At 38.7% G+C, this 288,358-nt stretch overlaps 6 protein-coding genes across 10 annotated transcripts in view; 3 read left to right on the top strand and 3 right to left on the bottom strand.

Annotated features, from left to right (window-relative positions):
• myt1lb (myelin transcription factor 1-like, b) overlaps positions 1-13,570 on the bottom strand; it is a 143,374-nt gene extending 129,804 nt beyond the window's left edge. For both annotated transcript variants that reach the window (XM_079853236.1, XM_079853237.1), the window contains exons 1-2: positions 13,344-13,570; positions 12,937-13,072 (exon numbers count right to left, since the gene is read on the bottom strand). The gene's annotated coding sequence lies outside the window, so the exon portion shown is untranslated. The remainder of the gene's footprint in view (positions 1-12,936; positions 13,073-13,343) is intronic.
• Positions 13,571-81,759: 68,189 nt separating this feature from the next.
• Positions 81,760-140,038, bottom strand: eipr1 (EARP complex and GARP complex interacting protein 1). Its single transcript, XM_079853696.1, has 10 exons — positions 139,880-140,038; positions 139,139-139,222; positions 133,628-133,760; positions 123,372-123,528; positions 111,341-111,440; positions 97,889-98,025; positions 88,933-89,100; positions 85,210-85,377; positions 82,651-82,830; positions 81,760-82,121 (listed from the first exon to the last, which is right to left on the bottom strand). The coding sequence occupies exons 1-9, from the start codon at positions 139,919-139,921 to the stop codon at positions 82,656-82,658; spliced, it is 1,164 nt and encodes a 387-aa protein (XP_079709822.1). The 5' UTR covers positions 139,922-140,038; the 3' UTR covers positions 81,760-82,121; positions 82,651-82,655.
• Positions 140,039-140,152: 114 nt separating this feature from the next.
• Positions 140,153-184,674, top strand: trappc12 (trafficking protein particle complex subunit 12). Its single transcript, XM_079853440.1, has 12 exons — positions 140,153-140,236; positions 142,686-143,830; positions 148,551-148,667; positions 166,271-166,384; positions 168,400-168,538; positions 169,712-169,824; positions 169,935-170,007; positions 176,799-176,872; positions 178,589-178,687; positions 181,500-181,603; positions 182,405-182,492; positions 183,461-184,674. The coding sequence occupies exons 2-12, from the start codon at positions 142,706-142,708 to the stop codon at positions 183,701-183,703; spliced, it is 2,289 nt and encodes a 762-aa protein (XP_079709566.1). The 5' UTR covers positions 140,153-140,236; positions 142,686-142,705; the 3' UTR covers positions 183,704-184,674.
• A 573-nt stretch (positions 184,675-185,247) lies between these two features.
• Positions 185,248-187,756, bottom strand: adi1 (acireductone dioxygenase 1). 2 transcript variants are annotated; one of them, XM_079853441.1, is made up of 5 exons: positions 187,592-187,756; positions 186,850-186,969; positions 186,587-186,766; positions 186,032-186,502; positions 185,248-185,445 (listed from the first exon to the last, which is right to left on the bottom strand). In XM_079853441.1, the coding sequence occupies exons 1-4, from the start codon at positions 187,706-187,708 to the stop codon at positions 186,386-186,388; spliced, it is 534 nt and encodes a 177-aa protein (XP_079709567.1). In that variant the 5' UTR covers positions 187,709-187,756; the 3' UTR covers positions 185,248-185,445; positions 186,032-186,385. The 2 variants fall into 2 exon arrangements, with proteins under 2 accessions (XP_079709567.1, XP_079709568.1); XM_079853442.1 differs by having other exon boundaries at positions 185,248-185,343; positions 186,103-186,502.
• A 524-nt stretch (positions 187,757-188,280) lies between these two features.
• On the top strand, positions 188,281-210,764 carry psen1 (presenilin 1). The gene is made up of 11 exons (XM_079853899.1): positions 188,281-188,362; positions 189,646-189,733; positions 194,551-194,807; positions 198,551-198,692; positions 198,778-198,845; positions 199,790-200,010; positions 202,091-202,189; positions 202,286-202,372; positions 204,455-204,622; positions 208,356-208,474; positions 209,787-210,764. The coding sequence occupies exons 2-11, from the start codon at positions 189,695-189,697 to the stop codon at positions 209,940-209,942; spliced, it is 1,356 nt and encodes a 451-aa protein (XP_079710025.1). The 5' UTR covers positions 188,281-188,362; positions 189,646-189,694; the 3' UTR covers positions 209,943-210,764.
• Positions 210,765-226,884: 16,120 nt separating this feature from the next.
• On the top strand, positions 226,885-285,205 carry paplna (papilin a, proteoglycan-like sulfated glycoprotein). Of its 3 annotated transcripts, none has more exons than XM_079853228.1 (28): positions 226,885-226,990; positions 231,211-231,314; positions 234,374-234,477; positions 237,690-237,750; positions 238,463-238,565; positions 240,691-240,821; positions 242,952-243,075; positions 243,157-243,237; positions 243,316-243,488; positions 244,734-244,857; positions 249,528-249,654; positions 249,853-249,924; positions 258,184-258,388; positions 264,348-264,524; positions 265,651-265,801; positions 266,420-266,503; positions 267,272-267,437; positions 267,662-267,749; positions 270,808-270,928; positions 271,560-271,890; positions 274,851-275,009; positions 278,150-278,277; positions 278,788-278,860; positions 279,625-279,765; positions 281,224-281,351; positions 282,084-282,192; positions 282,281-282,456; positions 283,249-285,205. In XM_079853228.1, the coding sequence occupies exons 2-28, from the start codon at positions 231,264-231,266 to the stop codon at positions 283,419-283,421; spliced, it is 3,561 nt and encodes a 1,186-aa protein (XP_079709354.1). In that variant the 5' UTR covers positions 226,885-226,990; positions 231,211-231,263; the 3' UTR covers positions 283,422-285,205. The 3 variants fall into 3 exon arrangements, with proteins under 3 accessions (XP_079709354.1, XP_079709355.1, XP_079709356.1); XM_079853229.1 differs by having other exon boundaries at positions 226,911-226,990; positions 231,214-231,314; XM_079853230.1 differs by lacking the exon at positions 249,853-249,924 and having other exon boundaries at positions 226,911-226,990.
• Positions 285,206-288,358: the final 3,153 nt, after the last annotated feature.

Raw genomic sequence — 288,358 nt, 5'->3', positions numbered from 1 at the left:
AAAAATATTCATGTTGACTCAATTAAAAAAAATTTGGTAAACCAAATTTTTTTTAAATTACATTGATTACATTTAATGAAATTATGCTGGAATCATTTCTATGAAGGGTTGTGTTGTATATGCTCATTTTAATTAATGAAATTGAACAAAGAGCTAAAATCATTTTTTTGAGTGCACATATTACTGTAGAATGATTTCTGAAGGATCATGTGACACTGAAGACTGGAGTATTGATGCTGAAAATGCAGCTATGATCACAGGAATAAATTGCATTTTAAAACATTACAATAGAAAACAGCTATTTTAAATTTCAATAATGTAATAAAGCAGCCTTGGTGAGCAAAAGAGACATTAAAAAATAATACCGACACCCAAGTAGTGTAAGTACTAAATTACATATACTGAAATATAACATTTTGGTTATGCTTCCCACACACACCGCATGTTGCATAAACACAGAACCTTAAATGACTGTTTAACATTTTTTACACTTTGCTATACTCTACAAAGCGACTCAACAAAAAGCTACAGTAGCCTGCTTGTCACTCCCTTAAACAGTGCTGCTGATTTCACACACATGTAGTGTCAAGCATTGCTTGCATAAGCATTGCTTAGAATATACACACAAAAAAATTAAAAAAAGAGCGTTTGCCGAAAAAGCCTGCCAACCTCACAGCACTTTGCGAAAATGTGGCACTACAACAGTCTGAAAACTCACTGACGCAATTATCCGCCTGCTTGTGTTACTCTCAGTGTACACTGCACTGCTTCTCAGTGCCTTGGCTGGCCAAAAGAACCATCAGCCTGTTATGCAAGATGGAAATGCTTGCACCACTTTTCTTACTGAGCTATTTCAGAGCTCCATACCTCAAGTGTTGGGCAGGGCTGGGGAAAATAGGTCAGAGCAAGACTCGGGCAGCACCTTCCTCTGCTTCCAAACAGACCATGCATGCAGTGCTATCTGGATTTTCGAATGCCTCATGCATGGTTTTATTTACAGTAAACCGAGACTAAAAGACCCTACAAATGAATATCTAGAAGCTATAGCTGCATTGCCGGTTATATACCACCATGTTAGACCAACAGAATACAGAAAGATTTGTGAGTGTTGTTGGCTTAGTTCTTAGTAAATCCAGGACGAACAATAGGCAGATGTAGCTTTTGGAAGTAGGGCAATTCCAGCATGCACCTGGGGGTCTCATTCACCTCTTCCCAAAAACCGCTGACAAAGGCGCCCCTGGGACACACTTTTGTCTCTTAGTCTTACAATTCTCTCCACATCTTTCTATGTACTTGCCTTAGTATTTGCTGAATGTATGATTATGGTTTGGGCATGCAAAGTTAAACGGGTTTTGAGTGTGTGATTGTTTCGTAATCTTCCACTGAATGGCCACCAGAACTGTTCGAATGGCCGCATGAGTATCCCAATCACCAGAGGGCAAAAATTATTGTTAGTAAGATACCTTGATTTACAATGACCAACGTATTATTCAGACACATGGATGGCATATTTTTGCAGGGCAAAACAAGTTAAGTCAATGGGGGTTTTTTGAAGGGTTTTTTTTTATTAAATGCTTGAAATAAGGTCTATGGTGAACACAAGCTCAAGATATTTTCATGTTTTATTCTTCTAAAGAGATCAGTAGACCCCCCTTGTGATTTTTGTATACAGTTTTTACTTGTCTTGAAAAGGGCGTTTGCTAAGAAGTGTCTAAATGGCACTACATTAAACATCATCACACCGAACCAGTTATCCACTCACTAGTCACTTTCAACGCCTCGTATTTATAATTGCGCTCTTGCAAACTATTATAACTCCAACTTTCAGACAAAATGATTTTAATTAAAGACTGAAAAAGTTGGTGGTGACGTTCAAGTCATGTGACTGTGGTGTAGTTTCTGCAACAATCCAAAAGCCAGTGGAAAAATCCTGTTGGGTTTTTGTCGAGGGAACAAAGGTGATGTGAACTTACGGGCTGACCAACAAAAATAAGTAATCACTGCAGCACTATATTAACTTGCAGAAATCATAGTGGGTTTAATTCATTTTTTAATTAATTATTAGTACATAACAGAAAATACAATGCAAATATGATTTTAAAAAGACATCAGAATAAATATTAAAAGCGATTTGAAAGACCTTATTTACAGTAAGTAAACAAAATTTCACATTGGCTAACAATTTAATGTATGCTACAAAGTAGTGTCTTTCTAATATAATTATTATGTTACTTTGTATTAATGGTTTTGTCTTTGGGGAAAGAAATATTATTAATAATTAATATTAAATCAACATTTAAGGTTTGAACCAAACCAAGTATCAATCTGGGGTGCATTTCCCCAAAAAATCGTTAGCCAACTATGGTCGTAAGTTCCGTCATTATCAGCATAATTCAACGAGTCGTGTTTCCCGAAACCATCGTTATAACGAACATTCGCAAACAGCATCACAAAGTTGTGTGTTTGGAACGACAGCTCTCGATCTGTGTTAGAAGCAGAGTTTCTTGTTTGTATAACATGTGGACTCAATAAATCCTTATCTTGAGCAAAATAAGCAAGCTGACATTCAGTACAATCTGTATCTTTTATTTAGAATACAAATGTCATTTACGTCTTTTAGGTTGTCAAGAGATTTTAAGCACCATTTTTGAAGAGTGCGCATGTGCGAACGTGCTCTAGTGCGTAAGAACGAGCCTATATTGAATCGGGAATTAAGCTAAATAACTGAGAAAAATAAGAGATAGTCCTCAGAAGACATGTCCGTAATTTATAGCAAAACATCTAGCATTAATTCGATCTCAAACAGATTCAGTAAAAGGAGTTATTACTCCACAAAGTGCGTGACATCATTAATCAATGTGGTTGAACTACCAATATGCGACAATATGGTTTCGGGAAACAGTCATGACTAGCTAGTTGATTTCTTCAACGATGCATCGTACTACGGTAGTGAAGCAGCGAGTTACGTAGTTGTACGGGAAACACACCCCTGGCTGAGTAAGTTTGTCGCCATGTTTATAGCTATGATTGAGAACCAAGGTTTGTTACTGTGAAAGTAAAGCAGAAATATACATTAAGTACAGCACAACAAGCTTACGAATGCATCGGCCAAGCATTTGCATCTCTAAGTCAGAGTTTCTAGCCTAAAGCATGCAACCAATAAAGCGCAAAGACAGTTTTTGTTGCATGTACAGTATTCCAATATTGAATGTCTATAAAAAAAGACCCTTCAATATTGGTCGACATGTTTTGAGATGGCCGTCTTCTTTTCAGAGCTTTTTCTGGAAGTCTAAAGAGTTTTATTTGAGGCTCAACCTCATGCTTGAACAGCGAACAGTACAGGCAGTCCATTTGATTGATAGTATGAATGTCAAAATGAGCGATCAAGGCATTGTGAAAGCCTAAAGAGCAGAGGTGAAAGAAATCAATAGCTAAAAGTAATCGTGCTTGTAGCTAAATGTGTAATTTCAACACACAAAAAAGTTTTCGTACAATGGAAAGAGATGCAATCAACAATAAGTGAGCTTCATTTGTTGGCTGACAGATCTCACCATTTTAGCTTTTTATTCTCCTGAAGAGTGAAAATTGTATGACGGTTTTTCTCTGACAGCCTCACTTAAAAGAATATTAGTCTGTCATAGTGTTTTTATACAAAGCACAGTATTTCAACATTTTCATGACACAAAATCCAAAAAGTTGGGTTTTGGACATTGGTCATTATAATCATATCACCATGTTTATCACATTTGGATCTCTTAATGATTCTTAGTTTTACATAAGCCATTGTAAGAAGTTAAAATATAAAGTTGCACTTTCGGTTTATGCTTTGACATTTTTCCAGTTAAAAATAATAGTTTGAACTAAAAGGGACATCATTATTTTGACGAAATAGTGCAAACAGAAGTACATTTCTCTTACAGTCTCAATCGGTATTATAGATGTTCACAATTACATTGGCCTCAGAGAGTTCAACTTTGTTATAAGTAAACTGCAGCGATAGACATTCAGCACAAGAATGTTGACTGAAATGTTGGGCGATTGAATGATATTAGCTACCTAAGCAGCAGAAGTCATGGGTTATTAAACTAACATTTCAATTATAATGTGCACTGAGTGATACCATAAATGGTCACTTTGTGATTCCAAAATCACTGTGCTTTAGGATTTGTAAAGATAAATAGCTATTGGTAACCACACATTTAGGATTGGGATCAATATGGTATGGTTAATAATTGTTAAACCCATTTGTTAACCCATGTAAAAACATTTCTCTTACTTTCAAAATAAATTAAAAGCATTGTCCCTTAATGATGACAATAACTTCTAATAATCATCTTTGATGAGTTTGCTCTGTGTATTTATTCAAAGTCAAATCCAACCATTTTTGCAAGAATGAGGTGAGAAAATCTGCTTCAAATGATTGTACTCTTACCTTCAGCTATTACACATTCATCCCCAGTGGCATCACTTGTCTTAATCCATTATCCATTAGACAGAGTAATATTTGCCAAATATTTCAGTCGTGTCACTAGAAGACTTTACATTGATCAAAACCGACAAATCTGATTTAAAGAGCAGCCATAATAAGAGTCCCGCGCCCTCAACAATATGCTTGATGAATTATGGATGGGTGTTTTGTAATCATTTTTCAATATCGCTCTGCTCTTCTTAGCCCTGTGCGGGGAGGACTATTTTTGCCTCCATAACGTTTCATCTGGAACGCTCTTGTTCATTGGCAGACATGCACAGTGAATGTCATTAAGATTCAAAGGCAGAGGTTAAAAATCCAGCGGAAAGTCTTGAATTAGCATTTCCAAGGATTTCCAGACTGATTTTCCAATCCTACAACCCCACAGAATGGCATTGGCGGATGGATGGACGGATGGATCACAAACATGAAAATATTAATATCCTTGGGCATTATATCCTAAATAATCTCGTGTCTTAATGAAACTTACTTAAGGAAAACTTCCCAGGAAGCTGTCACGTTACCGTGTGTAATGGCAACAGTAAGGGAGTTGTTGACGGCTTGACACTCGTGATGTTAGTGATATTCATGGCACTATGCAGGATCACACGCTGCCAACATCTCTATAGCTCAAACCCCTGCATGAGCAGCTCATTTCAACTGAGCCAAAGCCTTATTGGCCAAAGATCTACCTTTGCATTAACATGCAACCTGTATCCAGATGCTGTCCACATACACACTGAAAAGACGAGCATAAATGCATTTCTGATCGAAATGTCATCCTGTCTGGAGGTACGCATTGTGAGTGGATCTCAGTGTAATGTAAGCGCAATCCAGCCGCCGGCGTCATATATTTAAACAGTATTTGACAGTAAACGTCAATATTTAAAACTGTTTATTTAGAGTTACTTGGTATTCCCTGTGTGTTTCATTTTAATTGTGCAACATTATCTGAACGAGACGACTGTCAGCAGAATCGTGAGATTTAAATGAAGAGCTACACGCTGCTCAAGTTACTTACTGACAGACAAATACACTATAATATACAGTAAATAATCTCCCATGTCTGTCTACAATATAGCCTATTCTTTACACACTATAATCTTTGCACTTAAACATGGATGATATGACTCGTTTAACATGATCAGTTATTTTTAAATAATCAAATATTCCTTCAATCAATTTGATCTAAGACAGTAAAGTAAGTGAATGAAAGCATTGAGAGCATTGTTTAATTTGTACCATCTTTACCAATAAGGTTTTCTTGTGTCGTCTAGTCTACCCTTGTTTAGCTCTAATATAATGCTCTTTAATGTGACGTTTTCTGCATACTACACATACAGTAGACTATATAAATGCTTGCGCGCTCTCTTTTCAATCATGAAATGCGTCGGAATAAAATGTTTCTTTGTCTCATCATACAAGATTAATGTTGGGAAATTTAAATTGGTAGATTAAATACCCTATTTGTGATCGATTGTACATGAATAAACCACAAAAATCCCGTGCTATACACTGTCATTGATAGAGTCTAAATGAAAGTAGTTTTCTGCTACCAGGTCATTTGAAGCTTCTGCGTCCGGGGTAAAGGCCTATTACAGACCTAATTCAAATATCCCGCAGGAAACAGAAATCCAGTTATTCAGATACAGAGACCACTTGATGTGAACAAATGTAAACGCCATGTCCTGATTGGCTGATGTTCATGGCAACTGTAAACACAGCCATATTTCATATTGTATTAAATGTAATTTATTCCTGTGATCATTACTCCAGTCTTCAGTGTCACATGATCCTTCAGAAATCATTCTAATATTATGATTTGCTGATCAAGAAACATTTATGATTATTATCAGTGTTGAAACAGGTAACTTCATTATAACATTATAAATGTTAAATTGTGTTTATCTTTGTGCTGAACAGTCATGTTTATTCCATACTAGCGGGTGTTTAGGTAACAGCAGTATATAGTGCATGACATTCAGACTGCAGGCAAAAGTGGCCCAAATCTGATTATTTTGGTCATATGCGACTTTTTTGTGAACAGCACAATCCACATGGAATCTGAATTATTTTCTTTTATTTTTTTACTCTGATTTAGACCACTTCTGTAAGGTTAAATACAGGTTATATCTATCTATCTATCTATCTATCTATCTATCTATCTATCTATCTATCCATCCATCCATCCATCCATCCATCCATCCATCCATCCATCCATCCATCCATCCATCCATCCATCCATCCATCCATCCATCCATCCATCCATCCATCCATCCATCCATCCATCATCCACAGTGATTTTGCCAAGTAAGACATGTTCCTGGATCAACATATTTCAGCCAAGTGTCAAATGTAAATGTACAGTATATTAAATAAGAGAAGTGCCTCATGTGTCTTTCTTGTTTGGTTTCTAATGTCATTCCAAGTAGATCCATATTGTTTAATCTCATATATATATATAAACTGTTTAAAAGATCCCTAGCTTTAGTTAATTGTCTCACCTCATCGTTCAAGTGAAATCAAACCAAATGACGCCCCGCTCCTACATTCACAATGCTTTCAGTTCCAACTCTGACACAATTCTCACACAGAAGAGAATAACATCAGGATGCACAGAAAGCATCCTCTCTTAAAGCAGTGCACCACTAATCCTGGTCAAAAGACGCTGGAGTCCTCAAAGACAGGCAGCGGTAATCCTCCTCCTCCTCCTCCTCCTCCTCCTCCTCTTCTGGAGAACAGCGATGACTAACCCTACGGCTGCAGAGCACATAACTCATGCAGATCCCTGTGTTTCTGACACGCTGGGACTGTGGTGCCATCAGGTGAGGAGATGAATGTTGTGTCTGTAGGTGAGCGACGGTATCAATCACTCGTCTGCGTCACACTCCACACTCTCGGTTACAGACTCGCTCCAGTCGAGATGGGTTTTTAATTGGCCTCACTGTTTAGATATAGATCATGCTTTGATATGGATGATGATGGGGAAGGCTCTTTCTCGCACAGAACGCATGAGCATCACACGTATCAATCATGATCCAAATTACTTATGTGGCCTTCACGCCTAATAAAGATCAGCCATCGGTCCGTCAGCAGAACCGTAAATACCGTAAATGGTGACGTTATTCAAGTCAAGACACCTTTATTTATAAGCATCTTATACAATGCGGATTGTTTCAAAGCAGCTTCACAGTAATAAACAGGATTATAATGATCAATAATGCAAACTTCAATTATGAGACAAATTCAAATTCTGCAAAGCAGCTGTAAAAAGACAATAGTGTATTTATTCAGTTCAGTTCAATAACAGTGTGAAATTAATCTATTTTGAAATGAGTTTATCACAGTCTGCCACTACCTTTCAATAGCCAGAAAGGTCTCTTCAATATGACGGATAAATTAAATAATGTTGATTAAATTCAATAGTCATGCTGGCTTGTCCTCATGTCCTCATCTCATATATGAAACACCTGTGATTCAGCAACTACCTGCTAATGCACTCACATTCAAGTAAAGTAGCGTTGTGCATAAGTTTGGGTGAGTAAAGCCAGATGCACATTTATAATAGTCCTTTACGATTGCTGCTTGTCAGACTGAAGGAACATGATTCTCGCTGTAAGCCATGTCACACTAGCCGCGTTTCCATTACCCTTCAAACTGCGCAAATTGAAATTGCGAATTGAAAATACGCCCAATGGAAACGCATCAATTTCGCAAAAACTCCCATTTATCACAAAAAAGTTTTTCCGCTCGCATGAGGGGGTTTTTCAGGCAATTCGAAAAAGAAATATTTCGCAAAACTGCAATGGAAACAGTTTTTGCGCATTTACAGTCACCTGACTTAGAAGGCGTGGTGTGTTTGGACAGAATACGAGACAGAGTTCTTTATTAAATTCATAATAGACAGAAGAATTACAGGAATGCTGGATTCTAAACCTCAAAGAAATGCCACAATCAAGACCTCGAAGCAGAAATGAGGGAGAAACACCCAGAAACACCTCATATGTGCCGCTCACAAGTATAGGCTAAGGGTCTTTCCTTGCCATTAATGCTTGGATAACACACATACGTCTCCTTCGATTAATAATAATAGCCAGTGCAGTGGCTGGGATATACGTAAACCTACCAACATCCGTCGCCATGATTTTTGGAATGACTTATCACGAGAGGAAAAAATTAAGTTTTAGTCGCATAACATCGGTTAATGGAAACGCCATCATTTCGCAATCGTTTTTTGTCGACATTTTGAAAAAATCGCAAAAGTTTTGCGCAAATCTGTAATGGAAACGAGCCTACTGTAAGATCTCAGTTGTCATTAATGCCAGACTCTATGACTGTCAAGGTCAGTCCAAACACAAGAAAACTGAGAGTCAAATCTTCTGACACCGCCAGAATTTCGTCGGAGGTCAAATTTTATTGAAACGGTGAACATGTCAAACTAACGATCAAAGACTTCAGATTTTCGCCTAGGATCAGAGGAATCTTTTAGGATTAGCAAAATTTGTCTCAGACGGCCAAATCGTGACCAAAATCGTACAGTGTGAACCCGGCTTGACGGCAAAACGCACAAGCAGTACCTTCAATCCCGTGAAGATGGCGATATCCCTTCTTTTCTAGCAGGAATAAACTGCTGCAGAAAAAGTTAGGTCCCATGAAAAACGTAATTAGCAATTGAATTACTCATAACAAATGTATTGGAGTAAAGAGTACATATACTTATTCAAAAAATGTAGTCAAGTAGAGAGTAAAAGTTGCTAATATCTTTGATACTCAGTACAGTAGCCAAAAAGTTATTTTTACTACTTGAGTAGTATCTGATTACATTTACTCAAATACTTTACACCACCACCGAAGAGACCTTAATGTTTATTGGGAAGTCATTTTAAAATATGCATCATATTTTCTTTTATGTACTAACAAAAAAAAAAAGAATAAAGCACAATAATATGTAGTCAGTAAAGCAAGTCTGCATGTGTTCTGCACACAATGAAAATACCATTTAAACTTCTATGGGGATTGTTATTTGAGATCTTTAAGACATACTGAAGTGTTTAAGTGATGGTTCATAGTGACCACATCTGTCAATGAAAACACCATAACAGTGTAGTCGATTCATCAATCTTAGATAGATTTAAGTGAGCAGTACACTGATATTTAAGTCATTACGCATTGATGATCTGTCCCTCCAAATACTGTGTGAAACTGAATTGCACAAAGACTTTAATATTCCTTTGAAAATTGAACAGCATCTGGGTGTGAAACGATAAGAGGGTGCGCAAATAATGCCAGAATTTACATAGGAGTGAACGTTTCATATTCTCGCTGAAATGTATGAACTGATCACCTGCAGCAATTAAAACAGTATTTCATACAAAGCATAATGGGAATCAGATGAAGGCTCTTTCTTCAATTCAATCACAGTTCACACACTGAGTTGTATTATGCACACGCCTCATGCTCTCTCTGCCTTACACAAAATCTATACTTGGACACATATAATGGATGTGCTATTTATACAGTAATCTCTATCCTATACCAGAGACACTGCACATGCATGACGTAAGACTCGATTTCAATCATTTTCAGCTTTGACTGTCATATCAAAGTAAACATAATATAGTATACTATACTGTACAATATGCAAACATGCTCTGGTCATTCGTAGATAATTTATTATTGGCCTTAATTATCACATTTATTTAGAATTTCCATATACACAGATGATTGCAGATACGCTCTTCTCAAAAATGAAGAACATATGTAAAAAGAAGTGTGTAAAACTGGTGTCATTTTATTGTGGTCAGAATCACAAATTGAAGATTGTTTATCATAATAGAATAAACTACAACTTTCTTTGAACAGAAGTATCTAAAACCTGACATGGGAAGAAATTTGGTCAATAATATAATAAAATATAATACAATATAATATAATATATAGTTAAAATGATATATTCTTCCAAGTTATTGAGTATTCAGTAATATACAGTACTCAATTATGGACACAGTTGTGAAATTGTTTAGGGTGAATTGAATTCTTAATTGACTCGATATAGAATAGAATGTTCAATATAGAATAGAATGTTCAATATAGAATAGAATATGCATGTCAATTTCTATACAAGAAAGCAATGTGTGTTTCCACTATTTCTATATTAGTACATCAGATCCATTGGGCTTTCACTCACAGCGTAGAATGTGTGGGTCTTACAATATAGATCATTAATTAACACAAAATAAAGTGCACTTTGTCTCAGTTCCACACTACTGTATAGTGTTGAGAATAGTCTGTGTACATGCAACGAAAAAGAGAGTTTGCTTCACATAACCTAAAGTAGATGGACTGTTTTTTATCTTGCTGCTAATTTAAAAAAAAATTAGCTACTATTTAGTTTGTCTTTAAGTAACATTATAAAAAAGATTCCCCTGATTCATAAACACGGTGTGATGATGATGATATTACTTTCTCAGAACTTTAGCTAATGTTCTCAAGGTTCTCAAAACATTAACATGAAACATTAATTATTCATCGTTAATGAAGTGTGTTTTAGTTGGATGTTCTTCTAACATTTTCTTACTACTTGTTTCAAAACATTCAGAGAACATTCAGAAGTAACATTCCCAAAATGTTTGAAGAATGTTCAATGTTTCCTTAATGTTCGTATAACCAAGAAACATATGCTATTTGAATAACAGAACGTTTTGAACGTCTAGAGAACATTCAGAAATGTTTTCATAACTTAATTGGAACAATAGCAAAACGCTCTGAAACATTTTTGGGTTACACTTTATTTTAAGGTGTCATTGTTACAGTGTAATTATATATTTAAGTACTGAGTAATATTAATTAACAACATGTACTTACTATAGGGTTTGGGTAGGATTAGGATTTGGTTGAGGGTTAGTTGCATGTAGCTATGCATAATTTACTGTTATTACTATGGTAAGTACATGTAACATTATGTAAAGTGTTACCCATTTTTGTGTTGGCTGGGTTGTTACATTTACTGCCCTTCTCAGTGCAGAGAGAATTAACTACATGTACTTACTATAGGTTTAGGATTAGGATTGGGGTTTGGTTTGGGGTTAGTTGCATGTAATTATGCATAATTTATACAGTAACTACATGTGACGTGTAACATGGACACTGTAAAATAAAGTGTTACCGCAGTTTCTTATAAATATCAGGATCAACTAATGTTATTTCAGAGTTTGATGTTGACACATGATTAAGATAAAGAAACAAAAGTATGAAAACCAAATATGCAACTCAAAATATATAGGCAGGGGTGGGGAATGCTCATATACAACTGATGTTCAATGAAGGAAAAATGGCTACTGCATTTAAAATAATTTTCTTCTGAAGGCATATCTGTGCATTCATCATGTAATACATCTTATCTGCAGTCATCTCAAGAAAACGAAGTTTCCCAGCAGCGCACAGTTATCTCTACAACTCTCATGAGGAAGTCGAATAGTCCAGCCTTACAGTAAGTCCAACCCAGAAGCATACAGATTCTACAGTAGAGCCATTTCAACAAGAAACCAAGCCTTAGCCCACAGAAGCTTCTGGAGAAAAAGCCCAACAGCTCGTGACCTGAGAGACATGTTTACCTCTCACTCACAACATCCACTTACATTAACCACAGATATTCCAGCAGCATGTGCAGAGAGACGTCCAACACACACACACACAGTAGTGATGTAGTCTGGCTGATACAGAGCAAATCAACTGCAGTGCATTAGGAAGAATGATCTTCTGAACTGAACTTCACTCTTTCAAATGTGCTCATTTAACCGTACCTTACATTATATTACTTCTATACTGCAAGAAAACAAATATTTTCTTACTCAATATTTAGGTCTTGTTTTCCAGTACAAATATATAAACATTTATACATTTACATGAAAAGCAAGATGACATAAGATATTAAGTCCTGTTTAAAAATGTATCAAGTTTATACAAATAAAGGGTAAGAAAAATAAATGGGATTCAAAGAAAAACGAAATTATGATCCGTACCCTGTTGGCATATATATATATATAAGAAGACTTAATATGTAATTTTGCTTCTCAAGTAAATGTATCTTCTTGACTTAAGAATTGTTAGATTTTTCTACTGGAATACAAGACAAAAATACTGAGTAAGAAAATCATTACACTGTAAAGCTGTTTTGTCCTAAACATCTAAATTATCAAGTTAAAAGGTGTTATTTAGGTTGTTTTTTTTATGAATTATGACTAAGTCAACCTGATTACATTTTGTTAATCTAACAAAGCACGACATGTTTCTCTCTCTTTGTTTTTAGAATAATTATATTATTATAGGCTAATTATCTTATGATCCAGTAGCCTATAATAGCTAAATAGCTCCTGGCGGTAACACGTGCACAGTAAATAAAACTTGAAATAAAACACACAGTGTACGAGCTCAACCCAGCCAGAAAGATAAAAGCACGAGTGACCCACCAGTATGGAAATGCTGCCTTCGCTCAAACTTTCCAATCGCTCCTGATTGTATGTTCCCACGATCTTCCCTTCGCTCACTTGTTCTCCTGTTCACTCGCGCTGGAAAGTTCCTCTCGCCTCCTGTATGCTAATCATTCTTCACACGATGAAGGAAGACGGAGGAAGAGGAGAGACAGACAGACATACAGACAGAAGGAGAAGGAAGAGAGCAGTTGAAGGCAGGCAACCAATTGGCCTGGAGCTCGAGAGCTCGAGAGCTCGAGAGAGAGAGAGAGAGAGAGAGAGAGAGAGAGAGATGGGGGGGGGGGTAGCACCAATGAGGAGGAGCGAAAGGATGCCGCCATAGAGAAAGGAAGAGAGAAAAAATCAGCTGTGTGTGAGTCAGAGTCGAGATGTGGAGCGCTTACCCTCAGCGTGATGCCTGTATCCTCAGCTCTGTGTGTGCGTGTGTGTGTGTGTGTACTCCTCCACCCATCCGCCGAAACAATACAGCGCGAGCCTCCTGGTACCAGAACACGCGCGTTTGTGTGTGTATGTGTGTGTGTGAGAGAGTGAGTGAGAGAGAGAGAAATAGATTGGAGGCTGCGCGAATGAGAGCGTTTCGGATGCGTTTCCCTTCTCTGTCTCGTGGACTGAATTGTCTCTCTTCCTCGCTGTGTGTGTGTGTGTGTGTGTGTGTGTGTGTGTGTGTGTGTGTGTGTGTGTGTGTGTGTCGAGCCGCAGACTGTATTCTCGAGCATCATTGCCTCCCATAGGCCTTGTGCTCTTCCAAGCTAACACAAATATGCTCTAAGAATGTTTTGCTAATGGTCAAGAAACCGTTAATTATTGTTCTCTAAAGGTTTTTTTTTTTTTTTTTTTTTTCAGTTATACAAATGGTAAAGGAGCATTCCGTTTTCATTTTGTAAACATTACCCAGCTTATTTGTAATGTAGGCTAGGCTAAGAGTGAACTCGGCCATTTGTTAAAGTCCTAAAGTCCAAGCTTTTAATGTTGTTTATATGTCTATGTGGTGTTTTTAATGTGTTTTAAGACAAACCATGTGTAAATTCATAAGTCGACACCATTGCTGATTTTCTCCTTAAAACTGCAGTCAACCAAAGACAGTCTCAAAAACATGGTTTGAAATCCTAGTGTTTCTGACGTCACAAACTACTTTGTAACCAATCAGGGTTGCGTTTCTGTACAGCGACGTAACTCGCTGCTTCACTGCCATAGTACAATGCATCGTTGAAGAAATCAACTTGCTAGTCACAACTGTTTCCAGAAACCATATTGTCGCAAATTGGTAGTTCAACCACGTTGGTTAATGATGTCACACAGGTGGTGGAATAATAACTCCTTTTACTGAATCTGTTTGAGATCGAATTAATGCTAGATGTTTTGCTATAAATTACGGACATGTCATCTGAGGACTATCTTATATTTTTCTGTTATTTGCTTTATTTCCAGATTCAATCATAGGCTCGTTCTTACGCACTAGAGCACGTTCACACATGCGCACTCTTCAAAAACAGTGCTTTAAATCTATTGACAAACTGAAAGACGTAAAGGACATTTGTATGTCTTATAAATAAAAGATACAGATTGTACTGAATGTCAGCTTGCTTATTTGGCTCAAGATAATGATTTATTAAGCCCACATGTTATAAAAACAAGAAACTCTGCTTCTAACACAGGTCGAGAGCTGTCGTCCAACCACACAACTTCGCGATGCTGTTTGCGAATGTTCGTTATAACAATGGTTTCGGGAAACACTGACTCATTGAATTATGCTGATAACGACGGAACTTGCGACCATAGTTGGCTAACGATGCTTTCGGGAAACAACCCTGATCAACGTGTGATCGTCAACCAGTGGATCTCTGAGCTGTGTGAGTGAGTGGAGGCGGGGCTCATTTGCATATTAATTCGTAAATGAGGCAAGAGTGTAGAGTTACATTCAAGATATTTTAAGGCATGAAGAATTTTTTTCATGCAAAATTCTTTTGGTGATCAAAGATGAGTTTTAAGGGATACACTTATTGACTACAGGGGGACTTTAATGTGCCTGTTTTCTGCTGTCACTTCCAGTTATTTTTAGCTGTACAAAACATATGCTGCTTTAACATATAAACATTGATCAACGGACATAAACAGAAGCTCAACCAAACCTCTTTCTGAAGTTCAAACATGCTGTGTAACACGAGAATGAACCTCACTGGTTCTCGCACGTCAAGCGAACTTGAACTTCTGTTTACCACAACTGATGTGTGAATTGATGAATGTTTAAATGTGAATAAAAGCCTATTAAATCTATTCATCATATAAAGTGATCGAGTCTCTTCAGAAAATTTGGACTAAATCTCTCAATTCATATGGATTAGTTTTACAGTCTCTTCATGAACTTGTGTCAGAAATGGAGGGACAGAAATCTCTCAGATTTCATCAAAAAGATCTTCATTTGTGTTCTGAAGATGAACGAAAGTCTTACGGGTTTGAAACGACATGAGAGTGAGTAATTAATGACTGAATGAATGTTATTATTTCTTTAATTCCTTTAATATAACTTAATAAGAACATTGGCAGAAGGTTCTTGGAACATGTTTTGTTAGCTGGGTTCATGCTTTATTTGGACTAGTATCAGGGAATCTCAAAAACACATCATTTTCCTGCAGAAGAGAGAGAGTGGCGCGGTGTAGCCCGTCTCAGCCCTCCACGACTCATTACTGTCCTCCTCACTCAGGACTGTGAGCGCTGGCAGAGCACCAGCAGTGTGGAGCGCGAAGATAACTGGCTTAAGAAGCAGCCAATTCACACCGCCAGCCAACGTCCTCTGCTCCGGCAGATATATCTGTCTCCTCCCAGACAAAAGCCATGCTATCCATGCATCCGCTCCACGCACATTCACCACGAGTCCATGTGTTCGGCTGGTAAGTGATATCCCAGTTGACAAAAATATGCTCTAAAAATGTTATGATAACGTTCCCATTAAGTAATGCAATAGTATTTCTGAATGTTCTCTGATCATTCGAAACGTTTAAATTGCTTATTTATGCAAACGTTAGCGAAAACATTAAGGGAATGTTCCATTTTGTCATTTCGCAAAAGTTACGAGAATGTTTCTTCTGAACGTTCTCTGAATGTTTTGAAACAAAAGGTTTTTAAAAACGTTAGACAAGCGTCCAGATAAACTTTCAGGAAAAACCTGAAACATTCCTTCAATGCTTTTGTGCTAACGTTTTGAGACCAGATATCCTTTTTGATTTTTGGAAGAAAGTTTGTTAATAACTTTGAGAGAACCTTGCCAGAACGTTCTGAGAACGTTCCCTGTTAGCTGGGATGCTTGCTAATTTAATTTTAGGCCATTCTTCATTTTAAAGGAGGGCAGAGGAAAAGACAGTGGTTTCCTACAGGAAAGGATTGCACTGTAACTCTTATTTCATGACAGCATCAAGACAAATGTGTTTGCAAATATTAGAATTTTGTTTTTGGTTAAAAATTAAAAAGGTTTTAGTGATACACAAATCAGATTTTCAGCATGTGTGGCACTTGTCTGCTACATGTAAACTAAAGACTATGCTATAATGAATATTATTACACAAATATATGAATATTTTCATTCAATTCAATTCTAATTTCAATTCTACTGTTATTTCCGCTATTTCCTTTATAGCTAATAAAAACCTCTCTCATTTCTCTGTTTTGGCCAAATTCTAGAGCCTGCATGTATTCTATGTAAAATTCAAAAAGAAAAAGAAAAAACAAGATGGTGGATAATATAAGAGGATTGACAGCTGCAAACTCTTTACTACCGTTCAAAAGTTCAGGCTCAATAAGATTTTTTTAAAATTATTATTCAACCAGGATGCATTAAATTGATCAAAAGTGACATTTATAATGTTTCAAATTATTTTATTTCAAATAAATGTTGTTCTTTTGAACTTTCACAACTATTTTCAACATTGATAATAATCATAAATGTTTTCTGAGCAGCAAATCAGAAAATGATTAGAGTAATGATGCTGAAAATTCAGCTTTGATCAATAAATTACACTTTAAAATATATTCATATAAAAAACAGCTATTTAAATTCTAATAATATATCATAATTGTACTGTATGTTTGACTAAATAAATGCAGCCTTCTTTCAAAACCATTAAACTTTTGAACAGATGTGAAATTTATTTGTAATTGAACTTTTATTGAAAAGTTGACTATTGTACCTGATATTCAACATGCTTTGTATTAGCTTTTGTCACGAAATTGCCATTCTATTCTCAGTTTTTTGTCATTTGTTTTAAGTGATTATGAGTTTCAATTATCAATGCTTTAAATGTCTTTGTTCAATTTAAGAATTTATTTTTGCTTCCGACAATGCAGTTTATTTATCTTTAATCTACTGATGCTGAAAAGAAAAATGATTAAATGAGATTAGAAGGTGATTAGAAAATATGATATCCGTGAACACATGACATAAAATGACAGGGAAGTGATTAAAGATAAAGTGCTTGGTTTTGCGTGAGATGGAGTGGTTGTGCGTGGATGATCACTGAGCTGTTCGTCTTCCTGACAGTAAGTTGTGTGGAAACTGTGAAACACGTGTGCATGAGCTCTGCTCATCAGTCAGAAGACGGCAAACATTCCCCGTGTCTTACTGACACAAGAATGCATTCACAACAGTATGTGAGCATGCTCTTTTTTTCTAAACATCAGATTTAGAGGTTTTGAGAATGGATTCAGTAATATATATCATTACATTATTGCTAAGCTAATAATGTGATCGTGACGTGTGTTTTCTCCCCACAAACCAGTTCAGTGGATAGATAGATAGATCGATTAAACGAGACACATGTGGAGCTAATTGAAAACTAAAGCGACTAACAGAGTAATAAGGTCAAACTGAAATGAAACTCAAGTAACAAAGTCACAGGAACAAAATGTACGTCATTAGGACACGCCGTGTGGGAGGAGGAGAACTGTCAGGGTTATGTTTGGTTTCTGAGTGTTTTTGTTCCTGTGACTTTGTTAGTGATATTGTAAGCATGAAAATACAAAACATTGTAAAATAATACTTTTGATAATTTTTTATTAACTGTTTTATATTGAATAAATTATACTACTGTTCAAAAGTTGTGGGCTATAAAGGAGAATGGCCGGACTGGTTCGAGCTGATAGAAAGGCAACAGTAACTTGAGTCTCGATCTCGTTCAGATGGTAGGGTCAGAATCTGACGTAAACAACATGAAAGCATGGGTCCATTTTGCCTTGTATCAACGGTCCAGGCTGCTGGTGTTGGTGGTTTAATGGTGTGTTGGATATTTTCTTGGCACGTTTATGACCCCTTAGTACTGAGCATCGTTGAAACGCCACAGCCTACCTGAGTATTGTTGCTGACCATGTCCATCCCTTCATGACCACAGTGTACCATCTTCTGATGGGTCCTTCCAGCAGGAGAACACACCATTACTCAAATCTCAAATGTGGTGGATGTGCTGGAACGGGAGATTCGCATCATGAATGTTCAGCCGACAAATCTGCAGCGACTGTGTGATATTATCATGTCAATATGGACCACAATCTCTGAGGAATGTTTCCAGCACCTTGCTGAATCTATGCAATGAAGAATTAAGACAGATCTGAAGGCTGAAGCGTTGAAGGCAAAGCGGGTCCAACCCAGTACTAGCTAGGTGTACTTAATAAAGTAGACAGTGAGTGTGAGTGTGTGTGAGTGTGTGTGTGTGTGTGTGTGTGTGTGTGTGTGTGTGTGTGTGTGTGTGTGTGTGTGTGTGTGTGTGTGTGTGTGTGTGTGTGTGTGTGTATATATATATATATGTGTGTGTATATATATATATATATACACAAATCTACAGCATTATATTCAACATTGCTCTGCTATATTGCTACATTACTACATTACATGATAGCAATAAATAGCAATGCCAGCACTCCTACTGCAAATTGTAATTTAAGTACAGTAATATCTTTGTTACTAGTAGCAACACTGGTGCTAAACACTGACAATAAGCATTTTCCTATTTTCTAAAAGCATATATATTTCCATAAGTTCTATCACAGAATTTAAGTTGTTACACCGACTACATACAGTACACATGCACATCCGCATTTTGCCAAATTTATTTTAATTTTATTGTTTAGTGGTTAAAAAACTGTCTCTTTCATTCTTCTCACATCCCTTTTGCATTGACGGCAGTTGTTTCTGATAGAAAGCAATGCTTCGGCACGCAGAGGTTCATGGAGTGGACAGCGACTACAACCCAGAGCTGTGAGAGGAGCAGCCCTGGGTGAAGGAACATCAGCCCATGTTCTGACATCTTATCGCCAATATTACGCTGAAAAAAATAGCTGAAGCACAGCTGGAAGTTGGAGATTGTGAGAAATAGAGGAGATGACTGTAAATAGGTTTGTGTTTTGAAGGAGCGGGGAATTCTGGCTTTGAAATGAGGGGGGCTGTACAGCTACAGCACACTAATATTTTAGGAACTAGGTCAGGTTTTATAGCGCGCCACACAACAGACAGCGAGCAAAAATAGACATTTAGTTCACATGACATTTGTACCACTTACAGCTGAAATCAAATACGCCTGCCAAAGATTAGTGAATCGAACGTTACCGGATTCGGAACGTAAATTCACCATAGCAAAGATGATTAAATGATTTCATGCTCACAGTAACTGGGGGATGCAAAGTACTGAAATAACAAGCAGTTAATTTCAAGACTGGCAATCAGAAATCCAGAATAATTCCCTTATTTCGACTTTTGCATTACAAGCGAGCATGCAAGCGTTTACTTCAGCATTCTATTTCGGGATTGAATGAATAATAAAAATGTATTTAAATTCAATGCTTTTCATGCAAGCATGGCTGATTTGATACAGACTGAGAGTTTCATGCACACACCAGGTTTCTGAAACAAGAATCTCCAAGTGTGTTTCTATAGTGAAACGCAGCTAACTTTGGCTCGTGGTCTGGCAAGGTTCTCTCAATGTTACGAACAATCAATATTTCAGTAGCGTTAAAGGTACAATATGTAACTTTTTTGCTTTAAAAATAGCAAAAATCACTATATCTATGTTATATATTTTTTTTAAGTTGTGTACTTACATTATCCCGACTGTTTCCAACAACTTTCAAACCAGGAGAAATTTGTAATTTAATTCGAAGACGAGTCCCGTTTCTTTATTTCCGTTTTGTCGCCGTCAATGGCGTCATATCCGCGTTCTCCCTGGTTTCCGCTCGTACTACCATAGCAACCAGAGCTCTCTGATAGTAACCAAGGCGACAGACGTGGACAGTGTAGTTCGCAATGTCTATTTCCATGCTGTTGTTGTTTCGTTCAAACATTATGGACCATGGCAAGCAGACTTTGGATAAAAAAGGAGAACTAAAACGAGAATCAATATCAGCGCGGTGTTTTCGAGATGCCGAGAGCTCCCATAGACAGTATATAAACGAGAGCTCCACGTCCGAGACTTCGACCGCTCCTACATGTACTTTATTAAACAGGTGAGCACATTTACATAAAACTAATCAATGTTATATAGTTCAACAATGATAAAATGTTAGAATATGATCTGTATGTTATTCTAATGTTGATCTAGCTTACTGCTAGTCTCATACACACAAATTAACACATACATTTCAACACATTCAGATGCAGTTTAGTGTGATAGTGTAATGTTAGAGCAAGTGAAACAGCGCTGCGTTACCTCACAAGTTTAATTTGTCTAATAAACTGACCTGTGAGTAGTAATTCTGCACTCGCGTGTAGTTCGGTAGAATGAAAGGTCCATATTCCTTTTATATCCGCGGGACTCGCGTCGCGTGTGGAGCTGATAGCTGTCTCTTAGCAATCCCGAACTGCTTCATATCACAGTCATGATAAAAGCATCGATGTATTCACTCATCCATAAACATTATTAGATCGGTCGGCTTGACGTTGACGACAAGATCCATAATTCTTAGCAAATGTTGCGTCATCAAACTACGCCTTTGTTATTGTAAGAGGTTAGCGACCCCTAGCGGCGAAAAAAATTACATAGTGTACGTTTAAGTCTGGTCTTCAATAATGTTCTCAAAACGTTATTTATACACTGTTTTTTCTCTGGAATATTTTAGTTGGACTTCATTGTTACTTCCTTTCAGAACATTTAGAAAATATTTAAAATGTTCCCTTAAAGTGATAGTTCACTTCAAAATGAAAATTCTGTCTTCATTTACTCACCCTTAAGTTGTTTCAAACATGTATGAATTTATTTCTTCTGCTGATCACATAAGAAGATATTTTGAAGAATGTTGGTAACAAACAGTTGATGGACCACATTTAATATAATATTGTCAAATATCCTGTCAAAATATCTTCCTTTGTGAAATATCGTCAACTAATATAAAAATATTTAAAAAAAACTGGATGCTTTGAACGTTCTGAACTGTCACACTTCCAAAGATGAAGACGAGTCCAAAGACGAAGTAATTTAATGATGTAATCCACACAGCATAACAGTGTGTCCAGCACAAACAACAACTGACAATAAACTGAGAAACCAAAGGAACTTAAGTAGTGGTACAAACAAGGTTAATTAATGATACACAGCTAAACTAAAATAACTAATCATATCAGTAACCATGGTAACAACGGAGTGGCGGGAAAATCAAACAAAGGAAACCAGGAAACAAATGATATACAAAGTCCGTGAATACGAAACTACGATAAAAGCAAGACAAGAACATTCAGAAATAATGTTTTCATAACTTAATGGGAACATTAGCCAAATGTTTTTACAACATATTTTACTGGGATGAAGGCACCTGTGTAGCCCTCATGCTAACCGTTGTTAGATGACGGTATAATAAAGCATGCAGTCTGTTCCAAAGCACAGCGACATACTGTGAGTGTGAACTCCCCAAAATAAACATCTGTGCTAATAATGTTTCACACACCTACTCGTCCAGCCCCCTAAACAAACACGCGAGCACAACCTCTCTGTCTCTCTCCTTTGCTGCCTCCAAACCCGTGGCATATGACCTTCTGTTAAATAGATAAAGAATGCGCTTATCAGTCATGCAAATGAGGCTGAATTCATTTTGCACAACAGATGGTCTCATAGATAATGATGATGGAGGAGAGAAAATTAAATGTCTCTTGTGCGGTGGTCATGGCAACAGAGCCCAGAGTAATATCAATAACAAGTACGGCGCATAATAAGGTTGTCAGTCCTGCTAATCAAAGCCTAAGCCGGGGAAACCCTCGCAAGTTTACCACGGTACTTCTGATGCTTCACTTTTAGCTCAGACATAAAACATCTAGTCTAATCAAGCCAAGTCATATTTATTTATAAAGCAGCTTCACACGAATAAACAGGAAAATAAGAGTTTTAAGGCCAGATTTCAACAAACTCTCTTTTGGTGTTAAAAACTACTGTCAGGATTTAGACACGCAGTGAAAAATTAGCGCTGAAAAGACGTGGACTGGGTTATTTTTGCAGCCGATCTTATTGCATATGGAGTTTCCCTTTCAGACGCAGTATTTATTTAGTCATGCAAGGTGATTTACCACGGTTTGGGCTCGTCACTTTACTGTATTTGTGCCATTATTTAACGGCCAAAAATGTCTTAAACCAGATGCTCTTGGTAGACTGTGCTGGTCATTATGGAAATGATCCGGCTGGTCTGTGTTCTTTTCTGGCCCTTGATGTTGAACAATTAATCAATTATGAAACAAATGCGTTTTTTTTTTTTTTTTTTTTTTGGCTGTACAATTTTCAAAACTTTAGCATAACATGTACTTGTGATAATATGACTAGCGCTGATAAAAAAAAAAAAAAAAACGAATTAAAATAATTATAATAATCATGAAGCTCCAATATTGAACTGACTGATTAATAAATTCTGTAACACTTTATAATAAGGTTAATTAGTTAACTGCATTAGTTAGCATTTACTAATAATGAACAGCATTTATACAGCATTTGTTAATCTTTGTTAATGTTAATTTCAACATTTACTAACACTTTATTAAAATCTTGTTAACAGTAGTTAATGCACTAACATGAACAAACAATGAAAAGCTGTATTTTTATTAACTAATTAACGTTAACAAAGATGAACTAATACAGTAACAAATGTATTGCTCAATGTAAGTTCATGTTAGTTAATACATTAACTAATATGATTAATGTATCAAAATGAATGAAATTTGATATTAATCAAAATGATTTACTGTTTTGATTAGTTAATACATTAACTAATATCTAATAAATGAAACTTACTGTATACCATAAACTCATTATGAAGAACTAACTGACAGTATTAACAACAACTTCTGATAAAGTGTTTCTGTTTTGTCACTTTAATGTTTGACACTTAATGAGTGAACTAACTGATGCTAGTGAACAGTCCGCTCAGATAGGTTCATAATAGTAGCAGTGTAGTTCATTTCAATGTTAATGAAATATAACCATATATAATAAATCATATATGATTCCCATCAATTCCTTCCTAGGATTAATGCAATAAGCAAGTCCCTACTGCCCCCTACCTGCTCACGCTCTTCTGTCGTGCCCAGTGCTCGCATCACTTCCTGTGGGATGAATCAGCGATTTGCTGATGAGGCTGATGGAGTGACGCATATGTCTGCCAGTCTGTCTCCAGCATTACATTACCTAACCTGCACCATTACAGCCTGGCTCAGACACTGGGACAGAGTGGGCAATGAAGGGGAGAACAAATGATTTACTGTGGGATGTTTGACAGTCAGGCATGAGGAATCACAAATGGTTTAGAAAAGTGACGAGAGAAAGTCTGAAGAATAGTACAGAAACAAACTACAGGAGTCAAAGAGGACGCGCTGCAGGAAGAGCCCGAGAAAGGAAGGAAACATGCAAAACACAAGCATTTGAATAGTGTGAGAAAAACACATGGAGAAAACAGAACAACAGTCTCAAAAGTATTGACGGGTTTCAATAAATAAATCAAGTAAAAATAGTTGTGAATATACATGGTCATGCAAAAAAAAAAAAGATTATTTTTTCTTATGCAAGATGGATGGATGGATGGATGGACAGATAAACAGAATATAGATCTCTCCTTTTCAGGGCCAGCAATTATTTTCCATACATCAATAATGTGCAACCTAATGCTGGTAAAAGACAGAGTCGTGTGAGAAAACACCCCCAGATGGGCATCCATGAAGGCTTCTGTGTCATATTTAACCGCTCCTGTAAATAATACATTCACTCTTCCATTGAGTGAAGAATAAAGAGAGGGATAAATACCCATAATGCAGTGCTCCCTGATGTGTCTGAAAGCAGAGCTGAGAGGATGCGCTCACATCGGATACTTTTTACAGCCGCATACGAGCCTGTACGGCATTTAAACAAACAGAAAAAAAGACGATGTCATAGAGAAAAATATAAAAGAGAGAGAGAGAAAAAAACAGAAGACCTTTAAAATATAAAACAGCCAAGCCTTTCTATGTTCCTCTTATAGTTTATTTTTGTTGATCTTTTTTTTTTTTTCTACTTATACGCTATCTTTTCCTCTACCAGGTCTCTGCCAAATACAAGATGAATGAATGGAGTATTGTGGCAGTGCTTACATTTTATTTATTTATTTATTTGCATTTTTTTTTATGCAAATCACATAATTTAACAATTCATATGTTTGTGAATTGCACTACACCGGTTGTGCTGTGTTTGTTATTTGAAGTCTTTAGCTTGATTGCAGGAAGGTGAGAATCAGCTGGAGGAGAAGATTCAACATTCCTCAACTGACTAACCCTGAGGGAGACAAGATGGATGTCTTCTCAAGCTGTTTCTGGAGAAGAGCACATCAGGTGATGAGGCCAGAGCGACGGCTGTTTACAAGCCTAACGCTGCTTTCAGAAGCTGCGAGCCTCAACTCCGGATGAATGAGAAGAACAATGAAACAAATAGACTGAAAAGCCTAAAAAAGGAAAGTGTATTCAAAAACTTTCCTGGAGATAAAATATTTCATATAGGTGCCTTTTATTGTGTCGACCAACCAAAAGGCTGCAGTGCATGTGTTACTCCTATAATACTCCTGTAATAACTATAAATGGTCAACTAGTGGATCAAGTACAATCCTATAGATACCTAGGGACAATTATTGACTCTAAATTAAATTTCCAGGAGAATTGTGAGGCTGTCTGTAAAAAAGGGCAACAGCGCCTATACTGTTTGAGAAAATTGCACCATTTTAATGTAGACAAGACAATGATGACATTATTTTATCGGTCTTTTATTGAAACCATCATATCATTCTCCCTGGTGGCATGGTTCGGTTGTGTCTCAGTCAAGCACAAGAATCGCCAAAACCAAATTGTTAAATGGTCGAGTAAGCTGACTGGGGAGCTCCAGTTGCACCCCACAACTCTGTATGCAAACCAACTACAGAGGCTAGCTATGGCCATCAACAAAGATAGTCTGCATCCTTTGAGTAGGGAATTCCAGTATCTCCCCTCTGGACGGAGGCTAAAAGTTCCTGGTTGCAGAACCACAAGATTTAAAAACAGTTTTGTACCAGCAGCAATCACTCTATTAAAGGACAAGTTCGGTATTTTACACTTAAAGCCCTGTTTACAGATCGTTTCTGATGAAATAGAACTATTAAGATTAAAATTTGGACAAATGCTGCTGTCCCGAGAGTTTTAGGTTTCTTTCGCGTTCCCCAAAACCTCCAGAATGGGTGTATAGGTGCACTCGAACAATCCTTCCTAATACGCATTAAACTTTCATTTACAAAGACGTGAAACTCACCGAGTGGTCAGGGGTGTTCACTGATATGTTCACACAAAAATCGCTGCAAAAGATGCTTTCCAACAGGTGTTTTACCATTCGTTGTAAAACTGTGGACCTATTTTTCCAAACGTCTCACTCCCGTACATTCTTCCGTTGAGAGCTTGAATAATAGACACTCCAGCCCAGTTGGTGGCGATAAATCACCTTTGCAAGCAAACCACTGGCATTTCAGTTTGCGATCCGCCGTAAAAAAAAAAAAACACAAGAAGAAGAAGAAGAAGAAAACAACCCCACTTCAGTTTCCGCGCGGAGTAATACCGTACCTCACATCACATCCAATACAAGTCAATGGAGGAGACAAAAACTACGATAAAACCTGTTGGAAAGCATCTTTTGCAGCGATTTTTGTGTGAGCATATCAGTGAACACCCCTGACCACTCGGTGAGTTTCACGTCTTTGTAAACGAAAGTTTAATGCGTATTAGGAAGGATTGTTCCAGTGCACCTATACACCCAGTCTGGAGGTTTTGGGGAACGCGAAAGAAACCTAAAACTCTCGGGACAGCAGCATCTGTCCAAATTTTAATTTTAACCGTTCTATTTCATCAGAAACGATCTGTAAACAGGGCTTTAAGTGTAAAATACCGAACTTGTCCTTTAAACAAACAGTAAAATTATTTTCACAAAACGCACAAGCACTTTGGTCATGTACTGTTCTCTGTTCCTTGTTTTTACTTCATTTTTATGACTTGTTTTTATATGTTTTAATGTTTTGTGTGTTGCATGTTATGTCTTAAGGATGTCCTGCCTCTTAGACTGTAAAACTAGTTTTCCTTCATGATTTATTTTCAGACATCATGAGAATAACGTTATACTTGGTATTTTAACGTGACATGTTATAACAAGAATATCTATGGCAAGAGCTCTTTTCAGTCACTGCATTCTTTTCGTCATAATTATTTTCTTTTTACCCTTTGCAATCCGCTGTAAAAGTGTGAAAAAGGACAACATATCCTGCACATTTGTGGTCTGTTCTCCCGAATTTAATTTACGATATATGCCATTAATAATTCACTGGAATGCATGTTATTCTCTCGTTATTCTCCTCAAATCCTCACGTCTCTTTCCAGGTTTGTTTTCACACACACAGGTAAATGCAATTTATAATCTGACAAAATGACGGAAATCACTTTGAAATAGTATCACGCAATGCTGAAGTTAATGAACATTTTTGATTAAGGCAACAGTGGCGGTTCTAGAGGGGGGCCAGGGGGGGCCAGTGCCCCTGTGACAACAAGCTTGGACCCCCTTGTGGCCCCCCTAAATGTGGAGTGTGAAATAATTTTTACAAAACTGTTTTTTTTGCTATCTTTGTTTTTCACATCTGTTATTAGACAGTGGCAACGCGGAACAAATTTAACCCACACATTTTCTAGAGTGAGAGCTTAAAGCGGATCTGCAGGGTTTTTTTTTTTTCCTATTCAGAAGTTGGTGGACGTTTTGCGCGAATATTATAGTTCAAGCAAAGAAGGAAATATGGTGAGTAAAATATGTTGTATTTTTATTGAATGCATTACAGAAGTTAAACGTTAAACTTGTTTTCCCTCCTCTGCGGCTGTCAATCATTCGATCATCTCCATGCAGTAGCCAATTCAAACAGCGCGCACGCCTCGTCCGGTTACAGCAGGATGCACGGTAAAACTCTCTCCAATATGATATATTCACATTATAATGCTTGATCTGTAGATACAAGGCTGTGGATTTGCATACAATGACTTTATTTTATGTATTTGTATTTTATGTTTGTTGTTGTTTTTAAATGACTTGCTGTGTGCCTGTTAGATCAAAAAGACTGATGATGAATCGGCATCAAACGCACAATAACTGGAATTTAAAACTGTGAAGAAACAAATGATCAATAAACTGTTGGACAGATATACACTAGGATTTGTGCGTTCGACATTTTTTCGCTCTGTGCCGTGAACTTCTAAATGCGCACTTGCGCAGCGCTGCACACTGTGACTCCATGTTGCTTTGAGCACATCATTCTGCACCCGCGATGCGCATCAGCGCTTTGTGCGCTCTGTTTTGAAGCGTTTCGTATTATCATGGTTTTTCCTATATTTTTATACCTAGTCTGCACAATACATTTAAAATAAGCATAATTTAATTGTATGTTGTATATGCACTAAAGCTGGTGAAAACCTATATCACAGGTCCACAGTACGTGTCAGATGACAGATTAAGCAATTTAGGTGTTCTAGTAGTATTGAGTCAAGGAGGGCAAAGGGCTTAAATCTAGATGATTTTGCTGATCTTTTTGCAAATAAAACACAAAAATTGTAGAATAATGTGACTGATACTGAATATGTAATGCAAATGTTAAAAATATAATGGAAATGCAAATACAGTTAATGTGACTAATACTGAATATGTAATGCAAATGTAAAAATATAATGGAAATGCAAATGCATTGTTGAATGATTGTAAACATGGTCTTTTGCCTGTTAATGCCTGGCAGTGCAGTGCAGAAAATGATATGACAACAATAAGGTCTAAATGTAACTGGCCCCTCTAATACTACAACTGGCCCCAGCTTGGCCCCCCCCCAGTTGAAATGGTCTAGAACCGCCACTTCAACAAAAGTTACATAATACAGATATGTATATTACTACAGTGATATTTAACCCGTCCGTTATTGCTGTGGAAAGACTCGTGCTCTTGGGGTTATTTGGTCTGTTGAAATACCTCATTGATGCTTTTACACTTTAAATTTCCTTTTAATGTTCGATGTTTGAAGGGTGAGTAGATTAATGTCATCTCATTGTGATCATTTTTGAACGTATTGCGTTCGTAGAGCGAGGCTTTTTCACTGATTGTTTACAGCTTAACGGAAGTTACACCCATAATTCGCGCAAAGCGTCATGTGGCGTAGGAATAATATGGATAGAATTTAAAATAGCTGTTTTCTGTGAATATATTTGAAAAATGTCATTTATTCTTGTGATCAAAGCTGAATTTTCAGCATCATTACTCCAGTCTTAAGTGTCACATGATCCTTCAGAAATCATGCTGATTTGATGCTCAAGAAACATCAGTGTTACAAAAAAATGTTGTGCTGCTTTATATTTTTGTGGGAATCATAGTACAATTGTTGATACAAGTTTCTACAAGAAGTAGACCTAATGCTTTGTAAAACTAGCTGATAATCCTTATCAACATCAAGCAAGTTTATAAATTAGCACTTTAGAAAGTCAGTAATATAGCACATATAGAAAGGTTGTGCAAATAAATCTGTCTGTTTTAGATTGCCATGTTCTTCGGCTGGCCCGTGTTTGTTTGTTTGCTCTGATGCAGCTGAGTAAACAAACAGCATTTTGCAGGCTCTCAGCATCGTCCAATTAAAGCGTTTCATCAGCCAGAACAGGAAAATGGATGGTTGCAGTAGATGGGTGTAACAGCCTGGATTCTTCATGCACACGGCCCTGCAAGACACTTTCATGTTTTGAAGGACTGCATTTTGCACCATACTCACATTCAGCAGAAGGAAAGAAAAAAACAACAACATAATTTTAGTGAAAGTAAATAATCAACCCTGTACTTTGGGCTGATGTTGCCACTCCGATGTTGACTACCCAGAACCCCCAGTGTGTCCTCGAAACGGCCGCAGCGCTGGGATGTGTGGCACGCCTCACTGACCCCTGCCTCGCAGCATCTGCTGAAGGAAGCCCTCTAATGAACCCCGAGCTCCACACACACACACTCACAAGGGCAGTCAAAGCTAGGCCAGTTTCTTTCCTCAGCCTCTCATTTAGTGCCAGCCAGGGGTGCTGCCAGTCCTGGAGAACACCTCCTCATGCAGGCAAACTGGACAAAAAAACAAATCAAGGGAGTTGACAGCAAATCCAAAGTTTGTTGATCATATCGTCGCAAAATGTAAACTATAATGTCACTCTTAAACTTTATATAAAGTTGGATATACAAGTATGTATCTTTATCTGCATACATATACTCACATAGCTCAATATATGTCACAAAATGTAACTACATTATTACACAGCTCTAATCTCCTAAATGCAACTATAATGCATGGAGAATTTATAAACAATAACATTATGAATGTATCGGTCTGGCTGTATAGATCGCACAATGCTGGAGATTCAGAGGAATAAACAGTCTTAAAGGGGATGCTATTTCATGCATTCTGACTTATTTACACGGTTAAATAGTTGGATTCTCGTGCTGAACATGGCCAAAGTTTTAAAAAAGGAGTTGAACAGATGAAGGAGTATTTCTGTGCCAAATAAACTTCTTCAGGACTCGTGTAAGTTTCGGAAAGTTTTTTTTTTTTTTTGAGTATGGCCCTGTATGACGTCATAAAGGGCGAAATTCCTTATATGGGCACTTCTCCCGGAAGACCACGTGCACACACATCAACCAGAGCGAGAGCATCCCCCATCAACATACTTCGTTCAGGTTACAGGAGCCGTCGGCACTGCTGTCATTATATTTTTAGACCACGAAATCAACAATGTCACCAAAGTAGTGTGTTTTTGGTTGTGAGGGAATTCAACCTTGTTCAGCTTCCCAAAGAACCCAGTGTTAGGGCAACAGTGGATGCAGTTAGTTTCTCTGGGGCAGCAACGGAGTTGTGCAAGTGTGTTTGTTTGTTCCCGGCATTTTGGTGACGAATGTTTTATAAACAAGGCCCAGTTCAACTGAAAGATGGAGCAGTCCCAGCAAGAAAATATCCCGGTCATGAGTTGGAATTGCAGGCGGTAAGTATTATCAAATGTCTGTTTTGTTGGAAATCGGCACGCAAGTGCATATAATGTATACAACACGAACGTATAGTGAATCAAAAGTTATCCAGGGATAGTGCGTGACTCTTTAGCTCCGCCCACGGCATGCCTCCAGGAGCTCGGCTGTTTTCAAAAAGAATCGGTACAGCGTATCTGTCTTTTATAAATCGATATGAAGGATGCAATACTACTCTACAGGTACTCAAGATTAACATGAGATTGGCAGAAGCTGTGCCTTTTAATGCCGAAGAAGGTGGGAGGAGCCTGGGCGGAGACAGGAGCAGGACGATTCAGATGGTGACCCAGAGTCCAGCCAGGATGATGCCCAATGGTGGAGTCAAGGGAGGGAGGAGCCATGCTGGAGATTTCCTCAACAATGGCATGAGGAAGACGGATGGAGAAGGAGACGGTGGACGCAGAGCGCAGAGGGAGAGCAGGTGGACTAGCACGACACCGCAGGCTTCAGAGCCCACGACGGAGCCGTAGCGACAAGCCCCTGAGGTAGAACCAGAATACCAGAGGACTGAGGTGGAGCCGGAGAGACTAAGGGCCGAGGAGAGAGAGGGAGGGGTGGAGCCAGACACAATCGTAGGGGTGGAGAGGCGGAGCACAACAGACAGCTTGCAAGTCCGTGGTGCAGTCAAGGTGACGTCCAAACAAGGAGGAGCCGGAGTCCTGGTGGAGCCTCAAGGACGATGGTCCCAGGTGGAGCTGAGGGAGGGAGGAGCCAGGGTGACAGGCCAAGGCTGGAGGAGGAGCCGAGGAAACCCCTTGACTGGGCGGAGCTGAAGACTTGAAGACCCAGCGGAGGTGGGGCTGAGGAAACTATAACCAAAGTAACTCTAAACAAACTAACATTGATGATACAGGACAAAGAACTCGAGTGGACTCAGGGCTTATATAGACAGGTGATGATGAATGAATGAATTACCATGGAAACAAAGTAGCAAAGGGAACACAGGAACAGAACACAGAAACAAAACCAAAACAGAACTACATGTGACAATTAAGCTGCTTTGACACAATGTGTATTGTGAAAATGTGCTATACAACTAAATTTGACTTGACTTGTTTCTTGGATGTGCAGAGTTTAGAATTTAGAATTTTCTTTTTGATAGAAAAAAATTATTTGGTACAAGCTTTGAAATCTCTTCATGTACCATTATCTCTACCTATAATTACCATTATTATGATGGTGATAATTATGATAATGATGGTGATGAAGGTGATGATTAAAATGAAAATTCATGGTGACAAAAGGTATTTAGTTTTTGAAAGGAGGTGATCATCTACTCAAGAGTCTACAGTAACATACTGAAAAGTATTGCTTATGCTTATTTTAGTTAGCAAGTAAAAAAAATGCAGCGATCAACCTGTTGATAATGAAAGATAGACTGTCAACACAAACACTTAATGATTATCATCACCAATACACATCTGTATGAAACAATGCTACAGTATGTTAATTTTAGCAGTTGCTTTACAGTACATTACAACTTTTAAACTGATTTTGTACATTGTTGTAAGCATGTAGAGTAAAAAGAATAGTTCATCCAAAAATGTATTGTGTTTGTCAGTGTGTTACCTTAGTGTTGTGTCCTTCTTAGTGTTATTTTAAGGATTTTTTAAAACTACGTCCTTTTAAAATTGTGTGGGCAGATAAATTTGTCCTACTTTAAACGCCTGTTTAAATTATATTACTTCTGAATATGGAGTGACCATTAAGGAATTTTGTTTATGTGCTGTACTGGCTAATAAACACATAAACCAGACTGTTTATTTTAAGTGACTTTAGTGATTATGGATGAAAGTGTTTTCCTTTAGATTTTCATGTAGGACGTTGCTGAGGAAGAGAGACTGAGAAACCCAGGACATAGTGTGTGCTAATTGGTAAATCTGACTCAAAAAGTGAAACATTCTTTGAAACTACAAGCGTGTATATTTCCGTTGCCAGTGGTTGTCTCATGAGGAGGAGATGCCTGACCGTGGCTCACTGCTGACAGGATGAACAAATCAGACCATAGCTAGAAGAGTGTGAAAAGGATCAACATACAGTGGATTTATAACGCATACACACCCCTTTATTTTTTTCTATGGAAACATCTGGTTATTTGTGGTGAGTTAGAATTTGAATATTATTTGGTTAATTCCAAACAGAACATGCCCCATTATAAAAGGGGGTGCAAACTAATTGAACCAGGTTATGTCTTTAAATTTTCTTGTTTTTCGCAAGAATTTGTTGCGATAGTCTTTTCTTCCCTGTTGTGACGTACTGGATATCCAAGTGAAATGGCTTCTTGAACAAGAACTTGTGGTTTGCTATTGGTGGATCTCATGTGAGTGACAGGTTGCCCCACCCTCACACTAGTAAGCACATCATCAGAGAAGTAAAGAGATGTCACTGCAAGAGGGAGGGGAAGTTATTCTGAATGAAGATTATGAGACACATGATTTTTTATTATTATTATGTGCACGGGTAAATCTTTTATAATAAATATTGCAGTATTCCATAATAAAATAAAAATTATCCATTTTGATTTCATGGTGACTTTGAAAGTTTCAGTTTGTTACTTGAATTTTGTTTGTTTTAATATTGCATTAGAGGAGGAAAAAGATCTTGCATGATTTTTCTTTGCATTAATTTGTTTTTATGCACCTCAAAAAAAAAAAAAAGTATGTCCTCTGTATATCCTCACATGTCTCACATTAATACATTCTCAGTGAACGTTGGCTGCTGAAATGCCAGACTCTGAAACCATTCCAGCTGCTTGCATCATGGATTGAACCACTGGAATGAATCAATAGATCTTGTTTTCAGCGCCTACAAACACACCTTGGGCCCTATTTTAACGATCTGAAACGCAAGTATCAAATGTGAAACGCAAGTAACTTTGTGGGCGGATCTCGGGCGCTGTTACTATTAAACCGGCGGGAATAATGACTCTTGCGCCCGACGCAAATCTAAAATGGGTTGGTCTGAAGTAGCTTCATTATTCATAGGTGTGGTTTGGGCGTAACATGAAATAAACCAATCAGAGCATCATCTCACATTCCCTTTAAGAGCAGGCGCGCTTGTTCCATGGCGGATTGCTATTATAACGGCGGATTTGCCAGACGTACGCCAGGAGCGGTTCACAGCCGAGGAGACCGACGTTCTCGTCAGGGCCGTAATATACAGAGAAATGTCATTGTATGGGGATGGGAGAAACCCACCGAAAAAGCTTCGGTTAAACAGGCGTATAATAATTTGGGTAAAGGTGTAAGCTACATTTATGCCTATTTTTTCACAACATGGACACCACAATGATTTCCCTCATGTGGAATATGTTTCCTTGTAATTATGTATGGTTTGCAAAAATGTGAACTGCTGCGTCTGTGTAGATGAGAGAAGCAAAGTGTATGCGCGTTGTGCACACGCTACATTATGGCCAAGCATGCGCCCTTAAAATAGCATCTGAACGCGCCACTGAAAACGCGCCACTGACTTTAGACTAGGTTTCTCCTGGTCTGTGGCGGAATTGTTTTCTAAACCTGCAAAATAGCACCAGGGAACGTTTGCGCCGGAACACGCCTCCTCTTTGCGCTGAAGCGCCCCGGGGAGCGCAAGTTCATTCTCTAATTTACCGATGTGCGTCTGTGGAGGGAAAAGTCCGCTGTGCGTCGGGTGCAAAATAGGAATGATACATGCGTCGGTGTACAAAGTAAATTGCGCTGGGTGCAAGATAGGGCCCCTTATCTTTCTGTATAACTGTATTATATTTAGAATTTCACAAATTATAATTTCACAAATATTACAAAGAAATGGCAAGTAACACATTTAATTAAATGTGAAATTTTGAAGTAAATGGACTTAAGTAGTATTTCTTGAAAGATGTACTCAATCTTTGTTTTATTTTATTTGTTTTATTTATTTACTTTGAACATTTTTTTTTACAGTGCATCTGAAGTCGTTCATACTGATATAATTTTATTTATAAATCTGTTTAGATTTAGTTGAAACTCAGTTTGTGGTTATTTATTTATTTATTTATTTTTTTTTATTTTTTTTTTGAGTGTTCTGTTTAGAGTAATTAAAGACTATTTTGATTTCCATTCATTTGTTGTGCGCATTCACAACACCCACGTCATTACAGAATATCAGACCCTCAAAATTGAGTAATAAAAAAACAACTTACCTACAGTCCAGCTGCTTTGCCTTTAGCTGGAAGAGCAGTGCTTCGAGGTCCACACCTGCAGATTTCTCCATCTGGTGAGCCAAACCAAACCCGCCGACCGCTCATTGTGCACATTCTTTTATGCCAGCTTGAACCCTTCCGGGTGTTGTCCTTGCAGAACTTTTGGCGAGTTTGTGGAGAGGGTGCTGGTGTACTGTGGGTCCCTGAACACCATCTGCCCCACCGAGGAGCACTCCAGATCCAGAGCCCAGCCAGCCATCACCCTGCTGCATGGAGTGAATGCCAGAGCCCACCGCAGACAGAGGGCTTGAGTCTGCCGTGATGCACGAGCTGGAGCCTCAAAGGAGGGCCGAGCCAACCATCACCCTGGAGCCTGAGCCTCGCGAAACGTCTGACCACATGCATGAGCCAGCTACATTGTCCGTCCCTGTGGGTTTTTTGTGGAGTTCGAGGGTACGTATGGAAGCCCCATCCACACCCCCACTGCTGTGGATATGTTGGCCTCTGGGAAATATTTTGATTTGAAAGAGGATAACTTCCTGTTTCTCCCATCCCCGCTGGTCCAGCACAAAGTCTCCTGTGCCCCCACTGGTCCCATCCAGCACAAAGTATCTTGTGTCTCCTAAATTCCCACCCAGCCTCCATCTCCCGCCTCCTCTTTCAAACTCAGCCTGTCCGTCAGCCCCGCTTCCGCTGGTTCACTTCAGACCCTTGGCTCCTCCTCTGACATCACTCCATTGTGTGGATTCGCCACAAGTCTTCAATCCTCCAGTATCACCTAGGCAAGTGCATCCCCTGGCTCCACCTCCAGCCACTTATCCCATACCTCCACCTCAGTCCATCGACCTGTCGGCTACACCTTGGCTCCTCGCTTCCTTGGCTCCAGCATAGACCATCGTCCTTACGGCTGCGCCAGGCTCCCACGTCTCTCCGGCTCAGCCTTACTGTGACCTCACCCTGCCTGTACCATGGACTTCCGAGCCATCCGCTGCTCTCCATCTGGCTACGCCTTCCCTCCGGCTCCACCTCGGTCCTCAGGCACTGAGGCCTTTGGTTTAATTCCCTCCAAGAACTCGCACATGATTGCATTCCCAAACACCAGCATCCGAATGCAAGATAACATGACAGTGTTTATTGCGTTTTGCCCACACTCTTTGAAATGCAAGTCATTTCTGACGTAGAAAAAAGATTCATAGTTTCCTCCCAAATACGGCAACTTCCATGTGATATTTTGTGCCACTTTCCCAGGAAGTGACAATTTTGTTCTCTTGTACACATGAGATGGAAACATTGCTTTATTCGCAAATGTCTAATTGAGTTCTCTTGTTACCTTCTGTGTATTTATACCCCTGGTTCTGTTCAGTTTTCTGTTGCTTTTCGTTAAGGTATTGTTTGGTTTCCGTTTATCCTGTGCTCTCCTGAGTATTTGGTATAGTTAATAAAATCTGTTGAATCTCCTTTGTCTCCGTGACTGCTGACCAGCAACCGTGACACTGGCAAATCAGTCGTCTAATTTGCAGTAGTTTTCTGCTTTCATGCATCCAACATACACATGATGGTTTTGATTGATGACCTCAGCTCATGCATGCATTTATGTTGGAAATAATTTAAAAAATCACCTAATATAGTATGCTTGTCATGGTCTTACTATTGGTAGTGTCTGCCCTTGTGAATTAATTTTCTTGTTTTTTCTCAGTTGATCAAAAAAATGAACACCATTTTATAGAGACTGTGATCAAGAAGCCATTTTTTGCTGATGAAATATTTTTACATTACTATTGAAATATGCATTACCTTTTTTAATTTAAGCGCACACAATATTAAATACAAATTTGAAGACACACACATTATATATTAGGTGTCCAGTGAATTCATGCTGTCGTTTCTGACTCTCCTCTACTATCCATGCTCTCCCCAACTCTCCCTCCATCTGAGGTCTTTAAAAATTAATTCTGTCGGCAGTGACCCTTTGGCCTTTTGCATCTCAGGCAATACTGCAGTTTCTTGCCTCCTCCCACGCTACATCAGTGCGCTCCTGCTACAGCTCAGCATGCTGTTTTACCCATCAGTCCGTGCTGCTTCACATCACCATCCCAGTACGCTCTACACAACTTCATAAAACAGATTTTAGTGGAGAAACACAACCTAAATAGTCCCATAAATGAGTCATATTGACTTATAATCATCATAAATTATACTGTAAATAGCAGAAAGTTTATTATATGTACTGTATTTTCACCAGAGAGAACAGATATTATATTATATTATATTATATTATATTATATTATATTATATTATATTATATTATATTATATTAGCTGTTCTCAACAGGTTACATACTCTGCACAAATGGTACAGTTCTTCTATACTGTTGGGGAGTGAAATGACAAATGCCTCCAGTCAAAATGTTTTGCCATGTATTTGCCAACATTTATCAATAATAACTTGAAGCAAAGGTAGCATATTACGCCATCACACTTTGTCAATAAAAGCATAATAATTTTTTTAATGTATTTTCTCTCAGGCAGAACACAGCTCTTCTGTACCTATGTTTCAAGCATAGCATAAAACATTATTATGGTTATCTACAGTTAGGTCCATATATATTTGGACACACGCACAATTTTAGATTGTTTCAGGTTTTTACCAAACCATGTTCAAGCTATATTTATATAATGGATATGGGCTGAAAGTGCACACTCTCAGGTTTAATTTGAGGGTATTTACATCCAAATTGGAAGAAGGGTTTCAAAATTACAGCTCTTGAGAGTAGCTGTTTCATGGACAGGTGTGGGTTATTCCTTCGTCATTTCTTTATCAATTAAGCATGTAAAAGGTCTGGAGTTGATTCTAAGTGCGGTATTTGCAACTTGAATCTATTGCTGTGAACCTTCATCATGCGTTCAAAGGAGCCATCAAACAGGCCATCATTAAGCTTCAAAAACAAAACAAATCCATCTGAGAGATAGCAGGAACATTAGGAGTGGCCAAATCAACAGTTTAGTGCATTCTGAGAAAAAAAGTACGCACTGGTGAGCTCAGCAACATAAAAAGGCTTGGACGTCCACCGAAGACAACAGTGATAGATGATCGCAAGAAGGATCCATGGTAAAGAAAAACCCATTCACAACATCCAGCCAAGTGAAGGAGACTCTCCAGGAGGTAGGTGTGCCATTGTCAAAGTCTACAATCAAGAGAAGACTTCACGAGAGCAAATACAGAGGGTTCACCACAGGTGCAAACGATTCATAAGCATCAAGAATAGAAAGGCCAGATTAGACTTTGCCAAAAAAACATCTAAAAAAGCCTGACCAGTTCTGGAAAAGCATTCTTTGGACAGATGAAACTAAGATCAACCTGTACCAAAATGACAGGAAGAAAAAAGTATGGAGAAGGCTTGGAACAGCTCATGATCCAAAGTATATACAGTACGTCATCTGTAAAACATGGTGGAGGCAGTGTGATGGCATGGGCATGCATGGCTTCCAGTGGCACTGGATAACTGGTGTTTTTTGATGATGTGACAGAAGATAGAAGCAGCCGGATGTATTCTGACGTGTATAGGAATATACTGTCTGCCCAGATTAAGCCGAATGCAGCAAAGTTGATTGGACGATACTTCACGGTACAGATGGACAATGATCCAAAACACACTGCAAAAGCAACCCAGGAGTTTTTTAAGGAAAAGAAATATTAAATATTAAGTATTATATTAAATGCAATTAGTTGAACTTGTTTTTTGACCCACTTAAAGGTGCATTGTGTAATATTTAGGAGGATCTGTTGACAGAAATGGAATATCATCTACATAACTATGTTTTGAGTGGTGTATAAAGACCGTCTCGGTTACGTATGTAACCCTCATTCCCTGAAGGAGGGAACGGAGACGTAGTCAACGTGTCGACTGATTGGGATCACGCTTAGGGAGCCTGTCATCTTCGAGTATTGTTAAAACGAGCCAATGCAGATTGGTGTGCGTGAATTGCATCTCTCGCTCCACCCCGCAGCATGGATAGAAATATGCAAGAGAATGCATGCACCACTTGTTTTTTGCTGAGGAGCTGAGCGGAGCCCGGAGTAAGCGGTGGTCTAGCAATAGTGGCGACGGGACTATGTCTCCATTCCCTCCTTCAGTGAACGAGGGTTACATACATAACCGAGACATTCCCTTTCAATCGCTGGCGTTCGACGTAGTCGGCATGTCGACTGATTGGGACCCCTATTAAAAAGCCACTAGTGCTGCCACCTTCCAGCGCCTAGACAGAAGCCTCCTGACCGCCCCGCAGTCTTTTGAGGCGGAGATGGGACAGGGCTTAGGCCAGGGAAGTCACTGCTGTTCCACAAGACCACTGGGAAGCGTGCCCTGTCAATGGAAGGAAGGGACGCTTCGGAAGCCACATCCTGCCCGAAGGGAGGTAACATTTGGAGAATACATATATGGACTGGGCGGATGACCGAGCAGTACAACATATGGAATGTCACTGGGGTGGCTCCAGCCTATGACAGGGGGGAGACTCAACCGGACAGTGACGGCATAGCAGGCTCTGCAAAGGGAAGACACGGGCTCACCGCAGGGAGCCGTACCGTCGAAGAATACACATATGGGATCGCTGTAGGGATCACAACATATGGACCCAGCCTACACAGGTTCCACCAGTGCATATGAGTGATAGGCCTAGCTTCGGACGTTCCGCCACGTCCATTGCCGAGGGGTATGGAGGAACTCGACTGGAGCTAGAATTATTTAACATCTGTTCAGCGAGGCACCCTGTGTCAATGCCTAGGAGGGAGAAATACTCTTACTTAGGAGGAGCTCACCACCCAGGAGGGCATGTGCATCTTGGTAAACTTTCTCACCAAGATGAAGGCAACCACATGTGGTGGGCCAACCTCTGCTTGGAAACAGCCTTCCCTTCTGCTGATCTCCGTAACAGACAAGAGCTGGTCTGAGGTCCAGGCTTTGCATTCTGAGCACTTAAAACCGCAATGGAGTGGACAGACAGAGAGAAGCCAGGGCTGGGTCTGCCTCCTCCGGGACAACGCTTGCAGGCTCACCATCTGGTCCCATAGGTGAGGTAGGAACCTTGGGCACATATCCAGGCCAGGGTCTTAGATCTCATGAGAGTTAGCCGGCCCGAATTCCAGGCATGATTCGTTGACCGAAAAGGGAGGTCTCTGCAGTGCAGTAGCACCAGAGATAAGTCCCAAGAGGGTAAAGACGGGACGCAAGGCGGATTCATGTCTCCTTGCTCCCCTCAGGAACCTGACGATCAAGTCGTGCTTGCCACAGATTTGAATCCACTGCATCATGATGTGCATCAATACAGAGGCAACAACATTTTGAGGTGGAGGAGACAGCCCTCACTCCAACCAATAGCAGGAAAGAAGCACTGAAGTGATTGAACACCTTTGGGATCTCCTCACGGAGAGAAGACTCAATTCAACTAATAGGTTCCACTTCTAAGGTGGAGAGTGCCTCTTTTTGAGAGGGTTCTCTCACAGAAGTGATGGTCTCTACAGAATAACCAGAACCTCCGCGTCCCGTACTTTTTAGAACCAGACCTGGAACTCTCCAAGGTGTAACGACTGGGCTATTGAATCATTCGTTCGTTTGGTCTGAATTAGCAAATTCGGACTCTCTGTGTTTTCTAAGCACATCTCTTCCAAACACATTCTTTGCAAAGCTTACTAAAGTTTTTAACCTCCTGACTCCCAGATGCAAATTATGGCCTGAACGCCAGAAAGTCTAGAGCAAATTACTCCTCTTGACACCTTTTACGGGCCCGCTGAGTTTACCCAGGAAAAGGAGACATTCCATGTGAGTCACGTTTGAGCAGCTTCAGAGAGATTACGAACTCTCTCTGCACCTTTACCCACACACACACACACACAAACTTCCTTTGTATGTAACTCAGACTTGTATCTGACCTTCCTGTATGCATGCATGTTTGATTAGTTTTGTTTTGATCATATAGTTATGATCTTCTAGTGTTTGGCTCTGAAATGTATTTTTGAAGAATGTTTCTCCCAGTGGAATCGCATCCCGTAACCCTATCTCATGCCAGGTCATAAAGTTTATGACCACCAAGCTTCAGCAGCTCATCCAGTTCCTCTGCAAGAGAGATAATGGGGAGCGCAACGCGACTGACATTCCAACACACATTAACGCACACACATACATGAACTTTGAACATTAAACTCAGAATATAAGCATGTCATATTTCATATACTCCTGTGTGTTTCCCAGTTTATATTCACTTCGTTTATGACGTTTATTTGAAAGAATGAACTTGTAAATGCTTCTGTTCGTGCATTTGATTGTAACTTTGTATCCTTAACTGTTTTATATTTCACTCTTGGTATCTGTTTAACCGTCTCGCTCTGACTGAACCAACCACATACAGGAGATTGCAGTAAAATGTATTTTTCTATGTGTACCACCTGTCTGGTTAGAAATTACGAATTCTAAACACCATCATAAACTATGCAGAGACAGGACAAAGGAACTTCTTCCCGCTCGAAAATCTCGGGAGATGATTTGCCCTCCCCGCAAAAAGGGGCATGGACGGGATTCCCTCAAAAGACGGAACTTACCCGTTTCTCACCCTCTTCGGACAAAATTCGGGAAAACACCAACTTCGGAAAGGCTTCGGCCACCGTCTTCGGACGCGCACCTCCGCGTCACTCCCGACCTTTCTTTTCTTTTCTTTACTAAGTTTTATTTTCATATTCGCCTCTCCCTCCATGAGGGAGATGAACTCTGAATCTTTTCTTTGGTAACTTCACGTTCGGTGAACCTTTAAAACTTCGCGCGAGTCTGCTCGCCCCGGAAGACACGAGAGAACACACCCAGCTCCGAAAGAACGACACACGCGCCTTCTTTCCTCATACAAATCAAAATTGATTTGATTTGATTGATGTGATTTCTTGTTGTCTCTCTCAAAGGTTACAGTGTCTGTGATTTTGCCATACTGCGATCTCTCCCTATTTTGCTTTCACTTTCGCTCGCTCATCCTCTCTCTTTTCCACAATCTCTCTCTCATTAGTATTCGTCTGTCTCATTAGTTTTACTGTTCGTATATACATGTATTCCGTGTGTTAACTGTAGTTTGATGTATTCTTAGTTCAATTATTAAAACCCAATATATCCTCGATTGACTGTTTTCTGCTCACATTACTAAAAGTCAATGAAATGTTTTCGATCTAGCTACAAAGCTTTACGATTTGTTACTTTTCAGTAACCTAAATGTTATAAGGACAGGAGAATAGTTTCCATGGCCAGAAACTGTTTTTCCTGAAATTATAAGAAGTGATAACTTTATTGAGAAGTTGATAAGTTAATCTTACGGCCGTTTGCTGGACAAACAGATTGTTTGATAACTAAATTAATTCCATTAAAGTTATCTCATAAACTCGATCTGAAATAAGACTATTGATATATTAATGACGAACCATAAACCGTTGTGGTAATCACTCATATATACGATCGATCTATTTTCAGCTTCGATAATTTAATGTAACTGTAATATGCAATATATTAATCATATTCATGATTAATTATTAAAATTCCCTATAGATCATTTGAGCTAATGTTAATGTACTACCCAATGCGGTTACAAAGGTCTAAACGCGGGTGCCATCATGGCCCATCCTTGAGAATGTACTCAGAATAAGGAGTCAGGAAGGGCTGTCGAGAGGAAAGGTCTGGTTGGGCCAATAAGGAGCAACTAACAAGACCTGCTCCAACTCCTCCCGACTTTAGCTCAGTTGTGTGCAGGAAGGGTCACTGGAAAACGCATTTCTGCGGGGGCCCCGGGGCCAGCTGTGGCCAGAGTTTTTTCTGCGTCAAGGGATATCCACTCAGACAGGAGAAGAAACAACTGGCAGAGGGACGAGTCTGGAGGGGCAATAGATGTAACTGTGCAGCCCCGAAGTGGTCCCAAACAGCTGTACCACCTGGAGATGGAGTCTCCACTCTCCCTGGGCCACAGGCTTTCGTGAAGTTTGTCAGCGGCACGATTGAGCAGGCCAGCAGTAATAAGTGGAATGAAGCGACCTTAGAAGCTTCTGACTCCGAGGAGGAGGCGGCGGGCGAGTTGCAACATGCGAGGGGAGCGTAGCTCAATGGTCGCAATGTTGTCTTTTCAGACCAGTACATGCTCGCTTAGCAGTGACGTCTCAAAGCGAGGTGAACTGCAAGCATCTCGAGGCAATGGATGCCAGTGCAGTCAGAGGGCCACCAAGACCTCTGCTACTGCATGCCCTTTATACATGGCCCCTCAGCCGCTCCTCCGTCAAGGGTAGTGAGGAGGGAAAGCTACTCTGGTAATTTCTGGCAGAGAAAGGTGCCGTCCACTACCTGGTAAGCTGTGGAGGATTCCACTCGAGCCCGACAGCCTCGGCGTCCCGTTTCAGCATAGCTGATGTTTCTGGATCTGGCTCGGGCAACGTTACACTCCCAGTGGGAGATAACGCAGCCGAGTCATCATTTCCAGAGGTCAGCAAGAAACGGATGGTCGGTCCATTACAGAGGGACCAGCGCGCTCAACGGGGGGCTCCACCGGCTGTGATGTGATAGAGGAGTGAGGGGCCCAAAGGGATTTGTTACAGGGGGGTAAGCCTCACTGTGATCCTCTGATCTCCCATCCCACGGCACCGTAGTAAGGCGTGGTAATGAGGACTCCACCTTCACGCATAAAGGCGAGTCTTGATCTCAACACCGCAATAGTCATATTCTCGCAATGAGAATATGAACTATCCACAAAAGCTGCCTCAACATGCTGTATACACACACACACACACACATACATGTATCACACAAACACGTGATACAACCATTGTGACCATCCATTTGGGGGGACAGGGAACGATCGCATCCAGAAACGCATGGGTGGAATGGCATCTTTTTTTTTTCTTTTTTTTTTTTTTTTAAGATACAAACGTAACCCTGTTGCTCTTTCAGGAAATGGGACCCATCACCAGTGCCGGAGCACACAGGGGAATGACCGTGGCAACACTGAACAGTGAATTGAAACAGTGAAGCACTCACTTTTGCACCCTCTAACCAGCCGTCAACAAACACAGAAATTTGATGCTGTTAAAACAGTAGTTGAGAGCTCAAAGCTCACTATCACCGCTGCACTCGCGCTGTAGAACCACCAGCACTGAGATAGTTTTCCAAGAAGAACACCAACACACTCACTCGTTGTAAACAACGACACTCCTCAGAGACATCGACACCGATCAGCTCCGAAGCGAAAGACAAATGGTGCGTGCATCCGCTTCCGTATTTATATCCGCTCTGCGGGGTGGAGAGCGAGATGCAATTCATGCACGTCAATCTGCATTGGCTCGTTTTAACAATACTCGAAGATGACAGGCTCCCTAAGCGTGATCCCAATCAGTCAACACGTCGACTACGTCGAACGTGAGCGACTGAAAGGGAACTTACATAATGAATCGTTTTGTTTTTATTACCTTAGAATGAGCCATTTCTATCTACATGCACCGCGGGGCCCCTTACATCGACATGTTTCTACAGTGGCCCTAAACAGACAAACGCGTTTCATCACTATGTTAATCTTCGTGCAAAGAAGCTAGCTAAAGTCAGCGACTAAAACACTGACACAAGCAGCCTTTAAGCAGGACTTAAAAAGTGCATCTTTAATTATAACTTGTTCTGTCTTTTGGTTTTGGTTTTTCCTGTCTGGCTGGCTGGCAGTCTGTGTTCCTAGTTAGTATCCTTGGTTGTTAATTAGCTCTACACCTGTTCTGTTTTACCTTGATTTCTCTATCTGAGTATTTATGTTCTTAGTTTCCTCGGTTCTGTGTTCTGTGTCATTATCTTTTTGATCTGAATTATACCCTGGTTATCTCCTGCATGTTCCATATTTGGATTATGATTAAAGACATTTTTTGTTCTGTTCCTCGTGATCTTGCACTTCATTGGAAACTTAAACTCAGAGCTGGGTGGGGGCATAAGAAACTCTGAGCTGGGTGGGATCAGTGGTGAAACAGGAAACTCTGAGCTGATTCACAGTGGGGCTTCACAGAAAATGCAGTTGCGAGTCCTGAAAATGTACAAGTGTGTGAGATTGTTTACACAATGCTGTTGTCACTGCTTTCAAACTCCTATACAAATAATTATTTGAAATTTATAATTTCCGTGAAGCCATTATGCCCCTCCCCAGTGAAGGCCCCTGGGCTTCATCCCATGGAAGCCTGTGTGTTAAAGGTGCAGTCTGTAAGAATGACAGCTAGTGGTTGAAATAGGTACTGCAGTCCAAATTCAAAATATCAGAGATCGTTGTTTGCCCCGCCCCCTCCTCCTCAGACTCGAAGCTTACGCGGGTTGCCAGTTTGAGGACACGCAACAGGAACGAGCGAAATTCACCCTTTGCAGGGAGTTTGGTTGACAGTCGATCTGACTAATTGTAATCAGCCATCCGTATTTTTTGTCCGACAAAGCAGTCAGGAGAGTTAGTAGATTAACGTCGGTGGACTTGAACTTGAAAAACAGTGTGTACTGACGTCTTTCCGCGGTTGAAACAACATTCCTTGCGATGTTCATTCATGTTTATTTGATGCTATAAATTAACTAGATGGAAGAGATGATCGGTTCACAAGCAGCTTTAACTGAGGCTTTACAGCAATCTGTCACGACACATTAAAGAGCCACAAAACGGTATTTGTTTACATTTCTTTAAAAAATGGCCAAATTTGACAGTTGAGACTTTGTTTCATATCAAAAGTAACCTGTTGTGTCCTGTCTGTTATCGTGTTGTCAGTGTCCTCTCTGCTCCGCGATGTATTGTTCACTGCGTGAGAACATGGTGTGGCGTGAGAGCGGCATGTCTTGTCGGACATAGCAACAGTAACAAAAGGGGGCGGGTCTTTGCGAACAGTCAAATTGACAATGAAAGCCGTGGAGACTTACAACACTGTAAGTTGATGAGTTGATTTATCCGTGTTTTAATATGCTCTCGTTCATATCGATTTTTAGATGGATACCAAGGCTTTTTAGGTTGGGTAGAATCTGCAATCTCTGACCCAGTTTGTTTGCTGGCTGCGATATGCTGTGTTTCCTGCCAACTGGCATCCCGGGGTGTCGAAATACTATTGGGTGAACTGGCAGTGGGCAAGATCACAGAGACCAAAACAAAAACAGACATTCCAACATAACTGGCTAGTAGTGTAAGTGTTTTTCAGAGAAAAGAGTATGTGAACTCAGCATGTTTCCTAAATATCTGCAAACATATTATGGTATTTTTATGCTTTAGTAGATTAAAAAAGTTACATACAGCACCCTACATGAATCTATATCTTAATCTTTTAATCTTGCCCTGGCAACAAGCACTCTGCATGATTTCAAAAACACATTCCAGCACCAGATCGACTCTTATTTATCACAAATTAACGAAATTAATACTCTAGTCAACTGGAGATGTTTCCTTTGTATTAGGTACATCTGTGCCACTAGATGTTTAAAAAAAGTGATGGGGACAAGATAGATTCAGGCAAAAAGTGGTCGGGACATGTCCCACTTGTCCCACCTGCAAATTATGTCTATGCCACACTTATGTCAAGGCAACTTGGTGTTCGTTTTTAGTTGTCTTTTTCTCTGTGCAATGGTGCACTTGATGAATTCATTACACAAAAGTCATTTGTTTCTCATAAATAGAAACACACGGACAGCTAATACATTACCAACCAAACAAAAACACATAGGCTATTATATATATAGTCGGGACCTGATGTGAGATACACCAATCAGAGAGGTTCCCCAAATTCCGATATTTTGATTGGTTACAATGAATGGAGAATATATCGGGTTTTTCTGTGGGTGCTCTGCCATTTCTGTGGATGCTTAAGCACCCTAATTATTATAATAATAGCTAATAAATCATATGGTGTTGAAGAATGAATGGAGGCCAACTGAAGGTTGTCATGGAAATGCAAAATGTATTTTGTATTGATTGCAGGCCTACACCAACCCATGTCTATAAAATGCAAGAGTATTAGAATATCACAAATAAATAGTTGGAAAAGATTATGATGCACATACATCTTATTAAATCATTGTCTATTTCACCCCATTCCAAACGAATTATAACCTATAATTAAAGCATGCCGTTTCATTGTTGATCGTTAACAGAACTGGGAGCTTGTTCTGTGAGCAAACATTAAATGTAATTACCACATGATAAGATAAGCTCTAAATAAATTAACTAAAGACACCTGCATCTCAATCAGAGGAGAAATTCAGTGGTGTGAAATTGATTCTTGTTTTAGCACTGTTTCCCTTTTTAAATGCAGAATGAAAAGAGTGCATGCAGAAAGCAATAAAAATGTCTTTAAATTATTTTAAATATTACTGAAGGTGTAAGTCTTTGTGGTCGGGGACTGTAATACTTTTCATTTTACATTTGTACAATTTTATATACCATTGATTTGTGAATGGTTGTGAAGCGACGTAACTAACACTGGTATGTCACATGATAATGACAGTATGGCAAATGTAGTACATCAGGATTACATTAATGGTACACACATTCATACTATACGGAACATACCTTTTTTTAGCAGTTGTAGAGTAATTTCTTATTCAAAGTAAGTACCTACTCAAGAGAGTATGCGATTTTTGACGCAGCCCTAGTCTAATGATTTCAAGCCCTGTGCTCACAGCGCTGCCGAGACCAGTAATCCCAAGTCCAGAGTCCTCAGTTGTCATGTCATACCCGCTAGAGCCTCGTCACAAGATGGCCGCCACGCCAGAGTCTTCAGCTGTCATGACAATGGCCATTCTATGTCTGGGCCATGTACGTTTTTCCAGTTGCTCTCGAAATGTCAGCATCTGATCTAGTTTTGTCTGAGGCGGCGTTTACTGTTCCTGAACCCACTGTATGTCCTCCCGTGGTCAAGAAAACCACAGATAAACTCTGTTTCTCCATCCATGAGTGAAATTCCTGCCTGTTCTGTTACGACCACAGTGGTTGGCTGTAAACTCCCTGTCACCCCTGAGTTTCATGTCTGCTCTGTGCTTCTTGTCTGCCTAGATATGACCATGGAGGTTGCTCTTGAACTTCCTTTCTCGTCTTGGCCAGAGAGGCCGTTCTAAGTTCCCAAATCTAGTCCAAGAAAACCACGATCAAACACTCTGCTCACCTTGTCATAGACCGTGTTCCTGGATGTGCTGCCTAACCTGTTATGGTCACGGAGGCTGCTACTGAACTCTCTGCATGTCTTGTCACAGCTCCAGGGGCCAACCCTAACCTCTTTGTGCTTTTTGTTCCAGTTCCGTCTACTAGGCCTTGGTGGTTCCCAGTCACGTCTACTCCACAGCCATGGTCCTCAGCTACGCCTAGGGTCTTGAATGAAGGGATGAAGGAATAAATTAGGTATTTGTATAGTGCATTTTGTATGTACTGCTGTACACCCAAAACACTTTACCATCATGTCAGGGGTCTGCCCTCAACCACCACCAGTGTGCAGCATCCACTTAAATGATGCGACGACAGCCACAGAACAACGGCGCATGTGCTACACACCAGCTATAGGTGGAGAGGAGAGAGAGTGATCGAACCAATTCAATGCATGGGGATTATTTGGAGGCCATGATTGGTAAAGGGCAAATGGAAGGAATTTGGCCAGGATACTGGGGTGATACCCCTACTCTTTTTTCAAAGGACATCCTGGGATTTTAAGTGATTTTCAGACCAGTCCGCTCTCCTGTGGTGCTGGGGATGTCATGGCTGTCAGCTTAAGTGTAGATGATAGCCACCAGAGGGCATTCCTACTGTCCTACTGGATTTCTCACTCCCTTGTGCTCTCCGTGTTCCTGTACAACAGCGTGTCAGAAGTTCGGTTTTATCATAACGCTGTGGAGAGCGGATCCTCGAACACCTGGACCATGTCATGATAAGGTATTCTCTGCCTGAACTGCTTTCACAGAAACACCATTTGTTGCTCAACATACGTGTCCGTGAAACTTAGTGATCACTTCACCTTCTACGCCGATCTAAATATGTTCATAGGGGATTACAGCAGAACTTTAACATCACAGGGACTGATATTAAGGTCTTATGTTCCCGTCCCACGTGTACTGATATTAAACAAAATATCTCTCATGGTGTTTGCCCTGCGAACTTATGCTATCCACAAGTGTCTACTATACACTCTGACAAAGTGTGTCCTGAATTCATCAGGTTTGCGCACCTTAATGTACGTTCATTAAACAAAAAGACTGATTTACTCTATGACATCATCTTGGACAAAAAACTTGATGTCTTCTGTATTTCTGAAACTTGGCACCAACAAAATTACTTTTTAAATCTCAATCTGTGTATTCCACCGGGATTTACATATCTTGACAAACCCAGAGCAAAGAGTAAAGGGGGTGGCCTTGCTGTTGTGTACAGTGCAGAGATCTCTGTTACTGAAATTGCTGTTCCTTCTGTTTTATCATTTGAGAGTATTGTTTTTAAAGTTAGTGGTGTTTCTCCTGTTCTGATCTTGTTTATTTATCGATCACCGAAACATAACCCTCTGTTTTTTGATGAACTCACAGAGCTACTTGCATTTGTAAATTCCCTTTGTCCATCTATGATTTTTATTGGAGATATTAACATTCATGTTGATAATCCTAGTTGTAATCATACTGCCAATTTTATGGAGATTCTGGATTGTTTTAACCTGATACAACATGTCAACTTTCCTACTCATAGAAAAGGTCATACCCTTGATTTGGTGTGTACAGCTGGTGCTGATATTAATCAGCTTGAAGGCAAAGATTTGTGTATTAGTGATCATCAGCTCTTGAGTTTTAATTTATCTGTTCCTCTACAAAAACTACAAAAGAGGGTTATTTGTTTTAGAAATCTTAAAAATATTGATCTCAATCAGTTTTCATGAATGATCAATATTCATACAGGTAATACTGTTCAACACTGATCCATATAACTTAATTTTATCATCAACTTTAGATGTGCTGACCCCCAGGAAGGAACGTATTGTTTCATTTATGAAATCATCACCCTGGTTTACTATTGGGCTTAGGGATCTTAAAGCTAAGAACAGGCAGCTGGAATGACAATATAAAAAATCAGGTCTCACTGTCCATAAACTTATGTACGATGAGCATTTGGTTCAGTACAGCGATGCCCTAAAAATAGCAAGAACTGAATACTACTCTCAAGTCATTAATGATGGTACTGCAAATCCAAATAAGATGTTTAAGGTAATCAACAAACTCCTTAAACCTACCAATTCACTTATTTGTTCCTCTGTGCAGCAGTGCAATAAGTTTCTGAGATTCTTTGCTGAAAAAAAATTTCTGTTTGAAATTTCACTCTGTTTGTGCACTTCCTGAGATTCATCCTTTAAATTGGCCTTTACCCTTACCTTACTGATCGTAACCAGTCTGTTGTTTTAGAAAACAATAAATCTAACGTCGGACAGGTATGTCATGGTGTTCCTCAGGGGTCTGTCCTTGGCCCAATGCTTTTTAATATTTACATGCTTCCTTTAGGGCAGATTATTAGAAAGCATGGATTGGGGTTCCACTTTTATGCTGATGATATCCAAATTTAGGTAACACTTTAGAATACTGTTCCTTCATTAATGAATAACTACACAGGAACAAATGAGTAATGCATTAGTAACACTCTAGTAACTACTATTAACTAACAAGAAACTCTGATTAACGAATTAGTAAGTAATAGCGCTCAGACGGATGTGGTAGTTCACTATTAGCTAATCAATAACTACTATTTTTCATACCTCACTGAAGACTATAAGAACTACTATATACAGGTTAATAAATAGTTATAATGCACAATGTTTAATATAAGGTAATGGTAGCCCATTAGTAATGAATCAAGTGTTACTACATCCTTCTAAAGGAACTACTAATAATTTGGATCAGTATTCTAAAGTGAAAAACATGATAACAACCTAATATTGACTGAAGTCACTGTAAGCTTTTAAGGCTTTTGTAAGGTTTTGGATAGTAATGAATCAAGTGTTACTACATCTTTCTAAAGGAACTACTAATTATTTGGATCAGTATTCTAAAGTGAAGATCATGGGAACACACTATTAATGACTAAAGTGTTACCAAATCCATTGGAAGGAATTGCTATTCAAAATCTTACAAAAATATCAAAAGCTTACAATGACTTCAGTCAATATTATGTAGTAGTTATCATGTTTTTCACTTTAGAATACTGATCCAAATAATTAGTAGTTCCTTTAGAATGATGTAGTAATACTTGAGTCATTACTAGTGGGTTACCATTAACTTTTATTATAAATTATGCATTATTCATGTTAATTATGAACCTGTAGATAGTAGTTCTCTGGGAGGTATGAAAAAAATAGTAGTTATTGATTAGCTAATAGTGAACTACTACATTCATCTGAGCGCTATTACTTACTAATTTGTTAATCAGAGTTTCTTGTTAGTTAATAGTAGTTACTAGAATGTTAATAATTCGTTACTCGTTTTTTCCTGTGTAATTATTCATTAATGAAGGAACAGTATTCTAAAGTGTTACCCAAATTTATATTAGCACGAAAACTAATATCATAGGTATAGCAAGTCTCTGACTGTCTGCAGGAAATTAAATTATGGATGTACCACAATTTTCTTAAATTGAATGGTACAAAGTCAGAGATCCTTTTAGTTGGTACCCCTGCATCTGCCTGTAATTGTAGAAATTTCAGTTTACACCTTGAAAATAATGTAGTATTCCCATAATCTCAAGTTCGCAATCTTGGTGTTATTTTTGACTCTTATTTGACACTTGAAGCACATATCAAGAGCATTTCAAAATCTGCATTTTTTCATCTCAGGAATATTGCTAGGATTAGGCCTTTTCTTTCATTGCCTGCTGCAGAAAGGCTTGTCCATGCACTCGTTACCTCTAGGGTTGATTATTGTAATGCCCTTTATCTTGGCCTACCTGCAAAGTCTATTAAGCGCCTGCAACACATACAGAACTCAGCTGCACGTGTTCTTACACATACTCCTTCTCGTCAGCATATCTCTGGGGTGCTTAGGAACCTGCATTGGCTTCCGGTCCATGCCTGCATCTTATTTGAACCTATAAAGCTTTACAAGGAACTGCACCATCATATATATGTGATTTAATAAGACTATATTTGCCCTCTCGATCCCTCCGCTCCGCCAACTCTTTTCTCCTTAAACAGCCTTCTTGCAGACTAAAAACTATGGGTGAAAGAGCCTTCTCTGTGGTAGACCCTAGAATGCACTTCCTTTAACTGTTAGGAATGCCCCAACATTAAGTAGTTTTAAGAAACAGTTAAAAACCCATATTTTTAAGATAGTGTTTGTGTCTTAATTGGAGACACTGGATGTATATTGTATTCCTGTTGTTGCATTATTTATTTATTTTTTATGGATCTACTTTTGTATTGTACTTGTTGTAGCGCTTTGGGTATAAGAAAAGTGCAATATAAATAAAATGTATTATTCTTATTATTATTATTATTATTATTATTAATTGCATTTCCCATGATTCATTGCCTGGACTCATTATATTCTGATTCCTGCCACCTGTGTGTGATTATCTTATCCATGTTTGCCTAGAATATCGAAATCAACTGCAGGCGGTAGATCCTTTTCCTATTTAGTACCTAAACTTTGGAATAGTCATCATAGCATTGTTCGAGAAGCAGACACACTCTGTCAGTTTAAATCTAGACTAAAAACACATCTCTTTAACCTGGCATACACATAGAACATTATACATTTCTATTATTTAAATCAGTTAAAAGATCGTTAGGCTGCATAAACTAGGTCAGCCAGTACCGGGAACACTTCCTATAACACCCGATGTACTCCGAGGTTTACTGTAGTCAGCCGGATCTGGGCCATATCCAGATCAGATGTGGACCTGCGCCTAGACACGACCACAACAAGGCATGATGTAGTCAGCCGGATCCGGGCCGTATCCAGATCAGATGAAGGACCTGCGCCCAGACACGACCCCAACGCATGATGTAGTCAGCCGGATCCGGGCCGTATCCAGATCAGATGAAGGACCTGCGCCTAGACACGACCCCAACGCATGATGTAGTCAGCCGGATCCGGGCCGTATCCAGATCAGATGAAGGACCTGCGCCCAGACACGACCACAACGCATGATGTAGTCAGCCGGATCCGGGCCGTATCCAGATCAGATGGAGGACCTGCGCCTAGACACGACCCCAACGCATGATGTAGTCAGCCGGATCCGGGCCGTATCCAGATCAGATGAAGGACCTGCGCCCAGACACGACCACAACGCATGATGTAGTCAGCCGGATCCGGGCCGTATCGAGATCAGATGGTGGGTCTGCGCCTAGACACGACCCCAACGCATGATGTAGTCAGCCGGATCCGGGCCGTATCCAGATCAGATGAAGGACCTGCGCCCAGACACGACCTCAACGCATGATGTAGTCAGCCGGATACGGGCCATATCCAGATCAGATGAAGGACCTGCGCCCAGACACGACCCCAACAACGCATGATGTAGTCAGCCGGATCCGGGCCGTATCGAGATCAGATGGTGGGCCTGCGCCTAGACACGACCCCAACGCATGATGTAGTCAGCCGGATCCGGGCCGTATCCAGATCAGATGAAGGACCTGCGCCCAGACACGACCTCAACGCATGATGTAGTCAGCCGGATACGGGCCATATCCAGATCAGATGAAGGACCTGCGCCTAGACACGACCCCAACACACGATGTAGTCAGCCGGATCCGGGCCGTATCCAGATCAGATGAAGGACCTGCGCCCAGACACGACCACAACACACGATGTAGTCAGCCGGATCCGGGCCGTATCCAGATCAGATGGTGGGCCTGCGCCAGAGGAGAACTGAGCGACTGAGCCTGCTTTCTCCCAAGGTTTTTTAATCTCCAGTCTGTAACCTGGTGGAGTTTCAGTTCCTGTCACTGTTTTCTTTAGCTTTTAACTTGCTTAGTTGGGGACACTTAATATTCAACAATATTATTGATCTGCCTGCATTGACACCATTGTATAAGAACTGAACTGAGCTGTACAATGACATCACTGTTTTCTCCAGAGCGACTATATATATATATATATATATATATATATATATATATATAAGTTAACTAAATTAATAACTATTTTACAACAAAAATGAACCATCACTGAATTTACCTAAGCTGGACTATGATGTTATTTTCTTCTAGATCCGCTGTACAGCAGAAATATAATTGCATTGTTTTCCTGTTATCACTGTAAATCTGCGTTGAAACAATCTTTATTTGTGAAAAACGCTATATAAATAAAGGTGACTTGACTTAACTTGACTATTTAAGCCCTGTGTGTTTTGTCAGACTTCCTTAATGTTAGTGTTTCACTGCATTTTGGGATGTCTCTGGATGTTTGCCTGCGCCTTGGACCTTTTGTGGTTATCTGGATTGTTTTCCCTGTGGTTTTGAATTTATACATATTAAATTAATTATGATTATGGATTACACTCAAAGCTTGCATTTGGATCTTTTAGCAGTACACCAAACAGACAGGATTCTTTGATGAATACAAAATTTCAAAAGAACAACATTTATTTGAAATAGAATCTTTTGTAACAATGTAATTGTATTTACTGTCACTTTTGATCAATTTAATGTATCCTTGCGGAATAAACCGATTTATTAATACATTTCTGATTTTTTAAAAAAAGAAGGTTGTTTTACCAGTGTGTTAAGAAAACACTTTTAGTAAGGCAAATGAAGTCGAGAGAATAACATTAGATGATGTTGCCTGTATTTAATAGTGACATCATCATGAAGTGGCCTGGTTCATTAATCGCTGCTAAAGTTTAACAAGGAGAATATTTGTTTTGATTCTGTTTCTGTTCCGCCGCTGGCTCCCTGGAGTCCAGCGGCACCCACATTTTCAAAGGAAGAGCCAATTCCTCTGTTCCTGGGTCTCAAGAGGGCCAGACTGGCGGTGTGCGACCCTGTAAAGCAGGTGTCACCAACCCTGCTCCTGGAGGGCTACTGTCCTGCAGACTTTAGGTCCAACCCTGTTCCAACACACCTGCCTGTAATTATCAAGCAACCCTGAACAGCTTGATTAGCTGGTCCAGGTGTGTTTGATTGGGGTTGGAGCTGAAATCTGCAGGACTGTAGCCCTCCAGGAGCAGGGTTGGTGACACCTGCTGTAAAGCCTTGCCACCCTCAGACCCCTCTTACAGTGCTATGCATAAGTTTAGACACCCATGCTAAAGTTGACTAAAAAGAGGAATAAAAAATCATCTTTTGGAAATTGAACTTAATGCCTTAATTAAAAAATTAGGAAAAATCCAACCTTTAAGGACACCAATTTTCTTTGTGAATGAATAATGTATCGTAAATAAATAAATGTTCTTCCTTAAAATACAGGGTGCATAAGTCTGGACACCCCTATGTTAAATTCCCATAGAGGCAGGCAGATTTTTATTTTTAAAGGCCAGTTACTTCATGGATCCAGGATACTATGCATCCTGATAAAGTTCACTTGGCCTTTGGAATTAAAATAGCCCCACATCATCACATAGCCTTCACCATACCTAGAGATTGGCATGGAGTACTTTCCATAAGATCATCTCTCAATGCAAATCAGCTATTAGGCTAACTGAAATAAAACCATGCCAATCTCTAGGTATGGTGAAGGCTATGTGATGATGTGGGGCTATTTTAATTCCAAAGGCCAAGGGAACTTTATCAGGATGCATAGTATCCTGGATCCATGAAGTAACTGGCCTTTAAAAATAAAAATCTGCCTGCCTCTATGGGAATTTAACATAGGGGTGTCCAGACTTATGCATCCTGCATTTTAAGGAAGAACATTTATTTATTTACGATACATTATTCATTCACGACTGGCTGATACTGGCTCAGTCTCGGGAGCAGTTGTACGAGCGCAGGGACTTGCTGCTCCAGCATATCAGTCAGTTCAACTTCGGGTCAACTGGGGAAAGAGCAAACTCTCCCCAGTGCAGAGGATCGCTTTTCTCAGTCTGGAGCTGGACTCGGTCCACCAGACGGCACGCCTCACAGAAGAACGTGTCTGGTCAGTGCTGAACTGCTTGAATACTGTCAAGACCAGAATAGTGGTCACACTGAAACCTTTTCAGAGGCTCCTGGGGCATATGGCATCCGCAGCTGCAGTAACTCCACTGGGTTTGCTTCATATGAGACTGCTTCAGCACTGGCTTCACGGCCGAGTCCCGAGATGGGCGTGGCAGAGCTGCATGTTCCGTGTGACAATCCCCCCGGCCTGCCGCCAAACCCTCAGCCCGTAGTCAGACCCTTCGTTTCTCTGGGTCGGAGTGCCCCTAGAACAAGTGTCCAGGTATGCTGTGGTCTTCACAGTTGCCTCAAACACCAGCTGGGGGGCCACGTACAATGGGCATGCAGTAGCGGGGGGTCTGGACGGGCCCCCAACTGCATTGGGAACATCAAATGCTTCGATGGCACCCCTCGTAGAGGGTGCTCTCGCAGAAGTGATGGTGTCTACGACTGCTTGTGGTAGATCACGTAGAACCTCCGCGTCCCGTCCAAGGACCAGACATGGAGTTTCCAGAGGTCTGGATGGGACGCAGAGGTTCTACGTGATCTATGTCAGGAGGCTTTCGCTAGGCACTGGAAGATGGCAGCACTAAGTGGAGTTTTAATTGGGATCCCAATCAGTACGGTACGTCCGACTATGTCGAACGTGACAGAACTGAAAGGGAACGTCTCGGTCACGTATGTAACCCTCGTTCCCTAAAAGAGGGAATGGAGACATGCGTCCCGTCGCCACTATTTCTGGACCACCGCTGACTCTGGGCTCCGCACGGCTCCTCAGCAAAAAATAAATGGTGCATGCATCCGCTTCTGTATTTATACCCGCGCTGCGGGGCGGAGCCTGAGATGCAAATCTTGCACGCCAATGTGCATTGGCTCGTTTTATCAATACTCGAAGATGACAGGCTCCCTAAGCGTGATCCCAATCAGTACGGTACGTCCGATTACGTCTCCGGATTAAATCTTGGACTCAGATGACAACTATCTTGATTAATGTCGACTTACCCTCCTATCTATCCACATGTGTAAAATTGTTTAGACTTTATGTTCTCTTATCCAATCAGAAGCAGCTAACATGTATGATGTCATTCATGTACATCATGTACACCATAACTGTAAGGGGTTTTACAGTCAAAGACCCAGAACCAGATATGATGAATGAAGACCCGGAGTCAGAATTATAATAAATTAAAGTTTTACTGTTAAAATAAATTAAAGTTTCACCAGCAGAAGTCAGCTTCAAGACTCACACAGGAGTTCGTACAGACCGGGTAGTGTTGTAACATGGCGTCAATTGTCAGGTTTTTTTTTTTTTTTTTTTTTTTTTGCTGATGTACAACCAAATAACAAATATAAGAATAATTTAACATTTACAACAATGAAGTGGCAGTGGATGACAGCATAAATAAAATAAAGGGAGACTGTAAATAAGAATCAAGTATGAATACAATAGAGAGGGGAAAAATATATATATACAGAGGTAGTAAATCAAGTTACATGTCACTCAACAAAATTTTTGACCAGTTTTGAAACGTTTTCGAAACAGTTATGACATAATGAAACCTTGTTTATTGAAATCACATGATTTTGGCAGTTTGATACTGTAACGGTCATCAGCTGGAGTGCCCTTGACAGCCACCAGAGGGCACTCCACACCAGACTATTATCACTCCCTCACAAACTACATTTCCCATAACTCACTGCCCGGACTCATCATCACTGATTGCATTCACCTGTGTCTCATTACCCTGTTAGTCTCAGCCTATTTATATCATGTTCACTCATTCACTCACTGCGAAGTTTTGTATGTTGTTGCACTGCATTTCCCCTGGTTTCATGTCTCTTGGTTTTTGGATTTTTTGCCTGTTCTGTGGATTACTCTTTTGCCTCTGACCCCTGCCTGTTTTTTATGTTTGTTTGTTTGTTTGTTTGTTTGGGCGGCCTACCTGTGTTTTGACTTATTGCCTGTATATTGGATTACGTGTCTGGATTGCCCCTTAATTAAAGCTGCATTTGGATCTCAACCGCAGTTCGTAACAGATACACACTCTGAACTATTGATTTCGGAACAAAAGATTCGTAAAGGTTTTGAAGCTTCATGAAGCAGTGTTTTGAAATTGCCATCCCTATCTACAACTATACGTGACTACATCATACTAACCAAAAAAATAAATAAAATAAAAATTAAACATTAAAGGTGCACTGTGTAGTTTAAGTATTTTATTAGCTAAAATCAATGTCTTTATTCATAAATGTCCTCATTGGTGTAAAATTACGTCTGCCAATGATATGACTTAACCTCATAAGAGAAGAATTTCTTATCTTTATTTACATTGGACGGGTAAGTCCAAGGAGGCTTCCATGTCGTTCTGCCATTTTGAAAAACTATAATAGCAGAGAGGGACAAAAAGCACTAGCCTACCTCAACGCGTTTCCACAACGCGTTTTCGTTTAGAGCCAGCGTCACGTGACTGAAGCCAGCTGAAACGGACAAGGAGATCAGTGAGAGGTGATTGTCACTGCCCCGGTAAATTTGAAAGGCTGCACTGCACGGAACTTCATAATGCAGGATCATACTTATGCCGAGCCACAGGAGAAGGAATCCTCGTCGCCAAAAAAGCAAAAAAAAATTTATTTAAAAGGAAACGTGACCGGAGAATTAAAAAAAACAAGGGTAAATATCGGGATAGCTTTTCCCAGGTGGAAAGAGCTAATGAAGGAGAAAGACTGTGTAATGAGGGACACTTCTCGACAGGTAAGTCATTGTTACGGTCTAAATTACAAGCTTTTTTCATTGCTTGGTTGTGTAATTCATTATATAGGCAGCATAACAGTAGAACATGTATAGTTAAACTCGATGAGGTGCTATTGGAAGACATGTTGTCATAGCTTCTTGGTACATAACGGCTACCGTAGTTGCAACACGTATTTGAAGAAGAGAGGCGCTAGAGAGCACTATTCGTTTGAATGCAAAATACAATTTCCTACACAGTGTACCTTGAAGAAAACTGGATCTTTTAATGTTGCCATGACCAAAACAGAATGTTTGGAAAAGGTTCTTAGAACAAAATAAATGGATAAATGGATAAGTAATTTATAAGCAATATTCCATTAAAAAGACTTACCAATTTTGATTTCATGGTGACTTTTAAGACTATGATTCACATGTGCGATCATACTTTCACGTCAGCTTTTGTGTAGACAATGTCTCTAGCCTTAATTAACAAATCCATATCAGTAATCGAGAGCCAATTTTTCAAAACTTATCTGTGAATCATATAGCTAAATGGGTTTTTGACTGTATCCATTAGTGCCCATAACAAAAGATGCTAATTTACAATGTGGTACACAGCTTGATAGCTACTGATACTGTATGTAGAGTTTTCACTTTAAACCACACAGAGTTGTAGCCACAGCGAATATATCAGCACTCTGCTAATGAGCATGACAATCAAATCCATTATCGAGCCTTCAAAATAAAGCAGGATTAAGGGAGTGTAACATACCCGTGCACAATCCTGACGCACACAGATGCACCTTACAGGCTATGACACAAACACACACACACACACACACACACAATGACAGGGGTGTTTACCTTTCTTTTTTCTTTAATTAAAGCATGCTGTAAGTGTGAAATGAACTCTCTCCTGCTCCGCGGCTGACGGCTCTGAGTGGGCGGCTCATTCAGTTTCCTTTTGTCTCTCGCGTAATTATCACCCGCTATAATGAGAGCGCAGCATGCGTCCACTAGCAGCAGGATGAAAGCGAAACTGTAGAAATAGTAAAGGACAGACGGAGAGAGATGGAAAGAAGGAAGGAATGAAGAAGAGAAACATGGGGGGTGAAGGAAAAGAAGGGCTGGTTTATTAGCACCTTGAAGAAAGAAACCTGCATGCCGAGTCCCGTGATAATTCACCATTCTGCCACCCTCCTGAGGAAATGCAGAGAACAGAGAGGAAAGAAACAATGTACAGGGTGATAGATGGCACAGTTTGGAGGGATAGTCTTATATAAGCTGCAGGAGTCTCGATTGAGACAGAACGGCCCTTTAGACATCTGTAAAAATGTGTAGATTCATCCTGATTATTTTGTCTTGTACTCTGTTATCAAATCACTTCTTCTCTTTATCTACATGAGCTACCAGCTGTCCCCTATGGGTGAAAGACAGATAACTTACATTCTCCTTATGAAAGAAATATCTTTCACTCATAAGTTTTTAGCATTCGGAAAGTTATTCTTAGGGACACCAAATGAAGGTTCACTATTAAAAATAAAGGTTCCCAAAGGGTGTTTTTGCAGCAGTGCCATTAAAAACCATTTAGTTTCCCAAAGAATCTTTTAATGGAACCGTTCTTAAAAGAACACTTTTTTTTCTTAGTGTGAACTTTTTAATAATCTAAAGAACTTCTTTTCCACTATAAAGAAGAAACTTTTGTGGAATGGAAAGATTCCATGGATGTTTAAGGTTCTGGAACCATCAATGCCAATAAAGAACGTTTCTTTTTAAGAGTGTTGATCAACATAATGCAGAAGATCTCAATGTTCTGCTGATGATTCTACCACATGTATGGACCCTCTGATGTTGCACACAAAAATGGCAAGAGCTTCCTTAGTCAAAGTCATAGTAACAAGCTGTAACAACGAATGCTTCCGAGAAATATAGAGTTGCTGGATTTGCTAAAGTTTGTGAGATTTGCAGCATCGAATCTGTGTATGATTTCCAATAGTTTTGTTTCGAAACACATTGTTGCAACTATGTAAAGATATCCTGGAGTAAACCAGTAATCCACAAGGCTTCCAGAGTTATATCCCATTATCTCACGAGCCACACATTTAACCATTTGAACAAAGTCTGGCACATATTGTAAGTTATTCTGCAACAAACTTTGTTCCCCTCCATCCAGAAGTAATAAACACTGAATATTTCAGTGAGTCGCTCAAAGCGCAATATGCAGATGCGCTCAAAGGATTTGTTGGCAAACATTAAAACAAGAGCTAGCCATTTGTGCTTCTTACAAAACTTTTTTTTTTTTTTTTGAATCGTGATGCCTTGAACCTTGAAAAAAATGCGATTCAATAATTCTTTTCTCAGAAGAATTTACTGAAAAAGTCTTCTATTATCTAATCAACATTTAAACCCATTTTATTGGTCAAATCAATCACACAGTAAAGTTCAGGCTTCAAGCATTCACGGCTGGATCTGAATACAACAAAAATGCTTAACTGGTTTCAGATTTTTTTTAAAAGCACCCCACACACTATACAGCATTTTTCAATGAAATGCGGTGAAAACTTCGGGCCCTACTTTGAGTGTATGTGAGGTTTGTTGAACCTTTTGATGTGGCCCCTTGTTAATAATATTTCAATAATTTAACAACACATTGGCATGTTCACGGTTTATGAATAACATGCAGGTAGCAAATAGTATAACAAAACATTTAATCTTTTTAAGGCCCATTCACTCCAAGAATGATAACTGTTTTGTCATCTGCCACTTTAAATGCTAGAGCACTTTAAAGCAGGATGGATTCTGATTGGCTGTCAATGTTTTTATCATTCATGAGTTGGAACAAAATCTTTCTGAATGTGATTCCAACTATATCATTTCTCTGTGCAGTTATCGGTTGTAGTTGTGGTGACTATTCTTTTAAATTTAATTATTTATTTTTTGAACTATATCTTTATCATTATTATTATAGTTATCATCCTTGATGTGAACGGGCTTTTAATGTGTGTTTTATTTTTATTTATTTATTTTTTGCCAGCCAAACTAGCAGTGAAAGTCAGTCTGTGTTATCTCTCACACATATGGTCACCTCAGGGACATTCTGATTTTCCACCGACCAAATGTGCACTACAGGCGCAAAGTTTGGTCCACTCCTCAGTGCAGTCTGTCAGATAAAACAATTGAAATCCTCTGAAGGGCCTGCAGAGACCACACACAGATGCTTCTGTCCTCCAGTTCCCCTCTCTGCATTAAACCAATGCAGTACTGTTGAATATATGCTAGAAGAACATGGGCAGATCACAGCTACAGTATTAAACAATTCTCTTAGCGTTTACTCCAAACCTTGATGATTCTTTTCCATTGTTGGACACAAAAGGAGAAATTCTGAAGACTATTTTTCTCTTGAGTCATCTAAAAAGCCCTATGAAAGCTTTGTGTAATGAAAACAGACTGAAATGTCTGTTGTTATTCACAAAAAAAATAAAAATTCATTGATCCAACCCAAAATTATTCACTTACTTCTCCCATGAATTCTCACGAGCATGCAAACCAGATGACTTCAGAAGTCCTACAAGCTGTATTGACCACTTTTATGAACCCTCTTGTAATGACCCCTTTTTGAAGCTTAAAAGCCCTAATATTCTGAAATTGCATGAATATAGCATTCAGTACATTATACAAAAGTGATCCTTTTATGTTCCACAGAAGAAAGTCTTGCAGGTTTGTACTGACATGAAGGTGAATCAATTATAACAGATCTAGATTTTGAGAGTCTAGGCCTGGCAGGAAATATTTTGTTTTGTTCGGAATACATGTAATTAACAAATATGTGAAACGGATTACAATGTTTAGTGTTATTAATTATATACAGAAATGTCAGATTCTGAAATTGGATGGGATTCCTTATGACTGATGAAATTAAGTGCATGTAAACATAAATAATGAGTAATCTGATGGGATGAGTTTTTTTTATTTATTTTTTTACTGTTTGTTAATGCATTGCTATATGGTTATTTGACACAATCAAGAGTCACAAGATTCAACTTCCATATGACTGGAGAAAATGCTGCCGTAGTGTTGAATATCAAAGCCACATCACTGCTTTCACTGCATCCTAACTGTTTCGTTAAATTACACTAAGTCCAGCCACTTAAAGCAATAAGTTTAAGGCAAGACATTACATTATTTTCCATGCACTGGTCCATCTCGAGATTTTGGGGTTATTTAGCTTCCATAACATGTTTTCTTTCAGAGTAGTGGAAAGAAAATATCCAAAATACACATTTAAGTGTTTATTTTATTGCACTTTATCTATTTCCATCTGAGGATTTCAACAACAATACATATCTTTAAAAGCCATTTTCTCAAAATGAGTTTTTCTTATTCATTTCATTTAGAAATCACCACTTCAGAAGCTCTTACACACACCAAACTTTATAGTTCTGTTCATAGAGCATTCAGCTGATTTTATTTCTAGAAATTTGGTTATTTTTGCATTCATGGAGTGATAAAAATAGATATTCAAAATCCCCTCTGAAAACAAAACAAGAATTTTGAACCTGGCTTTATCCAATGTTCAGATTTCTGTTCTGGAAATGTATGCAAATAAGTGCATATTTAATTTGACATCATAACATGTATGTTCTTTTTTGGATTCGTTTTATTGTGTTTTGGTTCTGTATTCCCTGTTCTGGTTTGCCTGTGTTCCCTAGTTTAACTTCTTGGTTGTTAATTAGTTCTACACATCTCTTTCTTTTCAGTTGATTACTCTTGTTTGTATTTAAGCTCTCTGTTTTCTTTGTTTCATTAACCAGTTTTGTTTATGTGAAGCGTGGTTATTTCCTGAGCTTCTTCCCTTTGTGTTCCTTCTGGAATTTACTATTAAAGACTCCTTTTCTCTTTTGTCTTAATGTACTGTGATTATAACTGGGGAAGTATGGTAAGCTTTTGTTAGTTTTTTTCTTTTTACCCTTTTCACTTGTAGTTTCTTGCCTTATGAACAAACACACTGACAAAATCACCTGAACCTGGATCATATGTTTCCCCTGGGTTGAGTTGATATGCCATTCAATAGAAATACAAAGACGTGCTCAATGTGGAATCAGCTATAAATACGAGTATTGCCTTTTAAACTTGCGTGATTGAGTACAGTGTCATGAAAGTTTCTGGGTGATGTGTTATATGACTGAAACTTTTCACTGATGTCCCAAAGCCATTTACAGAGCTGCTGCTCATTTGCTACTGATGTGAAAACATAAAGCGAGACAGTACTGTACATGTCAAAGATCTGAAAAATTATTCCATTAAGCCCTTCGCTTCAAAGTGCGTGGTTGGGAGAGGAATACGAATGGCTTTCACCCACAAACATTCGCATGAATATTTCATGATTTCCTGTTTATTATGTGGAATTAACACAATGACTCTGGTGGTTTTTGGTTGCTTGTGTGCAGCCTACACTATAGCCTTCACTCATTTCACATACTATCGGATCTCCTATTAAAATTCATATGAATCCTATTCAGTTAGCTTAGCTCTAAGCTCATTTACCCGACAGAACCCGTCATAAAACTTGAGTCTTATTAATCCACGGCAAAGTGATGCCAATTGCTAAACACGGCACACGTGTGTATGAAAATGCCTACAATATGCAGATACATTCACAGGGATAAAGAGACACTCAATTTATGGAAAGCAGGCTGTTGTTTAGGACACACAGGATTAGACGAGTGCCCTTGCTGTGTTTATGGGATTTCTTTGTGTGCTGGCAGAGTCCTCAAATGTTTTGCAGGGACACGACCCTTTATTAATAGTTAACCAGACTGCTAGACCAACAGATTTGATTGGAGACCAAAAGAACCAACTGCCTTAATTGCATACTTAATCCAGACATGCCAATGGAAAAACACATGATCGGGAGTTTCACGTATGAGGCTGAAAAGTTTCCTCTGCAGATTTTGCTCTTTTACGCACTGACCTACAGAAACCTGCTTGGGTTAAAATAGATTTCTGTGTGAACTGTGCTTCATACATCGCTTCTAGTGGTCGACCGATATGGATTTTTTGATGGCTAATGCCTATATCTTAATAAGCAGTGTGGCCGATCAATTTAGTGTCAATGTTACTAAAATAACACTGATTCAATACAGATACAAATCATTTTGCCACTGGCACAGATACAAATATTGGCTTCGCTGCACACATTCAGGAGCCATTATTGTATTTAAAAAAAGCTACAATCTGCTACAAGGATTTACATTATCACATGCATATATACAAAAGTACACATTTCAAACATTAATGCACACACAAATGATTCATTTTGGTTAACTATTTTCCACATTATTGTGAGACATTTTTTGAATTTATAAAGTGAACTACACATTTTTTATTCCTTGTCATAATTATTCCATAGAATAACTGTCACATGCCTGTCCTGTCTTGTGTAGCACATGTGGTGTTTGTGTTCCTGTCTCTGTTTTGACCCCACCCTCCTTGTTATCTCATTATTGGTTTCATTTGTCCCACCTGTTGTTCCCTCATTACCTGCCTGATTTGTCCCTTTTATAAGTTCCTTTGTGTTTGCAGTCTGTGTCGGATCGTTGTCTTGTACACGTCTCCTGTTCTCCCGTGACCCCTTTTGGTATGTTCGTTTTTGAAGTTGTTGTTTTGTATTTAGTTATGTTTTCCCCCTCGTGGGTTTTGTTTAGTGTTTCTTTTGTAATAAATTCTTTTCCCTTTGCATTTGAGTCCTCCCTTTGTTTTCTGTAATTTACGTGACAATAACCCCATTGACAGACATACATCTATTTTTTTTATTTTTTATTATTAGTTATTGTCCTTATTTTTTAAACATGTACATTTGCCTTAGTTTATATTCACTTTTTTTTTTTCATTTCAAACAGCCCCCAAATACAATTAGGTAGTAAATAATTACTATAATGATTTATACATTTGTAACGTCAACTAAATCAACACATTTTAAACCATGCAATTTACTAAATAAATTTGTTGGTTTGTAATAGTCAACCTGATTTACAATGTTTATTGCTCTCTTCTGTAACATACTGTATTTTGGATTTAAGTTGGTTTTATATCTGTGACCCCATACCTCCACACAGTAAGTAATGTATGGTACTATGAGTGAACAATACAATATATAATGAGTTTTGATTCAAAATGTATTTTGTTTTATATAATATTGCAATGGATTTAGACATTTTTGTTTTTACATTATTTATTTGTGGGTTTTATCACAGTCACCAGCTGGTGTGCCCAGGTTGACCACTATAGGGCACTCCTTCTCTGACCTTTGCCACTCAACCATGAACTTCAGTCCCCATAATCCTTTGCCCGGACTTATCATGAATTATTGCATTCACCTGTTTGTCATTACATTGTTTGTCTCACGCTACTTATACCATGTTCTCTCTGTCATTTCTTTTTTGTGATTATCTTTTTATTTCACTACCATAGGATATATACATTTTATGTTATTATACATCAAGTATATAAACATCAAAATTAAAACTATTTACAGTTGCCAAAGCCTTGAAAAATAAATAATAATACTAATAGATGCAAAATAAATAAAATGCAATGCAATTTGTGGCATTGTTAAGACCCATTCTCGGTCATTTCTTATTGAGGTTTTGTAATTGTCACACTGCATGTCTGAGCACTCTCCCTTGTCTCTATTTTTTGTGGATTGTTTGCAAGAGTTTTGACCCTTTGCCTGGCATGACTATGATTCTGGATTTTCCAATACAACTGCGTCAGCAGGGGTGCAGGGTAGGTGGATTTGCTCAGCTATTTTGATCCCTAGCTGTGGGGCTGGAGTAATTTGTTTTTAATGGATGCCTGGACTACCCATTGCCTCCGTGGGAGATGGAGGAACTTAAAACTTTGGGGTTTTGGGACTTCATTGACTTCCATATCGAAGTCAAGTTGTTACTCCTGGTCCGGTGGAGCCTATTCCCAAGATGGCCGCCGCCGTTCCAGAGCCTCGTCTCAAGATGGCCACCGCCATTCCAGAACCTCGTCCCAAGTTGGCCGCCGCCATTCCAGAGCCTCGTCCCAAGGTGGCCGCCGCCATTCCAGAGCCTAGTCCCAAGATGGCCGCCGCCATACCAGAGTCTCCGGCCAGAATTACCGCCGAGCCTGAGTCTTCAGCCAAGATCGCCACCACGCCAGAGCTTCCAGACAAGATGGTCTCCACGCCAGAGCTTCCAGCCGCCAGAGCTTCCAGCCGCCATGCCACCGCCTCGCCCTTCCAAACGGAGGAAGAGGAGGAGGAAGGGTTCCTCCGTCCCTTAAGGCCCAGAGCCCGCTGCCGACCCGGAGGGAACCATAGGACCATAGACCTGCATTATATGACTGACAGACAAGAACGGTTTGACCTAAAAATATCAAAATTGAAACTACTGCGGAAACAAAGACACCTACATCTTGGATGCCCTTGAGGTAAGCTAAAACATACCAAAATTTTATTTCAAAGTGAACTATCCCTTTAAACGGCCAGCTTAAAGAGCAATTTGGACAGCTGTTTTGTTGTTTGGGAACAGATTTGATTCTATTGTAAAAATCGTGTATTTATTCATTGTGGGAAGATCTGCCCTAGTTTTTACTGAATGAATTATAAATAAATAAATTGGTTTTAAGGTTTCTAAAATATCTGTCTGGCTCTAGTTCCTGGGATTCCGTTAGTGTGTAGAGGGGTACCTCTGACACATGTAAACAAATTCATTACGTGCAATGATCGGCCAAGATATATGTAAGAAAAAGAAAGAATTATTATTTACAATCAAGTCAAAATAATTTACAAAAAGAAAATACATAACGGCAAAATTATGATACACAGGACCTGGGGAGAACAAAGGGAAACTGGAAAGTGCCAACACAAAGAAAAGAATAAAACAAATAGAATCTAACCCGTTTCAACTAAACTTACCTAGTACAAAAGAAAAAATGCTGAAAGAAAATTCTTCAACGTCCAAGACGTCGTACCTTCCCTGCTCTATCTATCAAAACAAAAATTACAACAGATGACACATGTCCCAAAAAATCTAGTGTGTCTAAACAAATAAAACAGTTTGTAAGTGTGCACAATGTATATAACGTGACAGAACTTACCTATCCATTTTCCTCTATCCAGCCCATAAACAGTGTTAATGCTCTCAAATACTCAATAATAAAGGAATAGGACAGCAAAGTAATTCGGTTTCACATGATAATCATAACACACTAACAAAGCTGATAACCCAAAATAAAAATAAAAAGTATAACAAAAATCACAGAGCACAATCACAGCTCAAGTTCACACACACAAAGGCAGGCCAGATCAATCCCGGCCGAGCCGCCAATTTATGTTACAAGCCAGATTAGGGACCAATAAAAACCGTTAAAAAAAAAAGTTACAAACAAATCGCAATGGCCAGGGCAAGAAAAAGATACAATTTATTGGCAATAAAAGTAACAAAACAATACAAAGGAACATAAAAGCATACAAAACTCAAATCAGGACTTGTGAGCTAACTAATCTAAACTTCCTTACACAGAACAACCTCTTGGACAACAATCAGTCTGGTTTCAAACGCGGACACTCAACTGAGACGGCCCTGCTCTCAGTAATTGAAGCTCTGAGACTGGCAAGAGCAGCCTCCAAATCCTCAGTTCTCATCCTGCTGGATCTGTCTGATGCCTTTGACTCAGTTAACCACCAGATCCTCCTGTCAATCCTAAAGATGAAGGGCATCTCGGGAACCGCACTCCAATGGTTCAAGTCTTACCTCTCAGGTAGGTACTTTAGGGTATCGTGGAGGGGTGAGGTGTCTAAGACACAACATCTAGCTACTGGAGTGCCTCAGGGCTCAGTGCTGGGACCACTTCTCTTCTCCATCTACATGACATCACTAGGATCTGTGATTCAGAAACATGGCTTTTCCTATCACTGCTACGCTGATGACACACAACTCTACCTCTCATTCCAGCCTGACGATCCGACGGTAGCTGATCGTATCTCAGCCTGCCTGACAGACATTTCTGGCTGGATGAAGGACCACCACCTTCAACTAAACCTTGCGAAGACAGAGCTACTCGTGGTCCCGGCCAACCCAACACTTCACCACAACTTCACCATTCAGTTAGGCTCGTCATCCATAACTCCATCTAGGTCAGCCTTCAACCTACAACCTTGGTGTGGTAATTGATGATCAATTGAACTTCACAGACCACATTGCTATAACTGCCCGGTCATGCAGATTTGCCTTGTACAACATTAGGAGAATCAGGCCCTTCCTATCAGAACATGCTACTCAACTCCTTGTCCAAGCACTTGTTTTATCCAGACTTGACTATTGTAACGCTCTCCTGGCTGGTCTTCCAGCTTGCACAGTCAAACCTCTGCAACTGATCCAGAACGCCGCAGCTAGAGTGGTCTTTAACGAGCCGAAAAGGGCACACGTCACTCACAAAATTGCACTGGTTGCCAGTTGCCGCTCGCATCAAATTCAAGTCACTGACGTTTGCCTACAGAACAACCACTGGTTCTGCTCCCTTTTACTTTAACTCTTTACTTCAGACTTACGTGCCATCCAGGAACTTGCGCTCTGCAAGTGAACGACGTCTTGTGGTGCCATCTCAAAGAGGCACAAAATCTCTTTCTCGGACCTTTACCATGACTGTTCCCTGCTGGTGGAATGATCTGCCTAACTCAACCAGAGCGGCTGAGTCCATAGCCACTTTCAAGAAACGGCTGAAGACACTTCTTTTTCGACAGCACTTGATCCAGTAATACTAACACTTTCTCTACTACTCTATTCTATTCTGTTCTATAAAAAAAAAAAAAAAAAAAAAAAATTAGATTAGATTAAACTGAGAAGGGTCATAGCACTTGCATATTGTTGTCCTACTGTTAGTTTAACTGCTTCTATTGTTCTCATTTGTAAGTCGCTTTGGATAAAAGCGTCTGCTAAATGAATAAATGTAAATGTAAAATGTAAACTACAGACTTCCGGATCAGCTTACTTACCTATGCTTTCCCTCTATTCTAATATAACTAAACAAACAAAACTCACCATCCTGTACAAAAGAAAAGAAAAAACAAACCCTAAAACCCACCAACAATAGGTTTCCTGAGGTAGGCCAAGGTGAAGAGCCACCAGCAGTTAAATTGGCAGAGGCCGCAGGTGTCAGGAATAATGAGGCTCCACCCCCATCCAATTGGTAATATGCTCAGAAAAAGAAGAGAAAACAAGAGAACAAGCAGGGGCTCTTAACAGTTATTTATTTGTAAAAAATGTATATCTATCATCAACTTCTTAACCAAGAGTAGGCTTTCCCTCTTATACTCTTCAGTTTCATCATTAATAAGCTGTGATCAGTAGTTTCAAAAGTTTTTTTTTTTTTAATCTAGGAACAAACACACATATTGATTACTATCCACTGCAGTGGAAATCTCTTCTACCAGACCAATTTACTCTAAAGCCATATTGATGTTCACTCAATACATTTTGTTTATCTATGAAATTACCAAGCCTGTGTACAAATAATTTCTCAAAAAATTTGAGAACTGGGAAAGCAGAGAAATTGGTCTGTAATTGAAAAAATAAAAAACTCTATCTCCAGAATGCAGGGCTCTCAATATTACAGAGCCCCCAAAAAGACATGGTGGTGGGAAAAATCCATATATTTCAAAATATTTGCATTTGCACACAAAACTTTAGTGTTCCCCAGAGAAACTTTGCATTTACTACTCAAAATTTTCTCGTGGGGACTGGAAACATTTAATGAGTGATAGCGAATTTTCTCTGGGGAACGCAAAACATTTGCGAGAGAACACAAAAGCATTGATATATTTTTTCCTCCCATCTCAATTTTTTTTAGGGGCTCCGTACAAGATACCTATCTGAAATCTATTTTTAACTTGACATGGCGTTATAAAAATGCAGTGCTCATGCTGTGAGACTCTTAAAAAAACAGACTGTGATATAAGTGCTGGTATCTCTCATGTGAATGTTTGTTATGATTGTCCAGCCATACCTTCAAGTCCAAAAAACCTGTATTTATTTTCTCATAAATTAATAAATTTAGCTGAAATCTCTCTCAACATTAGCAGCCTGACAAAGAAACAAAAACAGAAACAACCACAGCAGAAAGAAGCTTTCTATCCTCTTCAGCATTTGTTTCCCACAGCGCCACTAAACCGCATTACATCGCATCGTGTTTGGCGAGCAGTCGTGTTTTTCATCCTCTCCTGAATGCAAAATTCAGCCCTGAAACAGTGAGGTGGTGGTTATGTAGGTCACTTCCTCCAACTCACAGGAAAAAGGAAGAGGCACAAATTCTTATTATAGCACACAAACACACAGCAGATAAAACAGCTTCAGCCTGTAAAGCAGGCTTACTTATTCTCAAATCATGGGCCCAGTGGCTTAGATAGAGGTAATAACAAACCACTGAGAGAGGATGGATATTTTCTCCTCCAGAGGAAGGAGGAGGCTGAAAACACCACTGGGAAATGGTCTACCGCGACACACACGCTCCCTGAAATAACTCCTCTCCGCTACATTGTGAGAGTGGGAGGAATATTCATACACTGCTCAGGCTGTAGATGTGTTTGAATAATTACAGTGTTCAATTACATTTGCATTGCCAAGACTGGTAATAACAACAACAACAACATGAAAACACATTCCAATAATTGCTGTGCATAAAACAGTAATAATGACTTAAAAATTACTTGCAGCTTGCATGGGAGCAAACTGATCCTTAAATGGATCCGTAAACTTCAGCTTCTTGACCAAATAATCGTATTTTGGTGTCCAGTGCTAAAATACATGAACAAAAGTGAAGAAGGATAATGCAGTCCACTATTGCTGTAAAGAATAGCAATAACATGCACTGTTAGAAATACCAGTTCATAAATAAATAAATAAATAATATGCTAGTAAGTGAGTACAGTATAGTATAGGTAAAATTAAAGGTACAGTACAGACAATGGGTCTCATTCACAATATACATATATATATATGGATATGTGAATTTTGGGTACATGTGGTTTCAGTTGTTTCTAAATTTAGAATAAATTTAAGTGCAAATGTACAAGTGAATCAAGATTTCTGTGTGAAAACATTCGCATGCAGACTTTTATGCACAAATTCATGTCCATGCACAGTTATGAGAACTATTGTTTTGCTACACTTAGCTGTTATACAGTAATGTTCTTTGAGCTCCAGACAGACGAACCAAAGGCTCACACTTGTGAAACAGATTTTGATTTGATTTGATTTATTAGACAAAAATAATGGTGAGAAATACACTCATTTGTCAAGGATAACACAATAAAGTCTAAAACAACTTGTCTAATAGCCAGCTTTTAACTTTTATACTAAAACCAAATATATTTGTCATACTCTTTACATATAGAGGCAACTTATTCCATTCATGGGCCCCTGAGTCCTCAAAAGACCTTCGACCGTACATTGTTTTGAAACGACATAATGTAATATCCATTAGACTCTGTATAGTATTATTACAGTGTTTCTCACTTACCCTAGAAAAATACATATTAAAATATGAAGGAGCTCTTTTATTAATTATCTTGTGAACCATCTTTAATTCAAAGTGCACAACTCTGCTTTCTATAGGTAACCACTTAAGATGTCTAAAATGGGAAGCATCAACATGTGTAAAACTATTAAAACCTAAAACCAACCTTATCAATTTATTTTGAAATCTCTGTAACTTAATCAGTAAACTAGACAAATCGGACATCCAAGAAATGCATGCATACTCCAAATGACATTGCACGTATTTTTTAATTTTTGCTTATCCAAAAACTAACACATATGGCAAGAAATATTGTCCTAGCATTAACCTTCCCTAAAATTTTCATAGCCATACTTGTACCACTTAAATCATTGTCCAAAACACGAACTTGATAGACAAGTTAGGAGCTTTGTTCAGTTTACTTCTCGTCCCAAATAATATGGATTCAGTTTTACCTAAATGCAGTAAAAGTTTATCAGAGAGCCAGTCTCTTACCCTACAAAGCTCCTCACGTAATATCACATGTATTTTGAAAACATCCTTGTCTTAAACCAGTATAGCAGAGTCATCAACATTTAAAAACAAATTACAGTCACAAACAGCTTGCATGTCATTTATGTATAAGAGAAATAAAAGGGGGCCTAGGACACTACCCTGGGGAACTCCATTATTAATGATTGTCTCCTCAGAGAGTATCCAATAAATTTCTATCCTTTGAATTCTCCCAGTTAAATAAGAGTTCAACCAGGCTATGACCACACTTGAAACATTGCTAGTATGAGCTTGAAACATTGACAGACGTGTGCTTAATTGTAATGAATGTGCACTTGTAGTTTTCTTCAAATCTTAGAAGCAAATTTAAAAAAAAGTACTTGTAGATATTAAAATATGAATAAAATAAAAGGCCACTATAGTGTTTTTAAAGAAAGTACACTCTCATGACTATGTTTATTAACACACTATTAACAAAGTGCAAAGTGCAAATTATTACAAAGTGTATTACTACACATTATTACAAAGTGCAAACTAACTAATGTAAAGGTAAAAGTTTTATTTTTCAATTAAGAACATTTTAAATCATTGTTTTAATCACATTTTTCCATGCTATAAAACTGTTGACTAACATACTAAAGCACATGTAGAGTTCTAGATTATAATTGAAAAGGTAGTGTTAAATAATATTACTTTAAAGTTCATATATTTAAAATGTACTAAATTGCAGATTCATTATTACAAAAATATTTAAGTGACTTTCAATTTTCAATAAAAATGTCAAAGTATATTAGTTAAAGCTGGAGTCCGTCATTTTTCCTCTTTGTCGCCCTCTCTGTTCGAAGCAATTGCAGTTATTGGCGGAATTATCAACTTTATGTGGGTTGTGCCTCGGCACGGCACAGCGCGGATGAATATGCGGCTGTCAGTCGGTGTGGATACTGGCATTCGCAATTACAGATTCTACTTTTTGGAAGTACGACCAACATAAGAATTTTCACCAGAAAATGCCGTCTGAACAAGTAACATCCACTTTTGTTCTGACCAACTAAGGGGAAAAAGCATTGCAGTAAATCGCGCTAATTAAATCTAACGATCGCTTATCATCTCACGTCAAACCGTGCAAATTATACTTTGTTCTCAAATTGTTAATGTTAACAACATCAGCGTTGCGTGACTACATTTAATGCCCTTCCGATGTTTATCCTTGTTTTCGCATGGGCCGGTTGCAGTCTCTTTTTTTTCTCCGAAGTCCGAAGTCTTTTGCATTTTACAACGGGTGAATCTCCAGTTGTCACTGGTGATTGTCGTATGAACCTTTCTGGATCCGCCATCAAACTGATAAGTTTAATTATATAAAGTGCTGTGAGAAAAGGCTATAAATCTCCACCTCCAACATCCTCACACACAATATAGTCTACTAGCCGAGACTCTTCTTTATGTGAACAGATGTGATGTAATGACGCAAAGAAATGCTCGAATTTCCCGTGGAAATCCACCAATACCACTGGAGTTAAAAACATTATTACAAGCTCACCGTTTTGAATCGAGCTAAGGCAAGCAGAGAGTTTTGAACACTGGCTGGTTATGTACTTGCTCAAAAATTTATTTTGGATAATTTTTAACCCAAAAAAGTTACGGACTGCAGCTTTAACATAAAATGCCATGCCAGTATGTCATTACATTCGGCAGTGCACTTTAAAAAAATATTTCAAAGACAGTAGGAGTAATTAAAAAATTACATATACAGTAAAGTTGTAGTAAAGTCCTACTTACAGTAAGTAAGTTAATTTTGGGTCAAAAGTTCAACTAACTGCATTTAATATAAATTTAAACTATAACATATTTTCATGTCATTGTAAATAACAATTGCTCGCAATTAAGTACATTCTTTTACATTATATTATTTCCGTAATAAATCCTCTTTTAAAAGTGTGCCGAAAGAGTGCTTCTTTTTCATAAGCTCAGCCTTACTGGTTGGTGAAAATCTACAGACTCTCCAGAGAAGAAAGTTATTTGCTGTTGGTCTGTTTTTTGTCACACATGACATGTACAGAAGTCTATCTGCAGTGTAATATGGGTAAATGGCAGAACTGCAGCTTTCTTAGCATCAACACGGAGAGAACGAGGAGAATGCCTCAGCTGTCTTCATTAGACCTCTGAACACGCTGGACCTCGAGGTTACCAGATGAGGAATGTTTCTGCAGAGGCCTGGGACGACTTTGGACACTGTCAGGACAGAAATGGCTTCTGTTTGAAAGCAATCAATGGCTGTAACCCAGAAGAAGAGCTCTCGATCTAACTCATTCCTCAGAGGGCATATCGCCGGCCACAATGGACATGAGGAATGAACGCAATTACGCCATTCCAGAACCAATTATATGTCTGATGTGTTGGCAAAAGCCCATAAATAATATCACACTTCATACATTTTAATTGCCACAATGAAGTTCATGTGAGACAAAGGCATGAGGCGTGTTCAAATTCTTGCCCGTTGTGTCCACAAGTCACAGTGAGCAACACAAAGTGCACTTTTGTTGTTACAGCATGAAAGATGTTACACAAAGTTGCAACAAATGCTGCTCCGGATCCTCCTGGGAAGATGCTGCTTATGAAGTTGCTTTAATCAAGATTGAATGAAATTAATGCATTAGACATTTCTTTCTCCTTTTTCATTTTCACTTTTTAGCACAAGGTTAACACAATTAAAGGAGTTTCACTTTAAAATGAAAATTAGCCCATGATTTACTCACCCTCAAGCCATCCTAGGTGTATATGACTTCCTTCTTTCAGACGAATACAATCAGAGTTATATTAATAAACACCATGACGCTCCGAGCTTTATAATGGCAGTGGCAATGCTAGAATTTTACTTTGTAACGTGTTAAATATGGATATTTTTCTTACACAAACTCATGGCTTTGCTTCAGAAGGCCTTTATTAACCCCTGGAGACGCGTGGAGCACTTTATTCATGGATGGATGCACTTTTTTGAGCTTCAATCTGTTGGTTGCAATCCACTGCCATTATAAAGCTCGGAAGAGCCAGGGTGTTTATTAATATAACTCCGATTGTCATATATGTCATATACACCTAGGATAGCTTGAGGGTGTGTGAATCATGGGGTAATTTTCATTTTAAAGTTATGTGCATTAGAAGCAAACTGTAAAACAACTTAGCTTAGTTGTGGCGTAAAGGGGCACTAAGTTATACTAATACTGAATATATATGTCACAGTGTCTGGTTTGTGTTCCCTGGGTAACCACTAGAGGTCCTTTTCCCCCACGGTGTCATTCACATTAGGAACTGCATTCCCCACAATCCTTGTCTGCACTCATCACTGTTCATTGCACCCAGCTGTTCCCCATCATGATTGTTAGTTTCTGTGTGTATAAATACCCTGCCTGTTTAGTGTTTGTTACGGAGTCCTTGTTTTTCGTCACACCATTTCTGGAAGTCTGTTTTGCTTGTTTCTTGTTTTATTTCGTGTGTTGGATTGCTTATTTGGATTTTGACCCTTGCATGGACTGGATTACGATTACGGATTTCTCAATAAAAATACTGTGCTTGGATCTTCCCTGTCTCCTTGAGTGTGGATCGTGACAATATTTGCATTGTGTCATTCAACGTAATGGTAAGTATAAACTAAATGTTTACTAAATGCCATTTATTATGTTTTTTGAATCAGTATTCATGTATTGCTGTTTATTTCAAAGACAGTTTTTGAATGTTATTTAAATACAAAAATACTTATTACGTTATTTCACAATTAATTATCATATTTGAGAGAAAATTCATGGCATTTTAACAACGTTTTATAAATTACAAGGCTGCTACTGGATCACAGAAGGTAAATGTAATTTTATGCGTCTGCGCATTACTTTACGAAAAGCTTATGACCTACTAGCGTCCAGCCTGTGATGGACTTTTTTAACTAATCATAATTCTAACATCTATACTTCTCTTTTAGGCCTAACATTCTAAACACTCGAACAAAATGTACTCTGAAAAATGTTGGTGTCGATGGAAAATTCTGAGATGCTGACCAGACAACATCAAAAATATACTGTCTAGAATAGAATCATGACATGTTGAGTAATAAACTGAAATTCTAACCTTTTCCATTTTTCTGATGATTTGAGATCTAAATTTGCTTCTACCTAGTAACAGAAGGGTTTGCATATGAAGAACCAATCAAATTGTAGGGAAATTATGTAATGTATCATGTCACTGTTGCCATACTCGTATTCTATAAAAACTGTTGTATTCTTTTTGCTGGTGGGATTCTCTCTGATATTTGTTTGAGATCCTCCGGCCGTGATTAAAGCATATTCAAAGGCATTGTCTGAAGTCTGTCTGGTTATTATTGCTGTGCAGCAAGTTAGTTAGTGGAACAAGTTACAGGTTACAGGTTAGTGAGACACTAAAGACCTTATTCCCGAGTGATAGTGTCGAAAGGGGGCAAGACGTCGTTCAACTCTTAGGCGGGGTTAGATTGCGGTCAGGTAACTATAATTCTTAGGCATTTTATTTAAGCGGTAAGAATAGCTACTCTTAGGCGTCAACCCGCACGTTCAGAGGTTAACTCAACTGAGTATATTATTTTCAGGTGTCAAGGACACTCGGTTCAACCGAAGTCAGGTGCGTAGGGGACAAATCTACCACAGGCCTTAAGATGAAATGGTGCAGAGTAGATTACGGAGTAGCTAGTAGCTATAACTAGTTACTGAGTCTCTAGTGTGGACTACGGTCCAATTTAAGAACAACTGGTGCAACGATATGAAACTGATTCTTTATTGAAAAAAAAAAAAGTGTATATATATATATATATATATATATATATGGAGGAAATACTTTGTAGAATCTTCTCTGTGCTTTTATGTAAAACAAAAGTCCAGACCAGAAGCTCCAAAACACAAAATAATTAGTCCATATTCCAATCAATCTTGTACATTTCAGCATATATCCAAATGTACAAATATAACATAACAGCAACATGAGGCATCAAGTCATTATTCCAATGAAGAATTTTCCCTCCACAATGTGCCAAGTATAGAGCACACATATTTTAATACCTGTTGGTTTCATGCAACAATCGAATAATAGACCAAGCAGCATGAGTTCTGATTAACACTTGATAGGCTTTATCACAGAAGCGTGTGGCGTCTACGTCAGCAGTCTCTCCACATCTGTGTGTCGTTCGTCACTCAAAGAAGCTGTCCACATTTACTGCAGAGAAACAGCCAAAGTTGCAGATCTGGTATGAATACAAATATGCTAAATCATTTACTGCCACCAATGGGACTATTATGCAGAATTCAGAAACCCTTGTTATTAGTGACACCGGTGGCTGTTAAGTGAACTGCAGCAGCACTAGTGCACACGTAACACACAAGAGACTCAACACGATTCAATGACCCGATGTACTTACAGCGACGTTTTTTTCATTCTTCGCTTAGAAGTAAAAAGAAGTTGGAAATACCTTTGCAGTGATAAAGATGAATATGTAAACATGTGCTGCAAACTTTCCTCCCAATTAAAAAAACAAAAAAACACTACACAAAAATGACAGCCGTGAGAAAAGAGCAGTTCAGAAAACATCTGATCAGTTCATTAACATTACACGGTTATGATAGTTTGATTATAAAGTATATTTGAGACTATAGACGATATAGATCTGGCTGTGCGAGACTATAGTTTGAATGAATCCCTTTTCTTTTCATGACACACTGACAGAACAGAATAGCTCGTTGTATAAGAGTTCGTTTCATGTGTCATTGAATGGAAGAGAGGCTTTCGGGAGCGTAAACGTCACATCCTTTGCATTCTCTCCGCGAAAACGACCCGAGTCCTTCACATAAATATCAGTCAACAGGCTTTCATAGACAACTTAGGAATTTGGGGAAAGCCTAATTTTTTTCAAGTTCCATTACAAGCTGTTCACACATTGTAAATAAAAAAGCAATTAATACATGACAATTCTTACATATAGCCCGTTTAAAGTCATTTCAGCTCCACTACTGGCACCAAATGGAATTGCAAAAATAATTCAATTTTAATCCAAACTGGTTTTCCAAAACACTCAAACCATTCCCTGTGGCCCTGTTAAACAGATAGTCCTGCCCCAAACTCACATGAAACTCAGATTGGAGAAGGTTATTTCCCAAACAATTCGCGCTTCACCTCCTTTTAGCCTGAAAGCACCGACGAGACACGAGACAGTGATTTAATGACACTAGTGCCTGCTCTCATTACTCGTCTGCACTGGATTGTCCTTCACTCATGAAGAGATAGACAGCCAGTGTGTGTGTGTGTGTGTGTGTTGTGCTTTTGTTCAGCTGACCATTTAAACTAACAAAAATGCAATGGATTTAAGAACACTCATAATTTGTGTTGAAGTATAGGGTATAAAACGTTCATGCAGACCACGGCAACCATTTCTCTTTGAAAGTCTTTCTGATGCAGAAAATTCAGCTTTGCATCACAGAAATAAATTACATTTTAAAGTATATTAAAATAGTTACTTTAAATTGTAATAATATTTCACAATATTACAGTATTTTTGATCAAATAAATTCAGCCTTTCAGAGACTTTCACAAATCTTACCGACCCCAAACTGTTGAAGTGGTGTAGCTGTGCAACATATTAGTAAAATGCCATTAAGTGATTCTGAGCCAGAACCATTATCCGAACACAGTAGGACACGTGTCAACTTGTGCAATGGATTCAAACACATTCAACACATGTGAAATGCAAATAATCTGAAAAGCTGAGAAAAGCAGCCACGCAGCGAGAGTTATATGAAAGACTCTTCCCCATGAGGTTTCCACAAACACAGAAACATTCCCAAGGTCATTCCCAACCAGTCCTTTTCCATCGCTCCGATCGTTCCCTCTGTTTATGGGCTCTTTTCGTTTGCTGGGGTTTATTCTGAATGCTAATCAGAGCTCTTGTGAAGGTAATCATCACCTGGGCTCCCCAGGGCCGTTCTCCTTCACAAGAGACAGAAATAAATTATTAAATCAAATCTAATTTCATTTAATTCATTTGCGAGCAGCTGAAATCCATTTTTGGCTAGGCCCTCTGGGAACTGCAGTGACCCCGTGGTTTTAATATTGAATGTATTCAATAGATTTAACAGTATTTAAATACGACAGATACAAATATAAACCACTGGAAATACATGAGAGATCCAAACAGACAGAGATAGCACTCGAATAATTATATCACAGAACAATAACACACAGATGAATGGCAGATGGCATTGTGACACAGATCTTTGCACTGAACACAAGACTGAGCTGCAGAGAAATGAGCGACTGAATACTTTTTCAGCAACACTTTTCCAGTTCGTTTTGGAGAGTTGGCTGGGCGTAATGGTTTATAAATGAGTATTTTTCTTACACACATACACCTATCGTTTGGTTTCAGAAGACACGCATTCATCCACTGGGATGGATTGGTAATTGATAATCGCATGGATTATCGTCACGATGGCTGGATGTGCTTTTTGGTGCATTAGCATTTGGGCACCAGCTCACAGGGATGGATCATTTTACACAAAATCTTTGTTTGTGTTAATCCGGAGGATGAAAGTCATACCCTGTATTAGTATTTTGGGTGGCATATCTCCTTTATGAGTGAATAAACTAATCATCCCATGAACCACTGCTGTATCAAATGAAAAACGATGGCAAAACTATTGACTTAGTCATTGCTTAAGTAAAAAAAACATATATTTTAATATATATTTAAATAATTTGTATCTTTATTTATATTTAATATATTTTGTTAATACACTGTAAAAATGTATTTGTCACAAGATGAGGAAGATGATGAAGACGGACTGAAGACGAGGTTATCAAATATAAACAGGTTTTTAAATACAAGAAGGCAGACAGGAGTAAGAGTGTGTACAGGAGCATAACGTAACAAACACTACAATACACGAACATCAACACCAAAGACTGAGGAACTAAATACACAGAGGTAACCAATGATGAGCAGCTGTGCTGGAGGATTAGTGTCCATGGGAACCGATGAGACACGTGACGGATGAAAACAAACTGAAAATCCATGAAAGTGAAGCTAAAGATGAACGAGTCTAGAATTGTAAGTTATTTAGCAAGACATAATATGTCATTTTTCTGTGAAATACTGTAAAATATATGATTTTTACATAAAAACTATGAATTACCATATCATTTGCCATTAAAAACAGTAAAAGATTCAACATAAAATGTTTATTTTATTTAAATAATTTAGTTTCTTCTTATATTTCTTATCAGTAATGTTCAATAAGGTGTTTTGTGTTACAATTTCTATTAATGTTTATTGCATTATCGTGTGTGTTATCCTGATGGCTTTGTGTTTGTGTCTATCTACAGTACGAGTATTGGCCATGTTTTAAGAATATCTCTGATTTATCATTTGTCTTTCTATTGTGCCATCTGTATTATAATGGTAGTTATAAGCTGATTTTTTGTCATTGTATTTTTATTGGTGAATTTCTGACAATTTCACAGTGTATGGAGACCAACATGACCAACTTTCATAGCACTGAGTGGATGCTGCTGAGCTCTTGTCTCAATTCTGCTTCTGTAGTAACAGCGCCGTCTCTGATTGGTGGATTTCTCTTTGGGATTATGGGTAGTGTAGTTCTTCACCCGGAATTCTGCAATTCAGAAATTCAGAAGTGTACCTTATCATCACTGAATGATCTCAGAGCACACAGCTGGTCTGTGTATAAATGTTTTTCATTCTGTATGTGGAAAATGAATGAGATTTGACTTCCAGAACTTGACAGTTGTGCTCTATTAGGAATTTTGAACATGTAAATATGAACTTTCCAGGAGGACGAGAACGCATAAGACATATTCAACCCTTCAGGTGGGACAGTCGAATGTCTCCATGAGCACTAACATCCGACACGTCCACAGAAGAACAGAGGCAGCAGGGCTTGTGACAGAGCCATTCAGAGCGAGAGTGTGAAAATCCCTAAACTCCAAACGCATTTAACCTCCCAGCATCCCTGCCAACACACGGCGGTTCGTAAAGGATCCGCTCCTGACATTATGCATTCAGAGACTCGTTCCCCGGCCCTGGTATTGACGGATCGGACCGGGGCCGTCCCTTGACAGCCCGAGATGTGGAGAGTCAAGCTGCAATTAAAACAGGCTGTCACTGGAGGAGCTTTAATGAACGCTCACGCCGATAAGAACGAGAGAAGGACATCAAATCTTGCTCTTTAATTACAGCTGTTTTATGGGAAACATACAGGGGTAATTAGGCTCTCTCTGACAGCTCCTGAGAGCATTGCTTTTGTTACAGCGTACATGATAAGACACATAATCATAATTAATCTTCAAGGTTCTGATTTCTCACAGCACCAAACAGTACACACAAAAACACCCATATCTGCATTCATATCAACTAATTCACGGTAAAGCAGCCCAATATATCACCAGGTGTATAGAAATCATGACACAAGTATACAGCAAAGAGCAACGCCTCACGTTATTTTACTGAAACAGTCCAGTCAAAGTTAAAGCAGGATTTCACTCGTGCAGAAGCTGGGAATGAGAGTTCATTCTGGGAAAAGAAAGAGAAAAAAAACGTCTGTAACGCTTTACAACATGACGACATTAGTTAATGTATTAACTAACATGAACTAACAATGAGCAAAACATATGGGTTACACTTTATTTTAAGGTGTCATTGTTACAGTGTAATTATATATTTAAGTACTGAGTAATATTAATCAACTACATGTACTTACTATAGGGTTAGGGTAGGATTAGGATTTGGTTGAGGGTTAGTTGCATGTAGTTATGCATAATTTACTATTATTACATATGTAACAAGGACACTGTAAAATAAAGTGTTACTGTAAGTTCACAGTGCATTAACTAATGTAAACAAATATTTTAATAACATTAGTAAATGTTGAAATGAATATTAACTAAGATTAATAAATGCTGTAGAAGTATTGTTCATTCTTAGTTCATGTTAACTAGGTAGTTAACCTTATTGTAAAGTGTTACCAAAATGTCTTGCTGTTATTTTTACACATACTGAATAGTGTGAATAATGTCCCTGTTTTCAAGCACGCGTCGCTCACCGGCTCTACAGAAGGATTCGGTATTTAAGGGCTCGAGGAACTCTGTTAATCACCAGCCGGCCGTCGTAACTGAGCGAGGCGAAGAGCCAGGGGTCCGCAGCGGACCACTCCACCGCATACACACTGTCCTCGTGCTCCTCGTATGTGGAGATGATGCTGTCCTGCAGGGGCTCTTTCCCCCTACGCACAACAAACATCAGCAGAGGAATCAATAAAACAGATCCTACACATTTTATCACATCTTTCTCTATAGGGTAAGTGAGAGACATCTTTATAATACTAGGCAAAGTCTCATGGATATTACATTATATCGTTTTAAAACTGTGTATGGTCATTGGTCTTTTGAGTACTCAGGGGCTCAATTGTGGAATTCCTTGCCTCTTGATATCAAAAGTATTTCTAATAAGGTTGGTTTTAGTGCGAATGTTACAAGTTGGTTATTAGATAGGTTGTTTTAGAGATGAATTTGCATTAGTGTATTGTGTGGATGTTTAATTGTGATTGTAAACTTTGCAAATGTGGAAACCTATTGTAGCTTTGTATGTATAACAGTATGCAATGCCAAAGTAACCTTTACATCAAGTGCTTTACATCAAGGACTGCAATGGAAACAACTTTTTAACTTCATTGTGATCCTTGACAAATGAGTGTATTTCACTTTTTGTTGTCTAATAAATCAAATAAAAAACTGATACTGTTAACATTTTACTGTACTTGTGCCGTGAAACATAAACTGAGGTAAACTGGACTGAAAGATACTGAACTGATTTGAACTAAACTTTATTGAAATAAACGGAACTAAATAGAATTCAAATGAAAAGAATAAATGTATTTTTTGGAATTGAACTGAAATCAAACTGGACTAAAAAATACTGAGCTTACCTGAACTATATTGTACTGACCTGGACTGAAATTAATAGAATTGGTCTGAACTCAATTGAAAAGATCAAATGGATTTCATGGAATTTAACTTAATATAATAAAACTGGACTGGAATTGTATTGTACTGGACTGAAATGAAAAGAATTAACTGAATTGTACTGAAAATTACTGAGCTAGACTGAACTGAATTGCCCAGAACTAAACTATATTGAACTGGTTTGAATAGAATTTAATAAAATTGTACCAAACTCAATCGAAAATAACAAATGTATTTTGTGTAACTGAATTGTACTGAAAAATTGTACTGAACTCAATTCAAAAGAACAAATGAACTAATTGAAATTAACATAATTTAATAGAATTGTGCTGAACTCGATTCAAAAGTAAAAAAATGTATTTCCTGGAATTTAACTGAACATAAAAATAATGAGTTAGATTCAACTGACCTGATCTAAACTATATTGAACTGGGTTAAAATGAATAGAATCGAATTGTACTGAACTCAATTGAAAAACTAAATGAATTTCATGGAATTTAACTGAATCAAACTGGACTGAAATATATTGTGCTAGATTGAACTGTACTGACCAATATCGAACTGGATTGAAATGAATCGAATTGAACAGAACTGTAATGGACTCAAACGAAATTAACAAATGCATTTTATGGAATTTAACTGAATCAAACTGGAGTGAAAGACACTGAGTTAGATTCAACTGAACTGACCTGATCTAAATTGTACTGAACTGGATTGAAATGAACAGAATTGAATAGAATTGTGCTGAACTCGATTCAAAAGAACAAATGTATTTCCTGTAATTTAACAATCAAGATGAACTGAAAAACACTGAGTTAGATTCAACTGAACTGATCTAAACTATATTGAACTGGGTTAAAATTAATAGAATTGTACTGAACTCAATTGAAAAGCTAAATGAATTTCATGGAATTTAACTGAATCAAACTGGACTGAAATATACTGAGCTAGATTCAACTGAACTGACCAATATCGAACTGGATTGAAATGAATTGAATTGAATTGAACAGAATTGTAATGGACTCGAAAATAACAAATGTATTTCATGAAATTTAACTGAATCAAACTGGACGGAAATTGTACTTAACGGGATTGAATTGAAAAAAAAAATTTGTTGTGAACTCATTAGAAATTAACAAATGCATTTTATGGAATTTAACTGAATCAAACTGGACTGAAAGACACTGAGTTAGATGAAATGAACAGAATTGAATAGAATTGTGCTGAACTCGATTCAAAAGAACAAATGTATTTCCTGGAATTTAACAATCAAGATGAACTGAAAAACACTGAGTTAGATTCAACTGAACTGACCTGATCTAAACTATATTGAACTGGGTTAAAATTAATAGAATTGTACTGAACTCAATTGAAAAGCTAAATGAATTTCATGGAATTTAACTGAATCAAACTGGACTGAAATATACTGAGCTAGATTCAACTGAACTGACCAATATTGAACTGGATTGATTGTGTGCTGAACTAAACTGAAAAGAACAAATTTAGTTCATTTGATTTTATTGAATTAAACTGGGCTCAAAACTACTGAACTAAACTGAATTTAACTGAATTAATTACATAAATACAATTCAGTATAGAAAAATCAGTTGTAAGGTAGAGTATGAGAAAGGGATGAGTACTTGTCCTCCTGCTGGCTCTCCTCGGTGTCGCTGAGGTCGTCGTCGTCCACCAGGTGTCCGAACGGCTCGGAGGAGATGGACACCATGTTGGACAGGATCACTCTGCTGTCACTGCTGCCCGTGAGCAACAGCTGGTCATGAGAGTGATTATACCTCACACTCCACACCCTGAAACACCAGCACAGCACACACCACAGCGTGACACACTCGTCTTCAAACACGGCTGCTTCTTCCCCTGCGTTTCCACCCACGACACAAAGGGCCCTACAAAGGGCACTTAGGGCGTCCGAATCCATTTTTGGTAGTTTAACGACGGGAAAAATGGTCGGCGCTCCCGGCGCATGGTCTAAAAGGGTCGTCCCTATTCTCTTAATGAGTAACGGGTGTTTTTTGGGATATACGTGCGTTAAACCAATCAGAGTCTCATCTCCCATTCCCTTTAAAAGCCAGTTGCGCTCACGCCATGGCGGATTCGCTATTTACATGACGGAATTTGCAAGTGGAAAAACTGAACGCTTCTCCAGAGAGGAAACGGATCTGCTCGTGCGTGAGGTTAAAGCTGTGTGTGTGTGTGTGTGTGTGTGTGTGTGAGAGGTTAAAGCGCTAGGAGACCATCTACTGGACAAGCAGGATTCAATAATAATCTTTTACATTGTAATCCTTTTATTTTTAATATTTGGCATGTTTGTGTGCTACTTTGCGCCCCTGTGTGTGTAATAAGCAGAGTGTACGCGTGTTGTGGACCCGCCTATAGGCTCACATTACTAACACGCTCACTAAATAAAAAAAATATTGCGCCATTGACTTTAGACCAGGTTTCAATGGCTCAGTCTATTTCAGTTCCTCAAAATAGCAACGCTCCAACAATGCGCCTGAACACACAAATGCATTTGCTATTCAAACAACGTGGCGCAGGACGTGAAAATGAAAACTGCGTCGGGCTGAAACTAGCAGATAACACTCGCATTGCACCGGGGGTATGATGGGCCCACAGACTTACTTCTCTTTTCTCCTCCTCCGTCTACATCAGCCTCGGGCTCAGAAGAGGATCCGAGCCTCATAGCCAGGGATTGTGGGAGAATAACTCAGCTGTCAGCAGTAAAAATCTGGCTCAGTCAAGACTTCTCCTTAACTAATCTGTCTCCGATCCCAAAATATTCCCTAATACCTCCCAGCCCGAGGCTTAGCAGAACCCCTGTCGCGGCAAACACAAGAAATGAGGAACATGCGGGATGTTGTTGTTGTGGATCTTACCTATCTAAATAGGATCAAAACATCTCTGATTGATTCCATGCCTCTATCTTTAAGAGATAGCATCCTGTGGCTGACATGCTATCATGCCTTGATGTGTGTGTGTGTGTATGTGTGTGTGTGTGTGTGTGTGTAGAAAGTGATACGTTTGATTCTGAGGCAATTATATCCAGTGAGTCACACCTACGAGCAGATACTCTCGCACAATCACACACACACTGAAATAGATCCGCAGTGAGCTAAAACCAGCTACGCTAACACACCCTTGAGCACTATAACACACAACTACAGCATCAGCAAGATGTAAGAGCTTAGATATACACACACTAATTAAAATACTGTCTTTTACATTGAAGATAACCATGTTGAAACCTGATAAAACAGCACAGGATGGCAGGCTTTGACTGTGGCCGGTTTCAAGCGAGATGTGAAAGATCGTACTAACACAAGCCTCAAAGCTGATGAAAAAGACGATTATGTTTGATGTAACTGAAATACAGTTATGAATGTGGCTGCAAAGGTAAGTCACATAAGATAGATCAACAGCTAATTAATAGAGATCTCACACACAGACCTTGACATGCCAGTTTCAAAAGCAGCCAGAGGCATTTCAACCAATAAATCTGAACAATCTCATTTGTTGACAGATTTGATTCTGTGTCGTGTATAAAACAAAATACATTTTATATACGTGTACACACACATATATATATATATATATATATATATATATATATATATATATATACTACAATTTTGAGGTCAGTAAGCTTTCCTTTTTTCTTTAATAATTTATTTCTGTGATCAAAGCAGAATTTTCAGCATTATTACTCTAGTCTTCAGTGTCACATGATCATTCTAATATGATGATTTAGTGCTGCTTATTATTTTTTTTTATTTGGTTACTATAATATTTTTGTGGCAACCATGATTCTTTGATGAATAGAAAGTTGAAAAAACTGCATTTATTTGAAATAGAAACATTCTGTAATATTATAAATGTCTTTACTGTCAATGTTTATCAGTTTAATGCATCCTTGCTGAATAAAACTATTAACTTCTTTCTTAAAAAAAAAAAAAAAAAAAAAAAAAAAAAAACACTGACCCAAAACTGTTGAATGGTTGTGTACTTTATGTATTTAATAAGAAATATTTCATATATCTATATATATCTATCTATCTATCTATCTATCTATATATATATATATATATATATATATATATATATATATATATATATATAAAAATTCAAAAAAAGTATCTGAAAATATATATATATACATTTTTTTTTTTCAGAAATCATTCTTAAATGCTGCTCCAAAAATATTAAGGAGCAAAAACTGTATTCAACATTTAATAAGAAGTTCTTTTGAATTTACTATTTATCAAAGAATCCCCCCCCCCCAAAAGAAATCGGCACTAAATAATTATATTAGAGTGATTTCTGAAGGATCATGTGACACTGAAGACTGGAGTAATGATGCTGAATATTCAGCTTTGATCACAGAAATAAACTACATTTTAATATACAGTGCTATGCATAAGTTTAGACACCCATGCTAAAGTTGACTAAAAAGAGGAATAAAAAATCATCTTTTGGAAATTGAACTTAATGCCTTAATTTAAAAAATGAGGAAAAATCCAACCTTTAAGGACACCAATTTTCTTTGTGAATGAATAATGTATGGTAAATAAATAAATGTTCTTCCTTAAAATACAGGGTGCATAAGTTTGGACACCCCTATGTTAAATTCCCATAGAGGCAGGCAGATTTTTATTTTTAAAGGCCAGTTACTTCATGGATCCAGGATACTATGCATCCTGATAAAGTTCCCTTGGCCTTTGGAATTAAAATAGCCCCACATCATCACATAGCCTTCACCATACCTAGAGATTGGCATGGTTTTATTTCAGTTAGCCTAATAGCTGATTTGATTTGCATTGAGAGATGATCTTATGGAAAGTACTCCATGCCAATCTCTAGGTATGGTGAAGGCTGTGATGATGTGGGGCTATTTTAATTCCAAAGGCCAAGGGAACTTTATCAGGATGCATAGTATCCTGGATCCATGAAGTAACTGGCCTTTAAAAATAAAAATCTGCCTGCCTCTATGGGAATTTAACATAGGGGTGTCCAAACTTATGCACCCTGTATTTTAAGGAAGAACATTTATTTATTTATGATACATTATTCATTCACAAAGAAAATTGGTGTCCTTAAAGGTTGGATTTTTCCTAATTTTTTAAATTAAGGCATTAAGTTCAATTTCCAAAAGATGATTTTTTATTCCTCTTTTTAGTCAACTTTAGCATGGGTGTCTAAACTTATGCATAGCACTGTATATATATATTATAATATTAATTCTTAATTAATCTTAATTATTCCAAACTTCTGACTGGTATGAAGTGTACATTTTCAGACTTGCTGTTGCAGTGTTGTAGTGTGTGTGAGTGTGTTTCTGTGAGTCTAACCAGTGCGAGTGCTCCTCCAGACTCTTGACGGGCTCGTTGATGTGACGCACGTCCCAGAACTTGACTTTACAGTCGTCTCCACAGCTGGACAGGTAATACTGCTTGTTCGGGTTGAAGTCCAAGTCACGCACCAGCTGCCCGTGAGCGTTCTCAATGCAGTAGATCTGACTGTGAACAACAAAAACAACAGACCAATGTAATGAACTCAGAGACTGAGTGATGGAGAGAAGAGAACGGGAACAAAAGACAGAGTGGGAAAGCGAGAGATAAGGATGGAGCGTCTGGGTCTGAAGGTCACACCTCCATCACACGTCGTATAAAAGTGTGACAAGCCATAAAGCACAGGCTGCTCGCGTCCTTCGCAAGGTGAAGACTTGCTAAGCTCTCTGTGTGTGTGTGTGTGTGTGTGTGTGTGTGTGTGTGTGCTTTAGGCGACCTCAGGCTCATCTGTATGGACTAAACACAGTTCAGACGTATTACTACACCATCACGTCTGGATTTCTCTACTCCCATTAGCCGGCTATCTTGCCACACACTCATTAGACAATTAACATGCTAATTAAAAATCTCATTAAAACAGGAAGTGAAATATTTGACATGAGAGAGTGCATTGAGCTTCAATTAAGTCTCCATTCATGTCGAGTCTGACACAGCCGCTGGAGAACCATATTAACATTGAGAGCCCTGTTTTATGGAGTGGGAATATTAAATCAATAGCAGACAATGCTAATATTCCATCTAGGGATGCAACTAACAACTATTTGATTAATCTGACTATTATTTCTTTCAATAGGTTTAAGAAAATCTTCAGTGGTCAGATTTTAAAAATATATATTTCCTTATTTTATGAAAAATATGTTGTTACTATAACTTTTTCAGCCTTTTCTAGGGTTGCAAATAACTATTTTGGGAATTGATTAATCTGACAATCAAATAATCTGACAAACTATTTCCTTCAATTAATTAAAAACAACCAGCAATCAAATTTTATATATATATATATATATATATATATATATATATCCTTATTTTATGAGAGAAACATGTTGTTATTCTACACCTTAGAAATATATATATTTTTTGTTTTATGTAGGTTGTTTTATGTATTTTCAATTAAATATGGTAATTTTACTGCTCAACAACAAACTTTAATCAACATTTCTGCTCATAGCGTATGACTCGTCATTTTTCTCTCATATTTGTCTATGCTAGTATGCTATTCAGTAATGGCAAAACTCATTATGATATCACAAATGAAACACATTAATTGGCCTCAATATGGCCAACAATAACCAACAATACGGCCTCATGAAACTATGTTTATTACTCTCATTGATGCAGTTATTATAAACGTTTCAGACAACTTAATTTAAAGAAAAAAAATCTGCTTGTTCTGTGGCCTTATTTTTAAGGAGTTTTTTCCAATGGAAATGAGTTTATTTTCATTACTAGTGAAGGTTCTCTATGCAATAGTACACAGACCCAACTAATTAGTCATGCAATTTATTGTTGACTATCATTATAGATCAGTTGTTGTAGCTTTAATTTGATCCTCTTATTGCAATACTGTATGTAGAGGCATTTTTCAGCACAGCCTCGGTCTGTTCACTCTGTCTGTCTAATGCAATCTGCACACAAAACTGCAAAGATTATCAGACTGTAAAATAAGTTTCCAGAATTGAGGTGCACAGGTTTGGATCAGTCAACCAGGAACAAAGATCGTTTTGTGCTTGAAAGTTGACTTGACACCTGACAATCAAACTGATTTGTATGGAAGCTCATTATTATTCTGTGGTGGAAACATCAAAAGGAGGTTTTTTTTTTCCTCAAAACTGTACGTTTATATCTCACATTTCAGACTTTCTTCCTCAGAATTTTGCACGTGCATGTGGTCCGGTCAGGTGTCTAAAAAAATAATACAATTGCGAGATGCAAACTCAGAATCCCAAATTTATAACCTGCAATTCTGAGGTATAAACTTGGAATTCTGAGGATAACAAAACTCAGACTTATGAGATATAAACTCACAAATGTGTAAAAAGTCAGAATTGTGAGATAAAAATGTGCAATTACGTTTTTTTATATTTTTATTCCGTGGCAGAAAAGCTGTCATAGACTTGAGACATAACTTGAAGACTCACTAATAACACAAGACTTTCGGTCTACAAGGAAAAATATTTGTCAGAATATTGTGACAGAGTTTAGAAACAATTTGTGTTGTTGAGTCGAAATGTACAGAAAGATGTAAGTGTTTTCCCTCCGTTGACAATCATAAAAGCATGGCATTAAAATGAAATGATCAGTTGATTCAAGTAAAAACAAACCTTCTTTTGGATAAGTGTGACATAATGATCAAAGGAATCCTTCAGAATAAAACAAAATGTGTTAATAATTAAAGATTTTCCGCCGATACGATAGCCGACTATACAGAATACACATAATTTGCTTTTCTTTAGTAAAACAATCCCTTCAAATTAATGCTGTAAACTATACAGGGAATCCTCTCATTTGATCCATAGCTATAATATTAGAGGTTAAAGTAACAACAGAGCTCAAACTATTACATTCAACTGCTATTTTTCAGATATAGGCTAATAATTACACTCAAATAAAAAAATGAAATTCTTGTATACAACTCAGCTGCACATTGTCTTCATGGACAAATGTATTGGAACATACATATATCATTAACAGTAAATAAGCTCCTCTCTAGCGTTTTTTTATAGCTGTGAACTTTGTATAACTTTCCAGATGTAAATGCAACGTTAAGTGACACATTGTTCTCAAGCTGTTTTATGGACGTCTTTCAACGGTTGAGACACTGATTGAGCGATTACATGAGACACGACACATTTCAGTAAGTTGTACTGTTTCTTTCAACATACCTTCTGATGTTCTGCTGTAACAACTTGTATTAAATTGGAAGAGATGACTCACATTTAAGAGCGTCAAAACGCCACTTATTGTTTGACTTTCATGATAAAATGGAGATAATATGAAAGCTGAGACTTTGTTTCTTATCAGACGTAACAGAGCACAAAGCTCTTCATGATTATTGGACGGGAGACGCTACAAATGATGACTGATGTAGGGAAGAACAGTAGATCTGGCAATCCTGGCTGAAACTACAGGTGATTCATAGGCTCTAATACAGCCTGCTTTAACATAACATTTTTAACTGTTAAAGCATTATTGTCACATAGACAGCCCTAAATTCAACACAAGAGACATTTTCTTCACACTATGGGATGCAGTCTGACACGTTGTCCGCCTTCTTTTGATTGACAGGACACAACTGGCCCTGATCATCACCTGTTTTAAAGAGACAGACCCAAACATGAAAATGCTGTCATCACTTACTCACCCTCATGTTGTTCCAAACCTGCACAAGTTTCTTTCTTCTGTTGAACACAAAATAAGATATTTTGAAGAATGTTGGTAATAAAACAACTGACAGTAGCCATTAACTTCCATAGTATTTTTATTTCTACTATGTAAGTCAATGGCTACCGTCAACTGGTTATCAACATTCTTCTCCACAGAAGAAAGAAACTAGAGTAAGAGTAAGTGAGTTTTTGGTGAACTATCCCTTTTTTTGATTGGCCAACACTCCCTATTGGTAATTTGTCCTGTGATCTTGATAAACAAACCAGACTTTACGCCGATAGTCATATCATCATGATTCCTGTCTTGTGTTCCCCTCATCTTGTGTGGACTTATGTTATGTCCTGTTCTGTGCCATGTTTTGTAGTCCTTTGTAGTTTTTTTTACTGTAGTGGGTTGAGGCCAATTTAAAACCGCTCGTACCTTTCCCTCGTCCATAGACACTCCTTCAGGACTGATGATGTAACCGAGGAAGGAAAACTCACACTTTTCCGGCTTGGCATACAGTTGATGAGGCGAGACTCACCTGGGAACAATCAGGAACTAATCAACAAGAAAAACTACAAAGGACTACAAAACATGGTGCAAACCAGGAAATAACATAAGTCCACACAAGACAGGAATCATGACACATATAGCTTGGCCTTCTGAAAGCGAGCAGACACAACAGAGGAGACCTCTGGCAGACGGAGGGGTTGTGAACTTCATCCCGTTTAAGGAGCCGGGAAGCGTCCCGAGACACAGCCAGCACCAAAATGGAGTAAGAAATGAGGTTAGTGGCGCTGCTCCTGAGTCCTTCATGCTTGTAAATGTGAAATTGGGATCCGGTGAGCACACGGCACATGCCACACCAAATCGGAGAGAGATTAGCTGATCCGTAAGCCTGCGGACACGGTGCGGGTCAATTCGCGTCCCCTTCCCAACGCCCTTTTCCTGGTCACAGAAGTCATTACGAAGCCCCTGTTCCGCACGGCACGGCTGATAAATGGACTTGCATGAGCGATCCGCTTGGGCTGCGTTTCCCAAATGCTCACAAGTCGGACCGTTGTTTCCATGGCAACATCACGGAGATCTAAGACATGCCGAATGGAAGGCCTGATTTCTGCCTCGGTCCACAAGGAAGACCGTTTAAAAGCATGCGGATTTCAAGCAGCTCTGTAGGAAATGGCACTTTATAAAGCTATGGGTTATTAGACGGACCGCAGGGAAGTTAAAAGGTCAGGAGACAGTGTGTGGATGTATGCAGCCTGACAGCGGAGAAACACTGACTCACACACAAACACCTGATACACACATTATCTTACAATGCGGAAGTGAACTGCTTTCTGTGAATGTGCGAGACTTCCGATTCAATAGATATAACGGGAAGAATAGTTCATTAAACGGTAAAACTGTTTGCGCTAAAAAAACAATGTGTTCATAGTTATGACAATACATTAAAATAATATGGTTAGAGATACAAGTTTGCGATATTAAGCAGCATAATCAGCTGTTTTGTACAGGTAAAAATAAGCAGAAGCGGACGACACTGGAAGCCAGACACATAGACATTATGACATTATGCTTGCAGGATCTGAAAAAAGCAATGAAAAAAAAACAGGGAAGTGACAAAAAAATAAATTATGCTTTTCATTTTAATTTAATAATTTAATTTTAATTATAAGATAATTAAAAAAAAATTCATCCATTAATTATTTTGCATGACTTATTCATAAAAGTATTATTTTGTGTTAGCTACAGCAGTGCAGATAAACAGATAAATTACAAGCTGTAGTTTCAAGTAGGCAAACAGTTTGGTCAATAATCAATTGGTCAATCTGTAATATAATGAAATTAGTAAATTCCATGGATTTTCTTTGGTTTGACCCCAATATTGGTTGTTAAAGCAACATAAAGTAAAAAAAAAAAAAAAATTAATTCACCTAATATGAAAAATATCAAATGCTACAGTAATATTGGCTTCCACTGGCTTCGATCATGTGCAGTGCATATATTAATTTATGACCCTTTAAAACCTTTACCTGGAAGACAATTTTCATCACTGTCAAGAGAAAAGTATGAATGTACCTTTGGGCATATTTAACATTATTCTGGGAAAAAAGAATTTATGCTGAAACTTTTCATCATTTACAGAGAAATACGCGACTTTTTTGAATATAACAAAAATGTAGAGTCATCGGCATGTTTATGTGTACATGCATGGTCTGGAAAAGTAATGATGGAATCAATTATCAATTGCATGAACTAAAGCATGTTCAGCCGCACATTCTGCACTAACTAATGCTTAAACACAAATGTGTGTGTATGTATTCATTAAAAGCTTGTATGCATGTGCAAACTCTAAATATGCATTGTATCGTACTGTCGTTAAAGCAATTCTCTTCTGCTCACCAAGGCATTTATTTGATCAGAAGAAATACAGTAAAAACAGTAATGTTGTGAAATATTATTCCTGAGATCAAAGCTGGATTTTCAGCATCATTACTCCAGTCTTCAGTGTCACATGATCCTTCAGAAATCATTCCAATATGCTGATTTGATCCTTAATTACTATTAATTAAAACTGGTGACCAGTTATTAAAATGGTCCTTATTATTATCAATGTTGAAAACATATCCTTGATATTTTTGTGGAAACTGATACTTTTTTTCAGGATTCTATGAGTTGAAAGTTTATTTATTTGAAATAGAATATTTTGTAAGATCTTTACTGTCAAGTTTGATCCATTTAATGTGTGCTTACTGAATAAAAGTATTATTATAATTTTATTTTAATCTTTCCTACCCTAAACTTTTGAATGTATCACAGTTTCCACAAAAAAAGAAGAAAAAAACATAATCAGAAATGTTTCTTGAGCAGAAAATCATCATATTAGAATGATTTCTGAAGGATCATGTGACACTGAAGACTGGAGTAATGTAATAAATTACATTTTACAAAATATTCACATAGAAAACAGTTATTTTAAATGATAATAATATTTCATTTTTGACCAAATAAATGCAGCCTTGGTGAGCAGAAGAAAACAAGTTCTCTCAAAAACAAGTTCCCAAACTCTTGAACGGTAGTAAAAGTGGTAATTCATATGTTATGGTGCTCCAAGGTTCTTTGAAACCCATGTTATAATCATGGTCAATGGTCATGGTCAATGTAATAAAAAAAAGAAACAAAAAACATTATGGTAATAGTATTTCAATGGTAAGTTTTGGTACTCTTTTGCATTCATCTAGAGAGATTGCAGCTGGATTAGAAATAATGTGCTTCACTGAATGCTTTGAACATCAGGCTGAACATGTTTCTCAACACTAATAATGCATTTTCAAACATCACACTTTGAAGGAATGTTTCTCAGTTCGACAAAGTGATCTGTTCCTCAATGTTTGTAGAGTTCAGATTGTCATGATCCGGCGTGTGTGAGCGGGAAGCTGGAATGTGTGTGCCGAGTGAAATGAATGTTCATGTGAGCTCTGCAGGAGGAATAATAATCACAGTGCTATTGATCCCGGGATAACAGTCTGACCTGATGAGGTGAGATGAGCGAGAGAAGAAGCAGAAAAGAGAAATGAAGACCAGAAGATGAAGACTGAGATGCACAGAACAGAGCTTGTGTTGACGTACAGAAAACGAGAAAAACACACATGCAAAGTGAAATGCAAAGGCAGAAGTAGATGGAAAGACTGAGGATGAGGAGTGAAGCTGCAGAAGAGGAAGACATGTTCAAAATACCAATATGTTCACCAAGATGCTCAAAAGAACAGCATTTATTTCAATTAGAATCTTCTGTAACATTATAAATGTCTTTATTCTCACTTTTGATCAATTTTAAGCATCCTTGCTCAATAAAGTATTAATTTTCTTTCTCCAAAAAATGTAAATTTTATCGACCCCAAAAGTTTAAACTATACTTTAAAGGCCATCTATGGTATATATGGTAATAATGTATCATAGTACCATGGTACTACCACAGAATTTATTTTTATAAGGAGAAACAAAATATATTTTAGTCTTTTAAACTTTCAAACAGAGAAACTTTAAAGAGATATGAAGTTTACATGTTATGAGTCTTGTGTGGTATAAAGTCACCATTAAAATTCAAATAGACCGTTTTTTTTTTTTTTCCTTCAATTTTTAATATTGCAGTATTTATTATAAATGTGTGCACATTATTTTTTAATCCATGTGCCTGGTAATCTTTAATCAAAGTAACTCCCCCTCCCTCTTGCAGCATCTGATGATGAGGGCGGGGCAACCTGTCACTCACATGAGATCAGCCAATAGCAAACCACAACCATCCAATCAATTCCCCACAGACAAAATCAAGCCCTGCCCACATTTGTTCTTGTTCCAGAAGTTTCACATGAATATACGTCACAATATGGAAGAAAAGATGGTAGCAGCTTCTGTTTTAATGCAGGGCAGTTGAAGAGAGATCTAAAAGCTATAGTATAATGTAGTTTTGTTGTGAATGATAGGATGTTCTGGGTCATTGCAAAAGACAGCCTTTTATTAGCAGTTTACTTTTTTCTTTAGCACATTTTCCATCACAAGCTTAAAGGGATAGTTCACCCAAAAATTTTAATTTTCTCATCATTTGCTCACCCCTCAAGTTGTTCCAAAACTGTATGAATGTCTGTCTTCTGCTGAACACAAAACAAGATATTTTAAACAATATTGGTAACCAGACAGTAGACAGACTCAATTGACTTCCACTGTAGGAAAAAAAATGGAAGTCAATAACTAACTTCAACTTTCTGGTTACCACTATTCCTCAAAATATTTTCTTTAGTGCTCAGCAGAAGAAACAAACCCATGCAGGTTTGGAACAACTTTAGGGTGAGTAGGTGATGATAAAGTTTTCATTTTAGGGTGAACAAACCCTTTAATTGACATATTCAAAGAGAATCGTGCACACAGCCGCTCTCAGCTGTTGTTAACAAAAACACATTCCTATTCAGTCTGGTACAGTATTTTATGTTTGTGCAGTTGGAATATTTGGTCTGATGATTGGGATTTTGAAACAAACCAAGCCAGATTTTGTACAGTAGATGTTTGAGATATTACCAGAAAAAAAGTAGCCATGCACAGTTCATCCAAATTAAGCTTGTTTTATACTCGGCGCGTCAAAAAATGACAAAGGAAAAAGGTGTGCGCGGCAAAAATGACGTCATTGCGGTGTGGGCGATGTTTTATAAAAATGTTCACAAAACTAAATGAAAATGTTTAGTGAAATTAGAAAATATGTAAGATATCTTTAATTTAGTTGTTTAGGCTACGTTCTCATATCCATTTATTTTGTTCTAATGTCACGAGTAATAATCTCAAGGTTTACTGCTTTACACGATTCTTTTGTAGTGTGGTTTTGGTGAAGTGTACTAAAATATACATTCACGTGTGTACCTTACTTCTTCTCACCGCTGATTCCTGATGGTTTAGAGGACAATTACTCCGAGTCGCCCCCTGTTGTTTCACAGAATAGTACAACGGCGGGCGCTTCAAGTATAAACGCCTCGTCCGTTTGGGGGGACTCGCACTAAGAAAGCATAAACCAGGCTTAGCGCTCGTCTCGTCTCACCTCATGCTCCGCAGGTCCCAGCCCCGGATGGCGGTGTCATTGGCTGTGGCCAGCTGGGTGCTGTTGTGATGTGGGCTCCACTTGCCTGCCGTGAACTTCAGCTGCCCTTTTCCCTCCAGGGTGGCGCTGCTCGAGATCTGTGGGAGGAGAATCGATCCATCTCAATACATCTCAATCAAAGGCTGCATATTCACCAGCAATCTAGTGCACTGTTTATACTGGGAGTTCAATGCAAAGGATGCCCTCGGCCTGGGAAGACCTTGCTGTTTTCTGGATCGTTCAGAATGAAGAAACTTCAGAGAAAACGAAAACATCTGCAACTCATGACAGTCCATTGGTGTTTTTGATGAAGGTGTTTGACTATATCAGAGAATGCAAACTTGATGTTCTTGTTTGTTTCTGATTTATTTATAGTGTTAAAGGTGCTCTAAGCGATGTCACACGTTTTTTAGGCTGAATTTTTTTTGTCACATACAGCATACATCTCCTCACTATCCGCTAGCTGCCTGTCCCCTGAACACACTGTAAACAAACGCGGTCTCTGTAGACAGCCCAGGCTCCACAAACGGCAAGAAAAACAAACTGGCCCAGCCTGGACCACGAAACATAACAAACAGTGTTCCAGCCAATAACCGACAATAATGATTTGGGGGTGGGGGGTGGGGGGGTTAGTGCGTGTGCACATGAAGGGGGGTGTGGGGAGTGGAGGAAAGAGAAGCATGAAGAGGGAAGTTAACTAGAGGAGAGATGTCCTAGACAACGACAATGACTAACGTAAGAATTATATTCTCTTGAATTTTGATATGGCCGACACACGACCAAAGAGACGACGTTCCGATGAACAAATAGAAAAGAAGAGGGAAAAAAGGGGAAGGAACGTGCAAAGTCCCGAATTTACATCGGGGGAGGGGACGGGATGAGGAGGAGGGAGGGTCGATCTAAAGTTCGCTCTGATTGGTTTTAGGTCTATCCAACTGCGCCCAGAGGCATTTGAGCGACGTCCATTGGTGACGCCCCTTTGGAAATGATTTGTCTATGGAGCTTTGCCAAACCATAACTCAGTTACTACTGAGAATGGTCTGGTTTTAACCAGGCTATAGTACCACACAAAAAATAAGTCTTTATTAATCAATAATCTCCCCATATAAGAAGGATTTTTGGTTGGTGATTTACTTCCCTAGTGTTTATTTTCAGCTGGAAACTGCAGTGAAGTGCATGTATTGGTACATATGTATTTTGGAGTTTTGCAACCATATACTGTAGGTAGAGGCATGTGTTAAGATGAGAGCTAAGATAAAACCAGAATATACTTGACGCAAATATCTGAAATGTCAATGGAAAACACTGACAAACCTGACAACTCTAAATAAATCAAAACCGGTCCTTTATCTAATAAATAATCACAGATGATTGATTGATTGATTGCTTGCTTTGTTACTTGTGCTCAGCTGTGGATGCTGTAAGAGAAGCAGATTGTCCTGCTCTTTGAACCTCTACTGCAAATTTTTCAGGATTTGTCGCTCAATTGACCACAGAGAAAAAACAGACTCAATATTACAGCACAAGCAGCAGCCTGAGCTACTGAACAATAACACAACAACTGAACAACTGATCCACTTTTTGATCATCTGGAAACCTCGACAGCATTTTAAACACACTCAATGTGAACATTTTTATTTTCAATAATTATTTTTCTTATCGTGTTTGCAGATATTTTTTTCTTGTTTTAAGCAAAAAAATGACACATTTTCCAGAAAACAAGTCTTGTGGCCCATAAAATCGCTGATGGGAGTGTAAAATTCTGCGGCTGATAGACTGACAATGCACACATTAAAGGGACTATGTGTAGCTTTTTAGGTATTTTATTATCTAAAATCAATATTTGTATTAATAAATATGCCCTCAATGGTGTACAAATACCTATGCCAATGATCAGACTAATCCTCGTAAACGAAGAATTTATTATCTTTATATACATAGGACGGGTAGGTCCACGGAGGCTTCCATGTAGTTCCGCCATCTTGAAAAACTATAATAGCAGAGAGGGACAAAAAGTACTAGGCCAACGCGTTTCCACAACGCGTTTTCGTTCAGAACCAGCATCACGTGACTGAAGCCAGCAGAAGCGGAGGCGCAGAGCAGAGAGAGGCGCTTGTCACTGCCCTGGCAAGTTTAAAAGGCTGCACTGCACGGTTATTTATACACCGTTCATTCATACATACATGAGTCACAGGATAAGGAGTCCTCGTCGTCGAAAAAGTCCAAAATAGACCGTAAAAGGAAATGGGACCGGAGATTACAAAAACAAGGGTTAATGTCAGGATAGCTAATGCAGGAGAAAGCTTTCAAAAGAGACCCTGAAGTTGCCTGCTTTCTTCTCGACAGGTAAGTCAATGTTACGGTCTTAATTACAAGCTTTTTTTTCATTGCTTGGTTGTGTACTTTATTATATAGACAGTAGAACATTTATAGTTAAAAGTTAAACATGCTCTTTGATGAATAGCAGCTATTGAGTAAAGTAACGTTAGAGAAGGCTCTGATGATGATATCTAACAATGCACGTACTTCAAAAAATATAACGAGTAAAGAAGGCATTACTACTAATTACCGTAGTTAATGTTTTTCACAGTCAGTAATTCATACTGTAACATTCTTTTTTTCGTTGTTTCAAGTTTCAGTTTGTTTTAAATAACAAACCTGTTCACCCGAAGAAAAACTCGAAGTGCTATTATAAGACATCCTGTCATAGCTTTTTGGTACATAACGGCTACCGTAGATGCAACGCGCATTTGAAAAAGTGAGGCGCTGGAGAGCATTATTCGTTTGAATGCAAAATACAATTTCACCACTAGATGGGAGAAATTCCTACTTAATGTCCCTTTAAAGAACACAAACGAGGATCATTTCCATAATGACCAACGCAATCTACCAAGAGTGGCAAATCTTCACGCAAGGTCACAAACAAGCAGAGCTGATGATAATCAGGTGACTGTGGTTTACTAATGGGTATTTATGGGTTAGAACGACATGCTTTTTGGCCAATAAATAATTCAGCAAATATCATAAACTGACTACTGCATACCTCCCATCAATTTCTGAAAGGTAAACTCCTTTACCTTTAAAAAAAGGTCAGGCGCAAAAATAACTCACCCTCATGTCGTTACAAACCCGCAAAACTATCGTTCATTTTCGGAACACAAATCAAGACCCTTTTGATGAAATCTGAGAGCTTTCTCTCTGTTGACAGCTACGCAACTACCACTTTGTCTCTTCAAAAAGTTCATAAAGATTTGTGAATTTGGCGGTTTAGCACAAAATTGTCTGGATAGACACAGTCGCTTTATATGATGAACGGACTGAATTGTCTTTTAGTTACATATAAACAATGAACAGCGAACATAAACAGAAACTTAACCGAACTGAAGCTCAAACGTGCCGTGTAACACGAGAATGAACCCCATTGGTTCTCGCACGTGAACACGTTGATTAATGTTTATATGTGAATAAAAACTTAAATTCAATCGGTTCATCATATGGCGAGTAAATAATGACAGAATTTTCATTTTTTTGTGAACTATGCCTTTAAGTAAATCCTGACAGTAGTTTACAGCAAAGATGGCATAAGCTGTTAGTAAGTCGGGCACTTAATATCTCGTAGTTTTGCTTCTCAAGAAAATGTATCTTGATTTAAGAATGATTAGATATTTGTACTGGAAAACAAGACAAAAATACTGATTAAAAGCCTGTTTGCACCCAGGACAAAAACGATAACGATAAAGAAAATATCAAAATTGTTATAAATATAAAAGAAAAGCAGTCCAGACCACAACTACAACGATAAAGGCACTGAGGAACGATATTGATGAAATCACTTTCAGAAAGATTTTTTTTTGGTCTGATGAACGATTAAAACATTGACAGCCAATTAGAATAATTTTAATAATTTGTTACTCATTGTCATGAGTCACAAGTTGTTACAGGCCATAACAATATAATGTTTTCTGTAAAAAGTGTCTTACATAGCTGAAAATCATGATTTCTTGCTGTCCGAATTAGTCAGTTTATTTTTTTCCATCATGTATCATTGTGTAATCAAAATATTTTATTTGACTTTTCTTTTGGTCATATTTCACTTATATTATTAATAAAATCCCGAAATAAAATAAATAAAAAGGTCCTAATTCTGCAACATTAAATTGTTTAAAAATAACCTTTATCTTATAAAAATGCGCCCATAAATCTCACGTCAGTTCTGTTACCGTAACCATACTTTGCCTTTAAATTGGTGGAATTATCTCCCATAAATATGTAAGAGACAGGAAATGATGTCACTTTACCTCACTAATAAGATCTGAAGCACTGAAAGGAATGTGAGCTCTCTCTGAGAAAATATTTTACTCTAAAAACGTAATCTTATTTTGTAAAACGTCAAAACTGTTACCACAATACCAAAAGGAAAAGAGAATTTATCACTGATTTATCATTTATTTATCATTTAAAAGTCTTTTAATCGTGATTTCATTAGTGCCATGTGCTCTTAGCATTTATGCTAGCAAGTGTTTTTGACTAAAAAGTAAAAAATTGTCGATTCTGTTACCGTCAAACTCTGTTTCTCTGTTACCACTGCCTAACTTGTCAGTAACAGAGTTGAATTTTTTTTTTCTGTTAAAAATATAAAAAGGAAGTTTGTGTGTTTGGCAAGCACTGAATAATTCAAATTGAATATGTTTCAATAAGATACTGGAAAGAATTTCTGTTAGTGAACAGTTTTTTCCCTTAACTTTTTGAAATGCAATATAATCTCCAATTCTAGAATCACTCGTTTAAAGTGACAGAATAAACAGAACGATATCGTCTGCTGGTGTGGACACTGATAAAGTAATCTTTGCAGTTATAGTTCTTGGTTAAGAAAATCATTCTTTGCACTGTAGAAAAAAATAGACACACTAGTTGATCTCATATTTTGTAATATTTGTTAATTTTGGAATTATTTTCTCAGCCAATTTGTTTGAGAAGGCTTTTTCCTTTGGAGAAAACGCCCCAGAAACAGGTAGACGTGAGCCTCGCTTTTATTCAGCGATATCCGAATAAGAACAGCACTAGCAGACGCAGCGTGGTGATAAACACATCAACCTGAGCTTTTCTGAAGAACTGAGGGATGAGCGGATGGGGGAGGTTGACGAGTGTGTGTGTGTGTGTGTGAGGATGGGGGCGGCATAAGGGAAGATTTGCATGAGGCAGATTAGCATTCTTCACGACACCGCTGGAATCTAGCTGTGCCGAGAGCTTTCCGAACATCCTCTTTCTCTCTTTCTCTTTCTGCCTCCCCCTCTTTTCCCTGTCTCTGGTTTTTAATGGGCACGCTGCACTCAGCAGGCCTTGCCACTCGATAACCTCCCCTCGCTTTGCATGCAAAGCTGACATTAGCGGGACCTCACGGAGCGGCTCAGTGTGATGTCATCGACGGGCCTTTTCTCCAGCCTCCGTTGGGAGCGAGAGTGTTTCGCACGTGACGGCTCGTCAAATGTCGAGTCAAGGTTATGTTCGCAAAGGCCTGTGACATCGCAGTCCATTAATTAGTAACGACTGCAGCTGGTTATTAATGAACATTAGGTGCAAAGCCGTTTCTTACTCGCTGAACCTCCTTCGGTTTAGACTATCAGGCTTTTAGAGCCTATGATTTCCAATCAGGAGCGAAAACACAGACGGAATCCAGTCATAAAATGGAATTTACTGTATAATGAAGAATGTCATGGAATTTGGCAGAATTTGGATGAATAAATCAAAAGCAGAGAACACTTAAGGTGAGACACTACATGTGAATAGGGTAACGTTTTTAACTAGCAGATATCACCATGAAACTTTCCCAGTTGATTACCTACATTAAGATGAGGAAAAAATGTATTACAAGTTTTCTGTAATTTAATGTTTAAATATGCAAATTAGGCAATATCTAATTAAATATGCGCTAATTTGAGTATTGGATAAAGCAAGGTTAAAAATTATTTTTTCATTGTGTTCACATATTAGATGGGGAAAAAATTACATAGGGATTTATGGATATCTACTTTTGTTATCCTGTAAATCAGAATATACTGTCAATAGCCTTAAAAAAAGGAAAAAAAGGCTAGGAATAATATATTTACAAATCCCCCGGTAAATGTCTTCATCATATAACTAGGTACAAGACTGGAAAGTTTGGTGTATAGAGGTGCTACTGAAGTGGAGATTTCGGCCTTATGAGAGAAAAGTCATTTTGAGAGAAAACGGGCATTAAAAATTTATCATCAGGCAATGAGATTGCGCATTCAGCCCTTTTAATTTCACGATTGGTTGCTGATAAAAAGGAAATGACCATATTTGGATCCGACAGCATTGTACAGGAGAGAGAGAGCTTTCCAACGGTGTGTGTGATGACAGGGTGCCGGCAGCGATCGCAGAGCAGCATGTTGATTAAAGGAGAACCCCGGTCAATTTTAACATTGAGCAAACCACAAAAAAACTATTGCTATTGAAAATTGAAAGTTCGGCTTAACTTGATGACAGAAATATAATACTACTGAACAGTAGAAGGCACTTCTCAAAGAGATAACAGTAAATCAGTTTATTAAAACATTATTTTAAGGAACATCACACAATTTTTCATCCATGTTTTAATTGAAAGAGTAAACCTCTGTTGTGCAGCACTTTGTTTGCCCAAAACATTCAACGAATTATTCAAGTTTCATTTGATTACATTTTAAAAGATGAATTAAAACGTGTTATGCATTCATTTGATTACCAATGGTTCCCTTTCGAGAACGGTTCACTCGTATTGCGTCGCTAGACGCTATGGGAAAACTCCTTTTCTCGAGAATATTGAAGCCTTTATTTTAAAACGCAGTGTAGCTGCACAGCCAGCACAGTGCAGAGATGTATAGCGTGCTGATTGGCTGGGCTGCGGGAACTGCACAAACCTATGGAGAAGCGGCCAAAATGGGCGTGGCTACTGACTATGTAAGCGGCCCATTTCGCCATAGGAATCAGATTTAATCTCCTTCAGCGACGACTCACCTCTTGTACGACCTGGTAGTACGCTTCCTCAAGGGGGCCAGGAGGCTGAACCCGCCTCGTCCTCCCTCTATACCCTCATGGGACCACGGTCCTCAGGGCCCTTAGGGGACCCCCTTTCGAGCCGCTTCAGTTGGCTGCCTTAAAGCCACTTTCGCTCAAGAACTCGCCGCTTCTCCATAGGTTGGTGCAGTTCCCGCAGCCCAGCCAATCAGCACGCTATAGGCGGATCTTTTGTGATGTCATTGTTTATGTTTGTCGCGTTGCATCATGGGAATCGTGTGGCAAGAAACACCGCTAGATACCTGTAATTTGATTGTTTTGCACGTTTGGAGGAGGATTTAGATAAGAGGATGGTTCACTCTTGTTGTGTGGTCGATTGTGTGGCTCGTTGGGGGCCTGATAAAAAGTTTTTTCGAATTCCCTCCGAAAAGGATTGCGAAAAACGAAAGAAATGGTTGCGTGCAATTAGGCGATTGAACCTGGACGCTCAGAAGAAAGCCTGGATTCCTGCAGCTAACGTTACTGATCGAGTTTGTGAGGCTCATTTTGTTCATGGTAGGCCTAAGTCTTGGTGACTATGTATTTATAGAAGATTGAATAAAAAAAATAAAAAAAACTGAGTCAAATCAACCGAGTCATATGATTTCGCGTTCTGATTCAGGTGTCCCAAACAACCGCGATCCACAGCACCCAGACAACCGTATTTTCCGCACTATAAGGCGCACCTTCAATGAATGGCCTATTTTAGAACTGTTTTCATATATAGGGCGCACCGGATTATAAGGCGCATAGAATAGAAGATACTGCAGTCAAACGTTTGACTGGGTTTGCGTTATGCAGTGGTCACCAACCTTTTCAAGCCTAAGATCACATATCCAAAGTCCAAATGTAAACCAAGATCTACCACTTGCAAAAAAAATATGAAAAAACAAGTGGCTGAGCTGTAAAACCTTGTTTATACTCGACGCGTCCGCATGAGCGCGAAGGTAATAAAAAAACTAATATCCATCTGCTCGGGCAGATTCGCAGAGATGCACGACTTTGAGTTTGAATCTGCCCGAGCAGACGGATATTAGTAGTACATCTCATCACACCGGCACCCAGTTTGCGCGTCTAAATCAGTTATATGGTATGGTGTTCAGTCTAAAACAAAACAGTTGCGTCAAGTATAAATGCCTCGTCTGTTTGGGGAGTTATGCGCGCAGTCAGCGGAGGTTCGCGCTCCGGTGCCAGGCGAAAGTATAAATAAGGTTTAAGTCAGCGGTTGTTTTACAGACATTAACATAAGGCGCCAGATTCATATATAAGGCGCTCTGGATTATAAGGCGCACGTTTTTTGAAAATATTAAATGCTTTTAAGTGCGCCTTATAGTGCGGAAAATACGGGTATGTTCCTCACATCAAAATGGGCTATTCTGGATCGCAAAACTTAAAAGTAAAAGAAAAAGTAAGCTTTAAGCACGATCACTGCTTTCTGTTTGGCAGAAAAGATCGGCCCAACTTTTCGAGAAACAAAATAATCATAGGCCTCCAGACTTTTGAAAGCCTTTAATCTTTCATGAGTGAAGGGTCCAGGGGTTTCTATTAAATAAGAATAAATGTCTCCCCAGCAGATTGGTGGCCAAGACACGGGCGAGTCGGACCAACGTTTTTTTTTTTGTCATCCCAGATCTCATTTGGGCTTTGAATAACTTCGATTTTGTCACCAATACAAATTTCGAGCTTCTCTCCAAACCTCCTCCGTTCTTCAGATGTTAAAGTGCTTATATATTGTGGATTTCGCCCGCTAACTCTCTTGAAAGTGCTCGTCGCGTCTTTACAGCCCGCCATACTGTTTGTTTTGTTGCCACACAACCACTCGCGCATGCGTACAAAGATGTCAACAAAGATCCTCCTATACATCTCTGCACTGTGCTGGCTGTGCAGCTGCACTGCGTTTTAAAATAAAGGCTTCAATATTCTCGAGAAAAGGAGTTTTCCCATAGCGTCTAGCGATGCAATACGAGTGAACCGTTCTCGAAAGGGAACCGAAGTTACGTTAGTAACCGAGTACGTTTTGCTATTAAATCATAAAACACAGAACTTCAGAGATATATATATATATGTGTATATATACAGTGAGGAAAATAAGTATTTGAACACCCTGCTATTTTGCAAGTTCTCCCACTTAGAAATCATGGAGGGGTCTGAAATTGTCATCGTAGGTGCATGTCCACTGTGAGAGACATAATCTAAAAAAAAAAAAATCCAGAAATCACAATATATGATTTTTTAACTATTTATTTGTATGATACAGCTGCAAATAAGTATTTGAACACCTGAGAAAATCAATGTTAATATTTGGTACAGTAGCCTTTGTTTGCAATTACAGAGGTCAAACGTTTCCTGTAGTTTTTCACCAGGTTTGCACACACTGCAGGAGGGATTTGGCCCACTCCTCCACACAGATCTTCTCTAGATCAGTCAGGTTTCTGGGCTGTCGCTGAGAAACACGGAGTTTGAGCTCCCTCCAAAGATTCTCTATTGGGTTTAGGTCTGGAGACTGCCTAGGCCACGCCAGAACCTTGATATGCTTCTTACAGAGCCACTCCTTGGTTATCCTGGCTGTGTGCTTCGGGTCATTGTCATGTTGGAAGACCCAGCCTCGAGCCATCTTCAATGCTCTAACTGAGGGAAGGAGGTTGTTCCCCAAAATCTCGCAATACATGGCCCCGGTCATCCTCTCCTTAATACAGTGCAGTCGCCCTGTCCCATGTGCAGAAAAACACCCCCAAAGCATGATGCTACCACCCCCATGCTTCACAGTAGGGATGGTGTTCTTGGGATGGTACTCATCATTCTTCTTCCTCCAAACACGTTTAGTGGAATTATGACCAAAAAGTTATATTTTGGTCTCATCTGACCACATGACTTTCTCCCATGACTCCTCTGGATCATCCAAATGGTCATTGGCAAACTTAAGACGGGCCTTGACATGTGCTGTTTTAAGCAGGGGAACCTTCTGTGCCATGCATGATTTCAAACCATGACGTCTTAGTGCATTACCAACAGTAACCTTGGAAACGGTGGTCCCAGCTCTTTTCAGGTCATTGACCAGCTCCTCCCGTGTAGTTCTGGGCTGATTTCTCACCTTTCTTAGGATCATTGAGACCCCACGAGGTGAGATCTTGCATGGAGCCCCAGTCCGAGGGAGATTGACAGTCATGTTTAGCTTCTTCCATTTTCTAATGATTGCTCCAACAGTGGACCTTTTTTCACCAAGCTGCTTGCCAATTTCCCCATAGCCCTTTCCAGCCTTGTGGAGGTGTACAATTTTGTCTCTAGTGTCTTTGGACAGCTCTTTGGTCTTGGCCATGTTAGTAGTTGGATTCTTACTGATTGTATGGGGTGGACAGGTGTCTTTATGCAGCTATCGACCTCAAACAGGTGCATCTAATTTAGGATAATAAATGGAGTGGAGGTGGACATTTTAAAGGCAGACTAACAGGTCTTTGAGGGTCAGAATTCTAGCTGATAGACAGGTGTTCAAATACTTATTTGCAGCTGTATCATACAAATAAATAGTTAAAAAATCATATATTGTGATTTCTGGATTTTTTTTTTTTTTTAGATTATGTCTCTCACAGTGGACATGCACCTACGATGACAATTTCAGACCCCTCCATGATTTCTAAGTGGGAGAACTTGCAAAATAGCAGGGTGTTCAAATACATATTTTCCTCACTGTATATATATATATGTATATATATATATATATATATATATATATATATATATATATTTTATTTAAAAAATAAGTATTTAACTGTTAAAGATGTATAAGTTCAATTGATTAGACATCCATTTTAATTATCTTTATTTTAACAATCAAAAATAGAGATGTAAGATTTAAGTAGCTAAACGTTTAATATTTGGCAATTGTATTACAAAAGAAATGATAATATCTAGTAGTGGTCGACCGATATATCGCCGAGGCCGATATATCGGCCGATATTTGGAATTTTTTAGATATCGGCATCGGCCGATAAATCTTTCCGTTTGGCCGATATATTTCAAAACAGTTTGTGACTGTGCATTTGCGCTTTTTTCCACTGACACGAACAGAGCCAGTGTGAATTAACTGAATACACTCGCTCTGCTCCGCCCAGCACCGTAAGACAAGCCACTCAGAAGTGAAGCAGACATCTGACAGACACAGTAAATGACCATTCACTTTCTAACCTGACGCTACATTGTGTTACACACAAAAACACTCCGGCGTGCAGCGGAGTCTATTCAAACAGTACCGTGATATGTCAGATCCGCAGCCCAGCGGTAGCTCCAGTGGGGGTCACAGATGTGATATAAACAAATTCAAACAAAACTGAAAACATTTTACCTCACAAACAGTCAAAAATCCTGTGACTGGCTGTTCCTCAGATACGCGCGTTGTTCTCGGGTTACATTTAAACTAGACGCTGTTTTCCAACGGACTCGCATGCACGGAAAAGCTGGGTCGCGTGCATAACAGATCAGTTGGTCGCGTGAGGTGGATGAGAAGAGAACACGATGTAATAATATTACGTTTGAAAATAAATCCTTGAAAATGTTATTCACTATCTACTGTATTTATTTATCCATGATTGGCGTAATATCGTGTGTAGTATACATTTTCATATGTTCATGTATGTCATGCAAATACATGTGACGGCTTGCAACGTTTTAAAGAAACAAACAAGCAAAACTAAACACAGACATAAATCATTATTATTTAAATATACTTGAAGTAAAACAACCTGTTTAAAGTAAATAGTGTAAATAAACTATGTGAGATTTATATTTAACTATGTATTGTACATAAAATGTATGTCATTTCACATACTATTTTGTCATAAATTTATGAATATTGTTTCGATTGGTTCATTAATGATAAATGTTATTTGTAACCTGCAGTAAGCAGCAGTAATTATTTATGTAACTGAAAAAATGACTGTAAATATTAAAGCAGACAAGAAGCTGCACTAAAACTTTATTTATTGAAGTGTTACCTTACCTTTTTGTTTACATTTTAATTTCTTAATAAATGTTCATTTAGTTTCACCAATATTCTTTATGTCTCTCATTTACTGTATTCACATGTATTGTATCGGCCTCATATCGGCCAATCGGCCAGATTGCTTTCTCAATATCGGCATCGGCATCGGCCATTAAAAATCCCATATCGGTCGACCACTAATATCTAGGGATATAAACAACTCAACAGGAGCCATTTTCAGCATTATAGGCATAAGATTAAGAATGAATGTGTGCATATTGTGATGAATTTAATGAACTTCGTTACAATTTCCTAGCTTTTCAGTAAATGCACTTATCATCCTTGAACCTGCACTAGAAAAAACTGTGTTTAGGCTATAGACTGTGGTTAGGACAGTCATTTAGCCTATAAAAAAGGCACAAAAAGCTGCTAATAGATCAAATGCATTACTTTACAATAAGGGATAGTTCTTTAAATATTTTTCTTCATAAGTCTCATTCTTAATTTTATCAATTTTCTCTTTTTGACAAGAAACCCCTAGGTGTCTGCAACCTTTGTATGTCCATGGCAGGGTTTTTATAGTTAACAAACTAAAACCATAAAAAAATAAAGAATATATTTGTTAACTGAAATAAAATATAAAAAAAATCTGTTTATCATTTTCATGTTTAAATTGATGTACTAAAACTAAAACTGAAATAAAAATGATAGACTATCTATAAATCTAAAGATATCTATAAAATCGAATTAAAATGACAAAAACACAACAAAATTACTAAAACTTTAACCACAATTAAAATAAAAATGGAAAATCTAAAAAATAAAAACTAATTCAAAATATTAATAAAATGTATAATAGTATAATGACACTAAAATAACATAAAATAACTGGTCTGTGCTCATAATTTAAATTAATAGCTCAAAATTGAGGTAAAAAATCTGATAAAATTGTGTTATCATTTACCTATTCAAAATTTGTCATTCCAAACCCAAATGCTATTTAACAGAAAACATTTTCATGGCCATGTGTTCACTTTTTTCACTAACACAGACGAAAATGATAAAGACTGGCATGGTTTTAAAGCTATTGTTATAAAATGTCTGCCCTCCAGAAGTCTTACAGTGTGTGGTTTTTTTTTTTCAGAGCTTGACAGCTGGTCACATGCTTTCATTTTATATATCTAAAAAAAACAATTTATATATATATGTGTGTGTGTGTGTGTGTGTCCCACAGAGAAAAGTCATAGAGATGCAAACTTTGAATGAATTTCACTGTTAAGGACCTGAGCATGATGACTCTTATTGATATGCAGTGCCAGTGTCATCGCTGCATCACTGAAAGAAGGGCTGTGAAACACGGCAATTATGAGAATAATGAATCTCACCGTGGCCTTGCTGGAGCTCTCCTGAAGGTCCCAGAGGAGCACGTGGTTTTCAGCCAGCGATATCACACGCTTTCCGTCACCCATGGGCTCCCATAATACACTGCAGGAGACATGAGAGAGGACATTGTCAATGGCTAACCACAAATTTCAAGGAAGTTACTGATTGAATGGTGCTCTTTGCATGATGTTGATAAGGCCATGAGGTGTAGAGCAATTAACCGAATTACACAGTCTATATATCTATTATCATTAGCTATCCAGACATCAGATGCAGTACATCGAGACACAGAAAACATCTGTGTGAGAGAAAACAATTGGCAAAGACAAGTTAAAATGTCATCTGCAATCAGAGTATTTAATATGGATATAAATCACTAAGAATGGATTTACTATAATATGACTTTCCATACACACCAGTAGCACCAGAAGCATATATTTATAGCTTCTTTCTGTAGAAGTTACTGTTTTTTGTAGACTATACTATTTGTATAGTCACAGCGTGTACAAATAACAAGGTCACATGAGACACAGCCATCTTCTAACCGTATACATACTGGGAACTATATTCTCAGAAGGCGAAGCACTGCTACTTGGGCGGAGTGATTTGCGCGCAGTACCTGAGAAGCCCCGTGGTGAGGAGCAGAGAGTTCACTCAATGTTGGAGCAAATCACCCCGCAGAAGTAGCAGTGCTTCGCCTTCTGAGAATATAGTTCCCAGTATGTATACGGTTAGAAGATGGCTGTGTCTCATGTGACCTTGTTATTTGTACACGCTATGACTATACAAATCACAACATGTAAATAGGAAAATGTTGGCGTTATTTTGTCACTTATTGGGAGCAGTATGCTAGCTGGAGCCATTTACCTCCAGTCTTTGTGCTAAGCTAGGCTAGCGGTGGGTGCGTCAGACAGAGTTACGGCACGCACGGAGATGAGAAGGGTATGTATGGACTTATCTAACTCTGGGGGATACGGTGAATAAGCTTAAGTCCCAAAAAGTCAGCGTGTTCCTTTAAGACAAACCATGTGTAAATTCATTAGTGTCAACACCATTGCTGAGTATTTTCTCCTTAACCCTCTGAGGTCGACAAACGTGCGGGCGCGTTTTGCTGGATTTTCTCCACATTGTAGCACTATAAAACTTAAATTACTCCGTCATTTATGGTCATACAGAAAAAAGAAATATAAAAAAAGAATCTGTGATATTTCTCCTTTTGTATGTGTCCACTTACAATCAAATCAAAACATTGTGCTTTTGTAAAATAAATAAAATAAACAGGGTGTGCTTTCTGCCTGACTTTTTTTCTTGAGCACGTCTATAAACTGAAACCAAACTCAGCGAATACTTGTCACACATTTATGAGCCATATACCTTTATAAACATTTAAGTGTGTACTTTTAAATGATCGGATTCAAAACGAAAACAAATATTCTCTGTTTAAGTAATTTGTATAAAACCAACAAGATGTCCAGCTTCTCAAACGCTTGCTCATTACAGTTAATTTGGCCACGCCCACTCGCGCAAAAGATATTCACATGCAAATCTCCACTTGGAACGCGAACACGCTCATTACCTCAACAACAAAACACTTCACTTCTCGTCGAGTTTGAAAGACGTGCCTGAGCTTACATTGGATTTAGGCTACCTCAGAAGAAGAAGAACGCGATTTGAAGACAAGAAAGATGTAAGGTAAGAAATTCTTACATATTAGTTTGTTATTGTTGCATAAATGTCACGTTGCAGTTGAACTGTTGCTAGATATATGGGGAATATTATAATATTTAGACCCGTGTTTACTGTTACTGTGTTTGTAACCATAATGTTTTATATTTGAGCGCGATCGCTTTTGAATGTATCATATTTTGCAGCGCGATCGTGTTTGAATGTATCATATTTTGGATGAAAGCAAAACGCACAAAACGGCTTCATGTTTTTATTATTATCTCATTTCATATCATCATAACGGATGGAAACATTTGAAGTAACATGATAATCAATATATTTTTCTCTAGCTTAGTTGTTACTGAAATCTTTTGGAAGATTTATACTGCTATAGGTTATTTATTGTTATTATTATTTTATCCGGCACTGCGCATATACCTTATGCCTACAAGGCACAACAAACCTGGTGTTCATTATATTATATATTGTTGGAAACATTTGTGTGTGTGTGTGTGTGTGTGTGTGTGTATTCTGTGAATTTTAAAAAGGAATTTTAAAAAGCAATTTTAACCAGAAAAATCTAATATTTATTTCCAAAATCGTGCAGGCCTTTCTCTTGATATCAGTATGTTCACTTCTTCTTTTTTTCAGGGCCCAGATGCCACTGAGGACTTCAACATTCACATGAGTCTCTGTACGTGAACAACATGGTAAAGTGAAAATCTTGGAAATGAAAGGTATGTACAATGTTTTTAGGAATGGCACAAAGGTCTCTGTCTTTGAAGTGCTTTTTTTGGCATTTGTTGTGTATCTTTGGATTATGTTGTGTTGTAAATAAATCCAAACAATTTAAAAGCCATTCTTTTTTAAATCTCCTCATTTACAGTATTGTGCAAGGTTGCTCAGAATGACAGGGCCTGATAGCTCCTAATAGGGCCGTTAGGGGAGGTTCTTTGTCTTTCTCAGGTGTGAAAAGCTTACATATTAATGAGCTCCCGCATAAAGCTTTTTCACACAAAACACGTCGTAAAATTTTTAAATCAATATATTGTCTTCTCTGAATGAGCAGTCAGGGTGATTTTCACATAGTTTTGCAGCAAATATTCTAGGCTACGTCATACAATTTTCAAAAGTCTTGCGAAGAAATAATCAGTATGGGTTTCATGGCCTTAATTCAGTGAGAATTTTTTTTGTATTTTCACAAACCACGCATAAATGTCATTATCTCAAAACTACAAACTTTTACATACATGCTGCTGATATATTATTGTAGCAGAGTTTGTGCTGAATACAGTGTAATTAGACTTGAAAATGTCACAAGTAACAGAAATAACCAGAAATGTCAGAGCATGTCAGAACACCTCCAGGGCCCAGAAAACAGCTCAGACCTCAGAGGGTTAAACCTGCAGTGAACCAAAGACAGTCTCAAAAACACGGTTTGAAATCGCTGGTGTTTCTGACGTCACAAACTACCTTGTAACCAATCAGATCAACGTGTGATCGTCAAGGAGTGGATGGATCTCTGAGCTGCTGTGAGTGAGTGGAGGCGGGGCTCATTTGCATAGGTGTCTAGTTACCTTCAAGCTATTTTAAGGCATGAAGAAAAGAAAAAAATCCAAGGAAAAAAAGATTAAATATATCATTTTGGTGATCAAAGATGAGTGGGATAAAGGGATACAATTATTGACTAAGGGGGACTTTAATTAAAGAGATATCATAGAGAGTCATAATAATTTTAAATGATTCAACTCTGCTGGTCCCTATAAAGGCTATGCTAATAACGAAGATATTTGAAATGACTCTCAATTAGTGTGACTGCATCAAAGTTGAACACATACAGTACATTTGGGCTAAACACGACTAATGAAACAACAACAAAAAACACATTTTAACTAAATATTTAGTTCATCACTGGACAAGTAACTACGGAGCCCCTAAAGTGACCTTTGCAAAAATAAAAATATACAGACTTTCACATGCTCACATTTTCACATACTTACAAGAAACTTACAATACAGTATAAAATACAGATGTTTTCTTTCTTTGACTTTCAGGTTTGACCAGTTATGATAAGACTTGAATTGTAACTGCATGTATGCATATGACGCTGATTTTATGCATTTTAATGAATAAAGACAACATGAATTTAATTATAAATATTTGTATGTTGTTTAATTAAAATAAAACAAGAAGTGTTGTGTCAACACATTGCATATATAAAACTAACCAGGAAGAAGTGTATATGTGATGCTTGGGTAAATGGTAAATGATTCAAGTTTGATCTGAGGGAAGAAAGCAAAGTAGGAGGAGAGGTGTTGCCAGGGAACCCATGTGTTGCAAATGTCCACAGTATAAAAGGTGTGCAAGCATCGACTGGCCTCTGAACATCGCAGAGATTACTTCATCATTACTGAAAGTATTGACTGACCTATATAACACAGTTTGCTTTTGTTTCTACTCAGGCTCCAATTGATCTAGCAGCGGTGGCTCTGATAACCCATCACACAGCCATTAGCCTGTCTCACGCTGCCATCACTGCTCGCTCAGCACGTCCTGTGCACAAAATCTCACAAATGCTCCATTGGCCACAAAGTGCTCAATGGGCATTGATTAAGAGGCGTCCACCAGCTTTCACAATGAAGCGATTCTATTCTGTGAGACGAAAAACTAAAAACAAACATAAAACACAGGAGGTGACAACAATTTCGTACATTTTTCATTGATATTTTGTCTATTTTCTTCAGGGGAGCCTAAATTGGCATGTTTTCAAAACAGGCACATGTGTATTTGAGAGAGAGCACAGAGAAAGTTTGTGAAAGACATGAACATTCCCTACACTGCACTTTAACACTAGTTTCTTTTTTCTGACATATCGTGGCAGGTATGCGTGGATTTGTCTTTGGATGAGTAAGCAAACACCAAGGATAATGTGTTATTGTTTTCAGCAAGAGCCATGTGAGAATCAGGGATATGAGGAAGCAAGACATGCCATTCATCTTAAACAGCAGATATCACAACAGCAAACACACTATGAGACCCTCATTACACTCAAAGAGACAGACCCCTGAATCCGTACAGACTATATAAATGCATTAAGTATGAGTATAAAGGTCCATAAAATAAACCTCAATATGATCAACTTTGTGGACCATATTGCAGCAACTGCATAGTTCTTCTGCTTTATGGTTTACAGTGCAAGGAAAATCAAGTCCTTCTACAACCAATTATCTATTTTGCTGCTTGTCCAGCTCCTTTTATTTCATGACTAGTTTGGTGCAAATCACATGTGCTTTGAGCACATATAAAAATGCCTCCAAATTGACTTATACCCAACCTTTGGATCATCAATTACATTTGGGTCTCTACACTGGACCTAAATCCATTACTTTCTCTGGCAATGTCATTAAATCCTGCCAAACGATTACTGTCACCACACAACCCAGCCACGCTGCTCTGATCAACATCATTCAGCCTTACCCAGGTAAAGTTTGAATCTTGAGGGGTTTTCAGCTTGATATTACTTTCCCTTCTCATAGAGGGCCTTGAAAAAAAAACTGTTGTGTAAATCCCAAACAAACTTACCTAAATCAGCATACACTTTTGCCACCAAGCCCTTTTTCAACAGCCACTGGCCAAATCTTCCCCTTGAATATTTTATTGAATATTCCAAATGATCAACCCAAAAGAAGGATGCTCTTCTTTGCCTCAAAGACCAGAAGAATGTCTGGTTTCAAATAATGAACTTAAGTCCTTTAGTCACATCCATTGAGACCTGCCAGTCATGTACAGATGCAAGGACTTGGTTTCTGGTCCTGGCTGTTCACCAGACCCCTTAAAAATTGGAAGCACGCTCCAGCCTCCCCCACCTCAGCATGTGTATCTTTTGGTATCTGGCGTCCTTGTACTACATTACCTTAATCACCAGAGATGTTAAGGGCAACCGTAGCTTCATACAGTAGCTCTGGTGAAAGCTAGTAACCTGCTAACCCAACCACATATGCCAACAACAGTCAAAATACCCTTGGATGCCATGCAGGCTTTGGGCCTTCCAGGCAGACGTGACTGGTCGACTGCTCTCAATCAAACTTTCAGCTTGTGGCAGGTGGCCTGAACTGCTGTTGTGGCCTTCAGGCTGCTGCAGAACCATTAAGACCATTACTTTTACACACAGTCCCCTTGTCCTACTGGACAAGGTGGGTAGACAGGTTTTCTAATTGAAAACACTTTATAATTCACTCTTTTCTTAAAGGGCCCCTATCATGCTCTATTACAGGATCACAATAATAGATTTACACTTTATATAGATTTACATAGATTTTCTAAATCCAGCACATCTGGAAAATTACAGATGGGTATCCGTTGTTTTCAACAAAATCTCTGCCTTTCTTACACAGAACAACCTCCTGGACAACAACCAGTCTGGTTGTTGGGCAACAAGGGCATCTCAGGCATCTCAGTTGTTGGGCAACAAGGGCATCTCAGGAACCACAGTCCAATGGTTCAAGTCTTACCTCTCATGTAGGTCCTTTAGGGTGTCGTGGAGTGGTGACGTGTCTAAGTTGCAACATCTAGCTACCGGGGTGCCTCAGGGCTCAGTGCGTGGACCACTTCTCTTCTCCATCTACATGTCATCACTAGGATCTGTCATTCAGAAACATGCTTTTTCCTATCACTGTTATGCTGACGACACACAACTTCACCTCTCATTCCAACCAGAGGATCCGACGGTAGCTGTGTGCATCTCATCCTACCTGACAGACATTTCTTGCTGGATGAAGGACCACCACCTTCAACTAAACCTTGTGAAGTCAAGTTAAGTTGCTTGTGGTAGCGGCCAATCAAAAACTACACCACAACTTCTCCATTCAGCTATGTTTCATCATCCATTAATCAACCAAGGTCAGCCAGGAACCTTGGAATTGTGATTGATGAGCATTGAACTTCACAGACCACATTGCTAGAACTGCCCGGTCCTGCAGATTTCCCTTATACAACATTAGGAGGATCAGTGCCCGGTTGCATAAAGCACCTTAAGTTTTTCCCTTAAGTATGATACTTAAGGGGCGATTTCCCCTTACCTAAGAGAATAACTTAAGGGTGTTGCATATAATCTCTTAAATGGTTCTCTTAAGTAAGGGAAACATTTAAGTGTTTCATGACAGCGATCCTGGATTCACGTTATAAAAGTCTGTTGTTGCCATAGATACGCAAAACACTAACACTAGCAATTTCGCAAAGCCCCCGCAACCCGGTGAACCTCTCTGCTGACAGATGATTTATGCACGTGGAAAACATCTCCCACTACCGTCTGAAAACTCCCAGTTGCAAAAAAACGCATTGCTACAAGCAGTTGTAACACTGCAGGTAAAGAGTGGTTGCGATGTGTGACATGGTCAAGGTCACCGTCTAATTTGTTAGTGATGTCAAATATTGCGCGTCGATCAAATCGGTATTCTTGTAACAATTTTTCATCGCTAAGATGGTCCAAAGGGTTCTCCCTATCCCTAAAAATTCTTCTTGGCACATAATGATCTTCAGATGGTTCCATAAATTCAGTTAAAGAAAGTCTCATTTAAAGAAACCCTTAAAGGGATACTTCACCTCTGGAAAGATGAATGTGTATTTAAAATTGGTCATTTATGTAGAAGAAATGTGAAGAAATTTTTTAATTTGGAGCTTTCTAGACTGAGAAAAGCCAGAAAATGTATTTTTGGCTTATGTGGATGAAAGACAACAACTCCCAGAATGCACTTGCTTCGCTGCCCTATTAGGCCATGCCTACCGGTAAGGGAGCGCAGTTGAAAACAACAAGGTTAGGCTACCAGTGAGTCTCCGTGACGAGTCTGCCTGGGATTTCGAGATCGCCCAAAATGTCCGGGATTCGGCTTTTGCGTTCTACAGACGCCATTCATCATGTTTACTGTGGCGAGCAGGACGAGGCTGATGGCCGCGGGAGAACGGCGCGAGGTCGGTGGCGTCATTACTGAGATGCACCGGTCTCGTATCTCTCACAGAGGTGCGGGAATTTTCTTAGCAATGTTAAAACGCACATCAACCGATCACTTGTTTAGCGTTCATGTAAACACTACATTCAGATTCACCAATTGGAATGAATTCAGTTAGATTGAAACAAAAGGTGTGCATGTAAACAATGAATGGCGACCGCAGAAAGCAAAAGCTGAATCCCGGACATTTTGAACGACCTCGCCCGCCGGACAAGTCCGGGAAAAGGAGGATGGCAACCCCTACTACTCAGCTTTCTCCTACTACTCAGCTTTCTCCTACTACTCAGCTTTCTTCACAGAACAAGAGCCTGCAAGCTTAGCTTCCAAAGAAAGACGGCTGACTGTGTGTACATTATGTGAGTGAGATCCCACCCTCTATGGGCGGGTTGAACAAATGCGGAACAGCCCCTACTACTGGCTGTAGTCTCTCGCCTCTGGCCAGAAAATCCTCCGATGACGCAAAATGACGATTTTTGCGTCATCGGAGGATTTTTTCCAGACAAAAAATACATAAATCTCTCCTCTCAGGGGGATATGAGGGTGGAAAGCACGGTAATTCGAAAATACTACAGGTTTTCTACTAATACAAAGCTTAATGCTAAATCCTGAAGTATCCCTTTAAGTAACACTTAAGTTTTTTTTTTCTGCAACACCCTTAGGTTTAAGGGAAACATAAGGGCGAACTTAAGGGAAAATTACACTTAAGGTGCTTTATGCACAGGCCCTTCCTATCAGAGCATTGCTACAAAACTCCTTGTCCAAAAGCTTGTTCTATCCAGACTGGACTACTGTAATGCTCTCTCGGCAGGCCTTCCAGCATGCACTGTTAAACCTCTGCAACTGATCCAGAACGCCGCAGCTAGAGTGGTCTTTAACGACCCGAAGAGAGCACACGTCACTCCTCTCCTCACAAACTTGCACTGGTTGCCAATTGCCACTCGCATCAAATTCAAGGCACTGATGCTTGCCTCCAGGACCACCACTGGCTCTGCTCCCTTTTACCTAAACTCATTACTCCAGACTTACGTGTCAACCAGAAGCTTGCGTTCTGCAAGTGAACATCGCCTTTGGTGCCATTTCAAAGATGCACAAAATCGCTCGATGGTGTTTTATGCCCCCAATGGCTCCTTAGAGGCAGCTAACCCTACCCTCAACCTTAAACCTACCCATCCCCTCGCTGCCTGGAAGGCGCCGTTGGGGGCTTAAAACACCAAACACCCACAAAATCACTTTCACAGACCTTCACCTTGACTGTTCCTGCTGGTGGAATGACCCGCCTAACTCAACCCGAACTGCTGAGTCCGTAGCAATTTTCAAGAAACGACTGAAGACGCATCTTTTTCGGCAACAATTGATCCATTAATTTAAATTTTTTATAATACGTAGACTGCGTTAGACTAAACTGGGAAGGGTCACATCACTTACATGTTGTCCTATTGGTAGTTTAAATGCTTCTACTGCTCTCCTCATTTGTAAGTTGCTTTGGATAAAAGTCTGCTAAATGATTAAATGTAAATGTAAATGCACACCAAGCAGGAAAACAGCTAGTTTATTTTATTGTAACCTTTGTGCTTTCTCCACATGCTATCTTCTCTGTGGTGTCTGCATCCCTTTCCTCCTCTAATTACTTCTTCTTTCTTGATGCGAATGATTCTAGTATACATACTCCAATTTAATGCTGAAAATATCTGCCTTTTTAACTCCAGGCCAGAATATGTGACACCCTCTAGCACCTTGCTCGCTGATTCTCTTTGTGATCATTGGACCAAGCTCAGTGCTGCAGAGAGGTAATGGCAAAATATCCATCTAATCTGAGCCAGTATCAATGCCTCCTCTCCTTCTCCTCCAGGTTTCTGCTGTTAAAATCACTTACTACCAAAAGAAGGTTATTAGCACTTTGGACACCCGCAAATTCTTCACATTATTCTCCTCTCTCTTCCCACTAACTATCTGACTGCTGATGACTTAGCCACATTTTTTTCACTGATAAGGTAATGACCATTAGCAACCAATTCTGTACACCACACATCCACAACCAACCTCCACCTTTCTTTCTTCTGTCCTCTCAGAGTCTTAATTTCAGCTGTCCTACAACCTACAGCCTATTCCTTGCACATAGGGCCAGATTTACCAAACAGTTCAAATTAGCCTGAGAGTGCAATTCCAAAATAGTGCCGATGGGAGTGAAAAGTTCTGCGCGTGATCTACTGACGACACGCAAATTAAAGAACACAGATGCAGCCGGATAATTTCCATAATGACCAACACTACCGAGAGAAGCGCAAATTAGCGTCTGGTCATGTTTTTTGTTGGCCAGTAAATAATAGCGCAAATACCAGTAAACTGACGAGCGCAAACCTTAGTAAATCACCTTGCATTATTTAATTTAAATACTCTCCTCCCATAAATGTTGTGTCTAAGAGGGAAACTCCTATAAATGCATATGTAATAAGGTCAGCCGCAAAAATAACCCTGTCCACGCCTTTTCAGTAGGGATGGGCTGATAGACGATGCCATGACAGACATCACAATGTTGAGTCTTGATAGCGTGGCACATTGTAACGCAGAGTTTCAACGAGCCCGCTATTAGAACTGTGCTGTTCTATGACATTAGCAATTTGTGAGAACATAAAAATTGGATTGAGAAACCATGAGAAACAGGCTGAGAATAAAGACTGAGACTCAATGTTCAATGTTCAGATATTATTATTTTAAGAAATGTGAAGCATTCTAGCTCATCTATTGTGTCCTGTTCTGTGAAAGCTATGTGTGGAGGAAGGGGAAGGTTGTGCTTTTCTGAATGTGTTTCTTCTTCTATCTATTTTCCTACATTGTTTTGAACTATGCAGTGTTTTGCAGTGTGTTCATTGTCAAACTTTTAAATTAGTTTGTTTAATTATTAAAAACACCAATATTGTATATGAAAAAGTTGATTTTATTTTAAATTGTCTTTTTTTTTTTTCTTTCTTTTTTTTTTACTGGATCAGATAACATTTTAAGCAGTCATTTGGTTATGTTACAAAGTTCCCCACATATGGGGCATGTTGTCACATTTCACTTCCATTCTTTAGGGGTAAATAAAGTAAAAAGTATACACTGTAATAATGAAAACAAGCCCACATAATTGTACTAGACATCTGTGAAATTAATGTGGGGGGAAAAAGAAATACTCTGAATCCCAAGCGGATTTACAGAAACTGAGAAAGTCAAAATGTGTCAGGTTGTGCCCCGCTCTCCCCTACATGCATGTAGTACATGTAGTCCGGGGAAACAATACATCAAATGCTCGAAAGTTGAACAAAGAATAAGAAAATAGATGAAAATTGCCATGTTGTTCATGGCCTTGGCTAAGAAATGTTCCATCATTACTTCAGTCTGGCTTTAGAAGAGCCACATGTGGGTTATTCAGGCTTTATTGTGATTCTGGCACACTGATCCATCAGCAGGCTATTGTTTATCAAACACTGCATTTTTATAAGGCGTCTCTGTTATAGTTCACTCATTGCAGTTTGTCTAATCAATCTGGCAACTGCTGTTGATGGTCCCAGGGCGGTCTCCACTGTCCCCTGTCAGACGGATGAATGATGGGGGAAACGAGGTTACCAGGAACATCTTCAATCAAGCAATTTTTGAGGCCAGAGTAAAAGGCTGCTGCAAATCTCATTCTTGCTTATGCATATTCAAACTTGCAAAATGTTGCACCAAGTTTGGCCCCAAAAGACATCAGTTCTGACATGTCTTGCAACTGATTGAGACTTGTGAATTTTGCTGTCCATTTTAAACAAAAGCCAATTTTGGTGGTATGGAAAAGAGCAGCTGGGTCATTATCACATCATGGAAGAAAGAAAGTCTGATGGGTTTAAACATGATTTAAATTTTTACATGCTTGGCCTTTTATGTTGCAATACAGCGAGGCGCAGATTTGAATTTGTTGAATATTTTAGCTGAGATGAAGCAAAATTCCATTAGTATGTGCAAGTGACGGATGCGAGTATGATGGCCTGCCATTTCAAAACACAAGCAGGATTTTTTTCTTTATTCTGTGTTTTGAATTATGGTGCATGAAATAAAGCGTGCCGGTCTGAGACAAAAGAAATAGGCGGAGGTTGAAAATAAAACCGAACGGATGGGTGCATGAAATACAGTGCAAATAGATTTCTGTAACATCAAGAAAAGAACAGAACAGAACAATAGATTGAAGGGAGGCAGAGCCAAAATGCTGCAAGAGACGGAGACAAAGCGAGGCAGAGAGAGAGAGAAATGGAAATAAAAGCCATGACGAGAAGGATAGCAAAGCTAGGAAAGAGGGAGGAGAACGGGGAAGCTGCAGGGCTAAATCGATAGCGTGTGGCGTGTGGCGTACCAGGCCGCGCTGCCGTGGGCCGTGTTGTCAAGGTGACAGAGAAGCTCCAAGGTCTGCGGGTTGTTTGATGAATCGTCGGGGGACTCGTGGCTGCCTGATTCCCATTCCGGGGGCATCCTCCACACCGCCGCACATGTGAGCACACGACTCTCAGACGCTGCCCGACAGGAGACACACACACAACACACTGTCAGAGTCTCACATCAGCATGCACATACACAAAACACGCTTAAAAACACATGCACGACAGCTTCAGCTCAATTGTAATCTGAAAATAAAATAAAATGCACACCCGTCACCGATATAAATCATGTGAATAAATTTTATCATATTATTGGAGGGTTAATGCACTATTGGGTAATTTCTAATGTATTGTTCCTCTCTGGATTGTCTTCCAGAAGCACATGTCATAAGTCATAATATACCATAAGCATGCATATACACAAAACACGCTTAAAAACACATGCACGACAGCTTCAGCTCAATTGTAATCTGAAGCACACTGAGTGCAGAACCAAAATGAAATAAAAATGCACACCATCACATATAAATCGAAAGATTGGAGGGTTAAAGTATGGGTAATGATTATGGTTTGTTTCTAATGTATTGTTCCTCTCTGGATTGAATTCCAGAAGCACATGCCATAAGCATAATAAGCCATAATATGCCATAAGCATACATATACACAAAACACGCTTTAAAACACATGCACAACAGCTTCAGCTCAATTGTATTCTGAAGCACACTGAGTGCAGAACCAAAATAATGCACACCATCACCTATATAAATCATGTGAATATATTTGAACATATTATTGGAGGGTTAATGTACTATTGGGTAATGATTATGGTTTGTTTCTAATGCCTCTCTGGATTGTCTTCCAGCAGCACATATACCCTGATGTGCAGTTTTGTTCTCTGAGAAGCGTACACTGCCTCTGGAGGCCGGATCACTCATGGCGCTTTTCATTTCCACACACTCATCTTTCAGATTGGTGAAGATCAGTATATATACAGTACCTGTCAAAAGTTTGGAAAATAACAATTTCTTAATGTTTCTGAAAGAAGTCTCTTCTGCTCACCATGGCAGCATTTATTTAAGAAAAAATACAGTAAAAGCAGTCATGCAGCTGTTTTCTGTGTGAATATATTGTGAAATGTGATTTATTCCTGTGATCAAAGCATCATTACTCCAGTCTTCAGTGTCACATGATCCTTCAGAAATCATTCTAATATGATGACTATTATTATCAATGTTAAAAACATTTTGTGGAAACGATTCCATTCAAACATTTGTGGTAAGATTAAAAAAAGAGAGAAATAATTTTTACATTTATAATGTTACAAAAGATTTCCATTTAATAAATGCTTTAATAAATGTAATAATTAAATGTAATAAATGCAAATAAATTCTGTTCTTTTGAATTTTCTATTCATAAAAGAATCCTGAAAAAAAAAAAAAAAAAAAAAAATCACCATATCCACAAAAATATGAAGCAGCACAACTGTTTTCGACAATAATAATAATAAATCTTTTCGGAGCAGAAAATCATCATATTACAGTGATTTCTGAAGGATCATGTGACACTGAAGACTGGAGTAATGATGCTGCAAATCACAGGAATAAATTACATTTGAAATCATATTTAAAATAGAAAAGTTATTTTGATTTGCAATGATATTTTGCAATATTACTGTTTTTATCGAAGGCTATTTTGATCAAATAAATGCAGCCTTGGTGAGCAGATGAGACTTCTATCAAAACATTTTAAAAAAATTATATTTCCAAACTTTTGACAGGTTTCAGGTTCTTACAAACACTGATCACTAAATGACAGATTTGGAAATATTGAAATTACCATAAATCAATTACATTATCAAATAAAAAGGTTTGATTTGTCAACAGTAGTTAACATGAACTAACAATAAAAAAATTTTTTAAAGCAAATATTAATTTTAGTTAGTTAATTTCAACATTTAATTTCAACATTATTCAAATTAAAAGTTGCATCAGTTACTATTATTTAATGGACCTGAGCTGACCTGAACTAGTGAACAGTTTTATTTTTTTATTAACTAACGTTAAAGATGAATAAATACTGTAACAAATGAATTGCTCATTGTTAGTTAATAGTAGTTAATGCATTAACCAACATTAACTAATGGGATCTTATTGTAAAGTTTCATCAGGAAATCAGGAAACTGCAAAATCATGTGTTAATGTGACTCTGATGAAGTAAATATGTACTGGACAATTTTTTACATTTCTGTACTTTATCAGGATATTTTCATCATGGGAAACATTTACTCAACAACATTTTAAGAATTGTATCTTAGTTTTGACTGACTGACTGACTGACTAAGAGTGTCCTTGCTTCGTCTGGGAGATGTCCAGAAATGCACATCAGCCAAAAAGTGTATTACTAGTTATGGGTTACAGATAAAACCTTTAGGCAATACTTACACATTTACAACAACATATGGTTTGTGTATTCTCTCAAGTATTTTTAAAAGTTTATAACTCACACTATAAATAAAAAATAAAAAAACAACAAAAAATACCTGGCAGTTGTTGCCATAAATTCACTGTAAAAACTATATTTTTCAACTTTATTTCATTAAGAGATACTGTATAATACTCAAGGATACAACGGAGGATTATTGTCATTCTGAGACATGACGTACATGAAAATAACAAACTATATGTACTGAGGTCCACTAAAATCAAGACTAAACAGAAATAGCAGAAAATAACAAATAAAAATAAACAATAGAAAAATCAAATCTCAAATTAGGCAAAACTAAAAACACTACAAGTAAATAAGTTAATAATTAATATAAATATGAATATAAATATTCAAGTGTTATTGTACAACTTTGTAGTGTGGGAAAATAATGAATATTAAAGAGCCTGTAGTGTGTGTCTACTGTTGCAGTCCTTAATGCCCAGTTCTGATTTGTTGACTATATCTGATGTTTTTGATGACCAGTTTTTCAAAGTGACTCATATTCGATATCTGCATTTACACTATACACATGGCGAAGGTAGACATACTGACCCGGAAAAGCTTGGGCCGAAAAGGAAATAAAAATGGTGTGATTTGCAATGGATGCAGACAAAATGATAATTCAAGCTTTTGCTTTCTGCACCATCTTTAAAGGTCAGCAAAACATTGAGCCTTCATCCTCCATTGCACCATTGAAAAGAATATCCGATCTATCCGCTTACATGGCAGATGCAAATACACATATCTGATTCACATCCGATTTAATTCCACATACTGTATGAATGAGGCCTGAAACCAATCTGAGAGTATCAAACCCATCCAGCTTACACATTTGTGGGTCATATCCAATCTGTGCCACATGGGAGGAAAAAAAAAATCAGAATTAAACCATGAAATGTAAATGCAGCCTCAGTCTAACAGCTTCTGGAGCCGTCTTCCTGAGTGAAGGGGGGTAAACCGTCCATGAGGAGGGGTGGGCAGAGTCCTCAGTGATCCTGGCAGCCCTGTTCCTGCATCTGCGGATGTAGACGTCCTCCACTGCTGGGAAACGGCGGCCAGGGATCTTCTGTGCAGACTTAACTATCCTGTCTGCAGCAGAGCAGTTTCTGTACCATGCAGAGACACGTGCTGTAAGGATGCTCTCCACACCACACCTGTAATGATGTGAGGACTGTTGTTCCCAGGCCAGCCTGCTTGAGCCTCCTCAAGAAGCACAGGCGTTGATGGGCCTTCTTTATTAGGCCGGCAGAGATGGTGTACTAGGTGAGGTCGTTGTTGATGTGTACCCGCATGTATTTAAAACTGGAAACGACCTCAACAGCTGCTCATCAACTATATTTGATGAGCAGCTGTTGAGGTCGTTTCCAGTTTTAAATAGGGCTACCCCATAGGGCTTATTATTGGACCTCAAGGTACATATATGTACTTTTTTGAGGGTCAAAAAGCATTAAAAGGTACATATATGTACCGTTTCTTTTAAAGGTTATGGTACAATATTGTACCCTTGAGGGTACAGCTCCAGTGACAAGCCATTGTACCCCTAAAGGTACAATTATGCACTTTATTTTCTGAGAGTCTGCTTTTTACTTTAATATGTACTGATAATACAAGTGGCACAATAGAAAGCCACATGATAAATCAGAGTTCATTTTAAGTGGTCAGTCGATAAAACATGGCCAACAGTCTCACATATAGATGGTGCACAAAGACAAAACACATACATGACACTAAATAAACATGTGCTTGTAACATGTGTGTTGTGTTCCACAAAGTCGTGGAAGACCCGAAAGTGCGTGGTCCCTTGGGCAGACGATGTCCACACTTGTGGTCCAGGAGCGCAATCTCTGGCTGAACCGGGCCGGGTGGAGACTAAGACTCCTGTGTTGAGTTTGTTTTTTTGTTCTGCACTAGCTCCACGGTACCCACATATTCATCAAAATAGCAATTTCCTCAATCTCTGGGTCCCAAGAGGGCTAGACGGCTAACAGTGAGCGACGCTATGCCTCGCCACTCTCAGCCCACTCTTCTATCGCCAGTAGGCAGGAGTCGTATGCCAAGCCATTTTAGCATTTAATCCTTAAAACCTACAAGTACAGTCATGGTCAAAATTGATGGCACCCCTGGTAAATATGATAAAAAATGGCTGTAAAAAATAAATCTGCATTGTTTATCCTTTTGATCTTTCCTTCAAAAAATGTGCAAAAATCTAACCTTTCATTGAAGTAAAAGAATTGAAATTGGGGGGTAAATCACATTATGAAATAAATGTTTTTCTCCAAAACACGCTGGCCATAATTGTTGGCACCCCTAGAATTTTTTATGAGAAAAATATCTCTGAAGTATATTCCCATTAATATTTACATTTTTAAGTACACCAGGGTGACTAGGAACATGAAATTGTCCAGCTATGACTTCTTGTTTCACAGGAGTTTAAATATGAGGAAACACAAAGGCCAAACCCCCTTAATCATCCATCACAATGAGTAAAACCACAGAATAGTTCTGATGTGCAGCAAAAGATTGTTGAGCTTCACAAAATAGAGAGTGGCTGTAAGAAAATAGCTGAAGAATTGAAAATCCCCATTTTGACCATCAGGGCAATAATTAAGAAGTTATAATCAACTAAAGATGTTACGAATCTGCCAGGAAGTGGACGTGTGTCTATATTGTATTAATGGACGGTGAGGAGGAAAGTTTGAGTGGCCAAAGACTCTTCAAGGATCACAGATGGAGAATTGCAGGGATTAGTTGAGTCTTGGGGGTCAGAAAGCCTAAAAAAAATGACCAAACAACCCCTACATCCCCACATGTTGTTTGGGAGGGTTTCAAGAAAAATACTTCTCGCTCCTCTAAAAATAAACTCCAGCATATTCAGTTGTCAGACACGACTGGATCTTCAAAAGGGACCGGATTCTATGGTCAGATGAAACAAAAAAAAGGGCTTTTTGGCAGCAAACCCACGAGATGTGTTTGGTGCAAACAGGGATAAAAAGTACCCCATGCCTACGGTTAAATATACTGCTGAATCTTATATGTTGTGGGCCTATTTATTTGCTGGAGGTCCTGGACATCTTGTTCAGATACATGGTATTATGGATTCTAGCAAATACCAACAGATAAAAAATCTAAACCTGACTGTCTCTGCTAGAAATCTTATAATGGGCCGTGGTTGGATCTTCCATCAGGACAACGATCCAAAACAAACATCAAAATCAACACAAAAATGGGTTAACTGAGCACAAAATGAAGCTTCTGCCATGACCGTCCCAGACCCCTGACCTGATGAGTGGAGTGAACTGAGGAGAAGAAGAGCCAACATGGATCTGGGAATCTGAAGGATCTGGAGAGATGCTGTATGGAGGAATGGTCTCTGATCTCTTGTCAGTTATTCTCCAAACTCATCAGGCATTATAGAAGAAAACTCAGAGCTGTTATCTTGGCAAAAGGAGGTTGCAAAAAGTATTTAATAACAAGGTGCCAACAATTATGGCCAGCGTGTTTTGGAGAAAAACATTTATTTTATAATGTGATTTACCCCCCACTTTCAATTCTTTTACTTCAATGAAAGGTTAGATTTTTGTGAATTTTTTGAATGAAAGATCAAGAGGATAAACAATGCAGATTTATTTTTTTACAGCCATTTTTTATCATATTTATCAGGGGTGCCATCAATTTTGACCACCACTGTATCTATTTTCATGCTACTAGTACTTATTTATTAGATACTAGTATCTATTACATTAAGTACTATTACTTATTCATTAGCTACTAGTGCTTATTCTTTAGGTACTAGTGTCTATTCTTTAGATACTAGTACCTTTTTAAAATATACTAGTAGTTATTCATTAGATTCGAGTGCCTATTAAATGGGTACTAGTATGTATTTATTATACATACTAGTCAGAACTGAATATAATTGATATCTGAATGACAGATCCCAATAGAAGTCAATGGCAAAAATTGAAAATGTGTTACTAGTAACTATCGAAATAAGTACTAGTATCTAATGAATAAGAACTAGTATCTAATAATAATGACTAGTAACTAATGAATAAATACTAGTATCTGATAAATAAGTACTGGTACCAATTTAATAGGCACTATAATCTAATTAATAAGTACGAGTGTCTACATAATAGGTACTAGTATCTAATGAATGAGTACCAGTCTCTAAAAAAAACAAGAACTAGTATCTAATGAATAACTACTAGTATCTTTTAAAAAGGTACCAGTATCTAAAGAATAAGCACTAATACCTAAAGAATAAGCATTAGTAGCTAAAGAATAAGCATTAGTAGCTAATGAATAAGTAATAGTATCTAATAAATAAGTACTAGTAGCATGAAAATAGATACTAGTAGGTTTTAAGGATTAAATGTTAAAACGGCTTGCCATAGGAGTTGAACTTCGAGGACACAATGCCTTCTCACGCATCTCCTGCCATTCCCTCACGGGAACCGTGGAGCAGGTACGTGTCAGGCCTCACTCCGGGACGCTATGCCTTCCGGGTCGGGTCCCTGTCCTCCACCTCGCTGCCCCACCGCGGGTACGCCTCTGGTCCCACTGGTCCCGCTTGTCCCTCTACAGGAGGTGGGTGTTCGCATCCTCAACTATCCCGACGACTGGCCCACTCGCGAGATCAGCTGTGCGAACACAGGGACTCAGACACCTCAGCCATCTGGGGGTTTCGGGTCAACTGGGAAAAGAGCAAACTCTCCCCCTGCAGAGTATCTCTTTTCTTGGTATGGAGTTGGACTCGGTCAACATGACAGCACGTCTTCACCAGCGAGCGTGCTCAGTCCGTGCTGAACTGCTTGCATTCGTTCAACGGCAGGACAGCGCTTCCACTGAAACTGTTTTAGAGGGTCTTGGGGCATATGGCATCCGCAGGCCCGCCTCGTTCTATATGAGGCGAATCAACATAGGATCAGTTTTACTAAAGTACATGCAAAAATAATTAGTGAAAAGAACTGAAGATCTGTCTTCGAGATTTCTGAACAAATTTCAGTAACTTATCAGGGTATTTATTTATGAGCAAACTTTTACTTTTACTCCACTACATTTAAAGCAACACTAAGGAACTTTTCCTCTTCGGTCGTCCTACAGGTTGGAAGTGGAATTGTCCATTACCGCTGTCGTAAATAATTTTGCCGCCCGCAGCCTACCGTCACACACACGCTCGCTGTTTATCCAGCACCGGCTTTGGAATGAACGATGTCCACTGACAAGGTAGAGTATGTTGCATGATTTCATTAAAGTATGATGTATTGCGACATCAGAAACGAAGGAAAACTAAATAATGACTATTGTAACGCTTGACGTAAAGCAAGTCAAATTTGTAGTTTTTTTATGTCTCATTCGAACTACAGAAACGCGACCCGGTTTGGCAAACTTGCATGGTGTGGTTATAGCAGATATAGGGCAGCAAAGCGAATCCAGAAGTGCCTTTCACCCTGTTACGACTTGATGAACCACTGAAACGATTTTGGAAACATTATTTTAAGGTAAAAAATGTTCCTTAGTGTTGATTTAAAGCATTTTATCTTAGTTTTGACTTCACTGCAGAAAAGAAATAACCTGCTGTTATTACAAAATGAAGTACTGAAATATTGAAATAAATGATGTGCTGCCTCATTCTATAACGACGATACACATAAGATCAGTTTTACAACAAAAAGAAGTGAAGATCTGTCTTCAGGATTTACAGGATTATTGAACTTCATCCACCACTGCTTAACTGTGATGAAAACCACTGCAATGCACAGCCACAAACAGCTTATTGCTTTTCTAAAATGACTGTAACAGCAATAAAAGACACATTTTTTTGGAAAAATAGTGTATTGGTATGTAAATAGTTACAGTTAGAGTTAATGTATAGTGTAATATTCACTAATCCACTAATAAAGCTCGGTAGATTTCATTCTGCAGTTCTTTCTTCCTAGTAAAGCTGTTGAAATGCCTGTCACTGGTGTAGTGGAGCACACGCATATGGTCGCATCGATATCAGCGCGGTTCTCAGATCAGATAATTCAGCGCTCAGCGCGGCATAAGGTGGCGGGCGGGGGTGATGATCGAGCCAGACTCTGTGCCGCCCGGCTACTCCATTAGCTTGAATGTCACGGTAATTACATTCCTCTTTTGAACTCCACTATGACATCTTGCACATTGGCCTCATCATAATGAAGATCGAAGGAGAAATGAAGAAAAAAAAAAAAGTCCCAGTTTTCACTCAGGAAAGAAATGTTCCCCCCTATGAGAACTGTCAGTAACCAGCCACGGGCGTCACTCTTATAAACACAGATTTAATTAAAATTTTCACTTTCAATTGTTTCATCATGTTTGTGTACGATTTTTAATTGCCTCGAGGCGAGTGCAAGAATGTGTCATATATTGCATTAACAACCTGTGTGACATGACTGTGTGAGTGAACTCACAGCATATACAGCACATATAAACATATAAAGAGTCTTTTGTGAACTGTCACCCACGAAGCAAAATTAAGTACAAAGCACTTGTAGCGGAAGAAAGCAGTGGAATCGTAAATTAAACATTATGCGCACAAGTTCCCAAACAACAGAATCCAAATCAAACCATTACAGTTTAAGACATCACAGTCATGCTTGAGATAAAAAGGCTGCTCTAAACCGTAGACAGCTAAATGAAGCTGCCATATAAGATAGCATGTTTGATCAAAGCATAAAAAAGTGAATACAGTTCATTTTGAATTTAAAGAGGACCTAATATGCTTTTTACACGTTCATCTTTCTTTAGTGTGTAATGTTGCTGTTTGATCATGAAAAAGCTCTGCAAAGTTACAAAGCACAAAGTCCCTCCAGCGGGAGTTATTCTCTATATCAGTGTCAGTGTTTCTGAACTCCTGAAACGCCTCCATTGTGGTCTTGTAGTCCGGGAACAAACACGTCTCAATATTCCTCATTTAAATAATTAATATGCAGAATAAAGGGGCGGGGCCTGGTTGAGTTAGTTAGTAGTGTGTTAAACTGGCGGTTATGGTAAGGGGCGGGACATTTCCCCAAACACACTCGAAGAGCTTGCCCAATCACAACACACTGATCCAGCCGACCAATCAGAGCACAGTGTGTTTTTTTAGAGGGAGGAGCTTCATAGAGACAGGAACTAAACAGAGTGTTACTGTCAGACTGTGAATAGAGGAGCTGCAACAATGGAGAATATGGGGAAAAAAAAAATATATATATATTTTTTTTTACATTCAAGCATGAAAACCTGTTCTAGTGGAGCCCAAAAACAAAATCAAGACTTTGTAGAAGGGCAAAATATGGCCTCTTTAGGAGTTCAAACATGACAAAAACAGACAAAAATGTCTGTCTCTTGCAAGTTTTCCTACACTTTAAAAAAATAAAAGTTTATAAAAGGGTGTTTTCACAGAAATGCCATAGAAGAAACATTTTTGGTTCCTCAAAATAACTTTCAGAGAGCAGTTGTTAAAAGAACCATGTTTTTCTTAGTGTGAATAACCTTTTAATAATCTATAGAACTATAAAGAACCTTTTGAGCATTTGAAAGGTTCCGTGGATGTTAAACTTTCTTCATGAATCTCACGAAGATGCAAATAATGATATAATAATGAAGCCGATAACCTTGATTTTTAAGAGTGTAGTCAGTTGAGTGTAGTCATTTCTATGATCGGTTGCTCAATGTGAACATCTATAGGCAGCCTTAAAACACAAACTATGTGTCTACGTGTTGTGAGAGGAAGAGAAAGACTCACTCTTGTTGTAGCAGGTGGTCAGCACTGCCTTGTCTGCAGGGCTGCCGCTGATGTGCCATATCTCACCGGCATCGTGCAGGAGCACGCTCTTATTAATCATATTATTCTCATCATCAAAGTCAATGATGTGAATCTGCGGAAGAGAAAAGAAAAGCACAGCTTTGAGGAGAGCGTCCTGACACGGCAAGGTAAAAGAGCTGGGAATTCACTCGCAGATATTTACTTTAATATGACAGGAAAGGAAATCTCAAACACCTTTTAACTTCACACACTCCTGACACTGATTTCGCAGGTTTTTATTTCAACTTTGAAGTGACTGCATCTTTTGAACTTAAACTAAAAGTTAGGCAAAGCATCACACATGTGAAGAGTTGTTATTTTACTGAGAGACCACATGTGCACTGTGGGTAATATTCTGCAGAGTCTATTAAAGCTACAATATGTAAGTTTTATCGCCGCTAGAGGTCGCTAACCTTTTACAATAACAAAGGCGTAGGTTGATGACGTATAAGCGGAATCATGGAAGTTGCCGTCATGCCGATGGATCTAATAATGTTTATGGATGAGTGAATACACTGATGTTTTTAACATGACTGTGTTGTGAAGCAGGGCGCGATTGCTAATGAGAGACAGATATCAGCGACACACGCGAGTCCCGCGGATATAAAGGAATAAGGACATTTCATTCTACCGAACTAACTTACCCGCAAGTGCTGAATTATACACACTCAGGTCAGTTTATTAGACGAATTAAACTTGTGAGGTAACGCAGCGCTGTTACTTGCTCTACACTATCACACTAAACAGCATTTGAGTGTGTTAAAGTTATAATGTTATTCTATGTGTGAGTTTGTTGGCTATATGACACTAGCAGTGAGCTAGATCAACATTAGAATAACATACTGATCATATTCTAATATTTCATCATGTTGAGCTATATAAAACAGCGTGAGAGTGCCGCTAAACATTACGCAGTTGTCCACGTCTGTCGCCATGGTTACTACGGCAGTACGAGCGGAAACCAGGGATAACGCGGATATTACGTCACTGACAGGCGACAAGTGACGAGCCATTATTTAAAATTGGAATTTCTCTGAAATTAAAAATCTTTGGAAACTTTTGGGATATTGCAAGTACATAACTGCAGAAAATATATCACACTGTGCAAGTGATTTTTGGATATTTTACTACAAAAATCTTACATATTGCACCTTTAAGTAAATTCCATCATGGGCAAAGTGTAATTGTGTCCACATCACAAAATCCCCTTCGAAATCAGAAATACTTCCAATCTGTGTTTTTGTCCTGTTTTTCACTAAAAATATCTAAACATCCTTAAAACAAGATAAATTCACAGGGGAGGACAAAGTACTAAATAGATATCTTGAATATTTTATTTGGATAAATACATTTATAATCTTGAGCTTAGATAAATCATTTAGATAAATATTCTTTTTTTTTTTTTTTTTTTTTAGAAATTGAGTGACATTTCAAGTATTATATATTTTACATATGCACGATTTTAAAGCAGTAAAGTATGCATCAACATCAAGATTAACAATCGAGCACTGTGCCATACAGGGGAAATTGGTACTTTTTTTCACATGATTTGGGAATGCCCTGGGGTTACTTACTTTTGGAATATGGTTAAAGAAAGTTTGTCCACTTTATTGAATGTTTCGGCCCCTTTGTCCCCATCTGTTTTTATTTTAGATGATCTTTCTGATATCCAACTTAACAAAACTCAGAAACGAGTGTTTTTAGCTGGTTTGACAGCCGCTAAGAAAATAGTAGCAACGAGATGGAAACCTCCACATTCTCTTAATAAGCAGTATTGGGTTCTCACATTTATAGATGTGGTGTATCTCGAATTGTCCACTGCACGCATTCATGGCGCAAGAGAGGACACCATTAGACTCTGGGCCCAAACATTGGAAAAACTCAAGGGTTTGCTGAGTTGAATTAATACCCCCTCCCCCTCTCTCTCTCTCTGGTTTTATGGTCATTTTATTTTTCTTGTTCTTGTTCATCTGGTTAATTTATTTTTCCCTTATTATTAATCATATATTTCAACTGTCGTAGATTTCTTTCAGCTCTATTCTTCTGTTCTACCTTTTTTTTTTTTTTTTTTATGGATATTTTCTAACAATTCTAATAATCTGTAGTACTTATATATATTTGTGTATATTTTGAAGTATATTCTGTATGTTTGTTTATTATTTATTCATTATATATATTTTTTCTGTATCTTTGTTATCCCACTGATATAGTGCCCTATATATATTTATTTTTAATATTTTTTTTATCTTAATTATTGATTTATTTATTTTTATTTGTATCTTTTTTTTTCATACTGGGGTAATTGCTGATTGTTTGTCTTCGATATGTCATGTTTAAACGATGTTAAAACAATAAAAAATTGATAACAAAAGATTAACAATCGAGATTTGCTTGATTCAGGAAATGTAAAATGAGTCAATTTAATTAGACACCTATACGATTATATTTAAAGACTTTACTGATTTAGGGATTTTATTTTACCTGGTTTACACTTAAAGAATATCTAAATACATTAGTTTAAACATGAATACATTTTCTAAATACCAGCTTTACAAATTCTCCTGAAAAACATACCTCTAATTTACATAGTCTTATATTTTCAAAGAGTCTTTCTAATTTCAAGATGTCTGTTACTTTGAAACGTATACATTTCAAGCATAAATCTCACGTCTTACTTTACTAAGAATTTTGTCATTGTTATATAGTTGTTATATTGTATTTGATATGTATGATAGAAATATAATATTGGTGATGTAAGAATGATTCTCCATCAGACTGATTTTAGTATATGAATGGCATATTAACTGGCTGTATGCAAAACTAGACCAAAAGGTATTAGTCTTGCTGGCCACTTTCGTGAGCATGTTAGTCTGAGAAAGAGAGAGAGCGCATGCATATGTGAGGGCATCTCTGCCTTTCAGGCTGCTGAAAGTTGGAAAGGAAGCCATTAACCTTGGGTTGGACTGCACTGAAGGAGAATTATTAGGCAACGTTATAATTTTATGGAGGGAAGCAATACAAATAAATTCCAATGGCTGGACAGGATAATTGGAGGCGTTGGAAGGTTCTGTAATGAGTGCTGGGGTTGGAGAGACTTGCTCGTGATTTATCAGCCTGTGCTGTACTAATGCGAGTGAATTATCACATGGGCCTCGTCTCTTGCCGTAGTCATTACGTGAAGGAGGGGTCAGGGGCTCAGGTAGGGAATGGCCTCCACTTTAGGTTCACTCATGCTCAGGATGGTGGTGAAGTGTCGTATCAGTAATGACACACAGGCCTCGGTGTGTGTCGCTCGAGGGCTGAAGGAAATGACCGGCTGAAGAGTACGTTTATGAAGCCGAAGTCTTTTTGATCACAGCAAATAATCATTTCCTTACCATACTAATGATTTTGATACAGTATATGCTTAAAACAAGGAAAGATTATCTATTTAGCCGCTGCCAAGTGAAAATATTATCTTAAAGACACAGTTGTGCTCATAAGTTTTATGCTAAATATGTAAAATACTTGTCGGTTTTTAAAATAAGGATGAAAAAAAATATATATTTTTGTGCTATCAATAAAAAAAATGATTAAATGCAGCCCTGCCCAGATGAAGCTATAATATTTCACAGACACTTTACAAAATACGACTGAATTTACACAAAAGATGCAATTCAACAGTTGACATCCATATCCTCCTTAATATTATTTTATGACAGCTCTGGTCTGGTTAGTCCTGTGAAGCCGCCCACAAATATCCTCCAGGTCATGAAAGTGCAAGGTTTACAGCACTCGTACGTAACGATTATAAAGGGCTGCAAACAGTCAGGAGTCAACAAACAATACTCAATGATTAGTTAGTTCACCCAAAAAGTATGTACAGAAGGAACACAAAAGAAGACATCTTGAAGAATGAAAGTCAATGGGTTCCAGTGATGTTCTGGACGCCACTGAGGTTTGTTGTGTGGACAAAAACAATTGAAACATCCAAAGTATCTTCTTTTATGTTCCACAGTAAAATAAAGTCAAACAGATTTGGATGTGGAACAACATGAGTGAATAAATTATAATAATATTACATTTTTTCCCTTTTATAACCAAGGTAATGTAAATGTTGGAGCAGGGTCATTTGCGTAATTTCAGTTACTACTTTATCTAGAATATACTGTATGTTATTCAGTTTCTTTGGGGCAAATAATGTATGATCTTATTTATTATTAATCTTTATTTGTCTATTATTTTATTATTGTAACGTTTAGTCCCAAGGAAAATGAAAAGGTTCCAAAACGAATTAATTATATAAGAATTAATTATATAAAAACAAACCAAATGAATCCACAGATGAGCAGGTAACGTGCCAGTACAGTATGTGAACAAAGCAACAAAAACAATACCAGACAAGGAATGAAAGGAAATGAGGAAGACATGGTGATGAACTAACAACAGACAGGTGTGCTCGTTAATGAATGTCCATGGTAACTAATGACTGGCAGGAAACTAGAACAAAGTGAACAGGTAACTGAGGAGAAACAAACTAACAGTCCATTAAAAGCAAACTACTAAACACCAACAGAATGTGGCAATTATATATTATTGTACTGTCGGTATATTATATTATTGTTTATCTTATTATTTATAATTAATCTGAATTAATATACTTAAATATTATGATTGATTTTGGCTTTTAATGTCTAATGTATGATCTTATTTATTATTAATCTTACTAATCTTATTGTTTATCTTATTGTTTATCATTTCATTATCTTGTTTATATCTTGTTATTTTATTTATTATATTTAATAATCATTTATTTTATAACTTTATTTATATTATTATTTTTATATATTATTTTCTTAATTTATTATTTTGTCTTCTTATTTAAAAAAAAATGCTAAACATCTTAAAGATTATTCAATTAGTATATAAACAGTTTATGATAAGAACAACTCTATAATCTGAAAGCAAAAAAGAAAAGTCTAAAAATCGTATTCAAACAGGGAAATCTGTCTGCAAACAGTCATTTGTAGTTTGTCACTATTAAGAACTAAATTAAAACAAAAAAAATATGTGTGCATCTGTGCATTCTTCAAATATTAAATCAGAGTCTGATATAAACAACAATAAAATCGCAACAGGTTTTATATAGTTTCAGAAATGTTGTTGGAGAGTCATGAATTACACATGCACTAAAATATCGTGTCCTAACAAGGGCCGATGTAACAAAATGAGTGATAAATGCTTTCTCTTACATGTTAATCTGTGATTTGGTCCTAACCTGCCATGACAGATTCATTTAATATGTTGTGCTGTATTTCTGTGGTATCGTCCTAGTTAGTGTATTATGACATGAATTAACAATAAATATGAAATGGACTCATTCAGAAACCTGTTCAATGAAGAGTCCTGCATAGAGGGGTGAATATAGACACTTTTTGAGACGACTGGGAAAAAGAATGTACATTCACTCACCTGGTTATCAAATTTAAGTGACTGTGTGCCCACGAGAAACCTGATGGCATCTGTCTCCGCTGTCTGAGCTGCCAGAGCACGCGCCTGAAAACATGACAGCCCATGCATTAATCATACACAGCCAAAATACAAGAAAATACAATACATATCTGACACAAAATGCCTACAGCTGCTACCTAACGTTACCTACCTGCATTTTTGGATATTATAGGACAGATGGGCTCATGTTTTCTTGAGCACGTACAAACAAACATTTACCAAAACCATGTGCCATGTATATTTCTATCATTAATTATATAATTAATCAATGGAGCTCATTTGACATTCTGTAATTCGTATGATTTGGAAACAAAAAAGGATTAACTTATTTGTCAAATCATATTTCTCTATTATTTAGTCTTTTGATATTATCATTATCTACTATGAATGCCATATTACTATCATATATATATATATATATATGATAATAATATGGCATTCATAGTAGGCTATATGTAAGTGCTTATGGTTTATTACCTTCTGATTCCATACTTATACAAAAATATACGCAGATACATTGTTTGTGACAGATATTAGGAACGGATATCTCTCCATTTATCATGTTTAATATAAAAACATGTTTAATAACCATATTAAACGAAAATATTACAACAGTGAAACATAGGTACCAGTTCATAATGTAGCCTATCTATATGAGATTGTTGTGTGGAAGAATGAAAAGGGTAAACAGAGCTACAGTACCTGAAACTCCAGGCCATAAATAACCGGTGCATCATCCTCCATCTTCAGTCATTCATTTATTCATTTATGATTTAATTCAGAGTAAAACATTCTTCTGTTTATCAAATACTAATGACATGTACAGCAGTTCCGCGAGAGAAAAATGAAACTTACGAAAACGGCGTACGGAAAGTCACGTAACACTGTTCTCTGAGAGTTCGTGCTTTGTGTTTTGCGAACGCAAGTGTGTTCGAGAATACCAGTCTCCTCCGTAGCGCTGATGTTTGGCACCTTTCGCACACCGTAGGGTTCTCTTCTTACGTCAGTGCGCATGCGTGTGTTTACACTGCTGTCATCACAGCGTTCATTTCACTGAAGGTAAAATCATGTTTTTACTGTTTTATCATAATGTAATTTTCTCTCTGTGCGTAAGCCTTGTGATGAATATGACGGCCACCTAAATGTCAAGTCAACAGTTGTTGTATGTTAGTCTACATTCATCATGTTGTTGCTACTACTGAGCTCTTCAGACATGCATCCACTATATTATTGAGAAACTGCATTTTAATCATAATTATGTTTTACAAATTCTCCTCCAGAATGTTTGGATTTCTATCATTATTTATATAATGAATCAAAGGAGCTCACTTGACATTCTGTAATTCGTATTATTTGGAAACGAAAAAGGCTTAAAACTTATTTGTCAAATCATATTCCTTTATTATTATTTAGTCTTTTGATATTATCAGTAGTGCGATAAATGAATGTTTACTTAAATATTATTTCATAAAACTCCAGCGGAAAACGAGCAATTGAATAGATATTCAGCAAAATCTCTTGTGCTATATGAACATGAGAAGAAACCAGAGAAACACTGTAAGAATGGCCTTGTGAAAAAGAAAGAAGTGTGCTTAATTGTATTGAATGTAAACAATCATGTGTGCTTGTATTGTAATTCAAATCTGTATTTTGTATTGTATGTTTTTGTACAAACTGTACTTGTAGATAATATAATATTAATGAAATTCCTAAAGAGAGTACACTTCCATTACTGTTTCTTAACATAGGCTGCTTAAAGGAATATTTGGTGAACATAAAGCATAACGAGATTTATAAGCTATTTTTTTTTAGGCTGGTCATTTTGACCACAAGTCAAATCTAAAAAAAATAAAAATAAAAATAAAAAAAATCCCCCCAAAAATTGGGAAGTGGTTATATCCAGCGTGAGCAAAGTCAGCACGTTTTATTCCAATGCAATAACATTAACTTACATTTTCAGGAAAAAGAAAATGACCCAAAACAAAACATAAATGTTCCATTACAAAATTTAAATATTTATTTAATATATTTAAATACATGGCATACTTTAAAAATGCATAACATTAAAGTATATTTTAGTTTATCATACATCAGTACATTCAGCTGTGCACTATTTTAAAGACAAAAGGAGTAAATATGAATATGAAATTGCATATAAATTTGTAAAAAAAACACTCATCTAATTGCATTTAATAAATTTAAACTATAATTCATTTTAATTTCATTAAATGATAAATATCATGCAGTTAAAGGTACAATATGTAAGAATTTTGCATTAAAATATCCCATAATCTCAAGGCCAGTGTTATATATTTTGTTAAGTTGATTACTTACAATATCCCAAATGTTTCCAACTATTTTTAAATCGTGAGAAAATTTGCGAGTTGTCTAGTTGTCTATGTTAGTTGTAACGTCTATCAAGCAACACACGTTAGCTTGTTTCTTGCAGTCGTTATGGAACACAATTATTCTTTACCGATTGCAGCTGGTTCTGTCGACAAAGCATGCTTAATTTTATATTTTCCAAATGTAGCATCCGGTAATAGTTATGTTTATGTAAGGGAAGTATTATTGCTTTAGGTTTGTGTTTAGTTTATTGGCATGGATTATCACGTATGGTGTTTATGGCCATGTAAATAAATATAGCATGTGTTATACACAAAGATTAATCAGTATTTTGGCAAATGATGTGGGTATGTTCGAATGTACTTTTACAACAATTGTTTAGAACACGTAAAACTGCGCCGCGTTATCACAACAATGAATTCGACATACAGTTACATCTATGATAACCAATTTAGTATTAAACCTTACTTTTCTTGCGGTTAATTCATTTTAATGAAATAAAAGTGTGATGAGGTTCAAGAGTCAGGAAGGAAGAAGACAGGGGTCGGCGTGACGGACTCGTACTTTATTAAAATAATGCAAAACAAACAAAAGTCGTGCACAAACCACATTCACCGTGGCAACCGCGACGGCACAAAACAGTTCAAAATTGAGTTCAGTTCAATTTTCTCTTCAGTCTCTCTCTCGTTCCAGCGCGGCTTATAAGCGTCTCTCCACGCGGATCACAGCAATAAGACACAGGTGTTCGTCATTTGCACTTGTCCTACTTGCTCGTCTCTTCTCTCTCCCATTACAGACCGCGCTGAACCACGCCCCCCTCGCCACAAAAAGCATGTCATTATAAAAATAGAACTTAGCCTCATCCATGAACATGATTTTTCGATTCCCGTCTGACTTTCATTCCACGCTCCTTCACATCGTCATCAAGCTACGCCGTTGTTGTTGTTTGGAATGTAGCGCCCTCTAGCGGCAAAAAATTCTTGCATATTGTACCTTTAAGTGTCTGAAAACAATACATTAAGTTTACACTTAAGTAAATATTATATCTGTAATAGGCTAAAGTGTACTTCTTATTCACAATGGTGTTTATGTGTCTATAATTTTTCTTTGAGCTATTTAGCCTTATTCATTGATCTGTGTTTTGTTTGACTGGGAATGACAGGGAACATCCAGGCTGGAGTCATGGACAGCAGTGAAGGTCCATCTCAGAGGCCTGTTACTCTGGATATAGATGCAGAGACGCCAGAAGCCTCTGTCACGCCCCAGACTGACACAACAGAAGCGTCTTTCCAAGAGGAGAGCATCGACCTGGACGCCGAAGCCTTCGTCTCCCCACCGGACGACAGCATTCACTCTGAGAGCTTAATAGACAAGATGTATGACCAGATGATGGAGAGCGTGATGATCTCAGACTCCCCTAACAGCGAGGAAGAGGACGTCGTTCCCATCGACTCACTTTTGGGGCAGAATGAAGATGAGGAAGCGCTTTTGTCCAAAACACCGGATGAAGATACAGTAGAACAAAAGGATGACGACACCGCTAAACCTGAGGACACATCAGAGCCTTTATTGGAAGAAGAGAACGAAGGGGAGAAGATTACACAGGCGGATGACAAAAGGGAAATTGTTCCTCAGCACGACCCAAACCCAGAGGCTCCCAAAGTTCAGGAATCCGAACTTGAGGTGAATACGGATACGTCCCCCAAAGAGGAGCCGGTCCCGGTGTGTACTATCTTCAGCCAGGCTGTGCAACCCAAAACACAAGCCCTGATTCCTGACGGCTTTCAGCCAACGCTAGTAAAATCTCCAAGTTTTACCATCGGCAACACGGACACCCCCAACAAGCTCATCCCTCAAGTGTGCCAGCCCAGTCCCAGCCTCAGTAAGTTCTTCACGGATAACTGCGTGGTCAACCCCGCCTCGGACTTCTTCGATTCCTTCACCACATCCACCTCTTTCATATCAATCAGCAACCCGAATGCAGAGTCGGCCAAGACTCCAGATTCTCCGTCGGGCCCCGGGCCTCAGGAAGCTGTGCCGACCAGCGCGTACTTCACCCCGGTCGCTGCGAAACCACAAGAAAGTCCCGCGGAGCCCGTGAACAAACTCCAGGCCGTGTTCTCAAGCGGCGACGACCCTTTCGCAAGCGCTCTGATCACCAGCGATCTGGATAAGCGCTATGACGCCTGGCTTCCCTCAGACGACACCAGGAAGGTTCTGATATCAGTGGCCACACAGCAGATCAGTCCTGCGCAGATCGACCGAGAGCAGCTGGCCATGCCCGGACTCAAGTTTGACAACCTACAGGTCAGTGCAGTGTCGCAAAATTACATTTTCAGATTTCTAATTTCTAACTAAATGGAATGTGGTGTGTAAAGATTCTTGAACATTTTTTTTTTTTATTCAAAGCAAAAACTGGGTGCAGGTTTGATGTGAAATAAGAGTATATAATAGGGTGGTCCTTATCAAGTCCAATTTTTTTTTTTTTTTTGCAAAATGATAGTGTCTTAACATTTTAAACTGTTCCTTTTAACTTCAAAATTAGAAATATGCAAAAATGTTGACAAAAAAATTATATTTAGAGGTAGCTCAATCATGTGGAAGATTGCCTATGTTAAAGGAGAACTCCGGTCAATTTTAACATTGAGCTCATTTTTTTGTACATTTGGAGTGCTGTCAATACAGAGAACAACGACAAAAATCGGTGTTGCCTACACCGAGTTATTCTATTTTTAAAATTTGCACCCTGTTGACTTCAATGGGGCAAGTACTAAACCTGCTTTTAGCCTCTTAACATCCTTGATGTGTCATTACAAGTGCACAGAAAATGTGAGTGATTCCTTCTGAGTGAACACGAGTGAGTCTGACTGCAGTAGATGTGAAAGAAATGTATAAAAATGATGTTATTTAAGCCAGCGCAAATACCTTTGTTTACATCCTGTTTTTCGGTTGAAGTCCAAAGTAGTCGATTGCCGAGTTCACGCGCGTGATCATAGGTATTAAACCTATGCGTGTGAACTCGGCAATCGACTACTTTGGACTTCAACCGAAAAACAGGATGTAAACAAAGGTATTTGCGCTGGCTTAAATAACATCATTTTTATTCATATCTTTCACATCTACTGCAGTCAGACTCACTCGTGTTCACTCAGAAGGAATCACTCACATGACCTGTGCACTTGTAATGACACATCAAGGATGTTAAGAGGCTAAAAGCAGGTTTAGTACTTGCCCCATTGAAGTCAACAGGGTGCAAATTTTAAAAATAGAATAACTCGGTGTAGGCAACACCGATTTTTGTCGTTGTTCTCTGTATTGACAGCACTCCAAATGTACAAAAAAATGAGCTCAATGTTAAAACTGACCGGAGTTCTCCTTTAAGCTGTGCGGCGTTATTGTGATATGCAAGTAATATTAAAAGTTGCTGCAAATGAACTACATTTTATTGAAATCAGAGCAACACTGACATTACAACAATGACAACAATCTCAAAAAAAGCACAAAGTTTTCAACAATCCCTCATTTCTGATGCTCTGCAGCCAGTGTCTGGATAGATCCGTCGGTGATCTTCCACCACATGAAGGAGAAACTGCAGTTGTTCTTCAGAGTGTGTGAGATAGCCATTGTATTCTTGAATCAGAGCCACTCCTCTCTCGGCGTGATCATTGACTACTTTCATTGCATGGTTGCCTGTGTCTCCTTATAATCTGCTTGATTCGGCCAAAGTTCCGGGTCAATTTCAAGGAACGTAATGTAATTTTTTAAACCAAAAAATGTGCTCTAAACCCAAACAATAACCAAGGTGATCAATAGAAATATGCATATCAATAGAAAATATGTTTCTACAATAAGTAAATTGAGATATGTATCTAAATACATATTTAGGAATATATGGTGCATTAGATGCTTTTATGGAGATTTTTTTGGAATTTTACTAGACAACTAGGTACAATACCAAATCAAATGATCTGTTTTTACGAAAATCATCAAAATCTCAGAAAGTTTAAAGCTATTGAGCTACCTGTAATTATTATGTTACTGCCATAAAAATTGGCATGCTGTATTTTCTTATATAAAGGAACAATTTGAAGGGTTAAGAGCATGACAATTGGATACTTTAAAAATAAGGACCACCCTAGTATATAATGACAGATACATTTTTTAAACCTAGCCTAGGTGTTCATTTAAAGTTCGTTTTGTGCCTTTTATTCCATATTTATTATAGGCAAATATGTTACATTTAGGATTACTCTAGCATAGGGGTGTGCGATATAATGTTATCAAAAGTACCGACATCGGTACCAAATGTGACAATACCAGCATTTCCCTCTAGCATTTTGAGCAATGTTGAACTGATTCTTAAACACCTCTGATTGGCCATTGTGTTCAAGGGCTCAACATATATGTCTCTGATTGGCCATTGTGTTCAAGCACTCAACATATATGTCTCTGATTGGCCATTGTGTTCAAGCACTCAACATATATGTCTCTGATTGGCCATTGTGTTCAAGCACTCAACATATATGTCTCTGATTGGCCATTGTGTTCACGCGCTTAACATATAGGACTGTGATTGGCCATTGCCGAGAGCATTTGAAAGCAGGCGTCTATCTGCCGATCCCTAATATATCCGCTGATAGACGCCTGCTTTCAAAGGCTCCCGTATGTATCAGGCGTAAGCGCTCAGTGAAGACATGTTTTTGAAGCGTTGATCATTGTAGCCAATCAGAGGCATATGTTGATCGCATGAACACAATGGCCAAACACATGCTGCGTCCCAATTCGCATACTATCCGTCCTAAATAGTATTTGAAAATAGAATTAGTACATCCTAAATCGTAGTATGTTGAAATGAGTGTTCCAAAGAGACCCGGATGGTCTATTGTTTCCGGTCAGAATCCGAAGTGCAGATCCGTGCACACTATAGCCTAATGGCTAATATTGCCCACAACCCATCGCGCGTTGGATGAGGATTCGGTTAGAACTACAAACATGAGTGAAAAGTGATTAAAAACTACAGACATGGAGGATGTGCGAGTCCGACGGTCGTGTAGAGGTTTAGATAAAGGGGTTTGAGTGATTAATTATCAGTGTAACCTGACGAAAAATGTATTTATTCAATGTGGTCCACATTATATTTCATCTGCAGCAGCATTGCGAACTTTTGTAAAGATACGGTTAGCCATTAACTTTTAAATGCATCATTATATTCAAATTGCAAACACATGAGGAGAGTCTCCGCATTAAAGACCCACGACTGGCAGATCAACGTGCTTCTACATTTCTCTCCGAAATGGTAGGAAATTAAATTAGATTGAAAGGAGGATTTTAACTGTGACAAGATGATTGACAGGGCTGTTTACGGTGACAGGATGCACACGACAGATCCGTCCGTTAAAGATGACGCAGTAGTATGTCCCAAAGCTTGCCTACTCTTCTGCTACACACTCAAAAGTATGTACTTTTTATGTACTATGTAGCTTGTGAACACAATGGCCAATCACAGACAAATATGTTGAGCTTGTGAACACAATGGCCAATCACAGACCTATGTTGAGCGCTTGAACACAATGGCCAATCACAGACAAATATGTTGAGCGCATGAACACAATGGCCAATCAGAGACATATATGTTGAGCGCATGAACACAATGGACAATTAGAGACATATATGTTGAGCGCATGAACACAATGGACAATTAGAGACATATATGTTGAGCGCATGAACACAATGGACAATTAGAGGTGTTCAAGAATCTGTTCAACATTGCTCAAAATGCTAGAGGGAAAACCGGATGCGTGTCTGTATATTAGATCCATGCATGAGGTCTTAAGTGACGGCAGCCCAATAAACCTGCTGCGAATTGTCATTAATGTTGTTCAAACGACAAAAGACAAAGAGAAAATCACTTACTGCTCTTCACTGAATAATTTTAGTAGCTTTAATAAGAATCTGTGTATGATTTACTCAGTCTATGTAGTGTTTTATTTTTACATTTGTTTATTCAATTTTGTACTTGAATACCACTGTTAAATACACCTACTGTGAAAAAATAAAGCACTGTGTATTTCACTTTTTTTATTATAATGTATTTGTAATGAACATCTTTGTTCTTATTTTTAATGACAAAGATAAAATAACGAAATAATGAATTTCATCTCTGCCGACCCCTACTTTGACCTAAATGATGTCATTCTTTTTTCTTTTATATTTTGTTACCTTGTAAGGCTACATTTTTAAAATGGGGTTATATAATATATATATATATATATGCAGCAGCACAACTTTTTTCAACACTGATAATAATCAGAAATGTTCCTTAAGCTGCAAATCAGCATATTAGAATGATCTCTGAAGGACCGTGTTGTCACAGTTGGTTGTTGCATTAAGCACACAACAAAAGGAGTAGATAACAAAAACAGTCTTTATTAAGTCCACACTGAAAACTCAGGAGATCACAGGAGGAAACAATAAACACAACCACATTTAACACTGATTATGCCGGACAAAAGAACTAGGGAAAAACAGGGTTTAAAAACATGGGGAGGGTAATCAAGAAAAAACAACAGGTGTGTAGAACTAATTAACAACCAAGGAAACTAACTAGGGAACACAGGCAAAGCAGAACCAAAACACAATGAAACTAAATCAAAACCAAACATACATGTTACATATGTGACACTGAAGACTGGAGTAATGATGCTGAAAATTCAGCTTTGATCACAGGAATAAATTATATTTTAAAATATATTCACAGAAAACAGTTATTTTAACAATATTCGCAATATTACTGTATTTACTGTATTTTTGATCAAATAAATGCATCCTTGGTGAGCAGGAGCGACTTCTTTCAAAAACACACAAAAAACAATCTTACCAACCCCAAACTAGTGTATGTCCGTTTCATAGGGTCTTTAAACTGCAGTAAATAAAAGTGAAGACATAGTGAATAATTGTCTCTGTCAGTCTGTGTTTCGTTGTCCTCAGTGTGGGAACGCTCTGAAACAGGGATCTGTGTGATTTGCAGGGCGACGCGGTGAAAGATCTCATGCAGCGTTTTCTGGGTGACCAGGCAGCGATGAAGAGACAGGTGCTCTCGGCCAACTCAGTGGAGCAGAACTTCCTGGGACTCAAGCGGCTAATAGTGAGTAGCAGATCATGATTGTTCCTTCTCGTGCTCCCATTTTTTTAATCATTTCAGCCGAGACAGACATGTCACATTTTAAAACGAGGGTTGGAGGTGAGTGGCATTAATGGCGGAGCTCCACTTTGTGTTCTTGTTCACCATCTCCATTTCTTTTTTTAGTTTTATGACTGTTTAAAATCTGCAGAAGGCTTGTGGCAATTTGCTCCGGACTGGAAATCGGGGGGAAAATCTGAGCTAAAATCTTGAACTGTAATGTATTGGTAAAGTGGCAGTGTTTCATGATCTTAATATAGTACTATTGTAGTCACTCACCATATAGTGACCCTGGATGACAAAACCAGGCACAAGTCGCACGGGTATATCTGTGGCAATAGCCAACAATACATTGTATGAGTCAAAATTATCGATTTTTCTTTTATGCCCAAAATCATGATATTAAAGTAAAGATCATGTTCCATGAAGATATTTTGTAAATTTCCTACCGTAAGTATATAAAACATTTATTTTTGTGAGTGAATGCAGCACAGTCATGAATATAAATGGACAACTTTAAAGGTGATTTTTGTGTAAGTTTATATTTTTTTGCACCCTCAGATTCCAGATTTTCAAATAGTTGTATCTCGGCCAAATACTGTCCTATCCTAACAAGCCATACATCAATGGAAAGCTTATGCTTTCAGATGATGTATACATCTACATTTTAAAAAAATGACCCATGTGACTGGTTTTTGTGGTCCAGGGTCACAATTATTGTTATTGAATTAAATATTTTTACAATAAGCAATTGATGGACCAATATTTCCACCTCCAGTAACGACCAGAATGTGACAGTAACTCACAGTTATGTGACAGTTTCCTGCTCTGTGTTGGATTTATACACTCCAGACCACATCCACATGACATTCACACAAGTTCTTGCTTGAAATTATAGAAGTCAAGACATGTCTTTTCCTCGTTCCCACGTGCAAATATCATCAAGCAATCCCAGCTGTGTAGATGACTCTCACATTATAGACGCTTTGACCTATTTTACTGTTGATATTGTATTACAACTTGGTGACTGAAAATATCTATTGTAGCATTTTACCATTTTCACTCAGAAATTGTAATGACAAATAATAGTAACACATTTAATTAAACAGGAGATTTTGAAGTTGAAATACTGAAATAGTAATTTTATTTTATTTTTTAATGTAGGGCTTCTCCAATAATCTAATTTTATTTACAATTTACAAAAACATTTCTTTTCACAGTGTAGTTCAATTCTATCTTAATATTTGCATCCTTTTGACAATATTTCATTTATAATATCTATAATCTATTTATTTACTCTAAAATGACTTAAAAGGTTCATCCAAAACATCATTTCAACTCAACAGTCACTTGAGCTATGAAGATAAAAAAAAAAAAAATGTAATCAAGAAGTAAAATCTAGTTCTAAATAATCAAGGCCTGCTTTCCACAATGTTTTTTCACTAAATTAATGCAAGGAAAAATTATATTTATTCCCTTTGATTTATATGAACCGATATACCAACAAATAGCAATAAACAGCAATATTTACTAGGGGTGGGAATCCCACGATTCGATTCAAAAGGATTCTCGATTTTTCAATAAAATTTCAATTCAATATATGCATAGATTTAAAATCTATGATCAAATCTTAAAAATCGAGAATCGAACAGCAGAGAAATGAACAGCAGCTCCTGTTAGTCCCAATCGAGCGGGAGTTATTTAGTTTAAATTATAAACGCCTCATAACTACGTTAATTTAAACCGCTTGCACTCGCACCGCGTTTAACGTGCTTCTTGTATGTAAAAACTGAAGTAGCCTTCCTGTTACATGGAAAGATCGCAAGAAAAGCTTGACGTGTGCTCGACTAACCAAACTAAACATTATTTAAGGCTATTTTCTATTTGTTAAGATATTGATATGAACTGCTGTTGTCAAGTATAATCTCCGTTGCAAGCCTGTGCGTTCTCTAAACTGTCACGGTGCTGCACTGTCACCTTTTACTCTACATCATCACATTATTAAACATTTAGAAAATCGATTTTTGAAATTTGTGAATCGATTCGAATCGGCAGAAGATAGAATCGAGATTCATATGTGAATTGTTTTTTTTTCCCCCACCCCTGATATTTACCTCCATATACAGTAATTTTATTAGAACATTTTAGGGTGTGTTAAAGGGGTCATGAACTGGATTGTTTTATTATTTTATAATGTTGCCTGGGGTGCCCTTATAATGTTAGTATGATTTTTACGTCAAAAATTGTCATAATTTATAAATAAAAGCCATTTTTCCAAGCTTGATTTCAGGCTCAGATTTGAACGCTCAGTTTTAAGGGGCGTGTCTGCTGTGAGACTGCAGAGTAAACGCCCACTGCTGTGATTGGCTGACATGCTTGCATATAAAATAGCTAGTATTACATGAACCAGAGCCCGTCATTCTCTGCATGAACTCTCTCGAAAACTTTTACTACGTTTTTACTATTACAGCTATCAAGATTAACAAATCGTGAAAAGTATCATTTAAAGCATTATATTTAAATCTATTCCATCACATGAAAGGTTGCAGCATGATGAGCACTGAGCAGATGACAGACAGTCTGTTGATCGCGTGAATAAAGATCTTATCATTGCAACGCAATTTTTGCACTCTCACAAATGCTTACACCAAATCACAATGTAAACACGATGTGAATACACAGTAAGAGCTTCGTTGTGTAGTGTAACAGTGTCATTATTTCATCACGAGTTTGGTAAGTGTCCAGATAAGCTCTCGCGGCTCGCGCTGTGCTGTTTGATTGACAGCTTGGGCGAATGGAAAGGGATCGTTCTTTAATCGCTTTCTGTATATAATTTAATAACAGTTTAAAAAAGATTATTTTCATAATAGAAATTATGTGAAGTTGGTCGTTTAGTCACTGATGCATTGAACGATTTTAAGAGAATCTGAACTTGAATAATTACACAGAAATCACTGATCGCAGATTAGGCATTAGAGTATGGTTACTTACATGTTGCTGGCAGATCCGTGTCGGGGAATTGTGATTGACTGATTTAATAAAGTTTAACCATGCTGGAATCCGAAGGAAGCTTATGCAGACTGTCTTCTTCCACAAACAGGCACTACAGTATTTAGTAAACAGCATGTTTATTGCTTGGAAGTAACTCGATCCGGTTTAGCAATTATCATGTCGTCCTATGTTATTTAGCATGTTTGGGCGAATCGGTGGGTGGGGCTAAAGAGGCCGTGTTGAAGTAGGCGTTGATCTTCTTTTGTGGAGGAGGTGTTTTATCCTCTTTGACGTCATAGTTCCCCACTTTGAAAAACGAGTCGTTTGCTGGGCCTGATGTCTATAAAAGCTTATATTGGACTAACAAGGTAGTTTTCAGATCTGAAACTTACAGGATATTATTATAGTATGATGATCTCTTATATGTCAAAAGCTCAAGGAAATTTTGATTTCCCAGTTCATCACCCCTTTAACATTTGGCATGTTTGGTTCGATTTAAACAAACTCTGGTGCGATTGCTCTGTCAGTGAATTAGTGTGAACGCTGCCATCCGAACCCTGGTGCCACCAAACAAGCAGACCGAGACCGCTTGGGGATGGGTTTCGATCCACTTCCAAACGAACTCTGGTACAGTTTGAATGAAATATGAACACAACACGGACCAAAGACATGTAAACAAACCAAAAATACCTGTTTTTCTCGTCATATTTCTGAAGAGACTTGTTTCAAAAACATAACACATTTCAAATAAACACGTTTCACGTGTGTGCGTGTGTGTGTGTGTGTTTGTATATGGTTTATGTGGACACAAATGTGTATAATGACATGAATATTACAACGTAAACATGGTATATGAGAGACTTCATGTGTCCTCGTAAACCAAATTTAACAAAACATACCAAACTGTTTTTTTTTTTATTCAAAATAATGCAGAAAGTTTTCTGCGATGGGTACACCTATGGAGATTTACACATAAACCACATATACGTGTGTGTGTGTGTGTGCAGTGCTGTATCAGGCAGCATGAAGTGCCAGCTGTAGCCCTAGGGGCCCAAAATTACTGCCTCACTGATTTACCTCTGAACACAAGAGTCAGACACATGCAGACAGGCCTGAGACGCACAGCCTTGCCTGCTGTGCCCACGTCCTTCACTGAATGACAAGGATACCCTGCGTGTGTGTGTGTGTGTGTGTGTGTTTCTCTAGCGTTAATGCTGAGGCAGCCTGTAGTGTGGAAGCATGAGCTCTAATCCCCAGATCCTGGACTTCACAGGCCAGATCAAGAAGAGAAACATGTGTGAAGCTTACTGAGACACACACAGGATTAGTCCTCTGTACATAGTGAGACATTCACAGACACTGCATTCTATCACTCTTAAAGATCCTATGTGTTTTAAATACATTTATGTATTTTGCTTTTATCCACAGTGACTAACATTGCATTCAAGGTATACAGTCATTATACTGCAAAAAAAAGATTTTCTTACTCTGTATTTTTGCCTTGATTTCCAGTATAAATATCTAAACATTCTTAAATCAAGATACATTTGAACATAAATGTGTGTTGGCAATGTGTGTACACAACCACCCTAGTCCGCTACAGCAGGCTTGTACTAATAGTGGATAAAAGCAAGATGAAAAATAAGTTATAACCATAATTAAACTAAATTATACTTGTTCTATCTCCATACAGCATATATTCTCTGGCTCTGTGGGCATTATTGTCCGAAATGAACACCGCTGCTGAGAGTTTCTGTTTTGATATTATCATTCCATGAGATGAGATTGTCTTGGCTCTGAAGCGCGAGCTTGTGAGGCTCCGCCCTCTGTGCGGCAGCAGCAGCTCATTTGCATTTAAAGGGATACACACTAAAACGGCATGTTTTTCTGAGCCCCAAAAAAACATGCTGTAAAAAATTATCTGTTGGGTATTTTGAGCTAAAACTTAAAGGGTCATTTCACCCGTGGAGACATGAATGTGTATTGAAAGTGGGTCATTTATGTAGAAGAAATGTGAAATTATTTTTGACTTTGGAGCTTTCTAGACTGAGAAAAGCCAGAAAATGTATTTTTGGCTTATGTGGATGAAAGACAACAACTCCCAGAATGCACTTGCTTCGCTGCCTTACAAGGCCACTCCCAAGCCACGCCTACCGGTAAGACAGCGCATTTGAAAACAAAAACATCAAGGCAAGGCTAGGCTACGAGTGAGTCTCCGTGACGAGTTTGCCCAAAATGTCCGGGATTCGGCTTTTGCGTTCTACAGTCACCATTCATCATGTTTACTGTGGCGAGCAGGACGAGGCTGAGGGGCATAGAGAGAACGGCGCGAGGCCGGTGGCGTGATTACTGACGACCGACACCTGTGAGGCACTGTTCTCGTATCTCGCACGGAGGAGCAGGTATTTTCTTAGCAATGGTAAAACACACATCAACCGATCACGCCACCGGCCTCGCGTCTTTCAACCGATCACGCCACCGGCCTCGCGTCTTTCTCCCGCGGCGCTAGCCTCGTCCTGCTCCCTGCATTACTGTGATTACTAATGAGCGCGCCTGTGAGATGCACCGGTCTCATGGGCTATCTCTCACGGAGGTGCGGGTATTTTCTTAGCAATGTTAAAACGCAAATCAACCGATTACTTGTTTAGCATTCATGTAAACATTACATTCAGATTCACCAATCGGGGTGAATTCAGTTAGATTGAAACAAAAGGTGAGCATGTAAACAATGGATGGCGACCGCAGAAAGCAAAAGCTGAATCCCGGACATTTTTGTCGATCTCGACGGCCGGACATGTCCGGGAAATAGAGTATGGTAACCCCTACTACTCAGCTTTCTTCGTCCCCGTTTTCTGCAGGTTTCTGCCGTTGAAATCAAACGCACTCGCACTGATCTGTGATAGGTCTGTTAGCGCATTAGGTCCAACCCCCTATGGGCGGGTTTGAAAGGGTGGATCTTGTGCTTGTAGTCTTAACAGAAATCCCCCCCTCTTACACTTCCTCCTACAATGACGCAAAATGACGATTTTTGCGTCATTGTAGGAGGAAGTGTAAAGAGGTAAATACAGATTTCTCTCGTCTCGGGGGAAAATGAAAAAATGTTGCATGACCATTCAATAGTATGACTGGGTTTCTAACAATGCAAAGCTTAATGCAAATGGGTGAAGTGTCCCTTTAACATACAACTTCTGAGGACATCAGAGACTTATTTTACATCTTGTGAAAAGGGTCATAATAGGTGCCCTTTAAAGTATAAATATACTTTATTATCATGAAAATACCAGAGAAGGCTTGAAGAACTCAGATAAACCATATATTGTAGTAGTCATGTGTATTAGTCATGTTTAATCAAAGCGTTTCAATCTTCTGTTTATTCAGCTACAGTGATAGTATGATGCCCATAGGGATTTCCTGGAATGACGTGCGTTATCGAACTTCTGCGGGGCATATTTCAAGTGTCTCTGGCTTTCAGATGGAGCAGCATTTACTACTGATCACAGAGCCGTGCTGCACTGACAAGCTGCACATAAAATAATCACAGCCTTTGCCAAATCTTATGCGGTTTCATTTCAAATAATCGTGCAGCTGTTAAAATGGTCTAGAACTGGGACTAGTGCAGAAGTACATACTGATCCGGATCTGTCATCCCCAGAGTAAAAACTGCTCAGACAGAGCGCAAAGTCTCACATACATGATACAACAACATGTGCCGTTCATCTGAACCTGATAGAAAATCCCTCATTCTACAGAAGAACGATGCCTCATCCACCCCCGTTTCCCCATGACTGCTCATTTCTCTCTTTTCTTCTGGTCTGGCTCTTGTCTTCTCCATACGGGGTTCCAGTGATTATTTTTGGCTCTTAATCTTGGTCTTATTTCTCGCGGCACCATCCTGACTTCCTTTCCAGCTGTTCATAATATTGTTATCTATCTTATTTTCTTGGCCACAAAGGACTGAATCTCTCTCAGTGCAGTCCATAAGTATTCAGTGAGTGTAGAGAGTGAGAGAGTTGCAAAAGACAGCTTTAAAGGAATAGTTCACTTAAAAATGATAATCACCTCAAGTTGTTTCAAACATGTATGAATTTCTTTCTTCTGCTGAACACAAAAGAAGATATTTGGAGGATTTTTTTGAAGAACAGTTGATGGACCCCATTGACTTTTTTTCTCTACTGTGGAAGTCAATGGGGTCCATCAACTATTTGGTTACCGACATTCTTCAAAATATCTTCTTTTGTGTTCAGCAGAAGAAAGAAATTCATAAAGGTTTGAAACAACTTGAGGATGAGTACAGGATGACTACATTTTTAAATGAACTATTCCTTTAACAATAAAACCGTTTTAAAGTTGAAGGTTGTTGGTTTTCATCTCCAAGGTTGTCATTTCCATTTTTGTATTTTTTCTTAACAGTGTCAGATACAAAAATCATTTGTATGAATATATACAAATCTAGCATTCACTTCTCTAGCATTCACCGACAACTGGTTTTCATCTCCATCTATTGAAGAAACTGTAAGTATAAGCATAATTACCTACAGTAAAATCATTAAAATCTCACCAGATCTTGTGTGATTTTTTTTACTTAGCAGGTGAAATATGACGTTTTCAAGATAAAGACTGACTTTAATATTGCTTGATTTTTAATAACGATTCCATAAATATCTGATGGTGTTTACATTTAAATGAGCCTCGTCCTTTTGTCAGACCTTCGTACTGATGTTCTTTTACTGTCTCAAACTGTCAAAGACAGCAGAGAAAAGCAAGACCATGGTTTCTGAATGTCTGAAATGAGTAAGAATTTCATTAAAAGTATCCAAAGAAAGTCACTGACCTAATTTGCCTCATTGTCTTTATTAACTAAATGAATATGATTTTACTGACTATACTGGATTGTTTAAAATATGCTTGAGCTGCCCGATTGTGGGCAAATTGAGAATCACATTAAAAAAAAAAAAAATAATAATTAAATGGAGATCACAAATCACCCTCGATACTGAACAGACAACTAAACAAAATAACAAGTAATTTACAGATAGGTTCAAATGAAGTGTTAACTGCCGCAGTCTATTAAATAGTTTAAAATGAATGATTCAATGACTCACTCATAAAGAGTTTGCTTGTTTAATTACTGGATGAATCAGTGATTTTTGAATGAATGTTTCAATGATAAAAACATTTTTCAACAGTCACTTGTCGCCACCTACTGGTGTAACGATGTAATCGATACAATATTTCTGTGAATCTCTGTGATCGAATTGTCAATGGTTTAATAGACGTAGCCAGATTTTTGTCATTTAGGAACAAGATCGAGTGGGTGTTTGAATCGAGTTTGCGATCATTTATCGTGTTACTAATTTATCGTGTTATTAATTGTGTTACTGTTGCTGTTGCTTCAACTGGTTGGTTCATCAGTCCAAACTGGACTTTTGAGTCCATCTGCATTGAATGAATCCATTATTCAGCCTCACATTGGCACTAATGCTTGCCTGTTGGGTAATTGGTTCTTCCATTGCATTCAGATTAGCTTTGGCTTTCAGAGGAAGTAGAATATTTGGTTGATGGTTTACCACCATAGACCTTACATCAACATTTATTTTCATATTAGCAGATTTGTTTGAAACATTAACAGATGCCTTTTCTACCAGAGGTGATAACAATGCGACAACAGCATTATCTTGCTGTGCAGCATGTTGAAAACGCTTGCGGGTTAGCATAGTTTTCAATAATTAACCTCTGGGTCTACCGCAGTCTTTGGTGACGCAGGTTGTTTGAACTCATTGCTGAATTCTTTCTTCTTTACAGTACAACACTAAGTTTGTGATATTTTCTCAGTCTCTGATCTGCTTGCTTTCCTGCCAGACCCTTTTGTTTGGTCAGAAAAGCCAACAAGGAAACAGATAATTGTTGTTGGTGTTACTTGTTTCTCCAGAAATGAGGGAACTGTGTGGGTCAAAATCAGGAAACAGAGCTATTGTCTCTGTAACAATATAATAAACAGAACTTACTGAACTTAGATCCAATTTTCATGAGAATAGCAGCCAATTCATCACTGTTACACTGTATAGAATGAATGAAAAATTATTACGTATTTATTGAAATGAATTTACATGCTTTCGTTGTCTACGTAGGTTTTTTTTATTTTTATTTTTTTAATTGGATTTTAAAAGGCATTCTTAATTCAATTCTGAATGGTGTATGATTCCCTGGTGAATATCCATTTGAATTGTTGCCATACAGCTTTCGTGTATTCCTCACCTGTTCATTGTATTAATTTACTTCTTTTTCCTTGATTCATTGTCGCTTCTTTTTTCATTGTTTCCCTTACAGAGCTGTTATGTTTTTATTCCCATTTTGGATTAATCTTTGTAGCTTTTGGGTTAGTAACAATGAATAATGGTTTTACTAGGCTGTAGCTACATATTTAGGTGTTTACATATTTTATGTGAATATTCTCTCCATAATCTTCATAGCATCAGTGAAAGTCTGACTGTAAAGCTGTAAAAGGTTATGGTAATTACGATATGGCGCGAACGCAGAACTAGTTTCAATGAATGTCTTGCTTCAGAAGTGATTGTGGTGAAAGTGTTCAAATACTGATATGGCTTCAGTGTGCACTCGTCTTAAAGCATTTTTTTAGGTTTATGTTAGGGATAATCCACGGCTACGCTACCCCATCGTTGCTGAAAAATATGATGTAGTGATTCAGTTTTATCAATAAAAATCCAGGGATCTAGCTATGGATTAAACCGTTTTATTGCACACCTTCCAACCAATCAGAATCGAGTATTCAGACAGACCATGATATAATGTCTAAATAATTCTCTTCTATTGTGTTTTATCTACTGCATCATATATTGACATCCTTAAAGGTATTTCTCAATGAATTGGTGGATCCATCCAGTTCACAAAACATATGGTAGTTAAAGCTTGCTTAAAGGTAAGATTATCAGTGAATAACAACTTAAATTTATTTTGAGTCCTTTTTGAATCAGGGTTATTAACTAAAAATAATAAAATCAAAATATTAGTTGAAAAACTTAATCTAAACGAATATTTGAAATGTTTCCTTGGTAATGAGCTGAAATATGTTTAAAGGTCCCGTTCTTCGTGATCCCATGTTTCAAACTTTAGTTAGTGTGTAATGTTGTTGTTAGAGTATAAATAATATCTGTAAAATTATAAAGCTCAAAGTTCAATGCCAAGCGAGATATTTTATTTAACAGAAGTTGACTACAAAAAACGGCTGGATTGGACTACACCCCTCTACTTCCTTCTTTAATGACGTCATTAAAACCGTTTTTTGACTAACCTCCGCCCACAGGAATACAGGCGTATTGATGGCGAAATGTCGACAGACGTGGTTGATGTTTATCTATAATCGGATACCGCAAAAGTTTAATTCGAAGTTGTTAGTTTGCTCTGTCCATTTCACCACGGACTGTTTCTCTAACCTGGAATAATATCAAGCAGGCTTCTCTCAGCGTTTCATACTAACGAAGGGGGCAATTTCAACTATATTCCAGCAAGCGGTAAGTAGTGATTTACTATGGAAGTAGCGATCAACTTCACATCGTTTCTCTTAGTAGGATGAAAATAATCTTACTTAAACTGTGATTAATATACAGAAAGCGATCAAAGAACAATCCCTTTCCAATCGCCCAAGCTGTCAATCACACAGCGCGAGTTTATCTGGACACTTGCCAAAACTCGTTATGAAATCAATGACGCTGTTACACTGCACAACGAAGCTCTTACTGTATTTATATACCTCATGTTTGCATTGGTGAAATCATTAGTGAGAGTGCAGAAACTGCGTTGCAATGATAAGATCTTCATTCACGCGATCAACAGACTGTCATCTGCTCAATGCTCATCAACCTTTTATGTGATTGAAATAGATCTAAATACTTAAAAAACTTCTCGTGATTCGTTAATCCCGATAGCTGTAATAGTAAAAACGTATAATAGCTGTAATAGTAAAAGTTTTCCAGATAGTTACACATGTAATGCCAGATATTTCATATGCAAGCATGTCAGCCAATCACAGCAGAGGGCGTTTACACTGAAGTCTCGCAGCAGACACGCCCCTTCAAACAGAGTGTTCAAACCAGGGAATGAAATCAGGCTAGGAAATATGCCTTTTATTTCTAAATTATAACAATTTTTGATCTAAAAAACATACTAACATTATAAGGGCACCCCAGGAAACATTATAAAATAATAAAATAATCCATGGAATGGGACCTTTAAGTTGAAGCACTAAATTAAAAAAATAAAATAATTAAATAGCAATATTAAAAAAATCATATTTCATTGTACGGTAATTGTGTGGAAAAGAACGACATGCTAGAACATTAATAAAAATGTCTCCTTTTGAGTTTTACTGAGGTCTTGAATGACTTGTTGAGGATAAGTAAATAGGGTAGTTATAGGAACTTAGAAGTGACGTAAGCCGAGCAAGTAAACTGTATACAAAAAAAGTATTATAGCATTTGCCATGTTGTTGCTAGCTGAGCAGAAATGCATAAAATACATCTTTCGCCTGGTCCCTTCAAAGTTGCATTGGGTTTCCTCCTTATTGTAAAGGTTGAGAAGTGCCACTGTAAAAAATAATACTGTTGGTTTAACATAGTTACCTTAATACCTTAAAATTTTGAGTTCATTAAAATAAAAACATTTAAGTAATACAACAAAGGAGATTGGTTTAATAAATAGAAAACACAAAATATTATGTTATCTGAATCAGTTGATTTGGCAATAGATAAAATGTTGTGATAAATCATGAAAATGATTTTTTACAGTGTGACTTCGGTCCAGCTATTGCTGTTTTGCTTATTCATGGAGTGAATATATAGGCTATAAACTTTGTTTGCACGACTTTTATAAAAATGGCAGGTGTTTCGAATGCGTTCGGCCAATCAACACACACTTACATCACTGGTAGTTCCTACAGTGCGGGGTTAGATTCTGTACTTCTTCCAATCGTTATTGAAACTATGAAAGCGTTCCTCCGGTGCGAAAGCCCCTAATGATGACCGGGAACTGTAAAACAGCAGAACCTCTGATCTGTCGTGTGTGTGAGTTTGGGGTCCCCAAGTGTGCAGTACATCAGAGAGGACCCTCGTTTCCCCTGTCATTGACTTCTGTTATGTTTTATCTCAGTGGCGGCTGCTGCTTTTGCCCGTTTTCCATCCAGTGGTTTTCAGCTTCATTTGCCCCTCTAATGAAGATTTAGAGGCTCTAGGATCTCTAAAAGAAGAGAAAGAGAGAAAGCAGTAGCACAGAAGGAAAGAGAAAGCATTTTTAATGCCTGTGAAAACAGAAGAGATACTAAACTCAGGCTGAGAAAATGAACACAAATGAAAAACAAAACAGAGAAACAGCATCCCATCTAAGGCACATGTCCACACCATGGGCAAACACTGCCAACAAACAGTGTTCTCATCAAATCCAAAGGTAGAAAAGTGTCAAAATGACATGCAGTCACCAGCAAATTACACAAGGTCAAATTGTGAATCTGAATTAATTCCCCACCCCAGAATCACACACACTCACACACAGGCCACTTTCTGAGGAATTGAAAAATTAAAACAACCAACCAAAGATTGAATCTGCCACAGTAAGAGAAGGCTATATTCATAAATGGCAAAAATGATATTATAAATTAGGTTAGAGGATAATACAGCAGAATAAGTTGATAACAGTAATTGCACTTAATAATAAGTTGCACAATAATTTGATAAAATCTGAACAGTTAGTGAAAAGAAAAAAACAAAAAAACATTGAGTGGGGAACAAATAAATTGTAAAATGTTCCACCTTGCTTTTTGTATTGTTACACACACATATATATACTATATTTCCAAAAGAATTGGGACACCCCTCCAAATCATTGAATCCAGGTGTTCCAGTCACTTCCATGGCCACAGTTGTATAAATCGAGCACCTAGGCATGCAGACGCTTCTACAAACATTTGTGAAAGGATGGGTCGCTCTCAGGAGCTCAGTGAATTCAAGCGTGGGACCATGATAGTTTGCCACCTGTGCTATAAGTCCATTCGTGAAATTTCCTCACTACTAAATATTCCACGGTCAACTGTTAGTGGTATTATAACACAGTGGAAACAATTGGGAACAACAGCAACTCAGCCACGAAGTGATAGGCCACGTAAAATCACAGAGCGGGGTCAGCGCATGATGAGGCACACAGTGCGCAGAAGTCGCCAACTTTGCGCAGTCAATACCTCCAAACTTCGTGTGGCCTTCAGATTAGCTCAAGAACAGTGTGTAAAGAGCTTCATTGAATGGGTTTCCATGGCCAAGCAGCTTCATCCAAGCCTTACATCATCAGTGCAATGCAAAGTGTGGGATGCAGTGGTGTAAAGCACACCGCCACTGGACTCTTGAGCAGTGAGACGTGTCCTCTGGAGTGACGAATCGCGCTTCTCTGTCTGGCAATCCGATGGACGAGTCTGGGTTTGGCGGCTGCCAGGAGAACGGCACTTGCCTGACTGCATTGTGCCAAGTGTAAAGTTTGGTGGAGCGGGGATCATGGTGTGGGGTTGTTTTTCAGGGGTTGGGCTTGGCCCCTTAGTTCCAGTGAAAGAAACTCTTAATGCTTCAGCATACCCAGACATTTTGGAAAATGTCATGCTCCCAACTTTGTGAGAACAGTTTGGGGATGTTCCTGTTCCAACAAGACTGCGCACCAGTGCACAAATCACGGTCCATAAAGACACGGAAGAGCGAGTTTGGTGTGGAGGAACTTGACTGTCCTGCACAGAGTCCTGACCTCAACCCCATGAACAGCTTTGGGATGAATAAGAGCGGAGACTGAGAGCCAGGCCTTCTCGTCCAACATCAGTGCCTGAACTCACAAATGCGCTTCTAGAAGAATGGTCAAAAATTCCCATAAACACACTCCTAAACCTTGTGGAAAGCCTTCCCAGTAGAGTTGAAGCTATTATAGCAGCAAAGAGTGGGCCAACTCTATAATAAACCCTACGGATTAAGAACGGGATGTCATTAAAGTTCATGTGCATGTAAAGGCAGGCGTCCCAATACTTTTGTCAATATAGTGTGTGTGTGTGTGTATATATATATATATATATATATATATATATATATATATATATATATATATATATATATATATATATATATATATATATATATATATATATATATATACTATATACTATATAAAATGAAAATGTATAGCGCAGCTTTTTAATGAAGCAACATATGATAGATTGGACAGAACAAGAAAGGCTGTTGATAACCTTTTATTGTGCAAAAGTATTATGATATGAAAACTGCGCAGAATGATGCGCTTGAAGCAACACGGAGCCAGCAAGCAGCACTTCGCATTGATAAATTCAAAGCAAAAAGGGAAGAGATATTGATGCATAGTGTATTATATTGTATTAGACACTTGGTAGAAAGATGACAAGATTTAGAAACAGCAATTAACAAAATAAAGTCCTTTAGTGCAAAACCATGGCCTTAATCTACAAATACAGTATAATAATGGGAACATTGATCTTGAAATGAGTTTCATCGTGTTGACTGTCATACCCGAATGTGACACACTGTTTGAATGCTGAATGGAGAATGACTGAGGAGAGATGAGTTTTCATTAACATGCTTACGTAACATGCTATCAGTTTCTGATGCAGAAAAGTTAGTTCATGCATTCATGACCTCGAGACTAGATTACTGTAATGCTTTATTAGCCGGTTGTCCTGCATCCTTAATAAACAAGCTACAGTTAGTCCAAAATGCCGCCGCTAGAGTTCTTACTAGATCAAGAAAATATGATCATATAACACCAATTTTATCATCACTACATTGGTTACCTATAAAGTCCCGTATTAACTACAAGGTATTGCTACTGACTTATAAAGCCCTAAACGGCTTAGCTCCAGTCTATTTAACGGACCTTCTATCACCCTATAATCCATCGCGCTCTTTAAGATCACTAAATTCGAGGCTTTTGGTCATACCTAGGATATCCAGATCATCCAAAGGAGGGAGAGCATTTTCACATTTAGCTCCAAAACTCTGGAATAGTCTTCCAGATACTGTTCGTTGCTCAGACTCGCTCTCCCAGTTTAAAACTAGATTAAAGACACATCTCTTCAGCCAGGCATTCATATAATACTTTTAATCTTACAGTTAAATCCGACCTCTAGTTCATAGACGCCAGAGGAGAACTGGCCCCCGACTGAGCCTGGGTTCTCCCAGGGTTTTTTTTTTTCTCCATTAGGTCACCTGATGGAGTTTTTCGGTTCCTTGCCACTGTTGCCTTTGGCTTGCTCAGTTGGGGATACTTAATTTAATTAATCAATCAACAATACTATTGATCAGCATTACCAAACGTGGACGTTTTCCACTAGAAACAAACCTTGATGTATTATTTTAATTTAATACTATGAAGCTGCTTTGATACAATCTGTATTGTGAAAAGCGCTATATAAATAAACTTGACTTGACTTGACATTAACTTTAACTTAATGACTTAAATATTCATTAGTACCTCACATTAAAGGGGGGATGAATTGCTGTTTCATGCATACTGAGTTTTTTACACTGTTAAAGAGTTGGATTCCCATGCTAAACATGGACAAAGTTTCAAAAGTTAAGTTGTACGTTTGAAGGAGTATTTTTGTTCCAAAAATACTCCTTCCGGTTTGTCACAAGTTTCGGAAAGTTTTTTTCGAGTATGGCTCTGTCTTACGTAAGATAGAGCGGAATTTCCTTATATGGGTCCTAAGGGCACTTCTCCGCGGCCGCGCGCGCACTCGCAGACCAGAGAGAGAAGAGAGCGAAAGCAGTACGTTACCTCAAAGCGCTCTGCTCGGCTTTAGGGAAGTCAATGTCACCAAAGAAGGGGGTTTTTGGTTGGCAGGGCAAGACAACCCTGCACAGATTCCCAAAGAACCCAGCGTTAAGGGAATAGTGGATGGAGTTTGTTTTTTCGAAGCATCAACGGAGGTTGTGCACGACTCTTTGTTCCCTGCATTTCGACGATGATTGTTTTATAAACAAAGCCCAGATCATCTAATGCTTAAGGATCGAGCAGTCATGGAGAGTAAACTACTTCAAATGTCTCTCTGTGTTGTTGTTAGATCAGTTAGCACAGCTATAGCACACCGCCCACACGGCCCGCCCCCAGCCGCTCGGTTTTTTCCGGAAAGACTCGGTACAGCCAATCTTTAACTTATAAATATAATAAAACTAAAGACGTTTTGGAGATATGAAGGATGCAATACTACTCTATAGGTACTCAAGATTAACAGGAGATTGAGTGAAAATGAGCATTTCACCCCCCCTTTAAGCTATCAAATGGCTTCAGAAGTCTTGGAATATAGTGCACGTAGTTGCACGCAATAACAGTAAATGATGCATAATTTCAAGTAAATAACCCTAAATCAAACCCTAATCCGAATCGTAACTCTATAATAAGTACATGTAGTTAAATAATTTTCAGTACTTATCTGAGTAAGTACAATGTAACTACATTACCTTAAAATAAAGTGTAACCGATTAATCTAAGGATTATTTGTTAAAGTCCCCCTGTAGTCAATAATTCTATCCCTTAAAACTCATCTTTGATCACCAAAATTACATATTTAAAAATGTTTTCCTTCATAAAAATGATTCATGCCTTCCATGAATATGCAAATGAGCCCCGCCTCCACTCACTCACACATCTCAGAGATCCACTTGTTGACGATCACACGTTGATCTGATTGGTTACAAGGTAGTTTGTGACGTCAGAAACACCAGCGATTTCACACCGTGTTTTTGAGACTGTCTTTGATTCACTGCAGTTTAAGGAGAAAATACTCAGGACAAATACGGACAAATACGGACAAATACAAACACAGAAAATGTTCCGTATTTATTTTATTTTTTTCTTATTTTATTACTGACTGTTCACTTGTCTTTTATATTGTTTCATAATTTTTTATTAGTCAGGCTAGTAGTTTTTGCTGTGGTATCAAAAATAGGTTCGAGAATAGTGAAATTGCAAAGATCTACAAATATGGTGTCATAATAAGCTATTTAATAGAATACAATGTTGAGTCTAAAACAATGAGTCAAAAACAGTAACAATAATAGTGAAAAGTATGGCAGGGCAAGTAAAAATTTAACCATTGGCCCGACTGAGATGTAGGCCGGATATTGACTTATATTGTCTGAACAAACGGATCACAATTTCATCCATGCAAAATAACACTGCAGACACTGAAGATCAGATCGGATATATGTGCAAAGTGATCAAATCCACTGCAGGGAAATGTGCCTGTCACCCAAAAAACAAATCTACAGTACGCCATATGTGAGCAAAACTTTGGTGTGAACAAGCCTAATTTGTCTGTCCCTACTTTGTATTGCAGTCAATTTAATTTTTTTTGCAACATATGCAAGTTTTGTAACGAAAGTCTTGCCGTGACTAATGCCAGTGTCATGTAAAGCGAGTGCTCGCAGTGACCTTGTCGTCTCGTTCGCACCTCCTCCTGAGCGAGCAGCTGTTTGTGTAATGTCTTCATCTTCTCTCTCGGCCCACAGAGCACTAAGAACTGGAGGGCGTCCGTGGATCTGACGGGACGACTGCTGACGGCTCATGGCCAGGGCTACGGCAAGAGCGGCCAGCCCACCGGACACACCACTGACTCCTTACAGGTGAGCACAACCTGTGCTCTCTACAGGGCTGCGGTCCAGCGCTTAAAGGGATAGTTCACCCAAAAATGAAAATTACCCCATGATTTACTCGCCCTCAAGCCATCCTAGGTGTGTAAGACTTTCTTCCTTCAGCCAAACACAATCGGAGTTATATTAAAATATCCTGGCTCTTTCAAGCTTTATAATGGGAGTGAATGGTACCTTACATTTTGAAGCTCTAAAAAGCACATCCATCCATCATTAAAGTAATCCATACGACTCCAGGGGGTTAAAGGGTTAGTTCACATAAAAATTAAAATTCTGTCTGTAATTACTCGCCCTCATGTTGTTCCAACCCCGTAAGACTTTTGTTCATCTTTGGAACACAAATTAAGATATTTTTGATGAAATCTGAGAGCTGTCTCACTCCTCCAAAGGGTTCTAGGTAATTTCATCTGCCAGCCCAGACTACGTGAATTCACCCAGGCCCATACAGAAGAAAATGAATAGTTGAATAAAGTCATTATTTTAGTTTTTTGTGCACAAAAAAGTATTCTCGTCGCTTGATAAACTTATGGTTGAGCCACTGTAGTCGCTTGGACTATTTTAAACATTGTCTTTACTAACTTTTCTGGGCTGGCAAGTTTCAGTTACCTAGAAGCCTATGTAGGAGTGATCCAACTCTCAGATTTCAACAAAAATAACTTAATTTGTGTTTAGAAGATGAACAAAGGTCTTACGGGGTTGGAACAACATGAGGGTGAGTAATTATACTGACAGTTTTCATTTTTGGGTGAACTAACCCTTTAATAAAGACCTTTTGAAGCGAAGCCATGTTTTTTTGTATGAACAATATCCATATTTATAACTTTATAAACTATAATCAGTGGCTTCCGCTGTCATACTCTACCTGACACATGACGTGTTGATAAATGCACAAGCACAGAAGATAGAGCACGACAAAACACCGGTCACAAACTAGAAGTCTAAAATTAGACTTTTAAAAAGAAATGTGGGAGGAGCTTGAGTTTGTACCCCAGCCCTATGTGTTTGACCCGAGAGGCGTCGACTCTTACCTGAGCTTCTCACCTAATTGTGGTTGAAATGTTTTTAATTGAAATATTCACAGCTTGAATGTACCATACAACCGTATTCAATGTCAGCCTGAAAATGCACTGCTTAAAATGCAAGCACTTTTAATCCAATGCGTTTTTTTTTCAATGTTTCAAAGTAGGGCTGTCACGATATGATATCGCGATTATCGCGTCCAAAATAAAAGTTTGTATTTACATAATAAATGTGTGTGTACTGTGTATAATTATTTTATATATATAAATACACACACATGCTTGTATATATTTAAGAAATATTTGCATGTATATACTGTTTATAGATTTATATATAATTTATATTATATAAATATAAATATTGTATATCTAAATAACATTTTTTTTATATATATATATATATATATATATACATGCACGTATGTGTATTTAAATATACAAAATAATTATACACAGTACACACACATTTATTATGAAAATACAAACTTTTATTTTGGATGCGATAATCGCGATATCATATCGTGACAGCCCTATTTCAAAGACATTTGTCATTAATTTACTTCCATTAAAAAGTTATTATTATAATGTTATTATATATATAAAACTGGATTTCGAATCAAGATCAGAATTTAAAGCTTGTGAATCAAAATTGACATTTGTGTCGATATCCAGCCCTAGAGTTTTGTTCAGTTCCCCACACTGATATACATGTGAAGCAGCAGAGCTGTCAGTGTTTGAGCTGGCGTCCCGACTCCCACTCAGTCCACAGTAACCCGCTGACGGGCCCGTGGCTCGTGTCAAAGCCCCCGCTCGCTTTGATGAGCGGCCTCACCCGGCTCCACACGCACTGCTGCAGAGAAGAGCTCGTCTGGAATACATGAAGATCACAAAGCATTGCACAACTCAGTTACAGAAAGAACAAAATGTTGAATTGTTATGTTGAAACAGACACCTCTTTTGTCTCTGCAGCTGTGGTTTGTGCGTCTTGCTCTTCTGGTGAAGCTCAACCTTTTCCAGAACGCTGAGCTGGAGTTTGAGCCCTTTGGGAATCTTGACCATCCAAACCTCTACTATGAATATTACCCGACGGTTTACCCTGGAAGACGAGGTAAAAGTTGTTTTATCGAGGCAATATAAATATATTCTGAAACAGTTTCCCATACACTACTGTTCACAGGTTTGGAGTCAGTTAGATACCTTTTTTTTAAATAATTTAATACTTTTATTGAGCAAAGATGCATTTATAGTGACATTTATACTGTAGTGTTATTAAAGATTTGTATTTCTGTTATAATTATTATTATTATTATTATTAAATCATTTATTTAACTTATTATTATAATAATAATATTATCTGTTGCTGCTGAATTTTATTAAGTGATTACTGATTGTGTAATTAATACTCTGCCTAAAGTCTTATTAGATGGCTGACAATATTTAGGATAATAAACTTTATCTCTTTTTTGTACCTCTTAATTTTTATTATCATTGTTATGTTTATGTTATAACGGTAGTAAAAGTCTGATTGCTATTTAATTTATACAAATGCAAGTATGTTTTATGTTACAGCATTTCCTGTACAATGAAATCTTTGCTTTGAATGCATTTGTCCTTCAGCTGTTCTAGGTTGTTTTGTTTTTAGTTTTTGTAGTTATCACAGTAGTTCTTTGTTTTGTGTTTGTTCTATGAGAAAGCAAAGGCACCAAATAAATTATTGTATTATATTGTGAATAAACACGATTATCTTAAATTGCAATAATATTTCACAGTATTACTGTGTTTTCAAACAAATAAATTAATCCTTGGAGAGCAGAAGAGACTTTTTAAAAGTCTTACAGACCCCAAACTTTTTAATGGGACTGTAAATATCTTTCAAAGCATGCCACGAACCTGGCAAAATTGGGCAAATCCAGCAATTAGTTACTTCTCAAATGCATCATAATATCAGCCCATTACCCAACAGAGCTTTATTTCCAGTCATACCAATAAAAACCTTTTGCAGTCGGTCAGGTGAAATTTAAAGATCTTCAGACCCAGGTCTACGTTACAAGATCCATCCTGATATCAAAGAGTGGTGTGATCAAAGCTTGTTTCACCAGCATGGAGTCTGTTTCATCAGTGTATTTACTGACAGAAAAAGAAGCAAGAATGGGAAATGTTGTTAGTTTTTGCAGAAGAGAAAGCCTATGCATTATCCTATGCATAGGATAGAGAAGAGAATAGCCTATGCATGTTAATATCCCTAAATGTGTTTTATATGCCTCTGTCTTGGATGGTCAAGGCTCGATGGTGCCGTTCTCCATGCGTGTTTTGCACGCCGAGCTCCCTCAGTATCTGCAGAAGCCTCAGGATACTCTGGACCGCCTCCATAGAATAAAGAGCGTCTGTCAGAAGGTGAGCTGAACTTTACACCTCACTGGCTGCACCTGCTCTGCAGAGCTCTGAAATTTAATTAGCATAGCTGTAATTGGGGTTGTAAAACTTCTGTTCTTGTCCTTTCACAGATTCTGAGTAACCTGCAGGAGGGTTTAGCTGAGGACGGGAGTATGATGAACCTCACACAGGACAACAGACTCGGTACTTACCACTGAAATCTCTCCTCTAGACCTAGTGCATGTCAAATACAAAATCTGTCATCGTTTACTCATCCTCATTTCCACCACCCTTCAAATTGGTTATTTGTAAGCTTCTGTATCTGTTATGTTAAATTACATTATAGTCTTTTACGAGATATACACTTGTAGACTTTGCAGTCTTTCTCTTTTTGATAACTCATCTTGCAATCACTGATATCAAAATATTCGTACAATAAAAAGCTCTCTAAATTATACAATCCCTTCAGTATGCCTAAACTTCCTTTTAGAAAAGAAAATAGGAAAAAAAGTTACGTTTTTTTTTAACAATAAAACCCATATGGCAAAAATATACTATAATTTTTTGTGTATTACTAATATATTTGGTAAATACTGTATATTTATATAACTATATAAATATATTTATGGGGTTATGCACCTATTGCAATGGTGGCCGCAAAGCTTGGCTGCTACATACACCATCGGCCTGTACCAATCTGGCCACTGTATTCGTCTCGGGAGGACAAGACTGGCATCCAGTCTGGCGGATCCACCGCTAATATCAGTGCGAGCAGCTGGCATCCCCAGCCCAGTGGTCTCAAGTCCAGTGGTCTCAAGCCTGTTGGTCTCAGCGCTCCCTAGCCCAGTGGTCTCAAGCCTGTTGGTCTCAGCGCTCCCTAGCCCAGTGGTCTCAAGTCCGGTGGTCTCAGCGCTCCCTAGCCCAGTGGTCTCAAGTCCGGTGGTCTCAGCGCTCCCTAGCTCAGTGGTCTCAAGTCTGTTGGTCTCAGCGCTCCCTAGCCCAGTGGTCTCAAGCCTGTTGGTCTCAGTGCTCCCTAGCCCAGTGGTCTCAAGTCTGTTGGTCTCAGCGCTCCCTAGCCCAGTGGTCTCAAGTCCGGTGGTCTCAGCGCTCCCTAGCCCAGTGGTCTCAAGTCCAGTGGTCTCAAGCCTGTTGGTCTCAGCGCTCCCTAGCCCAGTGGTCTCAAGTCCAGTGGTCTCAAGTCCAGTGGTCTCAGCACTCCCTAGCCCAGTGGTCTCAAGTCCGGTGGTCTCAAGTCCGGTGGTCTCAGCGCTCCCTAGCCCAGTGGTCTCAAGTCTAGTGGTCTCAAGTCCGGTGGTCTCAGCGCTCCCTAGCCCAGTGGTCTCAAGTCTAGTGGTCTCAAGTCCGGTGGTCTCAAGTCCGGTGGTCTCAGCGCTCCCTAGCCCAGTGGTCTCAAGTCCAGTGGTCTCAAGCCTGTTGGTCTCAGCGCTCCCTAGCCCAGTGGTCTCAAGTCCAGTGGTCTCAAGTCCGGTGGTCTCAAGTCCAGTGGTCTCAGCGCTCCCTAACCCAGCGCTCCCTAGCCCAGTGGTCTCAAGTCCGGTGGTCTCAGCGCTCCCTAGCCCAGTGGTCTCAAGTCCAGTGGTCTCAAGCCTGTTGGTCTCAGCGCTCCCTAGCCCAGTGGTCTCAAGTCCAGTGGTATCAAATCCGGTGGTCTCAGCGCTCCCTAGCCCAGTGGTCTCAAGTCCGGTGGTCTCAGCGCTCCCTAGCCCAGTGGTCTCAAGTCTAGTGGTCTCAAGTCCGGTGGTCTCAGCGCTCCCTAGCCCAGTGGTCTCAAGTCCAGTGGTCTCAGCGCTCCCTAGCCCAGTGGTCTCAAGTCCAGTGGTCTCAAGCCTGTTGGTCTCAGCGCTCCCTAGCCCAGTGGTCTCAAGTCCGGTGGTCTCAGCGCTCCCTAGCCCAGTGGTCTCAAGTCCAGTGGTCTCAAGCCTGTTGGTCTCAGCGCTCCCTAGCCCAGTGGTCTCAAGTCCAGTGGTCTCAAGCCTGTTGGTCTCAGCGCTCCCTAGCCCAGTGGTCTCAAGTCCAGTGGTCTCAAGTCCGGTGGTCTCAGCGCTCCCTATCCCAGTGGTCTCAAGTCCGGTGGTCTCAAGTCCGGTGGTCTCAAGTCCAGTGGTCTCAGCGCTCCCTAACCCAGTGGTCTCAAGTCCAGTGGTCTCAAGTCCGGTGGTCTCAGCGCTCCCTAGCCCAGTGGTCTCAAGTCCAGTGGTCTCAAGTCCGGTGGTCTCAGCGCTCCCTAGCCCAGTGGTCTCAAGTCCAGTGGTCTCAAGCCTGTTGGTCTCAGCGCTCCCTAGCCCAGTGGTCTCAAGTCCAGTGGTCTCAAGTCCGGTGGTCTCAGCGCTCCCTAGCCCAGTGGTCTCAAGTCCAGTGGTCTCAGCGCTCCCTAGCCCAGTGGTCTCAAGTCCGGTGGTCTCAGCGCTCCCTAGCCCAGTGGTCTCAAGTCTAGTGGTCTCAAGTCCGGTGGTCTCAGCGCTCCCTAGCCCAGTGGTCTCAAGTCCAGTGGTCTCAGCGCTCCCTAGCCCAGTGGTCTCAAGTCCAGTGGTCTCAAGCCTGTTGGTCTCAGCGCTCCCTAGCCCAGTGGTCTCAAGTCCGGTGGTCTCAGCGCTCCCTAGCCCAGTGGTCTCAAGTCCAGTGGTCTCAAGCCTGTTGGTCTCAGCGCTCCCTAGCCCAGTGGTCTCAAGTCCAGTGGTCTCAAGCCTGTTGGTCTCAGCGCTCCCTAGCCCAGTGGTCTCAAGTCCAGTGGTCTCAAGTCCGGTGGTCTCAGCGCTCCCTAGCCCAGTGGTCTCAAGTCTAGTGGTCTCAAGTCCGGTGGTCTCAGCGCTCCCTAGCCCAGTGGTCTCAGCGCTCCCTAGCCCAGTGGTCTCAAGTCCAGTGGTCTCAAGCCTGTTGGTCTCAGCACTCCCTAGCCCAGTGGTCTCAAGTCCGGTGGTCTCAGCGCTCCCTAGCCCAGTGGTCTCAAGTCTGGTGGTCTCAGTGCTCCCTAGCCCAGTGGTCTCAAGTCCGGTGGTCTCAGCGCTCCCTAGCCCAGTGGTCTCAAGTCCAGTGGTCTCAAGTCTGGTGGTCTCAGTGCTCCCTATCCCAGTGGTCTCAAGTCTGTTGGTCTCAGCGCTCCCTAGCCCAGTGGTCTCAAGTCCGGTGGTCTCAGCACTCCCTAGCCCAGTGGTCTCAAGTCCAGTGGTCTCAAGTCTGGTGGTCTCAGTGCTCCCTATCCCAGTGGTCTCAAGTCTGTTGGTCTCAGCGCTCCCTAGCGCAGTGGTCTCAAGTCCGGTGGTCTCAAGCCTGTTGGTCTCAGCACTCCCTAGCCCAGTGGTCTCAAGTCCGGTGGTCTCTGCGCTCCCTAGCCCAGTGGTCTCAAGTCCAGTGGTCTCAGCGCTCCCTAGCCCAGTGGTCTCAAGTCCGGTGGTCTCAGCGCTCCCTAGCCCAGTGGTCTCAAGTCTGTTGGTCTCTGCGCTCCCTAGCCCAGTGGTCTCAAGTCCAGTGGTCTCAGTGCTCCCTAGCCCAGTGGTCTCAAGTCTGTTGGTCTCAGCGCTCCCTAGCCCAGTGGTCTCAAGTCCGGTGGTCTCAGCGCTCCCTAGCCCAGTGGTCTCAAGTCTGTTGGTCTCTGCGCTCCCAAGCCCAGTGGTCTCAAGTCCAGTGTCTCAGTGCTCCCTAGCCCAGTGGTCTAAAGTCTGTTGGTCTCTGCGCTCCCTAGCCCAGTGGTCTCAAGTCCAGTGGTCTCAGTGCTCCCTAGCCCAGTGGTCTCAAGTCTGTTGGTCTCAACGCTCCCTAGCCCAGTGGTCTCAAGTCCAGTGGTCTCAGTGCTCCCTAGCCCAGTGGTCTCAAGTCTGTTGGTCTCTGCGCTCCCAAGCCCAGTGGTCTCAAGTCCAGTGGTCTCAGTGCTCCCTAGCCCAGTGGTCTCAAGTCTGTTGGTCTCTGCGCTCCCAAGCCCAGTGGTCTCAAGTCCAGTGGTCTCAGTGCTCCCTAGCCCAGTGGTCTCAAGTCTGTTGGTCTCTGCGCTCCCAAGCCCAGTGGTCTCAAGTCCAGTGTCTCAGTGCTCCCTAGCCCAGTGGTCTCAAGTCTGTTGGTCTCTGCGCTCCCTAGCCCAGTGGTCTCAAGTCCAGTGGTCTCAGTGCTCCCTAGCCCAGTGGTCTCAAGTCTGTTGGTCTCAACGCTCCCTAGCCCAGTGGTCTCAAGTCCAGTGGTCTCAGTGCTCCCTAGCCCAGTGGTCTCAAGTCTGTTGGTCTCTGCGCTCCCAAGCCCAGTGGTCTCAAGTCCAGTGGTCTCAGTGCTCCCTAGCCCAGTGGTCTCAAGTCTGTTGGTCTCTGCGCTCCCAAGCCCAGTGGTCTCAAGTCCAGTGGTCTCAGTGCTCCCTAGCCCAGTGGTCTCAAGTCTGTTGGTCTCTGCGCTCCCAAGCCCAGTGGTCTCAAGTCCAGTGGTCTCAGTGCTCCCTAGCCCAGTGGTCTCAAGTCTGTTGGTCTCAGCCCTCCCTAGCCCAGTGGTCTCAAGTCCGGTGGTCTCAGCGCTCCCTAGCCCAGTGGTCTCAAGTCCAGTGGTCTCAAGCCTGTTGGTCTCAGCACTCCCTATCCCAGTGGTCTCAGTGCTCCCTAGCCCAGTGGTCTCAAGTCTGTTGGTCTCAGCCCTCCCTAGCCCAGTGGTCTCAAGTCCGGTGGTCTCAGCGCTCCCTAGCCCAGTGGTCTCAAGTCCAGTGGTCTCAAGCCTGTTGGTCTCAGCACTCCCTATCCCAGTGGTCTCAAGTCCGGTGGTCCCAGCGCTCCCTAGCCCAGTGGTCTCAAGTCCAGTGGTCTCAAGTCTATTGGTCTCAGGGCTCCCCAGCCCAGTGGTCTCAAGTCTGGTGGTCCTGGTCTTTCCCCTTTTCTCAGTTCTTCCAGTAATGGCTACCACCATTTTGTGTGTCTGGGCTGCACACACTTCCCCTGGGGCGGCGGTGTCTGCCACAGTCACGGAGGTCGACTCTGAACTGAATTTTTATTTTTCTGTCACTTGAAATACATTTTGTAATATATTTTGACATTTATTTTCAGTGTGAAAAATACAAATACATTCTGTTCACAACATATATATTTATTATATATATTTAAAACATTTGAAATGTATAGGAATTTTTTTTTAAAATCTACATCACCTTTATAATTTGAGTTCATAATTTGAGATTATAATTTGAAATCACTCTCAAATAACCCAAGAAAGAGCCGTAGATGGTAGCGATCCATCAGAACAGATAGCTGACGTGTTCTATCAGTCTTCCATGCTCGATTGACTTGCTCACGTGTTGTTTTGGTGAAGACAGAGATAAATACATGCTTCAGCATAGCTATGAGGAGAGTCTGTGATTTCAGAAGCCCCCCACCGGCCCACCGCCTGTGTGCCTGATGTGGTTTCAGCGGGACGGACTCCCTCCATCATGGGCACATGTCTCTGAGGGAGCTGCCAAGTGCTGACAGACTGCTGGCACCCCCTTTACTCTCACCCTGAGATTAGTGTGGCTGTTCATTGCCCTAGTTTGCCTCTGGCAGTGTGAGGATTTTTTGGTGAGGATGAGAGGTTAATCCGAGGAGGAAGGGTTCAGTTCGAAGACAAACATCCTATAATGTGCGCCGAAAGTGCACATTTTGTCTGAGCTGTGGGTAGCTCAGGTCCAAAGCAATAGAATCTTCAAAATAATCAATATCATTTTCTGTCCTCCATTTAGTATACTGATAAAATAGCAAAAGCCACCCCAAAACAATGTGACAGAAATAAGAAAAAATGTATTCTGATTTTTACTCTGAATTTCTTTTTAAGTAAAGTCACATTTATATAAATAGCACTTTATACAATACATATTGTTTCAAAAGAGCTTTACAGTAATAAACAGGAAAATAATTATCAAGGATGCAAACAGAATTCAATTCTGCTTTAAAGCAGCTCTAAAAAAGAAAATAGTTTTATTATTTAGCTCAATTTAGTTCTGTTTATTCAGTTCAGTTCAATAATTCTGTAAATTTCATCAATTATAAAATGAGTTTAATTGAGCTACAAGCAGTAAAAGGCCTTTTAGTATAATTGTAAAAACATTCTCCTTCAGCTCGTGTTTCACGTGTCTTTTTGCTGTGAAAGATTACTGATTTTTATAAAGTAAACAAGAATAACTTTTATATTGTTAGTAATATTTCAAGATGAACACTTACTGGAACACTTAATGGACTGAAGCATCTTAGGTTTACCTGATTATCCATACATCATTTTTTTTTTTCATTCAAATGTGTGTATCAAATATGATCATCAGGCTTTTGAAGAAGGTTTATTTGTTCATCTCTCAATCATCATTGTATTGCATTGCATTATGTTTTAAAACTACAGAGCTTTGATCATAAACTAAGCATTGAAATATCATCTAACTAACACATTATTAGCAGATATAGAGTGATGACTAATATTTATATGCATTTTATGTAATTATCTTCTATACTGTTTTAAAGATCTCATTGATTTACATTGCAAACTATCAGAATTTAATCTTATCTTTTGTCTATATAAATATCAGTATAGTCCAAATGAGCAATAAAAGCCTAAAGAATCAAATTTTCCATTTAAAAAAAAACTAGAATTGTCTGACTATTCTTCCATATAGTTCTAATTGATTGACAATCCTATTTTTAATTTGTATGCCCTTCAGGAATATTATCATATTATCATTGTGTGTTTATGTGGCAGGCGTGATGCAGTGTCGCTCTCTTTCTTCTGTTCAGTTGCGGTCTCACACCCATCGGTCTGTTCATGCGCACACACACAGATCTGAGATCAGATCGGCTCGCTGATGGGGGTCTACAGTGAGCCAGAGGGGGGAAATAAATGTGATTGTCACTCTGTCTTTTCCTCCTGCACTATAATTCCCACCAGCAGACAAATAATTGATGGTTTGTAGCCGGGAAAAGGATGGAAAGACTGCAATTTCCAATTCCAGTCCATTTGCTCAGTCTCTCTCTCTCTCTCTCTGTGTGTTTCAGCCTCGATCCAGCTGTGGAGGTCACGTCTGAGCAGGGTGATGTACTCCATGGCCAACTGTCTGCTAATGATGAAGGTACATGGGCAAACAAACATACACACACGTATACTCAGTCACACATTTATATCTGACCTGAATCATATCTGTATGCATACAAACACACTCTATCGAGGGTTATAAATCATAGGGTTTCCTTCAAGCAGGTGACGACTGGATGGTATTGAAATGGGATAAAATAGGTTTTCTGATCATTGTTCTATTGGTAAAAGCGTGTCTGTGCACACATACTATACCTATATGGCATACGCTTAGATTTAGATTGTCATTAGCTGAAATATATATATATTTTTTTTATTTATTTTTTTTTTGTGCAAGTTATCATGTTAAATGAGTGCCATCTGCTGGCTAAAGACTGTAGTGACACACATATAAATTGGTTACCAGACACACAACAAAGAAACTCACAATCACAAATATGAATTGTTGTTGTAATGAATATATATATATATATTGTATAAATGTCATACATGGATTCCCTGAGAGTTTTAGCAATGCCAACACAAGGGTTTTGTGAGGTGAAAACTGTTTAAGATGTTTCTGTTTCAATAGTTTGAGTCCTACTGGCTCAGAAACCTTATAGGAATAGTTGATCCACAAAATGAAAATGCTGGGTTACACTTTATTTTAAGGTGTCCTTGTTACAGTGTAATATGGTAACACTTTACAATAAGTTTTTTTTTTGTCAACATTAGTTAACATGAGAGGTACACTGTGTAACTGTTGGCTCTCTAGCGGTTGTGCTTCGTCTCTGTGTGACTGTGCGGGAGAATATGGTTCTCCTCCTGCTCATAAAACGTTCACTACTAGGCTTAAGAGATATAACCAGTTCAGATGAAAAGGATCTCAAGCTGACTAGCTGAAGACACGGTACTTCCTTAAAAACTGCCATTTGCTCACCGCTGTTGTTCAAGATCCATATGCTGTATTTTTTTGTTTTTTTTGTTTGTTGTTGTAACTCAAAAGGACAATTTGTGAAGAACCTTCACACATGCTTTTTAGTGACCACATCTGTCAAGCTCAAAGATAAAACTGCATAAAAACGTTTCTTAACAGTGATTCAGTACACCTTGTGCGCTATATATTTGAAGACTTCTGAAGTCAGCTGATGCTTTATGATTCTGTCATCATTTACTCACCCTCATGTTGTTCCAAACCTGCATGAATGTCTTCTGCTGAACACAGAAGAAGATATTTAGAAGAATGTGGGTGACCAAACAGTTGACGGACCCCATTGACTTCCATAGTCTTCTTCTCCATACTGTGGAAGTCAATGGCGTAAATGGTTTGGATGAACTTGCTCACACAGTCTTCCTCTCGAATCTCATCCTCCATCCCGCGTGTTCAAACTGACATGATGCATTCGGCCTGTTCCTCACACAGCACTATCAGCTGACTTCAGAAAGCGTGGAATATAGTCGGATAGGCGTCTTCTGTGGAACTTTCGTTGTGATTTTGTGTTCTTTTGGAGCTTGACAAGACATGGTCATTATGAATTGTTGTTGAATGGAAAAGAGCTGTATGAAGATTCATGCAGAAGTATATTTTTAAACAGAATACAGGTTTGGAACAACAAGATGCTGAGGAAAACATGAAAGAACTGTTAGCTCAGAGAGAAGTAGCTTCGATGCATGCAGTTTTGTTTATTAACCACTAGAGCGCCAAAAGTTACATAGTGCACCTTTCATAAAAGCTCATTTTATTGAAATGATTTCCCCTTCCTGTCACATTAAGGACTATGTTCTGGCGGTGGAGACGTATCACTCCATCATCGAGTATGAGCCGGAGCAAAGCGTGCAGTTGCTGAGTGGAATCGGACGTATTTTCCTACAGGTGAGAGCAGGGTATGGCAGGCCAAAAGGGCCAAAACATGTGTAACTGTCGTGTAAACACAGGGACACCTGGGACCGGTTTCACAAAGCTATTTTAGACCGGTCTATAGTGTTAGACAAGTCTAAAATGTGCTCGTAGACTAGTCTAATGCAAGTTAGACTGTTTCACAAAAATAAAGACTGACTTAATTTAGACCAAAATAATTAGACACCTGACCCCCAGGCTAACTTAGGTCTAAGACTCTATGTTACATTACAAACAGCCAAAAGAAAAGGGAAAATGGCTCGTCATTTAAACATTTCTTCTTGTTACTACATTCTCCGCTAAATTTCCCAAGTAAAATGTCCTTGTGACTGTTATACTCCTCCAACAAACACATATTTTCCGTTGGGGTAAACTGCACCGAGCGGTTGAATGCGCTTACTGGATCCGCCATGTTTTTTGTTTTGAAAAAAAAGTGTCTTATTTTACCCAGAATGCACTGCAGTGTAGTCCTACTTAAGATAGTCAGAGTCTTAAGTGCTTTGTGCAACGGTCTGGTTTAGATGTCTATCTGAAGTCTATCTACTATATCTAAGCCATAGTCAAAGCCTGTCTTTGTGAAACCGGCCCCTGAACAATACTCACCTGACGTCAGGAGAGGAGACACTGAATCACATGACATACGCCAAACAGAGGTCAGGGCTGCAGTTTCTGAAGGAAACAGCAGCGCTTTAGATAGCAGTAAAGTTTAGTTAGCAATAGCATGTGTCTTGTTGTGGGTTCAGTAAATCAAGTTTTGGTTCAGTGAGATTTTTAAAAAAAGAAATGAATACTTTCATGCATTTAATTGATGAAAGGTGACAGTAAAGACATTATTAAAGGGGGGGTGAAATGCTATTTCATGCATACTGAGTTTTTTACACTGTTAAAGAGTTGGATTCCCATGCTAAACATGGACAAAGTTTCAAAAATTAAATTGTACGTTTGAAGGAGTATTTCTGTGCCAAAAATTGTCCTTCCGGTTTGTCACAAGTTTCGGAAAGTTTTTTTCGAGTATGGGTCTGTGTGACGTCAGCTGGGGCGGAATTTCCTTATACGGGTCCTAAGGGCACTTCTCCCGGAAGAGCGCGGGTGCGCGCGCACTCGTAGACCAGAGCAAGAGAGCGAAAGCAGTACGCCATCAAAGCGCTCTGCTCGGCTTTTGGGAAGTCAATGTCACCAAAGAAGTGGGTTTTTGGTTGCCAGGGCAAGACAACCCTGCACAGATTCCCAAAGAACCCAGCGTTAAGGAACCCGTGGATGGAGTTTGTTTTTCCAGAGCATCAACGGAGGTTGTGCAAGACTGTTTGTTCCCTGCATTTCGAGGATGATTGTTTTATAAACAAAGTCCAGATCGACGGATTTGCAGATCGTCTAATGCTTAAGGATCGAGCAGTCGCAATGATAAAGGTTCGCGGTCGTGGTTGGAACCGGGCGGTGAGTAAAACTGCTTCTATTGTCTCTGTGTGTTGTTAGCTCGGCGCGTTAGCACAGCTTTAGCTTCGCCCACATGGCCCGCCTCCAGCCGCTCGTTTTTTTCCGGAAAGACTCGGTACAGCCTATCTTTCTTTTATAAATATAATAAAACTAAAGACTTTTTGGAGATATGAAGGATGCAATACTACTCTATAGGTACTCAAGATTAACAGGAGATGATGAGCATTTCACCCCTCCTTTAATGTTACGAAAGATGCTATTTCAAATAAATGCTGTTCTTTTGAACTTTCTATTTATCAAAGAATCCTGAAAATCGTTAAGACTGGGTAAACCCAGACCGATCTGCCGATGATTTGATTTCGCCCTGCAGCTCAGGCTGGACACCTGTACATTCTTCTATCCTGCTTCCGTTACAAATCTGCAGGGACCAATCACAAACTGGCTTATCCACATGGCACGCTATTGGCGGGTTTAATCCAATCCAATTCCTTTTAACCTCTCGACGATGCTCAATGGCTTCTTTAGTTTAGCAAACAAATCGCTCGAGTGGGTGTTAATACCACTAACTTTCATGTTTTTTTTTTTTTTGTACAACCTGCAAAAATCGCTGGATGCCATTGCTTCTGCAAACCGCTGATCAATGCTCCAAACCAACACGTTTCTTGACACATTTCCTGCCTGGAGTTTTCACTGCAAAGTACGTCACCCGGATCGTTGGTCTGATTGGTTGAAGGACTATCCAATTGCGTACAGAGTCATTTGCACTATGCCCGTTGATCACGCCTCTTGTGCAGTAGAAAATACAGAGCAGACTCCCCAGACCAATGTTCAGTCTAAAAAGATTGAGCTTGATCTGGTGATAGCCAGACTAGAAAATCAGCATATTACAATGATTTCTGAAGGGACCTGAATCAACACACAAGAATGTGCACAAACGTTTTATTTAACTAAATCACAAACACATAACTAATCTAAACAAACACATACACACAATCATGCATACATGGGGAAAATGGAAAGGGAAAGGGAAGGAATCCGAAACAGAAACAAGGAAATGAAGCTATGAGAAGAGTCATTGAACAGAACCATCAGTTTATTGTATCAAAGCACCTTGTTTATTGCAGCTTTCATTTAACCTATGTTTAGTAATTTAAAAGAATGATACTTGCAGTGCCTCAGCTGTTGAGCCGTTTTCTGTGACAACATTGTCATCAAGTCGACTGGATGAGTGAACGGTGTCCATTCTTTGCAGAGTTACTTGTTTTTGAAGAGAATCAAAGACTCTTGTTTTGCTCTTCATGTTTTATCTTCACACAGAGAAGGTGATTAATGTTCTGTGTGTTCATATCGTTAGATCGGAGACATAAGAACTGCGGAGAAGTATTTTCAGGATGTGGAAAAGGCCTGTCAATCAAAGGGAAAAACACCTGATGAAGACACCTCAGTTCTGATGAACAGGTAAACACTGATTTCTGCTCGATCACAGCAGCATGATGTCCGTCACTTATGAAATCTGCTTTCAAATGTGGAATTTTCTGTTTTTTAAAGAAGTCTCTTCTGATCACCGAGGATGCACTAATTTAATCAAAAAATACAGTAAAAACTGTAATACTGTGGAATAGAATAAAATAACTGTTTTCTATGTGAATATACTGCATTTTAAAACGTAGTTTATTCCTGTGATCAAAGCTGAATTTCAGCATCATTACTCCAGTCTTCAGTGTCACATGATCCTTCAGAAATCACTCTAATATGAGGATTTGATGCTCAAGAGACAATTATTATTATCATCAGTGTTGAAAACAGTTGTGCTGCTTCATATATTTTTGAAAACGGTGATACTTTGATCAATAGAAAGTTCAAAAGAACAGCATTTATTTGAAATAGAAATCTTTTGTGACATTATAAAATTCACTTTTCATCAATTTAATGTGTCCTTGCTGAATAACAGTATAATTTACTGTATATATTTATATATATATACAGTATATCTTATCTGAAACTTCACGGTTTCCCCAAAAATATGAATCATGTGACATTGAAGACTGGAGTAATGATGCTGAAAATATTTTAAATGGTAATAATATTTCATTGTTTTTACTGCAGTGCGTTCAAATAAGTGCAGCCTTGGTGAGCAAAAGAGACTTCTTTCAACAATTTTTTTTTAAAATCATAATTACTTCAAACTTTTAGTGTAGTACTTAAACGGTAGTGTAGAGTCTGTGCTTCTGTTTAACGTGAATGTGATGTTGTCAACAGGGCTTTTGTTTATCTGAGCCAGAATAACTACGCAGACGCACACGTGTGTTTCTCCAGTGTTTTGAAGCTTGATCCCAAGAACCCAGTGGTGAGTGCTCGTCCTCTTTCCAGAACACTGATGACTTAAAATCGGCGTGAAACGGGTGTTGCGCTCGTCGATTCTTCTCTATTCTGCCTTATATCCGAGTGAAATGACTTCTGGAACAAGAACACATGTGGGCGGGGCTTGATTTTGTCTGTGGGGAATTGATTGGATGGTTGTGGTTTGCTATTGGCTGATCTCATGTGAGTGACAGGTTGCCCCGCCCTCGTCATCAGAGAAGAGAAGAGATGCTGCAGGAGGGAGGGGGAGATATTCTGATTCACGATTACGAGACCCATAAATTAAAAAATTATGAGATAAAACATACTGTAATATTCCATAAAAATTTGACATTTTTGATCTCATGGGGACTTTACCACTAGAAAAACAGCCTGGAAATCCAGACCCAAATCTGAAAGATTAATGGTCTGGCATCGACTAATGAAAATCGGCCGGCTCGAGGGGCGGCACCAAGCATGCATTTGAAAATCTCACTGCACACAATTGGATAACACTACGACCAATCACAACAGCAAGCCCCATACGCTTAGCTACCAGCGCAGCTAACTGGTAGATAAGACTCTTGCCGTATCCGGTCGGCAAAACAGAAACATCCTTCTTGCAAAGGAATGATTCGAGCGCCGTCTTCTGTTCCTCTTTTAGATATAAAGCCAAGTCTAACTCGTTCATTGTAGCGGCCAAAGCCGTTTCAAACAACTGGTGTTCATCCATAGCCATAGCAATGTTTACTAATGACTTTGACGTCACAGCGCTGTCGTCCGCTCGCCTCTGGCCCGCCTATATCAGATAACCCGATGTGATTGGTGCAGCTCGGATCGATTTAATGAGCATCATTACTCGACGCCAGAGTAACTCGCTGAGCAAATTCAACTTGTGCTCTCGCGAGAACTCTGATTTCCAGGGTACATCGGACGCATGTGCCAGTTCTAACAACTTGAGCTTTCTTTCCTCAGGCGAACAACAATGCAGCGGTGTGTCTCCTGTATCTGGGCCGGCTGAAGGAGTCCCTGGGCCAGCTGGAGAGCCTGGTGCACAAGGACCCCGCGCTGTACCTGCACGAGAGCGTGCTGTTCAACCTCACCACCATGTACGAGCTGGAGTCGTCCCGCAGCACGCAGAAGAAGCAGGCTCTGCTGGAGGCCACGGCCTGTCGAGAAGGAGACAGCTTCAACACCCAGTGCCTCAAGCTCGTGTGAGGACCAAACGCAGCACTCGCGCGCCGTCGGGGACAATAAAGCTTTTACAAGTCTTACGGTGGACAGACAGGACCAAAGTTAACTTGAGATGTCGATATTTTGCTCCGCACAGGACAGAAGAAAAAGGGTTACCCACTTTTACCCCTGTTTCAGGAATCAAGAGAAATGCTTTTGAGCACATTACATGATTGTGTTCAAAGAGTGTAAGCTAATTGCAACTGTACTGTGTATTTCTGGAAATGAGAAAATGAAATCTTGTGAATAAATGTATGAAAACCTGTTCTGATGTTGAGATGTGCTTTATGAATAAAACTGTGATTCTACGGCTGAGCTCATTCAAGAGATATTCATGCAAGACACTGCTGACAACAATACATAAAAACAAATCATGCTTTGGTCAGGTTTGAGATTTTAGGCTATTTGACTCGTGGAAATATTATTTATTTTTTTATTTTTTTCTCATTCACTGAACCAGACATCTCCACTTTACACACACCAAACTTTACATTCCTATCTATTTATTCTGAGGGCTTTTACTGAGAGGTTTGTTCATATATCATTCGCCTGATTCATACATAATTGTATTCCTAATTGTTTTCTGACTATTAACAGTGTTTTCTGATTTATGGAGTGATAAAAAGAGATATTCAAAAACTATGTCAACCAAATGAAACAACAATTTTAAATCCGGCTTTTTCCAATGTTCAGATTTCTGTTCTGGATATGTATGCAAATGAGTGGACATTTAATTAGATAATGTCTCATTTGCATATTTAAATCACTGCATTTCAGAAAGCATGCAAAACAAAGGTTGTTTTAATGTAATCAATCAACTGATGAAGTGTGACGATATTTACTAGTTACATTTTTACCCTATTCAATCAGCTTGAATGAATAACTATGTTGTCGAACTGTGATGTACTGTTGTATATAATTCATGCATAATAAAATCTGTGAAATGCGTATAGATCAGTAAATGTTCAAGTAACCTCCATAGACCCCAATAATATTGAAAACCTATTAGTCAACATGCCTATTAAATATAGTTTCCAATTAAAATTAGACAAATTTAGAAAAATCTCTTTTAAAATAATTTTTAGCATAATATTTCTATATTGATACTCATTTAGTGTTGCGATATGAATAACAAAACAAATGGCAAGCCTATAAATATACAGACAGCATTCTCATATAACCAACATCAAGAATTATTCTGTTTATTTACTTTTTATAATGTTGTCTTCGGTATAATGACTTTGTTCTGTGCAGTTTTTGCATCGCAGTATTAACATATAATAATTTATTCAAATATATTTTATGACGCAAATCATGTTTCCATCCACCTATGTTTATGAACATTTTGGGATGTCGCATAAAAAACACTGGATGGAAACGGCAACGCCTTTTTTTTTGCAACCATTTTTCTTAGTGATATTTTGCGCTGGTTTATCAGGAAGTGATGATTTTGTTGTATTCCAATTTTGCGCATTGAAAGTTGAATTCAGATAAGTTGAACTTTGGATGGAAACATTAAAACACAACAGTTTGTAGGCTAGTTCTTCCCCACATATTTTAATAGAAAGTAATGAATTAAAGGGTTAGTTCACTTTGAAATTAAATTTTGGTATGTTTTAGCTTACCTCAAGGGCATCCAAGATGTAGGTGTCTTTGTTTCCGCAGTAGTTTCAATTTTGATATTTTTAGGTCAAACCGTTCTTGTCTGTCAGTCATATAATGCAGGTCTGTGGTCACCACCTCAAAGAGCATGCACAGAGTCCAAATTAAACAATTCCCCATCGTCCAAATGAAACAATTCCCCATCGTAAGTACACATTGATGGCCTAAGACACGAAACGAGCGGTTTATGTGAGAAAACGAACAGTATTTATATCGTTTTTACCTCTTGTAACACAGCCACGTCCAAGTGATCTGAGGGCGCGCGCGCATCCTGGTGTGTGACATGTGCGCAGACTGGTGCATAGAGATATATACACTAGATGTCGCCTTAAAGACATTCGTTCCAATGAACTGCCATAGCCAAGGCGACATCTAGTGTATATATATCTATGCACCAGTCTGCGCACATGTCACACACCAGGATGCGCGCGCGCCCTCAGATCACTTGGACGTGGCTGTGTTACAAGAGGTAAAAACGATATAAATACTGTTCGTTTTCTCACATAAACCGCTCGTTTCGTGTCTTAGGCCATCAATGTGTACTTACGATGGGGAATTGTTTCATTTGGACGATGGGGAATTGTTTAATTTGGACTCTGTGCATGCTCTTTGAGGTGGTGACCACAGACCTGCATTATATGACTGACAGACAAGAACGGTTTGACCTAAAAATATCAAAATTGAAACTACTGCGGAAACAAAGACACCTACATCTTGGATGCCCTTGAGGTAAGCTAAAACATACCAAAATTTAATTTCAAAGTGAACTATCCCTTTAATGCTACAAAACGTGAGTTTTAAACTCTACAATTCATCGTGATAACTATCAAAATACTAAATGATACTGTATTATGTGTTTATCATCAGCAATGACACGTAAGATCTACGGCTCATGATTGCAACCCCTGTCAAGAGTGTTTGTTAAAGGCACTACAGCGTCAGCAATCCTGTGATTCGGTCCTTCGCTAACTCTAAACCAATCAGATGTGGCGTCTCAGGAACATCTCAGGAGGATCTCAGGGAGTCGACGTAGGTCTTCCGGATGTCAAAGTCATCAGCCGGACGGTTATAGGCCTTCCAGACCGGCTCGCCGATGAACAGACGCATGGCTTTAGTGTAGTTCTGAGGAGAGAAACGTTGCGTCTGAAAACAGCGTCTGCTAAACGACTGGAAGCTAATACTTTAGTGAATCATGAAGACACGTACGGTTTCGTCAACGGTGAATCTGTGGTAGATTCCCGCCGGTAACGTGATGAGGTCACCTTTAGACACGGCCAATCGGATCCAGCGGTCATCTTTGTCCCTCACATCAAAGTAAGACGACCCGTCCAGAATATAGCGGATCTCGTCGTCAAGATGGAGGTGTTCTTCATAGAACATCTTCACCTGGAAGGCAGGAATCAGATTTACAGATGCATTTCAGTACATTCTCATTTTATACCAAATCAATGAGGATATGCATAACCTACTTTGTTCCCATAATCAGGAAGTTTATCCGGGTGAATGGTTATAATATCCATATAGGAATAACCTCTTTCCTCCCGGATCTTCTGCAGTTCTGGGTCATTTTCATAAATATCTGCATTTAACTGAAAAAAAGAAGAAGAGCAGAACCATTAAAACGTGTTATTTTAGTATGCTTGACATACTATTATAGTTATTGTTAATATTTAGCATTTATTTTTTATATTTTCTCTTTAGTATTTTTTTATACATTTTTAATTGTTAGTTTTTTTAGCACTTCAACTTCATAAACTTAACAAAAATAAGAAATGTTGCCTTGGAAACAAGCTGAAATAATATTTTATATATACATGAAATAAGTTTTTTATATATATTTTATTGTAATTTTGTAATATTGTTATAAAAATTGTTTTAATTTTCATATTGTATAGTAACTGAAAAAGAATACCAGGGTATATTTAAATATAATAGTCATCAAAACAATAACATATTCTAAAAAGCGTCTTAATGTACTTGAATGCCATCCCATATAATAATTCTTCTGTATAAAGTCATGTTTTGGTAAAAGTGGATCATGTCAGTTTTATTTCATAAATATTCTTGTACTGCGACAACATTCATGGACAATGAAAAATGACAAGTAAAATAAAAACTACTAAATAGTTCTGTTTTGCATTCGTCATGAAGCGCACTCTGCTGGTATCACGTGATGTGTGCAACATTAATCTGAGTGATTCCTGACCGAACCTTCCAGTAATAAACTCCGATGTGCTGGAGCTGCTCGCGGGTCACGGGCTGGTTCGGGCTCAGTCTGTGAGGGAGTCTCTGGTCCTCACTGGACTCATCCATGTACCATGCCTCCATCACACTCAAGTTTATTATTCCACATGCGGGATCCCAGAAAGCAAAGCACTGAAAGGAATTTGTGGTTTTCAAAATAAAAGTGACTTATGATTAAAAAAAAAAAAAAAAAAAAAAAAAAATTATAATATTTATAATAATACATATATTGCTTTTGATTTATGTATATGTGCCTTTATATTTTAATTTCAATCTATATTGATTACCAACCAGGGTACCAGATATTCCAGCTAGGACTTTGGAAAATCCTTTAAAACAAAAACCAATTAAATAAATAAAAATAATAATAGTTAAAATTCCCATTCCTTAAGTTTCCACCACTGAATAAAAAAAGGTAATAGTGACTTTTCATCTCAAAATTTTGAGATTTTTTTCAGAATTGTGTGGTATAAACTCTCTCAATTCTAAGAAATAAAGTCGGAATTTCTGACTTTTTATCACAATTGCGAGTTTATATCTTGAAATTATGAAGAAAAAAAGTCAAATTTGCGTGACCCTACAAGGAAGTTTAATAGCGTGTCGGAAACTATTAATTTTATCTCGTTGAACGCGACCTTTATTTTGAAAAACGAACTGTTTTGACCTTTGCTACGCCTCTGCCTCACCGTGTCGCGCTTCACAGTATTGGGCTCTTAACATTGTGAATTCAGACTCCAGGTTGGTCAGGCATTCATCTAGAAATTATGTTATTTGAACAGTTCCGTTTCTTCATTTTACATAAACTGGTGTACGACTATACGGCTGTCTCCTTTTGGTTGTGAAGTTTTTACTTACACCTAATTCCTAGTTTACAGTAGACAATCAAACGGCTATGAGATGCGCTAACTAACTGTTAGCTTGAAGCTACATTGTAATGAAATAAAGCGTTGCTCGTTTATTTAATTCAAAAGTTCTTCACCGGAAATTAAAAAAAGAAAAATCGGTTTTACTCGGTTTGAAGTGGAAAAGGAAGCGGTTTCGCAGAATCAGATTTGAGGAAGCTCTTCTGCTGTGTGTGGTTAAATCTAATATCAGGGGAAAACCATGGCTTCAAGATACACTGAAGTATTACCATGGTGTTCTTTGAAGTAACGTTACCACTGGAGAGTTAATGTAAATACCACACTTTCTGAGAAGATGGTAGTCGTTGTATTTATATTAAAGTACAATAATATTGCCATCTGATATCATTACTGTAAGTTTAAGTTTCCCTGGTGCAACCACAGTGCTTTTCTGAAAAGAGATTATAACTTGATATTATGTACTATAATGAAAGTTATTAGGCTTAAAGGTAATCAGTCTGAGATGTGTATTCGGGTCATTGACGAATAAGGTTTTTAAAAGTGTAAAAAAAAATAGAATGGAGATATAACTATATTTGAAACCATTTTTTTAGTTTACCTAGGTGTTAACAATAATATTTTGTGGTTTGTACAATCAATTAACACTGTTTTTTGTCATTTTTTACAAGATGGAAAAAATGTCACCATATAATAAATGTATTAATTTTAATAATAAAATAATTATTATTATAAATGTAATCATTTATTGGACTACTCTAAACACTCCAACATATTCAAGTAAAACATTGCACAGGGAAAGGAGAAAAGGGGAAATGTAAAAAAAAAAGAGCCTTATCTGCTTTATATTTGTATTATTGTAGTTCCTTTAGTTATTAAAAACAATATTATTCCATTTAAATATTTACTATATCGGTTTTACCGAATGACATTTTGACACTTCAAAATCTTTAAAATACCTTTATATGTAGTAAAATATAATTAAAACCTTTTGGATTCAGTAAAAGAGATCAAGTTGTACTACCTTACATACTTTGGATGTTATATATTAGTTTTTTTTATTATTATTATTAAGGCCTTTGGACAAAAAAAATGACCCGTCACGTCATTGACCCATTCATAAAGTTTGTGAAGCTGTTATTGAGGTTGTTGTGTTCTCAGTCCACAGGTCCTGGTGTTTCTATGATCCCTGGGTCTCTTCACAGCATCGATGGCCGATCATGTGGAAAACAATGCGGTCAATAATGTGGTAAGTCTGATTTGTGAGGCATATATTGTGATTGCTTTAAACTAGTGCTGTCAAATCGATTTATAGCTTCTAACATAAAAGTGTGTGTATGTCGAGGACCTGTTAAAAGTTTGGAAACATTACTAGTTTTAATGTTTTTTGTAAAAACAGTAATATTGTTAAATATTATTACAATTTAAAATAATGGTTTTCTATTTTAATATACATTAAACTGTAATTTATTCCTGTTATCAAAGCTGAATATTCAGCATCATTACTCCAGTCTTCAGTGTCACATGATCCTTCAGAAATCACTCTAATATGATGATTATTATCAATGTTGGAAACAGTTTAATATTTTTTATAACCTGTGATGCCTATTTTAGGATTCTTTGATTAGAAAGAACAGCATTTATTTAAAATAATATTTTCTAACGATATATACACTTACCGGTCAGAAGTTTGGGGTCAGTCTTTTTTTTTTTTTTTTCTCTTTTTTAAAGAAATTAATACTTTAATTCAGCAAGGATGTGTAAAGACATTTATAGTGTTAGAAAAGATTCCTATTTTGAATAAATGCTGTTCTTTTTAACTTTTTATTCATCAAAGAGTCCTGGAAAAAGTATTAAAGGCTGTAATAAATATTAAGCAGTACAACAGTTTTCAACATTGATCATAAATCATCATATTAGAGTGATTTCTGAAGGATCATGTGACACTGAAGACTGGAGTAATGATGCTGAAAATACAGCTTTGATCTCAGGAATAAATGACATTTTACAGTATATTAAAATAGAAAACCATTATTTTAAATTGTAATAATATTTCTCAAAATTACTGATATTTTTGATCAAATAAATGCAGGCTTTGTGAGCAGAAGAGACTTCTTTCAAAAACATTAAAAATAGTGATTTTTCCAAACTTTTGCCCGGTACTGTATATGTACACACACACACACAAACACACATATATATATATATAAGGGGTAAGGGGGGGCGTCATCAAACATACACTTGTGTGTGAGGAGATAGACCTTGTACTCATTTTGATTGTTTGAAAGCAGCTTTACAGTGCTAATAGGAACTTAAAGTAACAGAGATAGCTTTGGCTTTTGGTTTTCTGATCTCAGGCCAGTTAAGTGTCATTTTCGAGGTGCTCTCGTTGGTTTGACTCTAAACATGGTCTGAGACGCCGTTCCTCTCCTGCCAGATGACATGATCCAGAGCTCCTGAGAAAGCCTTGGATGTAATCATCCATTTTAACACCCAGGTTGTTGACTGATGTTGAATGATGTAAAAGATTCGTGGGATTCCAGAAGATCCCCACCTCTGAAACAGAGTCTGATAAACCAATAGACCTTATTCAGAGCAGCGCCACGACAGGTATGAAGTGAGGCTGTGAGGGATTATAGACTTGCCGTGTTTCCAGTGGCATCCGCTGTAAAAAAGCTGGATAAAGCTCCTAGATTACTTACAGTTTTCCACATCTTATACCGTCGGGAGTTTTTTGTCAACTGAAATGAGATATTTTCCCAGTGTTTCATGAGCAGAACAATCCAAAAACACATTAATAACAGTACAGCCCACTGAAGAGATGCATGTCTGTCCCTCCCAGCCTCGCTTTCATTCCCAGTAAAAATCAAAGATGGCGCTGCTGTGAATAAGGTCTGTAGTGGAATGTCTTCGATGGAGGAGAACGCCATGATCCGCAGTGTCGAACGCTGCCGTCCAGAAGGAGGAGAAGAGATGGAGAGCAAGCGTCTGCTGTCCTCAACGGGTCGTCTGTGACCCTGACCAGAGCCGAAACCAGACTGCAAATGGTTTTGTTTTAAATGGAGCAACTACATTTCCCAGCACTTCGGAAAGAAAGGGAAGGTTGGAGATGGGCCTGTAGTTGGCAGTAACTTCTGGGTCCAGCGTGGGTGTTCTGGGAAGTGTTCTGATGACAGCAGTTTTCAGTGTAGCTGGAGGACCTCAGTGATCATGGGACTTATGACACTGAGGATCGAGTTCAGCAATGCTGTGGGAAAAGGGTCCAGGGCACAAGCTGACGATTTCATCTTTCTGATGATGTCCTCAATCTCTCGCTGTGAGATAAACAACAGAGCGGTGTGGATCAGCAGTCGGGAGCTAGATAGGAGAGAGTGGAGAATGTCGACTTCTTCTCTGAATAAAGTGGCACAATGATTGCTCCTCTGTGGCTTCAGAGTGAGAGGTTAGTGGTGTAAGGATGATATTTATAGTTTGGATCATCATGCTGGCGCTGTTGTTTCTGCGTTGAGATTTCCCATGATGACACTGGTGTGTGGAGCAGATCAGGGGCCTCATTTATAAAGCTTGCGTACGCACAAAACGGGGCTGAAAACATGCGTAACGCCAGGTCCTGCGCAAAAGGTGGGATTTATAAAGAAAAACTTGACGGGAAAATGTGCGCACCTGCACGCAAACTCTGACCCATGCGTACGAACGTTTTGGAGATGGAGCACTTTGGCGACACCGATGGTGAGCTGGAGTTAAATGTATTTTTGGTCACTTTTATACAGAAAATCTAAAGAAAATTAAACATATTCAGAAAGATAATACAAATACAATTTCAATCACCAAGCCTGTCACTGAAGCAAATATCCATTCCTTCTTAAATGTCCAGCGAGCGTGTTGGGCCGTTTAGTGAAACTGACGCAAATAACAGTTTAAATAAATAAAATACTTCTGATATAAACATTTATATTAAATATGCCATTCAAATTAATGGAGTTAAACACTTAAACATGAAATCATTACTGAAGTTACAAAAAAATTTTTAAATTCAATCATTAGAAATATTAGTTGTGGATGCGGTTGTTTTTGAACACTTTTCCTGTGGCGTGCTTTAATGTTTTAACCACAGAGATAATTGCTTATCATGATAATACCAGATTCTCTGAGAAAATAGTTTCGTGCAAATAATGCCCAAGGCCTATCTGTTTCCATTAAAGATATAAATCAATTAAAAATACAATTCGGCAAGTGGAAAAGATTGAGAAAAACTTTCTCTGAAATGTATTTTACACTATTTGATTTATGTAGGCTATTCAAAAACAAGGCAAGGATAGACAACTACTTGATTTAAATGTAATGTTTCTTGTACCGTTTATATCATTTGCATATGATTATTCATCCACGTGATAACGTTTAAGTTATCACGTGGATGAATAATCATATGCAAATGATATGTAGATGAGGATCTGCATAGTAAAACTAGGCGTTGTAAGCTCCATATATGGTTATTTCGGGTGGAGACGCATGTACGCACAATCTTCCGCTGACTGGGATTTATAAAGTGAATTCTGCACAGGTTCTGGCGTACGCACGGTTTTATAAGTCTGAATATTTTTTTGCGTACGCCATTTTTGGCTTTCGGGCGCACATACACTTTTAGTAAGGTTCCTACGCACAGTTTTATAAATGAGGCCCCAGAAGAGGTGTGTTCAGGGAGGTTGTGTAAGAGCGAACCGCACCCATGTCAGATAAAGCTATGAGGGCTTGAGGTATTTATCACTGTTTGTAGCTTCAGGCGACACTTATATGACTCTTATAGTCTTCACAGCTGGAGAAATCTGGCACTTATTCAATGTTTTCGTGTACTCGTCACTGCCGGGATGAGGCTGAACTTGGACACGCGTGTTGAAATCCTTCTTGCAGATTCATCAGATCACACACATTGTTGGTTTCCTCAGGTTCATGGCGTTACATCTCTGAAAGAGATTTGCTGGAGGCACTTACTAGTGGAAACCAGAAACAAACAGCCATTCAGATCTTCATATTCATCACAGCACCAAATACTTAGACATAATAGCCTATTTATTTTTTAATTTGTTTACACTAAAACAACTTTAATGTGGAGTAAGATATGCAAATGTTCTGATTCTTAATTATTGTCCTCGATAGTTGTTCTTTTGCACTTTAATCTGTTTGAAGCATTTGTTTACTGTATACATTCTTGTGTATTATTTTATTGTATTTAAAGGTTCAAAGTTCTTGTTGTAATTAGTTATCTAAAGAGGTCCACGTCAGCAATTATCATGATCAGAAAATCTGATACCGCCACCAGCCTCGTAAAGGCGGTTATAATAACACAAAATATTTTGAAGAGTCCTGAGAAAAATGTATCATGTTTCCACAAAAATATGAAGAGCAAAAGCTGTTTTCAACATTGATAATAATAATAAATGTCTCTTGAGAAGCAAATCATCATATTAGAGTGATTTCTGAAGGATCATGTGACACTGAAACCTGGAGTAATGACGCTGAAAATTCAGCTTTGATCACAGGAATAAATTACATTTTAAAGTATATTAAAATAGAAAACAGTCATTTTAAATTGTCGTAATATTTCACAATATTACTGTTGGTTTTTTTTTGGTTTTTTTTTTTTTTATCAAATAAATGCAGTCTTGGTGAGCAGAAGAGACTTCTTTTAAAAACATTAAAAATCTTACTGACCCCAAACATTTGAACGGTAGTATGTATGTGTGTGTGTATATATATATATATATATATATATATATATATATATTACAAACGTTTATGTTAGATGCGATTAATCACGAATAATCGATTTGACTATTTTAAAAACTATTATCTAGTTGCTTATGTATTTTAGGGATTGGAGAAGTAAATGTTATATGGTAGATATATGGTCATTTTTACTTGTAATTATATTTCACAATTTTACTGTTAGTAAATGCAGTCTTGGTGAGCAGAAGAGACTTATTTTAAAAACTAAACCCTAAACTTTTGAACGGTAGAGTAAAGCACAGCCTTTCATTCACTCTTGTTCTGCTTTATTTCTCTCTCTAGTCTAATGACGGAGCGGAGATCGTCCGGCACACGGAGACTCCCGGCAGGAACGAGGTGGAGATGAACGGACAGCCGCCCAGCGCTCGACCCCCACAGGTGCTCACCGACGCCGAGGAGGACGAGGACGAGGAGCTGACTCTCAAATATGGGGCTAAACATGTGATCATGCTGTTCATTCCCGTCACGCTGTGTATGGTGGTGGTTGTGGCCACCATCAAATCGGTCAGTTTCTACACGCAAAAGGACGGACAGCAGCTGTGAGTATCATCACTGGAATCTACTCTTCCTGTTATGCACTTTAACAAAGGCTTGATTTAGTTTTGGGGCTCCACTAAAATAGGTTTTCATGCTTGAATGTTAAAAAAAAAAAACACTGTTTTCCCCATATTTGTTTTAGGGCTGTCAAAATGGCTGAAAAGCTTCTTGAATATTATCAAAATTCGAATTATATTCTAATTTTAAGGACAATACTTAAAGTCAGAGGGAAAAAGTACTGTATTGTCTCCTATGTCTACACGAGGGCGCAAGCGAGCGCAATAAGCAAATATGAAATGACATTCACTTTATTTCACACATTAACTTTTGAAACAACTGTTCTTAACTTGAACTTGACACACAACGTAATGGCGGCAATTGAGCCGTGTCGAGCACTTTAATCATGAATAGATGCACTTAAATGGACTTCCAAAAACAAAAACCCATTCACTTCCATTATAAAGCTTGGAAGAGCCAGGACATTTTTTAATATAACAGATTGTATTCGTCTGAAGGAAGAATGTCATATACTCCTAGGATGGCTTCAGGGTGAGTAAATCATGGGCTAATTTTCATTTTTGGGTGAACTATCCCTTTAATGCAGGAATGATCACAGTCCTGCTCTGAATATCACAAGCATCTCTATCACTTCAGCTTAAAGTTAGTGTTGAATTAATGAAGTTATTTGAACAAACCCATAACACCAAATATTACAGTTTTTCACAATTTCTAAGACACTGAACTCCATTCTCTGAACAAAATTCTCAATAGGCAAACCAATATGTCGAATAAATCACTAAGTTTAGTCAGTTAAAAAACACAGTTTGCAAATCTCTGAACACATTCTCATTCATTAAAACACATTTCGCACTGAGATTCTTTTGTGTCGCAAAACACTGAACACAAGGCAAAAGTTAAACACAACTGAAACACAGTTGTCATCGCTTACACACAACGACTCAAAATTGTTCACGGTTATTTTTAATGGTGTGATCAAACCAGCTGTATGAAATATGAGCCAATTCAGAGTGTGCATGTGACACTGATAGATGATACAAACAATAGATGGAAACAATCTGACAGGGAGAGGAAGAGGATGAGGATGAGGAAGGTGTTGTCGAGGCGAGATCTGTCAGGCTAGAAGGGTTTTCCCGTCGACTGAGAGACAACATTGCCTGTGATGTGGACAAAGTCCTCAGGCCAGAGCCAGCAGGAAGAAGCAGAATAAAATCTCTCACTGACCTTGGTTTTGTAGGTGCATTACTTTGTATTTGAGTGTACTGTAACATGCTTTTCATTTTTCATGTAGAGATTTGTTTGACATTTTTGTCTTTTGCAGTATTTTCGATGGAAGCTTGTTTCTGCCACAGAATAAAACATTTTAAAACACAATTGTGACTTTATAACATGCAATACTTACTTAATAACTCGCAATTGCATGTTATAAAGTCTGAATTGCGAGATATAAACATGCAAAAAAAACATGCAAGAAAAAAAAGTCACAATAATCTCATAATTCTAACTTTATAACACAATTCTGACTTTATAACAAGCAATTGCGACTTTATATCACGCAATTCTGAGATAAAAAGTCACAATTATCTTTTTTATGCAGTGGCAGAAACAAGCTTCCATAATTTTCACAGTATGGTGAATATACAGACATTCGATAGGCCTACTATTCAATATTCAGTTCAATACTACACTTGCAGTGCATACAGTATACACTATATTCACCTTACTCAGTTGCAATTACTATACTTTCGTTTACTGTGTAGTGTGTACAATATATTTTTTTTTTCTGTAATGTTCTGGATGCTGTGTTCTCCATTTTTAAGATGTGTATTTGTTTAATGTTTTGAGAAAATAAGTGAACGTTTCAACAAGTAATGTGTCTTAGCAAATGTGAAAAACTGTAAATATCTGTGCATAATTCATCCCAGCTTCAAATTTTAAAAATCATGCAGATTTTTGTTGATCAGGCTTAAGATTTGTGTCTGGCTGATGATAAAATGTGTGAAAAACACTCCCATATATGTGCATTGAAGGAGGGCCTGAGACGTATGTTGAGGCAAGCGAATATTAGAGCTTTTTTACACGGCAAACGCCTTCATTTCTCAGATTCGACTGATTGTCTGAAATGATGGCATCATTTTGTTGCAATAAACCACATGCCCTATTTTACCGTCTGTAGTTTAAGTCATCTGTGGCTCAGTGGTTTATGAGAGAAGAATCGTCTGAAGCTGGTCAGTGTCCAGTGATGCAGTTACAGTGACTGTCCTCTAGACTGCGCTAATGTCCCACTGACCCCTCATCGCTGTCTGAGAGAACTAAACACACACTAGAACTCTGAGGGTTTGGGGTCAGTGAGAGAATTATTTTGTAAGAAATTAATACTTTTATTCAGCAAGGATGAATTAAATCGATCAAAAGTGACAGTAAAGACATTTATCATGTTACAAAAGCTTTTTATTTCAGATATGCTGATTTTTACAACATTCTATTCAACTTTTAGAATCCTTAAAAATAAAAAACAGTACTGTTTTCAATATTGCTATAATAATAATAATAATAATAAATGTTGAATAAAAGCAGCTTTACTGTATTTGTGATCAAATAAATCCCACCTTGGTGAGCAGAAGACTTAAAAAAAAAATGACCAATGCCAATCTTTTTAACGGTAATGTACGTGTGTGTGTGTGTGTACTTGTACAACTGTCTTTGTGAGGACCAGTTTGAGTTTTAGACTATTGGAGTGAGGACATTTTGGCTGGTCCTCACTTTCTGAGAGCTTTTAAAGGCCTGTTTGAGGGTCAAGACTTGGTTTTAGGGATAAGGTTATAATGAGGTTAAGGGTCGGTTTAGGGTCAGGGGTCGGGTTAGGCACTTAGTTGTGATGGGTAAGTTTAGGGTAAGCGGCTAGAGATTGCATTGTGTCAATGAATGTCCTCATAAAGATAGATGTACAAGTGTGTGTGTGTGTCTTTAAAACACAACATTAATCTGAAGTTAAACCTGCTTCCTGGAAGGTTTAATGTAAGCCAGGCCAGTTTAGTCCTGAAGTCGCTGGTCTTCCTCCTGGAAATCATGGTCATCATCTGGTATGTTCTCCAAAGCTCTCAATAAGGAATTGATTGAAGTGCTCAGTATATTCATTAGCAGCTCTTAAACGTCTCTCATCGGGAGTCCGCAGCTGGGGTTTATTTATTTTTTATGTTTTTTTTTTTTTCCACAACAACTGTATTGTCAACCCACAGATTTCACAAAATGAAGCTGATGATTCTTACCTAAAGTTGTGTTTTCCTTGTAGATGTGTGTTCATTTCCATTTAATTCATGTTTTTGATTGCAGTCTTTTTTTCTCCTGCCTTTGTTTTCCTTCGATTTGCTTCTCAAGTTTAAGCTTTTCTTGGTTCACTCCATGTTTAATAGGCAAATTTAGCCGTGCTAATTCAGATTAGCACACTCGGTTTTAATGAATCTTGTTTATTTTAGTTCAGGGCTTCATAGTCCAGGTGTTAGTAATCTGCACTTAATCTGTATTTCAGAAAGCCATGATTAACTATTCTAGATTAAGGCCTGATCATGTCTTAATCCGGGAAGCCGCCCGTCTGTGTTCAAGTGAAAGAGCACTATTATCTCTCATAGTTGAATTTCCTCCCCTATTTATATAAAGTTACTTTAGAATGAAGTGTGTCTGACAATAGACAGTTTTGAGAATGACGTGTGTGTGTGTGTGTTCGCAGGATCTACACCCCGTTTCGCGAGGACACGGAGACGGTGGGTCAGCGCGCTCTGAACTCCATGCTGAACGCCACCATCATGATCAGTGTGATCGTGGTCATGACGCTTGTGCTGGTGATGCTCTACAAGTACAGATGCTACAAGGTCGGTTCACTAGTGTTAGTATCACACTCATGATTTGTGCACTCATGCTGCAGGTTCATGACTTGTTTTTGGGTTTTTTTTGCAGGTGATTCAAGCCTGGCTGTTCTTCTCCAACCTTCTCCTCCTCTTCTTTTTCTCCTTCATTTATTTGGGGTGAGATCCGTTTCTTGTCCTAGCGTTGGGCTGTGAATAATGGGGAGAAAGTGATTTATAGGGCTATTATTGAAGTGATTATTTTGTTTCTAGCACGTTATATGTTTAGGAACAGTTCTTCTAACCCTAATTGATGGAGTGTTTAGCTTTACATTTCTTAAACAACCACACCAAATGTTGTGACGTCGTTTCCATCAAGAGGTGCGTACATTTTTAGTCAAGATCTTGTATTGTCAATGTAAGAGTCAAGACTCTGTAAAAGTCCAGCACATCCCAAAGACTTTCAATTAATTTAAGGTCTGGACTCAGAGGTGCCAGTTCATGAGTGAAAATGATTCTTCATGATCCTCACAACCATTACTTTACAGTTTGAGTCTGATGAATCTTGACATTGTCATCCTGGAATATGGCCATGATGTGTTTCCTACATGATGGTTTAAGAAATGAAAAGCTACACACTCCATCAATTAGGATTAGAAGAACTGTTGCCAAACATAAAGCATGCTAGAAACATAATAATCACTTCAATAATGATGCAGTCATAGACTCTTAAGCATTTGTATGGATTAGAAGCTTGTTTCCACCACAGAAGAAAAAGATAACTGACTTTTTTATCTCAGAATCGCATGATATAAAGTCGCAATTGTGTGTTAAGTAAGAATTGAGAGATATAAACTCGCAATTCTGAGAAAAAAGTCACTTTTTTTTTTTTTTTCTTAGAATTGGACTTTATAACTCGCCATTGCGATTTTATATCTCACAATTGTGAGAAAAGATGTCTGGATTGTGAGATGTAAACTCGCAATTGAGAGATGAAAAAGTCGCAATTATATTTAAAAATGTTTTGCCATTTTTTTGGCCGGGCAGTGTAAAATACAGTACAAACGTAGTTACCAATGCTCATCTTATGGTATGATGACAGATGTACTGTTTCTTCACACCAGGGAAGTGTTCAAGACGTACAACGTGGCCATGGACTACTTCACGGTGGCGTTGATCATCTGGAACTTCGGTGTGGTGGGAATGATCTGCATCCACTGGAAGGGTCCTCTGCGGCTCCAGCAGGCGTATCTGATCATGATCAGCGCTCTCATGGCCCTGGTCTTCATCAAGTACCTCCCCGAGTGGACCGCCTGGCTCATCCTCGCTGCCATATCCGTCTACGGTCAGTGAAAGTTCATCTGGTTCATATTTACAGTTATAAAACGGTTAGTTCCAATCCTTGATTCTGATTGGTCAATAGCTGGGTTTTATTCAGGATGACCACTTCACTCAACGGTTCTGTGTATCACTACACAACACCCCTAGCAACCACTCTTAGCAACTTAAACACATGTTTGATCTCATTGATAGCTTTGTTCATTGAAGTTTATAGAGTAGAGTATTGTGTGTGATAGATTGAGTAAGCGAGTGTTCCTGCATTGACAGTAGACATAGCATTTTCCTTCAGGTCAGTCCTATATGCATAATAAAAAAATCTGTTTGAATGTCCGCTGCCATATCTTGTCCTTTTAACAGTTAAGGGGTTTTCCCGAGCCCTAGTCATGTGTCAGTTGTGTCTTGCTTTTCCGTGTTCACAAGTTTGAGTCTTTTCAATGTAAAAGTCTTCACTACTGACAGACTCACTCATAAAGACGGTCTTTGCCGCAATCTAATGGAGAAATAATGTATGTAACTTCTGTTGCTGTTTATGGTCAGGGACTATTTTTTCCAGCTTTTAGTGATTTTACTTCATGAAAGTAATGATCCAATCCCTCCGCTTCACGTCATGCCTAACAGCGCCCTTCAGCCGAGACTTATTCACGATACAGCACAGCTTCTCGTACCTTTTGCCTACTCATATACTGTAGGGATGCACGATATATCGGTCATCATATCGGTATCGCCCGATATATGTTCATTTTTGATGTTATAAGCCGATAAATAATGGATTATTTCCTTCAGCTGAGACGCTTCAGATGCGCACTGTTCGCCATGATGGTTTTGAATTGCTTGAAATATGATTGAAATCACTTGCTTTCTTTTTTTTTGAGGAAAATATAGTAAAGTGCAACATGTGCAGCACAAATCTGTCATATAGGCTACATAAAATTATAATGAGAACATTAAAATTGTGTGTTTGGGACATGGATTTTAATGGTGAGACTTTTGTTTTTGTAACCAGCTCTCAGAAATGATATAAAATTATATATTTTGCTTTCAAAAATTATATCAAAATTTGGATTTAGATTTATCGCCCAATATATTGGTCACCGGCTTTCAAATATAAAGAGTTATCAGTATCGGACAAATTTTTAATATCAGTGCATCTCTAATATACAGTATTTCGTACTTTTGTGTTTGTACTTTATTGGATTATTTTTATTTTGGTAAACTTGCTTTTATACATTCCAAAGGATAATATCGTACTTTTTGCATTTCATAAAAAAATTTCAAACTGAAGATATTGACACCCGTACTGTGATTCGTGAACAAGCTAATTCTTTTCAATGAACCAGTTGAAATGATTCGCAAATCACTCTGAACGATTCATGATTGCAGCTGTTCTCGAGTCAACAACTCACTGACTCAATGATCCGGTTCTCTGAACTGTTCATGTCTAACTCAAAATGAACTTCGAGATCCTAAGAGCTTGAGTGTGTTGGAAAGTTTTCTTTCATCGAAGCAGAAACCAGGAGACGTTGGGATCACGTTCAAACAGAAGTCATTCTTTATTGAGCGCGGCTGCGGTTCGTCCAACAAAATCTGACTAAGTGGACGTTCTCTTACAGTTTATATACATTTAGGGGCAGGAACCAAAACTTTGTGATGAGACAGGTTTAGGAACCTGTTCTAGACTGAGAGTGCTGCCCATCCTAATCCACTCAGCATATCTATTCAAATGCTGAGACCCGAGTAGTTTCAATTAATTTAAGGTCTGGACTCAGAGGTGCCAGTTCATGACTGGCAGGACTCTCTTGCTAAAACACAAACTCTAAGAGCCATTTAAGAGTTTCAGTAAAACAGGACTGGCCCGGAGTCTTTTGCTAAAAAAGACTCTGATAATAATAATTTATACCTAACCTTAACATGCTAAATTCAATGTAAACCTAAATTAAACATTTTGATAAATTTGTAATACAACAAGTGTGTGCCGTTATTACAGCCAAATTTGAATATTGATTATTTGAATCATAAATCAAAATCATATTTTATCCTGTTGTGTGAACTAATGCAGTGATGTATGTCTTCCTGCACTTCTGTAGATCTGTTGGCAGTGTTGTGCCCAAAAGGACCTCTGCGTATCCTCGTAGAAACGGCTCAAGAGAGGAATGAACCCATTTTCCCAGCGCTCATCTACTCCTGTACGTAAAACACCTCCAGCACTTCTGTCTTCTCAGCCTTTTCAGTGTTTTAGTTGTTCCTGTCGCATTTACATGTGTGCTCCTTTGATCTGTCAGCGACCATGGTGTGGCTGTTTAATATGGCGGACGTTGCGGAGACCGGGAATAATGCCAGCCATCCAGTTCCTCAGCAGGAGAACCAGGGTGAGTGTTTGCTGCAGAATCACACACACTCTTATATTCATACTGCAGGTGATAATGTGCATGAAGCCGTTTCCTTCACAGAAGAAATGTTCATTTCAGATCTATGTTTTACATTGGTAAGGAGAAACTCTGACCAATAATATATACACTAGTCAAGTCACCTTCATTTATACCGCGCTTTTAACAATATGGATAGTTTCAAAGCAGCTTTACAGTGCTAATAGGAACTTAAAGTAACAGAGATAGCTTTGGCTTTTGGTTTTCTGATCTCAGGCCAGTTAAGTGTCATTTTCGAGGTGCTCTCGTTGGTTTGACTCTAAACATGGTCTGAGACGCCGTTCCTCTCCTGCCAGATGACATGATCCAGAGTTCCTGAGAAAGCCTTGGATGTAATCAGGGCAGCGCTGATGAATGTCAGAGGAAAGTGGTAAACAGAGGAAGTCAAGTCATCTTCATTTATACAGCGCTTTAACAATATAGATTGTTTCAAAGCAGCTTTACAGTGATAATAGGAAATTACAGTAACAGATTGTTTGGCTTTACAGCAGCTCTAGGATAAAGTTATTGTCCATCTAAAGTTAATTTTGATTGATTCACTTCCGTTGCGAAGATCATTAGTTATTAACCGCTAACACGACACCGTTCTAACAGAAAACCCTTAACCCTCTGGGGTCCTTCGTTTAACAGTCACACTTGGGACCTTCGGGTCCAAATGGACCCGGAGGGCGGGATTAATATATATATAAAAAAATCTTAATATTTTTTTTTTACTTGTTTTTTATAATATTTTTTCTTTTCTTTTTTGGTGTTTTGAGATAATTTTATGATTTATAATTAATATTTATGCAATAATTATGACCCATTTTTTCCCATTGAATATAATAGAAATTTTATATATATATATAATTTTTATTTTATTTTTATTAAAGCTGTATTTCATTTTAGAGTCAAGCCTAGGCCTCATGAAAGCAATTTTTGAAATGAGATGGGCGCCAACTGGTGGACACACTGAGCATTTTTATCACGCAATAGCACATTTTTACCACTAGTGGATTTACAGCTCTCTGTAGAAAGGCTTGCGAATTCTACTGAATTTTGCCTGAACAGATTTAGTCTGTTTTGCACTCTTGATGTTTTATAGATTCACCCCTTCACTGTTGTGTGCTTTTTTTCTGGATCGTGGCTGATTTGTAGATTGTACGCACAAAAAAAATCTGTATTGTCACATTTTTGCCAATTTCCCATTCATTTCCTATGGCGGGTCCATTTGGACCCGAAGGTCCTGAGTGTGACTATTTTTTTTACAACCACTTAGACTATTCAAATCCTGTCCCCAATTTTTTTGGGTGTTCATATACCAAGTACCAACAAAGTCACCACATTTCGGATCATTCCGATGAAGCTATGATTTTTTAAATTTTTTTATTTAAACGAATTTAAAGTATAACCCAGAGGGTTAACGCGCTCCGGTCTGCTCATCCGCACGAGAACAGTGCCTGTGGCTCGAGAACGCAAACCCTGAAATAAGTTCCAAGGTGCAAGTCTTGAAAGTTATCTCTGCGCAAACCTGTGAAAACGCTGACGGTGCACATGCGTATTACGTGTTCAGTCTATAGGTGTGCGCGTTTGAATATATATGTGCGCAGACGTGTAGCGTTTCTTTACTAATTGACTATTGTTTAAGTTGGGGGTCTGTAAGATTTTACAGATTTTGAAAAAAAAGCCACTTCTGCTCACCAAGGCTGCATTTATTTAATCACAAATACAGTGAAAACAGTAATATTGTGAAATATTACAATTTAAAATGATCTTTTTGTGATATAATTTAAAATGTAATTTATTCCTGTGATGTAAAGCTGAATTTTCAGCATCATTACTCCAGGTTTCAGTGTCACATGATCCTTCAGAAATCATTCTAGCTGTTGATATTGTTGGTCATTAGTAATCCTACTTCCTGATATTGTTAATAAAGGCTGCTCACATGAGCATTTGTGGCTGCATTCTCATTGGTTTTATTCTGTTGAACTCTTAAACGCTGCTGGAAAGCGCTCTCAGTATGACCTGGCGTGTCTCTGTCTCCAGCAGCCGCAGTGGCGCCCACCGCTCAGCCGGAGGATGATGGGGGTTTCACGCCAGCGTGGGTGGATCATCAGCAGCACCAGCTCGGCCCGATGGAGACCACAGAGGAGACCAGACGAGAGATCCAGGAGATGCCCTCCGCACGACCTCCTGCCGAAGACGACGAAGAGAGTGAGTATCAGCATCAGCTTCTGCTCAAAACATCCCGGGAGAAGTGCGGGTGTGCGATGTTTCCATACGAGTTTGAGTTAACCAATATCACACGAGCAAGTGTGAGGTTTTCCCCAATATCAGCACGACTGCAACTGTGAAACAAGGAGTTAATACAGGAGTGTTACATATTAGAGACAGTATTGTCTGTTTTTGAATGAATCAGTCATTCAAAGGTTCATTCATAAAGATGACTGACTTGAATTGTTCTTCGGTTGACTCGTAGACCTATTGGCGGTTTTAGATTCATATTTAAAGTATCATTTCATTTTTAATTTCAAAATTTTAAATGATTTTAACACATTAAACTAATAGCATTATTTATGCATTTGTACTTGCAGTGTAAATACATCTAAATGCTGATGTAGATGCAGCTTCTGCAGTGCAAAAATGCTTTTTCTTAATACTCATTAGATTTTATTTGTAACATTCTATAGTGTCTTATTATCCCAGTGGAATTTATTTATTAAATGTAAGAATTTGACATTAATTTTCATTTTAACCAATATCACACATTTTCCCGAATATCAGCACGACTGCAAATGTGATAGTGACTTTATACAACAGTTCAATGAACAAGGAGTTAATATTGTTATATTTTTGTACACAATATTTTCTGTTTTTGAATGATTCAGTCATTCAAAGATTCATTCATAAAGATGACTTGCTTTGTTCCTAAATTAATCTGCTGTAGTGATGGGGAGTTCGGATCATTTTACTGACTGTCTCGTTCATCAAAATGTGTAATGTTCTTCATTTAACTGGCTTTAAATATTATACTTTTAACAGCCAAATTCCCCAAACACATCCACCAATGCAATCTTGATCATATTCTGAATTAAGAAATCATTATAATACAGCCAAAGATAATTTACAGGGAACATAAATGAAGGAAAGACTCGGTTTTTGTCACGTGACCGACGCGGTGAACGTTCATGAATGACCCGTCACTAATCAGCTGCTTGAATGAATCAGTTGAATGAACGACTCATTTGTCTCATAGACCAATCTGCAGTTTAAGATTCAAATTGAAAGTATAATTTAATTTTTTTTTTATTATTTTATAGTTCAATTGTATAGCATTGTTTATGCATTTGTACTTGCAGTGTAAATACATCTAAATGCTGATTTAGATGCAGCTTCTGCAGTGCAAAAATGCTTTTTCTTGATACTCATTAGATTTTATTTGTAATATTCTATAGTGTCTTATTATCCCAGTGGAATTTATTTATTAAACGTAAGAATTTGACATCAAAGATATTGCATACATCTAATAAGGTTAGAAAAAAATGCCCTTATAAAGGTAAAAATGCCCCTGAAAAACAATAAAGTTGGCAAATATTTGCCCTTAATTAGTTTACTTCTGACCCTACTGTACACTCACCACTCACTGCACAGAATATGTTGAAAATGAAAAGCTTCAGGAGTCAGCTGTCAACAACACAAATAAACCAGTCAAAACACAAAAACACACTCAGCAAATTATATAAATATCAAGATATCATTTTTGTCAGTATCACACACCCCTAGTCCTGAGATGACATTCAAATATAGTTCTGATTCAACATGCCGTGACACGCTTGTATTAGCAAGTGATGGATATAGCCATAAATTCTGAGATGCATGTTAATGCCTGGTGTGAGTTGAGCCACAGCTGTTTTATGTACATTTGTAGCACTAATGATCTAGTGAACACTGGTTTAAAATAATGGCCTGTCAATATTCTGTGTTTTAATTATCCGCATCAGCCAATTACATTTCGTCATAAGCGGGACTCTTATTTTAACAGCGCTGAGAGCCCAGTGCCCGAGTCATATTTAAGTCATGCTTACTGTGTACTGTGAGTAAAATGAGCAATGCCTGGTTAATGTGTTTCTCCAATGTGCAGAGACCCACACTCGGCCTTTACGTGACCCTGAAAACGCTGGATCACGAAAGTAAACTTTTCGCTTTGCTTTGAAACGAAACTATATGCTTATTTAATTAAAGGTACAATATGTAAGAATTTTGCATTAAAATATCCCATAATCTCAAGGCCAGTGTTATATATTTTGTTAAGTTGATTACTTACAATATCCCAAATGTTTCCAACTATTTTTAAATCTTTTAACCAAGGAAACGGGGCGCTAGAGCAGGGGTGAGCTGGGAGTCGCCAGTCAATTGCGTCATATCCGCGTTACCCTCGGTTTCCGCTCGTGCTGCGTGGAGTCCTGGACAAAGGCGGAAGTTGCAGTTGTAACGTCTATCAAGCAACACACGTTAGCTTGTTTCGTGCTGTCGTTATGGAACACAATTATTCTTTACCGATTGCAGCTGGTTCTGTCGACAAAGCAATGTTTCATTTTATATTTTCCAAATGTAGCATTCGGTAATAGTTATGTTTATGTAAGGGAAGTATTATTGCTTTAGATTTGTGTTTAGTTTATTGACATTGTTTATCACGTCTGGTGTTTATGGCCATGTAAATAAATTTAGCATGTGTTATACACAAAGATTAATCAGTATTTTGGCAAATGATGTGGGTATGTTCGAATGTACTTTTACAACAATTGTTTAGAACACGTAAAACTGCGCCGCGTTATCACAACAATGAATTCGACATACAGTAACATGATAACCAATTTAGTATTAAACCTTACTTTTCTTGCGGTTAATTCATTTTAATGAAATAAAAGTGTGATGAGGTTCAAGAGTCAGGAAGGAAGAAGACAGGGGTCGGCGTGACTGGGACTCTATTTATTCCTAACTTTATTAAAATAAAGCAAAACAAACAAAAGTCGTGCACAACGCGCATTCACCGTGGCAACCGCGACGGCACAAAACAGTTCAAAATTGAGAGCTCGCATCCACCGGTTTTCTTTCTCTGCGTCCAATTTTCTCTCCAGTCTCTCTCTCGTTCCAGCGCGGCTTATAAGCGGTCTCTCCACGCGGATCACAGCAATAAGACACAGGTGTTCGTCATTTGCACTTGTCCTACTTGCTCGTCTCTTCTCTCTCCCATTACAGACCGCGCTGAACCACGCCCCCCTCGCCACAAAAAGCATGTCATTATAAAAATAGAACTTAGCCTCATCCATGAACATGATTTTTCGATTCCCGTCTGACTGATTTACATCCACGGTGGAGTTTAAAACGACAGTTCCCATCATTCCACGCTCCTTCACATCGTCATCAAGCTACGCCGTTGTTGTTGTTTGGAATGTAGCGCCCTCTAGCGGCAAAAATTCTTGCATATTGTACCTTTAAATCTCAGCCTTTTGATTTGATAAGCGCACTAGGCCATATTGTGCTTTCGCTTTTAGTTCGATTGACAGACTCTTTGCCAAAGTGATGGCTCAATATACTACGTTAGTGATCTTTTATGTTATAATGAGAAATGAAAAATATTTTCAGTTCATTATGAAACGAGGGACAGATAAGACTGTGGCAGTCCAACAGAATCTTGGTATTTAATGGGAAACGCTGCAAAATAGGATTAGAGAATCAAGGCCCTGCTCTCTGAAGTATATATGTTTACTATGTATTTGTGCCTGTATGTGATGCAAAAAATTAAACTAATTGTTTAAATTATGTTGGCTATTATTTTGGATGTTTTTTTGAAAATGTGGTTGTTGAAGTTGCATAATATTGATAACTGCAAACAGCTTTTGTGCACATGCTGACCTGTGTGTGTGTGTGCGTGTGTGTGTTTCAGGGGGTGTGAAGCTGGGGTTGGGAGATTTCATATTTTACAGTATGCTGGTGGGTAAAGCGTCAGCTACAGCCAGCGGAGACTGGAACACGACTCTAGCCTGCTTTGTGGCCATTCTCATCGTAAGTATCCCACAGAAAACCCACTAAATAAGGCTTTTTTCAGGTACTACTCTCCCAAAACGTATTAGCACACCTAAGCCACGGTTTCACACCTGGCTTGTTTTGTAACCTGGCTCGTTTTCCCCTTAGTTCGGTTTGTTTAGGCGTATAAGGGCATTTGTTTTGTTCTGGAAAAAGAGCGACTTTGTTACAATGTTGCATTTTCTCCTTGGTTCGGTTCGCTTTCACAAGGCAACCTTTCAGAGCGCACCAAAATGTGTTCCCGCAAGTCACATGCGAGTACAACTGTCCTCTTATTGGTCAGTTTCCATCCTTCAAGATGATTGACAAGTTCGCCCCATAAGCTTATTGTGGCTTTATATGTAACTGTCGAGACACGTAAACATTAAACGAATGTAGTATGCTAGCTGGAGCCATTTACCTCCAGTCTTTGTGCTAAGCTAGGCTAGCGGTGGGTGCGTCAGACAGAGTTACGGCACGCACAGAGATGAGAAGGGTATGTATGGACATGTTCCTTGAAGATATTTTGTAAATTTCCTACCGTAAATATATAAAACATGTATTTTTGTGAGTGAATGCAGCACAATCGCCAACTTTAAAGGAGATTTTCTCAATGTTTCGATTTATTTGCACCCTCAGATTCCAGATTTTCAAATATCTCGGCCAAATATTGTCCTATCATAACAAACCATACATCATCTGAAAGCTGAATAAATAAGGTGTATAAATCTCAATTTCAAAAAATTGACCCATGTGACTGGTTTTGTGGTCCAGGGTCACATGTGTTTTTGTGAATAAAAAAGGGGAGGGGGGTTGCCGTATTGATTTGGCGAGGATAATTAATAACAATAACACTAGAATACAAATGTTTTTGTGAATAAAACAGGGGTTATAATGCAGTATAACAGGAATGTTATAATGCAGCTAGAGCAGGAATCAAGGCTTCATCGGGACAGCATTCTCGCTCGGAGAAGCGCAATTACACAACATTTTGAGATGAAGAGGTGCTCACAGAATCAGACACTACTGCTATTCATATAGCGCATTTCCCGTTATGAATTATAATATCATTTGGTTCATTGGTCCGTTGGGTCGGATGGCTTTCACACCTCACGCCCCAGAGCTCGTTTGCAGTCGGGCCGAGAAGAAAGTGCATTAAGTTAATCAATGTAATAGCGTTAGACAACTTAAAGCACAGGTCATCTCCAAGCAAATGCTGTTAGAGTATTATTTAATCAAGAATACAAATAACTTAATCACTTTTGCAACAAATGCTTTTTACAATAGTCTGATTTATTTTTGTTTTCCTCAGGGTTTATGCCTAACTCTTCTCCTCCTGGCGATCTTCAAAAAGGCCCTCCCAGCTCTCCCCATCTCCATAACCTTCGGCCTGGTGTTTTACTTTGCCACCGACAACCTCGTGCGGCCCTTCATGGATCAGCTGGCTGTTCATCAGTTCTACATCTAGAGAGGTCACGTCTCACACACTCCACTCTACAGCGTATTCCCAGAACCCTCTTTCAGGGAACGTGAACCCTGTAGACTAGCACACCTTTCCTCTTCCTCTGGACACGACTGGATTCGCTGTTTTTGGCATTGAATGACTCTTTATTAATTGCAGTGCCTCTCCAGTGACTGATATTTGCTTTGGTAACATCTTTATTTGTTTGGAGAAAACACAGAGACCATCTAAAGTCATCTTACATGTATGAATGCATTACCGTTAGTGGATGACTTCATTTGGAGTTGGATCAACTCTGTTGTGTGCAATGGGACCAGAGCTTGCTTTGTCCACCAGATCTTGGATTCACTCTCTAGGCATTATGTTAACTCCTGCTCTGATTTAGCGAACATTAACCCAAAGCCCTCTGAATGATATGACTGTTCGCACACAGGTAGGTACTTTGAGTTTAAGATTGATGCCTTGTGTTTTCTTATCACCAACAGTGTCCATTTGACCATTTCAGACAACATCACATGTTCTGGATTACTCTAGCATTAAATCAAGTGCTCATCCAAGCTACTGTTTTGCTCTCCTGGAAAGTATGGGAGCATAATTTTGGAATGTATAAACTTTCTCTTTTAAATTTCCTTCATGTTTGGACAAGATGTCAGGAGCTGTTTTGTTTGTTCAATTTTTTTGTTGTCGTCTTTTTTTTATTCACCTGCAAAATGATTTATGAGTTACTTTTGCTTTCATACTACCCACACCTTGTCATTTTAAGAAAAGATTTTGTAACTAATTTGAAAGATTCACAAATAAAGGGGTTGCTCATTTGAGCAAATTTCAGTCTTCTGTATTATATTCTGTTAAAAGAGTTTTAGAAGCCCTGATTACACACCGAGTATACAGTAAATATCATGTACATTGGGGGTCCAAACCGTTTTGTGATCCAATTACTCACATCACGTTTGGCAAGGCCACAAAAAGAAAATGTGGTATTCCTGCAATGCACTCAGACATCGCCGTTTGTTGACCAATGAGCATTCAGTTGTGTACGTACTGCTTTTAGAAGATGTTTGCTCTATTTAACATATTTGTGAACCATTTTTACAACCATTCTTGTGTTAATTTGTTGCCATCTATTCAGTACAACGGTATATGAAAGACAGATTTGTTTACCTGTAGTAATTCTGTAAGGTTAAGTAAGGTTAATCTGAACTCTCCAATACTGAGGACGTCGTGCGTGTGACTGACTATCCCCTAATCTCATGTGATTGTGGATCACTGTGGGGGATCATTGTTTTTGACCTATTGTTCAGTCTCCCTGATGCCGAAGGGCCTGAAATGGTGGGAACATTTCAGAAATTCCTGAATATTGTAGGACCGTCGCCCCCTTTACCGGCTCCCTGACCCTCTGGAAGTGGCATGTTACCTGAAACCCTGGAGGTAGCAGTAGTTACCATGGGAACCGCTTGGCATGGCATGCTGGGATGGCCACTCTCCTTTGTGACTGGACCTTGGCGATTAGCGTCAAGCTGAGCCTTCACGTCCCACCTGAAGTCTACAGTTCTTTTGTTCATCTAATCAACAGAGATTATTTTGCAAAAACACAATGGGTAATGACGCATCACTAATGTGACCCTGGACCACAAAACCATGGGTCAATTATTTACTTGTATACATCTTCTGAAAGCTGAATAAATAAGATTTCCATTGATGTATGATATGTTAGGATAGGATAAGATTTGGCCGAGATACGACTATTTGAAAATCTGGAATCTGAGGGTGCAAAAAATCGAAACATTGAGAAAATCTCCTTTAAAGTTGTTCATATATGTTGGCGATTGTGCTGCATTCACTCACAAAAATAAAGTTTTATATATTTACAGTAGGAAATTTACAAAATATCTTCATGGAACATGATCTTTACTTAATATCCTAATGATTTTTGGCATAAAAGAAAAATATGATAATTTTGACCCATACAATGTATTGTTGTGTTGGGTAATGCCACAAATATACCTGTGCGACTCGTGACTGGTTTCGTGATCCAGGGTCACTAACGCTATTGCTCATGCTATTGCAAAACTCGGCATTTGTTTTTGCTTAAAAACATATGTGATGCCTCAAATTGCTGTCGGACTTGCGAGTGTTCCCTGGTGGACGATAAAATGGCTGATTTGCATGGAATGAAGGAACTCAGCTCTTCAGATCCTGGAGGGCCAATGCCTGTCAGACTTGGGTATCAATCTCAGTTTAACCCACCTGTCTGTAATTTGCTAGTTCTCAACATCTTGCCCCTGTTTACTCCAGGTATTAAGATGTGTTTGGTCAATCGGATCACAAGTAGACGAGTGAGACACATTCCCGTTTACACCTGGTGTTTTAATCTGTGTCTTTTGTGCACTTTCAACCACTTCTGTGATTTCTTCGAGGGGAGGCTAAATGTATGGGCTTTTTCAGATCTTTAGATGATGAACAAAATAAGCTCAGATGAACGAATGGCTTAGATTGGGAGGTGAGGTAAACTAACAGACTGCATAGCCTGAAGACCCAGATAAATTAATTAATCGTTTCTGTTACTCATAATTTGGCCTCTTCCTTGCATTGCAATTTTTTTCTTATTCTAAATGTGATCAACATTTGATGTGTTTGGGGAATTTGGCTAACATGTAACATTTAAATACATTCTGCTGAAATGAACGAAATGACTTGTAAAAAGATTTGTTAATTTTTTTGAATGAGGATTCAAAGATCTGAGTCAGTAAAATGATCCGAACTACGTCACGCGCATACCCTCTGTACTGAACACCATTAAACTCCTTATTCACGACGAGCGTGAACGCAACAATTATGTTTTTTTGCACAAAGCACTCGAGTCGGTTCATAAAATTGAGGTTAGACCACTGGAGTCAGATGGATTACTTTAATGAAGTCTTTACTACCTTTCTGGGGCTTGAGAGTGGTAGTTGTGTAGACTGTCAATGGAGGGACAGAAAGCTCTCAGATTTCATCTAAAACAGGGTTCACCAATCTCGGTCCTGGAGGGCCGCTGTCCCTGCAGAGTTTAGCTCCAACCAGCTCCAACACACCTGTTTGAAAGTTTCTAGTATGCCTAGTGAGACCTTGATTAGCTGGTTCAGGTGTGTTTAATTGGGGTTGGAGCTAAACTCTGCAGGACAGCGGCCCTCCAGGACCTAGATTGGTGAACCCTGATCTAAAAGATATTTTGTGTTCCGAAGGTGAGCGAAAATAGTACAGGTTTGAAACGACATGAGGGAGTAATCATGACAGAATTTTCTTAATTTTCTTTAGCTAATGGACAAAATAAGCACACACAATTCATGAACGTGACGGAGACAACAGAACAACACACAGGGCAGTAGTTTTTGTTTCTGCTCTGACAGACGCAAGATCACGCCGAACGCTGTGAGAAATCAGGAATGATGAGAGAACATTGGGTCTCATTCACTAATAATTGCACAACACAATACAGTATAGGGTATGATTTTACCCCTAAATTTAGCATTTTGAAAGGCTGCAAATCCACCTTTCTCTGCCTGGATCCAGTTGTTTCTATGAATTACAACGATCCATTTGCTTCTCTGTTCTATAGCTTTCGGCAGTCTGTAAAAATATACCTCAGATTTCTAGTCAAATCTTTTTATTCAGTCTTTTTCTATCCTCGAGAAATGCCAAGTGTGCAATTCTCTCCAGTTCTCACAATAAACACCTTTTATACAGACCCAGATTACAGACCTCTCATTAGCCAGCTGTACATGCGCGTAGATCTGCGTTATTCAGAGAAACCTCACAGCTGAAGCTATAACGCAGCTTTTCTTACTCTTTAACTGTAGTATATGATGGAATGTATTGAAAATTAAATGAAATTGTATTATTTAATACTTTTATTATATAATTTTATATATGCAATAATTCAACAGACTTCAGTATAATCATATTCGTGTTAGGATGAAATATAACACGATTATAAGGCCATACAGAGTAGGCTAACTGCTTTTTGCATTCGTGTGGTTTCAGTTGTTCCTAAATTTTTTTGTACATTTTGAATAAATTTATTGCAAAACATTTTTTGTGAGTCGTGATTTGTTCTTAAAATCGTTCGTATGCACATTTCACGCACACATTTGTGTGTATGCATGCTTAGTGAATGAGACTCATTGTGCTTCAAACCAAACTTGGATCTCCTGCTGAAAAAGTTTAAATCTTGTCTGGCTAGATAATGTGTGTAAGTTCCATAATGTTCACGTGTTAGGTCAGTAGGCGGAGAGCAGGCGGTCTTTATTGGCTGTTCGACACATTCGACCACATGAGCGTTTACACTACGAAAGCAATCCGGTCTAATGCGTTCTTGAAAGTGGACAAGCTCAAAACGTTTTTAAACCCCGTTTACACCTGTATTTAGCGTCGTCTAATTGTGATCCGATTGACCAAACGCATCTTAATAGCAGGTGTAAACAGGGCTCTTGATTAGCTGGTTTGGATGTGTTTGGTTTGGGTTAGAGCTAAACTGAGAAGGACGCTGGCCTGGGTTGGAGTTGAAGGGCCCTGACCTAAACCAAACATATTCCTGTTGGTCAGGGTGTCCAATCCTGCTCCTGGAGGGCCACTCTCCTGCAGAGTTTAGCTCCAACACATCTCCCTTGAAGTTTCTAGTGATCCTGAAGACTGCATCCCAATTCGCCTACTTATACTATGCCCTAAAAGTATGTACTCTTTTTGTGAAGAAAAAGTACATGCTTTTGAGTGTGTAGCAGAAGAGTAGGCAAGCTTTGGGACATACTACTGCGTCATCTTTAACGGACAGATCTGTCGCTTAGTTACGTTATCCTGTCACCGTAAACTGCCCTGTCAATCATCGTCACAGTTAAAATCCTTCATTCAATATAATTTAATTTCCTACCGTTTCGGAGAGAAATGTTGAAGCACGTTGATCTGCCAGTCGTGGGTCTTTCATGCGGAGACTCTCCTCGTGTGTTTGCAATTTGAATATAATGATGCATTTAAAAGTTAATGGCTAAACATATCTTTACAAAAGTTCACAATGCTGTTGCAGATGAAATATAATGTGGACAACATTGAATAAATGAATTTTCGTCAGGTTACACTGATAATTAATCACTCAAACCCCTTTATCTAAACCTCTCTACACGACCGTCGGACTCGCACATCCTCCATGTCTGTAGTTTTTTTTAACACTTTTCACTCATGTTTGTAGTTCTAACCGAATCCTCGTACAACGCGCGATGGGTTGTGGGCAATATTAGCCGTTATAGTGTGCACGGATCTGCACTTCGGATTCTGACCGGAAACAGTAGACCATCCGGGACTCTTTGGAACACTCATTTCAACATACTACGATTTGGGACATACTAATTCTATTTCCGAAAACTATTTAGGACGGATAGTATGTGAATTGGGATGCACCGCTTGATTAGCTGGATCATGTAGGTTTAATTGGGACTAGAGCTAAACCCTGATCAAACTCATCTACCTGTAATGTTCTAGTAGCTCTTAGGACTTTGATTAGCTTGCTCAGGAGTATTTGTTTAGAGGACAATTGCCCTCCAGGGTCGGATTTGAGGAACCCTACAGTAGAGCGTGGTTCTAGCAACAGTAAGGGGCTGTTTATAACACACCGTTTTCAACTAAAAACGTAAAACTTTGCATGTGTTTTGGCCGCACATTTACACGACAACAGCGTTTTGGGTGCCTGAAAACACAAAGGTTTGAAAACGGTCTCTGTGTAAACGACAAAAAACGTGAATCTCTATTACGTGTTCAGTCTATAGTGTTTCATCACCATCTACTGACCTGGCAGCAGAATACAGGGTTTTTAGCCATTTCGTTGATCCGTGTGAACGGGGATCGTTTTGACAATGTTGTCGTCTGTACGCCGAAAACTCAAAGGAAAAACTTCTCCGTTTTAAGCATATCGTTGTCGTGTAAACGTAGCCTAAGATTGTGGGCTTGATTTCCAGGGAATGCATGAACCTGATAAGATGTACGGTATACTTCGAATGAAATGTAAATCATTGCAAGCATCTATACATATAAAATGAGATGTCAGAACATCACAGAGATTGGGGGATGGACTCTTTTGAGTTGGGCCCAATAATCAACCACCCAGAGTATCTTACGTAAAACTTGTAGTTGGTTCAATTCAGTTTGTAAAATATTGTAATGAATCATCATTTTAGATTAAAATGTGGATATAACTGTGTATCATTTCATCATGTCACTTTTGGATTATTATTTTTTTAAAGACCCATACCTTAATATGTCCATAAACAAATTATTTTGAAACACCAATCTTTTTGTTCCATCCCGATGAAGTAATTACACTAAAGTGTAGACACGTGCAGAGCATTGTGGGAAAACACTTGCATACCACCCTGAATGTCATTGATAAGCAGTTGGAACAGAAATATTTCCATGTTATGACCAGTGTTGTGATGCACAGTATGTTATGATTTCTAATGCTTCAGTGTTGTGAAAAATATCATTGCATGAAAACGTGTAGCCTATTTACACTTCAAATGTTCAACACTGTTTAAAGTTTAGTGTGTTCATGTATGATTGTCATTTCAACAAAACTGAAAAAGGTCCTCTGTCAGAACATCACAGAGATTGGGGGATGGACTCTTTTGAGTTGGGCCAATAAGCAACCACCCAGAATACCTTACGTCAAACTTGTAGTTGGTTCAATTCAGTTTGGTCTTTTAAAAGAAATGTATTTATGCCAGTGTGAGGAAACAGAGCTAAATTTGATCACTTTTTTGACAGCCTGTCCATTCACTTCCTAGTAATGTATTAAGATGGCTTACTTGAGGCCATGCAAGGCTGTAAGGCACTCTAATCTCTGGAGGTGAGTCTGGAGCACCTACACCACCAAGACTACAGGAGATGTGGCTAAGGATAGCTCCTCTAAGGGGATTACCAGAAGTGTGAGGGAGTGTCCTATGGCACACAAAACAAGCCAGCGCTGAGGGATTAGGCCATAAGTGATTAGCTGGGACCAAGTCACTCCGCAGGCACCAAGGACACAGCCACTCTTTATTTGCTACTCTGTAACTTCTACTCACAACAACCATGTCGAAGGAAAAACTGGAAGCCCTGGTGAAGCGCATGGAGGTTACGCTCGTGGAGATGGAGCAACTGAAGCTGCACTGTGGCCGGCAGAGCGAGGAGCTGAGCCAGCTAGTGGTGGAGCTACGCCGGGAGAACCAGGAGCTCACCGAGAAGTACAGCCAGCTGGCCCAGGACATGAAGGAGGCCAAAGAAGTCATCGAGCAGTTGCAGGACACCAAGTATGCTTTTGACGCGAAGGAGAGGCAAGCCCAGAAGCTCAGCCGACAACTCTGAAAGACGAAAATCGAACTGGTGACCCGTTTACTAGTTGCATGTGGCATGTTATTGGGAATATTGTTAATTACAGAGACCTGTTACAAAAAAAGTGAGGAAAACTACATGGACGTGGAAAATGCGTTTGTAATGATTGTCGTCTGCTGGGGTGTTTTAGACCAACGAGTGAATCAATGTCCAATATGCCAATACTGATGTTGATTTAAATGTACTTGTTCACCCTGTAAATGCTTGGCGTTAATGTAATTAAAGATGGACAAAACTGCAAGTTATTATGGTTGAAAAAGGGACATGGGTCAAAATGAAGCCTTGGTACTAGATTACTTAGATGCTGGTATTTTAGATGTGAAGATATTTGTGGAACTGTGACAATGATGAAGTGTTTTGTTAAGTGAACCCCTGTCATTCATTAAAGTAAAATCACACTGTAGTTGATTAACCCTTGAACACATGGTCAGACTACAAAGGATTATCTAACCGAATGTGAACTCGCTGAATCCTGCTGGAGACTGTGGTTTTGAAGCCATCATGGGAAAACACTCTTTTGGGCCCTAAAGGGCAATGGTTACATTATAAATTGCGCCAACATGGGTATTGGTTCCCTGTATAGTTGCGAAGATTAAATCCTAAAATATCCCATTCCAGGTAATATGTTTTTTTTAAAAAAGGACTAAATCAAGCTTTTCCATCTGCATGGATTTTCAAAATGGCTTTGAATGACTTCATCCTGAATTACTGTGGCACTGTGGTTTCACATAAAACATGCCTTTTTAATTTGATTCAGCAATTTGTAAAATATTGTAATGAATCATAATTTTAGATTAAAATGTGGATATAACTGTGTATCATTTCATCATGTCACTTTTGGATCATTATTTTTCAAAGACCCATACCTTAATATGCCCATACACAAATTCTTTTGAAACCACCAATCTCTTTGTACCATCCCGATGAAGTAATTACACTAAAGTGTAGACACGTGCAGAGCATTGTGGGGAAACACTTGCATACCACCCTGAATGTCATTGAATAAGCAGTTGGAACAGAAATCTTCCCATGTTATGACCAGTGTTGTGATGCACAGTATGTTATGATTTCTAATGCTAGAGTGCTTCAGTGTTGTGAAAAATATCATTGCATGAAAACATGTAGCCTATTTACACTTCAAATGTTCAACACTGTTTAAAGTTTAGTGTGTTCATGTATGATTGTCATTTCAACAAAACTGAAAAAGGTCCTCTGATTAAAAACATTACACTGAAAAAAACAAAACAAAACAGACTATGTGTATAAATTGACAGAAATGTAGTTTCCTGGTGGATAAAAAGTTACTACACCCCGACCTTTATCAGAGGATCATCTCTAAAATTATAATAAGGTACACCAAAGATTGTGAAAGAATAAATATCACTAATCCTCATGAACCGTAATGAGACCGTGGAAAACCCAAAGGAACCCCTAAAGTAAAGTAAGTAAAGTTAAAGTATTTATTATTTTACACGTTCCATGTTGTCAGTCGGTTTTTGTTGTGGTCTGTGTGACTCCGTCCACTACCAGTTCACCCAATAGTATTTACCTGGGATGCCAGTTGCCAGGAAACACAGCGTATCGTAGCCTTGGAAACAAGCAAACAAACTGGGTCAGAGATTGCAGATTCCACACAACCTAAAAAGCCTCGATATCCATCTAAAAATATCTATGAATGAGAACATATTAAAACGCAGATAAATCAACTCATTAACTTACCTAAGTCTCCTCGGCTTTAGTTCCTGTTGCGTGTCCTCAAACTGGCAACCCGCGTGAGCGTAGGGCAGGGGTGCCCAATCCTGCTCCTGCCGATCGACTGTCCTGCACAGTTCATCTCCAACCCTAATCAAACACACCTGAATCAACCAATAGGCTTTATGCCCAGCTCCACTACTTCCTGAACTTCAGCCAGCTCCTTTGTTTCCTGTCTGCCATTATTGGACAAACTGATTAATCCAGGTGTGTCTGATTATTGTTACTGAGGTCAGACACACCTGGATTAATCAGTTTGTCCAATAATGGCAGACAGGAAACAAAGGAGCTGGCTGAAGTTCAGGAAGTAGTGGAGCTGGGCATAAAGCCTATTAACCTCTTCAGGATCACTTGAAAATTAAAGGCAGGTGTGTTTGATTAGGGTTGGAGATGAACTGTGTAGGACAGTCGATCGGCAGGAGCAGGATTGGGCACCCCTGGCGTAGGGAAACAACGATCTCTGATATTTTAAATTTGGACTGCAGTACCTATTTCCTAGCCTGGGTGCCAGCCCGAACCCCGCCCACAATATTTTTTGGTCGGGAAGTTCGGTCTGGACTCGCTCCGTTGAGGAGCTATTATGCCCGAACAAAAATTGTTCGGACCAATCAAATTGTCAGGGCGGGCTTTATACGATGATGGACAGATGAGCAACGGTAACGTAATCACCTACGTCACCAAAGAGTGCTTGATTTGAATTAGTTTACAACAAAGACGAGTGCAGCTGGAGAATTGAGATTTCACGAGTTCACATTTACAAATAAGTCAGATAGAATAAATGCTTATAGCCTATAAGATTTCACGAGTTCACACAAATAAGTCAGATAGACTAAATGCGTATATGACGTGCTGTCCGAGGGCTGTGGGCTCGGTAGCCATACTCCCCCGTGTTCCTGGTTGTGAGAGAACAAGACAAGAGTGAGGATTCGGGGTGGTGGAGGGACCGAGGGATGCTGAAAAACTGTCAAGGAGTGTTAGGTAAGTTGACAGAGTGAATATGCTTCCTCATGCTGATATAGGGTAACGTTAGACATGGTATTGTTTGATGACAAGTTGATTGGATTGATTATTTGTACGTGCTTCTCCCGAACTTTGTTTATGAAACATCATGTGTAGATTCCGCCATCGCGTCTGTTATAGAAGATATCCACAGCGCATTCATTTTAAAAGAGGAACAGAGAGCCGCGACATTTTGTTGGTTGAAAATATGAATGAAGAACATGCGTCATTTACTCCGTTGCTCTGACTGGTTGTAGGTCTATCCAATTGAGTGCAGAGTTTTTTTTTTTTCCTGGTTCGGTTGAGACACGCCCCATAATCAAATCTCTATGGAGCAGTCTCAGACTCACATTCTGACTAGAATATGAGTATGACGAAGTCAGGCTACCTATTTCCACCACTAGCTGTCATTCTTACAGACAGCACCTTTAACTTTAAAGCATGGTGTACAGATGATTTGATGGTGCTTATCTGCCTCAGTGCCTCAGCTGTTTGTTATCAGTGTAAATGAGATGATGAAGGTAAATCCTGTCAATACCAGCTCTTGAAGCTAGAGGGCGCAGCTACTTATTTTACCTCAGTGGACAAATACATTTCTTTAAACTCCTGATTACACAGAATAATGAAAATTAATTATTAGATCACCTTCATCTTTGTTGAAATAAAGGTTAAATATCCATTATTGGAAGTTATAAAATAGTCTAAACCATTACTGAAAACTAGACTAGAATATTAATCATACATTTAAATTAAACAAGAGCATCTGGAAAGAAAATGTTACTCAAAACCACAAATATCTAGCCAAAACCAGATTTGAGTGAAAGTAAACTGTACAACTTTATATTGTTCTTACGTGTTAAAAAGTGTATAGCAAAAATTAAAACAATAGAGGAGGCTGTTTTTAATAATTTTGAATCATCTTCTTAAATTGCATGAAATGTTGTGTCAGACAGACAGGATGATTAATCGGCACAGATTCTGTTCACCACAAGACTAGTAATGCACTGACAACAAAGTAAATAGGGTCAATCTTGATTTCATGTGGACTTCAAACTGCAAAATCAGGATGAAAAAACAGTCCTCTCTGAGCAACACACAAAAGCTAGCCTGACAAGCCAGACCCACATCAAGATGTTTGGTCTGGGAACTCACCATAGACACGGCTCAATCCGAGGGGCGGGATAAATGGTCGTCTTTCAAATTCCCTCTCAATAGGATAGCGCTACAACCAACCAGAGCGTTTTCCCACCACTAATTGATAGATTAAACTTTTGCCGAACTCCGAACACATCTTCCTTTTTTAAGAATGACTTCTTTGAATGCCGTTCTTTGCTCTTTTCTCAAAGAAAAGCTTAACTCCAAGTCCTCCAGAGTCACCGCCAAAGCCGATTGGAAAGACCGCTGTTCTCCAGCAGCAGCCACTCTTCTTTGTTTTCAAGTAGCAGGGAATTCACGCAGAACCGTCGCAACTCTACCGTCATTATGTAAAGCCCGCCCACCGACTCTATACGCGATGTGATTGGCCTGACTAGAGTTTGGTTTTTCCAGCTCGAAAGTCAACGGAGAGTTGCTAGACGACACTGGCTGCAAAATCAAATTTGCTGCCGCTAGGGTGCGTCTAGATTTCCAGGCTGCACAAAAGCTGCAGTGTTTTTTAATGAATAGCATGAGTGAATGATTCAATGACTCATAAAGAAAGTAATTTGTCGCCACCTACTGAAATAATGATGTGACTACAGAAAGAGTCACTGAAAAAGTCTTAGGGTGTACTCACACATGGCGATCTGAACCATGCCTGAGCATGTTTGACCCCCAAATTCTGGTTCGTTTGACTAGTGTGATCGCTCCGTAGTCCGTACCGTGCCCGGGCGCAGTTCATTCAACCGTCTCTGGCCCACTTGGAAGAGGTGGACCAGAGCACGGTTCAGTTTGGCCTGGACGTGGTACGCATGTAGTGTGATCGCTAACCGCGCCGGAGCTCGGCCTCGGAACAGCTACAACTTTTGTGTGCGCTACTGTCATCATTACCACAGCAAACAAAAATCTTATATTACTACTTGGATACTACACTTTTCCATTAATTCGAGTGTATTCAGGTTTATAACGGGTCTGGTTCTCATCTTATTGATGAATAGGAATTGTAGTTTGCGAGTAAAGCTGCAAATCCCTCCATCAACGTCAGCGGCCTCCGTAATAATCTTCTGATACAAGCAGCACAATCAAGTGAAAACTGCTGCGTGGCATAAATGATAAATCTTTTAGACAGTCTATTAGCAAAAGCGCTTTTCTTCCTGTTTTCTTCAAAACAAAAAGTCGCATCGTAAATGACGAAGGCCAGCGGGGTAGTGTGTTCGGGCTCGGTACAAGGCAACCATGCCCAGTGTGAGTACACCCTAACAGTACTGGTTCGAATACTGTCTGTATGAACGGGTTCGGGGACCAAGAGGACCAATGGGCACTTACACGCTGTAATGGAGTGACATCTGCAATTAAAGTGCCCCTATTGTGCTATTTTAAAGGCTCCTGATTTTGTTCTAGAGGTCTCCTACAACATGTTCAAATGCATCAAAGGTCAAAAAACACTTTCATTTTCTCATAATACATATTGAACATCACCACATTGTTGAATGATTATCAAACGACTCGTCTGATGAATCAGTCTCTCTAAATGCCTCGTTTCCGTGAGCTACTCTGCTCTGATTGGCCAGATGACCTAGTCTGTGGTGATTGGTCAAGCGCTTACAGCGCATGTTTTGGAGGCTAACTACCATTACCATAACTGAACTTCAGGTCCATCCGGAGGCTTCCTTAGTCCTCAGTGATTGGACACACTGTAAAGACAGTAACGATGACCGATGACGAAACATTGGAAGAACTATTCAACCCAAACCTCCATCGCAAGGTCGACTCGAGCAGGACGTTTCTCAGTGATACGCTACTCAGTTTGATGTACATTATGAGACGTTGCAATTGTAACTCCTCACTATCAGCATTAACAAGTGTATGTCCATAAACAAAACGATGTGGGCGGTAACCGTAAAGGACCACCCATCGACCACCCATCGACTTTATTTTGAATGTGGGCTGCTGTAGAGTAGAAGAGTCAGACGAGCGGAGAGAACGATCTGGAATGTAAGGAGCAACTAGATCACAAAGGTATTCCGGTGCTATCCCATGAATGGCTTTATATGTTAAAATCAAGATTTTAAAATCGATACGTGCCGTTACTGGAAGCCAATGGAGTTCATAAAGAACAGGGGAAATATGCTGCTGAACAGTTGTGTGTGTTAATACACGTGCGGCCGAGTTTTGGATATACTGTAATTTCTTAATATATTTATCAGGGAGACCAGACTATAGTGCATTACAGTAATCCAGTCTCGACGTGATAAATGCATGGATAAGCTTTTCCGCATCTGGCAGAGATATATTTTTAGATGAAAAAAAGCAGATTTTGAAACCAATTTGATATGGGCATCAAAAGACAAATGTGAATCAAAAATAACACCTAAATTTCGCACCTGTGATGCTGGGGCCAGTAAATCAGAATCAGTGATAAGATTTTGACAGTTATACTTGTGCAAGGCTGTCGGCATACCAACAAGTAGAAATTCTGTTTTTGATTCATTAAGTTTAAGATAATTGGCATGCATCCAGGGGCGTAGAATTTAGTAGGGACGCTAGGGACGTGTCCCTACCAATATTCAGTGACACTGATATGTCCCTATCAATAATTTCGATCAAAACTTAAAATATATTTATATATTACCACTGTTGTCCGGTTGTGTCTTGTGGTTTTTTATGTATTAGGCTTATTTTATTTAATCAGGAAACATCTTATTTATATTAAAATCTCTTACAATAGCGTTCTGAGAAAAATGCGCAATTCATGGTACACAAACGGTTAATATCTGAGTCCCGCCTGCTTAACACACATCGCTAAACTGATTGGCTTTGTTTTTTCTAACTTGTGAGAGGCTCTGGTGTGAAGCGGTCAATAATGCTCCTCCGAAGGAAACCTAGATGCGGTAAGCTAGGGAGAAATCAACAGTTCTGTGCACAAAAATGCGGGACAAATCAGTTTTGTATTACAATCGCGGGATAAGTGGCGAACAATCGTTAGTTTGACAATCGTTAGAGAGAGAGAGAGAGAGAGAGAGAGAGAGAGAGAGAGAGAGAGAGAGAGAGAGAGAGAGAGAGAGAGATTGTGTATGCTTAAGTGTGTGTGTGTAACACTACATTATAGGGACAAAATGTCACCACAAAGATGGCAATATCCGAAATACTTGTCCTTGTGGGGATTTATTTATTTATTTTTGGAAAACAGCTGAAAATGTAAAAATGCAGAAAGTTTTCTGTGATAGGCAGGGTTAGTGTAGGCCAGGGGGATATAATATACCGTTTGTACAGTATAAAATCATTATGTCTGTAAAAAGTCCCCATAAAACATAAAAACACAACATTGCTTGGTCTTGTTGAAATGAGAGGAATGTTTGATGAAGTTGAAACCCTTGTCATCCCAGTCTCATCAGCTGAGGCTGAAAGAAGTTTATGTGCTCTTAGGACACTGAAAACATGACTCAGAACAATGGCACAAGTATTGCTGTGTGTCATGTCCAACAGGACAAACTGGACATTATTGATGTGAAACAAATATGCCAACAGGTTATTTCTGTAAGTTCACCTTTAAATGAAAATTCTGTCATCATTTACTCTCCCCCAAGTTGTTTCAAACCTTTATGCATTTCTTTCTTCTGCTGAACACGAAAGAAGATATTTTGAAGAATGTTGGTAACCAGTATTGAGTTTTTTTTTTCTATTATGGAAGTCAATGGGGTCCATCAACTGTCATGGTTACCGACATTCTTCAAAATATCTTCTTTTGTGTTCAGAAGAATAAAGAAATTCATACAGGTTTAAAGCAACTTGAGGGGAGAGTAAATGATGACAGAATGTTCATTTTTGGGTGAACTGTCCCTTTAATGACAGATTCAGGGGATGTCCCCGTCCCCACCAATTTCAAAATCAAACCTACGCCCTTGCATGCATCCATAACTTTATTTCTTCCATACATGCGCTCAGAGCTGTGATTGCAAGGTTAGGATCTGGGAGTGTGTTAACATAAATCTGCGTGTCATCCCCATAACAATGAAACCCCAGACCGTATTTTCTAATAATGTCACCAAGTGGGAGCATATAAATGCAGAACAAAGTCGGCCCTAGCACTGACCCCTGCGGGACACCCTGCTGAACTAATGTGGCCTCAGATTTATTTTTCCCCATGCAAACATACTGAAAACGATCTGCTAAATAGGACTCAAACCATTTGAACACAACACCAGAGATGCCTAACAACACACGCAACCTGTTAAGAAGGATAGAATGACATATAGTGTCAAAAGCTGCGCTAATGTCTAGCAGGACTAAGATGCTGCAAGCACCGGTGTCAGCGGAAACAAGTAGGTCGTTGGTGACCCTTACAAGTGCAGTCTCAGTGCTGTGTCCAGATCTGAAACCAGACTGAAACGAATGACTGATGTAACAAATGTTTGTAGATCAAATCTTTCTCCATCCTTTACTCAGAGTAGTAAGAACGACAGACGATCTGATTAATACAGATCGTCTGTCGTTCTTAGTATTTCAGTAAGACAGTAGGCTATAACATGAGTTAGCAGGTTAGCCGGTAATATACATCAGTAATTATTCATACTTACAGGTTGTGATTCTGAGCAGCAAGCTGGTCTAAATAAACTGGGTACTGACCCATCTCAGAGCAAGCGTTTTGCGAATCCCGTGTTGAACTTCGAGATTTGAGAAGCAGTCATGTGTTTGTGGGCGTGTCAAATTGTTCGCGGGCGTATGTTGTACGTTGTCACAACGTACAACATAGGCGGGCATTATGCAAATTTATTTTCTGGTGTAAAACCGTAGAGCAGGATTCGAATGAAAAACGACTCTTGTTGGCAGTTCACTGTCGATTTGGGAGACAATAACTTTATTTATCGTGCATTTTATTTATTTAACTTTGCATAAGGTTTCACAAACAGCTATGTTACACACTGCATGAAAGGGAATATTCGAACAAACATAATGGGGCACTTTAAATCTAAAAACTAAAAATATGTTATGGCAAAATAGTTGTGCATTAAAAAAAAATAATTCAGACTAATAAATTAATAGAAAAATGTTCATCATAACATGACATTTATTATAAGTCAGCAAAATTAATCCCCTCAAAATATTTTTTAAATGCTGTTGCACGCTAATTGTAAAAGTAAAGATGAGTTGTAAATTTAGGAAAGTATTATTGATGTGTGATATAAAGGAAAACTTTCCAGTGTCTGGTTAAATGAATTAGCTATTACATATAATTTGGTAGTACAACGTGAAGTATTGCACATTTCATTGGATCACAGATCAATATGTGTTTTGTAAAACGTTTGCAGCAACTTTTTTTTATTAAATTAGAAGCACATAAGATCTGAGTTTGGTGGTTGTAGCTCTATAGAGTATACAGTCAACAATTTTAGTTCTATAATTACAATAATACGTTTAAATAGAATAACAGTATGGTGTCTTCTCAAACCATAGAATAGGTCTAGCCTATATGCCATTTAGTTATCATGGTATTTTTGTTTTCTCTGTGTGTGTGTGTGTGTGTGTGTGTGTGTGAGAGAGAGAGAGAGAGAGAGAGAGAGAGAGAGAGAGAGAGAGAGAGAGAGAGAGAGAGAGAGTGTGTGTGTGTGTGTGTGTGTGTGTGACTCACTGAGGACATTTAACACCAGTCTTCTCACGCGCTTCAGAGAGAGAGAGCGAGAGAGAGAGAGAGAGAGCGAGAGAGAGAGAGAGCAGATTCAGCTACGTGAGATGCGAACATCAACTCTGTTTTCTTTCGACAGCTGGAAAAAGTGAGTTATATGACTTACTATTCATTTCTTTCAATGTGTTTTCTGTGTGAGACAAAAAGTTCTTGACGTTCTCGCTGAAACAGTTCATCAAGTGATTTTGTATCGATCTCTAATGGAGATTAATGTGGGATCCTGTTTAACTGTGGCTGGATTATTGATTAAAACGAGTCTTATCAGTTTTCTTCATCTGAATCGATTCGGTCATTTGGAGGTCATTTTTACAGAAAAATAACAAAAACGTACAGACACTGTAATGAAAGTGAATGGTAAGAGAGCAACGGATGACATATTAAACGAAACTAAGCAAGTTCAGATAAATCAAAATACGTATTATATATCCTTTATTAATGTTTTTGTTATGTCGCATTATTTTAACCACCCTTTGTTACCTTCAGTAGTCATATGGTGTTTATTTTATTTAAATGATTTAATTAACAACATGCTGTTAGATGCAGTGTAGTATATCGTCCTGTCATGTCAGTCCATTTTTAGTTTTAGTTTTGTTGTGGTATATTTTGACTGTAGTCTATGCAGTTTTGACAGTAGCCTACATGATGACTATGGTGTGTTAATGGGACATATTACAACCACCTATGGCTTCTTCAGTTCAGAAATCCCATGTTGAAGCGGTGTTGGCAGGTGGCAGCATGCTCTGGCAGCTTTCTCATATTAAAGGACATTTGTAGCTTGTTTCAGGCTGTTAGAACATGCTTTATGCGAGGCTTTCTTGATTACTCAGAAGTTGAACGTATATTGGCATCACTGAGTTGGTGGATATTAAAAAGCTTTCACTGCTGACAGAACAAAAGTGCCAAACATTCAGCACTGATCCTGCAAACAAACATTGGTGAACTCAGATCACTGCAACATCACACAAATCCAGAAATTATGAATTGACATTTGGGTGACATCCAAGTAAACACAGGATGATGAATTTGAATTTGATTGATTGGGAGAGGAATTTAGGCACTGAATTGAATTGAATCTGTTTTTGATATGTAGAGTATTTTTTTTTTTTCTCAACTGATTGGACATATTTTTGTCAAATAAACTAAAGTTGAGCTGAAACTATGATTAGCCATCTGAGACAGATTTGAGTCTTTGCACTTGGTGTTATGTTCACTGATTAATTGCGATCACAATAAATCTTAGCCTCTGAAAGTCTGGCAGTGTCATACATTTTGCATGACAGTCATGCAAGCGCTTCAATTACAATTTCAATAACAAGGTTGTTGTTGCCTAAGGCTTGGTTACGATGTGCATCATATAATCTGATACGCAATGTGCTCAATACCATTAAAATAATCAATACACCCATCAAAACTGCATTCGGTTTGCTGCTTCAGTTCAAATCAGTGTTTGAATAGGAATTTTTACAGTAATTCTAAAGACTGGAATACACTAATGCGACTTTACACTCTTAAAAATAAAGGTTCCGAAAAGGGGATTTCACAGCAATGCCGGATAGCAACATAATTCCAGGCGCAATTCCAAATTCCAAAAACACCATTACCAAAATTCATTCCAGGTGGCTTATGTTGTTAAATATTTGTGTATTGGAATGATCAGGTTAGAAAAGATAAAATTAGAACAGCCTTCTGTCTGTGCCCTCTTGACCTCTTTGCTTGCTTTCATCACTTTCTCCTTTATTCTCATTGGCTAATCTGAACAGTTAATCAGGACGTGGGTTCAACATGCTGAACACCGCCGGGGCCCGAATAGAGCCGACATGTGGAACCCATTGCAAAAAAAAAATAGCCCGACAGGCGCTCTCCCATAGCCCAACATTGGCCAGAGGCCGATCAGAGCCAATACAAGAACCATTTTTGGTTCCCCAAAAGAACCTTTCTGTGTGCAGTTCTTAAAGTCCCCAAGTTTTTTGTATTTTAGTATGAATATGTTAGCCTTGAGTTTATATATAAGCCAGTGTGCTCCAAAACAATGACAAAATTCACATTTAGAAGATATAATCGGTCAAAACTTACGGTCTCTGACTTCAGCCGATATGGATCAACGATTTTCTGTCCAATCAAATGCTGTCTAGAATCTGAAGCTCCGCCCCCTATATTATAAATAGACACTGAAGCTGAAATCAGTCACTTGTTCACACATTTACTATTTTCTACATGGTGAATGGCACCTAGTGCACTATATAGGGCATAGGGAACGATTTAGTCAGTGTAAATATGCTTTCCACTGGTGCGAATAAAGTCTGGTTTCATGTTAGTGTCACACTAACCGAAGAGGCAACAACGGTGCCATGCACTAACACCAATTACACACTTTTCAAACTACACATCTTCGGCATGATTATGTTCCCTGTTTTGCTTTAGTAACAGCTTCATATTAAACTAAAATATGAAAAATTACACTGTGGCTGTCATGAAGCTGTAGGGGTGTAACGATACCCTCATGTCACGATTCGACACATATCACGATACTGAACTCACGATACGATATTATTGCGATACTCCAAGAGGTTAACAAAAAATGAACTGTTGATTAAATGCCAAATTTGGTATTACATTGTGTGTGTGTAAATGAATAGACTTGGACTTGGTGCTGAAACCCAAAGCACAGGACAATAGAGACACCAGAATAACAATATTCATGATTCTGAATCTGAAAATACTGAATTATTGTAGATGAATATGCTTGTGCTCTTACACTGACTAGATATATATAAAATAATGTAAGCCACTTTTTACTGGTAACATCAGACATTTGGCATCATCAGGACACACAAATATTCCCACATTGCTTTATTATACATTATATTTAACATTATATATAGTAGTCTAATGTAGTACTGACACTAAACTTGAATTTTTTTCTCACACATTCATTTTTATTTTGGGTGAATTATACACAATACATATTGTCACTATCCACGATACATATTGTTGCATTTTTGTATTGCGATATATTGTGACACGATATATTGTTAGACCCCATGAAGCTGTCAAACGCTGTGATATCAGCAAAATTTGATTGGCTATTTTTGAAAAGGGGAGGGGCTGCTCTATATGTCTCGCCCTGTCTTCCTGTTTCAGTGGAAATGACATCACCACATTGAAAAACGCTGCACGTTTCAAGGCATTTTATATATTTTATATTATATTGGATATTAAAGGTTCTTAATGGAAACATCAACGGCAATAAAGAACCTTTATTTTTAAAGTTACACTGTGTAGGATTTTCTTCCATCTAGCGGTGAAATTGTTTATGACTACCAACTGAATATTACTTTCTAGCCCCTCCCATTCAGAGGGAGTTTTAACACTTACGGTGGCCGCATTATTTCAAATCTGCCGGCAGTTGCGAGTAATCTCCCCCTCGCATTCGTCACGGTGCCACTGAATGTAAAAACGTGAAAGGCGAAGCTTGAATTACCAGGTATGTCCCTCTTTGGCACATGTATTTTCAAGATGGATGCGCAACATGGCTGCCACCATTCGAGCGACTCGCTCGTCTGTATTCTAAATGGCAGATTCTACACTTACGAGAATACTTGATTAGTTGGTAGAAGTAATTACACATGAATTAGCACATATCATTTTTGAAAGAACAAAGTGTTTTTTGCTAAGAATCAACTTAAAAAATTACACAGTGTAGCTTTAAGAGAGTCTGTTAAAGTCAACACTAGTTGCCAAATTTCAGAGCCAGTCTACAGACTTTGGGAAATCGGAGTTGTCCAATTACACAGGAAATGTGTGTATGATAGGCAGATTTTTTTTTATTTCAGATTGAATCAATCCAGTTGGAGGATATGAAACATGTTTGATATTTTGAGCCAATTTTACAGCACATGTTTTATTTGTTTCTGTGCGAATGTTGTGTTTGGAATGACTTTGGCAATGTGTCGTTTAGTGTTTGATGCCTAGTTTTTTTTTCCTAGTGGACCTAATAAACAAAATGAAAGTTCTGATTTGCATGGTGATGAGTGCAAATGTTAAATGTCGAATAACGCTTTAAAGGGGCTGTTTGGCAAGCGTTCCTAATAATGTTTTTTATAATTCATGTTTTCAGACCAGGGGATGTGTCTTATCTGTTTGAGCATGCACAGCTTCAGGGGCTTTTTTTAAATTAACAAAAAACGAACACACCCCATTGTCTGTTGCAGGACGTTGTGTGTGTGTGAGCATTGAATTGGCAAAAAACAGGTATGTTTTACACTTGTCATGTGGGCCTGATATTGAATGTCACCGTTGTGTTTTCAGCAGATCTGCTGTGTGCCGTGCCCTTCAGTGAGGAGTGATATCGAGCGATCAGGATGCTGTCGGTCGTGGTCTGTCTGCAGCTGTTACTGGTCTCTGCTTTTACGGTGAGTGAAATACTGCAGTACACTATAACCAATGGGGATTCTGCCAATAAATCACACTTGTAAAGTAGAGTACAGCTATGAACCCTGAAACAGAAAATTGTAAAGGAAAACTCCCAGTACATGGTGTAAGAGAACAAACCTTATCTACTTTAAAGGGGACTTATTATGCAAAATTCACTTTTACATGTGTAAACAACCAGCCTATAATTCCTTTTTAATCCACATAAATCAGAAGAAAATACACTGTTCCAGATTTAGGGGCAGGCGTCACAGTAGTAGCCGTGTGAGTGAGCCGCATATAGCCGCCATGCTTGTATCCTCGCTATAGCGCCTATTGATAAGGTCTACGCACATAAACTTTACAAATGTTCTGTTTTTGGATGTACAAATGAACATAAGAGTCTCCAGAGGCTCCCAGCATCCGAGCCTCTGAAGACACAGCGGATTCATTTTATTTATGAAGGGAATGTGCTGAAGAATTTAGGTAGGTTCCCACATGAGCCCCTGTACAACGGTTTACAGATGTACAGATGAAGTTAACTCCACAACAACTACATAAATTCATCAACTAACCATTCAGTAACTTCATCCCGAGTCTCTCTATCAGTGTCCGACTCCGGTTTGAACATATAAGGCTGAACACTGCTACTGACCAGTTTTGTTGTTGCTGGAGTATCCGAAGCATGAGCTGTAAAGGCTCCGCCCTCTTCTGGAAAGGGGGCGGGGATCAGCAGCTCATTTGCATTTAAATGTACACACGCTTTTGTGCTGCTCTGTATCGGAACCTTTCATACTATGATACAGAGGCGGCGTCAGCCGATTTTGCCGGGGCTTCAGCCCCGAATGTTTTGAGTGTAGCCCCGAATGTGTTTTGAAAAGTTGACTGACAAATATGAAACCGGACAATAGTAAACCCCCGAAATCATAATGTTGCCTAATTTCATTGTGCTATGGCTTTGCTGCTGTCTCTGACTGGTGATTGTTGAAATCTGTCTCTCACACAGAGACGCACCACGTGAGCGATTTAAGCCTATCCAAGTTCATCTCCAGGATTTGCGCGCAACAGCAAACAATCTCACAGCAATTTAAAACATAAATAAATAATAATAACGCAGTCAGCATCGCTGCACAGTCTTCTGTCAGACTAGATGTTTTCAGGCTATATGTCAGTAAAACTCAGAAAAACTGACTTACTGTCGTGTCAGCCGTTTGCTCGTGGCGCGCACTCTTCAATCTTGCGCAAATGCGGCGCGCCCTGTATCACGCAAAATAAACTACTAGCATGTAACGTCGTGTTCTGTCAATTAAGTATTGAAATAACCAAAAGGGAGATTAAAACTGCATCAAAACTCTATGTCGGGGCTTTTGTATTCCTTTGTAGGCTACATAAATGTTACACATTTTGGCGTAGCCCTACTCATTTTTCATTATTAATATTCTAACATTTTATCAATATTGCAAAGTCATCAAAACTGACTAAATATTTTGTGACCAAAAATGTGAAAAATAGGCCTATATCTAGCCTAAATGATTGTTCATGACATTCTTTTAACTATAAGCAACCCAATTTGTCTAGATCTGTATTATTTCCTTTGTATAATGAGCTTAAATATTGCTGCGCAGTCGTGTGATTTAGTCAGCTTGATTAACATTATTACAATGTATTCCTATTTAACTCTGATATCTAGCCTATAGCCTATATATAAGGTCCTCGAATGTGTTGGAATATTTCACCAGCATCAGCCTTTTCACAGTTTGTATCACTCCGCTTGTCTGTGTTTGCGCAACTTGTATCATTAAGCCAGTAGGTGGCGACAAGTGACTGTCTTTATGAGTGAACAATTGAAATTTAATTGAACTGATTTAATAGTGCCAAAAACATTGATTAACTCAAGAAAGAAACAAGTTGCTGAAACCAAACTTTAATGCTAAAAAGTTTACATCTATGCAAAATAATCCTTGAAAGATTTCTCATTTAAGGCCATTCCTGTTTGGAATATGTGATTGTGTATTGTCAACAATAAGCAGAAACATTTTGCATTTCCATTTTGTTGTGTGGATCATTCATTTCAACATTTATCCTCATTCTCATGTTTAAGAATCTGTTATCTTGACAAATAATTTATGCTACTGCCCACTGACATGCTTTTAAAGCTATTGTTATCAAAACATTTTGGCCTTCAAACACCTTAAAATGCACATATGTAGGTCAGAGAAATCCAAATTTTCTCGGGGGAGCATGCCCCCGAACCCCCCTAACTACCTCACATTTGAATGTGTGTGTCTGTGTGGTAATTTGGGGCTGTTGTGGCAACAGTGCCAGGACTGATTTTTTTAACCAGTCTGCCCCCTGTATATAGGCCTACAATATACATTATTCTCTGTATCGAATCATGTTATCTTATTACCCACCCCAGCCCCTGATGTTTTTAAAACCTAGAAACGCCCCTGGTTTTGCGCAATCAATATGTAGCCTTTTATTTTATTTTATCTATCATGTCTGCTGTCTTATCAAAAATCTGCACCATACATTTCAAAAGAAAAGTTTTTTTTATAGTGCATACAATTATGTTCATGCATTTTGAAGAACGTTGGAACTCTTGTAACACAAATAGTAAGTTTTAATTGCAGTTTTTAAAATCATGGTTTTACCAGATGTAGCAGTATGTCTAAACTTACATTGACATTTTATTTTTTAGATTTTACGTATATTTACCAGATTATTTTTATACCAGATTTACAAATGAGGACGTCCCTAAAGGGAGGTTTTTGGAGATTTTGTCAGGTTTTGGTCACTTCTGGTTAAAAATTTGTCCCCAAAATATAGTTAAGTAGGTACACACACTTTTTTTTCCATTTATAATGAAGTAGTATGTAGTTAATGTGGTATAAATACTCTAAACTGATCAAGAAAAAAATAATCTAGTATCGGATATGCATAAATATCAGCAGATACTCAAGATTGCAGTGTCGGTATCTGTATCTGTACTTCTATTTCATTGCAACTTTACCGTCTTATGTTATTTGATAGAAACATATGATTTCCCCACTGTTAATAGCAACCCACTGATGACTTCTGGGCTGAGTGGAGTCCGTACGGTGAATGCAGTCGCAGCTGTGGCGGGGGGGTGACCGCGAGGACCAGGACATGTGTAACCCAGCGGTGAGTCTTCATTTACCATTTTACGAAACAACGCTTCACTGTCATTGGTGAGTTATTCTGGCAATCCGTGTGTTCAGTGTTATAAGGTAGGGGGCGCTGTTGTGGATCTCCTAAAACAGTTCAGCATCTCCGGATCCAAAAACAAGCGAAGAATAAGATCTGCATAAACCAGAAGGAGCTGTTTAGACTCAAGCTGATGTGATCAGCAAACATTCAACAGCATATAAATCAAGATAGCCTAACTTTACTGAGGAAAATGCTGAACCCACAAAGAGGTTTATAACTGTGCAAGATTTGATGTGTTGATGTACTCGATCTCTGATAATTCATGTTTTGATCATCGCAAAAATTTGATTTTCTTAGTTTTTTTGTTCAAAATGTTTTTCGAAATGTGTAACGGTTTATTAACCTTTATATTAACCTTTATATTAATCTTTGCAAATCGCTAGCACGCTTCACGATGAATGCGGCTGTTTACTCTCAGGGTACATTATGGCATGTTTTCTATGTACAACGTTCTCAATATAATTCATAATCCCACGTTTATAATAAACAACGCGTTATGGTTATTGTGTTACAAATGGTGTACGCACAGAACAGAGGGGCGGGGTGAGCAAAGCTCATTATCATTTAAAGACACATGCAGGTAATATTAGTGTTTTCTACCAATACTAATGAGAATTTTTTATTAAAAGTGTATTACAAACTTTTCATTTAGACCCTAAAGGATCATAATAACTTGGCAAAAATGGCATTATATGACCCATTTAATCAAATTTAAATGCTGATGGGGAAAGAGTTAACCTTTCCATAAAGAACCTTTAACATTCATGGAAACTTTCAAATCCACAAAAGTTTCTGTATAGTGGACAAAGTATCTTTAGATTATTAAAATATTCTTTACACTAAGGGAAAATTGACTGAAAGATTCTTTGGGGAACTCAAAACGCTTGAAATCACTGCGAAATCACTCTATTTTGAAGAGTTCATCCTCTGTTCATCTTGCAAAAGGAACAGGCTATGTCTCCTTTGGCACACACACTGGTTTAGTCAAGTATGCAAGGTCAAGTATGCACAGTCTTTAAGTGGAACGTGTTACATTGTATAATTATGTGTTTGAGTGATAGGGACTTGGCTGGGGAAAGTCTTCAACAGGACATTGAGAGCTTTGGCCATAAATCTGGGTGTTGGAATCTGGTCTGCTTGTTCTGACTTGCATTTTACTCTGTGAATGGCGCTCATGAAAACATGGCAGATTGTCTATCAACTTACCACTCCTCTTTAAATGATTTTCCCAGCCCAAATTTCGTTAAATGATACTTTTGTGGTCTAATACAAACCCTTGCACATTGCCCATGCCTATAGAAACTAAACAATACAAACATGTTCCTACCAGTCAGAATCGATTCTGTCTGATTTGTTTGAATGACGTTGTTATGCATGTATGATGCATTGAGAAATCTAACAATCTAGAGTCAGAGTTTCCCAGAAACAGTTTTGACCTTGAACTCAGTAACTCACTAGAAATTTGAGCTCATAAATGCACTTCTCGCTCAAGACTAAAACGTCCCCCTCAGGCGATCTTTCTGGGACTTTCAGACATCTCTCTTCCAGCTTGGTGCGAGTGTCTCGCCTGGTGAATGAATCAGGCACCACACCCTGCCTTTTTCTTGCAGTATTACTGTCAGTCATGTGCTGACTTAACATCTAGACATACTGGAAACTCCATGCAGCTGTGTCCGCTTATTAATAATGCTATTATGTATGAGTATGGAAGAACAGGATGACTCCTCTTTGAAACACACAGGTTGAGGTGTAGTGAAGCAGACCTTGTTGTGTCTCGGAAGAGATTGAGGCATCAGCTCTCAACACACCCATAAGCACTTGTTATGATCTCTGTGCATTTGTGTGTCTGTGTGGGTGTGTGCTTCTTTAGTGAGGGTGTGTGTTTTTATGCATCCTTAGACTAGTCTATAATATGAGACACTTGATATTGTAGGGTGTTTTCACACTTTAAAGGCATTTAAAGTCCAAATGAGGAATTTTGAGTCTGGCTCACTTAAAGTGGTGAAAATCAAGCTTTTAATGTTGTTTATGTTTCTATGTGGTGTTTTTAATAAGACAAAGCATGTGTAAATTCATAAGTCGACAGCATTGCTGAGTATTTTCTCCTTAAAACTGCTGTGAACCAAAGACAGTCTCAAAAACACGCTTTGAAATCGCTGGTGTTTCTGACGTCACAAACTACCTTGTAACCAATCAGATCAACGTGTGATCGTCAACCAGTGGATCTCTGAGCTGAGTGAGTGAGTGGAGGCGGGGCTCATTTGCATATTCATAGAACCGCGTATACTAAATGAGGCAAGGGTGTCGAGTTACATTCAAGATATTTTAAGGCATGACGAATTTTGTTTTCAAGGAAAACACGTTTAAAATATCAAATTTTGGTGATCAAAGATTAATTTTAAGGGATTCAATTATTGACTACAGGAGGACTTTAAGTCTGCAGTGTGGTTCACCTATAACGTGCATCATTTTGTGGCCGTATTGTTGTCATGTTGTGATATATAGACAAGGCCAATATTATCAACTGATATTTAATGTTTAATTACCAGCATCAGCCGATATGTTTTCTGCTTGGCCAATAAGTATTGTGAGCGGGACTTTTATTTTGACAATGCTGTGCCATCTCTGTAGTCCTTTGTAGTGTTCACTGTTAATCGGCCTGTTATCGTCCCCAGGTGTCTCTAGTTTCCTTATTAGCCCTTGTGTATTTATACCCATGTATTTTGTGCTTGGTCAGTTATTTTTTGTATATATTTCATGGTTTTGTTTAAACTAATATACAATAAACAATTCTCATTAGAGTGTTCGTAGTCTGTTAGGTTAGGGTTACTAGAATAAGTTGACATGTAGCTGCAAAGTTACTTATAGTTTGCAGAATGTTTAAAGTGGACTATCGAAATAAAGTGTAACCATCCTGCTCTCTAAGAAATCAGCATCGGCCATCAAAAAGTTATCATGCTAAGCTACAGTAATGTAAAACACCAACACAAATGAGCTGACAGCATTTATCCAGATTGAGAATAAGAAGCATATTTCAAAAAAAACATGCAAAAATGATGACCTGAAGGTTTAATCAGACTGTCTTGCAATACAGTTTTCCCCCTAAGAGTGAAAACATGTCATCTGTATTTGATCTGTCTCTACAGGACTGATGGTGGTCACCGCTGTGTGGGTCCAGATAAGTCCTATCGCTCATGTAATATCCAGGTACACACTGAAAGCTCTTCTGCTCAATGACTCTTGTGCCTGAAGGAAATTAAAGCTTATACCCGATCATTTAATGGCATTGATATATTTGAGGATTTCATCTTATTTAGCATTGTATATTGATTTGTTATTTATTTATTTTTGGACATCATTAATATTTACACTATATTGATCAAAAGTTTGGGGTCAGTAAGATTTTTTTTTAAAGTCTATTCTGCTCACCAAGGCTGTATTTATTTCATACAAAACTGTACAATTGTGAAATATTATTACTATTTAAAATAACTGTTTTCTATGTGAATATTTAGTAAACTGTAATTTATTCCTGTGATCAAAGCTGAATATTCAGCATCATTACTCCAGTCTTCAGTGTCACATGATCCTTCAGAAATCACTCTAATATGAGGATTTGCTGTTCAAGAAATATTTCTGATTATTATCAATGTTGAAAACGGTTGTGCTGCTTAATTATTATTCTTTTTTTATGGAAACTGTGATACTCTTTATTTTTAAGGATTCTTTGATAATTAGAAAGATTAAAAAACTGCATTTATTTGAAATAGAAATAGAATTATAAATGTCTTTACTCTCATTTTTGATAAATATAATGCATGCTTGATGATTAAAAGTATTCATTTCTTTAAAGAAAAATCTTTCTGACCCCAAACCTTTGAATGGTAATGTATGTGATCTGAATTATGTGAGTTATCAGGACTGTCCCGAGGGTTCCAGGGATTTCAGAGAAGAACAGTGCTCTCAGTTCGACGGCACTGATTTCCAAGGAAAGCGCTACAAATGGCTGCCATATTATGGTGGTAAGTACAGACAGGAGGTGATTTTGTGTGTCAGGGCTGATAGTTCACCTGAAAACGAAAATTCAGTTATGGAAATTGTACAACTTGATGTTTAGCAGAATGTTCATCCTGCTTTTTGCTTTTTCCATATAATGACATTATACAGTGACCAGGCACTGTAAATCAGCAAACGCACCGTATAAAATAGTGATGCACCGAAATTATTTTTATTTTTATTTACCCTTAAACCAAAACCGAAAATAAGGTTTAGGGTACATTTACACAACAACGATATACTTAAAACTGAGAAGTTTTTCCTTTGAGTTTTCGTGTACAGACGACAACATTGTTAAAACAATCGCCATTCACACGGATCAGCGAAAACGACTAAAAACGCTGTATTCTGCTGCCAGGCCATTAGATGGCGATGAAACACTATAGATTGAACACGTAATATGCATGTGCATGACGTCATCGTCTTCAGAGATTCACGGAGACCGTTTTTAAAAACTCGTTTTCAAAAGTTTGTGTTTTCAGGCTCCCAAACGACATTGTCGTGAGAATGAACGGCCAAAACGCATAAAAAGTCTTACGTTTTTAGTTGAAAATGGTGTTGTGTAAACAGCCCCTTACTTAATAATCAATTAATTAATCAGATATATTTAATAAACAGCACTGAAATACATATGAAGAGTTCAGATGCAAAAGCCTCTAAGTGCCATCTGAAATTTTCTTCTAGAATGATCATTTTTATCAAGCTCGTATATTTAAGTTCAGTAATTTCACTTAAATGGCAATGAAAATTACCTATTAATTGTCATTTAAGTGAAATTACTGAACTTAAATATACGAGCTTGATAAAAATGATCAATCTAGAAGAAAATTTCAGATGGCACTTAGAGGCTTTTGCATCTGAACTCTTCATATATAAACATTTAAATTGCACATAAGACAGTTTTATATAAACTTTTTAAATACTTAATTACACACACATTCAATTATGAAGACAACAGGTTAAGTAAAAATATAATGAATATGTAACTGTAATTGCTTGACGTAATGTTTACAAGTTGTTTTATTGACGTTTTTCTGTGGTTGAAACACTTGAATTACATGAGGCATGATTCATTTCAGTAAAGTTAAAATTCATATTTATTTGCTGCTGTAACTAGTAGTAAACAGGAGTAGATGATAAGTTCACATAACGCTTGAACTGAGGCGCTACAGCGACATTACACATTAAAGGGCCACAAAACAACATTTATTGTTGAATTTTGTGATAAAATGGACAGAATTTGGAAGCTTAAATTTTTCTATAAAAAGTAACAAAGCACAAAGCTTATTATGATTATTGGATGTGAATTTCATGAACTAGATCTAGTTCATCAAAATGAAGATCGTTTAAAAGTGAGAAATCGATATCATTAACACAGCTGACATGTTTACCTGTTGTAGCTCATCTACGTTGTTCACGAAACAGACACTGACACATGAAAAACACGGCATCAGAGAAGCGCTAATTAAACATTACCATTTCGGTCAGTGATTTCAGCTGAAACCGAAAATTCATTTTCGCCCACCAAAATTTCAGTGCATGACTAATATAAAACTAGCCCATATGACATGTGTGCTATATTCCATGCTTTTTATGCTACAGCATTTACAATGAATGTGACGAAGTTTTTGTTGCATTTTGTCTGCATTCTTAAAGAACATATAGATCTGAATAGTGTTTTATCTTTATAATGTTTTAGCTGTAACACTTTACAATAAGGTTCATCAGTTAACATTAGTTAACTAACTTAGTTAACATGAACTAAGAATGAACAATACTTCTTCGGCATTTATTAATCTTAATATTAATTTCAACATTTACTAATGCATTATTAAAATCAAAGGTTGTGTTTGTTAACATTAGTTAATGCACTGTGAACTAACATGAACAAACAATGAACAGCTGGATTTTTATTAACTAACATTAACAAAGATGAATAAATACTGTAACAAATGTATTGATCATTGTTAGTTCATATTATACTTTAACTAATGAACTTTATTGTAAAGTGTCACCGTTTTAGCTCTGTGAAAAGTATTGTGCACAGGTGACGGTGCTGATGTTAAGCTGTATCTTCTTTCGTCTGTTCAGGAGAGAATCCTTGTGAGTTGAACTGCATTCCCAGAGGAGAGAACTTCTTCTATCGCCAGAAGTCGGCTGTGGTGGACGGCACACCCTGCCACCCTGGAGCAAAGCACATCTGTGTGGACGGGCTCTGCAAGGTGAGCACAGCAGTCCTCCAGGACACCTATTTTAACCAGCTTACTTTTACATTCACGCAGAGGTGGACGAAGTATACAACTTCCTTACTTGAGTGAAAGTATAGATACTACTGGTCAAATATTACTCCGTTACAAGTAAAAGTTGTAAAGACCTATTTTTACTTAAGTAAAAGTACAGAAGTACTCGTTTTTAAAAATACTTAAGTATCAAAAGTAAAAAGTAAATGTTAATGCATTGTTTTATTATTGTTGCATTGTTGTATGTAATACTTAAAGTACTGTATGCCTCTGAATCTATGCCTGCCTGCCCTCATATCAATATCAAATTTATTTCTAGAACACAGTTCCAGTAGTGGGATTGAATATGAGATTGAATAAGTGCACTAAATAACGTCCACAATGGTTTCGGACACCCAAATGGCTGTTCCCTAAAATATTGCCCTATTTAAAGTTTTTTGGCTTTTAGTGTGAATATGTTAGCCTTACTGTTATCTATAACCTAGTGTGCTCCAAAAAAGTGACAAAATTCTCATTTAGAAAACCAAACCCAACGTTGAAAATGAAAATCAGGTTTATGTCAGAATCCAATGTCAGATTGACGTTGATCTCCAACATTGGACAGACGTTGTATTGTGGTTGAAAATGAAAATAGGGTTGACGTCAGAAACCAACATCAGGTGGGTTCTGACGTCGACCCGACTTTTATTTTCAATCAATATCCAACGTCAATCTGACGTCGGGTTCTGATGTCAATCAGATGCAGGGTTCTGACGTCAACCCGACTTTCATTTCCAACCAAAATGCAACCCCTGCAACCAAAATCATCCACTGACTGATGTTACTTTCTACTCAAGGACCTTGACAGAATTGTAGTGGAGTAAAAAGTACGATATTTGTCTTTCAAATGTAGTGAAGTTAAAGTAAAAAGTTTCCAGAAAAAATAACACTCAAGTAAAGCACAGATACTCAAAAAGTGTACTTAAGTACAGTACTCAAGTAAATTTACTTTGTTACTGTCCACCTCTGCATTCACGCATTTAACAGACACTTTTATTTAAAGCGACACTTACACAAGAGGAAAAATAGCCATTCATCAAAGAGCCAAAAATAAGCGTAATGACAATGGCAACTTACCCAAGTGCTTACCAAATCAAATTTTTTTGTCAATTTGTTTTTAGTTTATCATAATGTCACAGTTATGTTCTGTTTGGACTTTGTTTAGAGTTTTTTTTGTCATGGTTATTCATCTGATTTTTTCATTTGGTTCAGCTGTGTTCACCTCACTACCCAGTGTATAGAAGTTCTAGTGTTTTTTTTTACTTTGGAGTTGTCCGTTGTTGTCTATGTTTGACTTGTGTTGCCTCATTCTCCTGGAATATATTGTGGATACTATTGAACTCTGTTTAAGACTCTGAACCATCGTCTTCATGCATTGATACAGCGCAAGTTTGTGACACAAAGGGCCCTATTTTAACGATCTAAGCTCATGGTCTGAAGCGCACGGCGCAAGTGCACTTAGGGCGTCTGAATCCACTTTTGTAAGTTTAACGACGGGATAAATGGTCGGCGCTCCCGGTGCATGGTCTAAAAGGGTCGTCACTATTCTCTTAATGAGTAACGGGTATGTTTTGTCTCTATTCTCTTAATGAGTAATGGGTGTGTTTTGGGCGTAACGTGCAATAAACCAGTCTCATCTCCCATTCCCTTTAAAAGCCAGTTGTGCTCGCGACATGGCGGAATTTGCAAGCGGAAAAACTGAATGCGTCTACAGAGAGCAAACGGATCTGCTCATGCGCGAGGTTAATGAGATTGTATGAGATTGTATTTGTTCTGTATGGACATATAGTATTAATTTTATTTGTGCCGTTCTTAAATAGTTTTAAATTTTATTTTAAAAACCCTGAAGACAGGGAACAGTGAAAACGTGAACTTTCTTTATTGCCTCAAAAACCGTAAGAGCCTTTAATTGCTTGTTTGAGATTTCTTCGTGAACTAGATGGGCGTGGAGTTCAACAATAGAATCTTTGTTAAAAAACGCAGCCTCAAAACACTGTCCCTGTATTTTGCCTGGACTGTGAAGGGTGTGTTCTGAGAACTATTGTTCTGTCTTTGTCCTTTGTCTGCTCACAGCGTCTCGGCTGTGATAACATGCTGGAGTCACCCCAGGAGGAGGACCCCTGTTTACAGTGTGGAGGGAATGGGCAGTCATGCAATATAGTCAAAAACAGTTTCTCAATGCGCAACCTGCCCAAAGGTAAACTCACCCAAGTCCCAACGCATTTGGAACTATATGGACAAATATGTCTAAAAAAGTAGTTTTACCCCCTACTTACAGGTTACAATCAAATGTTCATCATCCCTGTTGGGGCGACCACTATCAGCATCAAGGAAACTGTACCAACACGCAATTACCTTGGTGAGTGTTTGTGAATACAGTCATAATCTTTTCATCATCAGCATCAACCTTTTTATCATTACATTTTGGCTCTAATAGCAATCAAGAACCTACGTGGTGAGTACTACCTTAATGGACACTGGGTGATCGATTACTCTCGAGCCGCACCCATTGCTGGCACCGTGCTGTATTACCAGAGGGGAACAGAAGGGGAAAAGACCCCCGAGATAATCACTGGCCGTGGCCCGACAACTGAGCCTCTGGTGATAGAGGTGAGAGCCAGTTTAACCCTCTGGTGCTCTTCGTGTGTCTGTCCAAAATTAAGTGTTTTTTTTTTGTCAATGAAATGAATGTACTATATTTTAGTTTGATAATGTTTTTTATTTCATATTTTGTATTGTTGGGGGATTTTTTTTTATACTAAATTATATTTACGCTATATTTATATTACATTTATTCACTTTTTGAGCATAGACCTGAACATTAAATTTCAAACTTAAACTGTCCTTGAATGCTTTAGAGCACAGACTTAAGTTTGATCTCTTTTCAAAGACGACACTTGAAAGATTATTGGCGAAGTGAAAAAAGTTTACTCTAAAACTGCAAGAAAATTAAAGCCGTACATGTAAACAAGTTGTTCTGAATTTGAGCTTGATATCCCAAAAAAGGAGCTTTCAGTAAGATTTGATTTGCCTGCAGTACCAAAAGTTTTCACTAGATAAAATTCGTCTCCCATTCATTTCCAATGCGCTCATTTTTGACCGCGAGTTGCACAAGTGTGACTATTTTCTTCAGGACCGTTTAACTTTTGTCATGTCGAATCATGTCCATGATTATTTTGTGTTCACATAGCAAGTGCTAAAACCTTTACTAAGTTTCGTACCATTCCAATGAAGTAAAAAAATATACAGTATATTTTTTTTTAAAACGTCAAATGTTTTGGTCAAAGGTGACCAAAGAGCACCAGAGCTTTCCTTATTTGATTTCTGTGTGTTGTAGGGCTGCACAATTAATCACGATGCAGCTTATTAAGACTGTGATTTAATTAAATATACAGTATATGCGCTGCGTGCTTCAGAGTGAAGCATGGCACTGTGTTCATTCATACGTTAGCAGCTCATGATCCGCCTGTGTTTTCTGCTTCTCAGACCGTCTCGGTTCACAGTAAATGCTGCTCAACATGATCTGCTCTGTGTCGCTTTAACGTGCATTTAGGAATGAAACATGCGCCAACCATCTTCACAGACTTGTAATGAGAAATGCATAAAACAGAAGATGAAAGTGGTCTGACATATTAATATGAAGAAATGAAAACAGCCTTTAATATTAGTCTTGTAATATTTTCAATCTAGAGTGATGTATGGATCAGCAACTGTGTCAGTAGTCAAGTCCAAGACCACTGAAATAAAGAAAAGCCAATAAAAGGAAGTTATGCACACTGCATGCACCTATTCCTTTTTTAGGCATTTTTTGAATACTATGACCTTGTCTATGACTATGTCTTTGTTTATCTACAGCTAATCACTCAAGAGGCTAATGAAGGCGTGGAGTATGAGTATTATCTGCCTAACGGACGCTTGACTGAGGGCTACTACTGGAGCTATGGCTCCTGGTCGGCCTGTAGCAAAGAGTGTGGCTCAGGTCAGTGTCAAAGTAGAAGCACACAGGAAGGGTGTGTTTCATTTCATGCAAGACACTACAGGCATTTTTTTTTTTTTTTTAGGCATTTTTTGAGATTTTGATGCTGAAAATTCAGCTTTGCATCACAGGAATAAGTTTAATTTTACAGTGTATTACAATAGAAAACCATTCTTTTAAATTCTAATAATATTTCACAATATTACTGTTTTAAGAGCATTTTTGATCAAATAAATGGGTAACACTTTACAATTAGGTCTATTAGTTACATTAATTAATGCATTAACTAACTTTAATGTCACGAACATTCTGTTATTTTGATCTTAGTTTAATTTTCATGGACTTTTAGTTTGTTATTTTCAGTCACATGTGTTCTTTTTAGGGCTGGGCGATATATCGAATGACATTGTTATGCGCGTCTCGTCAGTAAAGCCGGTTCCTTGATTAGTAGTAAATCGCCATCATCTGCTTTCAAATGGAGCGGCATTTACTACACAGAGCTGTAGTTAACTGACAAGCTGAGCCATATCGCATTAATTATCGCAGGCGATACGTCCGCGATAATTAATGCGATATGGCTCAGCTTGTCAGCTGACCTTATTACCTTTTGTTTTACTTCTTTGGGAATGAGACCTTTGTACCAGTCGCACTGAGACATTTCAAATGATACCAAACATGTGTAATACTGTATGATAATTATTCACATTAAACCATATAGATTCTTGGGTGAATTTAGGTGGGGATGGGTGAAGGGAATGATGTGTAAATTGGGAGGTGGTCAACCCATGTGTGATCGTGTCTCGAATGATGGTGCTAGTTTCCAATTGAAACTAGCACCATCATTCGAGACACGATCACACATGGGTTGACAAGAGGGAGTTCAAATGTTAATTTCCTTTGTTCTCTCAGAGAGTTGCCCTCTGTTCCAGTTTTTCCAGCCTTACATTAATATGATTTATTAATCATCACAGGTGTTTGTCATTATTTCCCTCATTTGCTTTGTATTTAAGTTGCAGTCTTTTCAGTGTTCATTTGTCCGGTTACGTTTACGCATAGCAGTTGGTTTCGTTTGAGTATCTTCTTTTGTATTATCTTCTGAGTGGATTTTTAAAGACGTTATACCTAATCTTCATCTTCATCGTGTGTTCCCTGCAACTGGAGATCGCTTTCATTAATGTTTCCCCATAGAGGGGAAACAAACAACTTGAAGGTAACTTCTTTTTCAGAACAACAAGCTATTGAGGAGTACGTGGAGGAGTTTTTGAGCATCTGCCATCGAGCCATCTGAGATGACGTCTGCTTAATGGAGAGATTCCAGTGTGGACTGGAAAAAGATCTCCGCTTCATCTTGCCCCGCGGCAATCCCTACCGGACCCTAGAGACTTCCATCGCTTTCGCACTGTATATAGATGGATCACCATTCACAGTGGGCAAAGCGGAGGATGACAGCAGCCTCGTCCAGGCAAACCTCGCAGACCTCTCGCAGCCAGACCCACCATAGCCCACCATCACCCAGCACCACAAAGATGACGATGCCTTAACCCCCCTGCAGATGGAGAGCATCCACCCGCCACGAGTGAGCCGCCTGTGACGACAGCGCCAACCATCGCACAAAGTGAGTCTGACCAGGGGTGTAAGCTGGCAGTCATCGTACCAGTGGGAGTCTTGATGGAGCTTGAGACTGTGGACTGACTGGGACCCGGAGGTACTGCTTTCCACCCTGAATCCCTGTATTATCATCATCTGTGCCTGTCATCGCTGCTGGTTCAGCCCAGCATAATGACTGTATTGTCACCCTGAATAGTGAATTATCGTCTTCGATCCCGCCCAGCCTCACTCTCCCTCCTGCACTACAGAGCTCAGCTAGTCCTTCAGCCCTGCCTCAGTTGGTTTCCTGCAGCCCTTCGCCTTGATTTGTCCGGTTACGTTTACGCATAACAGTTGGTTTTGTTTAATTATCTTCTTTTGTATTATCTTCTGAGTGGATTTTTAAACACATTATACCTAATCTTCATCTTCATCGTGTGTTCCCTACAACTGGAGATCGCTTCCATTAATCTATTTCGCTCCGTCTAAGCCCTTTGCCCTGTTGCCGCTGCCTTGGCTCCTCCCATCCTCAGCTCCACCTGAGATCCTCGGCCTTGCGGCTCCACCAGGCTCCCTCGTCCTTCCAGCTCCACCTTGGTCAGCCGTCACCATGCCTGTGCTGTGGACTTACAAGCCATTTGTGGCGCTGCAGCGGGTTCTGCCCTTGCTCCAGCTCCACCTGGGTCCTCTGACGCACCGGCTCCCCCTCAGTCCTTGGATGCTCCAGTTACACTTCGGACGATCGTCTCCACAGCTCTGCCTTGGTCTCCAGTGCCGACTGCATCACTTAGGTCCATCTGCTCTCCGTCTGCACCCTGGGATCCCCTAACATCGGCTCTGTCTCTGTCGGTCGTCCCTCGGATGTTGTTGGGCTCGTCAACACCTTGGCTCCTCCTTCCATCGACTCCACCTTGGGCTGTCGTCCTAACTGTGCTCTGGGTCTGCACTCCTCCCGTCATCACCACCTATCTGTCTGCCTGTTCTTGCCCGCTCTTCGGCCTTGTCACCAAAGCCCCCACCCTCACTCTCTCCCTCAACTGTTTGTTTGTTTTTGTTACGGCGTGAGGTCGCGCCTTTTGGGAGGGGAACACATTCAGTTATTTCGATCTTGGTTTCATTTTCATGGACCTTTAGTTTGTGATTTTCAGTCACATGTGTTGCTTTGTTTAGTTTCCTTTCAGTGTTTTTTTTTTGTCTTTTCTCCAACATTCAGAGCCATAAAGTAGGGTTTAAAGGACGCAGATACAGTCTCAATTTAGTTTGGGTGCTATACTGTGAGGACCTCCACACATTGTTCAACAATGTAAAGGTGTCAAATTGTCAACCTTCCACACAAAGAACCTCAGGAGAATCCTGAAAATCTTTTGGTCCAAAACCATCTCTACTTTCCCAGTGCAAGCAAGAAAGTTTGGACACCATCATCATCATGAGAAGGCGATGAAGATGGACTGGACACGTCATCCGGAAGGAACAAGATGACATTGTTCGGACTGCCCCCTTCTGGACACCAGAGGGTAAATGAAAGAGAGGAAGACCCAAGAATACTTGGCATCGATCAGTAAAAGCAGAACTGAATGTTCTGAACCACACCTGAACCACACCATTCAGAAGCTGGCCAAAAACAGCCCAGAAATGTATTATTAGTAGTTTTACCCTATTCACATATAGTGTCTTGTCTTAACGAGTGTGTTGCTGTAGTTCTGTGAATTTGGAATTACGGCCAGAAACAGACAGCCAGTCTTTTGTTTTTACATTAGCTTTTTTTGTGAATTCAGTTAAAAATGCATTTATTAGTGAAGATTTGTATCACCAACACACTGGACTGAACTGAACAGGACAGGTAGGGTGTGTATCAAGGCAAACAGTTACAGCAGAGCCAAGCGCTACATCCTGAGGCATTTAAGCTCAAACGTGGCACTGTTTGAAGAGCTTGAAGGGGATGCTTAATATCCGGCATATCTCTGATGAAAGGCCAGCCGCGTCAGGAGTGTCTAGGCAATGTGGAGGTTGTTTTCACTAAGGGGCATCAGGAGAAATTGCCATTGAGAAGCGTATCATCACAGCTTGGAAGGACTACTCTTTGTGGCTTCAAATAAGATGCACATTATAATACAATGACGTATAATAACAGTCTTTATGAATATCTAGTAAGAAGGAGAGCAGAAAAAGACTGGGCCCTAAGATAGAGCAGCCTATCCTTAAGGCGTGTTCACATAAAGGATGATAACTATAATGTTTTAATAATTGTTTTAATTCAGTGAGGATAGGGAAGTCCACACCACAGCTATAACGATAGCGAAACAGAGGAGTAATAACATTCTAATCACTTTCGGAACGATTTTCCCCCAGCTGATTATTATTAAAAACATTGACTGCCAAATCAGAATCCATCCAAATTAAAGAGTTTGAACATTTAAAGTGTCAAATGACAAAACTGCCATTTTCTTGTACTTATGCTGTAATGACAAAGCTGCTCATTTTCAAACTTTTTTTATTTACAGAAACTAGGAGTGGTAATATATTAAAATAATTATACATTTAAATTCCATAATTCCATAACCAAATGTTCTTACCAATAAATCGGCAAATTTAAAAAAAAAGTATACTCACTATTTATCAGTAATTTCTACTCAACAAAATCTTTTAGAGATTTACATAACTAGAAAAAAAATCATAAAAAATATGCCCGTGTCATTTTACGATTTTATTACTTTCCATTAAAAAATAAAAATTTTAAAAGTCCCTCATACTGTATGTCCAAGACTGTGAGAATCCTGGTTCATTAACAAAAAATAGTTTTTTGGGGAAATAAATACAAAAAAGTAATACATCTTTAATCTTGATTTTTTTTTTTTTTGAGCTTTTTTTAATGCTTTTTTTTTTGTATTATTATTTAAAATAATTTTAAGCCGTCTTGCTGAAGCCCCCTGTTGAGAAAGGTTAATAATATTATGTCTCACATGAAGTTGTTATGAGTGAGTGTTCTTTGCATATTTGTAAAGCGTTTATTCATGGTTGGTGTATTTGTATTAGATAGGATTTCTACACTTCTGCAATTTGACATATTTTTCTCCCATATATTTTAGGTTACCAGTCCCGTCTGGTCTTCTGTACCATTGATAATGAAGCCTACTCTGATTACCTGTGTGCCTCCCTCCCTCGACCCCTCGGTAACCGCACATGCAATGAACAGCAGTGTCCGCAAACCCGCAGGTACATCAACACGTCACATTCAGCTCAAAGCCAACTGTAATGTAGATGTGTTTTGTGCTTTAACACACTGTACAGTTTTTATTGAATATCAGAAACTGATTCCTGCCCACAAATGTGTTAAAATTGTGCGGTTGCTGTCTGACTTGTGGAGAACCATTGGGTCTCACAGCTTTGGCTGTACTGTTCCTGTTCTGTAAGGATGGCGTATGTGTACGAGCCGCGCTTGTGGAGGCCCATGGAACCACCACGAGTCTATGTACAAGTGTTCAGGTAACAGCCTTCAGAGGCTGAGATACTGCAGCGCTTGATCTCAAACACACATTTGTGTCCAGTCTATGCAATCTCTCAGGAATCTCAGTGTTTCTCATGTGCCCGGGTCACAAACTCTGGGCTACATTATGAGATTTTCTAAAGAATTTTTAGTGGGTAACTGTTTTCCCATCCACTCCTTGTGCGTATATCAAAACCCCATCCCCAGTATAACACTGATGTATGTCTTTTAAGACCTCTAAGGCTTTTGAAAATGACAGCTGGAAAGTAAAAAGGATTGCTGGCAGCAGTGTTATTTTAGTATCATTGAGACACTACAATGAAAAAAATAACATCGTTTTTATTCAAGTAAAAATATCAACCTAAATGCATTAATTTATACCAGAAAAATGTATTTTTTTAAGGGTTAAATCAAGTGAAACACAGCTCTTTAAAGTGTCAATTGCAGGTTACCAGTTTTTACACTGCATTATAGTTTTTTATATATATTTTCAGTTATTTTTTATTTTTGTATTTTAAGTTTTTGTCATTTTGTTTTTGTCATTTTTATTAGTTATTTCTTTTAAAAAATATTTATACATTTTTATTCTTTAGTCTTTTAGTACGTCAAGTTAAACTAAATGAAAATGAGAAATGTCTTTTATATTGTATTTTAGTTCAATTACTGTTTACTTCAAGTTACAAGTTAAGTTTTTGGGGGATTTTTTTTAATAATTGTTGTTGTTTTTTTTAGATAACTATAATAACCCTGGCTGACACATCTAAGAGATTGTTCACATCATTAATATGTGTTTGAGTTCAGTTTGCACCCCTTTTTAGTGCGATTCTTATTTGTTAGTCTTGTGAGCTTTTGTTCCTTCACATGTGAAGATGAACCAAGGCCTTGGGCAACTGTTCAGCTCAGAGCTTCACGTCTCTTTGATCCTCCCTCGTATGTCAGAGGAGGTTTTCTCTGTTGCTTTATAGACACTGTGGTAGTTTCACATCAGTTAATATCCCACTGACTCCTGATGTTCGCGTGAACTGTGGAGCTTTGATCTGAGCTGCTGTCTGTGTTCTAGGTAGGGTATTGTCTGTTTCAGTGTCGATTTTGTGGGCAATACAGATCTGTTTTCTATATATAGATTTTATATACATGATGGCCCTGATTTACTAAGATCAGAGAGTAATAATTAGTGCACTTAGTTGAAGAATAATTGCACAAATGATGAAATTCATGCAAATAGGTTGGATGAATCCATTAAAAGAGGCTATGTGTACCAAATACCAGCCACGACCATCACTAAATGCCATATTTTATTTATTTATTTTTAGGCTTACATTAACATTCAAAAGATTGGAGTCAATAATTTTTTTTATTTATATTTTATTTATTATTTTTATTTTAAATATATATTTTATTTATTTTATTCAGCAAGGATGCATTACATTGATCAAAAGTGACAGACATTTACATTGTCACAAAATATTTCTATTACAAAAAAATTCTGCTCTTTTCTATTCATCAAAGAGTCCTGAAAAATAAATATGTATCACAGTTTCCTCAAAAATATAAAGCTACACAACTGTTTTTAACATTGATAAGAAACGTTTCTTGAGCAGCAAATCGAAATGATTTCTGAAAGATCATAAAAAATAACTTTAATATTTTAAACAATGTTATTCCACATCCTTCCCAATGCTGTCCTCCAAACAACATGTAATACAAAGCCTATGAAAACAAATATAGTGAATGTATGTTATGCTGTAGGCCTACATTATTAGCAAAAAAAGGGTTAAAACATTACATTCTCAATCTAAAAACAACTGATGTCTTACTATTTTAAATCAGAAATTAAAACGACTAAATTTAAATGATAATAAACAACAACAAAAGCACAAAATGTAGTTTCTGTGAGGTTTGAAGAACACATTCACTCGTCTGAACATAGTAATTTTATTACATTAATATTCCAACAATAGTGCCATTACTGTTACTGCTCACATAAATATGATTACTTGTGTTACATGTAGAATTTTAAACCTACACTTAATTTCTAAAAAAAAATTTTTTTTAGCAAAATGTGTATTTTAATCAGAATTATTGCGCTCTTATTCTACTGCGCTCTGCTCTACTGCAACTGTGATGCATGCATCGGTGCTCGTTAACTTAAATATGTGACGTTTAACAAGATGCTTGTTTTCAGAATATGCAAAATGGAAATACTCGTGGGACTTTCTAACATATACAGATAGGGATATAACAATAAAATTTAAGTTATGCGCTGAGAAAAACACGTCAGAGGCATTAAACAGCACACGCATCTGTCAAAGCACGACAAGGCAAGATGCAATAACGACTTGAATCATGTACCTTTCCCACAGCAGCTCACTGCTTTTTCCATATGCGTTTTGTCCATAGAATTGGTTTATTCACTACTGCAATAAAAAAAACATGTAAAGCGACATGACTGGCCGATGATTTCCCAGGCACAGCGCATAGACCTAACTAATTGATAATCAAATTTGTGATTATTTTCTTTATTGATAATAATCTATTTAATAATCGATTCATTGTTTCAGCCCTAATTAACATCCACCTGTATCTCGTTTTGTTGCCATTTTTCTTATCACCCTTGTGTAGGCCTATTTAAGTCCTCTTGAGTTAGTCTTCTGTAGTCGGTTATTGTCTATCCAATGTGCTTTCTGTTTTGTTGTTTTGTTACCTTTTGGATACCCTTTTCTTGGATTATCTTCTTCATTTGGATTACTTAAACCTGCTGCTGAATCTAGATTCATAAGATCATAAGATCATCATAGATCAGCATTCATAAGAACTGGTCAAGAAGGCCTCCGCTTATTGGAATATTCAAGCCATTTCTGTGAGTTAGCTAATCTAATTACCTTTGATGACTCTACTCTAAAATCTATTTATTGGATTGGTGCGAACGATGGACGGAAGCTGGTCCCATCAGGATTAGATGACTCGCTAGTCCCTGACATATCCCAAGCTCTCCCTCCTCCACTGAACCCACCCATCCTCAAGTCTCCCTCATCGCGGCGGGTCCCCCCAACATCAAGTCTCCATCCTCAACACTGGTTCCACCCAACCTCATGTCTCCTCCGTCGACCACTGGTCCCGCCCAACCTCCAACTCTCTGCTTCTCTGAGAACGCCATTCAGCTCCTCGGCTCTACCTCCGCTGGCTCCCTTCAGCCCTTCGCTCCTCCTTCAGTGGCACCACCCAGCTGCTCGGATCCGCCTTGGGCTTCCATGTCTCCAACTCTGCACTGTCGATCCCCTGGCTTCACCTCGAGCGTCTGAGCCCTGGTCTCCACCTCGGCCCTCCATCCCATTGGCTGCACCTTGGCTCTATACTCCCTTGGCTCCACTGGTCCATCATCCCTTTGGGCTCCACCGGGCTCCCTCGTCCCTCTGGCTTTGCCTCAAATTTCCTGCCCTCTGGTTCTGCTATTGTCCTCACTCCCTCCAGGCCTACGGTGTCACCCTGGGTCTTTGTCTTCTCTTCACCACCTGGGTCTCCACCCCTTCCAGCTCCACCTCAGTCAGTCAGGCTCCTGGCTTCACCCTGGCTTCTCCCTCCATCGGTTCTGCCATGGGTCTTCGTCCTAATTGCTCTGATCTGGGTCACTCCACGGTTCCTCCCTTCATCTACTTCCTGGCTTCTCCCTCCATTGTCTCCTCGGGTCACTCCCTAGTTCCTCCCTTCATCATGCACTCCCTGGGTGCTTCTCATTTCTTATTTGTGCATCTTTGTTTCCTTTCCTCGCGTCTCAGCCCCACTCCCTGCAGGATGGGAGGGAAGGCTGCAAGGAAAGAAAATGAGGATGGAGGAATCGAAGGAAAGCTTAATTGTATATTGGAATATTCTTGATCACTCAAGCGTCACTTCAAAGCGTCATCAGCTGTGCTCAAAGGCTCTGCGCTTATGTTGTTACAGTTTGGTTATTTAGGAAATGAATTAGTAATAAAGAGAAAGCAAGATGCCCCGTTGATATATGTGTGATATATGGTTTATTTAAACTGCAAATGTAAAGCATAAATTAAAATTATTGTAATGATGTAAAGGGCTAGGAGAATTTATACGTGCGTCAGGTTTCTCGACAAGAAAGACTTCGGCATAGGATACACCTGTGCATCCTCACTCCTCGTTCCTCGCCTTCTCGCGGTGAAATTAGAGAATTGAGATGTCCTTCAAGATGGCTGGAGGATGGAGGAGCGAGGAAATGAGGAAGCATCAATTTGAGTTTTGAGAAACACCCCCTGGCTTCTCCCTCCATCATCTCCCCCTTGGATCCTCACTCCATTGTCTCCTCCCTGTCCTCCTCCGAAGTCCTCCATGAGGACACGCCTTTCGGGAAAGGGGATTAATGGAATGTTCTGCCTCAGTCTCAGTTATGTGTTTACTTAGTTTGTGTGTTCCTGTTTTCCTTTGTCGTAGTTCCTGTTTCCTTGTTCCAGTCACTAGTTTGCTTACATAGTTACTAATTAACATCCACCTGTGTCTCATTTAGTTGCCAATTATCTTATCACCCTTGTGTATTTAAGCCCTCTTGAGTTAGTCTTTAGTTGTCGGTCATTGTCTATGCCAATGAGCTTTCTGTTTCGTTGTTATTGGATTTTACTCTATTCTTCTTGGATTATCTTCTTTGTTTGGATTAAATAAATCTGATGCTGTGCCTGCTGTGTGCCTGCTACAACGTGACATAACGTGAATAAATTACATTTTAAAATGTATTAAAATAGAAAATAAATTTTTAAATTGTCATAATATTTCACAATATAATAGTTTTTACTGTATTTTGATCAGATAAATGCAGCCTTGGTGAGCATAAGAGACTTCTTTCAAAACATATAATCTACACAAAAATCTACACAAAATTTTGAATGGTAGTGTATATTAAAACTATTTATAAATGTACATATGTTAAATGCACTATTTATATGTATTATACTATTTATTTACATAACTGTCCTTTACAGTATAGAGCTGGTAAGTCCCGCCCCTTCCGCTAACCCCGCTGGACCTCTAGGTTGAAAAATCGTCAATGCAAGTGAATGGGAGAAAATAATTATTTTCTGGTCCCGTTTGAATTGTGCCATGAATGTGAACATATGTTGTCTGTGAATTTTTTATATAATTTTTCGTGTGAAGAATGCTACAATTTAGCAGGTAGAAGTTTGATACGGTTAGACTTTGTGTGAGAGCACTTTGTGGACTACAACTCTTCGCTGCTTTCGACGCGTTTGAAACGTCGCCACCATTCGCACACGGACACTAGCTCACGGATCCCGCTAAACATGGCTGTGTCTTTGGTGCACTTCACCGCCTTCTTTCAGGGAGAGGACAAAATCGTTGAGGTTGGCGAAAACCACGGGTAAGTCAGCTTTATGGGGTGACGTCACATAGGCGACATGTAGTCTTTCTCGTTATGTCTTTTCCACAACTGCTAGCCGAAGAATCATACCATATACTGTCAAACTCGTAACATGAAAAATTTTATAAAAAATTCACAGACAACATATGTTCGCATTCATGGCACAATCCAAACGGGACCAGAAAATAATTATTTTCTCCCATTCACTTGCATTGACGATTTTTCAACCTAGAGGTCCAGCGGGGTTTTACGGATGGGCGGGACTTACCAGCTCTATAGTAGTCTTACATATCTATTGAAATTATATGATCAGCTTATTTAGTGAGAGCCCGCGCTCTGCAGTTGATCTGCATATGACACTCTTCAAACAATTTCAGAATGATTGCGGAGTGGGGGGGACGATATCAGATGAATTCATAATTCACAAAGAAACTGTGATATTATTTACATGTACCAGCCATTGCACACCACAGATATATACTGAAAAGTAAAATGACCTGTTAATGTTGAAAAGTTAACATTTTCAGGAAAGAAACATGTGCTAAATGGAAAACGTTCATGTATTCGCGCTTTACCGCTTCTGGATTATCCTGTACTTTGTTGTAATATGAAAGCAACGTGTTAAATTCAATTAGGATTTTGTGTGCGATCAGCTAAAACATTTTTTTTTTATGCAACCCTAGTAAATCATGGCCTGAATGTATTATATAGATGCTTTGTTGACAAGTCCACTATCTGGGTGTCTTCTGTGTTCTTTTGATTTAGTTTGCCTTGTTTATCTGCATATATGTGCGTGTGAAGCAGAAAGCAGCATTTGGTCTTTAAAAGCAAACAGATCCTTTGACTTGTCATGGCGGTGCCCTCTGGGATTTTCCTGTGATGTTTCTGTACAGAAACCTGAAACTGTTGTGGTCCCTGAGCAGATCGACCTGCCAGAGAACATGTGCTTCTGCTTTTCCCCAGTGACTCATGTCTTCATATTTTTCCTCTCATCTTCAGGTTTCTGGGAGCACCTGCTTGACTTTGACAGGCAAAGTGTTTCTGTAGAACACTTGCTTTTCCTTCTAATTTCCCAGAATGCACAAATCTTTATATGTTTGTGTAATGTATGTGTAGTGGTGTGAAGGCCTATTTGTAAACTAGTAAAACAGCTTTTGTCCTTTCACTTAAATATTCTAGGTTAAATGTAATTTTTGTGGCATGCTATCGATTACCACAGTAAATAATTTTGACTTGTCTGTCTTGTTGTAAAAAACTAAAATATGGGTAACAATTTATGTTAATCTCAACATCTGTTAATATTTAATGGACCTGAGCTGGCATGAACAAAGAACAGCTGTATTTTTATTTACCAAATTTAACAAAGATTAATAAATACTGTTAATTAATAAAAACAAATGTATTGTCCATCGTAAGTTTCATTAATGAGAACTTATTGTAAAGTGTTACCAAAATATGTACTGAAAAAAACAAGAAAAAAAAAAACGAAATATGATAACATCTAAATTAAGTGGTTTTGTCACAAACTTCCATTGAAGGCGAGTTGAAATGAACCCATGTGCAGTTTATTGAAAATAATCCAAAGTGAACAAAACAATGGCTTGACTTCATAAGACTTACCAACAGTAGGATGACACGAAACAAAGCTAGTCAAAAGACAATGGTAACATGAGGGCTATATGTGACCCTGGATGATAAAACCAGTCACGAGTCGCACGGGTATATTTGTGGCAATAGCCAACAATACATGGTATGGGTCAAAATTATCGATTTTTATTTTATGCCAAAAATCATTAGGATATTAAGTAAAGATCATGTTCCATGAAGATATTTTGTAAATTTCCTACCGTAAGTATATAAAACATTTATTTTTGTGAGTGAATGCAGCACAATCGCCAACATAAATGGACAACTTTAAAGGAGATTTTCTCAATGTTTAGATTTTTTTGCACCCTCAGATTCCAGATTTTCAAATAGTTGTATCTCTGCCAAATATTGCCCTATCCTAACAAACCATACATCAATGGAAAGCTTATTTATCAGCTTTCAGATGATGCATAAAGCTCAGTTTCCAAAAATGTACCCATGTGACTGGTTTTGTGGTATATACACAGCGACTAATGACTTAACATTATAAAATATTAATATTAATATTATTTAATATTGCTGAATGCACCTAAATACATACATTTATACCAATAAAATAAATTTGTATGCGTTAAATTGAGAAAAAAAAACAGGTCTTAAAGGTAACAATTGGGTTATCAATTTTTCCAGGGTGTTTACATCTGTGCACTTAAAACTGAATCCTACAGCCTTGTGAATAAATGTTTAAAATATGGTATTATTAGAGAGTATATTGCTTTTAATATGTAATATTAAATATATACTATATATATATACTATCACACAGTTTCTTAACACTTGAATATTACATGTATTAGCATTAAAATCTAATTTGATAGAATCAATAACAACCCATATTACTCAGTTACTTTCGCTCGGTGTCTGTGTTTACCAGAATGGCACATGGGAGGAATGTTAAAGTGCTGTTTACATGGAGCAAGCTATCCTGCAATTACTTCTGTAATACATAATCAAAAGTTAATCTGCTAGAAAAGCATTCCCAGCTCAAAAGGATGGATTATGCTTTGGCTCACTTGCCATTGAAAGAGCATTACTGTAAATTGCATTTACCAACTGAGAGACGAGTCAAAAATATTTGTGTGCTAATAGATCTTAAATTGTATTCAACCTAGAATATTCAAATAGTCCATGCATGTTAATGACCCAAAGCTGAAGTGTGCAGCTTCTTTCATAGTAAACGCTAACTCACTCCGATTGTGCTTGCTGTTTGGTGATGTGTGTGTCCGTGTGCCAGCTGGACGACTGGCGAGTGGAGCCCGTGTCCGGTGACGTGTGGCGGGGGTCTTCAGGTGAGGAGAGTGGAGTGTATGTCTCACGACTCTGCAGGATCGCGAGTGGTTGAGGATTCTCAGTGTGCTGCTTACGCTCCCAGACCTCTCAGCCAACACAACTGCAACACGCAGAAATGCGCTCAGTACAGCATCTCCGGCTGGAGTCAGGTATGCAAAACTACGTGTAATGTGGTCTGGCTGAACCTCACAAAACCTGCCTTAGTCTTAGTTCACACCAAAATAAATAAATAAATAAATAAATAAAAATGATTACTTTTTTAAGAAAATTAAGATTATTAAATAAAAAAATTCATGACCATTAAAACATTCTTTAGAAATTCTAAATTATTCAGAATTACTGAAATTCTGTAATTATATATTTACAGTTTTTCTCGATTGCTTAAACACTATAACCAGGCTTTTGAACTAAAATTTCAAAACCATAATGCCATTTTTCAAAAAGCACACCCATTTCACTAAACTATAAACACTATTCCCTGTTTTGACACATGAGTCAAATTTGTTGAACTGTCACTGCAAAACTCTACACACAAATCCCTTCATTTCTCATTGCCTACACCATGTTGTCATATAGAAAGCACTAGCATTCAAAATTGTTCACTCAATCAGCACAGCTTCAGCTCAGTTAGCACACAATTATCCAGGTGGAAACACTAAGAGTCAAAATTTAACACACATCAATCAGAACCTTCAATAGATATATAAAAGGGCCCAAATCAGATTATTGAGTTTTGGAACAATGGATCCAGAAAGACATGAAGGAAGAGGGATAAGAATGAGGAGGAGGAAGGGCAAGGGCAAGCAGACAAGTAGTCTCAGATGAAATTCAAGCCCCATAGTTGCCCATGTGTTATTCAATGGTATGACTATGAGGGAGGCTGGGCTACGAGTAAGGCCAAATTTGAGTCGCTTTACCGTCGCCTCGAGAGCCTTCAGGGAGGAGTGGTGGCAAACTAAATTACTGAATAAGAGACAAACATTTCCAATAGTCTTTGATGAGGTTTATTTTCTTGCAAGAAAAGGCCAGCAGTCGTACAGTCAGACAGTGTGGCTGCAGAGTGTGACAGTGAAGGGAGGGCATCCTTTCTCCTTTATAGTCTGGACTCCCAGAATGTTATCTTTCTAGGCAAATGATGGTATTTCAACCGTATACGTGAAACATTCTTAGACGTGTCCATCATATTGTATCCTTGAGTGAAGGCCCTCCTGTCACGTCCCAACACTCTTTACCATTCCAATACAATTCGAATTCCATATTAGAATATGGTTTGTGTGTGCTCTTTTACTGTCATATGTTGGTCACACACATCTTACTGTAAGTAAATATAAAAAAAAATTTAGAGGAGAGAGTAAAAAAAAAAAAAAAGAGTAAAACAGGGAAAAAAATATATATTTGTGTGTGTGTGTGTTTTCTGTGTATGAATAAAAATGTGCCAATGTATCCATTGGTTGTGTCTTTTGTGTTCATCGTGTGAAAAGGTTTGTGAGGGGGAACCACAAGCAACATAACTTACCAGTTTTGGAAATGTTGTTTTGAATTTATTGCACCAGTGTCTTAGACTATGTTGTAGTGTGTGTGATTTTGATGGCTTGTGTGTCCAGTCTGAGGTCAAAGTTTGGTTTTTCAGCAAGAGTGAATGGTTTTGAGTGTAGAGCTTCATTTTGACCTGAAAATAGGATGTTTGGGGAATTGGGTGAGACGTTATGGATTTGTGTTTATAGTTTTGAGAATACGAGGCATAGTTTCAAGAAATGTGTTTAAGCAATCGAGAAAAACTGTAAGTACTGAGTATTAGTAATTATCTATGGAAGCTTGTTTCTGCCACAGAATAAAACATGTTAAAACATAATTGTGATTTTTTTATCTCACAATTGTAAGTTTACATCTCTCAATTCTCCGAATCTCAGAAATTCGACTATATATCATGCAATTCTGATTCTATGGCATGCAATTACGACTTTATATCACGAAAACTGGAGAGAAAAAGTCGCAATTACCTTTTTTGTGTTTTATTCTGTGGCGGAAACACTTTCATAATTATCAGCATGTACTTAGTATATAATTAGGGTTAGGATTAGGGTTTGGTTGCATGTAATTATTCATAAGTTACTGTTATTACTACAGTAAGTGCATGCAACTACTGAAGCCCTAAGAGGCCATGGATTTTTTTTTTTTTTCTTTCCGTGATCACGACAAAAGTATAAAACTGAGAATGATTGATGGGCTGTGGTATATATTATCCACCTTATGGTGTTAGTTCATATTGACCCAGATAGCTACACGTTTGAGACAGAGAGAGTGAAAACCTTATTTCTTTGTGTTCGCTATAATTTTTGCAGTATTGTGTGCGTTACTGACAAGTTATTTACTTAAAAATATTAAATGCTTGAATCAATATGATTATTTTGCTTGAAAGTGTATGTTATCATTATGTTCTGCAATATGCATGACTCATCACAGTTTCACTTTAGCGTTCGGTGTGATGCTCAACTTGCTTATTAAAATTAATGTTGATGTCACTGTATGAATTCCATATGCTGTAAGTACACTGTATTCTGTTTGCACCTTTATTTGGGCATCTTTACGATGCCATTTTAATCAGCACAGTTTTAGTAACTGCATCATTAGTTTACCTCACTGTGTCACTCAATGTATATTGATAAAAAAATTATGATTTAGCCCTATATAAAGATGTGTAAAATTTTATTCAGTGATGTTATACAATGTTGTAACCTGTATTTTCTGCGGAAACCGCACACACACACACACACACACACACACACACACACACACACACACATAAACACTCTTCTCAAACAGCATCCCAAGCTTTTACTTATATCAATTGGATTAAAGTTGTTTTTTGGAAATCTGGAGTATTGCACCTCTTTTTAATGGAAGAGCAAGGCTAGAAGGCACAGCCTATCCTACATGACGAATACAAATCACAAACAAATTACATAATATAATTTTATTTTAAACTAATGAATAAAGTGGGTTGAATCCAAGCAGCTTTAAAAGATTTTAGAATAGTTATGGAAAAATCTGGCATCCTTCTGAAGGCACTCCGCCTGTGCTTGAGCTGTTGAATGCTCTGTTGTTAGACCATTTAAGCCAACACGATCTCATGAAAGTGCGTATCTATAGCACGAATGATATTTCTCGTATCATTTATACGCCAAAACAAGTTTTTGCGTTCAAATGATACGCACTGTAAACCCCTTGGGTAGGATTAGGGATGAGGAGGGCGTGCATATTACACGCCATAAAGTGCGTATCATATGCAAAAACTCATTTTGGCGTATAAATGATACGAGAAATATCATTCGTGCTATAGATACGCACTTTCATGAGATCGGGCTCATTTAAGCACAGTATATAAACATATGCATATATACACTATATTGCCAAAAGTTTTGGGACGCCTGCCTTTACATGCACATGAACTTTAATGACATCCCGTTCTTAATCCGTAGGGTTTAATTATAGAGTTGGCCCACTCTTTGCTGCTATAACAGCTTCAACTCCTCTGGGAAGGCTTTCCACAAGGTTTAGGAGTGTGTTTATGGGAATTTTTGACCATTCTTCTAAATGGACTGGACTGCATTTTTATATAGCGCTTTCACAGACCTATGGCCACCAAAGCGTTTTACATAGCCTCACATTCACCCATTCACTCACTCATTCATACACCGAAGCGCATTTGTGAGTTCAGGCACTGATGTTGGACGAGAAGGCCTGGCTCTCAGTCTCCGCTCTTATTCATCCCAAAGCTGTTCATGGGGTTGAGGTCAGGACTCTGTGCAGGACAGTCAAGTTCCTCCACACCAAACTCGCTCTTCCATGTCTTTATGGACCTTGATTTGTGCACTGATGCGCAGTCTTGTTGGAACAGGAACATCCCCAAACCGTTCCCACAAGTTTGGGAGCATGAATTTGTCCAAAATGTCTTGGTATGCTGAAGTATAAGAATTCCTTTAACTGGAACTAAGGGGCCAAGCCCTGTAAAACAACCCCACACCATAATCCCCGCTCCACCAAACTTTACACTTGGCACAATGCAGTCAGGCAAGTGCCGTTCTCCTGGCAACTGCCAAACCCAGACTCGTCCATCGGATTGCCAGACAGAGAAGCGCGATTCGTCACTCCAGAGAACACGTCTCCACTGCTCAAGAGTCCAGTGGCGGCGTGCTTTACACCACTTTCACAAATGTTCGTAGAAGCGTCTGCATGCCTAGGTGCTTGATTTTATACAACTGTGGTCATGGAAGTGATTGAAACACTTGAATTCAATGATTTGGAGGGGTGTCCCAATACTTTTGGGAATATACACTCACCTAAAGGATTATTAGGAACACCATACTAATACTGTGTTTGACGCCCTTTCGCCTTCAGAACTGCCTTAATTCTACGTGGCATTGATTCAACAAGGTGCTGAAAGCATTCTTTAGAAATGTTGGCCCATATTGATAGGATAGCATCTTGCAGTTGATGGAGATTTGTGGGATGCACATCCAGGGCACGAAGCTCCCGTTCCACCACATCCCAAAGATGCTCTATTGGGTTGAGATCTGGTGACTGTGGGGGCCATTTTAGTACAGTGAACTCATTGTCATGTTCAAGAAACCAATTTGAAATGATTCGAGCTTTGTGACATGGTGCATTATCCTGCTGGAAGTAGCCATCAGAGGATGGGTACATGGTGGTCATAAAGGGATGGACATGGTCAGAAACAATGCTCAGGTAGGCCGTGGCATTTAAACGATGCCCAATTGGCACTAAGGGGCCTAAAGTGTGCCAAGAAAACATCCCCCACACCATTACACCACCACCACCAGCCTGCACAGTGGTAACAAGGCATGATGGATCCATGTTCTCATTCTGTTTACGCCAAATTCTGACTCTACCATCTGAATGTCTCAACAGAAATCGAGACTTCGCTTTCTTTCCCATTCTGACATTCAGTTTGGAGTTCAGGAGATTGTCTTGACCAGGACCACACCCCTAAATGCATTGAAGCAACTGCCATGTGATTGGTTGATTAGATAATTGCATTAATGAGAAATTGAACAGGTGTTCCTAATAATCCTTTAGGTGAGTGTAGTGTATCTATGGGTTTAACTGTCAGTCAGATGTGAGTTGGGGTTCATAACTATAGTAACAGTAGACTCCTGGTAGTCTGGCTATCACCAGATCAAGCTCAATCTTTTAAGACTGAACATTGGTCTGGGGAGTCTGCTCTGTATTTTCTACTGCACAAGAGGCGTGATCAACAGGCATAGTGCAAATGACTCTGTACGCAATTGGATAGTCCTTCAACCAATCAGACCAACGATCCGGGTGATTGGTTCCCGCAAATTTGTAAAGGAAGCAGGATTGGTATATGTACAGGTTTCCAGCCTGAGCTGCAGGGCGAAATCAAATCGCCTGCACATCAGGCTGGGTTTACCCATTCTAGACTCCTGGTACAGTGTTTCAGAATCAAACAATCATTGTAAAAAGAACAACTTTTGTTATGTTGTGATCACAAGAAAATTAAGTTGTGATCACAAGAAAACAAGAAAGAAAAAAATAATTAAGGCTTCCGTATCTAACATATGTAACAAGGACACTGAAAAATGAAAAACTGAAAAAGTGTTGCCAGATCTTTCAATAACTTGAAAGTAAAACATTAAGTAACTACATTAGTTAACGTGAAGTAACAATAAAAACATATCAATATTAATCTCAGTTAATGTTAATTTCAGCATTTACTAATACAATATTAAAATCTAAAGTTTTATCTGTTAATATTATTTAATGGACCTTAGCTGACAAGACCTAAAAATGAACAGTTGTATTTTTATTAACTAACATTAACAAAGATTACTAAATACTGTAACAAATGTAGTACTCATTAATAGTTAATATTAGGTAATGCATTAACTAATGGGGCGTTATTGTAAAGGTATACCATAACGATTGTAAAGAAAATGTGCTTAGTTGTCATTAAAATGAATGTCACAATGTGACAAAACATCTTAATGGTTCTTAAGTAGGTTTAATTTTCAAAAACATTGCTAGTATGCCATTGCTTCAAATTCAAAGATGTCGATGTTTTTGTAGTGTTCTGTGACATGCGGCTCTGGGAAACAGATGCGAGATGTAGTGTGTGTGGGCTCAGACGGAGCTTCTCTGGAAGACTATGCATGCGGGACTCAACCAAAGCCACCCGGGACACAGGACTGTGAGATGCCCGTCTGCAGGAGCCCCATTGGCTGGCATATAGGAGACTGGGGCCTGGTGAGCAATAATCCACTCCGTAAATGCTCAATATGTACGATTGTTGGATTCAAATATCCAAAAACCACTAGAACACTGTTATTTATTTTGTTGACTTGTGTACTTACATTATCCCAGATGTTTCCAATAATGTTTAAATCCAGAGAAATACGCAATTTTAACCAGTACACGGGCCGTGTCATTGCGTCGCCTATCCTTGCGTTACCCTCGATTTCCGGTTATATTTAGCAGAAACCATGGAAAAAAGCAAAGACACTTTAATATATTATATGTTATATTTTACAAGGGAACAACTGTTTGGATATATTCATCGACAGAAAACTAATTGTTATACAGCTCAACACAGTTAGTCTTATTGTTTGAATCGCTTGTTTTCTTGATTTTCCCGAGTACCGTGTTTTTACTGTGCCTCAGAGAAAAACACAATTTTGTCAAGTGGCTAACATAACATAATCAGACACAGCTTTATTTTTAGTAACAGTAATGCAGCATTATCTCTGTCATACAATATGTTAAAATGAATTGCATGCCATTTAGCAATACAAGTCAATTTATTAATATGATATTTTAATATCGACCTAGCTTTACTGCAGTGTGCAACAAGTGTCTCATAGCAGCCGCCGAGCGAACGCACAGATAAACGTTATAACACCATTTTCAACATACAAATGTAAATGATAAAACAGCGATGCGTTACTCCTCATACACTTGACCGGAAGAATCTGAAGAGGCGTCTGCGACATAATAAAAGCTCCACTGCTCTCGAGCCGTGTGTCGCGCTCGTCTATCATTAGCAATCGCTCCTGCGGCCTCGTTCCACTCCCACAGCACTCGGCCCTGCTCTGCTTCATACCACAGTAACGTTAATAATCTCATCCATGAATATTATTTCTGCCCGAGTCCCGTCGGATTCTTTTCCACCGGCTGTGATGTGAAGACAACAACTCCCATTATTCCGCGCTCAATCTCGGCGTCATCAAACTCTCCCTTTGTTTTGAATAGGCGGCCTTTAGCGGTGAAAAACTACATATTGTGCCTTTAAGTAAAGACAAACCTTTGGAAATGCATGCACCCTCCCTCTTAATTATATATGGCATAACCTTACCTGCTCTCTTTCTCTCTCAAGTGCTCTAAGAGCTGTGGCTCGGGGCTGCGGGAACGGCAGGTGATCTGTTCAGACAGACAGAGAAACCTGTACAGGGTAGAGGAGTGCCAGGCCAAACCCAAACCTCCCACCGTTGAAAGCTGCAACGCTCAGCCTTGTTACAGGCCTCAGGGTACACAACACCTCTCCATATCCCATATGCGCCTCAGCACATTCATTTTAGGCCTTTTATATGCTCCCAAGATCTCCACTCATGGTAACAGACACATATTTACTTAACTATCTAAATGGGGACATAGTGATATTTAACTCACTTCTGGGTACATAAGTAGGTAAATTACTGCATAACCATCTAACATGATGCATGATGCATGACTGACTTATTTAGAGTTTTATGTTTCTTACAGAATTATTTCTGAAAGATCATGTGACACTGACACTGGAGTTAATGGTGCTGAAAATGTAGCTTTGCATCACAGGAGTAAATTACATTTTAAAATATATTAAAATAGATAGCAGTTATTTTAAATTGTAATATCATTTCACAATATTACTGTTTTTACTATATTTTTGATCAAATAAATGCAGCAAAAGAGACTTCTTTCAAAATCATTAAAAAATCGTATTCATTCCTAACTTTTGACAACTAGTGTAGAGATGTACAGAACTCTAAAGTGATTAAATGGGTTTGATCCAGATTATTTATTAAGTCTCTCTCTCTCTCTCTCTCTCTCTCTCTCTCTCTCTCTCTCTCTCTCTCTCTCTCTCTCTCATATACTGGTATGAACAGAGGTGCCCAGCATGCAGGACCCGACAGGTTATGATAACACCATTCAGGGCTTCCTGCCGTATGTCCTTGAGGATCCCTCACTAGGTTTGTTTCTGTAATAGTTTTCATCTTTCCATCCATACACAACAGGCTTTTTTTCTCATTGTAAGGCTGATCTTGATCTGGGGCTGTAGAAAACTTCTCAAAAATGCTCTTGAGAAAAGGCTTAAACTTTGACCTAAGTGTCAAAAAATTCTTAGTTAAAAGTAGGACTTGTTTAAGAGTAGGAGCTATTTATAAAGAAGCTAAAAGCAACTTTCACCAAAGTCTAAGACTGACTCTTAGGTCTTAGACTCCTGGGAACTTGCTCCAGGGAACAACTCCAGGGAAGCTTGCAATCCTCATAAAAGCTTGCTTGCCTTTGCTGCACGGTTTGAAGATCAGTTGGAAAGTCAATGAACTGCCATACAGTAGAGGTCAAAAGTGTTGACCAGCCTTGGAAAATTGATGTTCACACTTTATAAAATATTTTATAAATATGTGTTAAAGATTTTGTAAGCAGATTGTGCAGACATCATTTTTGGCTAGGATGTCATACAAAGAAATTATGAACACATGCAAAAAAACAATTAAATGTTAATAATCTCAATAGGTTTTCCCGCCATCACAATTACTACAAAGTATAAACTTTTCTTCTGTCCATTTGACAAATCTGATCAAATTTGTTTAGGATCCTGTAATAAGGTGTTTAAAAGATGACATTCAAGTGACCCATACATTTTATCAGACACTTTCTGTTTTTATGAAGAAGCTCTTTGTCTGCAGGAAACATTTAATAAGGTCCTTGTTAATTTTTATTATCTAACACAACAGAAACTCATCAAAACAATCCAGTCCACAGTCCTCATGGCACAACTCTCACCCTTCACTGTAGCCAGACTCAATATGGCTGCTGTCCTGATGGAAGCACCCCAGCCAGTGGACCTCAGCGCCAAGGCTGTCCCCAGGACCAAGGCCTAGCATCCTGCACATGGAGCAGGTACACACGGACTTGGATGAGTTTATTACAGACACTAACTGAGAAACATTTATATGTCTGAAACAAAACAATCTGCTGGTTTCTCAATATAATCCAAATCCTATACAATGCAATATTTGTGGCACAATGCTTATTGTCCTACATGGAATAATGCGACTTCAGTATCTTACAACTATGTGTTTGACCAGAAATGTAATGCAAATGCATATCAACACTTCTTTCAGGTACGGCTGTTGTCATGATGGTGTGACCATTGCCCAAGGCCCCAACAAGGAGGGCTGTCCAGATTCCTGGCCACACTGGTCTCCAGCAGTGAGTATTCCATTTGCTGATATCAAATTTGTCTGGAATGATCCAGAACAGTGTTCCAGCTGCTGTTCCTGTCCAGTTTTTGCCTGTTCCATTTTGTTTCCATTGTATTAAGAAGCTCCTTCAGTTTTCATGACAGTAAGCATTATGTGTCCTCAATAGTCAGTGGTGGATGATGGTAGAGGTAACATATTCGGCTTGGCTCTCACAGAGTGCAATCATAACTCACTTGCCTGCTCTTTGTGAAATCAACTCAAACTCAAACTTTATTTATAAAGCACTTTCAAAACCACAAGGTAAACCAAAGTGCTGTTTATAGCAAAGGAAACAATTACACAAAACATTACATAAAAGACTAAACTAAAAACAACCAGCCAAATCAGCATACCCAACATAAAACTTATTTAAATGTTAATAAATGTCTTAAGATGTCTTTTAAAAACATCAACTGGGTCAGCAGATTCAGTTGTAAGGTCCTCAATTGTCTCCAATGGTGTGGCTGAAAGTTGTCTGTGCATTCTGTCTTTTCAAAGAAATTTCAAAGTAATTTTATTCCCATTAAACTTTGATCTGATCACAACCTCAAATTTAGGTTGGAATGCTAATTGATTTTTGGCCATTTATTACACGGTTCTGTGGAATATTTGATTCTGATTGGTTAATCGCGCCATCTAGCGGTATGTTATTCTCAGACAAGACTAGTTCTGATCACCCTGCCGGGGTTTATTCTGAGATAACAACTGGCTGGATGTGCATTATCCCTTACTTACTGTATATAACCATTTATTTAGACATTTGATTATTCTATTTAACTCTTGACGTAACGTAATCTACTAAAGTTAATAATTTCAGAGTAAGTCACAATAAGTCACTACAGAATCGCGCTGAGCCTTTTGCAACATTTCTTTAAATACTCAGACAAAGACAAAACAAAACGTCCTCCAAATGGGGGAATTAATTAATTAACATTTATCAAGGTCCCAGACCTGGGTAGATTACACCTTACTGGGTACAGAAGGTAATTAACATGATAGACCTTGGAAAAGGGCTTATCCTTCACAGTAAGCAAAGTAGCTCTAATCTTCTAAAACCTTGAGTACCATTTGGTTTACTAATATTGGGATAAGACCATTGTACCAGTTGCACTGAGACACTTCAAATGATACCAAACATGTATAGTGCTTTATGGTAATTGTTCACATTAACCATATAGATTTTTGGGTGAGTTTCAGTTGATCAGGGTAATCTCAGTATGTGGAGAAAAGAGAGGGGGTAAGAGAGATTGAAGGGAAAGAAATGCAGATAAGACAATACTGAGGTGTTATCTACTCAGTGTGATTGTGTCTCGGCTGAGAATGCTAATTTTGCTAGAGAGAGTTAAAATGTTAATTTCCAGAAAAGTCCTTTGTTTTCTCAGAGAGTAGACCTCTCCGAGTCCAGACAGCTCAGCACCGGCATTACACAATCTTCAATGGCAACCCGTTTCACAGTCTAGGAGCTGCAACAGAAAAAACACCATTGCATATCAGACAAAATCAAGGAACAGTAAAAGAGAACAGGTCTGGTGAATAAACAGACTTTAGAGGTTTATAAAAAAAACTAATTTCACAAAATAACAAATGCTGTAAAATATATGAACTAAATGACACACAATCCTGTTTCTGATATACACATTTTTATGACGTTGTTATCCCAGCATTCTCCAGACAATAGTAAGGTGCATCCATGCCTATTAGGGCTGTACTCAACCAAAGAAAATCTTGGTCGACTGAAGTCCTGAAGTTTTCGACTAAAAATCGACTAAAAATTACGTTACCGCAAAACTGATTACCGGTAAATGAACGCGACAAAACGAATGAAATGAAGGCGGCAAAAAATCGACCAATCAGAATTTTGGTCGAGCCAGAACGTATCGACCAAATAATCGACTAATCGACTGGGAGAATACAGCCCTAATGCCTATGTTTCCCAACATCTCTCTCCCAGTGAGAGACACATTCAACACAAGACTCATGGGTTGGACTCTGTGGAGAGTTGGAGCCTGAGCAATGTACTGAGGACATTGACAATAGGGGCCCAGTGAATCAGAGTCACTACACACTTCAAGGCAGGTTTGTTGGAAGTAAATTCTGCAGGAAGGCGGCCTTTCAGAAGCAGGATTGGAAACCCCTGCTCCAGATCATCATATTGCATCGAAAGTTCATGGCTAAACCTTTTTCAGAATATCCCCTGCAGGACCATACAGGAAGTGGTCCCAATGAGCTGCCATCAGGAAACCATCAAGGTGTAAATTCAGTGGAGAAATGCAAAACTGTACACTCTCCCATTTGGAGTGAAACTAAATAATATACCACCGAACTACTGAGATCAAACCCCCAGAGAACACTTTGGAGGCAGTGCAGCAAGGGAACATGACCTCCCAGATGGACATGGCCCATGAGCAGGGTGATGACATACGTCTTTGGAAGAGAAGTTGGCTGGCAGACAGTGGCTTTAAAGAAAGCAAGCAGCTTGACTGTATGCCAAACAGATCAGCACCAAACCAAAAAACCTACCCCTTAAGATGATCTCTAATATGTTCTCACCACATTATTTTTGACCCTTCAAGTTCATGAAAAGATTGGCCTACTGATTTTCAATGTCCAACAGTCTGTGAGTGAGCTTAGTTTTTCATCAGACTTTTCACCTCCTACTTAAGTTCCTTGAGGTCTTGCCCTCCCTGACTGTAATTATTTTTGTTGGTACATATAGGTCATGTTGACTTGACAGTCTTGCTCTTAGATTGCAGAGTGTAGAGTTTCTAAGATCTAAGAGCTTTCTTTGTTTATTAAAGATTATTTTGGGAAAGTTAATTGGCACTACTTTATGGATCTATTGCTTGGAAACCACTTTTGTTGAACTGTGAGTTACTTTTGTTACCGGGTTACATTGATTATTCAGACTTTATGATATGCTGTTTACATTTGAAATTTGGACACATACCCTCTGAAATATATTCCCTAATGTCTTGCCCTGTCTTTGTCTGTCTGTTTCTTTTGTTTCTTGTATTTTATCTACAAAGTCAGATACCATACCATCTGCAACCACAGACTGCCATACATCCACCTACGGTTGCTGCTATGATGGTGTGACAGCAGCTGGTGGTACTCATGGGGAGGGGTGCTTGAACACCCCCACCAATAGTAAGTCACAATATAGACAAAGTGATCATCTCTCTTTCATTTTTTAAATTTAATTAATTAAAAAAACTATACAAGGGCAGATTAGAACCAAGAACCTTAGAACAAAAATTCTACCACCAGACTTTTAGGACACACGAACATTAAATGAGGATCTATGTATTTTTTCAATTTTCAAAGGCTCTCGGTACTAACAATATATTGGGTTACAATAGATGTAAGGATAAAACTATCACATTAAACATGAGTTCTATGTCGATAAATTAAAGTCAATGTACTATTGATACCCCCCCCCCCCCCCACACACACACACACACTCCTGTCCCACCCACTTTTTAAAACAAAGTTACGCCAGTGGTTGAAGTCAAGACCAGCTCAGTTGAGTTTGAGGCAAGATCAAGACCAGAAGAAGGGAAAGTCCGAAAGGACCAAGACCAACCCCATGAAAATATGAGCAAGACCAAGACATTGAAATACTCAAAGCCAAGGAACTCTTCTGGTCTTGGTCTTGACTTGGAATTGAATGACCTGGTTGGACCTCAACTCTGGTGTTTGAGAAAGTTACTGACCTATCAAACTTTTTAGAACAGATTATTGTCATATTGCATATGTCTTTTACCCCTCTGCCCCTCAGCACAGCGTTCTCTGTCTTGTGACCTACCCCATATGGTTGGGCCATGCGATCAGTGGACGTCCCGTTACTACTATAACCGCTCTGCCTCACAATGCATGCACTTCTGGTATGGTGGCTGCCATGGCAACAGCAACAACTTCGCCACGGAGGAGGAATGCCAGAAGATGTGCCTGAGATCGGAGCTAAGCCAGCGGGACCAGGCGCATGTCTTGCAGCACAGTGGACGTCGCTTCCCTACACGTATCAATCTCAGTTCTAGCGGTGCGACCCATGGGCACCGGGCTCACCGACTGGCCCACAGTGCCATGCAGCAGAGCAGCCCAGCTGCCAGGTAAGATTATCCAACTAGCCCTGGATCACTCTACTCCTCTCCCAGGCCCAATCCCAAGCCCCTGCAAGTTCTCTTTTGCTGTCTTCCCTTCACGCCCTGCTGAAGAGCCAAGAGAGGAGTCCGCAGGACATGCACAGAGACTTACATAGGCGTGTTAAATGCATATGCTTTTTTAGTGAGCATTGCTTCACTAACAGCAGTTCAGCATATGTACACACAGGATCCAAAATTAACTTCAATCTGCCAGTGGTGAGTGAGAATATCGTAAATATTCTTGATGGTCATGAAGCTGTATTTTTAATAAAAAAATAGACTTGTCCTCAATTGTATCACACGCACCATCATATACAAGCTAGATTGGTCTATCTGTAAAAAGGCATATTTTTTTATTTGGTGGCTTAATGTGAGGAATATTCCATATATGTGGCATCATTTGCAGTAGTGGCGATAAAGAAAAACTTGAAGCATCCTAGATAAATGTATGACAATTAAACTTCAATATTTGTATGTCTTTGATTGGAATCACTCAACAACCAGCGAGTATTATACTATCATTCATAAAGTTCGACTTTAACCAGGTGTGATGTTAAGTTCCTAAAAAGTTACTGGCCAACTAGAAAGTTTTTGTTACCAGAGTTAATTTTGGACCCTATGTACACACTCATAACATTATCTAAAACACATTTGTCTGGCAATTCTAATGCAGTGTAATGCCATTTGATGTATTATGACTTGCCTCACGCTTCTTAATCATACTAATCTACTGCATCAACATGCACTCTCCCTATAGAAGTTGACAGCCCTCACTGTGATGTGTTGGACAATGCTGTGCTTTCGGGACTGGTTTATTTGCCCTGACTCAGACTGTTAACCTCCTTTCTCTGATGCTTTTAGTTTTGTTTAGTTACTTTTAGTTTACCTCCCCTTCCCATCCCCAGGTCTGTGTGTGGTATATGATTTCATTAGTGTGATTAATAAAATCTGCTGTGGGGTCCCAGTCATCCTTGACTATCTCTCTGTGTCTCTCCCAAATCCTGCCCTTACAAATTTGCTGTATGTTGATACAAGTAGACTGTAAATGTGTGAAACAGAATGTTGTAGAGTAGAACACCTCACCTTTAAGGCCCTGATATACTCACAATGGAGTTATTTTTGGTTCTTTGCTTAGGGGTAAAAAGAAGCTTGAAATACCTACTGCACACTTTCCTCTCAAAATAACAAAATAAATATAAGCAAAAATGATATTGGTGAGAAAACAGCAGTTAGGAAAGCATCTGATCATAGCGATGTGGATTTGTTTGCACCAGCTCTCAGAGGTGTAAAGTCCAGGTTCAGAAAGTAAAAGTCCTCCTCAGTATTTTGTTCCAATCACCTGGATTTGCTATTTCAGACAGGAGAGAGAACTAATTAGTGAAATCAGCTGACTGAGTTCAAGGGTGAAATAAACATATGGCAGGACTTCTACTCTTTGGCCCCTGGATTTCCCACCTCTGCCAGCTCTGCAATACAGATCTCCAGTAAAGTCACATCATGTTTATTACAGGGCACTTTATATAATAGACTGTTTTAAAGCAGCAGCTTTACAGTATTAAACATGAAAAATCAGTGTTGTTTTAAATTAGTATTACCACTTACGTTTCTACTATAAAACAGCTCTCCATTGTGCTCATGTTTTTACTTGCATCTGACCTTGACGAACTGAACAGAAGAAATTAACTGGAGAAGATTTACACCTCAAAGAAGGCGGAGTCTCAGAGCCACACCCACCTATTATGTGTTTACCAGCCAGAGCGAACTTTTCCAGTGAGTTCCCATTGGCAAGCTGTTCTGAACTCCTGAAACAAACTCAAAACGAACTTCATTTTGGCCTGATTTTGTTCAAAATTATGTCATACAAGTTGCAAGTATATCGGGGCCTTTATGCTTGCTGTGATTTCGCCAAGTGTTCATGGATCAACATCCTTGTTGGTCCTGGAACAAAATTCCAATCAACCAATCAGATTTAGGGGTGACATTGGGGCCTGATCAACTTGCTCATCAAGCAAATAATTTCCTCTAAATGTTCCAGGGCCAACAATACATGTTGAACTGTTGACTGCATTTTATTTATTTCCCCATCCTAATGCTAACATCAAGTCCTAAATATAATAAAGCATCAAGTAATAAAGTAAATTTCTTCCATGTTACAAGTAATTCTAGTCATCATGTTTACGTCTCTAAAGAGCACTTCCGCAAGGAATTCCGCAAGATTTAGGGGCCATTTACACTGTTTTCAACTAAAAACTGATTTTTTTTTAATGAATTTTGCCCATTTATTTACATAACAATGGTGTTTTGGGGGCCTGAAAACGCAAACTTTTGAAACGTGTTTCAAAGGGCAAGTTTTTGAAAATTATACCATTATCGTCTCCATGTAAACTACAAAAAACGTGAATTATTGAAAACAGTGACTTCATGCATATATGTATTATGTGTTCATTCTATAGACGTTTAGTGTTTATTTACAAAGTGACATTGCCAACTACTGGCCTGGCAGCAGAATACAGCGTTTTTAATAGTTTTTGCAGATCTGTGTGAACGGGGTGAATGGTTAACTTTTAGGTTTTGATCCTTTCCGTCTGTATAGGTTCTCCAGCCTCTTCCTGTGGTCTTGTTTGATTGAATTGTCAGCATGTTTGGTTGGTGTTGTTCTTTTGGGATCCTGTATTCCAGCTGTAGCCCGGTCAAGGCTGATCTTTATGCTTGCTGTGGTGACTGCAACAAATGCTTTGCTGTTCCCAATAGTACAGCATAAAGTCATATGTTCTCTTCTCTTTGTTTGTTTGTTTGTTTCTTTGTTTCTTTCTTTTTTTCTGCATGTCTATCTGTCTCTACCCCATCCCTTCTGTCTCTGTTCCCTCCATTCTCTGTTTCTGTACCTATGTCTATTTCCTCTTGCTCTCTGTACTCATTTACTTCAGTTGGACAGCTGTAGGTGTGAGTATAGACAAGACGGATCCCTCCACGGTGGAGGGGCTGGTTGGTCAGCAGGTAGTATTGCCCTGCAGGGTGACCCCACGGCCCTCCTCCACTGTTGTTGTCGAGTGGAGACGCGACGGTGTCCTAGTTGACCTCGCCAGGTGAGTACCTGCATCATTTGATATTTAAGCAGCTTATAAACACTTTATCACTATAAAAAAATTAAATAACCTGATAAACATGAAAGTATTGTGCAATCCATGAAGAATGATCTCAACCATCTTGGTTAAGAAATATGAGTTCCACACCCACAGCTTCCATAACCCTGAGACAGAAGATCCAGAGGAACCACACTCGGGTCGGCCAAAATGAACCTATTAGCAAGAGACGGGCCCCGTCCTGGCAAACACTCTCTAGAACTCCCAGGAGCAGCGCAATCAGGGGAAATGCATACAGATGCAGTCTTGGCCACATCTGCACCATGGCATCCAGCCCCAGCAAAGCTGCATGCAATAGAGAGAGAACCGTAGCGGACAGTGTGTTGTTTCTGGCAATGCGAATACATCCACTTCCTTCCATCCACAAATCTTTTCCATATGAGATCCATCACTTTGGGGTGGAGTCTCCACTCCTTGGGCCTCAGCCCCTGCCTCAACAGGATGTCTGCTCCCTGATTTCGGTGCCCAGGGATATGTGCTTCTCTCTGGGAGATCCTCTCACAGGAGGATCTGGTGTGCCAGTTTGTGGAAAGTGGAAAGGACCGCAGCCCCCTGATGATTTATGTTGGCGACCACCGATGTATTGTCTGTCTAGACAAGAGAGATATGAAAGGAAGTTTTTCAGTGCCAGAAAAACAGCCATCATCTCCAGGCAGTTTATGTGCCAGGAGAGATGATGACCCCTCCACAGACCTAGAATCGAGCGACCCTCTAGGATTACCCCCCAGCATGTAAGAGAAGCATCTGTCATAAGCATTTTGTGACGACAATGTGCTTCCAGCACAGGACCCTGGGACAAGAACCAGAGCTTCTTCCATATAATCAAGGTTATCAAGGTAATTGTGCAAAACAGGTTTCCCCTCTGGGAAAACCCCCCATCTTGAGCCACCACTGTAAGGGTCTCATGTACAGCAGGCCAAAAGGTATCACGACGGACACTGCTGCCTTCTAACCCAACAATCTTTGGAACTGCTTGACAGTGCGTGACTGGCCTAGCTTTAACTCGGTCATGGCTCCCAGGATTGAATGATACGAGCAGGACACAGATGTGCCTGCATCATCATCGAATCCCATAGTACGCTTAGGAAGGTGGTTCTCTGTGCTGGAGATAGAACACTCTTCTTGCCGTTCAGCCTTAACCCCAACTCTTTCATGTAAGCGAGAACGACGCCAAGCCACCATGTGCTCTGAGTGAGCTAATATCAACCAATCGTCAATATAGTTTTGCACACAAAAGCCCCGGAGTCGCAGACAAGCCAGTGCAGCATCCCCACATTTTGTGAAAGTATGGGGTGACCATGCTTGGTCAAAAGGAAGAACCCAAAACTGGTATGCTTCGCCCCCGAAAGCAAACCTGAGGAACTTCCTGTGTTGTGGAAGGATGGATACATGGAAGTATGCATCCTTGAGATCTATCGTGACAAACCAGTCCTCAGACCTGATTTGAGTCACGATTTGCTTCAAAGTCAACATTCTTGAACTTGAGCTTTTTGACTCAGTCCTCAGCGTTGACTCAGATGGCACAGATCTAGAATGGGACACAACCCCCTTTCCTTCTTTGGAACGATGAAGTACCAGCTTTAAAACCCAGATTCTTTCTCGGGTAGAGAAATAAGTTCTATGGCATCCTAGCCCAAGAGAGTCTTCACCTCTTGTTCCATAACCAGAGCCTGCTCAGGGCCCTCCATAGTGGGCAGGACCCCATTGAAATGGAGTGAATGAGAGCCAAATTGAACCTCCTCAGAGGTTATGAGTCCCCTAGTGCCACTACGTTTCCGGACAGACACTGGGATACCGTGTAAGCCTTCCCTACCAAATCTGAAGTTATTCTGACCTGCTTGGATGGAAGGCTCAGGGCCTTAAGGGACAATGCCGTATCAGGGGAGAGATAGCTCGTAAGCTTCTGCTTCACCTTACCTGTGTTCTTTCAACCCCAGGATATAAGAAAAGTTTGAAACCTGGGGGCCGAAGACATGGGATGAGAATGGTTTTCTCCATGATCTCGACACGTCTGTGTGGAGGTCGAGAAAAAACGTCAGGCCCAGACAAATGTCCTGCCTCTCGGCATGCCAAACAATGCTGAGTCTGGCCACGGCACGAGTGACAACCTCTACCAACTCCTCATAAATAGGAGATTGAGGTGACGAGTCCTCTAAATCTCCTGGCTCGATACTCAGCACATCAACCTCGGAGAAGGAAGATAGCTGAAGCACCGGGCCCTCACTCTGGGTGGCAGAAACAGCAGAGCTGCTTCCAAACCTAGAGAGAGAATGCTGGACCTCATGGGTGAAGGCAGAGAAAAGGCAGAGCCCGTCTCTAACCCCTCTACGAGGTCCATCTGCAAACCCCATGATCTCAACGCCGCTGTGCCTCAGCAGAAGCGGGAGCCCCCTCGAGAGCTAACTGTGCATGCGCCATTCCCAAACAAACTACACATCGTGTGTATACCTGCCGATTAGAGGTCTACACGGGTTCAAAAACCCGAAGACACCCATAATGTTCTACACAGAACCAACCTGGGAAGACACAGACCCGACTGGACCCAATTTTCGCATATTCCACACTAAATTGCTATTAACCAGTAAACCAAATAAACCAGTTGTTAACTGGTCAACAAAAGCAGTGCTGACTGACTCTGATCACGGCCGGGTGTTCTCCAAGTCCGATGAACTCAGGTATTCCACACAATCTTAAACAGACCCGGGACCCGAAGTAATAGATTGGGACCCGACCTGGACCAGCTGACCATTTAAAATATAGACCCGAACCCGTACAGGTCCCAGGGTCGGATCCCGGGTCCTCGGGTCTCGGTTGCTCCGTGTAGATTCATGCCATTGGACACGTGCTCCAAGACGCAATCATATAGAGGCGTTCATAGTTTCGAAAATTCAGACACAGCGTGAGTTCTCTTTAAAGGGAACATGTAATGCACATATGATCGAATATGAGAGTAGGATTATAATTTTTACATAAACAAAACTTTCAGAATCTGCAATCAGATTGGATACATTCGGATTGAAGACTGTAGCTCAACTACACACTTAACGTAGTAGCTTGCTTAAAACTGTGCATTGACAATTTAGGCATCAGCAGCAGTCAGATGGCTCTCTGTTGGTGGGTCCCATCACATTGCAGGACTCTGGATGGTTTCTGTGTGTGGCCACAAAAGACCGTGAGAGAGATCACCGCTACATTTACCTGTCTGTCTCAGGTTAGCTCTATCCTATCTGTTTATTTACTTACTAATCATTTATACTTCATTTGATGCTTGCAACCGTCACTATAACTATTAATCGCAGGGTTCATGATTTAAACAAACCCTTAAACTATTAAACATTAATGGTGAGAGTGCTATTACTTTTTCTTAGCTTTTTTCTTACTGGATAACATTTTACCTGGTGTCTGATAATATAATAGATCAGGGATGGGCAACTTCGGTCCTGGAGGGCCACTGTCCTACAGAGTTTAGCTCCAACCCTGAAAAAAATCACCTGCCTGTAATTTTCTAGTAATCCTGAGGACCTTGATTAGCTTGTTCAGGTGTGTTTGATTAGGGTTGAAGCTAAACTCTGTAGGACAGTGGCCCTCCAGGATCGAAGTTGCCCATCCCTGTAATAGATAATAACATCTTTTGACTTGGGCCATTGAGACCCACCTAGCAACCACCCAAAATACAACAACACCTTACACAAGGAATATTTTCTTTCATTACCAAATACAGGAACATCCCAGAATGGTGCAGGAATATCAGAGGTGGATTCTTCACAATCATTCACATCACATTCATCTTCCAGGTACAAGACATCAATCTTTAAAGGGGTGGTTGAATATGATTTCACTTTTTTAACTTTAGTTAGTGTGTAATGTTGCTGTTTGAGCATAAACAACATCTGCAAAGTTACAACGCTCAAAGTTCAAAGCAAAGGGAGATATTTGCTTTTAAAGAAATTGCTTTTTAAACACTACAACAAACGGCTGGTAGAGACTACACAACATTCCTCCCGGGTTAGTGACATCACTAACCCTAAAATTTACATAAACCCCGCCCCCTGAACACGATTTATAGATTATCAAGACAGAATATGCTAATCAATGACTAGAAGATAACTACACATAAGCTACATAAATTCATCAACTAACCATTCAGAAATGTTGTCTACATGTTGTCACTTCTTCTTGAGTATCTCCATCAAGAACATAAAAGGCTAAAAGTTTTTGAAATGTTCAGTGCATGTCTGTGTGAGGTAAAAGGACACGAGCTGTTGAAGCTCCGCCCACTGTGCCGGGAGCAGCAGCTCATTTGCATTTAAAGGAACAGACACAAAAACAGAGCGTTTTTGCTCACCCCACCATTTTAACATGCTAAATAAAAATATCTGTGGGGTATTTTGAGTTAAAACTTCACATACACACTCTGGGGACATCAAAGACTTATTTTACATCTTGTGAAAAGGGCATTATACCACCCCTTTAAATTACACACTGTTGGTGCAATTATGCAGCACATATTCTCAATCATACTTGCATTACTCATCATGGCCCTTGTTTTTTTTTTCAGGTTCAACATTGACCATTCGTCACTGGTTGAGGCTCGAGCAGGTCAGACAGCCAAACTGCAGTGCGCAGTGCTGCCGGTCTCTGCCATGCATGCGGTCACCATTCACTGGAGCAGAGCTGGACAGCCACTCAACTCACTCAGGTATCTTCATCTTCATTTCTGTTCAAAGCCTTCTAAAGCAGCATCCTTCCCTCCTTATGGAACCTTATAAGTGAATCACATGGAACGCTAAAATTATGCAGCTGCTCTCTGTGTCATACAAATAGCAAAGTGCACAGGAGACTCTGTTCATAATCGACTCTAATAGATTCCGCTGTTATTATTAGCTTAAAAACTACAAAGAACACCCAAATATTTAAAAAATAACAACAACAACAACACTGCAATAATTTGCATTTCAATTAATGCCATTAATATAGTGTTAAGAGTTTTTGTTAATACCTTTAATTATTTTATTGATTAATTGAATTTATTGAATTAATGAATTGAATTTATATTTTCTGTTTTCTTTTCAATTTAAGTAACATTTTTAGTAATTTTGTGGTGTTGTCATTTTTATAAATTTTTTATTCAAACTCTGGTTTTTATTTAGTTTTAGTTAACTTTACTAGTTTACTTAATGTTTTAAAGGGGTGGTTGAATATGATTTCACTTTTTAAACTTTAGTTAGTGTGTAATGTTGCTGTTTGAGCATAAACAACATCTGCAAAGTTACAACGCTCAAAGTTCAAAGCAAAGGGAGATATTTGCTCTTAAAGAAAGTGCTTTTTAAGGACTACAACAAACGGCTGGTAGAGACTACACAAGCTTCCTCCTGGGTTAGTGACATCACTAACCCTAAAATTTACATAAACCCGCCCCCCGGGAACATGATTTATAAATTATCATGACAGAATATGCTAATCAATGACTAGAAGATAACTACACATAAGCTACATAAATTCACAAACTAACCATTCAGAAATGTTGTCTACATGTTGTCACTTCTTCTTGAGTCTCTCCATCTTTCTGACTCCGGTTTAAACATAAAAAGGCTAAAAGTTTTTGAAATTTCCAGTGCATGTCTGTGTGAGCTCTTAAAGTTCCACCCCCTGTGCCGGGAGCAGCAGCTCATTTGCATTTAAAGGAACAGACACAAAAACGGTGCGTTTTTGCTCACCCTCAAAATTGACAACTTTAACATGCTATATAAAAATATCTGTGGGGTATTTTGAGCTAAAACTTCACATACACACTCTGGGGATATCAAAGACTTATTTTACATCTTGTGAAAAGGGCATTATACCAGCCCTTTAATTATTTAATTATCAACTTGATATCAACTATTGATATCAACTATCAATGAGAAATGTTGCCTTAGCATCTAGCTAAAATAAAGTAAGTTCACATTTTTTATTTTGGATTTTATTTCAGTTAATGTTAATAAAAATGTTTTTTATGGGTTTAGTTTTAGTTAAAGAAAATAACCCTGACAATTTGTGGTATTCAAGGAAATGCATTAACTTTTTTCACTGCAGTGCATTCTGGGATTTCCTTCTCTGTGGTCACTTATTTTTCTGTGACATCTAATGAGACGCTGAGTGTTGTCTCCTAATACAGGCATTCTCAACACTCTGATGGCACGTTATTGATTAACCAGCTGACGTCAGATGATTCAGGGGTTTATACCTGCACAGTCACGGACACCCAGAAGTTTGAAGAACGTCAAATCCAGCTCAAGGTTTTTGGTGTGTTTTATATTCTCTATTTTTTGTGTATTTGAATAATAGGCACCATATTAGGGCTGCATGATTTGGAGGAAAATCTAATTGCAATTTTGATTTAGAATATGATTTAAAAAAAAAAGGTTTGTTGTGATTGTTTGCTGGGCCAGAATTGTATGGTTTTATGTCAACTTGGCTATAAAATAATAATAATTATTATCATTAAAAACATATTTTTGTTATTATTACATAATGTTAATATTGTTATTATTTATGTTATTATTATCATTACTTTTAGTATTTAAGAAAACTAATATAAATTATTTTATTTTATAAAATAAAATATCTTAATTTCTTCATTTTCAAACATTAAACCATTAAACTTTTATTTTGAGGGAAAACCTTCTTAAAGCTTCTCTTTTGTTGATAAGTGCTTCTCATTACAAGTATGTAATGTTTGGTGCATTTTTTTGTTCCCAAATGCACATTAAATCGACTGTGACTCAAAAGCATTTACTGTGAAACGAGACGCTGAAAACATTGGCGGATCATGAGCTGCTTGTGTGTAAATGAAGTGCTGCGCTTCACTCTGAAACACGCAGCGCATATATTTATTCAGTTAGATCGCAACCTCTTCGATATAATAAACGCACTTATACGTATCAAGAGTTTGGTACTATCAATGACGCAGCCCTTCAACATACTCTCAGTTTCCGGTCTCTGCAGTGAGCTTGTAATGTTTTCCTGATTCTTTAGGGGATCTCAGGATCACTAAAGCCCCCACAGACACCGATGTGCCGCAGGGCAGCACTGCTCAACTGCCCTGTGTAGTAACAGGAGAAAATGTGAAGGTTGGCTGGTCAAGGTCAGTTCAGAGAACACGGTTTGTAATTAAGTGTGAATAAAGCCTACATTGTACATCTAACATGACAGTGCCTCATCTCTCTGGACAGGAATGGTGTGCCAGTGCGACCCGACGGACTTCGTGTGCACGTGTCGGCAGACGGGACGCTCATACTAAATAATGTCCAGTCAATGGATGAGGGGATGTACACCTGCAATGCTTACACTGGGACGTACTCCGTCAGTGCAGCGGCTGAAGTACGACTGGCCAAAACCCCTCAACAAGGTCTGTGAAGTGAGGAGAACGAGAGATGACAAAAGCCGCGCTTCCATTACAGATTTGCGCAATACTTTTGCGATATTTTCTAAATGTCGATAAAAAACTACTGCGATGTTATGCAATGAAACGTAATTTTTTCCTCTCGCGATAAGTCATTCCAAAAATTATGACAACGGATGTTGGTCGGTTTATGTATATCTCAGCCGCCGCACTAGCCATTATTAATGGAAAGAGACGTAGGTGTGTTATCCAAGCTTCAATGTCAAGGAAAGACCCGTATAATTGTGAGCGGCACATATGAGGAGTTTCTCCCTCATTTCTGCTTCAAGGTCTTGATAAATTGGGGCATTTCTTTGAGGTTTAGAATCCAGTATTCCAGTAAAATTTTTGTCTTTTATGAGTTTAATAAAGAACTCGTCGTCCGTCCAAACACACCGCACCATCTTTAAAGAATGATCAACTGTTACGTACGTCAGGTGACCTGTAAATGTTTTCATTGCAGTTTTGCAAAATATTCCTTTTTCGAATTGCCTGAAAAACCCCCTCATGTGAGCGTAAAAACTTTTTTGCAATACATGGGAGTTTTTGTGTTACTGACGTGTTTCCATTGGGCGTATTTTCAATTCGCAATTTCAATTTCGCAATTTGAAGGGTAATGTAAACGCGGCTAAAGAAAAGCTGCTCTGCAAGTCTTCCACATTTGCAGAGTTGCCATAATAAACAGTTGCTATGCGGACATCCTCGTCTTATGATCACGCATTTTAATTTGTTAGATTTTGTGTCTCACTCTCTCTGTAGACTTGGACGGGAATCAGGGCTTGCCAGCGGACTGTGTGGATCAGCCTGAGTTGGCGAACTGTAAGCTGATAGTGTACGCGCGACTGTGCTCCAACCAGTATTACTCCAGTTTCTGCTGCTCCAGCTGTGCCACATACGCCAGGGACAAAGACATACCTAGGCAAATCAGATAGGTCATGTGCAATGAATCCAGCAGCCTCATTGGCTCACCTCATGATTTAACATCAGCATCACCGGCTCAGATCAACACTGACCTCAGATCTGCAGCTAGTGTCAGACTGAACTTCACTAAGTCAAACTGATGCATCCAGTATTCCAGCCTCATTCAGATCAGAGTTTATTTATCTTTGTAATATACAGTATCTCTGTGTCCATTTTATTGTGTAACTGTTTTTTTTTTTTTAAGAATAAATGAATGTTCAGGATTATTAACACTGTAAACACAGAGATATCAGTCTCTGGAGTTATAGTGGATTAGAATATACTAGCAGTTGGAAGAAAACTGATAACATACAACTTTGATAGGAAATCCTTTCATATACTTTAAATGTGTAGATTGTAGAGATGCACCGAAATTTAGGCAACCTAAAATATTTAGATGAAAATTAGTTTTAAACATGTCAGCTGTGAGAACACTGTGCTGTTTTCTGTTGATCCTTGAACAAAATTTCTCCAAACATTATTTGTTGCCTGTCTCCCATCCAATAATCACAGTAAGCTCTGTGCTATGTTACTTGTGATATGAGACAAAGTCTGATCTTTCAAATTCTGTCAAATTTATCATGAAATTCAAACAATAAATGTGGTTTTGGTGCTCTTAAATGTGGCGTGACAGATCGCTGTAGCGCCTCAGTTGAACCAATCATCTCTTCCTCTTTACTACTAGTTACAGCACCAAATAAATATGAATAAAGGAGTGTTGAAAGATACAGTCCAACTTTAATCATGTCTCATGTAATCACTCAATTAGTGTTTCAAACGCAGAAAGACAACAATAAAACAGCTTGTAAACATTATGTCACGGAACGTCACATTTACCTCAGAAAAGCCATTCAATGGCCATCAAATCAATAGTCACTTAGTAAAAAATAAAGAATAAATCAATTAATTAATAAAGAATTAAAAATAATTCTAGATATATTTACTATATTAAATATTCTCTTCTTTATATTTTATATTCTGTATATTTGTACTTAATCTGATATATTTTCATTACAGCCACCATTTAAATGTTTATATTTTAACAACGAATTGGAGTAGGCTATAAACATTAATTATATCAATAATAAAGTTTATATAAAACTGCCATGACAAAACTGCAATTTAAATGTTTATATACAACTCAGTTTATATGTGAGTGTTAATTGTTCAACAAATTTGATTGATTTTTGTCAAATTTGATTAATTGACTAATAGACAAATTTGAATTTTGGTTTTAAAACTTCAACTTCAATTTCAGTGTTTCGGTAAAAAATAATTTCGATGCATCTCTAGTTTGATTTTTGTAAGTAAAGATTAATTGATTTTTGTAAGGAAAAGATTAATTGATTTTTGTAAGGAAAATGTGAGTTTAAATTTCTGTTTAAATATTAATGCCAAAAATGTCAATTAAGTGATCATGACACATAAACCAGTAGGCCTAAAAACCAAAGAAGGGTGATTTTCATTGAACACTTGTCCTGATTGGGCTGTATGGCTTTGTGCTGCTCACAAACTATGAGAACATGAAATATTGAGTTTATCGTGAGTGACACAGATGAAAATCCCTGCGTTTCTCATGTCTATCATGAAGGATGTCTCGACAGAAAGCTGGGATTGGTTGGGTTTCCTGTGCAGCTGTTCTCATTACATCCGTCGATAGCTCATTTACTTGTTTGTTTTGATCATTTTGCTATTTAATACCCATGATAACTCTGTTGAATGAAGAAATAAACATTTAGACATTGTAAATACAAAATGTTTGTGGACATGATTATATGTAGATACAGTATGATACTCGCACTGAAAAAAATATTTTGCCAAGACCCTGTAAGACCCGTGGTTGTAAAATTACATCACTTTTAGCTCTTCCAAAAACACACCTGCATTTTTTTTTTTTTTTTTGAAAGACCACCTTTACATAGCCAATGGGTCCTATAGTTTAGCCTCGCAATGCCATTGGATAGTAAATGTGTATATAGGTCATGACACAAGGCCATGAACTCATACAACCTGCAAATTTTCCTGGAAGTGCATCTCCTTGTTTCATTGGACTGGATATCTCAACATTGAAGTAAGTAAAACCCCAGAAATATATATATATATACAGTGCTATGCAGAAGTTTAGACACCCATGCTAAAGTTGACTAAAAAGAGGAATAAAAAATCATCTTTTGGAAATTGAACTTAATGCCTTAATTTAAAAAATTAGGAAAAATCCAACCTTTAAGGACACCAATTTTCTTTGTGAATGAATAATGTATTGTAAATAAATAAATGTTCTTCCTTAAAATACAGGGTGCATAAGTTTGGACACCCCTATGTTAAATTCCCATAGAGACAGGCAGATTTATATTTTTAAGTATTTTTTTTTATTTTTTGTTTAGGATACTATGCATCCTGATAAAGTTCCCTTGGCCTTTGGAATTAAAATAGCCCCACATCATCACATAGCCTTCACCACACCTAGAGATTGGCATGGGGTACTTTCCATAAGATCATCTCTCAATGCAAATCAAACTAGCTATTAGGCTAACTGAAATAAAACCATGCCAATCTCTAGGTATGGTGAAGGCTATGTGATGATGTGGGGCTATTTTAATTACAGCGTGTATGATGTTATTGCTGCTGTCCAAAATGGAGAGAGGGATGTTGAAATGGAATCGGACACCAGTGATTCGAGTGATGAGGAGAGAAAAGTGAGTCATTCAGAGAGAAATACCCGAAGAGCACAACTATGTGGATGAGATGATGATTCCTTTCAGTGGCTTTAAAGGATTAGTTCACCTCAAAATGAACATTTCTCTAATAAAAATGATAATTTACTCACCCCAATGCCATCCAAGTTGAAATAAAGTTCACCAGATAAGACCCCATTCCTCAGCTGGGATCGTGCAGAGCCCTTTGAAACGGCATTGATTTGGACTTCAACATTCTGGTTGCCATTGAACTCCATTGTTTAGAGAAAAATCCTGAAATGTTTTCCTCAAAAAACTTAATTTCTTTTCCACTGAAGAAAGAAAGACATGGACATCTTGGATGGCATTGGGGTGAGTAAATTATCAGGAAATGTTCATTTTGAGGTGAACTAATCCTTTAAGCAGTATATGCGAGGCAAACCTCCCCCATGAGGCTTCAAATTGTGGGTAAGACCTGGAATCTCTGGCATGCTCTGTGACTGTGATGTGTACCAAGGTAGTGTTGATGGAAAAAGAGCCGAATCTGAACATCTCAGGTGATGTTGTGATGAAGCTTGCCTCCACACTTCCAGAAGATCAGAACTACAAGGTCTACGCCGACAACTTCTTCACCTGTGTCCCATTAGTAGTTCGGCTCCTTGATCGTGGAATTCATTTTGTGGGAACGGTCAGGCAAGTGCGCTTACCCAACTGTAACCTTGAAGATGAGAAGATCTTGAAGAAAAAGGGGAGAGGAAGCTTTGACATCAGAGTAGAGGCAAACCACAACATCTGTGCTGTCAAATGGTATGACAACAGGGCCAAGACCTTACATTGTGGGTGCATACAACAAATACATGGGCAGTGTGGGTTTGTTGGACTCATTTGCAGCCAAATACAAGTTGCGCCGCTGGTACATTTACATCTTCTGGCACACCATTATCCTTGCTGGGATCAACGCCTGGCTCCTCTACAAACGGGACTGCAAAGCTCTCAATATTCCCAAGAAAAAGAGGCTGAACAGGAGGCTGTTTCAGGGGCAACTAGCATCCTCTCTCGTCCTGGTAAGAATCCACTTCTGCTCTTCACCACATTTAATATTTTACTAATTATACAGTTTTTAATGTATGTTTGACATCGCAATTGATTCTTTTCTAATCTAATTCAGACAAACACAGCCATTACCACACCAAGGAGAGGGCGGCCATCTTCAGCCAGTAGGAGCCCCTTGACGTCCATAACACCTCAGAAACCTGTGACCGCTCAGAGAAAACCGTCCTTAGGTAATGGGGGTCCACCAAGCCAAGAGGTCATGTGAACCACCAATGGATGGGCGTAGGGACATGGTCGCACATTTCCCAGTGAAGACAATGAGAGGACGCTGCAGACACTGCACAACAGGATATTCGAATACGCTCTGCAGGAAGTGCAATCTCCGTCTCTGCTTTTCAGAGGAAAGGAACTGCTTTTGGGACTACCATTGCAAGTGAACACTGGACACTGTTTCTTTGACAGTTTTCAATCTGTTTTGTATTTAATATTTATATTTTATGTTTATTTTGAATACGTTCTAATTTATAAAAATATGACTGTTGGGTGATTATTATTATTGTTCATGATATTTACTGTTATGGTGCTATGTAAGCAATCCACACTTCAAATGAGCCCTTAGTTGTTCTGTATATTTGTTGACAGTGTGAGTGCAAATATACAGAATTTGTTGACAATTTGTACACTGTATTTGTTGACAGTGTGAGTGCAAATGCTGAAATTCTGCTCCCAAATAGGCCCAACGTTGCAATATTACAACATTTCCTTAAAAACTTAATAAAACATAATTAAAAAAAAAAAAAAATCCTTCATGGTTTGCATCAGAGGCCTCCTACAAAAATATCTGACAGCTGGAATTTTTTTTTTCTTTATTTTCTATATTTGGGTCTTACAGGGTTAAGCATGATGTACTGTTTATTTAAACTGCAAAGCTAAATCATGACTTAGAACTGTGGATGTGAAGAGAGAGTGAAGACTTGTGTTCATCATCTTCAGCATAGGATCCTGCTGTGTTTTCTCTCAGCTTTCTCTCATTCCTAGAGAATGATTCTTCGTGATGATCAGAGTCTATGTCACGGGCTGGACAACGAAGGAGCAAGCAAATGATCATAAGATTGTATTTATGAGTTAAACACACATGAACGGCATCATAAAGTCATAAATACCAGTGGGAAGATCTGGAT

This window comes from Squalius cephalus (assembly GCF_949319135.1).
Source record: "Squalius cephalus genome assembly, chromosome: 20".
Lineage (NCBI taxonomy): Eukaryota > Metazoa > Chordata > Actinopteri > Cypriniformes > Leuciscidae > Squalius > Squalius cephalus.
The sequence above is the reverse complement of the archived record's forward strand: the minus strand, read 5'-3'. Positions and strand labels throughout refer to the sequence as shown.

Coding starts and splice junctions, on each gene's coding strand:
- eipr1 (XM_079853696.1), bottom strand. CDS start 139,921: ATGGAGGATGATGCACCGGTTATTTATGGCCTGGAGTTTCAG. Junction 133,761..139,138: donor CACTTAAATTTGATAACCAG/GTGAGTGAATGT, acceptor TCTCTTCCGCAG/ATTCACATCATTGACTTTGA. Junction 82,831..85,209: donor GAGAGCCAGCAGGAGGACAA/GTACTCATCCCT, acceptor TGTTGTGCGTAG/GGGGAAAGAGCCCCTGCAGG.
- trappc12 (XM_079853440.1), top strand. CDS start 142,706: ATGGACAGCAGTGAAGGTCCATCTCAGAGGCCTGTTACTCTGGATATA. Junction 168,539..169,711: donor GGTTTACCCTGGAAGACGAG/GTAAAAGTTGTT, acceptor TGGATGGTCAAG/GCTCGATGGTGCCGTTCTCC. Junction 178,688..181,499: donor TCGGACGTATTTTCCTACAG/GTGAGAGCAGGG, acceptor TCATATCGTTAG/ATCGGAGACATAAGAACTGC.
- adi1 (XM_079853441.1), bottom strand. CDS start 187,708: ATGGAGGCATGGTACATGGATGAGTCCAGTGAGGACCAGAGACTCCCT. Junction 186,767..186,849: donor TTCCTGATTATGGGAACAAA/GTAGGTTATGCA, acceptor CCTGCCTTCCAG/GTGAAGATGTTCTATGAAGA. Junction 186,503..186,586: donor GATTCACCGTTGACGAAACC/GTACGTGTCTTC, acceptor TTCTCTCCTCAG/AACTACACTAAAGCCATGCG.
- psen1 (XM_079853899.1), top strand. CDS start 189,695: ATGGCCGATCATGTGGAAAACAATGCGGTCAATAATGTG. Junction 202,190..202,285: donor CCCAGCGCTCATCTACTCCT/GTACGTAAAACA, acceptor TTGATCTGTCAG/CGACCATGGTGTGGCTGTTT. Junction 202,373..204,454: donor TCCTCAGCAGGAGAACCAGG/GTGAGTGTTTGC, acceptor CTCTGTCTCCAG/CAGCCGCAGTGGCGCCCACC.
- paplna (XM_079853228.1), top strand. CDS start 231,264: ATGCTGTCGGTCGTGGTCTGTCTGCAGCTGTTACTGGTCTCTGCTTTT. Junction 240,822..242,951: donor GTGTGGACGGGCTCTGCAAG/GTGAGCACAGCA, acceptor GTCTGCTCACAG/CGTCTCGGCTGTGATAACAT. Junction 243,238..243,315: donor ACCAACACGCAATTACCTTG/GTGAGTGTTTGT, acceptor TGGCTCTAATAG/CAATCAAGAACCTACGTGGT.